Source organism: Acomys minous (assembly GCF_964271855.1).
Source record: "Acomys minous genome assembly, chromosome: 15".
NCBI lineage: Eukaryota > Metazoa > Chordata > Mammalia > Rodentia > Muridae > Acomys > Acomys minous.
In genome coordinates this window covers 32,665,779-32,954,136 of record NC_140497.1, presented here as the reverse complement: position 1 = coordinate 32,954,136, position 288,358 = coordinate 32,665,779, and positions in this window count along the sequence as shown.

The window sequence follows — 288,358 nt, the reverse complement described above, 5'->3', positions numbered from 1 at the left end:
ATGTGGTGCCTGAGATACTCACACCCTCCTCCCTATTTGAAATATTTGGCTTGCCTTCAGCTGGGGATTGTAGTCCCTTTAAAAATAGAGAGTGGTCAACTGAGTACAAATGCTCTTCCTTTTTCTGTGGAAATATTTTCCCCATATATTTTATTTTTTCCGTGACTACAAATGCTCTTCTCTTTTCCATGGAGTTATTTTATCCTATATACTATTTTTCCATTCAGAGAACTTGGATCTGAGACAGTGGCCATTGGATAGTTCTGTTACTGAAGTCAGCTCTCCAAAACCGAGCTAAGATGGAATGCTTAATTTTAGTGTTGTTTGCATGCTCAAATGAGATTTAATAGTTGATTCTCCCATGCCTTCTTCACTGAAGAGTATTTTGGGCTTATCTGCTCCAGCATAGGCACAGCAAAAGAACCTGAACAGATCCTGACACTCAAGTTGCATTCTCACTGGGGAAGACAAGCAGGTACTCACAGAAGTAGCATAAAACCCAGAGTGTGCATTTGTCTTATGGATAAAGAAAGCTAATGGGGTTCTTAGGTTGTTGCAGTTTTATATTTTACATTTGAAATACAGAAGATCTATATATGGATGGTGTTAGGATCCATTTTTAAGAATAGGTTTCAACCAAAATACAAAGAGAAAATTTCAGCCATATGAAGAAACAAAACAAAACATAAAAACGTTAAGAATGCAAATTTGGTGTATTATTGGAACAGTGAGCCAATGATTGGACGTGGGATGGCAAGAAAGAAAGTGAGGGCAGGGTCATGCAGTGTCCCCTCTTTCTTTAGAATCACTGCAGGCTAGGCAGGATCTTCCTTATAGATTTGACTGATATTTGCGTGTGAGTGTATATGTGTCTGTGGTATATGTATGTGCACACGTTCTCTGCAGGTGTCCCTGTGGGGGGGGGGGCGAAGGGGAGGTGTAACCCTGAAGTCTGTCTACTTTATTCCTCTATGTCTCTTCATCTTATTTTTCTGAGACAGGAGATCTCTCAGTGCACTCACAGATTTGGCAAAACTAGGTGCACAGCAAGCTCTAGGGACTCTCTCCTCTCACAGTCATGCCCAGGGCTAAGATTACAGATTTGTGCCACCACAATATCCTGACTTTTTAAGTGGGTGATGGGGTCAAAACTCAGGTGCTCGTGTTTATGAGTCAAGGAATTTACCAAGCCACATCTGCAGTTTCATTACTGACACTTTTTTAAAAATTGTCATATTTTGCTTTTTTGAATAGAACATTGTTTTATTCTGTGAATTTCTTCCTCAAGTTTTTTCTATTTTACATATACATTTATATTATTATACCTATATACAATAAATTACCTTCATCAAGAAGAACCATGGAACAATCAGGGCTTGTTTTTAAAAGATCATTTTATGTATTCAGTGGGAGGATACATTGAAAAGAGTAAAGGGAGAATTTGAAAAATAATCTAGGTAATAGACAACTTTCACTTTCATTGGGCTCTAGAATGGATAGGAGGCACATTGCTAGACTTATATGGGGGAGAAATGAGGCTTCTGAGAATGTGTGGAGAAGAGAAGAAAAAGGATGAAAAGCCACTCTGATTCTTGTCTGGTATCTTAGGTCGATGATGGTACCATGGACTGACAGAAGGATGACTCAACCCCAGACCATGTCTGAAAAAGTCAAATGATATATTTTAAATGTTTTATCTCAAACTACTTGATACACATATGTGGTAATCTAACATAGCTTTCAAATAGGCAGTTGCATGTAAACTTGGGTCTGAGATGAAGGTATCGACTAAAGAAATAGCATTTATCAAATTATGCATGGTCTCTAGATTCTTAAGTAGGTGTGACTGCTAGTGTGTATATAGTTCCGTATACATATATACCCATATATATGTATATGGAAATATTTTTTAGAACTTAGTCAAAATTACAGATTATTTTTAAAAATGGGAGAAGAAGAAGGCACATGCATAAGATCAATAAATAAAAGTAACTGAAAAAAGTATGTTAAGATTTTCTCATTGTTGGAAACTGTTGATGGTGCATGCTTGAATAATTAAAGAAGTTATGATATGTAGCACCAGGTATTTGGGTCAGAGTCTTTAAATTAAAAGCCACCTATAGAATGCAGTTCAGATGTTGGCAGTAGACTTCCCACCTAAAGCATCTTATTATGCCCACATGCATTAAGATTTTCATAAAGTCGTCACCATTTTTATTTATTTTGTCTAGATGTGAAGCAGACAGCATGTCACATTTCACATATTGCTAAAATTCCTGCAGCTTAATATATACAGATTTGTGTATTTCCAATGAATTCAAGTTCATGAATATCTTCAGGTTGGTTTGTTTTGTCTTGTTCAAACTCTGGATATCATGTTTTTGCAACTTAACATATTTCTTGAAAGGAAAGACGTGTTTATATTTCCAGCAAGATGTAAAATTGTCAGAATGAATAGAACTTAAACAAAGGTAGCATGTCTTAGAAATATTAAGAAACCCTTTAAATATTCTAGGCAAATCTATGTCATGTGTTTTATTTTTCATAAAGCTTGAGAGAAAGAGTGGCTTTTTGGGAAATTCATAAACAATGTAGGTTTAGACATGCTGTAATTGCTGGTCTTCTTTCTGTTTCTTTTTTTAAAGAAAGCATATATCAAAAGTTTTATTTATTCAAGTGACATTTCAAATAATATCCTGTGGAGATAAAAATATAGAGAGATATAATTTTCACGTTTCAAATTTTTCCTATGCCCTTACCACAACAACCTGATTATTCACACCTGCCAAGTTGATGAGTAAGAAAGGCAACCTGCCCTTGGATGCAGAGGACTGCTCCGAACCCTTGAGTGTTCCTATTAATTCAGTCTATTTTGCATGCTTCTGACATGCCTCGTTGGGCATTAATTTCCTCACTTATTAGCTCGGCATTCAAAGCCTTCTATAGTTGTGTGATGGAATATCACTTTAAATCTATTTCTATTTCTCTTGCTCTTCGTCATACCATCTGTTTGCGATCCCATGGCTAAGTGCCTCCTGTTTTATTTTTATATTATACAATAAGTGCTACCCAAGGGTTCCCAGAAAAACTGAATGAAAAAAATGTGTGCAGGACAACTTGACATGCCATGTTTGGTTGCTGTCTGTTGGAGGCTCGCTCTTTTCTGAAGGGAAATGGAGAATGAATGGAGAAAAAAGAGAGAAGGAAGGGAGAGAAGGGTGGGAGGAAAGGAAAGAGGTGATATATGAGAATATAGATTAATTTGAAAAAAGAATGCATGCAGGTGAGGGTTTATTACACTGGCCTACAGAGTCACAGAAGTTGAAAAGCTCCATAATGGCTCTCTATAAATTGCAGAACCAAAAGAGTTCTTGGTTCATGCCAGAGTCCAGAAGCCTCAATAAAGAGGAGAACAAGGCTGCAGACCGTGTCGAAGGCCCATCACTAGAAAGGACCCAGAGGGCTGCAGGTGGAAGGTTGTATCTCTAGGCAGAAGAGTGGCTGGACCAACAGTCAGAAAGTGAGTTTCTTTCTGCTCTTTCCTCTGCTACGGGCTCCGGCCTTTTAGAAATTCTGATATTTGTAGCATCCACATTTGCCATATATGCTTCCCACTTGATTGCTGACACACTCACCTGTCCTCTCCGGAAACAATCTCAGAGGCATTTCATGAAATGAACTTAACTAATTCCCTAGATAGCCCTCAATCTAGACAAGGTGACACTCAAAACATACATTATATAATGCAGTTCCTGTCTCACCCTGTGTGCGCTATAGTCACCTTGTCACATTGTCTAAAAGACAGGTTTACAAGAACAGGGGGAAAAAAATAAGGCTTTACATATTTTTGTATTCCATTAAGTATCTACCTTAGTGTCATATCATGCACCATTGTCATTAAATTCTAGTAAATTTTTAATAAACGACTCATTATTGACTAGATGATTTGTACACAGAATGCTTTTGATAAGAAAGATAAAGAATATTATCAGAGAGGCTCATGGGGTCAGACTCAAGCTAAAATATGTCTGCATTTAGAGATTATGCACTTCTAGATTCAAACTTCTACAGAAAGGGTTGCTACTCATATTCTGTAGTCTATATTTTTTATTAATTTATTCAGATTATAAATCAATTGTTCTCCCATCACTTGTATCCTCTCATTCCTCCTATCCTTCCACCCTGCCCCCATTACCCTTCTTTAGGTCCTTGTCTGAGGGGGATCTCCTTCCTCACTTTATGGTCGCAGGCTAATACGTCTCATCTTGGTAGTTGGCCTATTCTTTCTTTGAGTGCCACCAGAGCTCCCCACCAAAGGTAGGTCACCAAATATGGTGCACCAGAACTTATGTCAGAGTTAGTTCTTGCTCTCCACATAACTGTGAAGGATGTCCTGTCCATTGGCTACATCAGAGTAGGGGTTTAGTGTTTACTACTTGTATTGTTTTGGTAAGTGCAATAGTTTGAGCAGACACCCCTGGGCCCTGATCTACCCATTATGATGTTCTTCTTATAGCTTTCTAAGATCCTCTGGATCCTTCTATTTCCCCATCTCCTATATTTCTCTTACCTAGAGTCCCAGTAGGATGTCCTCACATCTGTCCCAATCTCCTCATAAGTGAAGACATTCATGGGACATGCCTTTTGTGCTAGTGTCCAATTATAAATGATTATATACCATGTGAGTCTTTCTGTTTCTGGGTTAACTCACTCAGTACAATCGTTTCTAATTTCCTCCATTTGTCCACAAATTTCTGGATTGCCTTTTTTTTTTTTATAGCTGAGTAGTATTCCATAGTGTAAATGTACCTGTAGTCTATATTTTTTTATTTGCATACTTTTGGCATAAACCATTTCTGAGTTAATCTGCATTTTACAAACAGGAGAACTGCTAAGTGGAGGAAACTTGTGCATTTTTCGCTTTTCCTGTTGTTATTATAAAACTTCTGATAGGTGCAACACAGGGGAGCAAGGATTAATCTTAGCTCCGAGTTTTACTCCATCACAATGTGTGAGGCATGTTAGAGTATCTGAAGGTCCCAGCAGTAGCAATGCACAGTACGGGGTCAACACATGGGAGCAGCCAGGAAGCAGAAAGCAGACCGGAATCAAGGGCAACTACGGCTTTCAAAGGCCTGCCCTTTATGTCTGTCTTCTACTACTCAGGGTCTCCTGCCTAAAGGTCCCATGATCTTTAAATTGGTGCCACAGATGGAGGAGCTGGCATGAATCTATGGGAACTGTTTTATATTCAAATCATAACAATGCAAAAAGAAAATCCCATCTGAGGATTGAGGGAATTAACAAGCCTAGTTAGGATGTATTAGTATCCTGGTCTGAACAGCCACAGGTTCTTCTGGTTCTATAGTTTACAGAGATAGAGATAGTAATTGAGATTACACACACAGAGAGACACACACAGACACACAGATACACACAAACACGCACACACACACACACACACACACACACTCACATCCTTTTAGAGTCCTAGATGGCTAAGTGAAAAGGGGTTACACATAATCAGGAGATGGGTTGTGTACTGGGCATGATGTTTAGTTGCTGCAAGTACATAGCAGGGTCCTTTTATATGAAAATTGCCTTTGGCAGAAAGGAGCCACACAGTCACTGTAATAGGTCCTAGATGTATAAGCCTAGCATCTCGTGCAGATCAAAGTGTCCACACAAAGCCCTGCCCCCATGCCTCAATTAAAGATGCCCCTGGACAGGAGCTCAGCTCTTAGTTTCCTGAAGAATTACTTGGTTCTTTGTTGCACCACATCGTGGTTTTTCTTGTGTTGGGTTCTGTTTCTTATATTCCTGGAACAATCAACAATGCATCCCAAGCACACAAATACATCTTTATTTGAAGTATGTTTCAAGATAATTACCTTAAAAAGAATATACTCATAATAAGCATTAATGTCAGCTCCTCTTCATGTGCACTTTTCCAAAGAGGAGAGATTTCTACAAGATAATACTTTAAGCCTTTCCAAGCCCAATTTCTTTTATTCCCCTACTTTCCAGGTTTATCTTGATGCATCAAAGATATGTTAAATGTGATTTGAAAGAATAAACATACTATTTGATTTAGAAAGCTGGAGACAAATTCAGACCATATACTTTTGAGGCCGTAAATTTCCTATGCCTCAATTTCCCCATGGAGTGGTTGTTTAATCACACGTCTCCTGTGCATTCCAGGTGATGTTGCAAAGGAGATGAGACACACATGAAAATAAATCTGGGAATTAGAAGTAACCTATTATTTGTAAAAATAGCTAGGCTTGAAAAGAAATGCTACTCAAGTAATCAGTAAAGATTTCACAAACATGTCTTTGGCCTTTCTCTGATATTTTTCAATCTGAATGTGTGTGACTCTTTAAAAATTTAGTTAGAGAATATTTTGGGAATTGCCTATACAAAGCCCCCTATTCCCACAGTAAGCAACAGAATACTCTAATGCTGAGAAATTTGCCCCTTACCCTAAATTTAATTAGAAAACCAAAGGCTCCACATTTCTCTAATACCTAAAAGCTTTTATTTAATGTTTTCACTACCCTATCAAGTTTATTGGATAATACTGAATACCATCACAAGATACAACACTGCTGAGTTTGAAATTGAGATAGTACTAAACACAGACTGAATTCAGCAATCTGACAGCTCAGTCCATGGTCTTTTACCTCTGTCACAAATTGATGTGTTTCTGTGCGGCAGGGTGTGTGAACATTCTAAGTTAGTGGCATTTCCATAGCACCACACAAACACTCTCTATAAAGAAAATAACTCAGGTTTGTCACGTAGAAGAGGGAGCTATAGAGCTGGCCGCAGCTGACTTTTCTCTCTCCCATTTTACCACTCCCGTTATTTCGTGTGACATTTCTGAAGCCAATTTCACATTCTAATAGAACCCCCAAAATGACAGTATTCAGCTAGACAGCCATCGTACAGTGATAAAGAAAGGAGATAAGTACATTATCAGGCCATAAGGTCAAGAGGGTCTTAAATGTTGATTATGTACAATTCAAAGCAGAATCTACTGATCAGCTGGAGATGAGTCATAAATAACCAGCCTGCAGATCCCGGATTCCAGTACGTATATACGTGTTTTCTATCTCTGTGGATGCTTGGGGGCATTCTCTAGCATTTAAGGAGGCAAGTGTCTCCTATGTGGCTCCTTTGGCAACTGTCCCTCAAGTTCTTGGTGTGGCTCTTGCACTGAGCACCAGGGAGAACCATTCACACTATTGTTTGTGTCCACTTGAGTGGCACCTGCAGTCATGCAGCTCTGATGAGGTCTTGTAGGAAAAAGGAAGAAAGGTTGTGTCAACTATCATTCTTCTTACTTCTGCTTGCCTTGAGGGAACAATATGTAACATGTTCAGCATCTTTTTCCAACACAATGATAATTCATTCACAGTTTACGGGCTCAGCATATATAGACGTCTCTGGCATCTATATTCATTTGATGCTCAGTTTTCTGATTTTTTTCTCTTATTTTTTTCTCATACACTATATCCTAGCCGCAGTTCCCTCTCCCTCCACTCTTCCCAGTCCTCTTCCACTTCCCCTTTCTGTCTGATTAATGTCTTCTCCCTTTCCCTATAAAATAAAACAAAAATAAAAATAAAAACTGAGAGCTCTTTCTAAACAGGGTTATGAACATAGCCATACAATGAATTCTGCTTAGACTTTAAATTCCTCAAGGTCCTGTTTCTTCCACATATCTAAGTAAAGATTTTTGTCAATATTCAACACCTTTTCTCAAGAAGTCAATTATTTCAATCTAGGTGGCTGTTTCCCTGTGAGAAATACCAGCAAGCCTAGACAAAAACAAAGTGGTGTAGGCAGGAGCTTTCGCTTGCCTTGGAACCTAAAACACTCACCTAAAAATGTTTTCAGAGAGACTGGAGGTAAACAGTGACTTTTCTGACTTATTTTCTGGCCAAGTGCCTCAAGAAAGCATTGTCTATCTTAGTCTGCTGCAATCTTGGCTTCTCTGATTGGGGTGTTAATCCCTTGCATGGGCTGATGATGATCTTCCGACTTCACGCCTTCCAGAAAGGCCACTTCCTGACACTCTCCCATTGGTCATGAAGTTCCAATTTGTGATTTGGAGGAATACATTCCAGACATAGCCACTGTCAAAAAGCTGATAAAAATCATTGTCTGGCACAGAGTAGCACATGCTTAGTTAATGTGAATATCCATTCGAGATCGGAGAGGTTATTAGAATTAATCCGTGACCAGAAGTTCACAAAGCATAATATCCATGCTTAAGAAGGATGGTTTCCACTTTTAATAGCAAGACTACTAAAATCAGGAGTGTCAGCCCACTGCCATTTCTGGGCTAGTGTGAGGAAATAGACTCGTGAAAGGACTCGTGCTATCCTGCCTGATCTGTTTCTGTCCCACTGGACTCTGAGACCAGATACTTACGTTCCCTCTCCTTTCAAGTTTACCTCATTGCACAGAGCTGGGTGATCTCTCCTGAGGGCAACCAAATGAAGAACTGGGTAGTAAGGAACCAGAATTTGTAGGCTTTCCTAAACAAAGAAAAAAATATACTTCAACTACTTATAGTGCTTTCTTTTTAATGTCAAGCTATGCGGCTCAGTTGTCAAAGCAGCGAAGTGAAAATAAAATTAGAGGCCAAATGCCTACACCCTCTAGAAATGTCATGGAGAAGAAAAAATAAAGACAAGGTTTCCCTTATTATTTTTTTAATACTTAAATATATGAGTTTTGTTATCAGCGTCCTGAAAATGGAAGCAGTGACCCATCAGACCAAATGCGTATGTTCAAGAAATGCCTTGAACTTTACATAAATTCCAGATTATTTTTGTTTAGATTAATTTACTTGAAGATGTATGACATTGCTCAGGTATAGAAATCCAACTGAAAAATACAGACAGGGGCAGAGCTGGAGCTCACATTCTTCTTATTTTTACTTTATTAAATAGGCAACACATCCTTCAAAAGAAACACGAAACTTTTGTTTCTTATCAGCTTTGGGAATGCGGAGATGTAACTGGAGGCTGAATTCAGAATTTCCTTCAGTGACCACACAATTGCACTGTAAAGCCTTGTAGTGTTTCAGGTTTGCTGCTGTTTTGATTGCTTCACCCTCCTCTTTCCTCGGCATGGTTGTGGTTTCCGAAGTAGCCAAGTCCCACTTCTTATTCCTGAACTTAAGTACTTTTGTGATTCCTTATCTACTGAGGAGCTATAGGAATTCATGTCCTCTTTCCGAGCCCTCGTCTGTAAACAGAGAGAGTTGAATCTAAGTATTTCTGACTCCTGTCTTTGGTCTATTTTCTGAGCCTAAACTATGTCTCCTTGTGGAAAGGGAAAGGCTGCTATTTAGCAAACGAGATCCAAGGAGCATATTCATGTAAGAGACTATGGATTTTTGTTGTGTTACAGTATTTATATTTAGTATTCTATTGGTTTCTATTGCATTTGGACTTGTACATTAAGAAAACGTAACTTTCTTTATTGTGGATGAGTCTAATGGTTTCGATTTTAAAATGTTTCCCAAAGGATTCCTATGTTAAGTGTTTGATTGCCAGCCTGTGGTACTAGTCAGAGCTGGTGGAAGCTCTAGATGTGGTGGATGTGGTTTGGACAAGATATTGGGACTCTGGTGTGTCTCATTCTGTCTCTCTTTGTATTCTGTCCTTTGTCTCTATGTCTTTGTCTCTCTCTGTCCCTGTGTCTGTGTGTCTGTGTGTCTGTCTGTCTGTCTCTCTCTCTCCTTCTTGTGCAGCTGTAGTGGGCTGAACAGGTTTTAATCCCCACCCTCATCATGTACTCCAAATCCATTGTATTCTGTCTTACTCTAGATCATAACTATGGAGATGTTGACCATGGGCTTAACTTTTGGAAAATGTAAGCTAAAACAAACTGATCATCTTTTTATTTATCTCAGGATTCTTTTTCCTTAGTGATATAAATCTGAGTAACATAGAAATTGGAAAAAACTTCAAAATATTAAGTTGATGTAAGAATCTTTCCATTTGGGGATAGGAACAAAATACTCACATTGAATGTTAAGTTTATGGCAAACAACTATACATCCATTTATGAGGAGGTTATTGTACTATTATATATTATCTACTCACTAAGACTGTACTTCATTGAGTATTTTCACATTTATTACAACAATATATTTAATTTTCTTACATTAAATATAATGGTTATTAAGTTGTTCCAGTAAAATAACTCTATTACACATAAATAATCTCTCTTAGAAAAATACATTTTGCTTATTAGGAAAATCAAACATTGCTTATGTTAGTTCAAGCAAGAATGGGTAATAAAAATTAGGAGGCCTTTTTGTTTCCTGGGGTTGTTATAACAAATGGCCTCAAAGCAGGTAGCTTAAAACAAGGCCATCTCATTTTCTCATAGTTCTAGAAGCCAGGTGTGAAAAATCACAGGGCTAGCAGTACTGTATTGTTTCTTGCTATCCTAGACAATAGCTCTAGCCTGGCTTCTTTTGGCCTCTGGGTGTCCAGTCATCCTCCATAGTCCTTAGCTCGACCAAGCATCACTTTCTTCTCTTCCTCATGTCTTCTCTCCTCTTTCTTGCTCTTGATATGCTCTAATGCCTTTGCCTTCATTACTTCTTCAGAGACAAAGACTCCATTCTAAATAAAGTCATATTCTATGGTTCCAGATGGATGTGTTTGGGAGGAAATCATTTGAAACCAACTTCCCAAGATATCTCATGGAATGTAAGTGAAGAAATGACAATTGGGTCTTAAAAACTATCGGAAACCGTAGTTTAAGAATCCCTTGGAAGTAAACTCTCCTTCATTCACTTTCTTCTTTTGGCTCACAGATATCTTCATTGTATTTGTTTTTGCCTATTATTATCAATTAGATCAGTTTCTATGAAGTCTGTTTCTTCTATGGGAGAAAAGGATACTGTAGGTCTTAGGCCTGGAGACACAGGCCTCTTAGAGGCAAGAGAAAACAGACTGACTGAGCCCCACTCCCCTCTCCATCAGCCTTAACTCTAACCTCTTCAGAAAACCAACATTGTGGGCCAATTCATGGACCTCCATAATGGGTGACTTCAAATACAACTGGATGATCAGAAGCCAGTTTGAGTTAGTCAGCTTGGAGAGGAGTTTGAGACAGAACAGCTGAATTGAACCAGCCAGCCGGAGTTCAGAAAGAACTAGAAAGGATGAAATTATTTAGCAGTGAGTCTAAGAGGCTGAAAACATTTCAGGCCTGGAGGAGATTGTACAAAGGCTGGAAGCTTCCAGTACCAGGCCTAGGTTAGCATATGGAGGCAATAAACCTCCATGATGACGATTACATCTAGCAAATAAAAAATACTTTTGTCTTCCCCCTTGATGAATTGACAGATTTCTGAAACATGTGAAGTTCTATCTGTTTCAGAGCACAGTGGAAATACACATGAATGGGTGTGAATAACACTAGCACCATGGCACAGCTTCTCTCTCTCAAATGAGAGAAAAAATAAGCAGGTTTAGATATCTTAGTGTGAAATTTAAGTGCTGGAGAAGGCTGAATAAAAAAAGTACAACACATTTAATTCATGAAATAGAACCAGCATACACAAGGAAGAAATGGATTGGCAATCAAAAATCATGGCATCACATAATGGCTGCTGAGCCAATGTGTGGGGACTCAACCAGCCTGAAGAAAATCACAGTCTCAAAAATGCTCATATGCTTATTGAGGTGGCCTTAGAATCCAAAGAGAGAATATCTGACGGGAACTAAAATAAGGGAATGACCTTACAATTGATTGCCAAACATTAATATATATCATATATAAAAATATTATAATCATTTAATGGTGGCATTATCAGATGCTATGGAATTACATATTTTCCAAATTTATATGTTAAAGCCCAAGTCTCCAGTGTGACTGTATTAGAATGTGTGGTCTTTAATTATTAAGATTAAGTCTATCTATGAGTTCAAAATTTAATCTTATAGCATCAGTTGTCTTGGAAGACAGGAAGAGAGAGATTTGCTATTTCTTTCCATATGCACATACAAAGGAGCGATCACATGAAGTCAAAGTAAAGAGTATCATCTGTAAGCAAGAAAGAGGGCTCTTACCACAATCCACCTATTGGGCATTTGTCTGGAACTTCCTACCTCCATGTATATAAGAAAAATTGTGTTTGTTTAAACCACACAGCCTATAGTGTTTTTAAGCCTGGGGACATTATCACAAGTAGCCAGTTTGTAATTAGATATATAATAGGTGTGTGTGTGTGTGTGTGTTTGTGTGTGTGCGTGCGTGCGCGCGCTCATGTGTATTTGGAGCCTGGATAAAAATATTCAGTGTCATTCTTTTACATCATTTCTGAAGATTGAACCCAGCTCTTTCTCCTGTTGGCAACAACAAATACTTTTCCTCCTCAGCTCTTAGGTACTTAAATTAGTCTGGCATAGTTACACTGAAGAAAATTAAAATGTGGATGTGTATGGTATTGTATGAGTAACTTCATTATTGGCAGATGTAATTTAGAGTCAAACTAATAGTATAAATTCAAATTACAAAGAAAAGCCTAGGTGGGGAAAAGACATGGAACTTTGAAGATGGAAGTGAACAGATCATAATGGCATCAACTGTTTTCCTCTTTAAGAAGCTGTAGCGTGTTGGTCCTTCACGTCCATTTGTAGTGCTGGAGATCACACCCAAGATCTCATGCATATTAAGCAATCATGCTGTCACTAAGCCACACCACCAGCATCTGGTCCCTGGTTTTGATCAAGCATGAAAACAAGCATGGGCAAGTGTATTTTAGGTCATGTATCCTGAGTGGCTGTAAAACTCCTGTTAAACCCTAGGTAACTGATATATGGAGGTTTTTCAGGACACTTTCTGACGATAGCCATGTTTAAGTTAAGTCTCCAAGAAGAGACCTGATACCCTATGAGCATATACAGGGGGAGGAGGTCCCTCTTAGTCACAGTCATAGAGGAGGGGAGTAAGGGGAGAATGAGAGGGAGGGAGGAATGGGAGGATACAAGGGATGGGATAACAATTGAGATGTAATATGAATAAATTAATAAAATATATTTAAAAAGAAAAATAATTAGGGAATGTAATCTTGACTTTGGGTGGTTACTTATGTATGATACTTTCTGTTTCTGAGTTCAAAATCTGCCACATATACGATTGTCTATTCTGGGCTTTGTGCTGGCATTAAACACCGTTTCAATGGCTGAGCTAAATTTGACCTCCTTTTTAGTGTGTGTGTGTGTGTGTGTGTGTGTGTGTGTGTGTGTGTGTGGTATGTATTTATGTATTTGAGTGTGACTGTAGGGGCATATGTATGGAATAACATGTATGTGGAGGACACAAGACAAGCCTGGAAGGTGAGTTCTCTCCTATTATGGGCCCCTGGTGTTGACCTCAGGTTCTCCAACTTGGATAGCAAGCACATTGTGCTGCTGACCCATCTAGCTGGCTCAAAACATGCTCTTGTGTTAATATAGATTTTGTGGGAAATTTTTATAAGCATAATGAAACATTTGTTTTGAATAAATGGACACACTGACTTCTCCCAAGCCTAAGGAGACATAAGAAGAACACAAGCAAGACAACACGGACAGGTTAATGAATTGCAGAAAGGCATTGCTGACTTGGCACATGTAGGAAGGTCAAAAGATCAAGAGTACAGAGGTCCTTTGTAGAGTCAGTAAAGAAGCATAAAGAGGAATGCTTGAGATATCCAGACAATAAAACTTACTGGGTATCACTGAGCAGATGTGTTTGCAATCCATAGAGTCTAAACTCTCCCATTTATGACCTGCATATGAAATATTTTTTCATGCTTATCTTTTCTAAAGATAACATGGATATACTTGCCTTTATAACATGCATTTTACTTGCAGATAGGTGAATCTGTTACTTACTGGAAGTGACTCATGCCAATGTGTGTGATAAGAATGGTTTGACTCAATAATCAATATTGCTAACAAGTAGGACTTCCTACGTGCTTTCCAAGACCATAGTGCTCTCTCTCTCTGTGTCTCTGTGTCTCTGTGTCTCTCTGTCTCTCTGTCTCTCTGTCTCTCTCTCTCTCTCTGTCTGTCTGTATCTCTCTCTCTCTCTGTCTCTCTCTCTGTATGTCTCTCTGTCCCTCTTTGTCTCTGTCTCTCTCTGTGTTTTTTCTCTCTCCCACACACAACCTCACCTCTTTTTGCCAATAAATCCAGAATATAATTTAATATCAAGAAAACTGAGACTTAAGGAAGCATTAGAAACTTGTTTAGTATCACACACACATACACACACACACAAACACATACAAACATACATACACACAAAGACACACACATTAAATAAAAATAAATTGGGGACCTGAGTAGCATGATTTTTGTTTCTTTTCCTTAACAACCTTATTATACTAAGTAACACTACAAACTTTTCTGTTGGAATAACATACACTGGCCTGGCCTATGAAACTTAAATTTATGACACCACACACATTTTTCTTAAGTTTTGAAGCTATATATCTAATCTACTCTTACAAATAGTGTATTTTTATCACAATGCCAGTGTAATGTCTAGGCATGACAACATGGTTGTGATACCTCGAAGAACTTTAAGTTGACCAACAAAATGAAGAGGACTAGGGCCACATTCTTTTTTTTCCCCTCCACAAGAGTGTTTTAAGGCATCAGAAAATGAAATGATAATATCGATATGCATTCATCTCCCAAGTGGTTTGCTTTTCCTTGAAATCACTTCATCTTTGTACAGAATAGATATAAGGCAAGAGATGCCACGATCAAAGCATAAGAAGAGCTTTGATTGTACAAGATGACTGGCTTGCATAGTGGATGTAGAAACAAAACAAGAAGGCTTGGGTTAGAATAGAGAAGTGGAGTGGAGATTTGCTGCAGCTGCTTCATGTTGCAAGAGGCAGTCATGAGAACTGATGTCTGAGATGTGTATCTTAAACACAGTTTGGAGGCAGAGGTCCAGTTTAGGGTCTAGCCACGCAAATGTTCCTGGAAAAGGACACTCTTATGAAATCGGTACTTACAACAGTCTTGGGGAATCTCTTTTGTGTCATCCAGATCTCATCTTCACACATCTGGAGTGCATACCACCATGAATCTATATGATACCCAGTTTAAAAAAAAAAGGATGAGATCACATAGGGACTGCACTTCTGTTGGAGAGCAGCATGTTTGGAATTCACTAGTTAATTTTTTTCCTCTGATGTGTTTTCTGTAGATCATGTGTTAAACAAGGGGATCTGAGTTCTTAGAAACGTCTTTTGCTTCAGATATCAAATGGCAATCTTCAGTTTGTCGAGCCATAAGAAATACTTAGTATCCTAGAAAATGTAGACCTAATGTAAGAGGATCACAGTGGGTGGTGATTTGATTTGAGGCCACACAATATGGGTTGACAATAGTTGTTTCCTGGTCACTGGTCTTGTCATAGTGGCCATCATAATGCTTGTGTTGGAGACAAAAGGCAAGACAAAGTAGTATAAAGAAGAGATGGGATGAAAACCTGATCAAAGTTTAAACTCAGTGAAAATCTTATAGAAGGAAAGACATTATCATCTGCACGTATTAGTGCATTATTAAAACACCCACTCAGGCTTTGAAATATCCATTTAAAACAGCTTAATTAAAACTCAATTATATAAATTTTCCATACTAACAATGGAAGATCTATTTTTATTCTTGCTCTGCATATCAGTGGCCTTTAATTTTTAAATATGCCTTTTAGAATGAGCACCAAATAATCTCAACCATTTCAAATATTTTTGCCTTGATTCTAGAGCAGAATTGCAGCTGTTGTCTCAACATGAAAATAATAGAAAGTTCAATAAACAGATTATCCTCATTAGTATTTGTTGTGATTCCGGGATATTCATTATCTTCTTATTATGAAAGTAAACTATATAATGTGAGCTTAAACAGCTATGTGAAAAGTTGATATATATATATATATACTAATATAATAAATATATAATGTATATTGTACCTGATGATATATTTATAATGTATCCTTTGATTATTGCTTATTCTTAACCATTTCTTAGGAGAAAGATGACAATTTACTGCTTTGGAAACAATATAAATCTAAATACAAGTTTCTAGAAAATTATTCCTCTTATATCTTTGCCTAAAATCCTCTTTCAGCAAATACTTGAGTGAACAAGACCTCACAGTGAAGGGAAGATGTTCTTTTCTTTGCCTATCTCATAAAGGATTTAGGGATTCATTTTACTCTGCCCATCATAACCCTGCATTTGATCTAGCATCCATATGCTTTGCTTGGCATTCTCTGCTCAGGGACCAGAGTCCTGTCACAGCTTTGCTTGGGTGACATGTTTTTCTAAGTTTCTTATCAACTTCTTCTGATTTGGTGGTACCATTAGGACCCTGGGTTTACAATAATGAAAGAAGGGTTATTATTTTTACATGGTGCATGTAACAATCCCAGGTAGAAGGATGGCTTAATTTGAGAAAAATGTCTTCAGGTAGTTTGTTACCTTATTAGTAAGTTGCTTGAAGTCTATGTATTTTTTATTTCAACTTCTTTTGAGTTATATAATATGTATATAGTTTCTTACCTTCTCTTAACTATCTTTTTGCTTCATCCATTGTTTCCTTACCTGTGCAGAGCTGGCAAAATTGGCACATCCTCTCTGTTGGCTTTTGTTTTTTATATGTTTTATAATTTATATTAACAGTATCATTATATAGACTTATGTCATTGAACTTGCCCCACCCCATGGCTTGTTCTAGTAATTCTATGGTTTTAGAAGTTACATTTCAGTCATTTGTCTATTTATCTTGCATGTCCCTACATAGGTCATGAGATGAGCATTTAAAAAGTGTAAAAGGAGACATAAAGGTGGGGGCAGGTGGTGCAGGAAATTTTTCATAATAATTAAAAGTTAAAATCACAAGGAGAGATTGGGTTTTCATATTAAAAGAAGAAAAATGTTGACTCAGATATGGAGAAAATAGACCTTTTTCTAACTGATGATGTGAATATAAATTAATATGGCCACTGTGGCAAAGAAGTAGAGCTGGTCAAAAAATTGATAATAGAAGTCTCATAGATTCAGAAATCCCACTACTGAGGTTAAGTCCAAACAAAGGAAAGCACTGTTTAGAGAGGAGGTCTGGGTGCTCCTGTTCATTATGTCACCATTCAGAAGATGTAGAACAAGGCAGAGTTTCCATCTGCAAACAAACTGATGGAAATGCCTTATATGTACATACCATTTTTCTTCCAGACATTATAATGAAGACTCTATAGAACATTATGCTGAAGAAACAAAGCAGGCACTGAAAGACAAATCGTATATGGCATCCCCTGTCTTAAAATTAGTAAGTGGCTGAATTTAAGGACAATTAATATCTGTGTTGTTAATCCTCATGTAATGCCTATTGAGAGACTCTTTTCTTCATTACTGAATGCTAACAATTTTTTTGTGTGTATATCACACACAGACACTTCAATGAGTTGGTAAACTGAGGGTTTAGTATTAACATTTGGTACAAGGATTTCCCTCTAGTTAGAACAATTTGAACTTCATTTATTTTCCACATGATCATTCTAAGCCTCTTCTGCTTGCTTGTCAGCCCCTCTCTAATTAGGCTCCACCCTACCTACCCCCAACGTCTTCTTTGACTGCATAAAGTTCAAACTTTACTAACTCCATTACCTATTAAACTATGCCACTTTTGTCTACACTTGGGAAGCAGTGCTGTAAAATGTAGTTCTATACTTGTCATCTATTGGACTCATAAACTCTAACTATCCGCACAAGATCAATAAGCAAAATTTCCATCATGGAAGGGTGAGGAGCTCATGAATCCCCCACGACTAACTCAGGAGAGCTAATGGTGTTTGGTTGCCACTGGAAGAGAGAGAATAATTTTCTTTTGGGTGTGTTGGCACTGGTAGGTTGACCTTGCTCCAGTGAGTGGCCCTACATCCATACACAAATGGGCAGTGCTAATTTGTACTTAGTGGGTTTTAGAGGAAGAAGAAGAAGAGGAGGAGGAGGAGGAGGAGGAGGAGGAGGAGGAGGAGGAGGGAAGAAGGAGGGGGAAAGAGGAGGAGGAGGGGGAGGAGGAGGAGGAAAAGGAAGATATGAAGTTGAGAAAAGGCCTTGAACATGTATCCTAGGGAAGTGGGGAAGGGGAAGAATGGGAAAATAATTCATTATGCTTGTGTAAAATTATCAAAGACTATATGTAAATACTGTTTTCAGTCACACATGTTTTCTCAAATATGGCAGCCACCATTACACATTCAACTCTCCAATTTAGTATTTAAGTGGGTGCTGAGGTAGACATATCATTTTTATGATGCATTCTTTATTTTCTAACTGTTGCTCCATTTCTTGTATATGGTTATATGAGCACAGTGAAAAGCTAGGTTTGACATTCAGAACCAGTGCAGACAGTGGCATTTCCCACAGCTGAGGCTGACTGGGTTGGGATAAATGGGAGAAAAAACTACTTCAGAAACAGCTGGTCTAGCAAGGGTAGCAATAACTGTTTCTTTCCTCAACAGCAGTTACACTAAAGCTGTCCCTGAGTGAAACCTGCTTGGGCTTGCTCATATGGTTGCTATCTTGGCTGCATTTTTGAGAATTCAAGGCCAAGGAGGTAGGTTGAGTGACAGCATTACAATCAACTTAGGACCTGATGTTGCTTTATCTCACTACCTGAATAATTATTTTCAGAATAGTGTTAAACAGATTTAAGTTTCATTCTTATTTTAAACCTACATGTAAAAACAGATATTTGTAAAATATAAATCTTAGTTATATTCCTTTAAATTGTATTATTATTACTATGGTTTACAAAGTTGAATAAGTCTATTGATGACTCTCTGTACCAACTTGACTTCTTCATGTTCTTTGGTGTCTTCAGCAACAGGATCTTACCATCAAATTTTGATGGGGACCCAGTGGCAATAACCAACATTATTTGGACGGTCTCTGGATACATCTGACCAAGAACTTGAGGGGAGATATCTTATACCTGACACTGGGATTTTTCTTTTCAACATATAGATTCTGGGAAGAGTGTTATCCCTAGTGTAATAATAATTCAAACCAAACTCTTCTATATGAATCTACTAATATAGAGTTATAAATTAATAATTTTCCATATTGCTTTTTAAAAACAACCATTTTGTTTCAGTTATCTCTTCCTCTTCCCTACTGTCTTCCATCTCAGCCATCTCTCCACTTAAACTTCCCTTCCCATCATACTTTGGCAAGATTTGCCAATGGGTGCAATAGAAGCAGAGATTGATGGGACATAGGGCAGCTCTACAAATGCATACCTATTGCTATAAGTCTGGTCAAGAACCTTTAGTTAGGGAGTCCACGGGCCCCAGGAATGAATCTCCTACTATTAATCTTCTAAATGGTCATAACATCAAACAGCCGTCTCAAATTTCATTTTACCCATAAATTAGTAAAGTTATCAGAACTCATCAGAGACATTTCTTTGCTCAGTAGATGGTGGATAGTTAACACAGAAACTCACAACTCATCTAAGTGCAGATAATCAGATAGCTGCTCAACCACAAATGAGAAAACAGTACCACAACTCTTTACACAAAGCCTAGGAGTCATCTCAGGAAGAGAAACAGGAGTATTGTTAAGATCCAGAGGATGGAGAGACTGGAGCAAAGCAGTATCTTCTAGATATGACAGGCCCTGTAGAGGGCCTTCACTAGATAAGGCTGGTCGATGTTGTTGCATGAAGTTGCCAGAGGGTCACAACTTCCACCCTAACCACAGGTCTATGGAAAGATGATAGCTTCATGAGAGAAAGACTCAGCTTTCTGTAAAGGATGACTCTAAACTGAGAAGAAGATGGCTGAACAACCTCAAATTGATGGGTACACTCACGCACGCACGCACGCACGCACGCACACACACACACACACACGTGTATGTATACATTTATATATAATATATAAATATTAAATAGAAGATACAAATTTGGATGAGAGAGAAGCAGTTGTGGATCTGGTATGAGATAGAGGAAAAAGCAGAGAGTGAATATCATAGGAAAATTTCAAGAATTAATAAAATATTATATTTAAAAGTTACATTGCTTCTCTAATATCTATTATAAGGTATTTATAGAATATCAGTATGTAAAAATTTATGTGAAATCCATGCTTATGAAACACATTTTTCATAATATTTATACAATTTCATAAGGCTAATCACATAAAGACACACATTCACACACATATGCCTCTATATTTATAGCAAGTTCTTTCCATAGGCCTACTCAAACAGATACCACCTTTTAAACTTTTATATATTTTTATCTCTAGTGAGAAACACCAAAATGAAATAGGTCATTTCTTTGCATGGTGGATCGAGTGGCTGGCTGCAAGCTGTGACCAGATGATCTCTCTTTGAGGCCAGATGAGAAATGCGAAACATGGGCTTACTTCTCCTTATGTGTATTTTCAAGAGTTCATTAATAATTCTCCTTTCACTCTGATGGGAGCTAACTTTAAAACTATTTACTATACATAAAGAACATTGAATTAAAGATATCCCTTTATCCTTTGTGGTGGTATAACTTTTCCTGCAAAAATTCTAAAATACTTAAAGGACAGTTGTGTGTTTAGAGAAAATATGGAGAACTCAGGATCCTGTAGTTAAAACAGCTCCAGTGGCTGTTATAAATCTATGCTCTGAAGACAACAAATATATCCAACTGTTGGAAGCTTTCAGTTAAAACCAATTTGCATTTTTCTGCTCAAAGTCATTAGTTTAGTTTATTAAGCCAGAATTCTTTTATGACAGAGAGGACAGACAGGCAATTCAACTATGCAAGAAAATCTGAAGATAAATAAGGCCCTTTGAAATAATTTCTAAAAAAATATGCTGATGCTTACACGTATGCAAAATTCTTTGACTGTAGCCATTCCTTTAAACTTCAGAGTACTTGGATGAGGCAGGTACTGTCCATCCTCTGAAAAGAAGGAAATATACATTGCCAAAATATCACAGTAATGGCAGATCCACAGTTGATAAGAAGCCATCCTGATTGCCACACCCAGTGTTTTTATTTACTGCCCTTGTCTTGGATCATGAACCAAAACAGTTTTGCCAAACAGCTTACTCTCAGCTGGAATTAAAAGTTTTTCTTTAGTGAATAGTTTCATAGCAATAGCCTAGAAAGAAGCCATGTGTTTGTGTGCACAGGGAAAGCACTCTGGTTCTATGAAGATGGCATGCACCTGAATAGTAGAACTTACACTCCCTTCCACCACTGCACAGTGGGCTGGGATATGGATGAAGGTCTCTGGAGAGGAGATTTGTCTCTCTCTCTGAGTTAGCTGAACTGTATATATTCCTGGACTTCTGGGTGCTGTGGCAACAACATTTCTTCTATAAGGAAATGGCTGATAAATTTCAAGGCAACATTTTCAGTAAGACCTGCTTTTGTTGATGGCACTTCAAGAAACATGAGAGAGAGAAGCAATCTGGATCTATGACTGTCGTCATTGGCAAAATAAATAGAGGTCTAAAGGTAACATACAGCAGTTAGCCAAGTGGGGACAGAGCAGGCTGAATGCAAACTCACCCTTGAAGGGATAAGAGAAAGCCCTCCCTTTTTGCACGTCTTAGAAAAAGGTGCCTCCAGAAAGAGATGAGGGACTCTTCTGTTGCTGGGGTGATTGAAACTTGAGTTACCACATTTGAATGCTGAAGGAAAGGGGTCTTCCACTAGAAAACTTTCACATCTGAATTATGACAGTTTCTTGGTCATTTGAGGCAGCATCTTAATTATATAGCTCAGACATGCCTTGAACATGTGACCTTTCTACCTCAGCATCCCAAGTGCTGAGAATACCAGAGTGTACCACCACACCCAACACCATTGCAAGTTCCCATGATTCCTCCTGTATAACTAACTTTAACCCTTGCCATAAGTAAGGACTCAACCTTTTGTGGCCCAGGTGCCCCATAACATGTTTCTCTATTACTGTTTCTCATGACCACTACAGATCCTTCCTGAGAGTGTTATAAAGAAAGCTGTACTTCATTAGGCATCTGTAAAGATGGGCATTGTGTATAGTCCCCTTAGAAAATGGCATCCTTCTCTTAGCCAGGAAATCAGATGTACTCAGTTCTCTATTCTTGATATCCTTTCTCTGTAGTGCCTCCATGGGTGGCTTTGGCCTCTGCAACCTAGAGAGAAAAAACTCCACAACTCCCAGGATGTACAATGACCTGAAAAGAGTCCCTGATTCTGCCATTTGCTCTAAGGCAATGGCAGGTTCTGATTTCCTCTTCAGCTGTCACACTCCTGACTCATGCTGCTCAAAGCACACTAGCCAAATGCCTTAGGAAGCGGGAGCTTCTTTCCCAGTCTTTGTACATGGGTGTGGTTGATGCTTTTCTTCAGTGAGGAATTGCTTTCTCTGTGTTTGTCCTTCTCCAGCAATTCATTAAAAGTATTTTTCTACAACTTAAAAAAAAACTTATTCTTGATTTACTTTCTTCATGATTACCTATTATAGATTGGTGTTATATTGTTCACTTACTACTGTGAAGTTTATCAATCATACATTTATTTTTTAATTTGTGCTTTCATTCTTTACATATTCCACTGCAGTTTCCCTTACCTCCCCTCCTCCCAGACCTCCCACAGCTCCTTGCTCTCACCTTGATTCATCCTTCCTTCATTTCCTTTTAATAAATAAATAAAAAGCAGGCCTCCCAGGCATATCAACCAAACGTGTCATAACAAGTTACAATAAGACTAGGCAAAACCACTCATATCAAGGCTGGATGAGGCAATCCCTAGGAGGCAAAGGGTCCCAAGTGTAGGCAAACAGTCAAAGATACCCCCTACTCTCACTGTTAGGGGGCTCCCACAAGAACACCAAGTTATGCGACCATAATATCATGCACTTAATTTAATATAATTCACTTAGAGTGATTGACATTTTCTTGGCTATAACTACATTCTCTGACATTCATCTGTGCTAAACCCATGGTAAACACTGAATAAATAATTACCAAATTCATGAGTGAATAAACCACAATATTTCTCTTTATCTTCCTTGGTCTTTTATGATTTATGATTCTACTAGAAAAATACATAAGCATGGTTATGTCTCATTTTAAGAAGTCTTTTAGGAATGAGATAAATTATTAAAATGCAATGTTATTGGCAGAAGAATGAAAGTTATGAAGGAAGGCAAGATGTATTCTTCAATTGCTAGGTGAGAATTCTGAAACATATATCAGACACAGTTCTGTTTCCTTTTCCTTAAAGAAAAGTTTGTTAACAAGAAAACAAAACTCCAGAAGTAGAGAGAACAGGACTAGTGTATGTATTTTTCAAAACCTTACAGTGTGGCTTCAGGATGGGCATTATCAATAATTTATCAAAGTTCTGACATTTAATAGCAGGCAGAGGGAAGTCACTCACTTTTTGTGGTCTAAAAGTTTTTTTTCCACTCTGGTTTTATAAAAATGTATTTTGACTCCCAGTGATCAATAAAAATTCAGCTTGAATCCATACAGGGCTCAACCATCCCCTACTTCTTTCCCTTTGTTGGTCTTTCTTTTGACCAGGTAAGTTTCTCTTTCTTTGACCAACTTTCTCAAAAGAAAGAGACTCAAGTGATTAGGGCCAAAACAAGCAAAGGAATTAAAGATCCTGAAATATAAGATGTGCACACAAAAGTAGAAACAAGATTTGGGAGGCTCCATGCATTTTCTCTTTTTGATACAGCACATTGATTTGTTTCACTGAGTTGGCCCTCTGAACTGTGTGAAAATGTGATGGTCACAGATACTAATGATAAAATACAAAGAGCAAATACATAAAAGCCCAGCTCATGTCTTTAAACCATTATAAATCATTCATTACCATAGAAATCTCTGGATTTACATCCCACAGATGAACTGGAGCATTCTGTAACATGGACCATCTGCAGGAAGAAATAGTAAAACTAAGCAAATTTGATTTTTGGTGTGAATTCTTGTCAGCTGGGGGAGTCTAAGGGAAGACTTGCCTTAAGTCACATGGCTACATAATGAGGAAACCATTGTCACGAGAACTTGTGACCTGTTATTAAACTTCAGGCACTGCCCATATTCATCTCTTGTCTTAAAACGAAGTCACTAATGCCTGTACTTAGGAATTTTGAAGGCACTAAGTAGCCACGCTATAAACTATTCATTTTTGAGGTTTGCAGCTATTATGAGAATAGTTTCTTTTTAATTTTTTATTTAAGTAATTTATTCAGATTACATCTCAATTTTTATTCCCTCACTATATTTTTCCATTCCCCCATCCCTCCATCTTTCACCCTATTCCCCTCCCCTAAGTCTGTGACAGAAGGGAACCTCATCCCCCACCATATAATCACAACCTATATTCTTTTTTAATGTGAACCTTGCACCTCAGATATGAATAATAAAATTGAGCCAAGTGTGAACCACTTGATGAAAGAGGCAATGAAATTTATTTGAATGATATAAAATTAAGTTCTTACTAGGGAAAATAAGACCCCCCTTTGGTATGTATGTTTGAATAGCCTTTCATAAATGTTAATTATGTATATTAACACTTGACATGATAAATGAGGAAAAATAAATAAAAATGATCTTAGGATATTTTTCATTTCAATAGTTTTACATGGCTGCTTTTTTGACAAATCACAGTAATATTAAAGTTTGTCTATTTGAACTAAAAGGCAATACTTTGCATAAAATAATTAAATTTCCCTTTATTATAAGGGTGTCTAGAGTTCTTTCAACCAACTTTAGGAGCTAATGAGCCACAGTATTTTTTCTTAAAGAGCAATTTTTAGGATCACCAGTTAAATGTACATGATGAATTATTTGCAAGTAGAACAAAGAGTGATAAGGGTTAAGTCACTTTTTACTTGGGTCCTTAAATTAAAGTAGAAATAAAAGTTGATGATCAAGGAGCATCATATACTCTTGCTTTGAAATATAGTTTCATTGACCTGATCAGATGTCATACCCAAATAAAGATTCCATGATTTCTAATTGATTTAATGTAAAAAAAAAGCAGCTGACCTTTTTTATAGTCCTGCAAAGGCCTATGCTCAAGGATGCTTGATCACCTAAACTTGGCTTCAAAGACATCTATCTTCTATATTCATCTTCTGTATTTTTAAAATTGTATCTTTTGAACCCTTCTCTTTCTATGTAGCACTTGCTACACTTTCTTGCCCTTGCCTTTCACATGTATTTGCTATTGATGTTTATTTATGATCCCTCACCATGGCATCTGACTTAGGAAGTCACCTTTGTTCAGTAATATCCCTACAGCCACATAAAAACTCTTTACTACATCACAGTGTAGCTATCCCGGCAGATGCAGTGATATCCTAATGAGAGACATTTGTTTCTTTATCTTTGGTTATCAAACCATTCAAATAAGGGGCCTCAAGGAATTGGGATTTCCTTGGGGATCTCCTGCAGGTGAAGTAAAAAGGGATATGTCATGTAACTCTTCTCTTACCAGGAGATCAGGATAAATGTGGGGACTTCCTATCGGGACTCTAGCTGAGTGAAATATGGGAGAATGAGGAAATAGAAGGATACAGAGGGTCCTAGAGACCTGCAAGAAGAACATCATGACAGGCAGATCTGGACCCAGGGGGTCTGCTCAATCTACAGCACCAACTAAGGACAATGCATGAGGTAAACATTGAACCCATATCTAGATCTAGCCAATGGACAGGATATGCTCCACAACTGAGTGGAGAGTGGGGACTGACTCTGACATTAACTCTGAGGTCCCATATCTGATCACTTCCCCTTGGTGGAGAGGCCTGGTGGCACTCACAGAAAGGATAAGCAGGCTACTGGGATGAGACTTGATAGATTGTGAACATATCGTGGGGGAGGAGGTCCCTTTCTGTCAGATCTAGAGGAGGGGAGTAGGGTGAAAGAGGGAAGGAGGGAGGGAGGAATGGGAGATACAAGTGAGGGGCCAACAATTGAGATGTAATCTAAATAAATTATTAAAAATATTTTTTAAAAAGTTGAAGTCTTGCTCTCTGGCAAAGGAAGAAGAACTAGTCTCCTCAGAAGAGAGTACATATAGTCCTGACGGTTTCGTAGTCCATCTTGTGAAAGAGACCTGTGGTGAGCACAGCACATGTTTGCTAGGACTGTTTACTTACACATTCCTCTTCCCCTCCATTTAAATATCAACCTCATGTCAGCATCCTAAAGATGAGCTTGAGAGTCATTGGATTTCTTCCTAATGTGGCTACAAACCCATTGTTTATGCTCTTCAATTTGTCTCCTTAATTGATTTCTTGAAGACAGGTAGGTGAACCCTGCTTTTGAGAGCATCCAGGTTCCAGGACTTTACCCTAGAGACTCTAGTAACAATAGAATCTTACATTTAGTGAAAAAGCTACATGTTGACAAATTAAACTCCAGTAATGATAACAATGCAATGGCTATCATTTGTATGCTGTTAAAACCACATTAGACTACAAAGCTGTGCAATACAGTAGCCACACAAGAACAAAGCTTTACAAATGACAGTGGGAAAACATGAATAGAAGGACTGGATGTTGCTAAGGTTTAAAGCACATTTGGGATGCTGAAGAAAGCTCTATTTAAGTAGAAACACATACTGGAATTTCTGAATGATGGTGCTCTTCCTGTATAGGGCCTTAAGATATTTGAAGTATGACATCATGGCTCCTGACTATGAAGTTGTGGAGAACTTAAGGAGTCATTTCCCATCATGTTCATGAATTTCTTTGATCACCTAAGGTTATAAATTAGCATTATTGTCTACAGGGGGATGTTGACTAGTATTCATTGTATTGGCGGTAAAAGTTGAACTAAAGTATTCTTATATTCTTTTCTTATATCCTCATTTTAAGAAATGTTTGGAATCTAATCTTTGTTCCCCAGAGGATCAAGATATGTTTGCGCTGTGATGAGTCACAAAACATATAGAAGAAATATAGAAATCAAAATACCAAAAAATACCCCAAAATATTTTATTAATGTCTCACGTGGTGTTATACAAGTAAACTCTGTCAAGTCGTGCAATAAGATGTGGAAATGTGATCTAACCAAACTAGACCTTTGTTCAAAGAAACAACAAAATCATGATGTAGACTTCAGACTCCGTGGTTCTCTACCTGGGGGTTGTAACTGCTTTGGGGTCATATGTCAGATATCCTGCACATTATGTTTCACATTATGATTCACATCAGTAATAAACTTATAGATATGAAGTAGCAACAAGAACATTTCACAGGTGGCGATCACCACACCATGAGGAACAGTATTAACGGGCCACAGCATTAGGAAGGTTGAGAACCACTGATTCGAGCAAGCACAAGGCTCCTGATTATTGAAGCACAGGTACTACTCCCCCACAAGCAAATGTTGTTGTTGTTATTGTTGTTATTGTTGCTCTTGTCACTGCTTTTTATATTGCCCCTGAAGTACACACAATGCACAGTTGGATATTTAGTTATGTTGTCCTCTCAGATAATTTTTGTGCACTCACTAAAGATGTAGCACAGCTGTAAAATGTTGCTTTATTACACTTTCTGAAGACATTTCTAATCTCATTAGGTATCATTCAGCCCATGAAAGCATAAGTAATATCTATGTGTAAATACATATACATACCATGTATTTGTATGTGCATATCTACTTATAGACACATAAATCTTCACTTAATGCAGCTATCATGGTTGGTATTCTAATTGAGATTGGAGGATGGGACTTAACCATATTTTCAGTGATGCAGCTATTACTGGCACTGTGGTACTATATAGAAAGCATTAATAGTTAAGATAAAATCCAATGCTCATGACAAGAAAATGTGCATGGATCTGAGAAGTAGCAAACATCAAAGACCTATGAAACACATCCTGAACGTATTGTTAAGTTTTGTTACATTAGACATAGATTGTTCTATTCAATTAGGTATTTGATCACTTTTTAATTCTTAAGTTATTGCCATATCAAACCCTGCTAGAGAAAAAGAGATGGAATGACAAGTATGAAATTAACATATAATCAGTCCTCAAAGGGATCATCTTTCATCGGCTCCCTTTAGATGACAGTAGAAGTTGTGACTATATCCTTTCAAAGCACACCGGACAGACACTAGTAACTCAGCAACCTTAAATTAAATTTGTGTTAACTTTTTCCTTCTAATTGTCTTATAGAAGAGCTGTGCAAATGTATTTGAGATACAACAGTGTACCTTTACGGTAATGCTACCACATATAAAATATTTATCATATTCAAAACAACAAACAACATCCCTCTATCTACCCCCCTTGAACACAGAAATTCACTGATACAAGGTGAGACAAGACTATTTCTGCCTTTTAGAAGCCAACCCTGCCACACACACCCACAAGGGCTTCCACTCACTGCTGGGTACTTTGTTCTTTTTGAATTGAATCACACTTTGATTTTTATCTACCCCTCCCTCCTCCTCTACCAAGCTTTTCCTCAGGTAGATCTGCTATGTCTCTGAGTGAAGCAACTGTTTCATTGGAGGCTCTTACTTGGAGTCTCATTTGCTCTTAGCGTTAATTATCCTAGAATTTTGTCAAATTACTTTATATTCCTCCACCCCTCATTCTACACATCCATTTGCCTTCATCTAACACCAGAAAGAATAAACATATTTGTGAATATAACACATACAACTGACATAGGTATAAGGATAGGGTTAAGGAAAGTTTTTGTTATTCAGAAAGCCAAAGGAAAGACTGCTTATGTACTTAATGCATCCCAGTGACGCTATGATGGAGCCTAAAGCTTTGCTGTATATCACATTTCAGGAAAACAATCCATTCGCTTGGTTGTTACTGATTTAAAATCCCCTCCTCCATCACACTGCTTTTTATCATCAACATCAGATTCGTAGAATACAAATTTGCAGAAATAATTTCTTATCATATCTATTAATCTGGGTGGTTTTTTTCTTCTAGACATGTTGTCTGCAAATTTTCTGTAAAATTAGACCATAATTATAGACATAATGAAAGAGTGCTGTTGTTCATCTTTGGAAGTAATCATGCAAGAAGGGTCATCCCATTAGATCAGTTCTAGCCTCGGGGTAGAGACGCCTAACTTTCAAAGGGCAGAAGTGATTTCTGCAAATCAGGAAAAGCAGCGATGTTGCCTGACTCCCACATGTTTCAGTATTTGAAAAACAAACATGAGCGATGAGGTCAAGTGTTAACTACTGAGTGTAAGTATAGGCGAAGTATATCACATGCCAGCTGTGAATAACAAAACAACTAGTTGGATTTCACAATGAAGCAAGTCCAGGGTCTCAATGGAATTTATTTTCAGTCTTCTACCTGTTTCTGATTCTAGCATCCTATTCAGATATGTGCTGAATCTATCAATGAAATCATTGTCTTGGTGTGCACATAAGAGATATTCAGTTTCTTCAGAAAATTTGCAGGGGCTCATTGCAAATGAGAGATCCTGCATTCTTCTTACAAACACTGTAGGTATGAGTTCCTGTGCTTTCTATTTGTACTAGGAAGAGATTCTCTCTGTCTCTCTCTGTCTCTCTCTGTCTCTCTCTGTCTCTCTCTGTCTCTCTCTGTCTCTCTGTCTCTCTGTCTCTCTGTCTCTCTGTCTCTCTGTCTCTCTCTCTCTCTCTCTCTCTCTCTCTCTCTCTCTCTCTCTCTGTGTGTGTGTGTGTGTGTGTGTGTGTGTGTGTGTGTGTGTGAATTATTGATAATCATCACTGAGTCACTGGGTACACATAGATTGCTATAGACACATATGTATTGGAAACTGACCAATCAATAGTAAGTAATATCTGTGTTTGGTGGCTGATACTTGGGAGGCTGGGATAGGAAGGTTACAACTTTAAATCTAATCTGTACTGTAGTGTAATGTAAATATCAACCTGGGGAGCCGAGACACACTCCATAACTGGTCAGAATGCAAAGAACAAATTATCATGGGGTGCTCAGCCACAATTGATTAGTCTACAATGCATTTCCCATATTTAAGGTCCAGAGAACATCTCAGAAAGAGAAAGAAAGAATGTCAAAGCTAGGAGGCTCATGAACTGTGCTGAGATGGTTTCTTCTAGAAAATAAAGAGAGCTCATGATGCCTCAACCGTATAGTTGTCTAAAGGAGATCTGAAAGTCAACAACACTAAATAAACAAACATGGTAATATGGAAAAGAAATCTCATGGATACCAACCCTAGGTCAAAAGAATTACAGACAACTAATGACTGCTGAGAGAAAGAATTAGCTTTCTAGGATGAGTTCCCCAATTTGTTATTCAACACCAAGTGGCAAGTCCTGAAATTTTATACATACAAGAAGTGGTAGTAAAGACAGACAGACCAACCAACACACACACACACACACACACACACACACACACACACACACACACAAATAAAAAATAAATAAATAATAAAGAAAAACAGGCCCTGAGCTTGAGAGGGAGCAAGAAGAGCCATGGATGGGAAGGTTTGAGGCAGGAGAACAAGGAGGAATTACGTGATTATATTTTCATTAGAAGTTATAAATTAATTTAAAATGAGCATACATTTAAAAAAAAAGAGTGCTAGGAACATAGGTCAGTGATAGAGTCCTTGCTTGGCATGTGTAAGGCACTGGACTCAATCTACATCAATGCCAAGTAAGTGAATGAGAACAAAAATAGCATTGCTTCCCTTTTTCTCCTTCTTTTCTCCCCTATTATTCTCTTTTACCCATCCCTTTATCTCTCAGTTTACTTTTTAAAATACATTTTACTAATTTATTCATATTACATCTAAATTGTTATCCCCTCCCTTGTATCCTCCCATTCTTCCCTCCCTCCCATTTTCACCTTACTCCCCTCACTGAATTTATTTTTGCTAATAAAATAATGGCCTTGCTTTGGAGGGGGGACCTGAATTAAGACATGGTGATCAAATTTAACTTGCACTTTGCACTCTCTTCTATTGCCAGATTAATTTGAAATAAGAGCAGTAACCTTTTGCATAGTGTATTTGGCGTGCTAAATATACTCCTTTCTTTTGCATTGAAAGGTTTCTTCTTATCTGGGTCATGTTATAGCTGAGTACACCTTCCTACATGGATGGAGATAGTTACAACATTTACCTGGCAATTTGCCCATGCTTGATTGAAAATAAGAAAAACAATGGCCCCTCAGACACTAACAAAAACAAAAACAAAAAACAAAAATCTGAGAAGGAAAACGTAAAGGAATTGATTGAGAACTAATATTCTCATAAAGACTTCAGGCTCAGGAATCTCAAGAAAACCTTCAGAAAACACAAGCTCATCTCTATAAAATCTGAGCCTACTCTTGAGAAGTTATTCCTTTTAAGGTTAGAAATGAGAACTGTCTCTTCAGAGGAGTAAGCCTTACTCTTTGACCTGCTTGGGGCCTTGGAATCCCATCAGCACATTCACATATTACTTAGGAATTTTCAAAATCTGGAACGTCGCATTCTCTCAATCTGCAGCCTTCTGGGAAGCGAAGCCACTGAAGAAGTGAGGGTCATCCAGCAGCGCCCCCAAGTCAGGTGCTATGGCAATTGCTGTCTATTGTGAAACACCAGTGAGTCCAGTGTGGGATCCACAATAAACAAAGACTAGAAGCGTAAGCTTATAATTCTGTTTTTGGGCAGACATTCATATTCTCTTTTCCTGTTGTTGTGCTAAAATACATCGATGAGCTACAGCTTAAGGAAGGAAGGTTTATTTTCCTCGGAGGTTGAGAGTATAGTTGGTCCGTGATGGCTAGAAAGAGAAATTTGTGCTGCTGTTATGTTACGTTGGTTTATGTAGTGTGTTCTTAATATCTGGCTGTACATGTGTATATGGGCTTATTGTGTGTATGCGGATGCACATGGGTCTGTAGGTCTGTGGACATCATTCAGGTATCCTCCGTGTTCTACCATGTTTGAGACAGCGTGTCTTTGGGTGGAGAATGCCTGTCCCTGCCATTCAGCCCCCTGTAGTGTCATGATAGAATGACAGATACACTTGAGCTACTTCCTTGAGTTTTTATGTGTGCTCCAGGGGATCATAGCTCAAGTTCACAGTCTTGTCCAGCAGCTACTTTTACCCAGTGAGTTATAACCCAAGCACCATGGTATCATTGCAAATCTGAGCACAGTTGTGTAACTGGGGCATGTGTCTTCTAAACAGGTTCCCTGAATATTCTTTCTTAGGAGTGACATTAAGTGTGATGACTGAACAACACACATAGGCTTAGATATCATAACAATATATTTTTTCTAGTTTCCTTAAATGATCTGCATCTAGAGATTCAAGGGAAGCACAGTAAAGACATGTGCATACTATGGTGTGGCCTCTGGGACAAGTGGTATCTTCTTAGAGTAACAGTAATGCTAGCTCAGTAAAGAACAGCAGAAGAGCCATGAAATAGGATGCAGACATGTAATCACCTAGGATCAATGAGAGCATGAGCTGGACATGGGGCATCAGTGCACTTTTGTTGTTTTACACAGAAAGATGTTGACCATCGTGAAATTTAAATGATCAATTTTGATCTTTTATATTTGTGCAAAGAATGACCAGTTTCTATAAGAAATAGATAAGTAGCTGAGTAGTATTCCATAGTGTAAATGTACCACAATTTCTTTATCCATTCTTCTACTCAGGGACACTTAGCCTGTTTCCATGTTCTAGCTATTATGAATAAGGCTGCTATGAACATGGTTCAGCAAATGTTCCTGTTGTGTGCTGGAGCATCTTCTGGGAGAGAATGGGGAAATAGAAGGATCCAGAGGGTCCTAGAAACCTATAAGAAGAACATTATGATGGGTGGATCTGGGCCCAGGAGTCCTGCTCAAACTATGGCACCAGCGAAGGACAATACATGCAGTAAACTTTGAACCCCTACCCAGATCTAGCCAATGGACAGAACACTCTCCACAGTTGAGTGGAGAGTGGGGACTGACTTTCACATGAACTCTGGTGCCCCATATTTGACCACGTTCCCTTGATGGGGAGGCCTGGTGGCACTCAGAGGAAGGATAGCAGGCTACCAAGAAGAGACTTGATACCCTATGAACATATACAGGGGGAGGAGGTCCCCCTGTCACAGTCATAGGGGAGGGGAGTAAGGGGGAAATGGGAGGGAGGGAGGAATGGGAGGATACAAGGGATGGGATAACAATTGAGATGTAATATGAATAAATTAATAAAATATATTTTAAAAGGAAATAAATAAAGATGAATATGTTAAGATAAAAACTGAGTGATATCATGGGTCAAGGTTATTAGGAAATACTAAAAAAAACAAAAGCTAAAAGTATAAAGTGTAGTATTTTACAAGCCACCTAAGCCATTTGAGGTTTTGTTATCAGTATTACAAAGATAAATGACTGTTTTTGCATTTTCCCAAGCCAGATCAATATTTTATCAAGAATTTGTTTGGTAATGCTTAGCTGCCTCCAGAGAGTTATTGAAAGAATGAGTAAAATAACGGCTGAGAGCCAGTTTTATAAAAACATGTGCACTAAACTAATGCCAGTTGTTATTGCTGTTACAATAATAGTTTTGATTTTTATCCCAATCTTAAGCGTGTGGGGGCTTTAGAATATGGATTGAATGTGTGTGTGGTCTCAGAATCCCCCTTCAATCTTATTCTATCCAGTCTCGCTATTAAATACTTGGTAAATTGAGTTGAGAGTGTGCTAATTGGATTTGGGGACAATCCACAGTCAAGAATAAATGCTTCAGGAGAGCATTAAAGTAAAACAAGATTCTGGCGAACTTTAGGAAGCAGGCTAACTGTCCAGCAAATGGGATTTCCTAAAGGTGTCTACAAAGATCCAAAGCATCACCTAAAACAAAACGCTTAAGATGACAAAACGCGCACAGCTCTGAGCAATGCGGTGGTGTACACACTATGCTTCACTCCTCCGCCTTTGTCTCGCAGTTCCAGCATCCAGCTAATCCTTTGCTTCTTTTCATCTCCCCGATTGGTCGGTGCCTCTGAGCACTTCTCCAAGAGCTTATTCTCTACTGCTGCGGGTTTCTATGCTATTTCCGTAACATGTTGGTTCAACAGAAATGGAGTTAGTTTTAGTAAAAGATGTCACACACTGGTGATTTCAAAGAAACCTACGTGGTTCTGTACTTAGCGACTTGTAACAGTCTCATGGAAAAGTTAAAGGAACCATTCCACAGTTGACCCAGTGGAGAGAGGCTGACACCACAGTGCTCACAGGAAAATGTGTTATAGACATGACAATCCAATGAGAAACCATCTCACATTCAATGGAGACTGGGAGACAAAGGTAGCTATTTTATCACAATCAGGAATTTTTTTTTCTATTACTGATGTTATTTCCTTCCTTGGTGGTTATCTGTGTTGGAGCACTTATGCATGTTTGAACACAGAAGCACACACGTGCACTCCCATGTGGGGTCCAGAATGTGAGATCAAGGTGTCTTTCCCAATTGTTTTCCTGCTTATTTTTTTCAAGACAGGGTATGTTACTAAACCAGTCGTTCATGGATTTGGCTAAAGGAGGCTGGCGGGCAAGCCCAGGATTGTACAGCAAGCACCTAACTGACCGAGCATCCTTCCACTCCCTCGTGTTACTTCTCGAATCGTCTCAGATGATTACTATTTTTACAGTCCAAGATCATCATTTGTGTTTATACCGCTTGAGATGCAGCAGTGTTTGAAAGGACATAAGCTACTGCCAGTAAATATGCAGTCCAACTCCCTAGCTTTCGATTCCCACAGCATTGCAACCACATGGGCTCTCTTCAGTTTCTTTGCTTTTGTGTGTGCTTACCGTTCATCTTACAATACAACCCTTCAGTGGTTGTTTTTAATGATGGTCTTTAAAGTGCTTTTGGTAATGATATCTAACACTTGCCACTGTGAAACCACAGCCTCAGAAATAATTGCTAAGTCTGTGTTCAGTCTCCTTTTTCACTAACCCTGACAGGTGCCTCCTGTAATTATCTGAAGGCGGTATTGATTGAAGTTGCTTGGGACTCTTGTGTTTTTCCAAAGAGAACTTTGTTGTAAAAGTAAGTTAAAATGTGTAATAGACATAACAATTCAGTAATCATACAGGCATTAAAAAAAAAGGCCTTGATGCCTTCCCTTCTGGAATACTAGTGAGATGGTTGTTTTCTGAACCTGAGCCAGACTTTAAAACTTCCATCTCTTATTTAAAAGAGAGCAAGGATCCTGCAGAATCCAGGCAAGAGGTTCAATACTGATTCTTTTACCCAAGCACAAGTAGCTATTTATTCCCAAAATTTCCAAGACAAGGAAAAGAGCCTCAGATACTGGGAGACCTAAAATGTCCCTGAGGCAGTGTGGATAGCATGCCAGAGTGAAGGAGACAATTACCAAGCAGTGTCCTACTTCAGAAGCTAGGCTTAGAGTGGTCCTACATAGTCTACAAAACCATGTAAGAGTAATCAAACTTCTGTTCAATGCTAATTGAGATGGACGTGTATCGAATCCGGTCTCAAGGGGAGGCACTTGCTTCTAGGTAAAGAGCTGTTGGAGTGGAAATACCAGAGAAGACTGTTGAAAGTCATCCTGTCCACCTCCCAACAATAAAATCCTTCTTGCATGCCAAGGTGAGGAAAGACAGGGTGGAATTGAGTGCCCATTTTTGGATCCTCAGGATTGCTCCTCTTGTGTCCCTTAGAAACCAGAAAATATCCAAGCATCCCAACTGATGTTACCATGACAGACCCTGTACCTTTACAAGAACTAAATTATATGACCTACACCACTATTCTGTGTTCTTGACTTTGTAGAGATGTCCCTTTCCTCATTAGAGAGAAGAATCAGAAAGATTGTATGTAACGTACAAAACTACATTTTACTGTTTTCCCTTAGAGGTACAGAAACTATCCTCCATCTGTCACAATAGAATCTGCAATGATCTGTCTGGAAGCCCATTGGAATACCATATTGATACATGTACCCTGCTAATCAAGCCAGATGTGTGAAAAGCAGGGTCAGCATGCTGGAGAACTGGTTTAAACATGTGGTTGCCAGAGCATGTGAGAAAAAGCTATGACTATTCAGAGTTACTCTTTATTGTTTGAGAATTTCAGACACATATATAATGTAGGCTCATCCCCCTCCTCCAATTTCTCCTCACCATTCCCTTCAAATTTCATGTTTTCTATTTGCCTTCTACCATCATGAGTTCACTTTGTGTTACCAAGTATGTGCATGGACACAGGGCCAACTACTGGGGCACAGGTAGCCTCTAAGTGTCTCAAGCCCTTAAAACATTGACTCTCCCTCTCAGCAGCTGACAGTTACTGATAGGTCCTCAGATAGGGTGAAATTTTGTGGCCGTTTCTAAGTACATGCTGGGATTTTATCAGGCTTGTTCTTGTACAGGTCTTGGAGATGCTGTCACAGCCACTGTGGTTTCTGCACGGAACTGCCTTACTGTGCCTTGAGAACATTGTTTCACTATAGTTACTCAATGCCTCAGGCTCTTGCAGTCTTTCCACTCCCTTCCCCATGATGTTCACTGCACCTTGGGGTTAAAGGAAGTGTTGAATAGATATACCATTTAGACCTGAGCACTCTTCAGTTTCTTCTTCTCTTCAGGTTGACCAGTTGGTCTCTGTGCCTGTTACCATCAACTGAAAAAAAAAAGAGCTTCTCTGCTAATCTATGGCTATAATGATAGGTGACAGGGACAAGAATCCATGACAAGGGAGGTTGTAGGCTCCAAGGATGAATTTAGAACTATTATTCTGTGAAATAGTTAAACCAACTTCTAAATATTTATTGTTATATTCAGACTACTTTTGGTGTCATCAAAATGTAAGTGGTCAATTAACATGGATACCAATTTTTTAAAAAGTAAAAGAAGTGACTATATGAATTTTAATATTTCAGGATGAAGATGATGCAATGTTTCATAAACTTTTTCAGGGTTTGGAGGCCGCATACTATAACCTGTATATATTAACCTGGTTCATTCGTTAGTGACAAAAGAGTTGACAGTTTAGACTGTGTCTCTGGACAAAGAGTGTGATATCAGGTCCGTATTGAAACAAATAGTTGCATTACTTAATTTGTATATTACATATGATCCTATGATATTAGAGGTTTCTGTTGTAGGAAAAAAATTCCTCCTACAAATTCTGCTGTATCAGGAATATATGACACACTCCAATAGTCTAGATTAAAGACAAACTATCTGTAGTTGAATATGATATCAATAACATTGTCTGGTCCATGGATGGGCCCTGATATGAACAGAGGAACTGACCATTCTACATCAAATGACCAGGGGCTAGAACCGGAGCAGATGGATCCTGAAAAGAGACTACAATAGGACAGAAGTAATTTGTCTACACTGTAGCATGAGTAGAAATGAATCAAGCCCTACAGAAAATACTAGAAGGAAAGATGCAACCCAGAGGGGTTGAGTACACCTATGAAAACATAGGAAATAAATAATTCCACACCAACAAAAACAAAAGATGGGAAGCACACACAAACACACGTACAATTATCTCCAACACCAAATTAACAGGAATTAACAATCACTGGTCATTAATATCTCTCAATATCAATTGGCTCAATTCCCCAATAAAAAGACACAGGCTGACAGAACAGATGAAAAACAAGAGCCATCATTCTGCTGTTTACAAGAAATGCACCTTAGCAGCAAAGATAGACTTTTCCTCAGAGTAACAGGCTGTAATAAAGTTTCCCAAGCAAACGGACCCAAAAAGGAAGCTGGAGTAGCTATTCTAGTACCTAATAAAATAGATTTTCAGCCAAAATTATTCCAAAGACATAGGGAAGGAAACTTTATACTCATCAAAGGAAAATCCCACCAGGATGATGTCTCAGTTCTGAACTCCAAATACAAGGATGCCCACATTTGTAAAAGAAACATTGTTACAGCTTAAATCGCACACTGAATCCCACACATTAATAGTGGGAGACTTCAACAGTCCACTCTTACCACTGGTCAGGTTATCAAGGCAGAAATTAAACAGAGAAATAATGAAACTAACCAACATTATGATCAAATGGAGTTAATGGATACCTGCAGAACATTTCACCAGAACACAAAAGAATATAATTTCCTCTGAGCACCTCATGGAACCTTCTCCAAAATTGACTGTATAGTGGGCCACTAAGTGCACCTCAACAGACACAAGAAAATAGTCTTATATCCTATCAGAACACCATGGATTAAAGCTGAAGTTCAATAACAGCATCAACAGAAAGCCTACACTCATGGAGCATGGAAACTCATATTTCAAAAAGACCAATAGCCACTGTGAGAACTGGTTTCCTCTCCTTATTATACACATATTTTGGTTTTTTTTTCCTCTAGAGAAGTAGGTTTGATTCCATATTTGGGTTTTTTTTCCCTCTGAAAATTTATGGAAGGACTGATTTATTGCTGTAGAATTCCATAGGACACTGTATATCAGATAAGTATTTCTACAGAATATTTTAGTATGTATATTAGTGACTTTTTTATTGCTGTGATAAAACACCTGAGATAGAAAAAAAACTGAAGAAAGAAAAGATTGAGTTTTGGATCAAAGATTCAGTCTTTTTTCATGGAAAAGGCATACGTGTTTCCATGGCATTGAATGTAGCCAATGATTATGATGTCTAGGTGGATCAGGAGCCTGAAAGTGAGGACCTGAATAAAAGCTGGTATCCACTTCAAGTCGTTAGCCCAACAGTCTTCTTCTGCTACTGAGACTATAGTACCAAAGGATCTATAATAACTACCAAAACAGTGCCCCAGTTGAAGAGCAAGTGTTGGAAACATGAGCCTATGGGGGCACATTCATGATTAAACAATAATAGTAGGGTCCCATAAAAATCCATTGATCATATTACTTATTGTACCCTGAGCTGTAGATATTAAAGAACATTATAGGGTCTGCTAACAGTACAGATGAAGCCCAAGTTTAGTGCTAATACTTGATGAGAATGGACCGCACATCTATCAGTGACGTAGCATCCATCTTGTACTAAAGATTTTAAATGGCACTATGTCAAACTGGTAGAAAATTAGAAAGAGAGGCAAGGGGTGGGGTACAGGTTACTGATTTTTAAAACTACCATTCTCAGTAACTTATTAGGAGACTTGATACTCCATCCTGGCCATTCTGAGTTCTGTAGATGCAGAGATCAAAGTCAAGTTTGGAGCAACTCAGACCCCATTCTTAGTCATGCATATAAGCCAGATGGACATCTCTGCTTAGATGCTAGTGGTTAGTGTGCCTGCTACTGTGCCACAGATCCACTGCACACATATACTGTCAAGTTAGGCCTTGCTGTTCCAGATGCTACAAGAACTGCTGGAAGAAAGTCCCTATTTGCAAACTTTCTCAGATATCATTTTATTGGACCACTGAACCCAAGGTCATGTCTTTCCAAGTGGCGGTTAATATCTAATGGCTAACGAAAATGAGAGTGTGGCTTCTTGGACACTTTGACCCTGTATGAGAAAATTATGATAGATCATTTCAGCTCCACAGCTCCCTTTCTCGCCCTGCTCCACACTGCTTCATTGCCTTTTCACTGAGGCTAGTAAGGAAGGATTCTCACAAAGGATAAATCTGGGTCCTAAATACCTTCTCAGGAAGGTTTCCCAGAACACCCAACTTGAAACAGAGAATTTGTAGCACAAGGTGTTCTAAACACAAGGTGGCTCCCATTTTTTTTCTCAGAAAATATGAGAAAGATATACTGTAACTAGTCACTTTAGGAATGACATAATGGGTATGTGGTGAGCGTGTGTGATGACATCACTCCATGGATACCGGTTAGGTCTGTTTAGCTGCAGAGATGCAGCTCTCACTGGCTCTCTCAGTATGGGAACTAGGACTGTAAGCAGTGCTACATACAAATATAGACAGGGCATTAACAATAAAGCACCAAGCACAACCCTCTGAAGAGGGTTATTTGGTCAACCACAAAATTTCCCACCTAATGCATCTAATGAATTTTAAACTGAGCTCTCTCTTAAATGAGTATCACAGTAGAGTAGAGAAAATGCAGCATCCCTAACCTGAGTATTATGGCTGCATCCTAAGTTCTTTTTCGACCAGTGTTTGTGGCTTGGCTCTTAAGTGTCCCCCATCATTGTATGCTGAAGGCTTTGGTCTCCATGTTATGGTGTTACGGTAAGTTAGCAGGAATAAAAAACTTCTGGTTGCCAGAAGTTGAAGAGGCTATTGGGGCCCACAGAGCTTCCTCTCTGGCTCACTTCCCCGCTACAGCACTTTACCACAAGCTTCTCGCCCAGATGCAGGGCCCTCATTAAGGCTTAAAGTCAATAATACCGGCAGGGCCTGAGTGAAACCTCTGAAATGATGAGCTAAATTAGATTTCCTTTCCTTTATACTGATTTCTGCAACTGTTTTAATAGCCACAGCAAGCTAACACAGCTTTCAAATGGCTGTGAACCTCTCTTTCCTGTCAAGGTTTTGGGTAATGGAAGGACTTCTTTATTTAGTGTAAAAGGGGTTATAAATCTCCCAGGGTTGGAGGGGTGAATGGCATTCAGCAGAGAGATGTGAATTGGTTTAGCATTCTTAGGTAGTCCTCCGGCAGCTGCCAATTTAAAGGATCTGGGGGTGATGGATACAAGGAAACAGTGTCTTCCAGACACAAAGGCCTGATGTGAATATAATCTCCCGGAGACTGTGGCAGCACATGCAGGGCCTGCACAGGTTTAAGGTAGATGGGACCCAGCACTGAGACTGCAGCAAGGACAAAGGAGCTACCATCCCTAACCAAGAAGCTTCCTCTGATTACTATCCACTTGCAAAGGGAAAATTAATTTTTCTCCAATGGAGTCTCACTGAGTATATAAGCCATACTTAAGGCTAGGCTCCATGCCCAACAGTAGATGGCCTACACAAAGAAAACTCAATGGTATTTTTGTAGACTTTCTGTCTGAGAATGCTTTGTTTGGAATTTTTTCCTTACTGACCGTTTGACTTGTATATTATGGTTTCCAAGTTTGTGTTTTTATGCGGTGTTTTTGTGTATTTGTGTGTCTTTTAAAAATCATTTCTTTTGTATTGTTATGGTTTCTTTGTTTGCCTGTTTGTTTTTTAATAAAGAGAGAGAGAACAAAGGTATGAAGTTGGGTGTGTGGGGATGTGGGGAAGATCTGGGAGGAATTCGGAGAGAAAAAACTATGATCAGGATATATTGCATGATTTTTTTTGATGAAAAAGAAAGAGTGGAAGCAGGCTTTGCTGTACATACTCATCTTTAAAAGGTGCTTACTATCAAAATATTTCTTGGACATTACAGCTCAGACAGCAGACCATTCTTTTGTGTTTTGTCCCTGCTCCTAGGAAGCTCTTGCAAATTTCACACATGGTCTACTGACCCCTGAGGTGAGTAGACAGAAACAGCAAACTAGGAACCAGAGATCCTAGGACGGTTCTGCATTCAGCAGCTGGATAAGAGCTTGGTTGAATGTAAACAATGCAAAATTTCAGAGGAAACATTAACTGATTTCTTTTTTTTAAGTAGGTAAAACAATTCATTGCAGTAACTGACAAAATTTATAACTCAATTTCTGCAAGTTAATTTTATAGGTGAATTTAAATTGACCCTAGGTCAGTCTCTCTCTCTCTCTCTCTCTCTCTCTCTCTCTCTCTCTCTCTCTCTCTCTCTCTCTCTCTCTGTGTGTGTGTGTGTGTGTGTGTGTGTATGTGTGTACATGCTCTCTTGCTCACATGTGTGCTTTGTGTGTGTTTTTGACACACACACACATATAAAATATTCTCAAACTTTACTTTTAACTTCTTGAGGAAACATCCATGCAGATTAACATTTTTACCTGTGAGCTACCAGGATAAGGAAGTATGGTCTTTTTCTTCCTTGCACTGAACATGGTTTTGGCACACCATTGATCTGCTGGTTACTGTGTTGTATGCACAAAATGTACGTGTATCAATATAATATATGACATTCTACTAATTTGTATTTTTTTTGGTTTGGGTGTGAGCATTTCTTAGTTGTTAAAGATAAAAAAGAATACAGAGTTGTAAAGTTTCTGGTCCTTTCTTTATTTTAGTAAAGAGAAATTTAATTTTTTATTTTGTAGCAGCATGTTGGCTTAAAAGTAAAAAAAAAAAATTCACACACAAATTCCCAAATTGGCAGTGAAAAAAATACCTGTAATTCTACTCTCTAAAAGTATCTCACAGCCGCTATTAAATACTTGCTATACTTCTTTCTCTTTTCATATCCATTGATTAATGCATCTTAAGCAAAGTTATAACATTTAATGAATATTACTTTGGACACTCTTTCCTAAATCTTTGGAGTGAAGACATTTATAGAGGTCCTGTTTATACTAGTTAGAGTGGAAATAAAAAATTAGAAGTTTTGCTTAGCTCACAGAGAAAAGGGAAACGCTGGGGTGGTATTGGGCAGTTTCTAGACTAGTCAGCCTCAAAACAGGTGGAAGCGTCATTCAAAGAAGACGATGTTTGTGATTGCAAACAGCTGTGGAAGTCATCTCCCATTCCTACACATGGCCTTGCTGCCCTGGGACTCTGATGGTTTTGTCTGGCTATTGACTGCACTTGGAGACAAGACTCTAATGAGCAGATGCGTCATGCTTATTGTACTCTCTCCAGTAGTAAAAGGAATTATGCCTTGGAAACTAGAGGTGAATTACCCTTTCAAATGCCTCTGAGGATGTCTTTAAGAACCTTTGAACCTTGAGTGTTTCTGTGCCTGCTGGTTTGGGACCAGCGTGACCTTCCTGTACACTGGCCTGAATTGAGTGACCCTTGGAGAATCATTGCTAGTTTCCCAGGTTTTCCAGTGAGGTGGAGCATGTAATCTGTGTTCTATTTTTGGCCGTCTCCAGATCTAACCTTGGGGCAGTTCAAGGTAAATGAAAGTGCTTCTTTACCTGAGGACTGAGCCCAGTGCTGAGCTACGAAAGATGCTGCTCAGCAACTAAAAAGAGAGCACTTAGCCCCCACAGGCAGATACTTTTTCTCTCAGGGCCAATTTAACTCTGGGCTGTAAAACCCTGTATTCATTATTGAGTAGCACTGATTAAATGTTCCAGTGTGCACAGTGCTGTTCTAAGAGCCACACAAGGAGAATTGCCCTGCCCTATAGGCCTTTAAAATCAAAATCACAGATTTATTGCCGGAGAGGTGTCATTTTGCTCCTTGCATGTGATGCGAAGGGAACAGTCCAATCACTGATGGATGCTTTACACTCTGGAGCACCTGTTTTAAGCTTGTGAAGCTCTCAAGAATTTTTCTTCTCAATGCCATTTAACCCTATGACTTGGAGATTGTGCTGAGCACATGTAGAAAATGTGATTAAATGTATACTATCCTTTGATTTTTATTTTATTTTTAAAATATATTTTATTAATTTATTCATATTACTTCTCAATTCTTATCCCATCCCTTGCATCCTCTCATTCCTCCCTCCCTCCCATTTTCCCCTTACTCCCCTCCCCTATGACTGTGACTAAGAAGAAAACTTCCCCAAACAATCCTTTGATTTTTAAAATTCACTTCATATATTGTAACGTAAAAGAAGTTTGCTTTCTTTTGTTTGTTTCTGGCTCCTTTGGAGACAGGGTCATGCATAGCCCAGGTGGACCATGAACTCATGACCATCCTGCTCTCATGTTCTACCATTGACTGCTACCTTCAGCTTGCTTCTTTGATTTTGAACAACATTTTTTTCTTTAATACTTTTAAAAAATGAGCACATTTTCTTTAATGAATCACACAAAGTAATTTACACAATCAGAGTGAGTCTACAAGAACTTTGCTGGGCCTTATCCATTGCTAGCATCAGCAGTCTTACAGTCTTTACCTCTCTGTTCCTTGTAAACCATAGGGGAAAGACTAAGTGAAACTCCAGTAAACTTCTACATTATCTACTGTATCCATGGCAACTGTATGAACTGAACATACTGGTGCAATCCTGGATGCTCTGAAATGCTGTCTTATATTATTGCATCATCAACCACATTTTTTATTCCGGAAATCCCAATATTTTAATGCCAAAACATTATCTTCTAAGATATAAGCTTGTACTTGAAACATTATAAGACAGCTTTTACTGAGTGATATGTCCTGATTTGGGTTTAGAAATGCGGATTAAGCTGTGTCCATGCTGTGATTAGAATTCCATCACTAGCCTCCGTCTGTCTCCACTGCACCACAGCACAACCCCAACATTCAGAAAAATCAATGCAACTGGTGCACAAAAGAAAAGGACTGACAGGCTTGTGGCTGTCCAAGGAGATTTCAAGAGGAGGTAGGCAAAAATAACATTACAAGATTTCGATAATGCTATTCTGAGAGGGGAACACTTTGCTGCGTGCTTGACTGCTCTTCATGGCGAGATCTTTCATGTTTGTCACTGGAAAATCACTTTTCATTACACCTACGTACGAGGTGTCTCTGCCTCTGTTTAGCTTTAGATTGGTGGTGACAAATTGCTTGAGGATCGAGATTATTGACATTTAAAATAACTTTTTTTTTTTTTTTGCCTCTTGTACCACCTAGAAAAGATGTCCTTGATCTTTTATTTAACTGAGGGTATTGTAAAGTTCTCTGAGATGAGTCAGGCAAGTTTGTCCTGAGGAATAGGACTGGATTGTCCTTACAAAAACAGGGCGGCAGAAACCACCTGACAGCATGGCCACACACTGTATCTGAAAAATAAAGATGGCTTAAATCCAGTATATTTAAAAACGAAGTTAGATGTTATCCAAATCACATTTTTGGTTTCTTTTTCTTTCAAGAAAAAAAAAATTTAGGCTCATCTACCCATAATTATCCACACCTATGTTTATTCCTACCCATAGTAATCCATCCCCACCTTGGTTGCTCTCAAGCTCGTTCTTCTGATGGTTCACCTGTGGGGCCATGGGTTCCCTAGAGCCTCTTAATTCCCTTACACTCATAATTGATCAAGAATCTCCTGGATCTGACTTCAAAACAGATCCAGAAGGATAGCATTTCCCATTACCTTCGCTGCTAGCACCCTGAATGAGTGATGATCTTTCAAGATTTACTCAATTTCATAGGTTTTTGAGACAACGTCTCACTATATAACTCAGGCTGGCTTTGAACTTATCATCCACTTCCCCTCGCTTCCTAAATTGAGATTACAGGAGTATGTAGTCCTGATGAGCCACTCTGAATGGATGCTCTTCTATCTACCTACTGTAGCCCTTCCTGTGGCATATCTGTGGTACCAACACGCAGAAACGACCCTGCTAACACGATCAAGCTATGCCTTTCTTCTACTCAGAGTCCACCCCTGGGGCAGCTTGAGCGCTCACGATCAACGGACTCAATGGTCTTATTCCATGCTACCTTTTTCTCTGGCTCTCCTATTACCCTCCTCCTCTTCTTAGTACCAATCATATCAAAGTTAATAATGCGTAGAACATCCCTGGATACTTTGATACTGTCTCAACTTCTGTTTTGTTCCACACTCGCTCTCCCTCTCTCTCCTTAACACCTCGATCATAGCCCCCTCCGTCTTCTCCTCCTGGCCCGACCCTCTCTCCTTCTTTTCCCTATCCCATGTCCCCTACTCCTCAGAAAAGGGAAGCCACATACACCCCAACCCACCTCAGCACATCAAGTTGGTTGGAGCATAAATCCTCTTCCCTTGTGTCCCGGCAAGGCAGCCCTGCCAGAGAGAAATGATCGAAGAGCAGGCAACAGAGTCCATATGAGGGACAGCCCCTGCTCCCCTTACTAGGAGACCCACATGAGCACCAAGCTGCCCATTGGCTACATCTGTGGAGGAGGCCTAGGTCCAGTCCATGCACGGTCCCTGGCTGGTGCTTCCGTCTCCACAAGGCCCCCTGGGCCCTCGTTGGGGTACTAAAATCTTAACCTCTTTCTGTTATTGTTGATGTTGTTTCAAGACATGGTTTCTCTGTGTCGCCCCGTCTTTCCTGGACCTTACTCTGTAGACCAGGCTGGCCTCAAATTTAGAGTTCCAACTGCCTCTGCCTTCTGAGTGCTAGGATTAAAGGCATGCACCGACAGCATAAAACCTTAACTTCTTAAGTGAAATCTTCCATAATCACAAAAATCAAGATTGCTCCCAAATGTTTTTTACTACTTTGCACATAGCCCTTGCAAAATGATAAATAACTCAGTTGTGTCAATTATTGTATTGTTTCCCTCCTATAGTAATTTGATTCACTGTTGGTGTCATAAAACACTGACCAAAAGCAGCTTGGAAGAAGAAAGCACTAAATTGCTTGCAGCTCCACTGCGGAGGGATGCCAAGGCTAGGAGGCAAGCCGAAACCTGGAGGCAGACACAGAAGCAGACATCATGGAGAAATCGGCCTGTTGGCTTTGCTCTGCGTGGGTTTTCAACTTGCCTTCTTATTTAGCCCAGCTTACCTGCCCAGGGTTGGCAATGCTCTCAGTGTGTTGGAACCTCCTTCTATTAAAATTAGTAACCAAGAAAAAGTCCCACAGACCAATCCGATGGAGAAAATTGCTCAGTTGTGTTTCTCTCTCCCTTAGTGACTCCAGTTTGTGCCAAATCGACAGAAACTAACCGGCACACGCCTCTGTCCTCAACCACACCATATATTGTGATGTGCAACTGTTCAGGGATGTATCCTAGAGTCTAAACTAGTGACTGGCAGTCATTGGTGCCCAGTGAAATGTCTCAAGTGTAGCATTTAGCCCAAGCATACTTGTATGTGGTTATCTATTATTGCTATCATCAGGCACACTATAAATACAAACAAAACTACAAGATTATATTTAGGAAATTTCACTAAAATAAATGTTCCTATTTCTCCCTCTGCTTTGGGAGAAGATACCTAACAAATATGGCCTTTACCATGTACCAATCTTTTAAACCAGGTGTTTTGTAGCGAATCAATGTTATATATGGTTATTTCAGGTTCTATATGGGCAGCTAAATAATGTACCATTTAAGTATTTAGAAGGCATATATGAGAACATTCTGATTTGTTAAAATCCTTTAAACATTTTAAATTCCATTATTATCTATATGGAATATCAATAGGCAGCTGAGGTCTATCTTCAACTTAAATGCGTTTGTTTCTCTGATCACAGAGCGACTTACATGACATTACAAATGTGCCTAAATATTTAGGAATTAAATATTCATTAGCATCTGAAAATCAGGGTGAACATTTATGTGAACATTTCATAATTTGAAAATACACCCCAATGTAATACCAAATGCAACCCTGAATCCAATGGAACAATACTTGGAAAATTAGGAGATAAATATAATTAAAACTATATATCATTTTACATGATTAGATAATCAAAGTATTAGCATTTCTGGAGTCATGTTTTAAGATGTTCATTATCACTGACAGTGTTGATCAGAAAATTATACTACATAATAAATGATGATAATTTTATAAATTTGCATTAAGTTTTTCTCACTCTTAGGAATTAAAAAAGCTAGTAGCTCAATGTATCTGATAAAAATTCTCTTTAATAAACTAACAGAAGATTTTAGGGTAATTAATTTGCTATTTTTCTTTCATACCTGTCTAATTTAGTTATTTACTGAGCCACAAAAACAAATGTCAATCCATTAAAGTAAATAAAAGTTTTTCATAGTGGCGTTTGGAAGGCGTTTTATTCCCACTCTTAATTATTACACAAAAAAAATCTCTAGAGAGAGAGAAAGTTAAAGGAGTATGTAAATTAATTAAGTCAGAATATCACCATGCCATTTTCTCTCCCTTTAATATTAGAAAGCAGTGCAAATCTTGTAATATGACAGCAATTGTGCTTAATATATTTCCCTGGATATGTAGGGCTCTAGGATTTTTTTTAATGTACAAAAATGCTTGGGGAAGTCATTTAATATTAGATAGTTATTTAAAAATTCTTAAATTGTGTTGATTGTTAAATATTATGGCTTTTATTTTTCTCACTCTATATTTTTTGGTTTTTTATTTAAAGTTGTTTTGGTAAATATTTTTATCATGTTTTTCTCTTCCACAACATCTCCCACATCCTTTGCACCTCTCTACCCACGACATTCCATATTCTCTCTCTTTCTTTCAAAACAAATAACAAAAAAGTAATAACAACACAAAAATGAAAATCAAAACAAAACACAAACAAGACAAAAGCTGCCAAAAACAAAAGCAAAACGAAACAAAAGAAAACAAACAAAAATATTAGTTTTTTTCTGTGTTGACCAGCTGCTCCTGGACGTGATTCTGTTCTAGAGTATGGTTCATACACCCAGGGACACGCCTTTGGAGGAAACTAATTTTCCCTTTGATACAGATTTCAATTGCTAATAGCTTCTTAGTTAGAGATGGGACCACTTCTGTTTCTCGATATTGGGACCCTTCCTGGTTTTACCTTGTGTAGGACGTGTGCATGCTACCCCAGTCTCTCTAAGTTCATATGTGTGTTAGTCATGTTATGTCTAGAATATTCAGTTTTCTTGGAGTCATCCATCACCTCTGACTCACAAGAGTTCTGCCTCCTTTTCTGTATATATCCCTGATCCTTAAGGGAGGAATTTAATGAAGATATTCCATTGAGGACCACATGCTCCAAAGTCGCTCACTCTGTGGATTGACCACGGCACTGACTCTTAATGACATCCTGCTCTTCTCATTGTATTTTTAATTTTTAAATTTATTTTACTTATTTATTCATTTTACGTCCTGATTGTGACCCCGTCCCTCCTCACCGCCCAGTTCTACTCTCCCTCCCTCTCCCCAAGTCCTCAGAAAAGGGGAGACCCCCTTCTCATCCACTCCAGCACATCAAGTCATATCAGCACCCAGCAAGCTCTCTTCCCCTGTGGCCTGGCAACACAGCCCCTCCAGGAGAAAGTGATCAAAATGCTCTTGACAGAGTCCATGTCGGAGACATACCTTGCTCCACTTATTAGGGGAACCACATGAAGCCCAAACTGTCCATCTGGTACATATGGGGCCTAGGTTCAGTCCTTGCATGGTCCTTGGTTGGTGCTTTGTCCCAGCAGGCCCCTCTGGGCAATGGTTAGTTGGCTCTGTTGGTCTTCTTGTGGAGCTCCTGACACTTCTGGATCCTTTTCTACTCCACTCCCCACTATTCCACAAGACTCCCTATTTATTACTCAATGTTTGACTGTGAGTCTCAGCATCTATTTCAAGGTGCTGCTGGATGAAGCCTCTCAGAAGACAACTCTGCGAGACTCCTGTCTGCAAGCATAGTAGAGTATACTTAATTGTGTCAGAGGTTGGCTCTCTCCCATAGGGTGGATCTTGGATTGGACTAGGCATTGGTTGGACACCCCCACATACTCTGCTCTATCTTTACTATCTTTATCCCTGCACATCTTGTCTGAGTTTTTTGTGAGTGGGCTGATGTTCCCCTCCCTCTAGTAGAAGACTTGTGTAGTTAGAGGGTGTCCTCTTCGGTCTCTATGGGCCTTGCTACTAGGAGTCTCTGCTAGACCACCCCTCATATTCTTCCAGGAGCTTACCCTGATTTTGGTCCCCAGCTTGTCACAGAGATGTCCCCCCAGACACACACACACACACACACACACACACACACACACACACACACACACACACACTGTTTCTCTTTTCTCTATAGCCTTCTGTCCTCTGCCTCTGCTTTCCCCATGTCTGATCTCCATGCTCATATATCTTTGTGCTCTCTCTCTTACCTTGTTCTCTCTCTTAAATCACTATCTGTATCTATTCTATTTTCCCTTCTGGATGATGTTTGAGCATCCTTCTTTGGATGTCACAGGTATGTTTATCCTGTACTATACTACTCTTGTCCACTTATAAGTGAATGCATACAATGTGTGTCTTTCTGGGTCTGGGTTAGTTCACTCAGGATGATTCTTTTCTAGTTCCATCTATCCACCTGCAAATTTCAACATTTCTTTGTTTTTAATAGCTGAGTAGTATTCTTTTATGTAAATGTACCATAGTTTCTTTATTCATTCTTTGGTTGAAGAACAGCTAGGTTATTTCCAGAGTCTGGCTATTATGAAAAAGGCTGCTATGAACATAATTGAGCAAATGTCATTGTTGTATGGTGGAGCATCTTTTGGGTATATGCCCAGGAGTGGTATAGCTGAATCTTGAGGTGGAGTTAGTCACACTTTTTTGAGAAAGTGCCAGATTGATTTTCAAAGTGGTTTATATTAGTTTTCACTACCACCATCAATGGAGGAGTGTTCCCTTTCTCCACATTCTTGACATGATGTGCTGTCACTTGAGATTTTGATCTTAGCCATTCTGAGGGGTATAAGATGGCATCTTAGAGTTGTTTTGATTTGGATTTCACTGATGACTAAAGATGTTGAGCATTTCTTTAAGTACTTCTTGGCCGATCAAGAATCCTCTGTTGAAAATCTCTGTTTAGCTTTGTACACCATCTTTTAATTGAGTTATTTTGTCTGTTGGTGTTTAGTTTTTTCTTGAGTTCCTTATATATTTGGATATTAGCCCTTTGTGTTTTTATTTTTTAATCTTGAATATCTCAATAGGTTCATAGCTATATACTAACAATAACATAAATTTCTACTAAAATATAATCACATGGCCAGAAGCTGAGTGGCATCTAGAAAATACAACACAGATACCATAAGAGAGCTGAAATTCTTTTGGATTTTAGACTAGTCATGTTTTCTAAATTGTATTCAATTGGCTTCTCAATGATGAGGAACTGTTGTTGTACATGGCATTGCAGTTATTGATAAGGAAATAAAGATAATGCAGTTTCTTCTTTCAACAACTTAAAAATGGTTCTCATTTTTATAGCAACTTTGCTTCTTGAATTAGAAAATTAATCCCACTGAGAAAAATTGTTACAAGAGCTTACTTGATCCAAAGGGCTGGTAATATTTAGCACAGGTTTTTCTTCATTACAAACTATGCATTGCTTGGGTAAAACTGAATTCTTTAGCCAAACTTTTAAATTTGAGCTACAGGATGCACTTAGCCGAAATTGTAAAAAAAAAAAAATCTTAATCTTTCCAACAAATCAAAAGTAAGTGTTTGGATAATGTTGGGGTTTGGCCATAAATAAGGGATGTGGAAGAGATCCTCATCTCAGAGGCTTCAATTATCTGATGGATTCTGCTACAGTAGGCTTTCCAAGGCTTCTTGTGAGGCAAATATGGACCAGACACAAGGAAACAAGGTCCAAGTTTTAAATTCATTTCTGTCTTGGAAATTAGTTTTCAAGTTCTTACTGGGCAGTAACAATAAAGTGGTTTAGTAAACTTGACTAATATCAGTTTCCTTTATTTGGAAAAATCAGAAGAGAATGAAATGAGAAAGGCTGGAGGAATATAGAATGTGACCTTTTTACAGTATAGTGAGAAACTTGAAATGGACAGGCTAAATTTTAACAAGCAGTGGACAGAATAAGGATGCTTTGTGCTACAGGACACCACAAAGGCAGTCAGATGTAGATGGCTCATCCACTCAGAAAGCCGTGGGTTTGAATGTGTACTGGATTGCCATTCGAGTGACTGGCAGTTCCTCCCACACCTTCAGCTCAAGACTGGACTGTGGATTCATGTTCTAAACGTGACTTCTCTTGTTCTAAAGTCTTCAGTGATTCTTGGATAGCAATCGTAGCTTCTCCTTAGGCCCCTCCCAACTCGTACATACACATAATACAAATATATATATTGCTAGGAATGCCAATCTGAAAATCAGTTAGCTGTGAGAGTAAACCAACTATTCTCTTGGAGGACTTCTTCAGAGTTAAGCAAAGTCTTTATGGATCGTGTTTGTCCAATTTACATTAATGAAAATTGCTACTGCACTTGATTTTCATGTATTATCGATTTCACAAATGGTTTGCTTAATTCCTTATGCATTAATGATCCCTCTCAATCTGGCATGAGATCATGTTCAAACACCACTAGGCAACGCAAGACCCACTCTTCTTGCTTTCATTGGCAGAAAGAAGAAGACTCTGTGCAGGATTACCACTTAGTAAAATTCTGCAGCTGTAAAGAGGAGGAGATATTTGAACTGTGTACGGAGGAATGAGCAGGCTTCCTAGGTTCCCTATAGTTCCCTGGGTTGAAGAGGAGTGGACGCAGTGGATGGAATATGCTCATGGAAGAGGCAAAGCAAGGTAAGGACAGCATGTGGGTGATGTAAGCACATTTGGGAATGTGATGTCACTGAGAAAAAGAAAGGACCATGAGACTAGAGTGCAAGGTGAAGTGATTTGATTATACAGATGCTATTTGTCCTGTGAAGGCATCCAAGAGACTTCAGAAGCTTCCATAGTTTCAAGAGTGGAGTGACTTGACTCGCTTTCTGCTATAGGTAAAACGGTCTTGAAGGCGTAACGGAGATATTTTGGTGAGAAAAGTGATGGAGGCTGTTAGGCAATCACCTGGTAGACACATGAGTTATCTTATGAGTTGTGAGAAGTTGAAGGAAACTGCTAAGGTTATAAAGATTATTTTCAACATTTTTTAGGAAGGAACAAAAAGGACCAGTTATTTTATAATCTCAAGACTTATTTCTAAGAACACAGGCATACTGTCCTCAGTGTTGTTTTTATTCTGGCACATTCTTGTTGACAGCAGAAAACACTCTTTCTCTTCTGCCTTTGTAAAATTAACATAGGGTATTGTGTGAAATATTCTTTGTTCTTCTAGATAATAATATGTCAACCTCTTGACACTGTGTTTGATTATAGATGTACTAATAAATCAAATGTGGATGGCGGATATGAACAAAAGAATATTTCTGATTCAAGTGTGCATTTCTGAATAAGCTGGCATTAAGCAAATTAGATATTTTATTTTATGTAAATTAAATGTCCTTGTCAAGCATATATAAGTAAAGTCCCATTTCTACTTTAAAGGGCATCTTTTGTACAAGTAACTATTCTTTTTGTGGTTTGAGGGATGTGTGTGTGTGTGTGTCTGTGTCTGTGTGTGTGTGTGTTTGTGTTTGTGTGTGTGTGTTTATGAGAGAGTGGTGCATGTATATAAACATGAAGGTTATAGTGCTCAGGCACTTTCCACCTCACCTGTTGTTTGAAACATGGCCTTTCATTGATTTTGAACTTCTCCAAGTAGTCAAAGTTGACTGGCCAAGAAGCTCCAAGGATCCACGTGTCTTCAGCTCCTACTTTGTTTTGTATAAGCACTTGGCTTTTTACAAAAAAAATTACTAGCTTTTGAGAGCTTCATGCAATATGGTTAGATCCTATTCATCCAACATTGTGTCTCTTCTTTGTTCCCTCCTGGCTTTGAACTAACACCTGTGAGTGTTGATGATTGCAAGGCAATGACTCACTCAGCATCTGAAGTCTTGAATCATAGGACAATGGGGGCATCGGCAAACAGAGAAGATTTCAAATGTGGAAGCTGCTATGTCTCCACCATGGCTTCTCATAACTTGTGACGGTTGTAAATGGGTTTTCATGTAGAAATATCAGGGTTAAGGTATTTAGTATTTTATTTCTTTATGGCTTCCTGCCAAATTCAAATGGAGGCACCATTTCTTATAACTTATTACCATGGCTGTTATTGGTGGGGAAAGAATATGAACACCATTGGTACGTGTGTCTGCCTGTAAAATTGCTTTATTGCTTAGGGGAAAAGCATTTACTTTGATTAAAGAAAGCAGGTTAAACATGAGCTTTTATTTGACAAGGTAATTTTAAACCCATTTTAAAATTATTTCAAGGTCATGGCATTTTTTTTTGAGCAATTAAGCTGATGAAGTAGTAGGTGACAGTAGACTCACAGGATGCTGCCTTTGAATGGAAAAAATATGTTTTGCTATCCTTTTTAGGATAAATTTTTAAATGTTTTGCATTTTGTTTTGGTTTTCATTGTTTCTTTTTGTTTTGCTTTGGTTTGGGATTGGTAGGGGCAGGGGGCACTATAGATAGGTAAAGCACTATAAACCTCCCGTCCTACCAGGAAGGCCCCTATCTCTGAACTGCTAGGATGTGCTTGTCAGAAGGCCATATATATTTGAAAGAGCAAAGTGTGGAACAAAAATCAGATGATCCTAGATTGAAGCCTACAAACATAATATTGGAATAAAATCATGACTATAATTAGCAGCCACAAAAACTGCTTAAAGGCTCCTTTCTTTCTGTTTGTTTATTGTTCCATTTATCATTGGAGAATAATAATGTTGAATTCATACATGTTTTTGGAAAACTTAATAATCATTCCTGGAAAATACCCATCACTTAATAAGACTAAAACTAGTACTTAGCAAGTATAATTACTAATAAATCGTTTGTCAAACCAGAAGAATTTGAACGGTCTTGAATTTTTCAAATAGATTTCTTGTTTTGGTCACACATTCTCTCAGCTTGTAACCCTTACTGTGTCTTCTTATGATAAATTGGTTCAAAATATAGGGATTTATCACTTGGATGAATATTTTGAAAACTGTCTTATGCTCTCTGTTTTTACAGAGCTCTGGCAGCTGTATAGGCACCCTATCAAGGCATGGATTCTTTCTGAGTCATTTATGGTTCTATGAAATAAAACAATCTTCAAGTGTATCAAAGCTCCAGGAAAAAACAAAAAACAAAACAAAACAAAACAACAACAACAACAACAACAAAAACGAAGCTAACAAATAACAAACTTTGTTAGGATAAACTAATTTTCCAAGTAAGAAAATGTACGCAGCAGCCACTGCTTAAAGGCAGCATTGCTATATTCTTTTTTTTTTTTTTAATTTATTCTTGTTACATCTCAATGGTTATCCCATCCCTTGTATCCTCCCATTCTTCCCCTCCCATTTTCCCCTTATTCCCCTCCCCTATGACTGTTCCTGAGGGGGATTACCTCCCCCTGTATATGTTCATAGGGTATCAAGTCTCTTCTTGGTAACCTGCTGTCCTTCCTCTGAGTGCCACCAGGTCTCCCCCTCCAGGGGACATGGTCAAATGTGAGGCACCAGAGTACGTGAGAAAGTCATATCCCACTCTCCACTTAATGGTGGAGAATGTTCTGACCATTGGCTAGATCTGGGTAGGGCCTTCTTACCTAGAAGGCAATGGCCATTTTCTGTGTGTTTGGTGAAATTACAAACTAGTAAAATATTCTCCTTTTTTTCCCCCCGCAAATGGGAACTCTTACTGTCCCTAGGTTTCCAGCACTCTCTTTTTCCCTTCCCAAGTAAGTTCACTCTGCACTATTTTTTTCCTAGGGCACTATGCCTTTCTAAACTAATCTCTCTTTTTCCCCCTTGGGTTGTTTTCCTGTCCTGTCTTATTGTCTCATGAGCCTCAGGGAACCCTTTCAACAGATCTCAGTAGGGCCAGGTAGTGGAAGAACAATGCTCACATTTGTTTCCATGAACTCCATTCCCCATCCAAATAGTCATTCCTAAAATATGTTGAAATTCAGGTTTATGAGTGTTGCTGGAGGGGGAAAGCAAGAAGGAAGATTTGCCAGGGAGATTTCATAGGCAGGAAGGCAGGAGGGGGCGGGGACTCAGCTAAGGCTTCTACCTCCCCCAGTAGAGTAAGGATCCTGGCCTCCTATTTCCTTGGTTGTAGTGGCGACTGAGTACTTCATTCAAAGGTCCCACACTCTCCAGTTTATTTCCTGTGTTTGTCCAAACGTCTATCCTTGTCTTTGGGCCAATAAGACTTTGACATCCAAAGCCTTCCTAGAGAGGAACTAGACTCAACAGAAGAAGAGTTGTTCTTCTTTTAAGAAACACCGGGAGCAGAAAGTCAGGACCCAGCAGCCTTCCACATTTACTTTTGTGCTTCTCAACTCTCTCCCGCATGGTGTCTCCCTGTGACATCTACTAGACGGTGTCCTTTGTGGGGACGTGAAGGATGTTGTTTCGTTTTGATTGTTTGGTTCCAAGCCCCACATCATTTCATGCTTTTTTAATGAGAAACACACTGAGAAGACACAGCATTTGTCTCTGCAAGTCAGACCTTCACGATGCGTTTTCCACACTAGATAGAAGCTGATGTCAGGGATTAACTCTTCTCATTTGTCTGTAACTCTTTAGCTCTGAACACCAAGCCCGTAGCACAGGAAATGTGCTATAAATTTTAATTGGATTGACTAGGACTGTCATTTGTGCTCTGGTGGGAGATGCAGATAATAGAAAGTCCAAATCCATCATGTCACTGTTTCATTTAAATTTGCATTTTCTTAAATAATTCCCATTAGGTCCTCAAGTCAGATATAGTACTAAAAACCTATTCTTGGAAGCGAGGCAGGGGCTGTAAATGTCAGTGGTCAACAGAGGATGGCATCTCCCAGTCTATGGATAGAGGGAAGGAGTTCTATATAAAATTTTGATGCAGACAAAATGCTTTGATATACTGACATTTTCCCCGATTCAAGAAGGACCTGTATTTAGAAGAGAAATATGAGACAGCCCAATGCTTCACAATAGAGGAGTAGTTCAAAGAGTGGGGCCTTATTCCAGCTGCTCCGTGCCTTATTCCACAGTTAAGGAGGTGATTTCCCTCTGAATTATTATTTTTTTTGTGTGTAACTTGAGATTCTAATTGTAAGAACACCAAGTTATGATTTGTTGGACTATTTTTCTACCAAGTAGGTCTAACACCTGGCTTAGTTGAACACAATCCAAAAGTTCTTTTCCATGATTTTTATTCCTGGTTGAGATCACAGAAAATAAGGCAAATTCCAAAATGACTGCCTACCCTTCTTAATTTTTATATCACTACAGATACTTTATCCTAGGAATATATCTTACCCAAGTTGCTTTTATAATCCTTCAGCATTTCATTTCACAGCATTTTAAAGCTGACCCACATGAAGCAGGGAGTTATGCCAGTGGGGCTGCAACAGGGTCGATTTTCAGCAACACTCATTTACAAAACTATAAGGATGCTCCGAGACTGGCTTTATTGTTACAGTGTGTTAATTAAAAGTCGTATTAGTCATTTGCCATGTGTTTTAGTTGTCCATAGATGGCCTTTAAAACCTCTAAAGTATATCAAAATGATGGCAAATATATTCTTTTTAAAGCAAAATATAAATTAATACCCACTCTAACTTCCTATTCACAAGGTCTCTCTCAGCATTTTATTTTGTGTTCATAATTTCTGCATATAGTACAGAAACAATAGAAACAGAACAAATATAGTTTATTTAGTGAATTTATAAATAACTGATTAAAGTTATTTGCGAAGATTAAGATAGACTTTTGGATTTTTATTGTCCTTAATGAGATTGGGATGCCAAGTAATTCGATGCAGAAATATATATATATATATATATATATATATATATATATATATATATATATATATATATATATATATATACATGTATGGATGTTCCAGGACACAGGCTGAAAGGAGCTGTAATGATAGATTATATTTTGGTTGTTGGTAATTTACACCAAAGACACTTTGATGTGTAAAAATATCCCATTTGGTTTGCACGCCTTCTTTCCATTAGAAACACATACTGACTATTTGGCAGACACGTTCATTGTAGCTGAACTGCCTGAATGATTTTAAATCTTTGTTTCCCTAGAATTCTTCTATGTCCAATTTTAAAATATTCTAATGATTTATTTATATTTAGTTTATGTCTATGGCTGTGTTGCCTGCATGTATCATGTGAATAGTGCCTGCAGAGGCCAGAAGAGGGTGACAGATGCATTCCCTAAGACTGGAGTCATAGACTGTCTAGCGCTGCCATGTGGGTGCTGGGAACTGAATCCAGGTCCTCTGCAAGAGCAGCAAGAATTCTTCACCATTGAGGCATCCTCCCTAGCCCCGGTTTAAAGTTCCTAAGCATCGGGCTTCCTAAAATAAATGGAGCAGGGTACTGAAACAACCAATCCAAATACTATTGCCACACCAACAAGCTCTTGTAACTGGGCAGAAAGCGTCTCGGCAATCACTGCTGAAGGAAATGTTTGATGTCCCTGCACCTTCCTCTCTCCTGGGTTGCTCAGGAGTTTTCATTTTAAAGGCAGCACACTTGCCAACTTCGTGTTATGCCTCATACCTGTTGGAGAAGAAGGCAAAAGGATTGCCATGGGTTAAGCTGGCATCCAACCTGGGTTGCAGGCTGAGACACTATCTCAGAACAAAGACAAGAAACAAAACATATGCTACCTAATGTATTGTTTTAGTGATTTATTTGAAGTTCTATTACCTAACAAAATAAATATTTTCTCCTTGAGACATTTCTTTATTTTTTTTTATTAATTTATTCTTGTTACATCTCAATGGTTATCCCCTCCCTTGTATCCTCCCGTTCTTCCCTCCCTCCCATTTTCCCCTTACTCCCCTTCCCTATGACTGTTCCTGAGGGGGATTACCTCCCACTCTATATGTTCATAGGGTATCAAATCTCCTCTTGGTAACCTGCTGTCCTTCCTCTGAGTGCCATCAGGTCTCCCCCACCAGGGGACATGGTCAAAGGTGAGGCACCATTTCTTTAAATGTACACTTAAAAAGAGTTTGGAAATTGAAGTGTGTGTGTGTGTGTGTGTGTGTGTGTGTGTGTGTGTGTGTGTTTGCATGTGCACATGTGCTCGTGCGTGTCTGTATTTATAACTAAAAGGCTAAAAATAAATCTAATTCATTATAGCCAAGCTTTCTGAGGATTTATATACCTGAACACTAAAAGGAAATCCGAGATCACTCAATGTTTCTGAGCGGCACACAGGTTGCTATCAAGTCTCCATCCTTTCAGACTTTTCCTTTAATTGCTTTGAAAGTAAGCACAGTTCCCTTTTGAGCTGTGTGCCTTCAATTAGCGAGATAACAGCCAAGTGTTTGCAGGACATTAGCTGCTGTTCAGCGATAGCAAGCTAACTGCAGAACTCACACCTGGAATTCGTTTTCTGATACAAACTGAGCACACTAGCGGAAGAGTGAAGTTCATCGGAGGGATAAATGGATTTGGTTGCCTTCACAAGCTATCCTCAAAGTGTCCCTTGATTTTTACTTTCGTATAGAAGCCTCCCTTCCCTCAGCCTATTCCAGTTTTTTTTTCCATTTATGTTACAGTAGTTGTAACATTCCCAAAGACGGTATTTTCTCCTGTCAGAATGTGGGGTCCCCTTGTGAAGCTGCCCTGTGAGAGAAAAAGTGATTGCAAAATGCTCTGGGTCATGACTAAAGGCATGGTCTTAAAATAACTTTGATAATTTTGTATTATTCACACATCCATATTATCACTTAACACGTTGATTTGTGGTGTATACTTTGAAATTAATCAGGGGACATCAGGAGAACTATTTCTTGGTAATGACACTTTTCTGTAATACTTGAACCACTTTCACCTATATAGTTTGTGATGATTAGCCATGCACATTCCTTACCAGGGTCAGAATAAAATTTAAAGAGACCAGAGACCAATTTGTTGTTGTTGTTTTCATGATGTGATTTGTGTGACACTCCTCAAGTAAGGCACAGACTGTTTCAATGGAGAATGCAGTCCAGACAGGGACACCAACAAAACAGACAGGAGCAATACAGTATGCTGTGCTGTATAATCATTATGTGAACATTTATCACTACACTGCCTGAGTGAGCCTGGGCTCCTTCAGTAGTATTTTATTTTATTGTGAATGGCTTAAGTTCTGTCACCAGTTAGAACTGTAATTGACAAATGAATTGTTACTGATGATCTTAGGAGCCGTGTGAAAATAGAACAGGCTTCAAATTGGGTCTGGACATTCATTCTACAATCAAAAAAGTCACCATGGTCAAGCAAATCCCTGTCAGAAGCCACATAACCTACCCAGACTGCCCCTTCTGGCAATGGGCCTAGAAACCAAATGTCTGCCTTGCTACTGCAGAGACAGAAGACACAAGACTGACCTTTCAAATGTGCCTCATGGACACTCAGTTCTGATTCTACTACAAGAACGTCTCTGAGTCATGTGAATCAACATGGTTTTAATCAAAGGTGTATATCACTCTGCATTCAATCTTGAATTTTCTGCCCTATTGTGCATTGGAGACGTTGATACGCTATACCTTAGATTTCATTCAGATGACATTTAGAAGTTCCTATGACAAATGCCATTCTTTTCATGAGATAATTCCTTTACATAGCCATTCACTGGTACATTGTTCCTAATATATAAGAAATGGCAAGAGCCCAAGAATAATGATGAATTAATTTAGAAATAAAATACGAGTTATACTTTCAATGAAGCATTACTTGGCCTCAAAAGTGGGCATGTGCTGTCACGTGCGGCAACGTGAGTACAAGCTGAGTTATGTTCAGGTGTATGAAGTAAGTTAGCCTTAAAAATACAAATATCCTGTGCTTCTTCTTATATGAGCTATGTGAAGTCATTAGGTCAGAGGAGCAGAAAGCAGATAAAGCTACTGGGCACTGGAGGTGGGGGAAAGAGAGCCATTGCTGAGTGCTTTACATGACAAAATTGTCTAGGACATCTATTTTTATAGCCATGGGAATATACTTAACACTACTCAACTCAGCCCTCAAAAAGAGTATAGATCAATTTTATATTACATGATTTTTTACTACCATAAAAGGGCAAAAATGATAGTAAATTTACTGTTTTTTTTATTTTAAAACATCATTATATGAAAAGTCTCACCTAGAGAAATCTATAATATATGTAGATTTACTTCAGGAGAATCAGACTATCAAATAATTCTGCCTTGAACATATTCTCATCGTGCAATTTTAAACAGATATACAGAAAAGACAGTGCAAACAGATACAATATAATAATTTTATCCTGACCTGGAGAATGACAGAATTCTCAAGACTCCCTCTTTCTGTGATTAAAAAACCTTGAAATCCCATTATAAAGAATATATAAGCTTAGCAAGACATATGAAAATCTTTTATTCAATAAATCACATCTTGTAATTATATCTGGGAGAGAAATGAAGGAAGAGGGAAGTGCCAAGGGGAGAGAAGGCGGGAGTGGCAGTGAAGTGGGGTCTCGATGCACAGCCCAATTCTTGAAGTCAGCCCGGCAAAATTCTTGTTATTCTCACACACCCGGCAACCTAAAAAACCCACACTGCAAATGACACACAACTTAAGATAAAGCGAGAAATAAACTTTCTGAGCCCTGGATCTGGGCTCCAGAAGCCCCTGGATTTCTTCCCTTACAAGTGAGAACCAGACATGCCACACTTTGCCCCAGAGATTGATTTGGCTCCAGAGGAGAGCTATGGTATATGGTAAAAAAGGATCGGGATTAATGTTGACTTTCAGACAGGTAAAGAAGCTTGAAAAGTGTACGGAAGAACCACCGTGCCTGCCTCACACACCGCCAGCATTCTAATTGCCATTAGATTTGGGTTGAAAGGCGAATCGCTAACATGACACCTGGGGAAATGTCTCAAGTCTCTCTTTGAGTGGAGAGTGGGGTCTGACTTTCACACGTACTCTGGTGCCCCATATTTGACCATGTCCTCTGGATGGGGAGGCCTGGTGGCACTCAGAGGAAGGACAGCAGGCTACCAAGAAGAGACTTGATACCCTATGAGCATATACAGAGGGAGGAGGTCCCCCTCAGTCATAGGGGAAGGGAGTAAGGGGGAAATGGGAGGCAGGGAGCAATGGGAGGATAGAAAGGACGGGATAGCAATTGAGATGTAATATTAATAAATTAATAAAATATATTTTAAAAGTCTCTCTTTGAACAGGTGCTTATGGTATATGTTGGGAACTCTTTAGGATAAGAGTGAGGAGAATTTATGGGAGCTGCTCCAAAAGTGTGGCTGTGAATATCTGACACACCTAGACACATTAAGTTTCCCTGGTAACCAAAGAGCATCAATAATAAAGTTAGCCACAGAAAGTTGGTTGATATTAAGTATAGGAGAATGTTGTCCCAGTACATCTTTAATTTCAGAACTATAGCACTGACATTTTTATAATGGGCACTGGCTATCAGAGGGTTAACACATACCTTCCCAGGTTCATGGCCTGTAGGTGCAATCTTTACTTCTTTTTCTTTTTTCTTTTCTAGGTTCAGTAAATTATTTTGTTTTCCCTTCTTTCAAATCCGGGAATGATCTTTTCTCTCTTATAAAAAAAAAAAACTGTCCAAGGATAGTTTGGTATGTTTCATTTTGATATAAAGACTTGCTGTGCCTACTTGAAGAAATAAAGCCTTCACTGCATATTCTCATATTAAAGACTTAAATATTTGTTTTTGGTTGCCAAAATATCCACACTACCATTAAAAACAGATTTTTTTTGGTAGCTACGGGCTCCAAAATATTAAGTCATAACCATATCTGATGAAAAGCATTGTATCCATTTCTTACATGCAGAAATTTCAGGAAGTGTGCCTGAATTTATTACACATTTCACTTGACTATATTGTCCCTGAGAATATCATTTGCATTTCACGTTTCCTTCATCAAATAGATGTGAGTAATTCATAAAATACTTGGTGAAATAAACATCACTGTATGGAGGCTGTTCTGTGTGGTGACCAACTTTTCATCACTGTAACAATACTCTCCACATAACCAACTGTTATAAGCGCTTTCCTCTGGATGACAACTTTAGAGCTTTTGGTCTGTGATTGGGTAAAAGCAATGCTTTCCAGTCTCAGGTTGGAAAACAGTATCCCAGGATAACTCAGAGCATAAAAGATGCTAATCTTGTGGCCTTGAAACAAAAGATAGAAGAGGAAGCAGCTCTGGCCTTTATTACTTTCAAGTACACCTCTGCGATGACCAAAGACACCTCCACTTCTTAGAGAGTGCATCACCTACAAACAGCATCCAGCCGGGATAGTACGTTAATGAATATGTGGGCCTGTGCGGAGCATGGTGGCACACACCTTTTATCCCAGCACTTCGGAGGCAGAGGCAGGCGATTCATTGTGAGTTGGAGGCCAGCCTGGTCTACAGAGTCCAGGACAGGCAAGGCAACACAGAGAAACCATGTCTCGAGGGGAAAAAACAGCAACAACAAAAAGATACAAGTATACCACTTCAGTTTTTATAAAATATCCTCTGTCTCTGTCTTTGTCTCTTTCTCTCTCCCTCTAGCGGTAGGAAAATAACCTGTTATACAGGGTATTTTCTAGTGTTTATTCTTAGACTTACATACATTGGACATACAGTGGAATTGAAAATGTTTAAAAGCCTCAGGTTGTACATCTATGTGGTCAGTGGAACAGCCAGGGCACCTAACTTGGAGGGAGAACTGCATAGGGTATTGAGAGTGAGGAGCAGTAGGCCAAGAAGTGATACATTCTTACACACAGGCGTATACTCAGGACCCAAGGGGTTTATTATGCGTTTCCAGACTGGCTGTATCTCTAGAAATTTGCATGGACCCATTCCCATTTGTACTTTGGGAGTGAACCTAATTATTACTTCCCCCCTGCCCCTGCTGCCTCCAGTTTTTATAGGCCTCTTGTAGTTACAGGAGTTAGCTTTGCCTTTTGTAAAGAAAGTGGGTTTAGCCAAGAACCTCACTCAGGATCCTGACAGAAGTGGGCTTCAGTGTGCTAGCTATGAACATCAGCCTTGAGAGGGATTTGCCTGGCTGGCCTGGCCCTGTTATTCCCTTGGTCTTAGATTGCCCGCTCATACAAAGAATAAAAGACAAGCAGAGACTTGATCCAGTCTGAAGCTGGGAGCGAGACCAAGAGCCCAGAGTAGATCAGCTGACCTCAGCTGACTCCGGGTGTGTGGGAGAGCATACCAGTTCCTGCTGGAGACGCCTAAATTTGAGGCTGTTTCATAGATTATTGTTTCACCAGCTGACACTGTACAAGACTTCCCTGCTGTCACAAAACATTTTCTAACCTGGCTTGGAATTGACATTTGGATATAAAAAGTTTTTTTTGTTTTTGTTTTTTAATTCTGTCTCCATTCTCGGGCTCTGTTAACCTGAAGCCAGCTCTTGAATTCAAATAAAATTAGCTTAATCGTGTTCATTATGTGCTCTCTTCAGGACTTGCTGTCATAATTTAATCACGCTGCTGATCTTCACTATTCTTTATCAAATAGAGAAGATAATAACTTCATTATTCCTCATGAAATTCATTTGTTCATCGACTGGCTCTTTCAATTAATAGCTACTGAGAAATTTCTATTTTTCTAGATTGTGCAGGGATGGACATGATAAAAATCCTTGCTGGCAAAGGCTATTAATTTATTAGACTACATAAAAATGGGACAATTACTTTTCAATATAAAGAAGAATAAAGGCCAGTTCTTAGTAATGCAGTAATAAATAAGTACAAGAAGGATATGAAGTTTAAAGGAGTAGCGTGAAGGAAAGAAAGAGACAAACAAATACCCTTAGGAGCTCAATGCTTGAAGTCTAACAAACACAGATAACAATAACTTTACATTCATCTTTCTAAGCAGTATTGGCCAATAGATCAAAGTTGGTATGCCCCATAACATAGGCAAATAGAGCTTTGTCTCCTCGAATGAAGCTCTGAGAACTCAGGATCACTTCCACAGCAGTCTTTTGCCAACAATGCAAAACTTGAATCTCCACACAAGGATGGAGCAGACAGAACTAAACTGAAAGATGTTTGAAAAAAAAATGTCAGTGCCGTGGAATAAAAAGCAACGTTGAGGAATTGCTGTAGATTAAATACGCATGATAACCTTGATGAATGAATGTGTTTGCTATGAAGGACACAAATCAGTGTGGTCTGTAGGGCATATGAGAGCATTGCATCAATGCTGAAATCCTCATTTTAGAATTTTTGGGGACTTAGCAAAAAAACATTCTTTTTTTTTTTTAAGAAACACTGTAGTATTTGAAGGAAGAATATGTGTGTGTTTGTATAATATATATATATATATATATATATATACATGAGTCTGTATTCATAATTTTCTTCCCATCTCCTGTTTTCTGGGAAAGGCTGGCAGGGTATTGAACTTTTAACTCAATTCAGACACTAACTATATTTTTTGTTTGTTTGTTTGTTTGTTTTGTTTTCGAGACAGAGTTTCTCTGTGTAGCCTTGGCTGCCCTGGACTCACTTTGTAGACCAGGCTGGCCTCGAACTCACAGTGATCCACCTGCCTCTGCCTCCCGAGTGCTGGGATTAAAGGTGTGCGCCACCACTATAGAGTCAATGGGCCTGTAGTCAGTTAAGGACTTGGTCCCACAATACTGTCTCTCCACTTCTGATATGTATCCCAGCCCCGGTTTGTGACACGTACTTCAGACTGGCCAGCTACCTTTGCAGGGGCTCATATCTCCTCTTTGATTTTAATGTTTCTGTAGGACGGAACTCAAGGAAACACTATATGTTTGTTCATCTGTTTCTCATTAAAGGCTCAGATGAGCAATCAGACAGACAAGACACGTGGGGCCAGAGGGGTGGGAAATATTACTAATGTCTTCATGAGGTCACCAGTCTCTAGGCGCCGTGTGACAGGTCCTTCAGTAGCTCTCTGACCCATGTGATTCAGTAACCTTCCAAAGGATTCTCCATGGCAACGTGACAGTTGTGGACTCCCCAGCCTTTCTCCCATTCCAGGACAGGGACAGCAGAGCTGAGGGTGGGTCTTCCAACCTTCTAATCAGCTGTTGATTTCCTTCATTGCTAATCCAGTAACTTTCCTGGCAGGTGAAACAGAGGTAGTTAACTTCCACTGGCTATTGAGGTGATGATCACTCCTCACTGCCTCCTGCCAGGAAATTTAGAATTTCCCCCAGAATCTCCTCCTAGGAAAAGGAAATGGCTAAGCCTGGTGCCAGGCACCAGAGGAGCTGGGCTCCCTGAAGGACATTTCACACAGTTCTGGCTGTGCATAAAGTTCTGTCTATAAACCTAAAGCTCATGTCAGCACTCAGACCACGGACATAGGGCTGAAGGTGCTTTTCCTAATGTGGCCTTTTTTTTTTTTTTCACCAGTAACTGTGTTTTTAATTGTCCTATCGAGGGGGAAAGACACAACCTACCTGTAAGCACTGCCAGGACTCGGCTCTGACCCTATCAGCTCTAGTAGTAACCTCATTTGAGTGTCATTGTATTAGAAAAAAAGGCATTCTATTAGGAGAATTCAATGTTCAGATACAAGAAACAATCCTTTCATTTAGGAAATAAACAGGGTTTTAAAGCTCTATGCCAAAAAATAAGAAGGAAAGGGAAATACTTGTAATTTGTTTATGCATCCCTATGTTTGTGACATGTGCGTGTATATATGTGTGTATGTATGTGTGTATGTGCACACGTGCATGTGTGTGTATGTTCGTGTGTATGTGTATGTGTGAATGTGTTCACTGATGGCCAGAAAGAAGAGGAGGTGTGTAAAACAGATGTGGGGGAAAACTGTCAGTATTTGGAGAATCTGGGTAAAATCTTTATGAGAATCCCATGGAATATTTCTAGCAAACTTTTTGCCTTTCTGATTGTTTATTTCTGAGATCACAACTTAAACACAATATTTCTCCCTTTCCTTTCCCACAACCAAACCCATCTATATACTCATGCCCTTTCCACCTCAAATCCACAGCCCCTTCCATCACTGTTATTTTTTGATTGTTTGTTTATTTGTTTTTTTCCTTTATTAATTTATTCTTGTTATATCTCAATGGTTATCCCATCCCTTGTATCCTCCCATTCTTCCCTCCCTCCTCTTTTCCCCTTATTCCCCTCCCCTATGACTGTTCCTGAGGGGGATTACCTCCCCCTGTATATGCTCATAGGGTATCAAGTCTGTTCTTGGTAACCTGCTGTCCTTCCTCTGAGTGCCACCAGGTCTCCCCCTCCATCACTGTTATTGCGTGCATACATGTACTTGTACATGCACGTAAAGTCCTACAGTAAAATTCTTGCGAAATTTAGGTCATTCTGAAATTATGTAGAAGCCAAAATTAAAAGAAAGATATAAAAAATAATTAGGAGAGAGACGATCTTGGAATACAATGGGGGGAGTGGAGGACCTCAAAACAGTCTGCTGATGGCGTTGGGTACACACCCAAGCTCACTGTGGGAACACAGTGGCCACTGGATCTTTCTTCTATGAATTTTAACAGTCAACCACCACTGTAGAATCAGAGCCCAGACTATATAACACCAAATCTCAGAAATCACCATGTGCTCTGTGGGTTTTCCCAAATGTCACATTCTTGGTTTTGATATTTTATGATTATTTCAGATGTTACCACGGTGAAGAGTTGGATGAAAGGTAAACAGATTCTTCTATACATTGCTTTGAAACTTCCTGTGAGTCAATGTTCATTTTTAAAATAAAGATGATTTTAATTATCTCCTTAAGATACCAAGAAAAATAAAACAGTTATTTTCCAAACTTCATGGAATGACTTCACATGCTAAGTATTTTGCCTCTAAATAAAATCAAGAATGTTTATATTTATCTAAGCAAATTTACCATAAATCTTCTGAGCAATTTCTCCACTATTCCTGTTTAAGATTAGAAAGATTCTTGCATGAACAAAGTCCAGGCAGGTTCTTTGGAACCTTTTTCCCAGCTAGCCTCTAGCTGTGGCCTATATAGATAGACAGGTATGGGCACATCTTTCACAGCCCATGGCTATGTGACTCACAGGACCTTATTCTTCCTTTAAGTACTTCTTTGAGAAAACCTAAGTCTGCAAAACTAGCTTATCCTTCTGGAAAAGACTGGACAACACGACTCCTGTTTCTGTTTCTTTGTGGAAATAGGAGCCTGGAATTCAGTAAGTGTCAGTCAGCAAAGCTAGATGGTTTTCATGGACCAATCCCCCTGCCTCAGCTTTTTGAAAATTTAAATTTCCCTCACTTAAAGTTAATTTCTGTTCTCTTGCCTTTTGCCTTATTGCAATAGTGATTACTGATTAAAATCACCGTGTGCCACTTGTTTATTGACTTTTGATGAAGATGTCATTTTATTTTTATCCGTTCTGGCATTATACACATTTGCTACAAGGATGATGGGACTTACCATGTTCTGACTTCAAGATATGCTGGGGTAATGGTGGCACAGACTTGTGGGAATGGCCAAGCACTTGAGACCCCTGCCACAAGAGGGAGCTCATGCCTGACACTACCTGGCTGGCCAGAAACCAGAGACTGGACAGCCTAGAGACCCAGGGTAGAACCAAACACAACTGCCCAGCCCCTTAAAAAACCAATACAATGATTCCTAATGATGTTTTGCTATACTCATAGATTGGTGCCTAGGCCAGTTGTCATCAAAGAGATGTCATACAGTAATTGATGGGAACAGATGCAGAAACCCACAGCCAAACACTAGGCAGGGACAGGGGAACCCTACAGAAAGGGATGGGGAAAGGATTACAGGAGCCACAGGGTCAAGGACACCATGAAAATGCAGGCCACAGAGTCAACTAATCAAGTCTCCTAGTGCCTCACAGAGATGGATGAAACAGTTAGGGAATCTGTATGGGTCTGAGCTAGGTGCTCTGTATCTATGTTATGGTTTTGTAGCTTGATATTCTTGTGGGACTCTTAACAGTGGGAGTGGGGGGGCGGTGTCTCTGACTCTTTTGCCTGATCTTGGGATCTTTTTTCTCCTATTGGGTTGTCTTCTCCAGCCTTAATATAAGGGGAGGTACTTAATCTTACTGTAACCCAGAGAACTCAAATACAACGGAAACACAAGAAAATGACCTCAAATCCTTGGTAATGAGGATCATAACGGAGGAAACAAATATTACTTTTAAAAGTTTATTTTATATTACTTTGCAATAATGTCTCTCCTAATGAAAAGATAAAGTAAAGGAGTTAATTTTAAATTGTTAAAAATATATACTGCCAGAAAGAAAACAAGATTCTCCCAAATCCTATTAGAAAATGACAAATATATATATATATATATATATATATATATATATATATATATATATATATGGGATTGGCATTCTCATAATTGCATACTTGTTTCCTTTTAAAAAAATAATCAACTGGAAAAGGAAATCACAAAGCAAAATTTTGGAGAGAAATGTAGCACTTTTCTGTATCATCAGAAGATTTGTCATAAAATTTACCATGCCATGTTCAAATATTGAACATAATAAGAAGAAATGCCAATGTTCAGAAACAATATAATAGCCACATGCTTTAAGTTTGCTTCTCAAAGCAGGAGGCAGTTTTGGTTGGTTTTGAGTATATGGAATATTAAATATGGCAACTTGTCTGTTCAGGAATAAATGCCTGGGATGACAATGCAAAGGATGACACTGGAATATTTATATTAGTAACCTCCTGTTAGATGTTGAAGCAGTCACATGTCCCATATTCATATCAAACAAACCGACTAGATTCAACTTCTTCCTTCTGAGAGTTTATGAAAATAACACCATATTCAAATATGTAATGTTGGAAGCATTGTAGACTCACATTAAAATACCCATGAAATGTGTATAAATATATTTGTGAGGATAGAAAATTAGTTAGCTATTGCTGGAAAATATTCCAAGCTACCAGGCTATTACTATTTACAAAGTGCATCAAATATAAGGTAGACAGAAGTAATATAATCAGGAGCCTCTTGTTGAACATTTGGAACATAATTATCATTGAGGTCTTTTTTTTTTTACATATTTGAGAAGAAATTTAAATCAAGTTGTTTGAGTTCAAGAAGTAATAGTGTAGGAGAGAGAAGGTCACATGTGAAATTCGTGGCAAGAACACTAATGACATTATAAAGCAAATGCAATAGAGGCAGTTTTGCTTTACAGGCTCCAAAAAAAAAAAAAATACTGAAAAAAATTAAAGCAAAAGAGGAGGAGAAATTGTGTATAACATATTAAAGCATAAATGAAACATCCAGGGTGCAGGGATATGAGAGAGTTGACAGTTTCCTGAAGGCATAATGTGGATGCATATGCTGGCAAAAAATCCTCAGACCTGAGACTGCAGAGCCTGTGAGAGCCTGGTAGGAGAAGCGTGCCATGGAGGACCCCGGTTGTTCACACTCTATAAATAAGCAATGAGGGAATGCATTAATCTGCATTGAGTGCAGGAGCCAGAAATGCTCCGGGTGTTGTTAAATAGAAGGGTGTTTATTACAGTAAATAAGCTATTTCCCAGATTTGTAGATGTAGGCAGTAAACTGGGTTTAGTTTGGGGATTACATACAAAACATCTGGGAAGAGACTGATAGGGGTACTTGTAACTATCTCAGAGGGCACCATGCTCAAGCTCGAAGCAGGAAATAAGAAGATCAGGTAGACTGCTTTGGTACCACTGTCTCTCAGTGTCCAGGACTCAGAGCAGGCAGCTGGAGAAAGCTGACATTAGGACAAGTTTCCTCATTAGTGAGTCTATCCTCAACTACCAGTAAGATATATTTCGCTGAATGCTGTCTTCCAAATTTCTCACATATTCCCATTCAGAATCACCGCACCAAGAGACTACAGAGAGCATAGTTTTGAAATGTCCAATGCCCCTACATGGAGAAAAGAGGTAAGAAGACAAAACCACCACAGACTGCTCAGCAGAAACACTGAAGAATTATATGCAAATGGTACGGTGTTTGAAATCGTGTACGGTTCTTTGTCTACCATTCTCTTCTTGGTTGTTTTGTGTGCAAGTCCAAGTCAACATGGAAATCTATCCACCCATGCATACTATTAGGACAACAAGGGCATAAAACAAAGTAGAAAGGGTTTCTAAGCACATTTCCAACTTGTGTAGTTATTTGTGAGGTGGGAATTGGTTGCTCAGGCAAAGAAAACAGAGAAAGTTGTATTTTATTAAAGTCAGAGAATTAAATATGAAAGACATTTCATGTCATCATATTTCACACAGCTTATGAAAGATAGGAGGTTCTGAGGGCCTCTCCAAAGAGACAGGAGGAGACGCTGAGCAAACAAAGAGCGATAATTTATCTCAGCCCTGGAGACTTGTATGTTGGAAGAAAGGAAAGAAGTTTAAACTTTGGAATAAAATAAAGGGATCGTAAAAATAACCTTGCCTGGCTGAGTGTGAAAAAGCGAAAGAATGAGAGGGAAAAAAATGGCAATATCCACTGTGCATGAATGTCATAGGATATGAAAGCAAACGTTCCTGCTCCTGAAAGGAAGATTATTTAAGGCTGTCGATAGGAGAAGATACAGCCCATCTCTTGGGCCTATGGGAACCGAGGCATGGAAATAATGTCAAAATCATTTATTGAAAGAATGTGTCAGCTGGAGAGGGATGGCCACCCTGTCCAAATAAGCACAAGTAATTTTTTTTGAAATTCCAGTACAGTCTAAGTAGAGGTGAATCCATCAGCCTCACTGGAGACTACTCTCTGTGCAACCAGAATGCTTTATGAACTTCCTCTAAAGCCTCCCAGTGCTCTGACACTATGTGCATGTGTCACTTGCTCCAGGTTAGGAAAAGACAATAAAAAGTCTTTGATAAATGGTTTGATAACCACCAGAGAGTATGCACTTCCGGTAGAGGTGAGGAGATGGTGTGTTTGCCTACATATGCATGTCTGCATCCTCGTTCATGCATTATTTTTCCTGATGCCAATACCACAATTGCTGTCTTCTAGATAATATAGTGTTTGAATGTCCAGAAAAGGGAAGCTGAGGTTCAGATGCTGATGAGAGAGGAGACCTGAGGCTGGTGTTCTAAAGAATTGCCTCCTCTGTCTCCAACAGCTATGAGGTAGTCCAAAGAAGGTTTATAGGTACTGAAAAAAAAAACTAAGTAGCAGTCTGGGGTGTGTGTGTGTGTGTGTGTGTGTGTGTGTGTGTGTGTGTGTGTGTGTGTATGTGTGTGTGTGTTGCCTGCATGATGTTTGTGAAGCACCTGTATACCTGGTGCCCATGGAACCTAGAACATGGCACTGTGCCCAAAGGTTTCATATTCTAGATTGCTATGAGCTGCTGTGTGAGTGCTGGGAATCGAATATGGGTCCTCTGCAAGAACAGTCAGTGCTCCTCACCACCGAGACATCTCTTAAGCCCCTCCCTCTGAAGAGTATCAGTCATATGCTAGGATTTACCCAAACCCAGGATAAGAGCAAAAGACTGACAACTGGAGTTGAAAGCTAATGAGATGAGGAATCTCATCTCTCTGTGTTAGCTTCCAAACCTAATCCAAACCATTCTTACCCATGGGAGCAGCAAGCTGTGTTATCCCTTTCTCTGTGCACAACTTTGCTTTCCTTTCAGCTCATGAATCAGGCTTTCAGATAGTTCCCTGAAATGGACCCACATTTTTTAAGCATCTCCTCAAGGACTTGGGGAGTTTCACATGCATTTGGCAAAGCTACATGGAAACAAGCATCAAGATTTCAGTGTCACTCTCCTTGCTTTACAGACACAATGCCAAGTCACTCAGTTGTTTTATGATGGTTTCTTTTTATTAGCCTCTCCATGAAAAAAAATTTTGTTACTGTTCCATATCAACAGAGCCCTTACATTCATCTTACTTTTATTTTTTTTAAATATGTGTTTACAGATTTCTACTGTGGGCAATGTAGTGTTTGGAAGATAAGACTATATTTGGAATGAAACATGCCATTATGACTACAATAAATAAAAGCAAGATAATAAAACTCTAAATGGGGAGGATAATAAATGACATATTGTTACTTCTACTTAGAAACATAAGATAATTTTCCCTTTTCCTTAGAGCAATAAAGTATTGGTGAAATTTAAATAAGTATATATCCTAGTAAAGAGCCAAGGAAAGACTGTGCCTTTTGTAGATGTGAAGAGGTTTCCTTGTTTTGAGTAGGACACAGGAAGAAGCCATCACGCGATTCTTTGAGATATTTGGAAGTAGGTGTTTTGTTGCTGGTAGCTGTCAAGTTCTAATGCTAGGACATCAGTTTTTGAAAAGATATTTTGTATTTGTTATATTTTGTACTTTTAGTTGACACAGATTATATGTATTTATGAGGTACAGTGTGACATTTCAATGAGCAAATACAAAGTGTAATGATCAGATCCATGTAATTGGCATATTTATCACCTCAAATATTTATCCTTTATTTGTGTTGGAGACATTCACAGCCTTCTGTACTAGCTCTTTTTCTATAACATATAATTAATTATTGTTGGCCATAATAATCCTATAGTACTGAGGGCAGTTTTTGGTCTTCTTATCTAACTGCCTGGATAACCATTCCTCTTATGCCCATGCCTTATCCATCCATCTCCCAGGCTTTAGTAACCAGTATTCTATTCTATTTCCATGAGATCAGCTTTTTGTTTGGTATCGTTTTAAGATGCTATGGTAAATTTTAAAGTAACCCAGTAAAACTCACAAGAGATATAATCCTACATTGTCTGAAAGGTATTTTCACATTAAATTCCCAGGCTAGTTTGTTGCAGAACCACATTGTGCTTGGGTTTGCATCTGGGCGAGTGCAAATGTGCCTGTGTGAAACCAGTGTTGTATCTGATACTCAAATTTAGCCTTGAAGATGAGTCTTAAGATAGAGAATGAAACTAAAGTCTCTAAAGTTAAGCTGCCTATATTACACTTCTGGGTCAACCACTTTAAACTACACAGCTCTGAATAAATCATCCTTTTTTTTTTTTTAACATTTCCTTTGTTAAAAGAAAAAAGTAGAATCTCTCATATCATGGAGATATGGCAAATATATAAACTAATAAATATAAAGCAATTGCTACTGGATAAGACCTCAATGGATAATGTTTGTGAGGGTGACAATGTTAATGATAGTGTGATAATGATGATGATGCCGATAACGCTGGAAGAGACGCGTATGGTGAATTGTACTGTTAGTATAGAAAACACACAAATGTGGGGCCTTGAAGAATCACCTCAGCCTATTGGAAAACTCACAACAGCAGACAAAGGCAAAAGTCATTTTAAGGAGGAGCTGCTCTCTCCATCTCCAAATCATGTGTCTTTGTGAAAAATAACCCCAATGTTTTGCATGCATGATTATTATGTGAGATACAGGCAAGCATATTTAGACAGCTAATACTCTTTTAATTCTTTAACTCCTTTGGAAAATATGGAATATGTTTCAGCGGATGCAACTTACTGCTATTTGATGTTGCCCGTCATATACGAATGGAATCGAAAGGAAGCATGTATAGAGTAAATAAGTTAACCTGAGTTCAAAGAAGTAGAGAAATAAATTCTGGATAAATATATGCTAATGTCACACGAGAATTTAATAATCAGAATTGTCATCCCCACCATCGGCTCTGGTTTTGAACATGGAAAGCTAGATCCTGCACCCTCCATTTTGAATATGATTCGCAGCCATTTTGACAGCAGAATCTTTAGGAACACTGAATCTTTTGTCCCTGAATTAGAATATTTAAGAACACCTCTTTTACCATTTGTCTACCTGTCATGTTCAATAACTATAGTATTTTTTTCTCGGTGGCTATAAAACTGAGAGGTAAGGTACACAGTATCAGGTTTAGTACCTTTTAAATGCAAAGTTTTATCAGTGTCTATTACATGGGTACAATAATAAAAAATTTCTTAATGTAAATGCCAAATGGAATCCAAGGACATCTACAATTTCTATTGCCCTCTTTAGTAACATTATTATTATTATTTCTTTAGAAAGTGTGATCCCAGGACAGCCAATAGATTTTTATTTCTTCATTTAAAGAATTTAAAATGAAGCCTCAGGAATTCTGTTTTCTGGATGAAATCCCTATGGTGGAATTCTTTGCTGTTTTCATCACATACCTTTCTGTTTCTATGATTCTTGCTCTTGAGAACCAAAGAATGATACAGCTAAAGGTGATCTAGTTTTTTAAAGCCAGCCTTTGATCTAACAATGAGGGGGAAACAATTGAGATATAACTGGAATAAATTATTCAGATAAATAATAAAAATAAAAATTAAAAAGTATGAATATTTTTGCAAATAATTGTCAACTATGCTACTCTAAATTTGCTCTTCAAACTTCTATGCAGATGTCATCTTACTAGAAGCATAGGTTGCCAAATTAAAACCTCGCTGTGAGATACCCTCCCTTGAATTATTGGTCTAGGTGTCCCAGATATCACTCAAAAATACTACTTCTATTGCTCTTGGTTCACACAAGACCTTGATGATTAAAATTTGTTGCTGGGGACACCACACTCATAGGTCATAGTACATGGAAAAATCTAATTGGTAGGTTTGACTAGGAAATTTCCTTCCTGGTTGCTAGCTTATATAGTAATGGAAGGCTCTATTCAGAATGCTAAGGGGGAGACGTCCACAATAAAAACTGACCTGACAAGATACGCCCATGGGTGCAATAGGGGCATAATTAACCAACATTTAGGATTGCAAATCTGGATAAGAACCCATGCTTAGAGAACCAATAGTCCCAAGCGGTGAAGGTACTGCTATTTTTTCTGCTAAATGGGCATACTCTCAAACCATTCCTCTAAATTAATGTCTCCTTACCAATTGATTTTGTGTAATTCTCAGACCTCACAAGTTCAGTGGATTCTTATTAATGCAGAAGGTCACAACTAGTCAAAGGGCAGAGAATATATGTCAGCAAACAAGCTTAGCCAGAAATGGAATATTTAACACACACACACACACACACACACACACACACACACACACACCGTGGTTGTCCCCACAAGATCAAGGTAGTGAGCATGCTATTGTGAAGGGAGGAGAGAGGTTAATGAGCCTCCACTCTTGTCTGAGGAATTGCAGGCAGTTTATGATGACTTCTGGAAGAGGGAGAGGTAGTTTTCTTTAAGAATGTGTACTCTCGTTCTCTGTGGTTGTGGGGAAAGCGAGGACTACATGAACTCTGGTGCCCGATTTGATCATCTCCCCTTGGTCTGGAGACCCAGTGGGAACACAGGTAGGGGAAGCAGGGCTATCCAGAAGAGACCTGATATGCTGTGCTTATATGGTGGAGGAGGGGGCCCCTTTATGTCAGAGGCCTAGGGGAGGGGAATAGGGCAGAAGATGGAGGGAAGGTGGGAATGGGAAAATGAGCTGAATTGGATGGGTGACTTGGAGAGAGAGGGGGCAGGGAGAGAGAGGGAGAGAGAGAGAGAGAGAGAGAGAGAGAGAGAGAGAGAGAGAGAGAGAGAGAGAGAGAGAGAGTAAAAAATTTGAGCCAGCTAGAGGGAGAAGGAATAAATATGATCAAAATACGTTGTATGAAATTTTCAATTGATTAATAAGGTATATTTAAATTAGTAGGAAATTAACTATTTCCTAGTTTCAATAAATCATCAGTTAGAATAGTTTTAAGTTAAGAGTGAATTATACTAAGTATAACTAAACAAACTAAACAAACAAACAACAAAACCTCTGACTATAAATTTAAGAGAAAGAAAAGGGCTGGGGAATTGAGAGAAAAACAGAGGAAAGAGAAAAATAGACGATGGTTATTTAACTAAGGGATTTTTTTTTTATAATGCTAACTCCCTCCTTGGCAGGTGGTGTTGGGAATATCAACAGAATGTTAGAAAAAGACCTCAGGGCTTCCCACCAAATTAATATTAAGGCTGGATGCCAAGGGAATAACCTTATTCCAGTAACAGAAATTCAGAGAACAGGGAGAAATGGATTCACCAAAGATCTGTTCTTAATCTAGCCTTGTCTTCCTTACCACTGCCTTATCTAACCTCAGTACTCATAAACCCACAGCTTTGAAGGAAAGACAAGCAGCTCACAGGTGAGGAGAGAAGGGTGTGGGGATTTCCAGTTTCATCTCAGGTGTATAAACAGCTTGAAAATTGTCATTCCTGCCCTTACAGTAAGAAAAATAAGAGTAAGCAGAAAATAAATGACTTGCTTGAATTGTCAGAAAATTGAGGTTGTAAGACCAAACTGAACACCAAATTCTGAGGAATAGACAAGCACAGATATCCAGAGCGATGGGTAATGACAAAAGCTCATAGTGGAAATCAGCTTACTTGGAGTGAAAGACACTGGAACAAACTACATGAATTATTAACTTAAAACCTTAGTGGAGGGTAAGTGTGAACGAGAATGCGAGAAGTGTGTCTGCAGATGACACTTCCAGGGAACTTCTCACTCTGTTGATTGTGCCTTTGAAAACATTCCTCTTATTTATCACTGAGTTCTTACAGTGAAGAGCCAAACTCCAAAGACCCCACACACACACACACACAGACACACACACACACACACACACACACAGACACACACACACACACAGAGACACAGATAGACAGACACATACACACACACACACACACAGTTCTGGATGCGGTGATGGGAAATGGATCTATCTTGAAATAGGTACAAAGAATTCTCCACAGACAGAGACAGAGTCTGTAAGGGATCAGATTTGACCAGAGCCTTACAGCTTAGGGACAAAGCTTAGAGAAGTCCAGTGCCAACAGTCATCTGTCTCATCTAAAGAGAGGTCAGAGGAAAGAGGTAAAAAAAAAAATCTGAGGCACAAAGGATGTTGGTGGGTTATGGAGTGTTTCGCCTGTCCCAAACTGTCCCTCCATTCCAGCAAGTCTTCACTATAATAATAATTGACAGTATCAGAAAGATTTGCTATATACAGACTCCATTAAACCTGTCTCAGCAAATCCCCCAAAAACCAAGAGATACACAAATACAACTGGATGTGTTGAGAAGTCTCTGGAAGGTATATGCACCTTAAACCCAGCTGGATTCCCATGCAGAGCAATATAAAATATTACACCAAAAGATTATTTGGCTCAGTTCTCATTTTCTAATATTTCATAAAAATTACAGGTTGTGATATGCTAAAAATTGTGACAAATCACCTATAAATGAAAACATCAGAACTGGATTGAGATGTGAGAGATTGTGGCTATGATATAGAAAATTCAAGTAGCTATGAGTCACATAGAAACGGCTTTAATTTAATAGTCAACATATAAACAAATGATAGCTTTTCTCTTTTATCTTGAGCTGGGCATAGTAGTGGAGGAAGCAAATCCCAGCCACTGTTCCAGCAACATGCTTACCTGCTGCCTCCAAGCTCCTCACTGTGATGGTCATGGATTTTAAACCTTTGGATCCATGAGGCCCAAAACTTCATCATGGTGTTCTGTAAAAGCAATTGAAAAGTAACTAAAGTGGCTTAGAGAAAACTTACTTAAATATAAAGGTATAAATAAATAACACATGAAGGGAAGGAGAAAGATATACTAACTTAATATTCTTTTACATTGGAGCAGGAACATTAATATTGATTTTTTTAAAAAAGTCTATTTCAAAACAAAGGACTCACCAGGAGTAAAGATGCCAATTAATTATAATAGGGTCAGTAACCCAAAGAATGTGTAACCCTTAATATGTCTAGAAGTAACACCATAGCAGCAAAATAAATACATGTGACAAGAACCAATAGAACCACAAAAAGAAATGAGTGAATTCACTTTTGTATTTGGGGATTTTGATGTCCCTCTGCCAGGAACTGGTCCATCAGGCAGGGACAAAATTGGTGAATATATAGTTGAAATGAAGAAGATGTAAGGACACCCAAGTGGAGTAAGTGGCAGGAAATAATCAAACTGAGGGCTGGAATCAATAAAATAAAAACAAAGAAAAGAATACAAAGAATCAGTGAAACTAAGAGTTGGTTCTGTGGGAAAATAAGCAAGATAGACAAACCCTTATCCAAACTAACTAAAGGGAAAAGAAAAATATCCAAATTAGCAAAGTCAAAAATGAAAATGAGGCATAACAACAGACACCAAGGAAATCCAGAGATTCATAAGGATATACTTTAAAACTTGTACTTCATAAAACTGGAAAAATCTAAAATAAAGGAATAACTATTCAATAGGCACCACTCAGCAAAGTGAAATAAAAGCCAGATAAGCAATTCAAATAGACTTATAACCCTAGTGAAACAGAAACAGTCATTAAAAGTTTTGCACTGCCCCCTGCCAAAATAGCTCAGGGACAGATAGTTTTAGTACAAAATTCTACCAGACTTTAAAAGAAAAGTTATCAACAATACTCCTTAAATTATTCCACAAAATAGAAATAGAAGGAATGTTGCACAGTTCATTTTAGGAGGCTATAGCTACTATGATATCCAAATCATATAAACCCTCAACCAAAAAGAGAATTACAGGTCAATTTCACTTATGAACATATATGTAAAAGTATTCAATAAAGTGCTTGCAAACTGAATCAAGAATACACCAAAAAAGATCACCCACTATGATCAATTAGGTTTTATCCCAGAGACCAGTAAGTATAGCACACTGTATAAACAAATGAAAAGAACAAAAGAAAGAGAACACATGATCATCTCATTAGGTGCCAAAATGGCCTCTGTCAAAATCCGACATCCCTTCATTGTAAAAGGCCTGGAGAGATTAAGGATATAAGAAACATATCTAAAGATAATAAAGGCAATCTGCAGCAAGCCTATAACCAACATCAAATTAAGTGGAGAGAAAAATTAAAGCAATTCCATTAAAATCAGAAACAAGACAAGGTTGTCTACTCTGTATGCTCTCCATATCTGATCATTATAGTACTTGAAGATTTAGCTAGGACAGTAAAACACCTGAAGGAGATCAGAGGGCTACAAATTAGAAGAAGTCAAAGGATCATTATTGCAGATAGGATACATAAGTAAGCATAAACATTTCACCAGGGAATCCTACAGCTGATCAATTTCAGAGAGGTATCTGGACACAAGATTAAAGCAAAAAAGTATACAATGTAAACAAATTTCAAACGGTTGAGAAAGAAATCAGGGAAACAACACTTTTTGCTATAGCCTCAAATAATATAAAATATATTTGGGGTGACTCTAGCCAAGCAAGTGAAAGGCTTTATGATACAACTTTAAATCTTTGAAGAAAGACATTGAAAAAGGTATCAGAAGATGGAAAGATCCCCCATGCAGTAGTATTGACATAGTTTTTTTTTTTTTAAATAAAAGGCCACCTTACCAAAAGAAACCCACAGATTCAACTCAATCCTCATCAAAATCCTATTCAATTCTTTATCTTGAAAGGACAATTCTGTTGTTGTTGTTGTTGCTTGTTTGTTTGTTTGTTTTTTGAGACAGGGTTTCTATGTGCAGCTCTGGCTGTCCTGGATTCATTTATGTAGAGCAGGTTGGCTCACAGAGATGTGCCTGCCTCTGCCTCTCAAGCACTGAGATTAAAGGAGTATGCCACCATTCATGGTATGAAAGGACAATTCTTAACATCATATGGGAAAAAAAACAAGATAGCTAAAACAATCCTGAACAATAAAAAAATTGAGGGCAAGCTTAGATGGAGGCAGAGTCGACGGCCAAACTCTGCCAAGACAGGGTAAGCAAGTCCTCAATAGTTCCTGCCTCACAAATATGTCTGTCAGATATATATTGGGCCAGAAGGCTGAAGATGATGCCCCAACATTATAGAGAGTTTTGGGTGACTATTCAGTTAGCAAATTGTCTCTGTCATTTTCTCATTTTGGAAGCTGCTAACCTGTACCTTCTGTATACTCAGGGAATTAATTTTATTATTTCTGAAGTCTCTGATGGAATTAAAGACCAGATAGTTTAGTTTTACAGTTAAGCTTAGTTGTTTAAGGGTTAAGATGTTTTTAAGGTCTAAATAGATGTTTTAAGTTGATAATGATGAGATATGATAGATATTGATTTACAGTCAGAAATTTAGATGCACTAAGATAGGAAAGATGTTCTATTCAAGGTTACCAAATACAAGTGGCCAAAACACTAAGAGTATAACATTTATATAATTCCTGATTGTTTCAAGGTTCTTCTTGCTGTAGGAAGTTTATTATACATATGTATAATAATATAAATGTATATGTAAATTTTTTTAATTTAATAAAAGTGGAAAAAAAAGGAAAAGAAAGAATTGTTGGAGGTATCACCATCCTTGATTTTTAAGTTGTACTATGGAGATATAGCAATAAAATACTAGATGATATTGGCATAAAAACAGACATGTTGATCATTGGAATGGAATGGAATTGAAAACAGACATAAAACCACACACATATGAACACCTGATTTTTAATAAAGAAGTCATAAATACACACTGGAAAAAAGACAACATCTTTAACAAATGGAGCTGGTCAAACTGGATGTCTGCATGTAGAAAAATACACATAGATACATATTTATCACCTTGCATGAAGCTCAACTCCAAATGGATCAAATATTTCAACATAAAACCAGATACACTGAATTTGATAGGTCAGAAAATAGGGATTACCCTTGAATGCATTGGCACAGGAAACAACTTTCTGAACAGAACACCAATAACGCCGGCACTAAGATCAATAATTAATAAATTCAACATTATAAAACTGCAAGGCTTCTATAAGGCACATGACATCATCACCTGGATAATCTGGCAGCTTACAGAATGGGACTCAATTTCCACCCAGTCCACTTCTGATAGAGGACTAATATCCAAAATGTATAAAAACTTAAGAAACTAGATATCAAAACAAGCAAACAAACAATCCAAGTAAAAATGTAGTATAGACCTAAACAGAGACTTCTCAATAGGGGAAATCTCTAGTGGCTGAGAGTTACTTAAAGAAATGTTGAACACCTGGAGCCACCAGGGAACTGCAAATCAAAACAACTTTGAGATTCCATCTTACACATGCCAGAATGGCTAAGATCAATAACACAAGTGACAGCTCATGTTGTTAAGGATGTGAAGCAAGGGGGAGGGGCACTCCCCCATTGCTGGTGGGAGTGCAAACTTATATAGTCATTATGGAAATCAATATGGCAGTTCCTCAGAAGCTTGGGGATCAATCTACCTTAATATTCAGCTATATCAGTGGACATTTCTGGGACAGTGGAGGCTCCCAGAAAGCTATGGGATGACTCTAGCTGAGAGTTCTAGCAATGGTAGTTAAGGAGACAGAAGTCACCACCTCCTGTAGCCAAGGGAACTTCCAGTGGAAGGAAGGGGACACCAACCCACTCATAAAACCATCAACACAAAATTTATCTTGTTTACAAGAAGTGTAGGGATACAGTTGGAGCAGAGATTGAGAGAATAGCAAACCAATGACTGCCCCAACTTGAGACCCGCCCCATGGGAGAGATCCAACCCCTGTCACTATTAATGATACTCTGATATACTTGCAGACAGAAGCCTAGCATGACTGTCTTGTGAGAGGCTTCATTCAGTAGCTGATGGAAACAGATGTAGAGACCCACAGCCAAACAATCTGTAGAGCTCAGGGAGTTCTTTGAAACAGTGGAAGGAAGGATAGAGGGAGCTGGAGGGGACAAGGACACCACAGGAAGACCTACAGAGCAATCTAACCTGGGCCCATGGGAGCTCACAGAGACTGAGCCACCAACAAAAGGGCATGTAGGGGGCTAGACCTAAGCCCTTACACATGTGTAGCAGATGTTCAATGTGGTTAACATGTGGGTCTCCTAATAATGGGGGTAGAGACTGTCCCTGACCCAATTCCTTGCCTCTGGATCTCTTTACTCTAACTGGGCTGTCTTTTGGAGCCTCAGTGAGAAAGGCTGCACTTAGTCCTACTGCAACTTGAGGTGACAAGGTGGATTGGGTGCCCCTTGGGGGCCTCCCCTTCTCTGAAAAAAAGGTGAGAGAGGAACAAGGTGGGGAGTGTGAGGGTGGGACTGAGAGGAAAGGATGGAGGGGTCAGGGATCAGGCTATAAAGAGATTAAATTAATTAATTAACTAATTAATTAATTAAAAATAAATTTTTAAAGAGCCATCTATATCACTCTCGGGCATGTTCCCCATCCTACCACAAGGACACTTGCTCAATCATGTTCACGGAGGCTTAATTCATAATGGCAAGAAACTGGAAGCATCATAGATGTCCCCCAATGGAAGAAAGATAAAGAGGTGGTGCATTTACACAATGAAGCCCAGGTGTATTAAAAAAAAAAAAGACAGCATGAAGTTTTCAGACAACTGTGTGGAACTAGAAAAAAAATCATTCTGAGGGAGACTCAGAAAGATAAATATGATATGTATTCACTTAAAGAGGATTTTAACTATAATGTGTAGACCCAGAGACATTAGGTAAGGAGGAGAGGTCTGGGTAGGGAGAATGAAGCAATCTCCCTGGGTGCCAGAAATAGAATCGATTTTATGGGCAGACTGGAGGTGAATGGAAACAAGAGTGGGGAGGATCAAGTGAAGGATATGGGGGGGGGTAGGTAGAGTGTGGGGACAGATGGCTGGTATTGAGTGGCACTTGGGGAGTGGTGTGGAAACTTAGTGAAGTAAAAGCTTCTTGGAATCTATGAAGGTGATCTTAATGAGGACTCTTAGTCAGGGGGAATCTGGAGCCCCAGCTGGTTATCTCCAGAAGCCAGGGGAGGTTTCCAGTGGAAGTACTGGCTTGCATTCAATTGAGTTGTTGCCCAAGAGGTCCCATGAAAATCCCTAAACTACCCAGGCTGCTGCTAAGATGAAAGACTGCTCTCTACAAACTGACAATGGGGCCCTATTCCTGAGGGGGCACCCACACAATTCAATGAACATGGAGACATTAAGCTGGTGCCTACATTGAGCCCTCATCCCTATTTTCTAGTCCCTTTGGTGCAGGAAGGCACCCTGCAGGCTACTGAAAGAGAAATGTGGACACCAACCCAACCACAAAACATGTGACCTACAATGTGCTGTGTCTGCAAAATATATTAGGGCTATGGTGGCACATAAAGTGCGGGAGAAGCCAACCAATGACTGATTTGACCTCAGGGGCACTCCGTAATAGAGAACCCAATCCTGACACTGCTTGAGTAACCAGAAACCGGAGACAGATAGCTCCGAGATCCAGGGTGAAGCCAAATACTACTGGCCAAAACATACATCAATAAAAGTATTCCTAATAATATTGTTATAATCATGGATCAGGGCCTTATTCAGTCAGTATCAGAGAGTATTCCTCTGATAGTGTATGAAAACAAATGCGGAGACCCATAGCCAGATATTATGCAGGGACAGAGTCTAAATTGGATGTCTCCCTGCAATCTTTCCTCTCAGAACTCAAGGACTTTCATGAAATAGGAGGTAGAAAGGGTGTAAAACACAGGGGGCATGGAGGACACCAGAAAGACAAGGCACTTTGAATCAACCAAGCAAAGCACATATGAACCCACAGAGAATGACGCAGCAAGCATAGCATCTACATGGCTCCTACATGGATCAGGTTCTGTGCATATTATAGCTATTAGCTTAGAATTTGTGTGGGACATCTGACTCTTAGAATAAGTGAGTCTTTGGCTCTTGTGCTTGCTCTTGGGATTCTTTTCCTTTTGTTGGGTTACCATGCCTGACTTTGATATGGTAGTTTTTCCTTCATCTTTTTAGATTTTATTTTGCCATGTTTGGTTGTTTTCTCTTAGAAGCTTTTTTCTTTTCTAATGAGAGACACAAATGAAGGAGATCCAAAAGGAAGAGAAGATGAAGAGAAAATGGTAGGAGTAGAAGGAGGGGAAACTATAATCAAGACATATTGTTTAAAAAAATAATTTATTTTCAATTTCAAAAAAGAAAAATATGGAATGATGCAAGAGTTGTGTTTTGTTGGAAATAGAAAATGTTAGATTCCTACATTAGGAAAGAAGAAAGAGGCAACTAGCTATTCTTCCACACTAATAGACTATAGAGAAAAAACAGCAGTTAATAACAAGAGGAAAATAAATAATCAAAATTAGAGCATATTACATAAAAATCATGACATTAGAACAAAAATCAGGAAATTTAAAAAAGAAAACAACACTGAAAATGAGTGGCCTAACATCTATTTCTTTTTTAAAAAAAGAATCAATAAAAATAATACATTTTTACCTAGGATAACTAATATAAAAGTGAGAAATATCAAGGTATCTATATAAATCTTCTCACTAACTGTAATTGGAATTTTTGGACAAAACCATCTTCTTAAGACTTGCATAAATAAAAGAAAGAAAAACAATAAAATATAACTTCTCAAGTATTTTACTATAAAATTTGTTTTTCTTAAAGGAGAGAGAATAGAGAATTCAAAATACAAATGTTTCTTTTGTCCATAAAAATAAAGAACAAAGGTAAAGAAGAGCATGCAGAAAGAAGATGTAATACTTTCAGGGATGTTAAAGGAATGCAGTGGAAATCAAATGCTATCTCAATGAGAAAGTCACAATGAGCTTAAGTGAAAGAAGGGGTTCCTATCATAATAAAAGTTAGAAAGAATAAAACCATTTCCTGTTTTAAAAAAATAAAGTGGAAAGAAAGTAAGTTCGGGTAAGACTAAGTTATTAAATAAAAGAATATTTAGAAAATAACGACACTGTTTTAGTCACTGGTTTGTTGCTGTGAATAGACACCATAACAAAGTCAACTTTTATTAAGGAAAGTATTTAACTGGGTACTTGCTTACAGCTTCAGAGGCTTAGTCCATTATCAGTATGGTGGGAAGCATGGTACCACACATGGAACTTGAAGAGTAGCTGAGCACTACATTCTGATCCACAGACTGACAGGGACTCTTAAAGCCAAGTGGCATACTTCCTCCAACAAGGCCACACCTCCTAATCCTTCTAATCCTTTCAAATGGTCCCACTCCCTAGTGACTAAGCATTCAACCATTCTTACTCAAACCACTACACAATGGATCAATTAGAGAGTGTTTTGTACCAACTGGAATACAAATATCAACATGAAGACACAAGTTTGATGGCCTCAATGTAAATAAACTCACACACATTAAAAAAAAAAGTAATCATAGGCTTGTGAATAGATTCCTTTAAAGTTTTTTTTTTAAGAGTGTGATCACATTATTTTGGGGAAAATTATTAGAGAAAGAATAATTATTCTAGTCATGCGATGAAATGTAATTGTCAAGCCAAAACTTTAAATAAATTCAGACACAAAAAAAGCAGCATTATAGGTCAAAATTATTTTTACTGGTTATATTAATACGATTTTCAAAGTCAATAAATAATAGAGTAACATAACGTGACTCAAATTAAAGGATTCATAATAAGGAAGTTACACTGTAACACATGGTTAATTTGTATTGTAGACATGAAAGTTATGACCAGCTGTCCCTAAAGAAGAACCTAGATATGAATATAGAAAATGAGATCGAAAACAAATAACTCAAAAGGAGAAATAGTAGTCTGGAAATTAGGTGATGCTTCAGTTTAAAACAGAAATAATAGGATTAGATCAACAAAGAGACTGAACTTACAAAAGGGAATAGGATGAATTTAGAATGGCAACATAAACAGAAACGTTGAGCAATAATATAAAACCATTTTTCCACGTTCTATGGCATCCTGATACTAATCAGCAGTGAATAAACTCTGCCTGTACTTTGAAGTGATTCTACTGTCCTTACTTTTATAAGTATCTTTAAGAGATTTAGACATATTTATAGTGGCGGATGTTTTTATAATTAAAGCACTTTTTATTTTAAAATATTTGCATATCTTTAAATTTAGCCATGCATTTTCTGTCAAAATGAGTTTGAAACTGAAGTGAACAAGATAAAATAAACCCGGCAACTATGTAACTCTCTAACTGTCTTTGTAACAGGCAGACACAATGCCTTGGTTGTGAACCAGAATAAAAAGATTTGATAGCTCGGGGTGTGTGTGTGTGTGTGTGTGTGTGTGTGTGTGTGTGTGTGTGTGTGTGTGTGTGTGTGTGTTTTCAGCTGATACAACCATATAGGCTGGGATTAGCTGCTTTTTGTATTTCACTCTGGGGTCAGCACAGGGTTAAGAACTTCACAGATTTTAGCTGACCTAAGAAACCAGACTACTTTCTTGATATTGAATGGTTTCAGCTGTGAGTTGTGACACAGTTGTTGTATCCCATGTGTCTCACTCCTAGCAGCTCATCCCTGTGTGTTCTATGGATGAATGCAGAGAAGCAAGGGAAAGCAAGCCAAGCCAGTACATATTTTAAGCCTTCTGAAGTTTGCTTTTGCTTACTTTGTACACTGGCTAACGTAGTCAAGATGAAATCAGAGTTAGAACAGTAGAATGCCTTCATGTTGTACATTCAATGTGTCTAGGGGCTAGGAAAGGTAGAGAATCAGGGCCACTTTAAAACATAAATAATATATTCTTCCTATTAATGTTCTATCTACCCTTCCAAATTAGCTTCTACCAACCAATCAATCTACCTACTTAGGTAATCATCATCTATATTGGTATGAGAAAATTATTCCTAAATGACTATCTGACTAACTTCAGTAATCATTCTTAAATTAATTCATATACTGAAGTCACTTCAGTGAACAATGTAGCATCAAGGCCATTATTTAAAAGTCAATATTAAAATTCAATTCTAGAATGATGTCACTAGGAGATGCATAGGTCCCAAATCTTATTGTAAGTGCTAATTTATTTAATCCAATGGTTTAAATTTGTATTGTTCCTAAAGGTATGTAGAAAATGATGAACATATGTTCAAATCTGTCAATTAATAAAATATCATGACAAGTCTGAGAAGGAAAAATATGTGCTTAAAAGTTAACAACATATAGTCTAAAATTTTTGGTTTTCAATAAATGTTATGTGTGAAGAAACAGGAAAATGAGATTCATGTAGAAATGAAAGTAACAAATAAATACAGCTACGAATTTGTTAGCAGGGATTAAGAGATTTGAGCTACTAGTAAATGTGTGTATGTGTGTGTGTGTGTGAGAGAGAGAGAGGGAGAGAGAGAGAGAGAGAGAGAGAGAGAGAGAGAGAGAGAGAGAGAGAGAGAGAGAGAATTTTCATGTTTCTGTGTGTGTGTGTATGTGCCAAGACACACATGTGGAACTCAGAGAACTACTCCAGATATCCACCTTTGCTTTCTAACTTGCATGAAGAAGAATCCCTGTGTTATTTAGTGCTGGGATGACATTATCCTTCCAGTGAACATCTGGGATTTCTCTTGTCTCTGGCTCCATATCACGATAAAAGCACTGGAATTGCAGACAGGCACTGTCACACCTGGCCTTTGATGGAGTCTGTGCATCTACGCTTATGTCCTCATGTGTCAAGTACATTATCCTCTGAGCTATCACCCCAACCATTTGACCATATATTAAAATTGTGTACCTTATTGGAAAAAAAGTAATGAGGTAATATTGAAGAAATAATATTTTAAATATCTCACATACTTGGTTAAATCATGGATGGTCATATAGAAGATATGCAGCAAATTCCAAGAAGGATAAAAAGTAGAGGGCTTACTCACAGAAATGTCCAAGTGTAAAAAGATAAAGAAAAAAAATCTTGAAAACAAATTCAAAAAACAATAAAATATTCTGAAATTTTGATAAGATTAATATCTGATTTATTATCATAGACAATAAAAGCTACTAGTTAGTGAGAGGCTAAATTCAAAGTCTTGAAACAATGAAATACCTATCCGCTCAAAATCTTACATCTAATAAAATTAAATTTTAAAAATGAGAGATGGCTTTTGAAGTTCTTCGGCTCTCCCTTCCTTGATATCCTCTTATTGTTGTTAGCAGGAGATTGATATTGTTGACTCATTTATAGCTGATCATTCATAATAACTTACATTCCGCACTTTGGGCAATTGTGAGTCTCTATTCACTACTATCCACTGTAAAGAAGCTCTTCTGACCAACGTTGAGCACAGCACATTAAGAAGATAATTTGACAACTTTCTCCTTTGTCCAAACAATATCAATAGGTTTCTTCCTAGGGCCTCTGAGCTCTCCACTCATAGGCTTTGACAAGGTTTACAGTACCAGACATGAAATCCCTCCAGTAGAGCAGACTCATATTCATCCAGAACACGAGTTATCCACAAACCATCATTCAACTACTGCTCCACCAGCACAGCTTGCATAGCAGGCAGAGGTGGCATGCTAGATTTGGTGCTGGGCAAGACTATGTATGTCTCTTTCTGCTCCAGCAATCTGCCTGGTAACTTCCAGCACCATGAAACCTAGCCAGAAGGAAGATACTTTCATGTAAGTTTGAGATTGGCTTATTGATGTCTTACAATCAAAAATGGATGCTGTTTTAGCAACATGGTCTTACCATTTGGGTGTGTGCAACCAAGGGAGATGACAATAGTGTGCATTATTTTTGGAATGAGAAGGACAGCTGTGAAATGCAGTCTTTTGGAAACAGTTTGGCTGGCATATATATCACCACTCTGCATATGGTTACCACTAATTGGCCTTAACGGACAACGAAAACGATGACTACTAGTACTACTAAACAATATGGCGTTAGGAAGGAGGTAGTGTGGTTGGTCTGGAAGTGAGTTTGGATGATATAATGGGGGATGGATGACATATATTAACTTTCAAAGAATAAATAAAAGATTATTTTCTAAAAATGAAGAACTTATAAGAACATCACAAGGTAATCAAACAACAAGGACATTTACTGGTTATAATACAACCTCATTAAAAAACATTCTAGAGCAGTGCTTTAGGTTAAAAGTACCCTCACACGGTAACCTAAATCTGCACATGGAGCAATATAAACATAAATAACTAAATTAAACTAAAAGAATTATTATATCATTCTATGATCCTATAAATCTCCCAGTATCAAATGTTTTGTTATGCTAACATGATGCAAAGGCAGTAAGCCAACACAGGTAGCAAGTCAATGGAGAAGACTGCTGGGGAAAGGTGACATAAGAGTGTGACTTCTGTTTGTTCAACAATGAAGTCCTTCTTAGCCAAGAATTCACAGGACGAGAGATGCAACATGAACAAGTAGGTACAGAAAAACTATTCATAACAGCATCTGACAAATTGAAGATAAAGCACCAATAAAAATTCTTAGACAGATAGAGACATTTTATAGTGATTAATAGTCAAAATCGTGAGAGAACATGAGGATAAACACGGTATCTATTTTTTCACTGTTAATTTCTCCTTCCATTGATTTCTGAGAGTCATTAAATGCTTATCTTTGAAGCATAATTCCAGATAATCTTTTGAGGTCATCAAAACCTGAGGAAAAATAATGTTCTCTTTATTGTGATATGCAATCCCTCATTGTCAGCTTCAGAGAAAATACACACTGGGAGTTACATCTAAATTGCAGATAGAACCCAGGAACTACATCTGAGGAGAAGCAGGCTGTCACTCTCTAGCTCTCCAAAGCCTTTGAAACTCCAGCCAGTGAGTCCATATGCCGCTGCTTTCATAACTTAAAATGGAACTCCCCTGCCCGCTGCACCATATTTCTCATAGTGAGTTTTCTCATCACAAAGCATATTTGCTTTAAGACTTCCTCAGCGGCAATTATTAAGAGTAAATTATAGATTTATATCATTTAAACTTTTCAACTTTTCACCTCCACAGAGATTCTTTACAATGTCGTCAGTGCAGACTTATTTTTTCCACTGTTTCTTATTTCAGCCTTGCATCCATCGTGCATAGCAAGAATTTTTCTCTCCTGTGCAAATCCTCGTTTTGTATGTGCACATTTCAATTCTTTTGGAAGCGTCAACAGGCAGTGATTGATCCCCTCAGACCCACTAATGAGGAACACTTTGTCCACATCTGTATTAGATTATGTCATGTGCTAAAAGTTAGCCAAGGTTCTTGAAGAAGAGCAGTCAACGTTGTCTTTAAAGCTGGGAACAGAGCATATGAAATGTCCAGACTGGGTATGAAAAACAGCTACTATGCACATAATTATGCAACTCGGGTCTGCCCATCAAGAGAACATGAATTTTTGGAAGAGTTTTTCTAAATTAAAAAGGGAACTTGAATTTAGAATCCTACTTACATAAGTACAATGGCTTCTCACAGTGGGAATGGGTACCACACAGATTATATGAGTCTTAAGACTCTCTGTTATAGCACCTACTTGAAGCAGTTTGCTTTTGTTCTTTTCCTACTAGTTTTCTTATATAAAATGTGCATATTTTTATTCAAATGACAGATGTTTTCTGATAACTAATTTCAGCAACATACAAAGATTAGCAAGCACCATAATAATGACAAACGTAAGAATGATTTTAATAGTGAAAATGAGGTTGCACAATGTTGTAAAATACTCAATATAATTCTCCTTTGAAATCATGAATCTTGGATATTCTAATTCTACAGTTCATAATTTTTATTATGAGAAATCATACCCAAGTTCATTCCGATCAACATTGTAGGTGAAATACTTTACATTGTTTTTTGACTATGGAATTTACATGTTTGGTAAGACAGAAACACTCATATCCAAATAGTGAATTTACAGCACATCATAATAATTTAATAATAGCAATGTAATTTTTCTACAAAGTTTGAGATATTTAAAAAGATTACAAATCTTATTAGCTTCATAGATTGGCATGCAATATGAAAACTACGATATTAATTTATACTCATATGTAGTATGTTCAAACTGTTCTTCTTAAGTAACTTTTGGTTCAGTCTAGGAAGGAATAAATATTTTAGCACTTAGTATGTTTTAGGAACATACTGTCTTGTTTTGGGAGAGTTTACATTGCAGAAGAGAGAAGCACAGAGCAAGTCTCACACATAAACAGAAATAAATACACCCTACAATAGCGTATATTTGACAGTCCTAAATTCTTTGAGGGGAAAAGAAAATGCAATAGCATAGAATTAATCATTTTGTTACAGTGCATTTTTAAGTAAGTTGGCTAGTTTATATTTCAGTCGGCAGGAATTCAGCCATGCATATAATTAAGGATAATCGTCATCACAACATTTGAAAAAGTTAAATGACACAGGACAAGAGTGCCCTGGGTTTTTTCAAAGAAAAGTAAGGGGTCACTGTGTACACAAGAATATTTGAAGAGGAAAAGAGATTCTAGAAGTAGATAACCTAGGTCCCCGATTACGTAAGAACTTGTAGAGCATTGCAACAGTTTCACTTATAAGTGAAATTAGAAGGATATGAAGAGACAAATACACTTACACTCTCGCCCTCCAACTGAACAACTCTGAAATTGAAAACTGAGTGGAGAAAGAGTATGGACATAAAGAGCCCTTAGGACACAGGGAAGAGGGGCCCAAGGACACACCAGGGAGGCCAAGAAGGTTCAGGTTCAGATTATAACCTGGTGATGGAATCAAGATCATTTCCTTATGTAACAGATATAGAACATAAAAGCATGAGAAAGCATCAGTGAAACCACACTTTCCACACCCAACAGCCTGTGTTTCATCCTGTCACGTACACTGTGAAATGAGAAAAACCAACTCTTGCAAGTTGTCCTTTGACTTTATCCACAAATACCAAAATGTGACATGCAGAATATTGAACATAATGAGAGAAATAAAAAAAAATAAGTCAAAGTTTTTAGGTTGCAAAAATTGGATAGGCGGCATATTCCTACCTTCTCTCTGCCCCAGATCCCTCTAGAAGGCATGCTCATCAACTGAGTTAAGGAAGCTGAAAAATATCAATCAAGTATAAAAGTAGCCTTTACCATTGTCTTAATCACTGTCTATTGCTGTGAAGAGACACCATGACCAAGGAAACTATTACAAAAGAAAACATTTCCTTAGGGCCTTGTTTATAATTTCAGAGGTTAGTCATGGAAGGAAGCATGATGGCACACAGGCAGACATGGTGCTGGGAATGTAGCTGAGTGTTCTGCAGGCAGCAGGAAGAGAGACTTAAAAACCTTAAAGCTCACCTTAGTAACACACTTCTTCCAATAAGTTCACACCTACTCTAACAAGGCCACACTCCATAATCCTTTTAATCCTTTCAAATTGTTCCCTTCCCAGGCAACTAAACATTGAAATATTTGAGCCTACAGGGGCCATATAAACATAAGTATAGAAGCTATGGTAGTTTGTACTCATTGATAACCACAAAGTTTGGCCTTTTGCTGAGTTGGAGTGGAAAACAAGATTATTCAAGAAGTTAAAAAACCTTGTTTTGCCTCAGTGGGAAAGGATGCACTTAGCCCTGCTGTGACTTGAGGTGCCAAGGTAGGTTGGTACCCCTTAGGGTCCTCCCCTTCTCTGAGAAGGAGAGGAAGGAATCCGGGGAGAGGCAACATAAAAAAAATAGAAGTTTAAAAATAAAAAAGTTAAGAACTTGAGAAGTCAACCAACTAGAAAGAATAGTATCAGATACATTGAAACAATCAAAATTTAAATCAGGAGTGGACAAAGAAAATAAACAGTAGTAGGTGGAAGAACAAATGTAAACAGTTAAGTACTCTTTACTTTTAATGTGGAATTCTAAAATAATTCCAGTAAAAATGCATGCCATTCCTCAGCTAATTAAATACTGCTTCTTCAAGTTATAAATAGTTTTTAACCAAAATTCAATTATCACTGACAAGATTTTCCATAATACATTTCATCTGCCTGTATTCACAGGCACAATATATGCACCCTGGGATCACTAATGTGTACAGGAGTTTATCATCTGGATGAGAGGTAATGATGCCCCAAAGCCTACCAAGGTGTCTGCAAATGTTTATTTTTACTTTTTCTCTAGACAGCTGTGTTTTTAAAGGCTTATGTCTTCTATTTATATTTTCTGTCACCTTTTGTATTGTTGGGCTGTCATCTGTCATTTAATCTTGCTGTTAGTGTGCTTTTAGGCTCTTATATTCCAATTTGTAGTTTATAAGATGTATTTGGTAGGGCAAACAGAGAGACGAGCTAATTATGATTGTGTTCTAAAGATGAGAAATGTGACTCTGAGTGAGATGCTGTGCATCTGAATAAAGTTGATATACGACAGAGTGGTTTCAGAGATACTTTATTCTGCATGGCTAGTTCTAATTTTCTCTTGTAGTATCAGTCTCTGCAAATGTGCTATGAGATGTCAATTCAGACACCATATGTATGAACACTAATAAATATCCATAAAAATTAAAGGACCGTGTGATGATGTTATGGACAATATGGAGAAAAGTGCACGTCTCGGTTAAGGTCCTGGCTGAAAACAGATGGCTCATTCACATTGGTTGTTTTAAGAGATCTTTTTATATGACTGTTTCCAAAGGTGAAAACATCGTGTGGAGTTGTTCTCAGGACTAAGCATGGAAGGAACTGCTGCCCGATTTTGTAGAAGACTTTGTGTGTAGGGAACCAACCACCTGAGATGAGCCACAGCCTTTCCTGAATTGACAAGCAGGCAAGGGGAGAAAGGCAGACAGATGAAATTTTGATTTGCTACACCTTGCTACCTTGGTTTTCTTCCCATGGCTCTCATGGATCGCACAGAACAGGAAGCAAGAGAAAAGGGGTTCACATATCATTTGTGTCAGACTCTTGGGGGAAGAAGGCTACAGGTGCTGAGTAGCTATAGAAGGGCAAATAGGAGGACAGACACCAAGAAAGCCTCACAAAATTGAAACCTATGAAAGTACAACACACATTAAAGCTAAATGTATTTCTGTCTTAGGTTCTTTGCCTGTTGTTGTGATAAGATACTCTGTCAACAGCAACGTAAAGGAGAAGGGGCTAACACTGGCCCACAGTTCCAGTTTATAGTGTGTCATGGCAGGAAAGTCAGAGCAGCTGGGGTTTCTGGGAGCTAGCCACACACACCCACAGTGAAGAAGAAGAGAGAGACAGGTGGAAGTGCCTTAGTGCGCAGCTCCCTTTCTTATTCCAGTCACTTCAGTATGTTTCAGTCTAAGAAATTCTTCCACCTTCAATTAAGATGTGTCTTCCCAGACCAATTAAAACACAATCAGATGCAGCAACCAAGGGCTTTGCATGGTGTGGACCTAGACACACTGCTCAGATGTAGTAGATTGGCAACACAGTCTTCTTGTGGGTCCCACAATATAGGGAGTAGGGACTACTTTTGTCATGGACTCTGGTGCCCACATATTGATCACTTCCTCCTGGAGGGGCAGCCTTGCCAGGCCACAGAGGAAGAGGATACAAGTGTTCCAGATGACACTTGATAGGCTGAGGTTAGATGTTAAAAGAGGAGGGCTTCCCCTTCCTGAGGACCAGGGGATGAGGGAGGGGAGATGAAGGCAGGAGGGTGGGACCAGGAGGTGACAAGGGATGGGGCTGCAATTGCTATATAAAGTGAACAAATTAGAAATAAAAATATTAAATAAATAAAATGCTTCTAGAAAAAAATAATAAAACAAAACACAATCGGGATAATCCTCCGTTGGCATTCTAGAGCCCTGTCACCCAGATAGGTCTAGATTTTGTCAACTGGACATTTAACACTATCTCTCACAGTGCTATTGTCTATTAGTTGTAATGTAAATGCACTGCTAACATGATGGCATGTCATCTTTTTTGGGAAACTCCAGTAAAGAAATCATATCTTACATCCAGAGACTATCTCAAAAAAGAAGGGTGTAAGAAAATAATATTCTAATGACACCAATTCTTGATATAATGTAAAAATACAGATTGTTTTTTGTTATCAATAAAGTAAAAAGAGCATCAAATTGTACATGCTATCTTTTCCTAATAACTAAAAATTCTTATTTTATTAATTATTTAACATAAGGAATTTACTGGGTGCAAGACTGAGTGAGATATGACTTCTTTGGAATAAATGTCTATCTGTATTTTCAGGCAAAACATTTTGCTTCAATTCTTCTGGAAGAAAACATGCAATTCACTTTCATCATTAAATTATCACAGAAAGAATCACATTTCTTTATATAGTATATTCATATTGAAGTTAATTTCAAACTACAGGAATTTAATGCAACAATTTTATGAACATAATGATAAAATTTCTTGAATAATAGAATAAACATTTAAGCAAAATCGAACAATTCATTTTTAAATAATTAAAGAAAGTGTTATTAAAATATTCAAGATACAGGGATTTCATTTCATTAAGAATGTAACTTGGTTTCTTATTGTTATATATTTTTTTAATGTTTGAAGCATAGTGAGGATTCTATAACCTCATGGGACTTTTTAAGAAAGTAGTTTTTATTCTTATAGAACAAATAGCAGAAAGTCTCACATTCATTTTCAACCCAAGGAAGGATAATGCTTCTGAATGCATGGCCCAGTGACCTAGAAAGAATACTTAACTTCAGGCTAAGAAAAAGGAGATTTTTAAAAATCTCACTATCTCTGGAAACTATACTGTTATTGTTGTAGCTTGCCGGCTTCATTTCATATCCATTTTCTATAAGTGAAGAATTTTTATAAGACAAGATGCACACACACACACACACACACACACACACACACACACACACACACACACCCAGAGGCACGGGTGGTAAGTCAACCTAAATAGCCACACATTCAACTGCAGAAAAGATATCTCACATCCCATCTGCATTTACATATCATGTTGAGTAGCTGAGAAGTTAGAAAAGAATATGACACAAATTGCCAGGTGAACACACAGCAATGGTGAAAGCATCTACCAGGATGGATAATAGACCGTTCACTGTTAAAGGTTTTAAGACAGAATGCCACAGCTTTGTTCCAGAGGAATTCGGATCAGAGAAGAAAGCAGTGGAGCTTTAACAACATGGGGCAATGGCTAGGATTAATCAGCACACAATATGATGACAGTATAAAGGAAAACCATGCGGTTGCATCCCTGAAAGGGCAGATCCCATTGGCTTATTTGGCAGAGATTATAAGCAAAAGACTAAGGTAGAAATTAGTCCAAGAAAGGAAGCTGTTCCCTGAGATTAAACAGCATACTTAGGAAATGATGGATAATTTTACGTGGTAAGCAAGAACTGTGAAATTAAACGTTATTTCATTGTGATTATTAAACAAACCAAAAAGTTGTCAAACAGCTACACCCTTCAGCAAGGTCTTTCATTTTGAAAAAACATATATATCAATTTTCTCCAATAGACATAAATACTAGTTTGATGATAGAAGAAAAAAAGGAAGCTCCCTATAGTGTTTTACATTCTGTTGTTGTTGACTAGGAGTGGGTACAGGAGAGAATGCTGAAAGATAATCTATCCACACGTGGTGGCGCACACCACTTCTAGAAGTCTGCTGGCAGAGACAGGTAGATACCTGTGAGTTCTAGGCCAGCTAAGGGTATAAGAGTACATACATAGTGAGACTTTGTCTCAAAAACAAAAACTTAAGAGTTTATGACAAACACTGTGTGCAACTGACTACAGTACTCCTTATTCCATGCAGAGAAATTATTTGGGGTGGAGGAATCAAGAAATATATTTATTCATGTCACTATAAGACAATAAAGTCAAATTTTAATTATAATTAAGTTAAAATAAAAATCATAGCCATATAAGTTAACATTGAACAGCAATCTCTAATATTGTACTGTGTTATATATTCACCATTTATATATACATACACATATGCATTTATGCATATATACAGCAACTAAATATACATTCACATTATTCTTATAAAAAATGAGGCAGTAACTACCTAAAGACGGAGAGAGATGGAATAAAGTCTGTAAGGCAAAATGGAAAGTCTACTTCTCTGAATATACCTTGATTTATATTTGGAAATATAAAACCATGGAGATGGTTTACATAATTAATAAAACTTCATATCAGGGAAAACTTCCCATTGTGAAAAACATAGTTCTTATTTTTCTTTTCATCATTTTTTCCAGCAATTCTAAAATTCAAGGGTAAAGCACATGTCTGGGGAGATGACTTGATGACTTTCTCTCCTACTTCTACCCTTCTGTATGTGGTTACTCAGAACCACTGCTACAACTGGCATGTGACAATTGCTCCAGCTTAAGGCTTATATTTCTCACAAGTGATTGAAGTTCCTTTTCTATTAAAAAATAATAATTTTCACTTGAATTTCTGTCACTTTCTATGACAATAACTGAATGATTCATAGAACAAAAGTGCGCTCTCAGGGATAGCTCAGTGGGAAACACACTTGGTGTAAATACTGGTGACCTGAGTTCAACCTCTGGATCCCATGTTGCAGAAGGACATTACCAACTCCCACATGCCTGCTGTGGTGACCACACACTTGCACACAGGCATACATGTATGCATGCACAAATCCAGAGATATTTTCAAATAATGGAATTATGTCACTTAGGCATTTGCCACTTATACAATGTTCCCTCCAACCGCTAGAGTAGAGTATTAAGCAGAATCCCACTGACAGGCATGAAAAATCTGCTCTTGAATTGTTGATCAAGGGAGTCCAAGAGACTCCAAACAACATGGGCTCTTGCTGTTCCCCTTGGTTGCCTCACAGATTTGAATTTGAAGGTAAGGCCCCATTACTGAAGACACCACAAATGTCGGGCACACACCTTAGAGGAAATCAAATTGGATCTGAAGTAGAAGCCTCTCTCTGAGGAGTGGATCTCATTAGAATCAGAAGGTTCTGTGCAAGGTGTCAAATGAGAGAAACAACCGGCAGTCCTCCCCAGCTGTAAAGTCTATGAACCATGGCAAGACTAGGTTGCCAAGATATCCAGAATGGTGCAATATTAGTGTTTATATATTGGGGGTAACCAAAAACTGTCTAATTGGACTTTGGACTCAGATGAAAGGAATGAATTCATGCCTGATACCATTAAGCTAGCCTGTGACTTGTGACCGAAGAGTTCTTAGGTCCATGAGGAGAATCTACTACTACAGGGTCCCTAGATCAATGCATTTCTAACCACTTTCTAAATACTTATTTTATAACCAATGATAAGTGTACCTCTCACCCTTACCAAAGAGGCTCCTTTTAGCAGCATATGGGGACTATTACAGAGATGTGCAATAAGTGATTGTTCCCAGCCTCAGTGGATACATCTACAATGCATCCTCTATACTCAAGGATCAGGAAAAACATGAAAGAGGGGACAGAAAGATTGTTCCATAGAGATGACAGGGAGTGTGCACCTATGAAGTCTCAGCAACATGGTTGCCTGAACAGAGCAGTGTAATGATTCCAGTTTACATGTCAACATATACAGGGGAAATAACACATGCCCCACCCCTAGGGAGAGGGCTGAAAAAGGCCAACGCCTGGTAAAAGAAGGAAAATCAGTTCTTTCCAGAGAGGCATTCCCGCATAGGTTATTGAATCCTAAGTAGTCAGCCCTGGACACATGTGCATATGAGCAAAGCTAAATGGAGTCAGAGGTTACCTATGCATGTGTGTGAGTATCTATATAGCTATATCTACTAAAGTGTAACAATAGTAATTAAAGGGATCATTGGGAGGAGAGGGACAGAGGATGAGACCGACAGGAGTGAAAGGAGAGGGCTACAGTCAGGATGTGAAGAAGTTAATAGAAAAGGAAAAGAAAAAGGGGGGTCATGAATTTGGATAGGTATGGGAGGAGCTGGAGGGGAGATGGAGGGACAGATTTGATGTTGATGCAGTGCTGGTGTATAAAGTTCTGAGGGGGAAAATCTATTAGGACTAGAGAACTGGCTCAGAGTTTACAAGCCCTTGTTCTTGTAGAGGACCATAGTTCAGTCCTCCTAGAGGACCATAGTTCAGTCCTCCTAGAGGACCATAATTCAGTCCTCCTAGAGGATCATAGTTCAGTCCTCCTAGAGGATCATAGTTCAGTCCTCCTAGAGGACCATAGTTCAGTCCTCCTAGAGGATCATAGTTCAGTCCTCCTAGAGGACCATAGTTCAGTCCTCCTAGAGGATCATAGTTCAGTCCTCCTAGAGGACCATAGTTCAATCCTCCTAGAGGACCATAGTTCAGTCCTCCTAGAGGACCATAGTTCAATCCTCCTAGAGGACCATAGTTCAGTCCTCCTAGAGGACCATATAGTTCAGTCCTCCTAGAGGACCATAGTTCAATCCTCCTAGAGGACCATAGTTCAATCCTCCTAGAGGAACATAGTTCAGTCCTCCTAGAGGACCATAGTTCAATCCTCCTAGAGGACCATAGTTCAGGCCTCCTAGAGGATCATAGTTCAGTCCTCCTAACCCACATGGAAACTCATAGCCATATGTAACTCCAGTTCTAGGGAACCCAATGGAGCTCTGTTCTGACCAGTTCATTACCAGGCACACATCTAGGACACACAGATGCGGGCAAAATGCTGCTATGCATAAAATAGAATACAAAACAGAAAAACATTTAAAGTCATATGAAATTGCACCTTACAACAAAATGAGCATGTCAAAATAAAACAATAGTGGAAAAGTTGGCCTTAAATAATACAAATGCTGAAAATAACAACGACAAACAGAATCAATTGAGAGAGTGTATGAAAGAAAGAAGAAATTTAATAAGATAGTAAGGGCAATGTGTAAATGAAATGTAATACAATGTCTTGCCAAAATAATATTTCAGGAAATTAGTGGGTTAGGTTTGTTGAAAATTATATGATTGATGGAAATTTAGAAGCATCATCTTGAAATGTAGGAAGCTTGATGGGAAAAAACTGACTATTGGCTACTCTGCCCCTGTTATAAACAGAATACTTTAAACAAATAAAAAGAAACAACAAATAATTTAGTTAGTGGTTTCAGAAACTTGAGAACACTAGGGCAGCAAGGGATGGTGTGGGAGAACAGTTCATTTCAAAAAGCTAAGGTGGAGCACCTGTGCCCTAAACTTTGCCTTTTCCACATTGAAATCCATCTTCATACTCAACTTATGAAACGGCATCTTCCACAAGACAGGTCTTCCTCCCTTTGATTAACCTTCTCCAGGAACAGCCTCATAGCCACACCCAGAGACATGCTTTATTGATTTCCTCTGTGTCTCTCATCACTTAAATGACTAAGCAATAGCAACCTTTATTAATCCATGTCTTGTCAACTTGAGACCCAAACAAATCTACGTAAAGGATAACAATGGTCCCCAAAAGGCTCATGTCTATCTCATAAAGAGAAACACATTTAGTTTATCGCCAGGAGTCTCCATAATCTTAACATTATAAGTAGTTGAAGCATGAAATGCCTACTGAGACTCAAGACAAATCCTCTGTCATAAGCACCTATAAAATCAAAAAGAATGTTATATGCCCCCCAAATACAATGGTCCACAGCAAAAATTACCATTCCCCAAGGAAGGAATCAGGAAAAAGAAGAGAGAACTGAGAGCAAGGTAAGACTAAAATTCAGCAGGCAAGATAATATACCCTGTATCTCCATACTGTTATCCAAAGCACATGCTAGTATTGTATAAGTTCCAAGGGCTTTGGAATCCTCTCTTCTATGACCTTGCCCTGAGTCTATAGGATGGTGCTACCCACGATTAGAACGGGCCTTTCTCCCTTAGTGAATCCCTTCTGTGAAGGAAATATAGAATCAATTTGCAATGGAGTCTACCAGCAAAGCCTTTGTAAAGCCAGATGCCAATGACTGGGATCAAGCAACTATCAGTGATTTTATAAATCAGGTTGTAGAAAATTGAGTCCAAGTGTCTTATTTTCTGGTCCATAAATACATGTTCATCCATACCGACACATATAAGTGTGAACACATGCACACACATAAACGTACACACACACAGGAAGATGCTTGCAACTATTAACTAAACAGAGCAATGGAATGTGTTTAGGTAAATCTGTAAACAATGGGACTGAGTACACAGATATTCACAGAATTGCTATGACAATCAAACTCATCCTTCATTATTCACTCTTTCCTTACTTCACTGTCCCCCTACAGCTATCTTACGCACAATTGGCTTAAAATTGCAGTGCGTCTCTTTTCTAGAACAACAACAACAGCAAAAACTGTATTCATGCAATGTCATGATGGCTTTCACACAACCTTTTGGCACTTCCCAGTATTAACACATTTTTAGAAATGAATAGAAGAAGCAGTAATGAAAGAGATATTCAATAGAAAAAAGTCTCTTAGGATCCAATTTGTATGGTAGTGGGGAAAATGCCCAGAGGATCGGCCAACAAACAATGGGCAATATAGGCAGTGTTCAGAATAATACGGCAGACTCAAAAAAGGAATGGACTCTATAAAAAGACTATTGTGCACAGAATACCAAATCCTAACAGAAGAACCTCAACAAATAACTGAAAAGAAATCTCTATACTGAGGTAGCAGCAAATTTCATTTGATAAGAGAAAATATAGTGTACAGAAGATGATTCTTCTGAATAGAGAAAATATCTCACCGAGACATCCAATACCTTTTTCCCTCTCATGGGTCCATTTCTAGGGGGTCAGGAGAGTGGAACAGAAAAATATTTCAGTGGTTTCAGTTGCGTTTAATATGCAATATTTTTACAGCCATGTTCTGTACAGATGTAAAGATTTTTCTGTCTTTTCATGGGCAAATAAGTGGATTACTTTCCAACTTTACAAGTGAGAAAGACAAACTAGCAAACATGATTATAGCATCATTTATGGGTCTATAGAAATAATGTCTTTGGTATTTTATAAAAGCGATCTTAATAAGTGGTTTGGAAAACTATATTATAAGCCATTCCATATTGATTTATTATCTCCCACTGCTCATTTCTGCCATACACACAAAGCCGCAAAAGATTAACAGTGGTAACTACTGTCGTTTGATGCCTACTCTGATGTTTAAGGAGCAAATAAATTTTTGTATTAATGGCAATGATGTGAAACTGAGGATTTATTGGATTTATTCATAAAACTTTGGAATGTACTCACAATGAGTTTTATGCTGTAAAGAAACTGGTAAAGAAAGCAACATTATCTTTGTGTAATATACTCATGAAGTCGGTTTTGCCTGCTCCTGGTCCTTGGCTGAGACATGAAGGTCTGTTCAGGACAGTGACACATAAAGAAAAATGAATTGCATTGCTCTGTGTAAGCCAGAGTGGAGCTTTTCTCTGCTGTGAAATGCAAACAAAACACATCAGGAGAGCGATAAGGCAAATCTGACTACAGCAGAGCAGGGAGAAGGGACGCACACAGGTGTTCGACGTCGATTTAGACAGTAAGAGCAACATTTTATGCACATTTTGAAAGGGTTTTAAAGCATTTCTGCACACTGGTTTGGAGAATGTGACTTTTTTAGAGCCAGAAGCAGGTTGGCATTTACTCTGAGTTAGGACCAAAAGAGGACTGTATTAAACTAATTTAAATGTCAAAACATATTGTTTGGGATGATGTGAATCCACCCAAACCTGACTTCTCAAAGCCTTTCTTTTTGAAAGGTCATGAATAACCTATAACTGTCGCTTCACGTAGACGACAAAGTGGTGCCAGAATGTTAGAGCTGGTGAACCCGAAAGCCTGTCAGCCTTTCCATCACATACCTATATAATCTGCACTTTATACGTGAACTCTAAAACTCAGGCACAAGGTAGGAATTCACATCCCTTTGAAAAGGTGGAACATTTTTAGTTTTTTTTTACTTCAGGGATGGTAGAACACTGGACACTCAGGCCTAAATAAAGCACCATGTTACACACATTTCAACACATTAGAGTAAGCCAGGACTGTCCAACTATTTCAAAATTCACAAGACACAGACAGAAAAAGAATATACAGCATTAGACCACTATCCAAGCCTCGTTATTTTATTTTGTCCAAAACCTACCTTCTGTCATGATTATGCAGAGAGCACTGAAAGCCTTGGAAATTTTCAAAAACAGATGACCAATCCCAAGAATACCGAGACCTTATAAACTCTCCCCTTTGAATCATTGCATATGCCCTAAGCCACCCGGGAGACATGGCTAACACTCCTTACCTTACTTTTTATTCCCTCCTCGTGTTCTCAGTCTTTATTAGAGTAATATGTTTTTTCATAGAACTTTGCATTGTATAAAATTATGTAGTTTGGGGTATGTAAATTTAACTCTAAAACAAAACAACTGTAGGTTTGTTTTTCAGTGGAAGTTGGCTCAGTGGACAAATGTTTTACTCAAAGTCACGTGTACAAAGTCCACATTTAAACACAGGTCCTGCAGTTCCAAATTCGGCCTGGTGCTGTGGACACTGGTGTCTGTACATTCCTTTTGCCTCCCCAGTCCTGTGAGCACACCATCATTATGGCTTTCACTTTCTTGTCTTCTGCTTCCACACAGCTCTTTCCTTTCTCTCCCCTCCATCCCTTCACAACTTGGGTTCCAATGGAATCCATGCTATGTCTTTTACCTGGAGCTTGGGGTAATTTGGAGACAATTCCTGGAGGTGTTTCTTGTCACTACTTAGTGGAGATGTTGTTAAGAAGACACCAAAAACTAGCCTTGAGTTATTGAGCACTGAAAGCCGACAGTACTGAGGTGAAGAAACCCCCCACTTTAGCTAGAATCCAAGTTAACACCTTAAGACAACAGAACTTTCTGCATAATTCAATCTTGACTTCCAGGTGACACCGCCCTCAGTTTTCTTTAGCTGGTTAGTCAGTTTGTAAGTCACACTTATACTCTTAAAGGAGCTAGAAGCTGAGCTCCAGGAAGCATCTTCTTGGTCTGCACGCACTCAGTGAGCATCCTCTGAACCAATGAGTGTGGTCATATGCTTCTCTGGGTCAACAGGACCCTTTAGATTCTGTCCAAAGTGACATTCTGAACCATTTCTCAGCCTTGTGTCCCTCCCTTCCAGTCCTTTGTCTTCTTTACGCCAAGCCTACAAGACAATGTGCCTCTCTGTTTTATCATTAATATACTCTTTAATCTTCAGTACCTACAAATATGCAAAGAAATTTTAAGAATAAATCCTGTAGGTTTGCTTGTCACAGGTATTAACTTGGTGGGTTTTGTGGGACTCCTAACAGTGAGAGTGGCTATGTCTCTGACTCTTTTGACAGTCTACCTCATGTTGGGTGCCCTTCTCCAGCTTCAATGTGAAGGCTTTTGCCTTGTCTTACCGTATTTATTTTTATGTTTGGTTGTTGTCTCTTAGAGGCCTGCTCTTTTCTAAAGAAGGGGAGTAGATACAGGGAGAGGAAAGCAGGTGGATCTGGGGAGAGGAAAGATGGGGCGCAGCTGGGAGGAGTGAAGCAAGAGGAAACTTTGATCAAGATGTATTTTATAAGCAAAGAGTCTATTTAAATAATAAAGAAAAAAGAATAAATTCTGCTACCAATGTTTTATGTATTTCTCTGGTTGTTAAGTATAGAATAATCACCAATGTCATTCTTGAAGGTATGCAATGAGTAATACTTTGTAACTTAGTGGGTTTGCAAAGTCTGAGCAACTACAGATCACCTAAAATTTAACAATATGCAAACAGAGAAGAGGCCATCGTTTTTAAAATGTCCGTGACTTTGCTCAAGCGTATACATATATGATGTCCATTAAATATTTTTCTCTAATTTCTTAGAGCTTGGTTATTCCTGTTATATGAACTTTATAGTTAAAAACCCATGTTTATTTCCTTAATGGATAATTTTCCTCTTTTATTCAACCATGTGTCACTTAAGATTTTGTTGTTATCTTAGGCTGTCTTTCTCGTTTAAACTTTCTTCATTTCTCCTCTAATAGACTCTTCAGTGAGTATCCAGTACTCCTAGTCCAAGCTTTCACTGTACCTCATGAATCCATGGCATAATCTTTTCTCCTAAAGTTCTCTCTCAGCTGAATAAAATCACCTCAATATTTTCTCCTGTTAAAGTTAATAATTCTTGAATTGTGTTTTCTATTGGCAACTGTCACCACTCTTGTGTATGCATTCATCTATATAAAATAATTTAAAATGCAAATTTCAAGGGAGCAGCATGGTAGTTATGCACAGTTGCAATAGAGAAAGAAACCAAGACAAAGAATTGCTGTAAAGTTCTACAGCTGGTAAAACAGCAGAGACAAGACTTGAACAGAGCTCATGCCTTTTTACCCACAGTATTATATTGCTTTCTTTAAACAAGACATGTAAAGGCAATGGCCCATAATTGGGTCCATGGTAGGAAACAAGGGTTCTGTGGAATTTCATTGATTACTGTAGAGAGTTGGGTAATGACTTCCACAGTAATATTTTTAAGTACAAACCTCCTGAGCCTGTGAGGGTGATGTGGTTTGAGAACAAGTCTGTAAAGAATTAATTAGGTTAAGGATCTCAAGATGAGCATCCCCTGGTTTAGAGTGAGGCCTGATCCAATTTCGGGTATTAACACAATGAAAAGACCACAACTCCCAGCTACAAAGAGAATGAAGACTCTCTACGGAACACCAGGACCTTTATTTTTTCGCTAAGCGTCGTCTCACTGACAACACCCTGAACAAAGATTTACTTTCTGTTACATGTTTTTACTAACAACAGGTCTTAACAGTCAAAGGTAATTTTATGAATGAGATAAAAATTAAATATTCACTGTTCTTATTATATTACAGTGTGTAAAAGTTGAATGAAACATTTGTAGTGATTTAGTCCACTTAAATATGGACATTATTAAATATCAGTTTGACTCCATTTATTTTTTCAAAAATTTGAGAGTATTTATAAACAGAAGAAAATCTGCTTGTCCTTTTATATTTTACTTGTAAATAGTTAAAAATTTTTTCTTTTTTATTATTTTTTACAGTTACATTTATATTATTACACATATATACAATAAACTGCGTACAGCAAGAAGAACCATGACACAATCAGGAATTATATAAATGTTGCATTCTTAGTGTTTTGGCTATTTGCATTCGGCAGCCTTGAAGAAAACATCTTTCCTATCTTGGTTGTGTCTCAAATTCTGAATATAAATCAATATCTATCATATCTCATCATTATCAACTTAAGACATCTATCTAAACCTAAAAAATCTTAAGCCCTAAACAACTAAGCTTAATTCTAAAACTAAACTATCTAGTCTTCAACCCCTTCAGAGTTTGTGCTTTATCTGTGACTGTATTTGATAAACACAGTACTACAGTGTCAGGATTTTGATGCATAAAATGTTGCTGGAGAAACATATTTGTATTTCATGGGAAATTCAAAAAGAAAAATCAGCATACAATACATTCAGGCGACACTGTTGTGGTCTTCTGTTTCTCACTGTTCTGATCCCAGGCAGCTCTGTGCTACTTACTGTTGCCACATCAAACTCATTCTGTTACACACACACACACACACACACACACACACACACACACACACACACAACTCACAGTCTCTCACTAGATAAAACTGCATTTCTTTTTTGTTCAAAATATCTGTTAGTCTATGTAAACATCAATCCTACCATATAGATAGTATCCTCTGAGATCCTGCCACATGTTTGCTAACTTATTAGTCTGCAAGCTTTCTACTATTTACTTAAGCAATATTTTCATAACAGTCTCAGTGCAAGAGGAAATGTGAACACAAGTCAATAATATGAAGTTATTAAAGTACATCTTATTTAAGTTGAAAACAATTTAAAAACAATATTTTTATTTCTTTGAGAATTTTGTATGTATTTTGAACACATCCATCCCTTCCCTCAATTCCTCCCATAACAAGCGCTTGATTCGTCCATTCTTTCCCACTCACGTTGAGTTTTCTACTTCAAGCCACATTGAGTCCTTTCTGTGTTCCCTAAATCTGGGGAGTGGGGCCTGCTCTAACATCTGAGCAACCTACCAGGAGTCACAGAATAAAAGTAAGGCGACTCTCACCAGACAGTGGTGACACACGTTTTAATCCTAGCATTTGGAAGAAGGAGGCAGGCCGATCTCTGAGTTCACTGAGAGCTAGGTCTACAGAGTGGGTTCCAGGAGAGCCTGGACTACACAGAAGCCCTATCTTGAAACACATGGGGGAAAAAAGAAAAGAGATGCGGCAACTACCAACTGTCAATATCACATCCATGAGGGGTGGAGTTTTGTCTCTACCTTTCCCCATTTATTCTGGAATTTTGATGGGCTCATCTCTTGTTCAGGCTGTCACAATCAATCACCAAGAGTCCATATGTGGAAATATCCTATTCTGTCTAGGGTATTTTATGGCTCTTAAAATCTTCTTATCCCCTCTTCGAGGAAGACCTCTAACTCTTGGAGGAAGTGATATAATATGTGTGTCATATTAAGGAAGATCACCACAGTCTCTTATTCTTTGTATGTTGACTAGTTGAAGGCCTCTGTGTTAATTTACATTTACTGCAAGAAGTAGCTTCTCCAATGAGAGTTGAGAGATGCTCTGTTCTATAAGTAATCCAACTAGTCACCTGGAGTCTTTTAAATACTATATCCATTATAATAACAATAGCAATATCTAGTACCAGGTTCTTGGCACTTATAACAGTATCAGAAATGGTTCCATTTCATGGAGCAGGCATTAGGTACAATGAGCAAATGGTTGGTGTACTCTATAACATTTATGCCACTTTTGCACCAGTGAATATGTATCTTAGGTCAGTTCCTGTGATAGTCTGCAAGACTCGCCTCACAGCTGGATAAGAGTGACAGTTACTTTTCTGCTCAGTTAGCTTAATTATCATCTTCCAGAACCATGTAAGTCAGCCAATAGGAACAAAGCTTCCAGGTAAAGACCAGCTTGAATTTTCCATGTTCTGTGACTCAAGTATGTGGTATCATAGACAATAGAATCATAGTCTCAAGTTCTGGAGGAAACCTAAGAACAATTACAATAACCTATAATCGTGGGCTATATATGTGAGCCTCTTAGCCAGCAATTCAAAAAAGAGGTAACCCATGCCTAGTACTTGGGTTTTATTCACTAGCATGAGATATTTAACTGGATTATTGTACCCACCTCCATTATAAGATGACTCTATTAATCCTCTTTTTGATTTAAAGTAAAATGTTGATTGACTAAGGAGAATAATGACATCATAAATAAGATCTCTTCTGAGTGAACATCAAAAAATATGACTAATTCATTTAGCTTAATCTTGCGTACCCACATCAATGTTTTTAAATTTTAAAGTAAATTATATCAACTTGTTAAATTTAGCATTGATAAGAATATTCTGTTCCAGACTCACATACTTTACTCATGTACATGCAGTCAGCATAGGTGTGGGTGGTGAGCTGCAATGTTATATAAATGGTGTTTGGATTAGATGCATCACTGTGGACACATTCAGAAGTGACTTATGTATGTAGCACTGAAAATCTAAAATGGAAAACAAAATACCTAAATAATGCTGGAAGAGCTTTCTAAGCATGGGTCCTTTACCTGTAGTATAAAGATGATGATACTGGAGAGTCTCCTTTGTGTTTCTTCTTAAGATGTTAGAACGAGTGAGCAATATATCTTATTACTATTTTTATTAGTATGGCATATATCTTCATCACTTCCAAACTCTTTTTAAAAATGTAGGATGGACAAGTTCTCATAACTAAGCTGTGTATATTTTCAGTTACTGATATTATAGACTGCCAAAGGTATTGTAGTTTAAAACAACATTAATTTGTAATCTTACTTTTATTTGGGTCAGAAGGTTATTGATTTTTTTTTCCCCCTCAAGACTTAAGGTCCAGATCAAAATGGCCAAGGTCCTATCTGGAATTCCTATCGCAGAATCTTCTTTTTTCTTTTCATTTCTTTGTGGTTTAAGATTTGTGTCCCTGCTTTCATGCCAGTTTCAGACTTAAGGTCATTCTTGATTTTAGAAGGATGCCACATTTCTTGTTTCTTATTTCCCTTAATTGAAAAATTAATCGACATAGACAGTGCTACATTTTGCTATCACATTTTAAGCCAAATTTTGATTTTTGATGATTATCATCTCCTGTCTTCCCCATCTCCCTGAGCACATTATGCCCTTTTACTCACCCCTCACAGCCTTCGTTTATCTTTCATGTCACCTGTTATTGTCCTTGCCACCCTTTCTCGAGGATTCTTTTTTCTCTTATAGTCTCCTTTCTAGTTTCATAGCCTACAACTACACTCCCCTGCAATTTTGTAATCAGCCTAGCAGTCCATCGACAGATGAATTGATAATGAAAATTGTCATTATGTATATGCAATGAAATTTTACTCAACAGTAACAAATCATGAAAGCATTAAACTTGTATAGATTAGGAAAGGATTATGTTAAGTAACGTAACTCATACTCAGCCTGCAGCCACTGTTCCCTCTCATTTCCTGTCCCTTAATCCATTCCATCGTAACCAGAACTTAGCTTTGATTTTGCTCTGTTTTAAGAAGGGACCTTGGGCACCTCCTATTGACTTTGAACTTGCTATGTGGCAATGGCTAACTTTGAATGCTATAGTCTCCTGCCTCCACTTTCAAAGTACGGGGAGGGATTACAGAAACATGCCACCATCTTGGCAGATGCTGGGATTTTATGGTTCCATCGATTACATTGTCCTCCACAGGGAGAGTTCAAGATCCATGCTCCACCTGGTGTTCAAACCCATAGACATACCTGCGAAGTTCCTTCAAATGTGGCGGACTGTGCTTACACGTTCCAAGGTGGAGCTTCGACATGCTATGTACAGTAGTTCTTATGCTTATGCAAATCTCAAGCAATGTATATATGGAAGTAATTAAACAAGAAATAGATAACAGCCATAAGGTAAAGACTACACTGTGATATTAGAAGGTACACATTGAATGTTGAATATCTAATTGCAAGAATTAAATGTGTGAATAAAATGCTTTCATCAATAGGAGTTCTCCTCACGCTTAGGAGCTGCTTTGGTTCACACCGCTGTCCTTTGCTTGCTCTATTCTTGCTCCTACAGTGTAGCAACAGATGAAATGGGAGTGCCATGGACAGAGCAAACCACTTCCCAAACTCAAGAAAAACAGTACCCACTATAATAGACTTGAGCATCCTGGGAGCAGATTCAGATGATAAATTTTATTCTTTAAAAAAAAAAAGTTTCTTTGTGGAATATTTTATCCAGAAAACCTCTGATTGCTTCTGTATGTACCCTTAAGAGATTGTGATCAGAGGTTATTTATGTGGCCTTGGCTCACCCTCTGAGGCAGAATTCTTGATGAAATTGCCAATATTAGCAGACCAGATTGTACCTTTCCTATCTTGTTTATTTTTCCTGTTCATATCTTTATCATTATCATCTGCCTATCCTTCACAACTATCTAATTTTATTCTTCAATTCAGTCATTTCAAAATTGAAATCTCCTTTTTAATTTTTTTTTTACTCTTGACCTTTAGCTATAGAGAATGTAGCTTTAACTGCAAAAATAATTCCTTCTACTTCCTGAGAATTTACTTTCTAGGTTTTCTAATATAAACTGTGCTTTTATTTCCATCTCTTCATTTCTGAAAGGATTTCAGTATATAGCAATTAAAATGCTGTGACTGGACTATACTGGCTAATATTTTGCTTATTTCATATGCATAAAGCAATTTTAAAGGCTGGTGAAGTGCTTTTGTTGTAGCATAAATTCAAGAAGCACTTCCTTTAGCATAAGAAGTCTTAACATTCTCAAGGAATAGGCTAAAGATATTGGCCATAGGACATTACAGAACAGAGTGTAATTAATAAGAGTAAAAAGTCAAAATCAAACAAAATAAAGGCCTATTTACAGGCATGAAACAGCTTGGATTTAATTATTGCTTGATCTTAGTTAAAAACCTGAACAATATGGAGCACAATTTTTCTCTGGAAGAACACTTCTAACACCCAGCTTAGGGAGGCATTATGAAGATACAAAATACATGTAATAATTGTCATGGACTAGTTTTCCAAGACCTGAGAGTTCAGTAGTTGCTCAGACATTCCTTTTGTTTGACTAGACCTCGGTCGGACTTAACTAAGCAACAGAAAAGAGGTCAGTCACATGTTCACCCTGTGGCATGTTCAAACTGGCAGAGAGAAGAGACAACACTTGTGGTGTGGGCTATTTGTTCATCTTCGTCGGAGTTAGGTGTCTTGAACAGGGCAAGATATTACAAGCTTGATCTCTGATTCATCAGAGTACCCGAGGTAGAAACAAAGTAACACATTTGACAAGTAAAGGGGAGAGGGAAAGGGCACTGTGTTTACTAAGAGGAGAAATAACAACCTACAAACTGCCACAGAGTAAAAACCCAAACCTACTAACCGATATTTCTGTCCCTACAGCCTGTGGGTTAAAAGTTGAAAGGGTCTCATTCCCAGGAAGCAGCCTCTTCTGGTGTCTAGTCCACCCAATCTAGTAAAGTTCTTATGACTTCACTTTAAATCCAGAATCACAAAAGATGCAAACACGTTGGTGCTATCACAGTAGAGCAACACTCTGTGGGCTTACTAGTGGTGCTATAACTGAGAAGAAGTGAAGGCATGAAGACCTGCTTCCCTAGTCAGCTCATTCTGGTGCCTCGCTGGTGCTTATACATAGGTCTTCATGGGAGGAGTTGCAGACAAGAGGCTGGTGCTGCTGTTGTTCCATGACTGACTCTTGCATTCTTTCCCAGTATTTTCTCCCTCCCTCTCTTTATTCTTTCCCTACTCCCTCCCTCCCTTTCCATCCCTTCTCTTTTTTCTGTTCTTCATGGATTTCTTCCTGTATAGAGTTAACAGCTTTACATGTACACAGTATATGTGTGTGTGTGTGTGTGTGTGTGTGTGTGTGTGTGAATCATGCCACCCATTTCAATTCTCCTGTCTCTGTCTCTGTCTCTCTGTCTGTGTCTGTGTGTGTGTGTCTCTCTCTTTCTGTCTGTCTGTCTGTCTGTCTCTCTCTCTCTCTCTCTCTCTCTCTCTCTCTCACACACACACACACACACATACACACGCACACACACACACCCCAAGCCCAATTTGTGCTGTCTGCATATGCGTGGGTGTAGTGCCATCCACTCACAGATCATGAGCAACCTACTAGTGGCCACAGAAGGAGAATGCAAATATGAACTGATGAGAGCAACGGCCATGCCATGTCCAGCCAACCAAGTTTCACAGCTTGCATCCCGCACCCTGGCTTCCCATTCGTTCTAGCATGATCTCTTCTCACTCTTCCCAGAGCGCTGAAGATATTGATCTGTGCCTCCTCTTGAGGTGAGCACTGAATCATTTGTTCTCGGCCCTTTGATCACTTACAAGCTTCTCCATTAACTGATGCCCACAGCAGAGAAAAATCTCTGATGAAGATTGAGAGCAGTTTGTATGTATGAGAAGAAGAAGCACTCATATTTAAAAGCTAAATTATTCATGACGGGCGATAATTTAATGTGGTCTTGAATAATCTATTGAGAATTTGCATCCATGTTCAGCTCTGAGATGGGTCTATGAATTTCTTTTTTATTGTGCATTTATCTGGTTTTTGTACTCACATACATCTTCTTTCTTCAAACTTATTTGGATGTGTTTCTTTCTTTTATGAACTATGAAATAATTTGAGTAATATTGGTGGTATTCCTTCTTGGAAGTTTTTTATAACTGCTTTACAGTGGGAGACTATACTTATGTTTTGAATACAATCTTTCCATCTTTCTACCCTAAGGTGATATACGTCTTTGATGGTGAGATGCATTGGTTAGAGACAGCAAAAATATAGATCCTGTCTTCTAATCCAGTTCTTAATGAATAAGGTGCATTTGTTCTTGCAATTTTGTCAATTTTGTGCAATTTTTACATATATTTTGATTAATGACTCTGGTGTTTTTTATTTCCTTTGATCTCCTGGATTGGCTTACCATTTTCTTCATTCTAAATTTTCCTTGCATTACACGCTGTAGACTTGGCTTAGTGGTCATAAATCCATTTATTCTGTTTTAATCATAAGACCTTTAAATTTCTTTGTCAATTAAAATTGATGATTTTTTGATATAATAGTTTGAGTTGGCAGTTACTGTCCTTGTAGCTCTCTGTACTTGAATGTCATGCCCTGTACCACATCTTCTTTTACCTTCTTTTCTTCACCTTCAGTGAGTACTGATGGGTGCACTGTACTGGGGAACATTGCTCTGGGTACCATTATTTCACAGCTGTTTTAGATTTTTCACAAAGAAAGCACAACTTCTACATATTTCATATGTCTCTCCCTCTACTATCAACATTATAGATTAGTGTTACATAGATGCTATTGTTGATGAACCAATATATACTTACTATTATTCTTCATAGAAGTGTATAGTTTATCAGAGTTTTCAAGTTTTTAGTGTTCTTTCTGGTTCTTGTAGCTCATCACACATATCCCATGTCATTGGGTTTCTCTTATCTGTGACTTTTGTGTTTTGCTTTTTAAGAGAAATCATATTCTCCAAGACTGAACAAAATTGTGTCTATCTTGCACTTCTTTTCCTTTCTTTCATTTCAACATGTGCACTGATAATAGTTTGGATATTTTTATATAGCATCTGAAGGAGCTAAGGCAGAGGAGGAGAAGCGCACTTTGGAAGACTTGCCGTTGGAAGTTGCTGGACATCACTTCCTCAAGCTCCATTCAGCCACAGGTTCAGTCTTGCAGAGAAAAGTTTGAGTTCACCTCTAGAGAGCTTATCTAGAGAGCTCTAGATAAGCATGTAGAATATACAGTTTTACAAAAGTTTACAGTAATCTTGAAAGTTGAGAAAGGTGCTGAGACACAACCACAAATCACTTATTTAACTTGAAGAAGGTGATGATAAAAATCATTATGATATAATGATGAGAAAAGAACAAGTCCATATCAAGTTCAAAGTCTTACTTCAGGTATGCAGTACCAAAGCAACCACTTCCATGGAGTGTCACTTCCTAATTTAAATACATATTCTGCATGGAGCTAAAAAGACTTAATATGCCATGTAATATATGCAGCGATTTTTCTTTGTCAAGTATAACGTGTGTGCATATTTTAAACAAGACTCATAAATTATATGACAAATTTTACCACATAATCAGGAACTTTGACTATCTTCAGAATCTAAGCTGTCTCTAGACTCTTAAATGGAAACTCTGGTACTTTGACAGCACAGCCCAAATTTTCTACTTTGCAGAAGCTAGACTTATTTTTAAATGGCGTGAATTAAATCTGTGCTGAGAGACCAACTTTGAAATGTAAAAGAAAAATTGAGAATGGAAGGATTTTACTCGTTTGGCTGGAGTGAAATGCTCTGCAGGATTTATTCATTCCTGGGCCTACCCTACAGTGAACATTTTCTCTGTTGTAATTCTCTTTGTCTCTCCGGGGGGGGGGGGATTATGAATTCCAGTCAGTGTGGCAGGAAATGTTACCTGTCCTTAAAGAAAAATAATAGATCAAAATGGCTCTGTTCATCGTGTGTAGAAAGAAAGAAAAATAGAAATAAAGAGAAGAAAAGCAGACTTGTTGGTTCATACTGAGTGTCCTTTTATCCTTGACAAAGTTTCATTATAATTTTTATTTTAGGCCTTTCTAATATCTTTGGTGAAAGAGAAATCTCTTCTAAGTAAATATGTATGAAGACAAAAAGAAAAACAATGGAGAATTTTATCATGACCCTATGACTAGAATCCATCACGTGAGATGTTAAAGGAATTTATACTTAAATTATTTTAATTCACTTTCCACAGGTATCAAAATTCAAAAATGTAATAAAGATACAATCAAAGTCTTGACATTGATACTTCAAAAGTTCTAAGTATATGTAGATTATGCCTTAAGCAAAGGAAGACAAACCTGAAGCAAGCAGAGCAGAACTTGAAATTCTCTGTATTCTTTGGTGTTGGAATATTTCCATACATCTTTAGCAATAAGCTTTCCCATGACCAGTTCTTTGCACTTCAGAGGAACAAAGCAATGCTCATGGTTTATTGTATAGACATCATGCATAGCTGGTACCATTTTTTTAAAAAAAAGAGGAACATAGTAATACTACTTGGACTTCATCAATATTAAATATATAGATCATTTTAGCTGTTAATACTACCAGCATCAACTCCATTGGTTGTTGATTTAATCGTTTTTCTAATGATAACAGTTGGATGATAATGTGAAGATAAATTTAGGGGTGGCTAAATGGAAGATGATGCACGTGACCTGTGTCTTTTAATGCTCAGCTGTGCTAATATAAGAAGTAAAATATAGCAATGAATCAAAAAAGGCAGTGAGCTCTTTGCAGATATCCACAGCATTCTGATATAATATTATGGTATTTCCTGTGCATTTCCTGTATGATTAAGTATTGTACACACTTGTTTGTAAATGTGGCTTCAAATAAAGTTGTATTGAGTTATAGATTTTATTTACTGATCTTAAAATGTCTAGAATCAAATAAGTAGAGTAGAACTATAGCCATAGGAATTTTACATTGAGTAATACAGCAGAACACAACATGATGAGTCTCCAATAGATAGCCAGGTCTAAAGGTAATGCTATGGCATAGCCTTATAGCACCTCTCTGTCCGTGCTTCTGAAGACTAGAACGCGTGTGGTCGTTGGGGGGAGGGGAAAGCATGGTTGCATACATTTGGAAGTGCATCTGTACGGATGCTAGAAGTTGATGTCTCATGTCTTCGTTAGTCATGTGCCACTTTGCTTATTGAGGCAGTCCTCTTACTGAACCCAGGACTCATCAGCTTTTGCTACTTGAACTGGCCTGCTTATCCTAAGAATCCCCTGTTTCTCTGCCACTAGAACAGTGGTTCTTAACCCATGGGTCACAATTCCTTTGGGAGAATTGAGCAACCCTTCCACAAAGGTCCATATCTGCGATATCCTGTATATCAGATAGTCACACTTTGATTCATAACAGTAGCAAATTTACAGTTATGTAGTAGCAATGGAATAATTTTGTTTTGGATAGACACAACATGAAAAACCATATTAAAGCATTCCAGCAGCATAAAGGAGGTTGAGGGCCCCTGCTTTAGAGTGTTAGGATCATCTGTGGAGCACAATATATGTGTTCTGATTATACAAATGCCAGCCTTCATGAAGTGCAGCCATCCAGTTATCCACTGAGATATCCCTACATTCCTAAAATATATTCCCTAGAATGATGTTATTATTTACCATAACCTTCTAAGTTATAAGGGTGGGAGAAAATATCACTCTTTGAATTCTGATTCAGAATCAAAGGAATTTAATAGCTTAGTAAAATGCAAAGTGTACACGTAAATCAAACCCCTCTCCCCAAATCACATGACTTCTCATAGCTAACGTCTCTTATTTCTTCTCTGACTTGCTTTTCTATATGTAGGAAATAGAATCTATTTTTATTTTTACTTTTTTACTAATCAACACCATGATAATTAAGTTAGGTATTGTCTATTTGCACTTTTGTATTAGCTATGGATATTTGCAAACTTCTCACCCCTCATGCTATTCTGGTTTTCACTGGCATCTAAAGGACCCTGCCCTTTGTGAAAGAATAGGCTATTCTAGACTGCCTACATGCCCAAGCGTTTTTCAACACTTTTCCATATAATCTATTCCCAACACCCTAAGAGTTCAATAAGTGTTGCTGATTGACAATTTCCTTCCTAGCTCAATTGGGAAAACTTGAAGATGCTTTGGTTTCTAAGCTTCAATATTTTAACTTCTAGATGTAGGTAGAAAGAGTGTACTCATTTCAATATGCTACCAGGAGTATCTAAGAACATGGGACTTTTTAAATTAATTGAAAAAGTCAAGAAGCTCTGTTTTTTTATTTAAATTATCTGATGCTTCTCTCTTGACATCTGTTCCCACATTTAAAGCTTTAACTCTAGCTTTTAAAGTCTGGTTTAAAATGTGTCATGGGTAACCAACCATTCCTGACAAAAACAAAGAAAGGCAATTTTTTTCTCAAAGCAAGCAAGCTAATTGTCAAATACACATTAATAAAATATGTAAAATACAAAAGGTTTGAAACAGGACATTATGATTTAATACATTCAAGAAATTAGGTTTCTTGCAAAATGCAATCGCTTCAAATTCTTAGTGGCTTATTTGGCTAATAAAAATGCTTCCTCAACAACTGTAAAATGCCAGGCCTTAATGAATATTTAGGCACAGCATAAAAGATATATTTAGTGGCAGCTTTTGCAGATGATGTGACAAAATATGGACAGATTATAGTTTTATGATGATATATATTGCTTTTCTTATCTGAAACAACCTAAACTTAGAAACCTTTAAAACTGAAGGATTGTACTGAATCAGTAATATGTCATCACACTTAGGAATAAACATATATCTGGCTGCGCCTGATAAACAAGAAAGTGGGGAATAGCTGTAAACTCAATATCACAGGAAAAGACTTTCTGAACAGAACACTGTTGTTACACACACTAAGATCAACATTAATAAATGGGAACTCATGAAACTGAGATGCCACTACATTGCAAAGTACATCATAATTTGGATAAATCAGTAGTTATAGAATTGAAAAAAAAAAAACCAAACAGCTACAAATCCAGTAAAGTACTCACATCCTCATATCATATATACATATGTATACATATATGCATACACATACACACACGCACACACACACACACACACACACACACACACACACATATATATATATATATATATATATATATATATATATATATATATATATATAAAGTTAGATATCAAGAAAACAAATAACCCAATTTAAAAACAGGACATAGATCTAAACAGCAAGGTCTCAAAAGAGGAAACTCAAATGGCTGAGAAACACTTAAAGAAATATTCAATAACTTTAGCCAGCAGGAAAAGGCAAATGACTCTGAAATTTCATCGTTTGGCATCAGAATGGCCAAGTTTAATAAACCAAATGACTACTCATGATGGCAAGGATGTCAGGAAAGGGAACACTCCTTAATTGCCAGTGGGAGTGCAAGCTTGTATAGCCACTATGGAAATCAATACTGTGGCTCCTCAAGAAGCTGTATATAGGACTTCCTCAAGATCTAGCTAGACTACTCTTGTACATTCACTGAAAGAGCACTGTACCCTACAGCAGAGATGCTTGCTCAACCCTGTTCATTGTTGTTCTACTCATAATAACTATACGTTGGAAACACCCTAGATGCCCCACTATGTCAAAGTTATTTTTATCAAACCGTGTTTGCTGCTCTTAGTTTCATTCTTAATGCAGCTATCACACAAATAATTGAGACTTTATTACATTATTTAAACAAGCTTCACAAGACAAGAACTGAGCAGTTATTACTTTATTCTTAACCGTCTATGCTAATTTGGCTTCCTCCCAGCTTTCACCCCAGAGATACTTGCATTTGTAGCTTTTTCTGTTCCAGGTCTCTCTCCTGATGTCTCCTGCACCTCTTCAGTGGATGAACCCTGCACTTCCTCTTCTAACTCCTCCTCTTCTGGCTGACAGGAAGTCCAGCCCTCTTTTCTCCCCTGCTCAGTGATTGTCTGTAAGAAGCTTTATTGACATATCAGGGGACAATTAGGGAGAAGAGTTTATATAACATTGAGACAGGAAATTCTCAGAACAAGGATTACAACCAGATATGGAGAAGAGGGCCGAGGTACAGAAATCAGCATTTTGAATTACACAATAACTTTATGCTTACACCTTTAGGAATGAATGTAGAAACAAAACGTGTTACATTTATACAATAGAATATTTATGTCTTGATTGTTAAAAAATGAAATAATGAAGTTAACAGGTAAATGGATGGAACTAGAAAAACCCATCCTGAGTGAGGTGAACCAGACCCAGAAAGATAAAAATAGCATATATTTCCTTATATGTGAATATTATATCCTTTCAGTGGTAACCAAACTATAATATATAGAAGCACAGATGTTAGGTATAGATTAAGTGACTAGGTGGGGACAGATAGACCTTGTTAGAAAAGGTAAATAGTTGGGAGAGGAAATGAAAGGCAATGAAGGAGGGGATGCGGTGAAAGATATCTAAAATGAAGGACATTTGAGGTACCATATGACAACCAAATGCAATAGAAGTTTTATAAAATATATACACATATTAAAGAGCTCTAAATGAAATTGACAAAGAATGGGACAGACAGAACCTCATCTAGAGAGCTCCAATCATCTCGGGAAGCTTCCAGTCTCAGGACTGGGTTACTTCTAACTGAGTTTTTAGTCCTAGTGGTTCCATAGGAGTCCAACACACACCAGACAGGTGCCAAGACTATTATGTGTAGTTCTCCACAAACTGACAGCAAGGCCCCATTGCTGAAGACAGCATCCACACAATTCACTGAACACGAAGAAGTTTTTGCTTCTCTGCCAACCCAGACTCTTCACCACACAACTCATTGAACATGAAGAAGTTTTTGCTGGTGCCAAACTAGAGTCTTCACTACTACATCCTAGCACCATTGGTACAGGAAGATAGATACTGGGCATGCTAACAAAGAAAAAAACATAGATGCCAGCACATTTGGTCTACAGTGGTGTCCTGCCTGCAAGATATGCTAGTGCAATGGTGGAACAAAGCTTAAAGGAGAAACAAACTAATTTATAACTTAGGGCCCATTCCATGAGACAGAAGCCATACCCAACACTGCTTGAGTAACCAAGAACCTGAGGCTAAATAGCACAGGGACCTAGGACAAAACAAACCATTATTGTTATAAAAGAAAGAAAGAAAGCAAAGTACTGTGGCAAGAAAATGAATTCTAATGACATCTTGCTATACTTATAGATTAGTGCCTTTCTCAGCCACCATCAGAGAGGCTTCTTTTTGCATCATAGGGGGACCAAATGCAGAGATCCACAGCCAGACGTTACACAGAGTGTGAGAGACTTTGGAATGCTCCATTAAGCTGCTTCCCTTAGGGAACAGAAAACCGCGCAAAAGCGAGACAGAAAGAGTGTCATTTGTGTGTATATGATGGATTCAGAGTTCAGTGTTTTTATGGGATTTCTGAGTGCTTGACAGTCCTATATCTACATCGGTATCTGTTTCCTGTGTCTTTTCTTAGACTCTTCCTTTGGTTTGTCTTATTCCAATTCAATGCATTAATATATAATATATATATTCCTGTAGAAGCTTGTTTGTTTTCTGATGAGAGAGAGAAAGGATAGAGGAGAATCCAGAAGGGAGGGGAGGTAGGAAGGAACTAGGAGGAATAGAGGAAGGAGAAACTAATGAGGACATGTAATTACACTATGTGAGAAAAGAAGTTATCTTCAATAAAGGAAAAAGGTAACTTTTTTAAAGTCTAAAAAATGAAAGTGATTTTATCTCCTCTCCCATTTTTGTCCTTATCATTTTGTACTTAACCAAATAGGTAAGATTCACAATTTTCTGAGCCTATTTTTTTCTTGGTTGAGAATATCTCACTATGAAGCCTCAGCTAGCATGGAACTCAGTGCATAACTCAGGGTGGCCTATAACTTGCAGCAATTACACTGCTTCCATCTTTAAATGCTGCCATTACAGGTATGCACTGTCAGGCCCAATCGGGAAATAGTATCAAATGTGTTTACTATGAATGTATTTTTATAAATGCAGCCGTAATCTACGTATTCTCTACATACTATGCTCGTGAGAGAGTGGTAAACCTATGATTTGGACTAAGCTACAATTGGATTGGAAAGATTTACCAAAATGGAATTCCGTCATGCTAACATCAGTGGAAATTGTAGGAATTGAAGTGAAAAACAACTCACAGTTTTAGAAGTGCTCACCAACAGTTAAGTAGAGACTACTCAGAGACTTGATACCCTATGAACATATACAGGGGGAGGTAATCCCCCTCAGGAACAGTCATAGGGGAGGGGAATAAGGGGAAAATGGGAGGGAGGGAAGAATGGGAGGATACAAGGGATGGGATGACCATTGAGATGTATCAAGAATAAATTAATAAAGTAAAAAAAAAAAAAAAAAGAAATGAGATAAAGAAAAAAAAAAAAGAACCCGGTTCCTGGTCAGACCCACTGTTGACTCATGTTAAAACAAATAAATAAAAGCTCTGCTCAGACAAAAGTGCTCTTGCTAACTCTGTATAATGCCCTTTCATGCTCTTAATCCCAATGCCTCATAAAATACAGAGCAATGGCTTGGCTTACACAATCGATAGAGTGGATGTTTCAGTGATTCCTTGGCCCTTACTAAAAATAATTCACTTATCATGAGGAATTCCATATGTGTATATTTCTATGATTATGACTCTGATTGCATTTGGAATTTCAAGTTTTGTTAAAATCATGTTTACATATTTCTTCTACTAGATCTTCTTCTAGCTGTATGCTTTTCTTAAAATACCTCTTAATCTTTGTGCTAAGGGCTTTTGAAATGCTCCTAATTTATCACAGGTATACATGTTCATGGAAGTTAATTGCACCAACTCTTGAAATGATCTAAATCTCTGTTGGGAAAGAAGTTACTAGTTAAAAAGTATACTCAAATAACGGTATGTTTTGAAACTGGAAAAAGTGAGGTAAAATATGCTTCCAGGTTTGTAAAGATGCCAAAACATGTTGTTAATTTTTAAAACAAAATGGATAATTTTATGGATAACTGTATAATAACTCCATATCTTTAAAATAGTCCTTATTATTATAAAGTAAATGGAATTGTACCTTTAACCAAATAGTAAAAGATGGATTAATAAAGATGAATATATGGATTGATGGGAGGGTGAACACACATATTATAGGAGGAAAGATGGAGAAAATACTGGGGCTTTTTGAAAAGAAATAAACATTCATAGCTGATGTCTATGTCTATGGACTACAGACATGATATAAGAATGTAGTTTCTAATTTCTTTTTATATTTTGTTTGAAGTGTTATCAATATACATTATATTTAAACCTTCATGATTTTGCGTTTACTGAAGCAGCATGTTTACTTTCCATCATAAGTGCCGTGCCTGTGTCATTGCTAGACAGCCGTTTTTCCTGTCACCCAGTCTCTACTTACACGACATCTGCTCATTCTCCTCTGGGCGCAGCATGCTCCTGCTCCGAGGTCAGTCTGGCTTTACTCTTTAAACTTTAAGCAGTTTTTCTTCCAGAAGAAAAACATAACATATGGGCAGCCAAACCCATCTCCTGAGTGCCATTTGAAGAATTTTTCCTTTTAGTAAAGAGACCAGTAATTATTTGAAATGAATATGCCTGTTTATTCTCACATAAAGAGTTATATTTTGGATGAATATTAGATACTAGACAATACCGCATCGTCAAAGTTTTTCAGAGTTGATTGATATTTTGAATTTATAATCACCAATGCTGAGAATTCTATTTCACATAAAAATTATATTAGCCATTTAAATCAAATATGTCCAAGTGGTTGACACATAACTTCAGGTATAGTTGTTTTTCTTTAGCAATCATAGATACGTGCTAAACATTTGAAAATTATAAAAAAAATTACTGCATATAAGAATAGAACAAATTAGATTTGCAAACCTAACTTAGAAGACATTTTCCCAAAGGAATTGGTTCTACGCTTAAGCAGTCACTGACATGGCACATGATCTAATTAGGGGGTCTTCAGATGTCCTGGATACTTCCCTGGGCTTCTAAAAACAGGTTTAACAAAACCGGTCTTTATTAATTTGTAAGGTATTAGCAGATTCCATGAAATCGGAACTGCCATCGTACTAGAAATTCCTTGCTTAGTGACCATGTTACTGTTGCATCGCTGGCCTATAGAACCTGCTCCCATTTTCCCACCACCACCACGATTTGTCATGCTTCACCTTGAATAGAGTTGGCATATTTCAGTGTTACGAAACACGCTCACATGGTGGCTGCTTCCCTTCCATTCCATTAGCTTAGCATCTAGCGCCGTTTCACACAGAGGTGGGTTCCTAATAAATGCATCCGGGCACAGAACAAGGATAATGAGAGCAGCTAAATGAGCAGATGAACTACTACATTCATCCAGCGAGCATAAATGCACATTCACTGTGTACATTGTGTTAGACATTAATGGGCAGCTGTAAAATGACTCCATTTACTCATCACCACAGTGAAGCCACTGAACTGGGTGACGGCAAAGGCGAATGGTGATCTAATTCTCAAATTCCAAATGTTAAGTTCCTAACCGTGAGAGCCAAGCCGCCTGCCCAGAATTTACCCTTATGTACTGGGAAACACTGTATTTATACGTAAGCGTATTAGAAAATTTAAGCTATGGTTTGACGAGGGGTGGAGAAGTGGTGATGGATTCTTACCTAATTTGAAGGATATCATCAAAAAAGAAAAAAGTTTTAAAGCTAGTTCTTCAAGATATGTCTTTAAGGGACCGATGAAGAGAACAACAGAAAACTTGAGTGAATTCCAAGGTAAATTTGAGGAGTACTCAATCTTTCACACTTTCCCCTCCACATTCCTAAGTAAAACCACATCCTCTTGCTTGGTGGGGGAATGGGAAGGCTAATTTGCATTTATATTTAGTAACAGCATAGGCAGCAGAAGCCCAAGCATAACTGTGACTTCCTGGACACCGAGAAGTTCAACGTGGATCTCCCACTTGCTTGGAATTGCAAAAAGTGAGAACAACCAAGGAGAAAAAGAGAGTGCATTGAGGAAGGAAAGGAAAGAGATCTGGATGATGCTGAGAGTTTCCAGCGGGTAAATTAAGGCTATTTGCTTTTCCAAAAATGCTGACAGAGGACAGATTTAGAGAGGGAACATTAACTTTTCCATCCTCCAATTAAACCCCAGGATTGAGAATTAGGAAAGATAAGTTGAGTTTAAAATTCTTTGAAATCATTTGTTGAACGTGGATTGGCTATGGAAGAATCTAGATGCGAACACGGAAAATGGTAGCCTTGACAGTAACTGGTTCAGGACGCCCAGTAAAGATGCCTTCCCGGATAAAAATCTAAGTGAAGGGAAGCCAGCTGACTCACTGTGTTCTCCAGGAGGCAGGGGACTAACTTCAGGAACAGAAATTCTATTCCTTGAAAAAGCCTCTAAACATGTGAGTTCGTTTTTGAAGAGTTTTTCAGAGGGGTTCACTAAGCTTTCGAAGTTGGCACAGCCTAACTGAAATACGCTTAACTCCTTGCCACAATACTGTTCCTTGTGGCCAATAACTGGAAACTGGAGTGAAATAGTTTTCTTGATACTGGATTAAATAAACATTGTTCCTTTCCAGAGGCAACTAAAGCAGAGCTTTGGCTGTAAAATCTTGAATTCTCTGCCGAGTGCAACCTAGTTGGTATTTAAATCTGCTAGAGATTTATTCCTAGCATTTATTTGATTCATGTGCTTGCCCGGAAAAATGATTTATAAGAAGTGTCTAGAGCCAGATTACCAAATGAAATCAAGTAAATTAGGAATCTGATGTGGTCGATACTGCTAAATGCCTAAATATCATGTAAATGCGTAAATATCACGTTGTTCAAAAACTACATGTCATCAAAAACGGACATTTTATCAACTAGAGATATCATACATGGTTTCACCTTCAAATACTGTGTGATTTTAGACATACTGTACACTCTGCAAATTACTGCACCATAAACCATACAAATGCAAACCCTTATGTGAGTGTTGTAGGTATGGATAAAGTTTGAATGCTGTGAGTGAACGTGGTTTCTATAAATACTGGTCTTAAAAGTATACCTAATGTGTCTCTCCTGTCAAATTAGTTATGATTTACTATTCCATATAAGGAAACTCTGGCTTGATGAATATATATCAGATTATTTCTTCTAAACAACCACAATAGGTATCCTGTTTCCATGTCAACTAATTCAGCGGACACGTGACATTGTGCTCCTTACAAACTCAAGACTTTTGTTGGTTATTTTCAGTGTCTGCTACTCTCGTGGATACCCACATAGTGATTGTGATTTGAAAATGTTTCTTTCAGCTGTGTAATTTAATCAACCTGAACTTGCCAGCCTCTCAAGGCCTTTAGAAGAAGTTGATGTAATTTCTCCCTCATCAAGCTTTTTAAGCAGAAGAAGCACTTGATACTGTCCATTTGTAGCTGTTCTTTGTCCCTTAATTATAACAGACTTGGGTGAAGCTGGTTTGGCAGGTTATAAAACTATGGCAATGATGGAATATGATGATGTAGGTTGGGGAAAAAAAAACACTTGAGAATGGGATTCTCACACAGAGGTGAATATCTGTGTGCAAGTGCACACCTATATGTGTGCATAAAAAATATATATGCCAAATTAATCTATAAGAATAAATACTGATTCATTTGCCTTGCTCTCATCTGTAACTCTACGGTGAAACATTTCACGTACTTTCTATGAGGAAACAGCATTTTAAAACCATTTAAATCAGGTACTATTAAATATCATGAATTATATCTGTGCTGTAAATGTTATGTCTGAATGTCTCATTACTGTCAGTTTCATGACAGATCCTCATACTGTCTAGTTTCAAAAATACTTGCCTGTGTCCTATGCTTGTCAGGTGTCCTATGCTTGTCAGGTGTCCTTTGCACTTGTTCCCAAGCCAGGATATTCTAGTCTTACTTGATGAAACTCTGATATAATAATGAAAAGTATGCTGAAGTGATGAGATAGGACTATGAAAGGGCGTTAGTTTCTCCACCAGAACCTCTTTGAGAAAGCAGGCCAATATAAAACATTAAATCCAACTGATTGTCTGTAAAACAGATGAACAGACTGGTGTCAGGGGAGGAAAATGCATATATTTTACCCCCAAATGTAAGTGATTAAGTTGTAATTTAGTCTAAAAAAAAATCACAATTCTAAGATATAGAAGGTGAGCCCACCTTGAGCGTGAACCTGAACATCAACAAAAGTTAACAATTAAATAGATTGATGCATAGTAAGATATTAAGACATGAAACGATCCATTTTGGAATAACTAGTCAGTGAGAAGCATTGAATGAACCAGATAGGAGATCACGGAGTTTTTTAGTGGGATCTTCCTGGGACTCTGACTGGGTGCGCAGGGGCATACAGAAGCAGAAGTTGCAAGTTGTTCAAAACCAGAGAGAATCTTGTCTTTCTCCCCTTCTAGATAGAAGGGGAAGATATGAAAAATGGACTGAATGAAGAATTCTAGAAGCAATGCCTCTTTGGTTCCAAGCAATACTCTGGGGAACAAAACTCCCCTTCATTCTTAGAAAGCTGATCATATAACAAAAGTCGTGAAAATCTACCCAGAAACCTTAGGAGAAAGGGAATGCTGAATAGCGACAGATGACACAAGAGATGATAATTTGGTAAGCTGTAGTGTTAACTGGATTGCTCTAATACTAGTAAGGACAATTAAGGAGAGAATAATTAATAAGAATCTTAAGGAGAGAATAATTAATAAGAATTTTACTTTGTAGAGTCTTCATTTACAGGGTACTTTAATGAGGACTTGTGCTAATTAATGCATGAGTGACTTACTTCATCTAGTGTTGTAATTTAGTTTCTTTATATACACACTCAACTGAAGCAGGGGAGAAATTTTGCAGTAAGAATCACCAATTAATTTTGCAACAAATTAAGGAGGAAACTTTTTCTTTGATTTAGTGTAAATATTGTAAGCCTGTGTAATTGCAGTATTACTTGGTCAGACTATCATATTTCATAACACAAGTTTGGATGTAAAATATATTATAGTCTTGATTGTATATATGCTAATAAGCTAAAATAAACTATTAAACAAGGATGTTCTGCAAATGACGTGGACATTTCAGTGTGTTATGTTGTGTTTCTGACATTGTGGGGAAAAACATTCCTGTTCTTTAACTTGTTTTTTGTAATTTTTGTCAGGAATGCTATAATCTCTGTCAACTTAGGTATATTGTACTTCATTATGATCAGTAGATCCATATTTTTGACCTTTCATAACCATTAGGCCATTATATGTTCTGTTAATTGGCACTTTCTATGTGAATTAAGCAATGGTGCTGAGTTGTTCTGTGCATTGTCTTATTTAGAAGTAACAACTTCTAATTGTCTAGCATTGGCTTTTCTTTTATCCTGCCAAACCATATGGCACATATTCTTCCAAACGTGTAGCTCTGTGTTGTTTTATTCTGCATAAAAATTTTCACTGACTAATGCATTGACCCCCACCGTGCTGCTTGGTGCTTAACTAAATCCCCTCTGGAGAAACCAGATCCTGTCTTCTGTGCCTTTCACATCCTTTAAATTCCAACCAGTCCTCTCCAGTTTGCACATCTCATATCCTCTGAGCTTTATCGCAATATCTGTCCCTGCACATTTGAGTTCTATAATGTATTTGAATACCGTGTCTATAAAAACTCTCCAAATCCCAAACTCAGGTGCAAAATCTTAATGTCACGTGTATTTTCAAAAGGGAAGCAAATATTTCATGTTGAATATTTTGTGAGCGTGCCTTGCGCTCCTGGAATATGTGAGTCTAAAGAGCAGTGTTGGATCATTTTTATAGATATTTGAATGTTCTTTCTTAATAGTCTTAGTAAAGAGTATAAAAATGTGTTCTTTAGTCAGCTAATAGAGATTCATTCAAAATGTGAGAGAAGTTGGGGTGAAACAGAAAACTAACACTCGCTGTGTGTAACTGAGGTGGAGATTTAAATGAGAAAAGAACTGAAGGATAATTTGATCCGTCTTCAGTTAACAAGAATGTTCAGACACAGAGCACGGAGAAACTTATGTGCAATCCAATAGCACAGACTCAGAGATAGAGTGAGATTTTGAATAGCTTTTAAGATGTAGCCACTTCGATTGCACTTTCTTAACTAGCTCACTTACACAATCACATCCCAGATCAAGCCATGGGTTCAAATGACTGTATACCAGAGCCTTGGACTCACCATTTTACAGTTAATCTCGTCTCCCCAACCCCCAACTCTTTTCTCTTTTACATAGGCAGAACAATGGGCTAGTGGATTTTTTATTTTTCTCTTTTTTCTTTCTTTTCTTTTTCTTTCTTTCTTTCTTTCTTTCTTGTCTTTCTTCTTTCTTACCTCTTTCTTTCTTTCTTTCTTTCTTTCTTTCTTTCTTGTCTTTCTTTCTTTTCTTGTTTTTTACTTTTTATTTTGACCCATGGGTAGTGTTGTAATATGGTGATGAGAAAAAAAAATGAGTGCTTTGTATTCGGTTATATCCAGGTATTAAGCCTCACTCTGTTACTTTCTAGTTGCCTACTTTGTAGCCCTTCCATGGGCTTGTCCTTGGCTTCCTTATTTGCAAAGTTGGAATATTGAAAAATCTAACAGCTAATAATATCAAGACCCTATTCATTGTATGTTTAAATGCTTTACACTTGTTCTCCTTAACTTGAAAATATCACTCTGAGGTAGGTGCTGTTATCACAGACACACACACTTATGCGTGAGGTAGGTGCTATAATTATTCCCCCATTACAAATGAAATGAAGGCTTGGATATGTTAATTGATGTTTAGAGGCATATAATTACTGGGAAGTAGGGCTAGAATAGAAACTCATCTCTTGTGACTTCAAAGCCCTCTCACAAATTGACTCTGAGAGGATTAGTCACAGAGGACACCACTGCTATTTGTTCTGAAGGTACATCCCAGGGTTCTGGGTGAATCTTGTTAACACAGGATGTCCTGAGCCATGAATTTGTTTTTCACTGGTTAGTTGTGAGATTTCAGGATCATGTCCACATCCCTCCTATTAATAATAAAAACCCCTGACTACTTCTTCTTTCAACGTGGCAATTTTTCAAATTCCACAGTGTTTTGAGTTTTTGCAAAAACTGGTAGAATTCATCAGCTTTATGAAGCAAAATGTCTCACTAATGTCCTTGACACAATTACTATTTCTGAGAGTTTTTGCTACAGCCATTTCTGACTTCCCTGAATCAGGAAGAATTTTCTACCACATACTACTACTGGGTTGTGTAAAACATATTGTTCTTAACAATTTAGTATGAATTTTTGAAGTACACATCACTGAGGCACTCATTATTTTTCATAATTTTAATTTCATTAATTCATAAGTTAAATTTTAATGTAAACCATCGATGATAATGTTTCAGTTTATGTGAAGTGCATTTATTAATATTAAAAACATAAGGCTTTCCTAGACCATAATTCAATTTAGGTGTAAATGGTCCAATATTTAGTAATTTGTTTATTATAATCAATAAGCGGAAATAAAATAGTGAACTATAAAAAAATTGTATATAGTCATTGTACATGGCCCTGTGGTTCACAAGGACGTTTTTCATTTAGTGTATATTATATACATTGAACGCATCCCTCCATCCTCTCCGCCCTCCTTTAGCCCTCTTTATTCAAGACAGTTTCTCTCCAATCTCCACCAATCTATCAATTGTAAAAAGTATAAACCATCTTTAAATAGTATCAAGGACAGAACAGAGTTACCAGTGTACCAGTATTACTTGGCTATGATAAATACCATGGCCAATATATTTTTATAGAAGAAAAGAACTATTTGGGCTTGTAGTTCCAGAAGACTGAAATTGCATCATGACAGGAAAGCAGAAGGCAGATAGATGCTGGAGTAACAAGCTGAGAGGCCGCGTCCACGAGTAGGAAGCAGAGAGAGTGAGCTGGGAATGGTATCTTAGTTGGGGCTGCTCTTTGCTGTGACGAAACTCCATTACCAAGGAACTTGTGAAGTAATGATTTATTTGCTTCTGCTTTCACATCAGAATTCATCACCAAAGGAAGTCAAGATGGAAAATCAAGCGTACCCGGAACCTGGAGACAAGAGCTGATGCAGAGATCATGGAGGGGTGCTGCTTCCAGGTTTGTTCCACATGATTTTTCTCAGCCTGCTTTCAAAAAGAGCCCAAGACCCCCCTGCCTAGGGATGGCACCACCCACAGTTAGCTGAGCCATACCCTAAGAATCATTAATTCCAAAGATGCTCCACAGGCTTGCCTACAGCCTAATATTATGGTGGCATTTTCTTTATTGAGGCTCCTTCCTCTCTTAAGTGAGGTTCTCCTGTGTCAAGTTGACCCAAAACTATCAAGAACATGGTGTGATTCAGTGACCTCCCAAAGCCCACTTCCAGTGCATACTTCCTCCAACAGGGCCATTCCTCTTAAGCCTCCCAAACAGCTCCGTGACCTGGGGCCAACTGCTCAAATCAAATGCATGAGGCTATTGAAGACGTCCCACTCAAACCACCACAGTACCATTCATTCACAGTTTTTAAAACAAATATTAGTTCAACCTCTTTTAAAACTATGAAAAAAAGGCTAACACGGATATTGTAGTAAATGTAATTACAGCTAATAATGTTTATTATTAAAAACATAAATATTATGGTGGTATTATTCAACTCACTATCACATGATAGATTTTAGATAAGCCTTATTTTATCTGGTACTGGGCAGATATTAACCCCCTAACCTTCCATTACCTCTAGCCCCACATCTCATGCCAATTGCTCTAATAATTTCTAGCAGGGCTACTTCCCTTCCATAAGTCTATAAATATTTGCTTATGCTTTCTGTCTGGGCTGCTTCTCTTCATGAGGGTCCTCAGAGTTCCTCCTCCTAGCCCATTGTGGTTCTTGACCTATCCCAGGGCAGCTCTGCTTCCTCTTTCTCCTCTACCAGTCTCTCTCCTTCCCATCACGCGCTGTCCCCAAAGCCTGCAAACCTTAGCTCCGCCTCTCACTTCTGCCCTGCCCGGAAGTGTGGGCCCTTTATTTAGGCAATCAGAGATAATCTTGCAAGCAAGGTTACACAGCATTTCTTGGGGAATCTCATAGTTTGCTCATAAGACACAGAAGGCAGACCTCGGGAAGCAAAATAATTAGCAATCAAATACAAAGCACCAGACCATGCTGTTACAATTTCCCTTTTTTGTCTAATTAAAAGAGGCTATTTTTTAAAAAATTATTCATGAGACTCTTAATTTTAGGGTCATGGGTTCATGCCCCACATTGGGCACAACATGTTGCTACTAATTAATGAAGCAAGAGTTTTCTTTAACCTGCTTAGCTTCAGAACTAATAGACACAGACTAAGATGTATTATTAATCTTTAGATCCTATGTTAGGCAGGTTCTAAGCTATTCTAATCTTACTACCCTTACAATCCACATAAAAACTAGTCACTGGCCAGTATGATGTCTCCCAGGAGGCCTATGCTCCATCAGTCTGTCCTCATGCCCACATGCCCATGGTAACATCTTTCTCTCTGGCTTCCTCTCTGCCTGCTACTTGTTTGTTTCTTCTCTCCCAATTCATCTGTGATCTCTCAATCCCAAGCCTGGGAACCTAAAACTCTACCTTCCTCTCTTCTGCCCAGTCATAGGCTTCAGCATCTTTATTCAGCCAGTAATCGATAATTGGGGAGCATTACTTACAGCACATGGGTACAGATGTTTCAATATTCATACCCATGCCCATGGCAGGATGGTAACCCGAGCTCAGGGCACTAAAACCAGAATCTGAAAACACAGTGCATGAGAATGTACTCCAACATCTCCCCATTTTAGGTCAGTAAAAAGCCCCAACCATGTATGTATATATGTGTGTGTATGTGTGTGTGTGTGTGTGTGTGTGTGTGGCTTTCATTATTATTTCATAATTGTTCTTATTGCACATAGATTATTATATATAATATGTATGTGAATATATATACATGTATATATGCAATATATAATAATCTATGTACAATAAGAACTTATGATATATAGCATAATCTATAACATATATAATTGTCTACATGCAATAATAACATATATAACATAAAATATATATAATAATCAACATACAATAAGAACAATTACTAAACAATGAGGACAAACATATGTGCAAGGTTTAGCTTATATGTATCGGCAATTTAGGAGAAAGCACTATCTATACTATTGTGGGGAGTCTAAAGTTCTGAACCTAAACCAATTTCTATCATATTTTGTATCTATCAACCTGAAAACATCTATCTAGACCTTAAAACATCTTAACTCCCAAACAATTAAGTTTGATTGCAAAACTATAACTATCTAGTCTTCAATCCTATCAAGGACTTGAGAGGGAATAAAATCATTACCTGAGTAAGCAGGAAATGCAGGCAAACAGCTTCCAGTACTCTAGAGATGACAGAGACAGTTTACTGCCTGGACAGCCACACAAAATTTCTCTATAACATTGGAACATCATTTTAGCCTTTTGGCCCAGTATATCTGACAGACATATTTGTGAAGCAGTAACTTCACAAAGTAAGTCCAAATATGTTGGACTTACTTTCCCTGTCTTAACAGAGCTCAGCAGTTGACTTGGATTGAATCCGAGCTTCCCCATTTTAGGCAGAAATCTGTCTGTAGTAGAATAAGGACTTGTATTTGTCTAGTGGCATTGCCACATTTGAAGCTGTCTCCTAATAAAAAATTCTTTGATGCTCATCATCTTCTTTTAGGTAGGCTGAAGATAATGCCAGGGGTTTACATGTCTTATTGTCAAAAAGGCCTTAAAGTAATAGAACATCTTTACATGCTGTATTCTGTAGGTCTCTGAGGTTTTTGAAGACTTTAATCTATTTTTATCTATCTTTCATTTATGTATCATAAATATGAACAGGAACTCTTGCTTACTATCTGTTTAACCTATGATGTTTATTTTATGGTAGGTTACATTAGAAACTGACATGGCCATGAGTTGATAAACTTATTATTAACTTTCATTATTTAATTATCCTAAACAGTTCGTAATAGTAGCTTTTAAAGTAATGGAAGTAAATCTTTTATATATAAATGAGTTGTATGGGCACAAAACATCATACCAGAGTAAAAATGTGTGTGTATGTGTGTGTGTGTGTGTGTGTGTGTGTGTGAGAGAGAGAGAGAGAGAGAAAGAGAAAGAAAAGTAATCTTAAATTTGTATCAATATACCAACATTTATACCAATGAAGACCTTAAATTTGTATATGCAATAGTCCATAACAACATAAACAAAATAACAAATAAAGCTCTAAGTTGAAATGTAGATTCAATAATCTACCTTTTGTTTTATTATTTTTATAAGATATTCTTATGCAAGAAAAATGGTACATCAAGACTCTTTACTAGATTATTTATGTTATCGTTTGTCTACTTGAGCCCCACAACAAATTGGCTGTAATATTGTTGGGGATGGATTGCTGGTGTCTTAGAAAGGATTTTATATATTTTTTTATTTTCCAGCCATACTATTTGTTCTTTTGTCCATAAATATGCCTTTAATATTTGTATTTGTATGTGTATGTGTAAATATGTACACATACATATTTGACAATGCAAGCAATTGTATATATATTTATATATTTTATATAAATTGCACATATGTAAAAAATTTCTTGGTTTGGGGTCCATCAGATTATATAACTATAAAACACTGAGAACCTATGACTGAGAGAGGTAACTGGACCCACAGGCCAGTGAATCCCTTCACTTTAATCCAGTCATCACTAACTCGAGTGTATCACAGCATTAAACACATTTCCTATTGTCTGAATGAGGCCAATTCAGTCCAAACAAAAAGAAATAACCAATTATTTTAGCATCACAAGTCCCTATTGAAAGTCTGAAAAACACTCTAGAGCATAATTACACCCTTAGAAATATGATTTGCTCAAATCTATGAATATTGAATGCCCACTGTGTGCCGAAGTGTTGTATTGACATTGTTAAAGTGGGTCTCATTTTCCCACAGCTTTGATAATTTTACTTCACAGCACATTAAAATTACTGTTTAACCAAGTCTTTCCATCTTTCTTTTATGGGCACCTAACCAAAGATGATGTACAAAAGAAAGGAAATAGATGCCAGAGTGAAGATAAAAGAGAAAATTCCACAGCTTTGCAAGTTCACAAGGGCAGTAGTTGTACGGGAACCCAGGAGGTCACTTTACTCCCCTCATATAGAGCGTATTCATGAAAACCTTTTGCATCATGACCATAGAAGCTAATCAGCATTGGCATCACTGAATTGGCCTTGAAGAACACTGTATAACAGACATGATGACAAAAAGCCTCAGGCTGGGGATCTGAAAACTGGCTCAACGGTGCTGCTAACAAGTTAGGGGAACTTAGTGAACTGACAAGCTCCTTAGCCAGGTTTCTCTTTTGTAAGGAGGCATATATTGTTGAGAAGAGGGTGTCAGATGCTATGGGGCTGAAATTACAGCTAGGAGCAAACTGTCTGATTCAAGTGTTGGGAACTGAAAGAGAAGCAAGTACTCTGACCTACTTAGTCATTTCTCTGGCCCAAATATGTGTGTTTTATACATATATAAACACATCATTTCCTATTTTATTCAGAACATGAAGTACACTCAATAAATACATCAAGGAGACATATAAAAGTCAAAATGAGATCTTGGACAGAGCCACAGTGGAACTTTTGAACTAAGTAACATTATGTTTTCTTTAAGCATTCTGGTGACCACTGTTAACTTTTTGTACAATTGACTCTTTCCCATAGGGACTAAGATAACACTCAACATCGTTCTTACCAAAAAGCTTAGTTGTGGCTAGCACCAAGTGATATAGCTTCTAATTCCAATGCAGGGTAGGCCAGGTAGTTCTGATTTTTGTGAGACCACAGTGTGCATTTTTATAGATTGTTTGGTGCTGTGCTTTCTTGGGTTGAAATTCTAAATGGTTCCAAATAATTGTATTTTAATTGGTTTTCACTAAGTTGGTTTGTTCTCTATGTAAAATTAAGGGTTTTGTTTTGTTTTTTATTTGGATGCATTTGGATTCTTTCTAGTCTTGCATAGATGTTTTTGTGGGTTCCCTAGAGCAGGTCTGAGCTGACCATTACAGTGATCATGACTATTAAAAGAGACAGAATTTTTAAACTAAATTTAGCCCTAATTTAATCAGTCAGTGTATCCATTACTAATGCAACAGTATGACTTCACTATGACAATGCAAGCACCAAGACAGAGTTAGAAAATGATGGAGACCCTCCCCCACAAATGAGTACTAACTCCCGTTGACCTACCCTGAACAAAGCCTAACAAAATAAAACACCCAGGGTCAGTTTCTGCTTACAACGAGTATTCTATTCTAGCATGAAAGAATAAAATCATTTCTTAACAAAGACGAAAAGCAACCAAGAGTGATGCGTGGATAGAGGTGCCAAAGAAGTGTGTTTTCAGAGTTGGAAGGCAACCTCAAATGTCCATCTCTCCTTTCTAACTTGTTTGATGCTGAATTTCTTGTTTGCTACAGGATGGCAAGTTATTCACCCTGTCATCTTCTGGAATTTCTCTCGTCTCTGGCTCCCATGTTACTGTAAAAATACTTGGAATTAGGGATGGGCACTAGCACACCTGGCCTTTCTCGGATTCTGGAGATCTAAACTTGGCTCATCACGTTTATGTGTCAAGTGAATTATCCACTTAGACAACTCCCCAGCTATTTGTGTGCGCTTTATTTTTAAAAATTAATGAGGTAATACGGAAGAAATACTGTGCAAGCCAGAGGACAGCCGTAGGTATTATTTCTCAGGAATGTTATTCACCTTAGTTTTAAGACAGATTCTAGCTGGTTTGGAGCTTACTTAGTAGGCAAGGGAAACTGTCCAGAATTCCAAAGATCTGCCTGTCTCCACCCTCTCCAGTACCAGATACAAAGGACTTGATACCACAACTGGCTTCGGATGGTTCCTGGAATTAAATTAAGATCCCCTTGCTTACATGGCAGATAATTTACTGACAGCTGTTTTCCCAGACATCGGATAATTTTTATACAGAATTTACATTAAAAAGATGTCTAATAAACCAGAATTAGGAGATATACGTTAAACATCAGAGATATAGGACAATGATGCTTGTTTCTCTTGATTTTTCCTTGTAGGTTGAATTTATTAATTTTTGATGAATTAGAAGAAGAATGTAATTTGCCTTTAATAGTTCTATTCATTTTACACCATGGTATCTACTCTTTGTTCAGAAATGGTTATTTGTATTTATATTCATGCTTAATAATTATACACTGATTAGCATTTTTGTCTATCAGGTAGATGCGACCTTCAACTTGCTGATCTTGCTTTTGCTTTTCCAGTGTTCACTTATGAATAATTTACGTTCAGCCCATGGGCATTTTACAATACACAATGACATGGATATCTTGATAAGCTGCTAATTAATGATCTTATCAGCAACCTTTCCCCAATAATATTCCCCAAGAATAGACACCATGCTTTATGGAATTTTATGACTTAAACGTTGTCTAATATTTTACAGTATCTTGCAAGGGGTAGCAAAGGATTAGAAGTTAAAGAATCAGGTATTTCCATAAATTGCATGATGAATGTGTTTCGGGTCATTTCAAGTGCTTTTCGCAGAGAAGTGATGTTCCTGGTGTCTCCCCCTCCTGTATTCAGTGTCTATTACCTGTTGTCTCTGGGCTCAATGACTGGTGCTAGTTTCAGGAATATAAAAACTTACCAACTATACAACCAATTTTCTTATAATAGTAACATAGTGAGAAGCATACATACAAAGTAAATGCATTCCAGTCATAAAACTTCATAGGAAATGCTTATAATGACATAAATGAGTTTTTCTTCCTTTAATTAAAACATAGTTTTTATTACACAGCAAGAAAATGTCTTTAATATTTAGAAAATACAGGCGTGTAAAGACTACACAAGGACAGGCAGTGTTTGATTCTTCCAGAAAAGAGTTTAGAAGTGTCAGGCTTAGTTTAAAGACTTGATGTTGTATAAAATTTACTTCAAAAGTGTACAGCTTTGAAATAGAATATACACACCTAGGAAATACCAGTTGAAGCTGTTACCTGAAAAAAATTTATAACAGAAAATGTCAAGATATAATTCATATAAAAGAGAAAATATTATAATATATCTTCATGATAGATTGTTATAGGCTTAGTGCCATAGTTGTAGTAGTACATTAAAAAACTGTGCTGCCATATCTTATTATAAGTAAGAATACTGAATTATTTCTTTTACGAGATTACACTACAAGGCTTTTCCCTCTTTTTCACCTTTATATGTTTATGTGTTACCTTTAATCATTACATATAAACTTTAAAATTAAGAAAATAAGCTACCAAACTTACAATAATGAATATTTTGTAGATTGTGAGAATGGTCAACTTCATATTCTCAAAAAAATCATTAAAAACAAACAAGAAAGCAGAGTGTACTATCTAGGATTCTCAGAATTAAAAGAGCACTGAGAAAATTTCTTTCTCTAACCAGCCCAAAATAGAGGATAAAACATTTAAGAACCCTTATCTTGGTCATAAGTTGGCATGTCTGAACAAGTTTCTTCTTTTCTTCTTTCTTCTTCTTTTTCCTTCTTCTTCTTTCTTTCTTTCTTCTTTTTCTCTTTCTTCTTTTTTCTTTCTTCTTTCTTTCTTCTTCTTTTATTTTTATTATTATTATTATTATTATTATTATTATTATTATTATTATTATTATTCATTTTCAAAAGCCAAATACCAATATTTTGAGATTATTGAAAAAATGGTGACAAAGCACAATGTACAGTTTATGGCTAGTCTTGTGGTTGGTGAAAGGAGCAAGAAATAAGTCAGGACAAGTGCAGAAAACATGACTATGGTAGATATAAGCAGTGATGGTGCCTGATTAGACATGGTGACAGTACAGAGAAGCTGAGGCGTTTCAATTGTATTGTGAAAATAAAATTGGCAAGTCATATGGTCTAAAGTTGACCACACAATTCAGGTGTTGAAACTTCATAAACTTTCTAGTGGTTAATAGATTCACCGTTAGAAAAATAAATCCTGAAAATGGATTTCTTATGAATAGGTTCAACAAAGGTCTTTTAAAGAGACCTGAGGCATTTGATATAGGCAAGCTATGCAATCAGCGTAGGTGGCTATTAGTAAACTGTGAATCATTAAATAATTCCATTTGAAAGGAAATAGACAGGACAAGTTAAGTCAAATATAAAAAGACAGGTATTGCACGCTTTCTGTCATAAGGATAAGAAGATTGAGCAGAGAGAGAGAGAAGAGAAAGGACAAGAGGCAGTCAGGTGAGGGGATATGGTCAGAGATGTTACATGGCTACACGGAAATGTCACAGTGAAAACTAATTTGTATGTATCCCCAGAATTATGAAAAATAGGTTTCTGTCATGTGAAAACTTTTCATTCTCAAGTATTTTGTCTAACGTTATAAAAGGACTATGACTGGGAAAGTATGTAACGAACTGGCTGTGGGAATGTGGGAGAATGGGATGGAGTTCTCGTTGATTCATAACTGATTAAGAATTTTACTGATTGTTAAATAGTACTAAACTTGATTAAATCTTTTTCAACATCTATCATAAGATCTTATGATCTTATGATTATTTCTGTTAGCATGGCATGTCAAGTTTATGTAAATTTAACTGTTAATCCACTACTAGAATTCTAAGACAAAATGCACTTGGCTTCAATGAGACCCATGAGAAATTAAAACATGTGCATACAAATATTTGTTAGATGAGTGTTCATATCAGCATTTCCCAAAGCTGTATGAAGGGGAATTTATACAAACATGCCTGAACTAATACGTGGATAAATAAGATGTGGCATATCCATGCACTTGATTATCACTTGACAAATAAAAAGAGGAAGTATGGTTGCCCACTGCAATGTGAATAGACCTTGAAAACATCATGTTAAATAAAAGAAGCCATTTACAAATGTTTGCAGTCTGCACAGCTCTATTTATATAAAACAGACTTGAAATGGGCAAATTTATTAAGACAGAAAATATGTTAGCCTACAGTACAAGACTGTGAGTGATAAGAAAGAAAGTTGTGGCATGGATACTTAAAAGTTAAAGGTTTATTTTAAATTAAAGTTTTTCTAAACTTTAAAAATGCTTGTACAATCCAGTGAAGTTAAACCATATTTTAAAGTTCATGCCTTTAATTTAATGGCATGCCCATTATAATGATGATGCTAAAGTGTTGCAAAAAAAAACCAAAAACCAAAAAACACCACAGCAATGGTCACATTAGAATTGAAAAATATGACAGACATGAAACACAGCAGGCCAAATTAATTACATGTAGCAATCTCTGTGTCTATATGGATTGTCAATTCATGCTCCTTATCTGCAAGTTCACTTTAAAGGTCTCAGTTACTTACTCATGCCTCACACTAGGCTGAAATATTAAATGGCAATTCCAGAAATAAACACTTAATAGTTTTAAAATAAACTCCATTATGATGTATTGTTATACTTCTTCCAATTTGAAATTTTCATATTTTACTATGATGAGCTTATAAATTGAGTTTCAGCAAATATGTGTCTGCATAGGACCAAATATAGTGCATAGATAATTTAGTGTTATTTTTAAATTTGGGATCTTTGAAAACATTTCTTATGAATAAAAACAATGGTTATATTATTACTTATTTAGTAGTGTTGTGTTGTGTGTGGCACATTTATATGTACAAACACACACACATATGCACGCATGCCTGCACACACAAACACACTCATGAGTTTGCTACTTGTTTATCAGTTTCTGTTTCTGCCAATATGAGTAAAGTTTTATAGAAATTATAGGATTGAGATAATTATAAATTTTCTGCTCCAAATGATGTTAACGATTCATTCTTTCACAGAAAACAGGAGAGTCTAATCTACTTAAGAAAGCATTACATTAATATTAGAAAGGCACACACCTTCCAATTTACCAAACCAATGCTAATGAAATATGAATGCCCACTCTCACACACTTATCTGAGGGGCCTGGGATAGTTTCATTTCTGCTTAGGAATCACAACTTTCCCAATCCATCCAAAGCTTTGTTGCCTCCACTGCTCGCAGCCTCCGATAAATGAAGAAGAGAGCCATATTAAATGTGTCTAGCAACACTATGTTGAAGCTTTAAAAACTGAAGACGAAAAATGGAAAACTTGGACGGTTAAGTCTTCACAGGCTCGTGAACGTGGATTCCTCATTATTGTAGTACAATTTCAAGCTTTATGTACGAACATGTGTCAGGTGTTGTCCTCACTTCTCAAAAGAAGTCTGAAGATATATTCATGATAAACACAGACTCCCAGAAACCAACATGCTTCTCAAGGCTATAAATTAATAGGCAACACATAGAACTTAAATTTTAAAAAAAGATACCCTGGGTCTTTGGGGGTGAAATGCTTGTTGTGCAAGTGTGCAGACCAGATTTCTGGTCCCAGGAACCCATGAAAAAGCCAGATAGATATGGAGGTCTGACAGCTGTCTCAGAACGTAGAAGGTAGAAACATGGAGTTACAGAAACATGCAAGCTGCTGAGCCAAGACTACTTAAAACATCAAGGTCCAAGTTGAGTGAGAGACCACCTCAACAGACAAGGCAGACAGTGATTGAAGGAGACATCAGACACCAATTTTAGGGCCCCATATGCAAGCATGTGCTACAGGCATGAAACATGCACACATATCCACACTCATCACTTACACGCACAATAATATCCTGGCTAATAATATATACACACACGTGACTAGTGTAATAGTTTCATAACAAGAGTGATAACTAATGTTGCATATCAGCTTATAATTTAAATAGTATATTTACTAAGGCCCAGAGTACTAGATGTATCTATCTAACTAGCCAACGAAATGAGAACAAAAATTACACTTGAATTTAAGAAACGTGGTGAAAAAACCATTTAAATATATGTTGACATCTTTTGATGAACTGAGATTCTTCTGTCAGATCAGAGAGATAACACCTTTTTTGTCCTTTTTGATTCTGTCACTCCACCCCACCCACCCCTGCCATGTATTTGAATTTTGAATTCCATTTTAGACATTTACTTTATTTACCTGTCTGGTATAATTGTTCTTATCTTCTACTCAAAAGTTGATAATTAAAAATAAGTAGATATGCTGGGCTGGGTTGGTAGATCAGACCTTGTGTGGTGGGAACCAGGATGGACCAGCTTGTGAGATATTGTCTCAAAACAAACGAAAACCGAATGTGCATAATCAGTGAAACTGAGTGGAAATTTTATACATGACAATTAGAATTGCATTTCTTTTCAGAGAGCCATAGTGATTTAAGCTGGCCAAGCAGTTTCTTTCCTAAATATTGGCTGAGAAATCATGATCAACTCTACTTTGCTTGAGAGGTAGACATGCTCTAGGCCCCCAGGTACCTCTCTGCATTCAAAATAACACTGGCTTCCTCCAAACTACCTCTTAGTTCTTTTACACTTTTCTAATTCCTTAATTTTTCTTGTTTCTCTTTGTATAAAAAAAATCCCTTGGAATTGTTCTCTACTAAATTTCCTTTTCCTATTTGTAAAAGTCATTCCAATCAGAACTTTGCATTGCCATCCCAAAGGAGACACTGTCATCAGTGTCAGCTGTGATCTCCCACAAAGCTAACTTCAATGACTGATCCTTGGCTTTGGTCTTCCAGATTGTTTCCATTTTTAAGAGTAAATATGGAGCCATGAGTAACATGATAGACACATGCTCTAACACTGAATTTTAATCTCATGTACATTTTAAATCTATTTTTAAAATAAAAGTACTTCATAAATTTTAAATATATATAGGTGTGTGTGTGTGTGTGTGTGTGTGTGTGTGTGTGTGTGTGTGTGTGTGTACTTGTATCTGTATTTTGCACATGAATGAGCTATCTGCAGAGGACAGAGGCATCTGATGCCTGGAGCTGGAGTTTTAGATGTTGTTGAGCCATCTGACATGGGTCCCAGATGCCAAATTCCATTCCTTTGGAAGCTCTGAAAATTCTCCAGCTACTGAACCGTCTCTCGGTTAACTTTGCTTTTGAGCTAAGTATAGGCTGGTCTTTCGCTTGTGATTCCATTGCAGTTCCTTTAGCTATGGAGAGTTCTGAATTTGGCCCTGACCACATGACTTTCTCTAGTTAATGGGATGATCAGAAGTGAAGACAGGATAATTCTGAGCCTTGGTTTTATATATATATTTTAGTCTTCTTGTCCTCCAAACTCACATCATGTTTCTGTATTACATGAAACGATCCCTGCTATACTCTTGGTGGTCTGAATATAAAAACATGGTCATCAAACAACTAAAAGTGGTCCAAAGTATACAGCCCACCTCAGTGAGCTTGGCTCCTTCAATTGAATGAATTCGGTCAAGCAAGAAGGAATATGTGATCTTTTTCCCTTATAGTCCCTCAATTTTGGAATGCTTTACTTCTTAACAATCTGGAAATTCTAAGTGGGATCCAATTCCCAATTTTCCTCATCCATCCTGATGAGAATTCCAGTCTTCTGATTTCTCAAGACCAAAGTATGAGAGTTAATAAGATTCCATATCTTCCTCTCACATTCCACACCCACCCACACCATCAAACAATCTATTTGCTCGATCTTCCAAAATATTTCTGTGATACATTCATTTCTCCGCTGTGTGAACCCAATGGAAGCTGTCATCTTCTCCTCTCTGGAGAGTCACTAAAACTGCTGGGTAGACTCCCAATTCCAGCTCTCAGGTCTCTGTCAAATTCGTTCATATTTTTTAAAACATGATACAGCAGGAAATTTATCTTGCTGAGTAAAAACCAACCCTCTCCAGCCAGCATTACTACTCCACCTAACTCCCTTCTCTAACTATCTTATTTTTCTTATTCATCTTATTATACTTAGCACATATTTTTAAATGTTTTTATTTATTCTTTCCTTCCTCTCAAAATGATAATACTACTGTATCCACAAAATGTAGTACAGATAACATTTAGATGTGGTTGGTAGTTCTTAATTGAATAATTTCAACTCTATCATTTCCTTGATAAAATCTGAAAACAATCTATCATTTCTTTTCCTTTTTTTCTCCACAATTTTTTTATAGGACAGTAACTGAGTATCTTTTCATTTGCTCAAGTTAAAGTCAGAAAATGCATCCTTCGAGAGCATAGCTCTTCCCAAAGATTTCATCTGATCTCACCACCCAGGAAGTACAATGGATCCTATCTTGTCCTAGGAACAGGCTGAATGTAGTACAGCCATTATAATGACAGTCATTGAAAATGTGAAAATGAGTTGGCATTAAAGCATCTTTTATAATACATCTTAACATTTCAAATTATGGTTAATATCCTCATAAAGTAGTGGCCCATTCTTTTCCTAATACTCTCTTGAGGCTTAGTACATCCACATCCACACTTGCTACTTTATTCCCAGGGAAAAAAAACCAGTTAGGACCCAAGGTACCACTCTGTATCATCTTTCCTCAGTTCAAGTTCTGGCTCAACTGTAGAATCATGGATGATTTTAATTAATATCTTTACAGTCATTTGAATTATACATCAAATGAGCAACATTGTAAAATTTCTTTCTCAATTGTGTCTCTCTGGCTATGGATACATATATGTAAGTATTTTCCAGAAATAAAGCAACTGTTAATTATTTTAATCAGTTAGTCTACATATAGAACAAATAGTTCATATAATCCATATAATCCTAGAAAATAACATTTTTTATATTAAAACACCACACACACACACACATACACACACACACACACACACACACACACACACACACACACACACACACAGCCCTAACCCATATCCATTGATAACAGACTAAGTTCCTTGACAAATCCTAACCCCATCAACTCTGAAATTGTGACACAATAGGCGGTGTGTCTGTAGACAACGGGCAATGAAGGAAAGTCTTTTACTAATTCAAAAAGGAAGAAAAACTGTTAATAAATTTCAAGGAATAATGCAGTGTTATCAGCAGCATATAATTTCAGTAAACCTTAAATAATTGTTTTGTGGCCAGTAATTGGCTGGTTTTCATAGAGATGACTTAACTACAATGGGTCTTCTTTTAAGCACAGACACAGACAATGTGAACTTGAAATTCAAATTTCTTTGTGGCTGTAACATCCATGGCACTATTAAGGCAGCAAATTCAGTCATCTTTTTCACCTTTGCCCTTGAATAGTATCACATCATTTAGAAATCTTTATTTTTAAAGTAAGACATAAATTATGTGAGTCAGACATTGTGTGAATGTATTAATTCTGAAACTGCAAAAAGCAATAGTACCACACCACATAAATACTGGATTATCAGTTAAAAAGAAAACTTGAATCTCATTTTAAAACAAAACAAAAACGTGTGAGCAAGGGGAAAGGAGCTATAACTTCTCTTCTGAAAGAATAAGACTGAAAGTGAGAGCCAAGGCTAATTACTTTCAATTTTCAGTCACTGTCTTCATCTTTATGGCAGTCAGAGGATAAAAAGAGAAACACTACTTCTGCCAGGCTACTATGTGTAATAAAGTGAGTGTTTTTAGAAGAGCCCTTTTGTCTTCCTTTAAGGTTACAAGTTCTTTCTGTCCACAGCTGCTTTCGGAAGCTGTGTACATCTGTGATGAGGAGCTGCAGATGACCAAGTGTCTGCCAGGATCACAAGGGCTAAGCTGCAGAGGCTGCTGGCTTCTGCCTGTTTATATTTATGCTTTGCTCCTGTTGGGTGGTTTCAGAGAGGGTGGCATTAATACAGAGAAATACATCCATTCTGCGTGACACTAAATATTTTCCTGTTGTGTAATTATATACAATGGTAATTATGTACCTGTACTCCCCATTGCTGATGAATCCTGAAACATGTTCCTAGGGACAGCCACATGTCTTATAGAGAGGACAGCGAGAATGTTAGCTGCAAAAATGGCAGATAGAAAGACATAGGCTTATGTTTTATGATCTGCAATTTGCTAATTTTTCAAACACTTCATTTTCATTTTGGTAAGATCAATTTCTCAATTTGTTTTTAACACAGTGCACATGTCTCTGCATTTATGCGCACACAAATAAAATACATGTAATCCATATTCCCTATGTAACAAAAATTGAAAACTATTGCAATCACTATTTCAAGTTACTGGCTCATGACTTCTGACTACAAATTGCCTTTTGCTGTGGTTTGAGTAGAACTGGTGTAGCAGATATCTACATTGGTCAGAGACTGGATCCCCAGGGTACTGATGTAATGAAATGATGGGACCTTTAGAAGATAAAGTGACAACTTCATATAAAAAAACCAGAATAGCTAGAACAATAAAAAAATATTCCAGAGGAATCTCCACCCATGATCTAAGCTGTGCTATAGAGCAACAGTCATAAAAACAGCATGGTACTGGCATAGAAACAGGCTTGTTGACAGATGGAATCAAATCAAAGATCCAGAAATCAACCCACACACTTATGGATACTTGATTTTTGACAAAGAAATCAAATCCACTCAATGGAAAAAAAAAGACAGCATCTTAAACAAATAGTACTTGTCTAACTAGATGTCTACATGTAGAAAAATGCATATAGATCCAGATTTATCACCCCTCACAAAACTAATGTCCAAATTGATTACAGACCTCAACGTAAAGCCAGACACAGTAAATCTGTTAGAAGAAAAAGTGAGGAAGAGCCTTGAAGTCATTGGCACAGGAGACAGTTTCCTGAACAGAGAACACCAATAGCTCAGGCTCTAAGATCAACAATTAATAAATGGTACCTCATGATGCTGAAAAGCTTCTATAAGGCAAGGACACTGTCAACAGAACAAAACGACAGTCTACAGACTGGGAAAAGATCTTCACCAACCCTATACCGACAAATGGCTAATACCAAAAATATCTAAAGAACTCAAGAAATTAAACACCAACAAACCAAGTGATCTAACTAAAAAATGGGGTACAGAACTAGACAGGGAATTCTCGACAGAATAATATTGAATGGCTGACAGACACTTAAAGAAATGCTCAACATTCTTAGTCATCAGGGAAATGCAAATCAAAACAACTCTGAGATTCCATTTTATACCTATTAGACTAGCTAAGATAAAAACTCAAATAATAGCACATGCTGGTGAGGATGTACAGAAAGGGAACCGTTCTCTGTTGCTAGTTGGAGTACAACCTTATACAACCACTTTGGAAACCAATATGGAGTTTCACAGAAAATTAGGAATAGTGCTAACTCAAGATCCCAAGTATACCACTCCTGGGCATATGCTTGAAAGATGCTCCACCATGCAACAAGGAGATTTGCTCAACTATATTCAGAGCAACTTTATTCATGCTAGCCAGAATCTGAAAACAATCTAGATGTTCCTCAACCAAAGAATGGATAAAGGAACTGTGGTACATCTACACAATGGAATACTAGTCAGCTATTAAAGAACAAGAAAATCTTGAAAATTTCAGGCAAATATATGGAACCAGAAAATATCATCCTGGTGAGGTAACCCAGACTCAGAAAGACACTCATGGTATACACTCACTTATAAGTCCATCATAGATGTCCTCTTAGAGACTCCATCCAATGGGGATCAGGGCAGATACAGGGACTGGAAGCTGGACTCTGGACAGACAGCTGAGAGCTGTATGGAAGAGTGGAGGGAAGGAAGGACCAGGATGCATCATGGGCTCCACAGGAAGACCATCAAGGCAGGTGGATCTGGACACAGGGGGGCCTGCACAAACTGATGCAGCAACCAAGGACAATGCATGCAAAGAACCTAGACCTCCTTCACGTGGGGCCAGAGAGATGAAAAGAGAGGGAACTGCCACTGCAACCTCTGACAAAGCTCTGGTGTCCATGATTTGATCACTATCCCTTGGCAGGACGGCCTGCAGGCACACAGAGGAAGGGGAGGCAGGCTGTCCTATGGCCAGACAGCGGGGGAGAAGGGCCCACCCCAGTCAGAGTCTGGGGGAGGGGAATAGAGCAGAAGAGAGTGGCAGGGTGGGAACAGGAAGATAAAAGCAAAGAGATAATAATCTGGATGTAATGTGAATAAATTAAAATAAATTTTAAATAAGAGAGTAGATTCACTATAATATTTATACCAGCTAATGGAGTTTGGAATATCACCTATGTATGCCTTCCATATGCTTACTTATAATTAATTCATACAGTAGAATGCTGTAGTAACTATATTAGTTATGTATTAATGACTTAATTCCACCCTGACCTTTAGTCTTTGCAGCATTCCTAAGTGCTGTCTGAGTGATCAGATACAGTTATGCTCAATTTAATTTTAGTACAAAGAAGGTTATTAATAGGAGCTATGTTAAATTATCACATAAAACTAATAATAGTCTATGCATAGTAGTGTAAGTTAATGAGAATAATTTGTTATATGTTTGGAATTTTGTTCTAAAATTTCACAAATAAAGAATATTAATAATGTTCTAAGGCTGTGTTCCCGAAACACACTCTTTTAGAATGGCTCTTTTAGAATTCTTCATATAAAAATAAATGATTCTTCTCTGGGGTTCCCTAAAACCCCCCTATCTCTATATTGTAGTTGCCAACTGACATGCCCACCTCCCATTTAAGATTGACGGTGTCTAAGGGCGAGGATCCCATTGTCCATACATGGAATGTCCTAGAGATGCTTGTCTGGGGTCTGCATTCAGTAATTACAACGGATGGAGGTTAGTGCCTCAGGGGCATTTAGAATATATGAAGGCTCAGAGTGGAAAGAGAGTGGAACTTTTGAGCAGAGTCCTAGAGTTTGAATTGGTGGTGTCACACAGTACAGGAGCTTATTCAAAGATGTGAATTCAGGAAAGTCTTAGTAGTGTGGATTGTGCAAACTTCAATGGATCTGGATGGAAAAGCTCATGAAGACTGAAGGGAGCTAAAAATAAATGAGAGAGAGAAAGAGAGAGACAGAGAGAGAGAGAGACAGACAGAGAGAGAGAGAGAGAGAGAGAGAGAGAGAGAGAGAGAGAGAGAGAGAATACAGGAAGGGAAGGCACTGAGCACTTGTATCCTATGCACTGCAAGACACAGACAAGAAGGGAGGGTGAAAATGAAGAATAGAAGGTTAATGAGAAGCAAAAGCAAATGGGGGAAAGAAACACTTTGAGGCTACTGAGATACATAGCTATCTTGTAGAGCATTATGGTGTTGCCAGGCTACTTGTAGGTTACAGCAGCTCTGTGGAGCAGATCCTGGTGTCACTGTGTTCAGTGGCAAAAGCAAGGCATGGCGGTGCCTAGCCACTTGCTCAACTGTGAGGCAAGCAAATGATACAATGAAGTTGAAATTCCAGAGCCACAGGCTCTCCATAGTGTGTACACAGTATGCTCATGAGCACACATCTACACCTTTATTGTAACTTTTTGGCAGAAACGCATTACTTAGAACCTGACCAGTAAGGATTGAAAAACAACATAATGAACTTACCTACACCTTAGTTCCTCCCATTAGGCATCTTGCCATCCACCCATACCACACAGCATGTTAAGGAACATCTGCAGTGCAGCTGCAGTGACGATGCACAGAATATGACAATGGGAGCATGGCACTGAGTTACAGAACACATTGTCCCAAGGAAACACTTAATTGAAAGAATGAACATGTAAAAGACTTCCATAGTGGAACCCCAAAATAACCAAAAAGAAAACAGAACACTCCCCTACCACTGAGGGGACCTATTCCTGTGGGCTGGAGATCACAAGTACTATGTGTGTTGGGTCACCTTTTCACCAAATCACCTAACGTCCTTGCTATTTTATGGTCAGTACAGTTTGCTCCTCTTTGGCTGGTGAGATTGATCTTACAAATACTCTTTTCGATCTGCTTCGGTAGGTGTTCTAATTTACATTTGAAACATATTGTCATTGAAGGCACTGTCCTGGGTGAGTCTCTATTACAGACATACTCATGAGTCTGACATGTTTGAAGTCTTTCAGTAAAGAGTGTGAAGGACACCCAGACAGGACGGATGAAAGGCCTGGTGTGTGTGATTACATCTTCATTCATCTGCCTTGCCATTTCTATAAGTCCAAAGCCAATCATAAATATAAGTAAAGGGCAGGGAGCTTGTTAGCTCACTACTTAGATACTGGCATCTGAAAACACAGGTGAGTTAAATGTTCAGTCTTGAGATAGAAGGTTACTTACAACTATCATTTTTATTGAAGGAATTTCAAAGTGCTTTTGATCAAGCCCCTGTGTTTTTAAATGAAATCTCAGAAACACTCATAGCATTGGGTCTGCATTTACTGCAGTATCACTATGGCTGGTAGACTTGAACTAATTTCGGTCCATCCTATCTGATCCATCTTAACAAGAAGTGAGTCTGATGGTCTCCACCTGTGCCCAGTGCCCTCACCTAATGTTAGAAGAATTTGGAAAATGAGTTGTTTGAACAGCTTTATTGTTTAGTTTTACGTTTTTATTTGTTATTATTATGTGATTGTGATCTCTGTGTGTTTGAGCTTGTATACCATAGCTCATGTGTGGAGGTTTTAAAAATGTATTTTATTTGTTGTTAGTGTGTATGTGTTTGTGGTGTGTGTGTGTGTGTGTGTGTGTGTGTGTATGTTTGTGTGTGTGTGTGTGTGTATGTGTGTGTGTGTGTGTGTGTGTGTGTGTGTGTGTGTAAATCAAAGGACTGCTTTCAGGAGTGGATTCTATTGTTCCACCGTGTCTTCTAGCTACCAACTTCAAGCTGTTCAGCTTGGTAGACAAGAGCTTTTACCCGATGAGCCATCTGGTTGCCCCTGTTGAACACCCCTAAGAGTTCAGGGTTCAGGCATGGTGTGGATGTAATTTGCAAAAGTACATCAATAAAGGAGAAATGTGGGTAAAATTCTGACCCAGAGCATTTGATTTTATAAAATTCCCAATAGTTCAAAGCAAAGGCAGCATGGTGGTATATGACTGCAGCTGGGCACTCAGGTAGCTAACACAGGAGGATGACACTTTTCAGTGTGGTCTACATAGGGATAGGGAATCCAGGCTACATAGTCAGTTTGCAGTTCAATTTGGGCTACACATCACTACTTTGTCACTAATAAACAAGGACTTCCCATCTCAAAAAGGCAAGGTAAAGAACATAGAAAAGAGTTCAGTAAGTAAATTATATCTCTCCTGTCTCCTCTTCATGAAATTTAGATATAAATACACTGTGATCTAAACTTTCAGAGATTAGATATGTGGCTGAATATGATCACATGGAGTACAGCACGTGTTCTAATTAGAATACTGCAGATTTATTGATAATTTTTATCTACTTAATTTTGTTCTTTTGAGGAAGTCAGGAAATTTTATATCCTTTTATAAGCTAAATTTGCCTGTTGAAATTATGTTGTTTTTACAAGTCTTGCCTTGAAAGAGTACATTTTTATATAGAAATTAACTTTTATGATAATAAATAATTATATGTTATTACTATCTTTTTTCCTAATATTGAAAAATCTCTACATCCTATCTATCTAGCTATATCTAAATGCCCACCTTCTATTATTTCCTTAATAAAGCTCATCCATTGTTAAATGATACAGCTTTCTTATGATATAGTACTGCAATTAAAATCCATACTCGAAAAGGTGAAACAAAATTAGCATCAACTAAAATTGGGAAACAGAAAACATTAGTGTAATAATATCTGAGTTACTACCACATATGCAGGAATGTGAATAAGTTAAGTTAATCACAGTTTACGATCCTCATGAGTCCCATGTGTTAGAAGAATACTCTGTTTAGTCCATAAAAGCAACTCTTGGCATTATTTTACTTGGAATGGGTATAAAAAATATAATCTGTAAAATAGAAAAACTGATGCAGTCATATGATTGAGTCTTCTGCTATTAACTCAGTCCAAGTTTATTCTAGAGTCAACTTAGAGTTTAAGTACCTAGGCCAGCCTAATTAAGAAAAAAAATATGTATCAAATTTACCTAGAAAGTAAGGGAGAGATTGGTTGGATGAATAAATTACGGGAAAAAAAATTAATGTATTCTATAGATTTATTATGTCTTTATCAAATTTTTATGCGTGTGTGCGTGTACAGGAGTGTGTGAATGTGTAGGTGTATGTATGTGTGAGTGTGTGTGTTGTTGCTGTTATTGTTGTTTGTAGGTAGTACGTATCAGGGTGTGCCCGTGCAATTATGTGTGTGAAGAGGAGGGAAACCGGAGATCAGCATCCGGTGTCTTCCTTGATTGATCACCTCCCCCCTTAATACTTGAGACAAGGTCTCTGAACCTGAGCTCACCGATGCCAATAGGCTGGCTGGCTGAGGGATTCACAGACCCATCCTTTTCTACCTCCCCAATAATTGGATGGCAGTAGAGAGCTACCATGCCTGCCTTTTTACTTGGGTGCTATGTGTTTGAACCCTGATGTGTGACAAGCTCTCTACCAACTGAGTAACCTCCTCAGCTTCAAACTTTTCTAACCTAAAGTGTTTTTTTTTCTAGTCTCAACAGATGTTAAATTTTGCTCACCAGCCACAGAATAGTCAGGTTGCCAGAATTAGACAGCGGCATATGCGGTGAGGGCAGGCAAACATTTCACAGATCATACAGAAGTGTTGCTTTGGGGACAGAGCCTATTAAACTACGCTCATAATCACAGAATACAGAGAATCGCATCAGTCATGGCTTATATTTTGGCATCACGTAAGACCTTGCTTGGTCCAAGATGATTGGGACTCACCAGGGAGTATTTGGCCTATTCAAACAAGATATTAGAGGGTAGTTTAATAAAGAATCTATTTGTGGATTTGAGGACAGGGATATGTATAGAAACCAATGAGGGATGCTGAAGCACGCTGACCACAGCAGAAAGCCATCATCGTGTCTAAGTTCAGAGGAGCACAGGTAAGGTATTAATGGCTGAAGGAGAGGGAGATTGAAAGGATGCTGTGCCCCCGCCCCCATCATTCCTATGTCCTTCAGCAATCTGCATACATTTCCCATTGGCTGAGCCCAATTCCAAAGCCCTAGAACAAGAGACCATTAACACTACTCCCTACAATTTAGCCTCCTAGGGGCACAAAGGGAGTTGGAGAACATGTAGTCTGAGTCAGGTTGGACACACAGATAATAGCTGGAACACCTCCCCTGCCGAAGTTAATTACAGTGCTGTGCTGAGCCAGGCCAGAGCCCACAGCAAAGGAAGTCAATGTGATAATATGCTTGTCTGGGTTTAGCATATTGCTATTTTGTTCCTCGTGGGATTTTTTTATTTTTTATTTTTTGCTGTCATTCTGTTTTGAAAATACGTAATACTATAATGCCGTTCATCTTGATTACCACATTTCTGCATTCCTCACTCTTCAAAACCCTACCCTCTGCCCAAGTTTTCCACTGCCAGTGTCCTAGATTTTGCTTTGTGATAATTACACTCTATTTTTTACTGTTTGTTTTGTTATGTTTGCTTCTTTCATGAATTCATTGAGACTTGTTCTTTAGCCTACCGGGGAAAAAATGCTGATTTTATACATATAAAATCTAAATAGATTTTTATTCTTTAAAACAATCACGATTGGGCTAGAGATGGTTTACTGCTTAAGAGCACTCAGTGGTCTTCCGAAGTTCCTGAGTTCAATTCCCAGCACCGACATGACAGATCACAACTGTCTGATGCCCTCTTCTGGTGTACAGATGTAAGTGCAGACAAAGTACATACATTACATAATTAAGTCAAAAAATTTTTTATTTTAAAAATCAAGATTATATATCTACTGTTTTCTTTATAAAAAAGCTTTTTGTGTTTGATTCATTATCTTAGAGGTCATCTCACATTTAATTGAATACTGTTTCAGCTACACAACTGATAGTAGTTCATTCCTGGATTTCTATTATGATACAGTTAGGAAACATAAACCAAGGATTCCAATGACATTATTTTTTTTATCCAGACCCTTACTCTGTGACCAAAGATGATATAATCTTCTCTGTGTCTGACCAATGCACATTTCAAGAGATCCCTTCTCATCTTCCTGTTTCTAGTACACACTGCTTATCAAACACATACTTTGAAATTCTCAGTTAGGGCTGAGGAAACAGCATGGACAAAACCCTGAGTCCCAGCCCTAGACCCTTTTATTAAAAAGACCAGGTACAGGGCCGAAGAGAGAGAGTTTGGTGGTTAAGATCCTTGGCTACCCTTACAGAAGACTCGAGTCTGATTCCCATCACCTACATGATGCTTTGCAGTCATCCCCAACTCCAATTACAGGGGATCTGTACCATCAAGGAGTACTACTAACCAACGAGACAGTTGCTCTTAAAGCCACCTTGGCAGGATGGAGATTCTCCATGGAAACACGTCTCATCTCTGGAAAGACCGTCCCACCCTAAACATGGGTACATCATCCATGGGTCAGGGTCTTAGATGAGTGTAAAGATGAAAGGGAGCTGAGCACCAGCATCATCTCCTGCCTTGTGGCTATAGACACCATGTGAACAGACCCCCCAAACCTCCTGCCCACATGATTTGTCTATAGTCTGCAAAGAACTATAGTCTGGAACTGTGGTTGAGAACAGGCTCATCCTGCCTTTCTTAAGTTTCCTTTTTCAGGGTAGTGTGTCACAGCAACAAGATGAATAATTTGTGTGACTGACATAGAGTTTTGGTTTTACAAGATGAAATAAGGCCTGGAGATGTGTGGTGGTGATGGTTTCACAGGACTGTGGACCTATTTAATGCCATTTAACAATGGCTAAGAGGTAAATTTATGTTATGCACATTTTACTGCAATTTTTCAACTTGATACATGAAATGGAAACATGAAGAAAAACATTCCCTGGGCATCTAAGGTACCTTATATGAAGCTGATGCAATGAATAATTCTCGGTGATGTCACTAGAATAGGCAAGGTGAAATTTGACTTCTTATATTTTCTAAGTATTGAAAAACATTGAGGCTTCAAAGGTCAGAATACTTTTATTATTCTGAATGTCACATACTGTTTATTACCCTTTGCTGGGTATGTTCATAATGAATGTGACATTAATCTAGATGAGCTCATATTTGACAGCTAGAATTCTTTACATTGTATAATTTGAGGGCTTTCTATGGAAATAACTTATCAACAGTGAACAACATTTGCTGTGATCTAATGAGCTTAGGGTTGAATTTTGTGGTTTGTAGAAGGTTAATGAATGGTGTGTGTGTGTGTGTGTGTGTGTGTGTGTGTGTGTGTGTGTGTGTGCATATGGCAGAGTCTTGTTATAGTGAAATATGTTTTTTCTGAGGAAGAATTAAATAGGTTCTGTACTGTAAACCTCTTCTGATTCTAATATGATGTTGATGGTATTAATGATGATGAAGAAGATGATCATATGTATGTGCTGTTGCACCTTGAGTATGTGTGTGTGTATGTGTGTGTGTGTGTGTTTGTGAGTATAGGTAAGTACCCACAGACTACAGAAGAAGTGGGCATCAGATTCCCTAGAGCTGTGTTAAAGGGAGCAGTAAGCCACCTGAGACTGGTATTGAGAAACAAACTCAGGTACTCTGCAAGAGCAGTAAACACTATTAAACAGAGCCATGTCTGCAGCCCCATGATTTGAATTTTGATTGTCTAATGTGGACATGCCATGCTCTATAAAATTATTTGGCTATAATACCCTGTCTCATAGCATTTAATAAGATTACTCAATCTTAGGAAATGTTGAAAATTCTTGCAAATCTAGCAGTGATAATTTTATGAAACTGAAGTAAAAGTATTTATTGGGTTTGTACTATTGAATTTTTTCATTTGATTTTGGAATGCAGTAATTATTAGAAATGTGCTTATGTTATATGTCATTTTAATATAAAGTTCTTGATGTATATTTTTAGAGTGACTTATTACCTGATGTTTGTTTTATATTCATTTTTAATGTGGAAATGATGTTACCAAAAAGCAACTTCAGGAGATCTCACAGAAGTTCAAAATGAGTCATAAAATAGTAGAGAGAGAATTGCAAGGTCAACAGCTCAACTGACCTATTTGAACTATTAATGTTTGGATAGTGCAGTGATGGTTCAAGAATATTTGCAAGGCAGACATGAGTCTTTAGAAGACAGACATGGTGGCAGCTAGCAGAAGTTGACTCTGACCCATTGAGGGTAATCTTCCAAGAGGATCTTCTTACAACTACATAAGAAGTTACCAAGGATCTCAACACAGGCCATTCAAAAGTCACTCAATACCTGAGACAAATTGAAAAGGCGACACAACAAATTAAGTGAGGGCTTCATGAGGTGAGTGAAAACTGAAGAGTGAAAAAGCAAAATAGAGCTGAAGAGACGCCTCAGAAAAGCACTGGCTGCTCTCCCAGAGGACTTGGTCTCAGCTCCCAGGATCAATATGATGGCTTACAACCATCTATAACTCTAGTCAGGATACCTAGATACCTCTTCTAGCCTTCACAAGTACCAGGCACACTCCAAGTATCCTTATATACATGCAAGCAAAGCACTCATCCACCTGAAGCAAATAATATTTTTTAAAATTCATCACTTTTAACTATTATCCTCTTTTATCCTACACAATAGAATACCGTTTCTCTATTAGATTTCGATGTGCAACAAACAGTGGACTCCATAAACCAACTGGTGCTGATCAGATAAGCAGTAGCCACCCCCCCCCCCGCCCGAAAAGCTGCGAAACCGTTTCCAAAACCTATTTTGCTTCAAAGGAAGCTCATAGCCACTGCAAGCCTGCTGCTCTGGTCCGCTACAGCCTTCTGAATTCTGAAAAAAAGACCCATTATACATGGTTAGCATGTCAGACGTTTCATGTGATGCATTGAGAACGCATGCAATTCTTGCAACTCTCAGTACTCAACAGAAAACATCCAGCTCTCTCCACACCACCTGACCATGTCTGCTGGTTTGAATTAAAAAAAAAATGGCTCCCATAAATTCATCTATTTGAATGCTAAGAGAATGGCATTAGGAAGTGTAGACTTTCTGGGAGAATTGTGTCCCTGGGGGAGGGCTTTGGGGTTTCAAATGCTCAATCTAAGCCCAATGTCACTCTGCCTTCCTGCTGCCTGCCTGCTGATGTGGAGGTAGAACTCTCAGCTACCTCTCCTGTCCTATGTCTGTCAGCATGCCACAGTGTTCCCCACCCTCTGAACTGTATGCCAGTCCTATGTTTTCCTTTATAAGAATTATCACGATCATGATAAAGGTTCTGGAAGACTTATATTTGAATATTTCTTATGTAATTATGTAATATTTCTCTTTTAATATGCCTATTTTCTTAATTTCTGTTCTATGTATTGCATAAATACATGCATATTATGTGAGGGGCTTCTCTGAACAAAACACAACTGTTGCAAAGAAATAATTAATCAGTATCAGTTAGATGTGAAACTAGTTCCATCCGTGTACATTTCAGAGAAGACTATAAACAGCCTGAAGTGGATCGCAAAAGTTCATAGGGTTGGCTTACTAGAACTCAAAGAATTCACAGATAGACTCAGAACCAGTTGATTTTTTAAGCATGATGCAAACAAAGAATTTAAAAACAAAACAAAAATGAAAACAAACAGAGAACAACACAAATGTTTCAAGATGAACACCATGGGCATATAATAACATTATGGTTAAATGCTTGTGTTTGATTTTTTTTTTTGAAGTATAGCTAAGACCCAAGTTTGTTAGAATATGTAATGTTTGTACCAGAAAGGAATAAATAAGATTGAAAAAGCAGACTAAGGCCGGTTGATATTCATTTCTTAGTATAGTATACAATTTACTTTTTCATAATATGATAGGTGGTCATTTTAATTATCTTCTTTTTATAGCTAAAGTTACAGGTTAATAATATAGTATGAAGTAATTAAATAGTCCTTCTAGATATAACTTTTTACACAAGACAATGTACAATTTACTTCCTCTACTCAATTTTATAATATACTTTCCCTCCTCTCTTCAAAAAAAAAACTATAAAGCAAAAGAATTGTAAGATGTTTTAAAATGCCACGACAAAGAATTATGAGGGGAATAAGCCTCCAAAAATACAATTGAGTTCCAAAAGACCATCTACTGCTAGGGATGAAGTCTGCACTTAAGTGTGTTTTGTGTACCCAGTGAGAATTCACTAGAGAAAACTAATTTTTCATTGGTGAGTGATTATGAATCGGTGATAATTTCTTGGTAGGAGTTGGGAGCTGGTATCCATTTCACATCTCATTTCTGAGATCATATCGGGCTTAGACCTCTGCAGGCCCTGTAGATGCTGCCACGTCTCTGGAAGTTTGTGTATGTGTCAGTCCTATTCTGTGGAGGCCTTGTTTCCTTAGTGTCTTACATTCCAACTGTTTCTCAGAATCTTTCTGCTCCCTCTTCTGCAGGCGTTCCTGAGTCCCAAAGAGAGATATTTGATGCAGACATCCTCTCTAGGACTGAGTATTCTGAAGTCTCTCACACTATGAACAGTTTCCTGTTGTGCATTTATTCCCATCTACTGTAGGGGGGAAGCTTCTCAGGTGATGGCTAAGCAGGACCCTGATCTATGAGTGTAGTAGGGATGTCATTAGGAGCTACCTTTCTTTAGCAAAGCAGTTATATTTGGTTTTCCCTTAGGTCAATGGCCTATGTACTCTCAGGTTCCTGGCTACCCAAGCAGTGTTTGGATGGGTTACATCTCATAGAGTGGACTTTTATTCAATCAGATATTGGTTAGTTACTATCACATTTGTGTAGCCAGTGTCTCCTTCAAGCAGTCCATCATTGTAGATCAAAGAGTTTGTAGCTGGGTTGGAGTTTACCTTTCTCCTCTGGCAGCATTCACAGTACCTTCCAGTAACATGAACACTAGTCAGGAAGGATGAAGGCTCTATATAGGCACCAGATCAACTTCTCCACTATCAATGAATTATGTAGGTGTTGTCTTCAGCAGTAAAGCTTTACCGTCAGTTTGTGGAGACCAAACAATAGCTTTGTCACTACCTTAAGTTGTGTCCCATGGGGACCGTTTGGCCAACAATCAACTCTTTGTAACCCATTGCTGACACTGAAAGTTTCATTTGATAGTGAGAGGTGCCTAGTTGGGACTTCCATTTAGATTTCTTTCAGTATATATATTAAGAAGCTTCCGTTATATAGGTGGTTTCCCTAAGACCCCTAAAATAATCCTTAGTTTTCCTTGTCCCTCTGGATATTCCTTCCCTTCCTCTCTCTTTCCTCTCTTTCTTTGTTTAATCCTTCTGCTCCAATCCCCTATCCTGGTATCCCCAGTCCATCCATAACTATATATCCCATTTCTCTTTCACTGGAGGATTCTTTCCTTTTCTTTAACCCCTTACTCTATACCTAACCTATGTTGTTCTATGAAGTATACCCTGTTTACCAAGAACTTAACAACTACTATCCATATATAAGCAAACACATAGCATATTTGTATTTCTGGGTCAGAGGTCCTTTATGCAGGTGTTTTTTGTTTTTGTTTTCTAGCTCTATCCACTTACTTGTGATTTTTATGATTTTATATTTTTAACAACTGGGCAATGTTCCATTGTGTAAATGTACCACTTTTTTTCATCTATGGACAGACATGCATGCTGTCTTCCAGTTTCCAGCTGTTATTAATAGAGCAGCAACTAATGTGGATGAGCAGTTGTCCCTGTAGTAGGATGTAGGGTCCTTTAGGTATATACTTGAGTGGTATAAATTGGGTCTTGAGGTAGACATATTCCGAGCTTCCTGCAGAAATGCCACACTGATTTCCTAATGGCTGTACAAGTTTGTACTCCCACTAGCAATGGATGAATATTTCCTTTACCCCACAATCTCTCCAGTATGAGCTGTCTTTGGTTTATTGACCTTGGCCATTCCGACAGATGTAAGATGAAATCTCCAAGTAGTTTTGATTCAATTTACCCTGAAGACTAAGGGTATTGAACATTTATTTATCTTTTTATTGTGTTTTATCTTTTGAGAACTCTCTGTTTAGATATGTACCCCATTTTTAAGCTGGGTTGTTTTCTTGGTTTCCAGGTTTTTGTTTGTTTGTTAGTTCTTTATATATTTTAGATATTAGCTCTCTATGGGATATGTAGTTGTTAAAATACTTTTTCATTCTGTAGTCCTTGCTTTGTCCAAATGATGGTGTTCTTTGCCACTCAGAAGCTTTTCAGTTTCAAGTGTCCCATTCATTAGTTGTATTCTTAGTGCGTGCACTATTGTTACACTGCTGAGAAATTATTTTTCTTTGCCAATGAGTTCAAGACTATTCCTCCACTTTCTCTTCTATCTGATTTAGTACATCTGACTTTATGTTGAGGTAATTCATGCATTTGGAGTTAAGTTTTGCAAAGGGTGACAGGTGTGGATCTATTTGGATTGGTCTACATGTAGCCATCCAGTTTAACTGGCACTATTAGTTGAAGATGTCTTTCTCTAATGTGTATTTCTGTCCATAGGTGTGTGGAGTTATGTCTGAGTCTTCAATTCCATTGATTAATGTGTCTGTTTTTATGGCAATATCATGCTCTTTTGTTGTTGTTTTTGTTGTTGTTGTTATCATTAATTATTACTGTAGCTCTGCAGTACAGTTTGAGGTCAGGAATGATGTAATGAGAAGCCTGTAGCTGTGTCTGAGCAGAGTCTGATTACTTGAGTAGCTGAGCATCAATTACTCCCAGGGGAATTAGTAAAACCATACAGAGCTTAGAGAGCTTAATACAGACAGTAAGGTGGCATAATCAGGAGACTGTATTAGTTTGCTATGGCTGCTGTAACAAGGTAGTCCAAATTAATAAATGGCCTAGTTTTACTGTCAAACTTCTAGGGAACAGAATTTTAGTATAAGGATGGTATTGCAGAACTTTTTTGTTGTTGTTGTTGGCTTCTTATAGTTATTTTGACTCTAGGCACTATGTCTCCGAACTTCACCCTGTGTTCTACGGGCACCTTTGTATCTGTGTGCATCTTAGTTTCCCAATTACAACGCCATAGTCATATTTGCTACAGACCTATCCTAATCATCTCATATTTCCATAGTGCAAGAAAGCATAGAAGCTCTCATTCATAAGAAACATCCCCTAACCAGACATCTTGGCCCCTGGCACCTTGAACTTTGATATGCTAGCTAACTTTCAGGACAGTAAACTATTTCTGTGATATACAAACGATCTGGGATAAGATATTTTGTTTCAGCAGCAAGAATGGACTGAACCAGACATTATTTTCAAGTAAGGACATGTTCCCACGGGCTAGACACTAGGACTTCAGAAAGAAAAGCCCACTTCAGTTAATCATAAACAGAAAATGAGAAAGTGAAAAATTGTGGGCTTTGTGAAGATGGTTTTGGCAAAACTGAAGGACTGAAGAGTCTGTGGTATTGTTGAGAAAACACTGTGAAGGGAAAGTGTGCCAAATGCATTATGGATCTTACATGCCACAGCATTATTTATAATGAATCTATTTAAAACGTTGAAGTAAGCAACACAGTTGCTCATTAATGTCTGCTAAAGTGCAATGGGACTGCAAACGGGCTGGGAAGCTCAGGCTCCCGTCCACGTGTGTCATGATTCTTTTTCTACTACTGAGCAGAAAATGGAAGCACTCAGCATTGTCTTCACAACACAGAGGTTTTCATTTCTATTAAATTAGATATACTTTTTTTTTTAAAGAAACAAGATAAGCATAACATTTTAAAATCATTTTCTCTCTTTCTGCAGACTCCATGTTTCTGACTAAAGCCTGGAAAAGTAAAAGATTTCAACTTTATTTTAACTTAAGTTCCAATTCCTTTCTTCAGATGTAAATGCATTGCAATCATATGGTGGTAAATGGCTTAGGAACCACATAGCGCTCAGGTCTTCTTCAAAATACGTATTGTGCATAGGATCTTTGATATATGTGTTTATGCCACACTGACTTTCTAAACGAATGTTCTGAGAGGACTTCAAAAAGGCAAATTAAAAGTTTTAATAAATTCATTTAAGGATGAGCAGGGGTCAAATTATTTGTATGCCAATTCTTAGAGCTGAGAGATTTTCATTTATGTTAATGTGGGTAGAAAGAGCATTTCATTGCTAAAACGGTTTCTGGAAAATAAAAATTAAAATGAGATGTCATGTATAGTGTTATGGACACTTGTAGCATGCCTGTATATGAAAATTCGACATAAATATGCACCAACTGTCTTTTTGTCTCTGAAGAGTGTTCACAGTTCAGCCTAAAAAATGTGAAATTACTTCCCCCTTTTATTCCCTTCTTTTACCACCAATCTCATTTTCTTCCATCTGAAACTGCCCAAGGTCACTCCCTAGGCAGTCAGCCAGCAATAGAGAATAAAAGTAGCTATTTTAAAGGCTTACCTTGTAATTATTTTAGCAAACTGTTTTTGTGGCCCATGTCTCCCTCTCTCATGCACCTCAGAAGAATGAACTGACTCCCAGGTATACATCTGTGTTCTCCAAAATTACTGCTCATGAGTAATTGCCTTTTATTTAGACTGATTTGACAAGATCCTTCTCACCCTCATAATTAAAACTTGGAGACCGCACTTCGCAATTCTGATGTCAAGAACGAAACTCACATCTCTCATGACTCAAGCTTTATTGAGAGCTGGAAATTCTCAAATGAAAGGGCCTGATCGAGGTCTAGATGAGAAATCTAAAGTAATTAAAACTAATATTTGTGTCAAATCAAGTTTTGTTGAGTTATTGGTTTTGAGTAGGTGACGTTGAGTATTGTGACAATACACAATAGCCTTTGAATCCTAAATGAGAATATTTCCTGTGTATATACTTATGAGTTCTCCCTCTCTCTGAGCCCCTTTAACAAACTCTGTAGGGACTAAAAATCAAGTTTGCCTACTTCGTAGATTTGTTATGCCCAGCCCACCACTCTGAAAGGCTTCCAGCTTTCCTGAGAAGGCGATAACAAGACTGTGTTGACATTTAGAACAGACTCATCCCTCTGCTGGGAAACCCACTCACCATGCTGCCTCCTAATGGTGCATCAATAATCTTTGTGTCATAGGTGAAGACTAGTAGAATTAGCACTTAATGCAGACAAGTCTTTCCAGACTTCCGGAGTTAATTTATGGGAGGAAGCGGATGACTCTTTCTTCACTCTTTGCTCTTCTGTTTTAAGGCATACTTTATTCCTTGAAGACATTACTCATTTCTATGGATTTCATATCAGCCTCTTTATGCCTGGCTTCTGTCTCACTCATTAGCAAGGCCTAAATTGCCTGACCCCAATTTAACATTCCAGATTCATCCTCCTCTATTGCAATTCTCTAGCATTGCCTTCTTTACATTGCATTGAAATTGTTCATTTATGTTGCTGCTTTACATGATCCTTGAGATTATAATCCAAGCCATGCTAATGTTTTGCATTGCAGCACCCAGCACAGTGATTAGAATAAAATAATTACCCAGTATGCACTGGGTAATGAACAAATGAATTTCTGGGCAGCGTATGCTACTGCAGGCCTATGGGTATTATGAACTTCCTCTTCTGTAAATGGTAGACCATACTTCTCACTGCGGCACAGGTGGCATAGCCTGCATGACATTTTCCTTTTGTTTTCTCTTATCTGTAAATTATCTGCTCACTGAGCCATTACACCATTTTATCAGTGGTCTCCAGAAGAACACAACCACTGGCATATAGAGACACGTATAAAATGAAGTCCATATTGGGAGCTGGATCACATCATAGTCATGGAGAGCCCCAAAATATGCCATTTGTATTCTGGTGGTGTAAATCAGCCCTGAAGCCTAAATATGAACACATGACCTTCTTACAATACTCTGATGCTATAAGCCATAGCACCAAAGAGGAAAAAAAATAACAACTCCTCTACCCACCCACCTAGGAGGCCTGTGGTGGGATAGATGATTATTCACTACTAATACATGAAAACACTTTTAGAGGCACACTCAGAAATTGGTGTTCTATCAACCACGTGGCCATTACGTGGCCATTATGTGGCCATTGGTAGTTGTCTCATAGCAGTTTCTTCAAGACTAAAACAATCTATGTTGCAGGGAAGCATTTTGTGCCAGAAGGTAAACAACACAAATTAGCTTCAGGAAGTCTCTGAAACTAACCAGATTCACAAGGCCCCTCCCTGCCAGAGTAAACAGTAATGGCCACTTAGACAAGCCAAGCTGTAAACAAGGCCTAGACAACAAGATCAGCTGCCCAGATGAAACAGACACCAGCTGAGATGCCTCCAAGAGGTTTAGACCAGCCGTGTCTCTCGGTGGAGACACTCTCCAACCTGTAGAGCTGTCTGCAGATTGTCCAGTGTGGTCCATGTTCTCAGTTTTTGTGAACTTCCCTAAATGCTGGGGTGACTTTTGTTAATGCAGCTGCCTTTGAGTTCCTGTAAATAACCCTTCCCTCAAACTCTCTAAGTAACTCCAATAAAGCTCACTGGTTCACGAGTTGAACTTTGGCATTATCTGTCCTTTGGTTTGTTGTGGCCTCCCTATCTGGGTTGAACAGACATGAGTTGTGTAGCCATAGGAAACGTCTTGCCATACAACACTAGCCCAGTCAAGCTGACATAGGAGATCTGTTACGAATCATTCGGGTCCTGCCCCTTACACTGTTCTAGCTGACAAGAATGAACTTTTGGATAGATGAGGACTCTTAGAAAATCAAGATTTGCTTTCACAGAGAAACTACTGTCAATCAACTCCAATTGCCTCTTATGGATCTGCCAAACACAGAGTCTGTGTGCAGGTAAATTGAATTCATCCTGAGAAACTTAAAATTTCAGTGAAGACAGCAAATATACTTTATCCTAACACTAAAATTTCAGTGGTTTTTTTTTTACCCTTTCTCTAAATCAGTAAAATTTTGAATGAAGAATCTATACTTAAGCAAAATTTAAAGTAAAGTTTTCTCTACTTTATTGGGAACAAATATACAAAAGTACAGGACAGAAAATAATTTTTATCTCACTTATCTATATTGATGATAGAGGGGGCAATTTTTTAACCTTAAAATATATTAAGAATTCTCTTTAATATACTTTTTTAATTGAGCAGATTAAAGTAGATATAATTACCTTTTAAATTGCTGTAATTAATGGAAATTTAAATGATTTAGATAAGTATTTTATTTTATTATCCTTCATAATTAACCCTTTCATGCAGAAACACTCTATTGTTTCATGCATACTTTATTTGCTGGGGACTACAGTGAAGAAAATGATCCTAATCAAATAAAAGCTAAGGCATCGTAAGTTTCCTGGAAGACTTAGGCATTGCTCACATTTAGAGTAGGAACACAGATGATATCTTTTTAAAAAGAAAAGCCATTCCAGACAATCTAAGTAGTGTTGGTATTCCTGTCTTGAACATTTTGAGATATAACTTTTGGGAGGTAATTCTGAAGCAGTTATTCATAGAATAATTACTCTAAACACAACATAGGCCTAAATTCCAGAGACAGAAATAAAATAAGATTGGTATTATAATTCTTTGTGACATGACTCAGTTAACAATTTCAGACCACACAGCTTTGACTCTTTCTCTGTCTGGATTACACATAGACATACCTGGTGTTTGTTTTTACTGTAACTTCAGGTTTTTGTTCCTAGAGAACAACACAAATCTGTTGACCACCTATCCTGTTATAAAGGAACATGTTGCTTCACAGAGCTGCCCACATCTCCCCTAGGTTGTGACTGGGGGGAGAGATGAACAAAGCAAGGGCACTGGTATGGCAAAGTTAACTTCTCCTCATCCTGTGACCACAGCAGGATAATTAACCTTTTGAATTGTTTTGAGTATAAATATACATGATAATGTGAAATGAAACAATATATTTGAATGCCGTCAGTGACAGATTGGTAAAGGCATCTAAAAGTAGTTATGTTTTTAATGTATTGGAATAGGCCACCTCACCAAGTTCCCCCATGAGTATCTCATCAAATAGTATCACTGAATTAGCCACCAGAATAATTTTGCTTTATAGTTTGGTGATACTGTTTCTGGGATATGTTATGGACCAACAGAAAATTTGAAAGAAAGACAGAAAGAAAGAAAGACAGAAAGACAGACAGAAAGAAAGAAAGAAAGAAAGAAAGAAAGAAAGAAAGAAAACATAAAAATAATGGATTAAATAAATGAGAGAATTCTATTAACAGTTTTCATTTAAGAGTAATGAATAGAGGGGGATGGATGGATCGCCGTAGGAAGGAGAAATAGAATAGTTAAGGATGGATGAGGGAAGGGACAGGAATAGGAGAATCAAACTGGGAGGAAGAAAGAAGAGGAGTGTGAAAGAGGAAATACAAGAAGAAACAGCTAAAACTAAGGGTCACTTGAGGGTCATATGAAATGCTAATACAGTAGAAACTAATGTAGTAATTAATAGTACAACTACATAGTAGTAATAATAGTAATAGCTAGTAGTAGAAACTACAAATATAGTAGAAATTCCTAAAATATTTACATGTATAAAAGCAATTTGAAAGAAATTGTTAAATAATGTGGTAACAACTAGTATTCTTTTCTCACCAAATGAAGCTTTCAGTTCCACACATAGGCTACATGTAATCAAGTTGTTGGCCAAGAGAGCCCCATGAGATCCCACAAATAACTCAAGCTATTACCAAGATTATTGGTTGCCCTTCACAAACTGATGGTATGTACCTATTTGCTGAATACAACACCTACAGAACTCATTGAACACAAAGTCAACATGCCACTTACCAAACGCTTTCACCCCCCCCTGACTGGTGTTCATGATACTTGGAAGATACTGTATATCCTACCAAAGGAGAAATTCCAGCCTAGCTACAAAGTCTTCAATGAACAATGCTGACCTGTCTGCAAGATGTACAAGTGCAATAGTGGCACTAGCTTGTGAGAGTAACCAACCAATATTTGATTGGGATAGTCCCCATTATGAAATGAATCCCATCCCTGACACTGCTTGCCTGGCCAAGAACTAGAAACCACGTTGGCCAGGGACCTAGTGAAATAAACAAATACTAATGTTCTGGTAAAGGAACATAAGCATAAAATGCTTCCTAATGACACTATGCTAAACTCATTGATCAGTTTTTGCTAATCTATTGTCAGCGAAGCTTCCTTTTATGGTAGAGGAGAACACCAGATACAGAGACCCATAGCTAGACAAAGTGAAGAAAGAATAAGAAACTTTGAAACATTCAGTCCTAAGTAGGATGTTTCCAGGAAATCCCTCAGCTCAAGACTCAGGGAACCCTGCAGAAAAGGAACCAGATAACTTGTAAGAGCAAGAGGGAATCAAGGCTATTAAGAAAGCAAGGCCTGCTAAACACAGTAAGACCAACACATATGAACTCACAGAGACTGTGGCAGCATGCATGAGGCCTGCAAAGGTCTGCATCAGACAGGCTCCCATTGATGTAAGAAGTAGATACAAGACCCATTCCTGACTCTAGATGCTCTGCCCAATTGGTAACCACTGGCAAATGAAAAACCAGTTCCTGTCAACAGAGTTTCAGTGGGCTTACAAACCACTTTTAAAGGCAGACTCCATGCCCAAAAGTTGACAGCCAACACAATACAAATGCAATGGCATCTTTGGAGACTCTTTGTCTTTTAGGTCTTTACAGAGCTTTTGTTTTGTTTTGTTTTGGGTTTTGAACTTTACATGTCCTCTACATATACACTATGGTTTCTGGTTTTGTTCTCAAGGGACCCATGTGCTATCCTGAATATGTGTGTTTCTCAGCCTACATGTCTTCTCATGCTCTTTCTTCTGTTTGTTTGTGTGTTTGTTTTGTCCTATTCTAGTTTGCTTTGTTTTGTTTTATCATATTTATTGCATTATTATTTCTTAATGCCATTTGTTTTCTTTTAAAATACATTTTATTAATTTATTCATATTATATCTTAATTGTATCCCATCCCTTGTATCCTCTCATTCCTCCCTCTCTCCCATTTCCCCCTACTCCCCTCCCCTATGTCTGTGACTGAGGGGACCTCCTCCCCCTGTATATGCTCATAGGGTATCAAGTCTCTTCTTGGTAGTCTGCTATCCTTCTGCTGAGGCCATTGGTTTTCTAAGGAGAGACAGAAAGGTTGTAGATCTAGACAGGAATAAAGTGGGTGGAATCTCAGAGGAATTGAGGGAGCAGAAACTGATCAAAATATGGTGTATGAAAACCATCTATTTTCAATAAAAGAAAGAAAAAGTAACTGGGAACAAAAAGAAGCAAGGAGTTTGTTGTGGGTAGAGAATTAAGTTGAATATTTACAAATGCTGTTAAGGATCTATGCTCTGTTCATTATCCATCCTAATCTTGGGTGTTGGCTTTCTTCCTCATGATCTCCTTTGTTATTGGACATCCCTGTCATCCATAAAAAGAATAAGAAAGCATGACTGAAAAGTCTCCTTCAAAGAAGGAATGATTTTTCTTCTTATTGGAAAAGTAACCATTTTCCATTCGACTTCAATTCTTTCTCACTGGGGAGTAGAGACATCCTTTTTCCTGGAGCTCTCTGCTGGGACATGACTATAGCTCGCGTGCGCGCACGCATGCGTGCGATAATGTATATATATTAGGTAACACACCAAAATGTCATGCACAATCATGTTCCAAAAATTTATTTTGTAATGTATAAGAAATCATGCATCAAATGACAAATATAGGTAAAGAATTTTTATTTAATTTTGCATTTCATGGCTCTGGAGAGATCGTTCAGAAATTAAAAGCACTGTCTGCTCTTCCAGAGGTCTGAGCTCAATTCCCAGCAACCACATGGCTGCTCACAACCATCTATACCCTCTAATGCTCTCTTCTGGCATGCAGGTGTACATGCAGATAGAGCGCTCGTATAATACAATACTTTTGCATTTCACGATGAGATACTTTATACTATAGTTCAATAAAACAAGGAGTGTTTGAATGTGGTAGGGTCCTGGGTTGTATGTGTATGTGACCCTTTTGTATGTGACACCAGTTTACTGCTTAGATTTGAGCAAATTATCTCACATATTATGCATATCATTTTCTTCTTGTATTCAAAGTAGAGGGATGATATGATGATATGTAATAGCTTGCAGGTCTTCTCCTACATGGTTTCATTATTATGAAATTTATATCTTTTTAGAAATAATTTTTGTATCTCTAGAAGCAGAATAACTCATTGGGAAAATGCACTTATGTTAAGACAATCATTCAAAGTTCATTTCTTGCCCTTAGCTGTATACTGCGAGACATATAAAACAGAAAACCAATTAAAAATATGTCCGCTTCTCTCCGCTTATGAACCAAAGTACATAAGATGTGGCTGCTAGTCACTACTGGTGCAGAAAAGGTGGCTAATATGACATAAAATGTGGAAGGTGACTTCTGAAGATTTAATTAAAATGCAACTGTGCAGTATTTGGAAATAAAGTATGAAGTATAAGAGAAGGACTCTATTAGCTGAAGAATACATGAAGAATATCTCAAATGAAGAGTTGCAGCTTTGATATGAATACAGAGTAACAGGTGTGATTGTCATTTTGCTAGCCAAGGAGGGGGTCTGTCCCAATTAGACAGGTTTCCCAGCATCTTTTAACAAGGTGATTTATCTAATGTGTATGTTTAAATTTGCTTGTGTCATGCTACAGATAGATACCAGGTCTTTGATAATGCCAGATGAGCATTCTCCGACTTCATGTTCTCTAAGCCATGGTAATTTTAATTTTTATACAAAAGTATAGCTAAGAAGGAGGTGGTGATACAGTACTTTCAAATGCTTTACTCTTGTGCACAGAGTACAAATATTTAAGATAACACCTGGACACAAGTTTCTGTGACCTAGGAAGGTCAAAATACTTTTTAGTATCCTTGACTAGTCTCAAACTCAGATGGACTCTGTATGAATATGTTTAGTAGCACATTGTGTCTGTCACCTGAATTCTGGTCCCTTGATCCCAATCTGGACAATGGACCACCTTCCAAAATATTTTCAAAGCTGCCCTATGTATTTTTTTTCAAACTTAGTTACATACTAAGCTATCATAAAATCTGAGCCCAGTCTCTGTAGCCCTGCTTAACTGACTCTGTCTCCCGTGAACTGTTATGAGAGAGCTGTGATACCAATTCATTGAGAAATACAGTCCTTGAGTCAGTTCTTGAAGACAGAAAACTGACTTTATCAAAGGTAGTTTACATGTCTTTGTTCCTTGGAAGCGCTCAAAATAGGAAATTATGTGCTATCTGGTAAATGAGATAAAATGTTCTGTTTTTTGACTTGGATTATAAACATTGTGACTTTAAGTTCAAGCAATGCACATTTGAGTTGAGGGAGGGGGAGTTACTTATGACAGGATTTGAGCCATAGATTGGGAGTAAGAATCAACCATAGCATACGGTGTTTGTTTTGGGTTTGTGCTTGCCTAGTATTTTCCTATTTTTTATCTGAGCATGACGATGCGTCAGATGCGTCAAATGCATCAGAGTCTGAGATTCCAGCTGAGAAAATAAGGTACAGGATCGATGTGATGGGAAGGGAGCTGAGAATAGCCCTCTGTTCCCGCTGTCCTGTCCTGTATCAACGAGCTGAGACAACAGCAAAGGTGAACTTGGGGTCACTGTTTTAGTGATTCCTACTAGGGCTGATTGGCCTGGGTGCATTAGTGGCTGTGGACATCATCCTGAGAGCATACAGCAGAGTGAAAGTACTCATTTCCTCAGCAGACAAGAGAAAGAAAAAGAACAAGAAGAGTGCCAGGGTCCCACATTCCCACTTGAGTCACGCCCCAGGAACATAAGGACCATCAAGTCTTACTTCTTAAAGGCACTGTTATCTTTAATAGTACTGCCAGCAAAATCAAGCCTTGTAACAGTTAGCCCTCAGGAAAACACAATCCAATAGACATGGTTGTTCCTTTGACATTAACGCAGAGTGAGGACTCTAGGTAAACTGAAATGAAGCCTTTGACATTTTAGATTGCATGAAATGTTCAGCATTGTGAGGTAGCGGGGTGAAGGTATTCCTTGGGTTATCATGTTAAAAGTATAAAACTAAACCAACAACAATGCATTTTAAGGACCTCTGCATTTTAATGCTCTAGCAAAGCTCAAATCTGCATGTAAATCTGTATTCTCTTGTCTATAAAATTTTTACTTACAAATCTAATCTGTATGGTATCTCCATCGCCTGTTTGATTTATAAGTTGATTGGCATACTTACCTCTATTGTAATGATTTATGAAACAATGACAAACTTTCACTCACCCCCTGTCATTTTAGTAAACAATGTATTAGATGAGTAAAGAAAGATATATGTGTTTTAAATAATTGGCCTATATTTTTAACTCAAATTCAAAAGTTAATATATGCCTAGAGTATTTTTAAGATCATTCTGTAATCCAGTACAACATTATAATTTGAAACTTTTAAGAACTGACTAATTGGTATGTATAACTTTTAATGGTCTAAGTCTTGAAAATCATCTCCCTCTTTCCTACTTCTAACTAATATTTTTTTTTTATCATGATGCTATGACTTCCCTTTGTAGCTAAAATAGCTTTACCTGTAAATTCCCAAGGGCTTATGCGTCACTTGTCAAACCAAACGTATTATCTTTTGGAGGCTCACTAAAGATTATTGCATCAATTTGCTTGCTCTATATGTAGCTGTAGTTAATGTTAGAAACGCTTTTTGAATTTATGCGACTTTTTAAAATATTGCATTGAAAAAGATCAGCTTTCACGTTCAAAAGTTAAAATAAAGATGCATTTATTTCATGCATCCCCAAAGTCACTGGATAAAATGAAGTGAAGAAAGCTCCAATGTGTATGATTAATTAGTAACGATATTGCATATAGTCAGACGCCATAACTTTAGATAACAGAAGGCTTAAGTTGGGATAAAAGTAAGTATATTCTTTGGCACTCAGAAGCATCCGTTTTGAAGGTGCTGACACATCTTCTCCTTAGGGCAGAAAGCCTTAACCACAGCCACTGTGAACTGAAACACACACGGTGCACGGGAAACATATCGTGACCCTGTATTCACACACTCACTCTCCATTTACCTAACTGATGGTAACAACAGGCCTTTTATAAGCAAAGTGTCCACTCCACATTCCAAAATCTTTTATCATTCATGTTACAAACATCATCTGCAGAGAAAATCATATCATACCAAACAAAACTCTCTCTGGCTTGTGGAAGTTACCTTCTAGTATTAATGACAGAAAACAGCAGAAACATGTTTAGAAAATGATTTACATCATCAGGAGTTATTGTTACTGGAACATTCCTTCCTTTCAGTAACAGGCACTTGTCAGGTAATCCCAACACTCAAGAAGCAGGACCATGAGGATTGCAAGTTTCAAGCCAGCCTTGTCTACAAGCAATTTTTAGGCCAGCACCAATTATGTTGGGAAACAGTTTTCAATAGACTTGATCAGGGCTCTGTCTAGTCAACTAAGGAAAGCTGTGTCTGTGGACTGAGTGCAGACCTGACATTCCAGTTGGGCAGGTCAATCACTTGGCTAAAGGACCACCCTGAGGGAAAGCAAGACCATCTTAAGCCATACTAAAGAGATGGGAGGATTAATTTTCCCTCTAATGGGATAGTGAACTTTTCCTTTCTTGAACTCCTATACTCTGCAATAGCCTCAGAGGCACTGACTCTATTGGGTCTAATCACCGTTCTGAGTCTGACACGGAAGGGCATAACTTTCCCTTTTTCTTCTCTTCTTTCTTTTGAGTTCCACCTATAGCCTAACTAGGCTTTTCCTGGTATTTTGGGCTACTTTACTCTTTCTCTCCTGCTACCTCCCCCATCTTGTCTCTTCTTACCTACCATACAGCTGGCCTCTATACCAACTTCATATGAACAATATAACTTTTTATTTTTCTTCAATATCTCTTTCCTTTGGGCAGCTGGCAAGATTGACAGCTTGCCTGCTGTAGTGTTTTAAATGAGAATGTGAACCCCCATAGGCTCACCAAGAGTTGAATGCATAGTCACCAGGATGTGAAACTCTTTGATAGGATTAGAAAGATTAGGAGGTGTGGCCTTATTTGAGTAAGTGTGTACTGGGGATAGCATCTGAAGTTTCAAATGCTCAGGAGGTGGAAGTGGGTGGTGGGTGAGTAGAAGTCTCTGTCTGTCTGTCTGTCTGTCTGTCTGTCTGTCTGTCTGTCTCTGTCTCTGTCTCTGTCTCTGTCTCTGTCTCTGTCTCTGTCTCTGTCTCTCTCTCTCTCTCTCTCTCTCCTCTCTCTCTCTGTCTCTTTCTGTCTCTCTAGCTCTGCCTCTCTCTCTCTCTCCCCTCTCTCTCCTCTCTCTCTGTCTGTCTCTTTCTGTCTCTCTCTCTCTGTCTCTCTGTCTCTTTGTATCTCTCTGTCTCTCTCTGTCGCTGTGTGTGTGTGTGTGTGTGTGTGTGTGTGTGTGTGTGTGTGTGATGTCTCTTCATAGCAAGAGAACAGTGACTAAAAAACCTACTTTGGAATTTTTCTTTTAAAGTCAAATAAAATTGACCTGATCTTCATTTTGAGTCCATTTTTTTAATTACTAAGGTGAAGGACCCCACAAAGGGATCCTAGTTTTCCCAGTATGATGTGGCAGCTACATTACACTGTAGCATAAATGATACTAAAAATAATTTTAAAAATTAAAAAGTCATGGGGCAGGGGCATGCTGACCAGACGGATCAGTGGTTAGGAATGCATATTGCTCTTGCAGAGGACATGAATTTGGTTCCCAGCTGAGTGGCCCATATCTACCTGTATCCCCAGCTCTGTGAAGATCTGATACTACCAGCATCTTCTAGTGCCTGTACACACTGTGCATGCCTGAACAGAGACACACAAATACACATAATTTGAAAATAATAAAAGTAAATATTTGTAAAAATGAAAAAGTGGAGTATAGATTTCTCCCCTGAAGTTATGTGGCATCTACTTCTTGGACTGATCTTAATGGGTGAATGATTCTGTACTTGTATCTGGTGCCAGAACAATTAAGCTGGATGTTTTCTGTCCCTGAACTGCCTTGTTAGAAATATGGATACTTGGCAGGAAAGCCCATGAGAAATATTTCAGAAATATTTAGGAATAAAGAGATGACATGATGGGTTAGACACATTTGCTGCTCTACCAGAGTTTTACTCCTAGCACCTGTGTCAGGCAGCACCCGACCAACCCCAGGGGATCTGACAAAGCCCACTTTAGGCCTATGCAGACACATGGGGCATGCAAACATAAGCATAAATATAAACCTGACTGCTACAATTTTGATCTTACGTATCCACTAGGCCTTAAGTACCTTCAAGGCTTGGTCTTCAGCTTGTATTATGAGGGAGTGGAACATGGAGTGGGGTGGAAGCTTTGGACATAAGTTGGATTATTGAGGTCTCGCTATAGGAGAAACATTAGACTCGAGCCCGTTCTTGCTCTTTGTTTCCTAATCACTGTGGCATTAAGAGCTTCCTCCATCATACTCCACGCCATTGTGTGTAGCCTGGGAGGGATGAGGAGAGACTGTGCCCCTAACTCAGCCTATCAGACCAGTGGAACAATGGACCCCAGGAATCTCATGCTAGGAGAAGAGAAGGAGATTTACAACTTGTAAGACCATCTCACAGAAGAGCAAGGCCAAAGCAACAATGGATCAAAGACCAGTATTAAGACAAGTTGACCAGGGCTGATGGAATATACAGATCTCTGACCCTCTACTAAACCTCAATCTCACATCAGGTCTAAAATCTTGGATTTGGGGCAAAGGGGAGCTTTCGACCTTTTGTTAAACCTCCCAAATTGGTCACATTGGTTATATCTTCTTTTATCTGCCTTTTACTGTTAATTTGACTGTGTTAATTGGTTTATGGATGATGAGTGGATGAGGATGGTCTGCTAGGATTCAGCCTGTGACTACCAAAGTTGATTATGTCGGAACAGACTTCTTTAACAGAGATATAAAGACAACAGGGCCAAGCAGTACTAAATACAAACTTTTGGAACCATGAAACCCAAATAAACCTTTCCTCCCTCAAAGCTGATAACTTGAGATATTTTGTCACAGGGGCTGAAAGCTGACTAATACACATTCCTCGACTTGTGAAACATCCAATTATCCCAAACTTACTTGTAGAAATAAGAACAAAGTCTTCTAATAGTATATGAATATATTCAGGTGTGTTGAATTGTGACCAAGTAATTCTATTCAACGCCACACACACACACACACACACACACACACACACACACACACACACACACATACACACACACACACATACACACACACACACACACACACACACACATACACACACACACATCATGTCCTAGTTTCTAGGCTCCTGATCATGACCATAATAAAATGGCTTTTGTCCTAAATCATTTACTTTGCAGTGGCTAGCTAGTCTGTAGTAGATAACTTAAACCATATCGGCTGCCTACACACAATCATGAAGCTGCAGCTCATGTTCTGTCAGTTAGCAGGCTTATCTATTCCTCATTGTGTAGTAGCCAGTGCCTTAGAGGACTATTCTAGATTATTCCATACATCATCTACACCCAAATCACACCCCTCACTTCCTTAATAAATGTTATGGCTTGCCTGAATGTATAGGAACATATCTAAGTATCCTAAATTGATTTATCAATGACAAAACTTTATTATTTTTCATGATTCTTATTAAACCTTAGAGAAGTCACAAATCTTCAAGGATTTTTCTCCTTCCTCTTCCTCTTTTGTTTATTACAACAAATACTCTACAGCAATCACCAAAGGTATTTCCACTTTGGTTGTAATATTAAACCAGGTTTTCTATTCAGTCCTGAGAACAGTTTTTTCCTTGTCTTTACCCTCCTAATTCACTATGCCTGAAAGTGCCTTTAATCCCAGATCTTTTTTCAATTTCCTAGCTTCGGCCTTATTTTAAAAGTATTTCTTTCCTTGAGCTCCTAAAACACTCAGTGTATTTGAATCATCTTACACATTGCTGTAATAACAACCTTCCTGAAACGCATATTATGTAGCTTAATTCTCTGTCTCATGAACTGCCAATGTTTCCCTGCTGCCCTCAATACACCACAAATCTCCAGAGAAATTTTAACCCCCCCATATGCACAGCCTCACTTTGTGTTTGGGCTCTTAATTAGAAGGGCTTTATTCAATGGAACATGCCAGGCCACACTACTTCCCTTCTTGTAGCATGATTATCATCAAGGATGACCCATGCTTCCAAGCGCCACTGAGATCCAGCTCTCCAATGCAGACTTCACTGATGACCAACACGCTATGAACTTGTACTTCTCACCAATGACATTGCTGTTAAGCATTTTTTTTTCTGTTTTGTTAAATGTTTTGAAAAATTTGCAACAGTGTTGTTAGGGACCATAGGATAAAGAACATTGAGATCCAGGGTCAAGTGGTTATTACTCTCAGGTGGCAAACATAGGTGCGTCTCTGAGTTCAAGGCCAGTCTGGTTTATATAGCAAGCTCCAGGCCAGCCAAGGCTGTTTAGTGAGACCCTAACTGAACATAAACACACACACACACGCACACACGCACGCACGCACGCACGCACGCACGCACGCACGCACGCACGCACGCACGCACGCAAACGAAAAATTAAACTCCTAAAAGAAAGAAGGGCTAAATGGAAGTTTGGAAAAAACTCAAATACTGCTAGAAATCTACTGAAGGATGCTTTCAAATGAAGATAAAGGAGGGAACTGAAGAGACGGAAGCCGCGGTGTCATGAAGAAGGGATATGGCAACAGCTGACATTGATGCGACGGATTCTTGAATGAGCAATAAAGAGAGAATGATCAAAGAGGAAGGTTGGCAGAGTGTAGGTGATACGATCTGTAGACAAAGCTTCATTCATTCCGGAAGAATCTGCATGAAGGACTTTCACCAATGCATTGATGAAAATCAAACTGCTTAGACAAAGGCATTTGAGAGGAAGTAGATCAGTTAATCCTGTGTTCATATAACTTCTTGAAGCTTGTACGGAAGGTCCTGCTCATGGAATATATTTAATAACATTTTTGGTATTGTGAGTAAAGAGATTTGGAGTTATGCTAAAAATAGCACATTAGATTTGTTGTTGTTGTTATTATTATCATGATTCAGCTTCTCTGAAAACCCACTCATTTCTCTAGAATTGCTGAAAAAGAGATTTCCCAGGGCTTTGTGGTGGGAACTGTACCTGGCTGCAGCTTTTTCTGAGTAGCTAATGTTTTTCCTGTTTCCTTCTCATCTATTTTATTCTGGCTTATAAGTGGTGCTGAAAGCAAACACATCATGCCTGAATGCATCAGTTGGGGAAGAGAGTTTTCCAGATCAGAAAATAAACTCATCTTACCAGAAGTGCAGACGGCATACACTTCAACAGTCCAGAGGAGAGTGAAGTTGACATTCATGCCTCACACTGGAGCCGGAAGACCCAGAGGGATTCTCATGGCTTCCAAGAGCATGAGAATCCAAGGTCTTGGCTGATACTGGCATTTCCCCAAGTGTAAGGTCTCAAGGACACCTAAGCCTGTGTCTAGGAACTACCCTGATCTCTGTCCCTACCTAATACTATTTGTCTGCTTACTCTTGGCTGTCCCTTGGTAGACTCTGCTTCTGTGGATGCTCAGAATCCAAATGAAATCTGAAAGGCACTCTTTGTAGTGTGTCTTCTCTCTCAGAATGACCAGGGAAAGGGAAGGGCAAACTTCTCTACACCACAGCTTCATTTGAGCTGTAAAATCTAGGCTGAGGGGATGAGGAAGGTGATAGAGGGAAAGGAACTTGTTTTAGACATAAGGAATGCTGATGGCTTAAACACACACACACACACACACACACACACACACACACACACACAAACACACACACATCACTTTATCAGCTCTTCTTGGCTATTTGAAGGAAGGCTGGAAATAGGAAAAAAAAAACCCTGCTTTATTTTGGTGGACACTTTTCTAAACGTATCTGCCTCAAGTCAGCAGCTGCACACTGGCAGTCCTCTTGGGAGCCTTATAGCAAAACCCCACCTGGATTTTAACTTCCTGACAGTTTGATGACAGTTCTAATGTTTCACAAACGGAAGAGATATGTATCTCATTGCTTATCGCTGCAAAATAAGAAGTGTGTTAGGGGACACTGCTTTGAACCTTTCTTCTTTGGGACAACAGCCTTTGAGGAATGATGGATTTCTCTAAGCCCCATGTTTATGCAAAAAAAAAAGCACAATAAAATATTTAGGGGAACATTGTGATGCCCCATTACACAATATAGCACAAGAGGTTATAACATTACTCAAGCTCTGATAGCAAGAAGTGGCTGTCATTATTATTTCATAAACTCAGTTCTAACATCACTAAATTACATCAGCATACACTCAAAGTGCATCTGAAGTTCTTTTATTTAGAGAAGCTCAACATTCTTTGTATAATTAATTTTATCATTGTAAGAAGGATCAAACAAACATGGCTCTCTCAATGGCTTCTATCAGTCCTATTTTTTTAATTTGCCAACTAAGTATATGAATAATTTATAACCATTTTTATTCAAACCCATTCATTTATTCAACAAATATTTGCAAAGCACATATCAATGGAACATATGTTGCTGTCAGGCACTGTTCAAAACAGCAAGGACAATGCAATGTACATAGCCAAGCCTGTGCCTGCAGGGAGCTTCCAGTTTGGTCACATGATGAGAACCACTGACAACAGCGCAGCAGGACAAGGGCAGAGAAAATATGACTGCTCCACCTACACGGTGAACTGCCGAGGCGCCAGAGTTACAGCAACCTTGCTACTTAGAACACGGTGGTGAGAAGTTTGTGTGAAAACAAAAATAATATGCTGCCTTTGTGTCTGTTTCTTAACTTCTCCACATGCCAAGAGCTGGGGATGGGGAGCCTCAGGATGGCTGTGAGTCATGGTGGATAAAATTCCAAGGGTCTATATTTGTCTGTGGTAGAATAAACTGTCTTTTCTAAATATATGCCTCACCACTTCCCATTACCCACATTCCACAGCACATATTTCTGCTGGGAAAACAGAATGGAAACCATTTTGTCCATGGAAAGTCAGTATTCCTGTTTCGCCTGGGCTTGGAGCTGACCCAAAACTTCAAGAGTAAAACCATCAGGCTTGATGAAGAGATAAAATTTGACAAGTACTTTCTATGCTGCCATAACTATGAGATAAACACAGTGAAACTAGGAAGGCTTGTACAAAGTTCAAGATTTAGGTTTTAGAAACCAACGGCATAAGCTTTTAAGATGCTTTCGGTCAAATAAAAGCAGCTGATATTAATTCCCAGTTGCCTAAAAGCTGAAAATATTCACTACTTTGGTTTTATTTTATTTTACTCATGCTTTGATGTTATGTCAATTATAGACTTAAATAATATCATTTGAGAAGATACTTGAAGTTTGTGTTAGGTTGTTGTTTTCTTGGTGCAAATGCAGTTTGACTTGTCTTTCCAAGCCCCAATTTGTAATACACAATCAAAAGATCCATTCATTCACTGGATATAGCATAGTATGTGCTTGTGATAGTGAAGTATTTTGTATGAATAAAGTAAAAAATGCTTCCTTGTAGGCTGCAGTGCTTAGGCACATTTATAAAGCACTTTCACTTTTGGGTATTGCACTGGAGTATGTCTATTGGACTATGACCAAGGAGAACTGAATCGTTTTAAGCCAACAGCCCACAAGGAATTATTCTATGAAACAGAGTGTTTCTAATCCTGGAGAAAAGGAGATTTTGGAAAAATGATCACTGCATTGAAATCCACAAGAAGCTTTCATACGGAACACAATTGGATAGATTCTGTGTAGCTTGGAGAAGAAGTAGAGTCAATGAATAAAGGCAGATTTCAGCTCAAATAATCCAAATAATCCACATATACTGCCCCCTAAATAAGGATTCCCATTACCAGAAAGGGTCAAGTCAAATAGCTATCACTGTTCTTTCAGGAACCCTGTCATGGGTGACAAGTTCTCATGGATGGTTGGGTTCTAACGGTCTACCCGGTGCTGATCAGCCAATTCTGCTGCTGTGTAAGCTGCGGCCTCTGGAAACAATTTTAAGGAGAAGAATGACTTCTCAGACCATTATTTTTAGATTTTTTTCCTCATCTGAATGCCGTTCTTTTGACCCAATCATAGCATTCCACTGAGTGATATTCATACGTGGATCTTGTTGCTGATTTTAGGCAACGTTATGGTTAGCTCTCAGCATTTTTGGTGGTATTAAGAGGCTACCGTGCCATCCTGCTCAAATTTCCCTAGTCATTTCCTATCCCACTGTTACCCAAGCATGCCAAATGAGTCAGGGTTCTGAGAATTCAGCCCCTGTCCACAGATAAGCTTCTTTGTCACAGACCATAACCACCAGCGAGGAAAATAAGGTTCTTTTGGCATCTGTTGGTGTCTTACTATTCAAGCATAGATTTCTTCACTCATTTATTCAACAAAAATTCATTTGCTAGTATTTATTGAGCTTAAATCTAAGCATATAATGTCACATAAGCTGTCCAGACTTCCATGAACTGCCAGCTTAGTAGAGGAAACAAGTTTAGGTCCAAATCATTACAACACATGTGACATCCACTTAACATAATTTGTACAAGATTCTGAAGTAGCTCCAAGAGTAAAGGTGCCCATTCTGGGTAGAGCCAAAGTGATTCCACACAGTACGCTGTGAAATGAATCTCAAAAAATAATGATGACATTATATCCTGGTACTAAAGGTCACTTTTTTCAAAAAGGAAAAGGGATATTGTCATGAAGGGCTTTTATCAAAGAAGTTTCAATACATAGGGGTTCAATGGTAAAGTCCCAGAATTCACTGAGACTGACTGGAGCTGTGGTACTCGGAGGAAGTAGGCGGGTCTGCAGCAATCCTTTGCTTTAGAGAGATATGCCGCCACAGCGGTACTGCACTCAAACCTCTGCTTCTCCCCTTGGGATCTTTTTATGTTCCAGTTTCCTTCACCTGTGGCTTTCAGGGAGTTTAGAGAGAGACTCCATCTGGAAAACTCATGTATTGCTGTCATAATCACCTTCCCAGTAGCACCTTTCCCCCCCAAGACAGTCTTTCTTCAGATGAAAAAGGAATGCCTGTTAAGGTAAATTAAAATACATACCAGGCCTGAAGAACCCCTGGGTAGCTAACAAGGCCTTATAAGCCATCTTAATGTTGCTTAATTTGCAAACATACACAAAATTTAATTGGAGTTATATGATGGCGGGATGCTTATTAAAGAAAAACAAAGCTTAAGCACAATCAATGTGAAGGAGTCGATTGGGTTAAAATTAAATAACTAAAAACTTCCCAGAAAAGGTAGGCAAAGTGAATCAAACTGTAGAGCCAATGAAATGTTTTCTATAAAAATCTCCCCTCCCAATTCCAGAGTTTCTGTTTGCTCAAATACTGTATTTAAAATTGTAGCCTGACTTGGTTTTCTTTTTACATGACAAAAGCAAGACATGAGATGTAAGTGAGACAAAAAAAAAAAAAAAAAGATACTCATTGAAGAGGTGAGGTATCAGTAAATTCTTAAAACCTACTGAGCAAATGATTAGAGTATCATTTTTAAATGGTGAATGTTAATACGAGAATGATACGTTCCTTTGGTGACTAGAGAACTACATATGTTTATTCTTTGACTATATAGACTCTATCAAAATAATTATTGATTTCCTTAAGTTGTAAGATAGGTCTTAAGTGTAGGATTAAAACATTGATTTGAACAATTTCAATTTATAATATTAGATTGCTTTATCATTCCTCTAAGGGACTGTGAAAAGAAACAAACAAAAATCACAGAGAAGGAAGAACAGGTTAATGTTAGGAAAATCATTACATATTTGATTTCTAAAACATAGCTGATTGTAGTTATGTCAAACATGATGAGTGTTTCTTATACGTTTCCTCCTTATTCAGTATGTTCCTTCTCCTCTTTAATCTCCAAGAGTCTTTTACTTTTCCCAGTGACCTTATAAAATGACAATTTTAATTTAGTTAAAATATAGGTAGTGTGCCCGGGTGCATGAGTGAGGAAGTAAGGATGGGGCCACTCTTGACCCAGGTGAACAGATGTGAATGCGCAGACTTGGAACTGCTGAGAATAAGAAATAAATAGTTGAGCACTTAGGACATTATATCACCCCCTTCACAGGCTCAGGGGATATCAAGGAAGAGGACAGGGAAAGACTGCAAGAGCCTGAAGATAGGGAGACGGGTGTAAAACACCCTTCTTTCTAAGCATGACACAATCGTTGTAATCTTGACCATGTGCCAGCTGTGGTTACCTGCACTGGGCTTTTGCAAGTCTGGTCCTGTCAGTCATGGAAAGGGGAGGGGCATAAGGAACCCTCCCCCCCCCCATAAACACTTGGCTACAAAATGATTCTGCGAGAGGGGAATTCATTGCCCAGAGTTGTGAACCAATACCAAGCATTCACCAGACTCCAATGGATAGTTTAAGCACCAAAGTTACTCAGCCTACCTTGGTTAAGCTCAATGAATTACAGAACAAAACAAAAAGACAAAAACACAGAAAAGAGCTTTATTTGTAGGGGAGAGGATAATAAGAGAGGGATAGGAAGAGTGTAATTAAAATGTACTTTACATATATGTTTGGAAATGTCAAAGAACAAGTTTAATTAATGATACCAAAGCAATATGGATAAAGCATTGTAGACTCTCCTCACATATGTAAATTTATAGTGTCAAGAAAAACTTTGTTGTCTAGAACCAATACATAAAATTTTTACTGTATTATAAGCAAAGTTAAGGGTATGTACTCTGAATTTCATGGACATTAAACTACTAACAGTGCATGGTTCACCTTTGACATTATGGTCATCCACATTTGCCCTTGCGGTGCATTCATCCCAACATTATCACATAAGCTGATCTATCCTAAAAGTAGAGAAAGAATAGGGCTACAAATGAGCCAGAAAGGAAGTTTGTCACTTCCTTGGTACTGGCCCTGATTTAAAAGTCCTAAGTATAGGTCTGAAAATTCATATTAATGTTGAGAAAAATAGAACGATACATTCATTTCCCTCTGTTATTTACTTCCAATAAAGTAAAGAAATACATCCTAATGGAAAAAAAATATGTGTTTCCGGTGCCATCTTTTCTCATGGTGACAGTGCATGCTAGGCTAATTCTGTAACAAAAGTGAGAAGCAGCAGCTGCAGTAAAGACATATTAGTTTTTACTGGTTTCAAATGAAAGAGCTCAGCATGTTTACTTATACTGGATAAAATATATCTAAACATAACCTTCACTAATAAGGAGCTTACGCCTGTATTTAAAGATCTCTGCAATTGCAAAGTCATCCCGGGAGCTGAAACCCTGAGACTTTGAAAATCTAATGAGTTTTTAAATGATTCGCAGCAGATGCTTTACACTCCTATTTGGTTCCTGGTGCTCTCACACTCCATGTGAAAACAGGTTAGCTGACCTCCCGCGTACCACTCTCCGGGAGTTAGCTGCACAGCCCACCTATTAAGTGATGGTAAGGAGTGACATTTGTGCAGTATAACCTGGACACTGATGATCATGATGATGATGACTGTGCACCTCAAGCATTAAGAACTCATTACTTACTGAGTCACCTGTCCCTCTATTAGCATGTCTACACCCTAATGAAACATCTTTCTTGTCACGCAAAGAAAAGTGTGTTTTGCCACTTCTCCCTCTTGGCAAGTGAATCTGAAGAGGCTGTGAGACCTGTTATGTCTGCTATCCAAACTTTGGCCTTTAACTTAATAGGTAAAAGTCCTTATTTGGGTAGGTGGGCTGAAAGGATAGAAATAAGGAGGAATAGCAGAAGCTGGGCTGTGGAAAGCTAAGCAGCCTGCTTTGGGGAAGCCTGAAGTACCAAGTCAAGCCCAGTACTCAGTACTTTCTCTACCCAGTCCTGCCACGCTGAGTCTGCAGCTTGAACTGGGGATACCAATAAGAGCACTGTAACCCTGGGGTCTCAGTGATCTGAGGGAGCCAGAGAATCCATTCCTTCTAAACACAAATTGGCAACCATCACCAGAAGGCTTCTATAATTGCCTCAGAAACCTCAGTAGACTCGAGCTAGATACTAGACTAGGCCACAATACTCCATGTTCTATCTGAGTATATGAAGCTTCGAAATATTCATATTCCATTGTATGTTGTTTATGGGATCATTAATTGGTTGATTTTATTAGTAGCTTTGATGATTGAGAACATAACTATATGTTAATCTCACTCTTATTCACATGTTTTCTTGTTGTGGATTTTTTTCATGATAAATTATGATGCAAAAATCTGAATTCTAGGAACTGTTATAGATAGATCTAGCTGCTTGAAACAGCTGGGAAAAGAGAACTTCAACTGAAGAATTGACTTTATTGGGTTGGCTGCTGGCATTTCCTTGCTTGCTAATTGAGAGAAGAAGGCTCAGCCACCCATGGGCAGTGCAGTCCCTAAGCAGGTGTTCGTGAATTGTGAGCAAGGCAGAGGAAGAAAGATAGCAAGCAAGAGTCTCTGCATCAGTTCTCTAGCCATGGCAAAGCACAATAACAAAAGAAATTGGGGGAAAAAAGGCTTTAATTATTCTTACACTTCAGGTAACAGTCCATCATCACTGAACATAGTCAGGGCAGGAACTTGAGAAAGGAACCTGGAGGCAGGAACTAAGGCCATGGAGGAATGCTACTTACTGACTTATCCCCCCCCCCCCGCACCCCCGCCCCATGGTTTGCTCAGCCTGCTTTCTTATACCACACAATATCACCTGCCAAGGGATGGCACTTCCCACAAAGAGCTGGGGCCAACCCACCTCACTCATCAATCAGAAAACCCCCTAAAGGCTTGCTTACAATCCATGCCTATGGAGGCATTTTCCTGATTAAGGTTCCTTCTTCTGGGATGACCCCAGCTCACGTCAAGTTGACAGAACAACTAGGCAGCCCAAGAAATAATGTTGTAGGGGGAAAAAAATGCGAACATGGCCTGGCGGCCAGCCGACTTGACATACTGCACTTATAAATAAGAAGCCTGGCACACCATGCTCCTGAAGGCAGGACACTGAATTGTGAAGTAGCCTACCCAGCCGGGCGTGCAGAAGAGTCTGCACTCCCCACATCGCCCTTAATGTGCTTCTTCTGCATAGAGACCCTCTCAGGATGACCGCTCACTATTCAATCTGGGGTAATGTGCTAACCAATCACGGTTGACAGGCGTTCATTATATAAGTGGTTGGTCACATGTACTTAAAGTAGACACTGTTTCTTCAAACTATCTCTAGTGTGGTTTGTCTCCATACACTTTACTCACGGGCCTTGGGGTCTTGTTTGGGGATGCCCAGGTAATGGTGGCAGGTCTCAAATTTTGTTGGATCACATAGTTTAAACTGTTTGACTAAATCCCCTCAGGACTTTTTGTTACCCTTAGGATAATGAACATTGTTACTAACTTATACAAAGAAATTTTGTACCTTCTTATAAATATTTAATACATTTGTTGCAAAGATGGTCTTGATGATAGTCTATTACATAGACACATGCTAACTTTAATTTCAATGCAAAATAAAATAAAGATGAGACAACTTGGGTAACTTGTTGAATGTTAAAAACACACTCTGATTTAGTATCTCTGAGAGAGGCCTAAGACTTCCACCTGTCACTCATCCCCAATGATGCCAGTGTTGCTGGTCTAAGGCACACATGTGTAAGCTCATGGATATCCTGTGGTAAAAGTTTGTTAGGAATGCTGTGATTTCTGAGGAAGCAGCCTCTTTTTACTTTACTTTGATACTGTAAATTGTGTTGGTTGTGTCATAATAAAGTTACCAAGGTTTGATGATTTCCATGTGTGTGTGTGTGTGTGTGTGTGTGTGTGTGTGTGTGTGTCTGTGTATGTGTGTGTGTATTTCTATTTGGCAAAGTTCTATAATAAAGACAAAACATAGCAGTAAAATTGTAATTATATGTTTTTCCAGTTGGAATTGGGTTGACAGTGATGGGGCTTGCCACCAAACATGTTGTCTACCTTCAACAAAGTGCGTACTGCTGTTTATAGAATGATCTTGGGTGTTAGCTCTTCCTCCTTTACAAGTAAAAGCTCTGTGTGCAGTAGCAACTGAGACTGATTTGGTGAGAGAGATATCCAGATGCAAAGAGATTGGAAATCCAGGATTAAATCTTTTGTTGTCACAGTCAGATATGAGGACACAAATGAGGATGCCAGGCCTCTATTTGCTCAGTCTCTTGTGTTGTTCATCTGCATCATGGCTTCATCCTTAGGTGCATTCTCTCTAATAGCTGTGCTTGGACCTTGTAGACTGGTGAATATCTTCTTAGCAAGTTGACAGATAAACAATTTCTCCTTCCAGGAACTTGACATCTTTGCTCTTGCTCTGGCCAGCACTGTAGAAGGTTCTAGTTAGCTCAGCCTCGTGCTCCTGATTCCTCTGAACACAGGCCAATGCTATCAAATTGATTCTGGCTGGAAGTTGGCTGTGGATTGTTCTTGGAGGGAAAATTAGGTGGCTATTACCAGAAAATAATGGCAAATTCTTTTCTGGGGTGCCATAACCTCCCAGGACTACACTGGCATGTGCCTTATTTTAGAAAGCGGGGTGTTAGAGAAGACAAGGGTATCATTTCTAAGCGGACACTTTAAGAACTTGGCCATGTACTGCTGTGCCTTCTGAGGCAGGACCAGAACAAACAAATAAAATAAGAAGCAAGCTTTTGCTGTTGTAAACCATTGGCTACTGCGTTTGTTACTGAAGTAATTCTCAGTTTAAGCAGACTGACAAAATGAGGGAAAACAACAGATGTTCACAATAGTCTATTTATCTCTTCCCGATGCATATCTACTGTTGTTTTCTAACAAAACAGTTTCAAACTGTCTCCACTACATTTAATGCTGCTTTAATTACATGTCTAAAGTCTGCTACCTTCCTGCCTAAGGAAGGGAAGCATAAACTCCTGTCCTGTTACGTCCTCCTTACTAGTTACAGCCTCTACTTTCAGGTTCAGAAGTTTTGTGTGATGACAGTTTTTCTAGGTCAAGTGCCTGTGAAAGTCTACTGTTGAAACAAGGTATGCTTAAATGATATATTTAACTATATTGAAATAATCATCCCTCATACAAGGAACATATGTGATTAAAAAAAGAGATGATTATAAAACAAGCAAGGATCTGCCTTCCTTTCTTCTTTCCTTAATTCCTTCCTTCCTTCTTTCCTTCCTTTCTTCCTTTTCTCCTTCCTTTCTTTAAAAAGAAAAAAAAGCCACCAGATTTTAAAAAACAAGTTCATGGCAAATAAGGACTTGGTCCTATGCAGCACGGTAAGGTACTTTGCCTCTGAGTGTGCCTCTGTGTTTATATCTCTTGCTTCCTTTTCATTCTTCGTTGTTACATCTGAGATAGACTTGGGTAGGCTTCTTCATCTGGGATTGCCCTCTTCCAACTAGTACCAGACTCCATCTTCACCTCAATCAGCCTTAGATAATCCTCAGGTGAAGAGTCCAAAGTTAATTGTTTTATATCCACAGACCTTTCTTAGAACTGGATTTTTATAATAAAGTTTTTAACTGCTGGGCTTCACTGCACATACCTTTAATCCTTGTATTGAGGAGGCAGGGGTTGGTGGATCTGTCAGTTCCAGGCCAGCTAGAGATATATAGTTCAACTCTATATTTTAAACAAATAAAGGTTGTTATCAGAAGCAGAAAGTGAGCTTGGGGATGTAGGACATACCTTCCCTGAGGTCGCACCTTGATCCCCCACTCTGCTTTCTGTCTTACCAGTTTGTGAACGATGTAGTATTTGCGGCCCTCAGAACCTGGCTATATCTTCCAAGGCTCCACCCTCTCAGCTCTCTCTCAGTTCCAGCCAAGGCAGGAAACAGGCTCCTTACGAGCAGCTCTGTAGCAAAGCATAGAAATTTCTACTGGGTAGCCAGGGAACTGGTTCAGATTTTGTCCCATATTTCTTAAGCTTCTCTGGTAATAAATTGAGGTTGTGTGTTTTGTAACACCTTACCACCAAGGAACTTAAAAAAAAAACTCTGACTAGGATTCTTTAGTTGAAAACAAGAGTGGGGTGGGGGAAAGACCCTTCACTATCTGAAGAGAAAAATAAAAGCTGTTCAGAGTCTAAATTAGCTCAGAAAAGTAAACTATGCAAACTTTTGGTGGAATGAGATCTATAAAGTCCAGGAATACATGTAGCAGAAACAAACAAGCATCACATTTGCTGAAAGAGTCTGTAAGTACGACATATCCTCCTGAAATCTTCATGTCTACTACGTTACTGTGTCTTCTTCTTCTCTGTGGCCTTGTAAGCTGCCAAGTCCTTAGAGAATAGGAGCTTGAATAAAAAGCAAATATCTTAAATGCGCACAAAGGAAGGATGACAGAGGGTCCATTCCCTCTTATAGTTAGAGACTCTCAGACCCATTTGAATTTAAAAATACATGATGCTTATGTCATCTTAAAGTCAATGTTTCTTTAAGCAAACTGGATGCTTGTTATCCCTTTATCCTCCTGTCTTGCCTTTCCTTAAATTTCCCTTCCGCCTGTTTCTCCCTTCCATCTTCAGATTCAGTAGAGCCAGTAATCTTCTGAAAAGCAGTCTAACACAGAAATACCTGCACTTGCTCTGCAGATAATCTGCTGCTGATTCCGCCTCCGAACTCTCTGGGAGACATCCCCTCCCTTTTGCCATCCAGTTGCCATTGTTCTTCTTCCACTCTTTTTCTTAGAATGATTCCTTATTTATGTGGGGACCTCCCACGATTCCTTTATTATGTGTTATTACAATGTGCCCTGTGCTAGTCACGCAGCCTTTTCGTGTAGCTATGAAAGCTCTTCCCGAGCAGAGGCCATAGCTGCCTTATTTGATCTAGCACAACACCTCACCTATCAGAAACAAATGTTCATTAATATCCAAATCCCCGTGTGTGTGTGTGTGTGTGTGTGTGTGTGTGTGTGTGTGTGTGTGAGAGAGAGAGAGAGAGAGAGAGAGAGAGAGAGAGAGAGAGAGAGAGAGAATCTGCACCATCACAATGTGTGCACATAGAGCTGCTATCCAGTGTAGGTGTGAAGTGTGGGTGGCCACAAGAAGAAACTGACAGGAAGACTCTATTCAAGAAAATAGAGGTTGTAGTTCACACCCACAATCCCAACACTCCGGAGGCTAACACATGTGATTCACCATGATTTCAGGGCCCGCTTAGGCTACACAGTGAGTTCCAGGCTTGTCAGAGATATAAAGCAAGACCTTGCCTGGAAAAAAGAAAGGAAAGGACTCCTAACGTGGGAATACCTTTTTCAATTATAGAGGGTTTTTTTTAATACACTTTCAGGGAGGAAAGATAGATGCGAGGTTGACCCAAAGGGAAAGTAAAAAACTGGAGGTTTCCTTTGTTGACATTTCCTGTTCTGTGTGTTTAATGGGGCCTTTCTCCGGGCCAGGGGCTTTTTTTGTGTGAGGATTGCTGCAGAGGAGAAACAGGGAACAAGACCATAGCACAGAGAGAGAGCAGTGGCGACGGATGTTTCCTGCTCTTGGCTTTACTTCTTAGATGGAACTTTTTCCACACACTCCCAGTAATTATTAGTCCAACAAATATATCATAAAGTTTTAGAGGAGATGTAGGAACATTCAGTACCGAGTGCATTCACTTGTTATCCTTTGGGCCAAATCTCCTCTGAGTTAATTAAATTCAAATAAGTGTCTTTCCATTCCTTGGGACTTCGAAGGAGGAGTCCAAAGCACTTCAGAAGTCACAAACCAGCCGTTAGATGTTAATAACCAGAACTGTTCCAACCTCTGCTGGTTTCAAATGAGAGGACCAGAGGCATAAAGCTCCACGGGGCATTACTAACTTCCTGAGGCATTCAGCTGCTGAAAATGAATTCCTCGAATAATAGTTTCCTTTTCCAAAATTTAGCTGGATCAGATTTTTTTTTTCTGAGGGAAGGTCCTAATGAGACTCCACAGGAACATGAGCGGCAAGGGGGGGCCCTGTGCAATCAATCAGTGGAGGTGTGCCACCTTGCTGCTGGAGATTTGAATAAATAACTTCGGTGATTTATAGCAGGTGGTTTTTCACTTAGTTGTAGCCCACCAGAGCACACATTAGGCAGTGTGCTCCGGGAAAATTAGAGTGAGAGCCATTTCTGTCTCTCTTGCTGTTTTCCAAAGAGTATCTAACAATTCCTGGAAGATAACAGGTGCTTGGGAAAGGTTTCTGAGTGACAATGTAAAGTCTTATGTAAATATGAGATAGTCCTACCACAGATCAGTAAATAGCATTTTAGTCTTTAGGAAAAACAAAAGGGACCTATTGTAATGTGAAAAGCCCTTTCCTGGAATCAGAGGTCTATCAACCAGGGGCTTGAGAGCAGGCATGCCTCCTCTAAAAATTTGTTCTAGTGGGCTGATTTTTTTTACATAGTTTTCTTCTCACATACAAGGTGCTTTCTCACACATTTCTCAATTATACATATTTGTCCATTCTCACCTGCCAGCCCAAGCCCTATAATTTGAGTTTAATAAATGAATTTTTGTTCCAGTTAAATTGATTGTGTTCATATTGAGCAAGATATGCACTTATAATTTATTTCTTTGGAGGTGATATTAATGGATTAGGCAACAGTCACGTTAACCTTCTTCCTAACCGAAGGCTTTATTGAAAGGAACGTTGGCTAGGCATAATAATAGCAAGTTCAGTAAATGTTTGACAGGTTTTTCATCTTTAAAATAGGAATTCAAATGCCACATAAGCCAGAGGGTTACTCTATATTTAGGATGAACTAATTCAGGTATGGAAAAAAAAAAGGAAGAAAGAAAGAAAGAAAAAGAAAAACAAAATGTTAGGACATTAGTTGACATTTAAATCCTCAACAGACACAATTTAAATACAGCATTATGAATTTGTGTCTATGTTTATTCTGTTGCTAAGTGCTTAACAAAAGTCAAATTTAACTTATAATGTTTTGTTTTCTGAGATAAGGTTGGAATAATCCCTGTCATTTTCTTGGTAGTCTGTAGATATATACTTTGAGGAAAACAAAGAATAAAACACTAAAGGCAATGAGAGTTTATCGGAAATAAAGTTCAAATACATTCACCCTTTCCCACGGTATGTAGAAATGGTCACCAGAGCTCTCCAGGACGTAAGCGAAGATGACAGGAGTTTCCCTTTTAGTCAACAAGATATACTGAGTATGAGTTATATATTGATATTTGGCAAGTTTTATTAATATTGAGATAAATGAAATCTAGCTATTGTCCTCAAAGTTCTGGCAGTGGGAAGTAAGATATTTCCACTTTTCATTTGACTAATGGAGAATAAAGGCATATTAAGACTGTTTACTCAAGTTCAGGTTACTGTAATCAAATTCTTGAGACAACAAAGTTATAAAGACAAAAAGGTTTAGAATACTTTACTGAACCAGATGTGGAGGCACATGCTTTTAATCTTAGCACTCAGGAGGCAGTGGCAGGAGGATTGCTGTGAGTTCGAAGCCAGCCTGGTCTACAAAGCGAGTCCAGGACAGCCAAGACTACACAGAGAAACACTGTCTCGAAAAACAAAAACAAAACAAAACCAAAACAAAACAAAACAAAAAACAAAAACAAAAGAAAGAAAGGAAAAGAAAAAAGTACTTTACTGGAGGCACCAGTGCATGATCAGGATGTTATGACTTAAAAATAGAAAACAGGTATATAGAAAAGAAGGCTGAAATTGAATTGCTCATCACAAAGTACTGTGTGAGTTATAGCATCAAACCAGAACTTCATTAAGGAAGAGATGCCAATGATAGCCTAGTGGGAAAAGTGTTGGAAGAGAGCTGCCAATACCCTTCAGTCATGAAGGACCAGGAGAGTTACAGCATTGCTGCACAGACAACACAGTAAGGTCAAGAATGCAGAGATAGACCCGTTACATCCAGAGGAGCAAACTGGGGATTCTTGCTTTTATAGGTTTTTAATGGGCAGTAGACAGTTCAATGACACGTAACCTAGTTGCTGAGTCAGGTAGGGTTGGGCTTTCGATTGGAGTTGCTTGGGCAACGGCGAGAGAGGGTGGCTTTACTTGCAGTGTCAGTGGCAAAGGAAAGAGCTCAGCTTCCTGAGCACTGCAGATACATAGAGGCCCTTCCAAGGCAAAACTTCCCACTAGGACTCTGCACTAGGACTCACATCCTAAAGTGCTGTTATATCTTCCAATACTGTGTCCCCGAGACCAATTTTGCAGTATGGCTAGACTCTAGGAGAAACTCCTCAACAACAGGAATAAACCATTCAATTTAAAAGTAAGTGTGTGTGTGTGTGTGTGTGTGTGTGTGTGTGTGTGTGTGTTCTGTGTAATAGGAGGAGGAAGGAGAAGGGATGAACTTGTAAGGAGTGATCTGGGGATGAAGTTCAGAAGTTGGGTGCATTCCCGTTGTGTGTGAGACACTGGTTCCTGTCTTTAGTACTGCAAAGGAAACAAGCCAATAGGAAAGTGTTGTAATGATAATCCAAGACAAAGTAAGCTCGTAAGAATCCTTGATTCAGATCTCATGTTATAGCTGGAACTGAGAAAATCGAGAACAAATTGCCTGTGGTAGGGTCGGGGAGGGTGGAGGAGAATTCTATAGAGGCTAGTGCAGAGCCTGGACAGATATTGATGGGATTGTTGGGGAGAGGACAGAGACTCAATAGCCAACATCAAATTCTTAGTGGATGCTGATACAGAATGGTGTGGAAATGGATAGATTTATTTTCAAATCATGGAGCCTGAAGTGCCTTGATTGGGTGTGAACTCTGCCTTTCCCTTGCACCATCATGAATTGAGGAAACTCAACTCGTCCATACCTCAACTCATTTCACCCAAGTTTAAGCTCCAACTGCCCCAGTTAATGAGTTAACAGATGTTATGAATCAAACAGACCTAGCAGATAGCTACAGAACTTTTTACTCAAACAAAAAAGATTGTGCATTCTTCTCAGCATTTCACAGAACTTTCTCAAAAATTGACCACGTAGCCTGTCACAAACCAAGCCTCAACAGATACAAAAGATTGAAATAATATCTTGTATCTTATCAGACCACAGTGGACTAAAGCTTGACTTCAACAACAACAGAAATAACAAAAAGCCTACACACACATGAAAACTGAACAACCCTCTACTCATTGACAATTGGGTCAGGGAAGAAATAAACAAAAAGATGAGGAAATTTCTAAAATTCAATGAAAATGAAGGTACAACATACCCAAATATATTGAACACAATGAAAGCAATGATAAGAGGAAAGTTCATAGAGCTAAGTGCCTTCATAAAAAGATTGGAAGCATCTCATACAAGCAACTTAATGACGTATCTGGAAGCCCTAGAAAAAAAGAAACACACACACCCAAGAGGAGATGATGGCTGGAAATAATCAAACCAAGGGCCAAAATCAATAAAATAGAAACAACTTTTGTAAAAATATAACAATTCAATGAATCAATGAAGCCAGGTGCTGATTCTTAGGCCAACTAACTAAAAAGCAGGGAGATGCTATCAAACATGTACAACCACTTTGGAAATCAATCTGGCACATTCTTAGAAAATTGGGAGCAGCTCTACCTCAAGACCCAGCCATACCACTCCTGGGTATATACCCAAAAGACGTTCCACCATACAACAAGGACATTTGCTCAGCTGTGTTCATAGCAGCTTTATTCATAATAGCCCAAATCTGGAAACAACCCAGATTTCCCTCAACTGAAGAATGGATAAGAAACTGTTGTACATCTACACAATGGAATACTATTCACCTATTCAAGAGCATCATGAAATTTTCAGGCAAATGAACGGATCTTGAGAAAATCATGTTGAATGAGGTAACCCAGACCCAGAAAGACATGCATGGAATATACTCACTTATAAGTGGATATTAGCAATACAATATAGGATAACCATACTACAATCCATAGACCTAAAGAAGCTAAATAACAAGGAGGACCCTAGGGAGGATGCTTAATTCTCATTCAGAAGGGCAAATAGAATACACAATGGAAGCCTTCCATAAATGTTCTCTGAAGCAGATGCTGAAACTCACAGCCAAACTTTGTGTAGAACTCAGTGAGTCATTTGGAAGAGTGGGTGGGGCAGGATCTCCACGAGAATACCAACAGGGCAAATAAATGTGGGCCCAGGGGGCCTGTGGAGACTGATGGACCAACCACGGGCCAAGCACAGAGAAGACCCAGGCCCTCTGCTCAGAGGTAGCTGATAGAAAATCAGACTCAACTTAGGTCACCTAGAAAGGGGACCAGAGGCTGTCTCTAGCATGAACTCTGTTGCTTGGACATCTATCACTCCCCCTAGGTGGGGCAGCCTTGCCAGACTACAGAAGAAGAGAATGCCAGCAGCTCAGAAGAGACTTGATAGTCTGGCATCAGCTGGTAAGGAAGGAGGCCTCTTTCTTTCTGAGGACTAGGGGACCAGCATAGGGGGAAAGGGAAGGAGAGTGGGACTCGGATGAGACCAGGGAGGAGACTATGATTGGGATGTAAAGTTAATAAACTAAAAAAATTTTTTAGGCAGGAATAAAAGACTAACAAGGAAAACTAGTGTCCAGACCCCGGATTCTGTCTTCTAGCCTCAACTTGTCTTTTAACTTTGTTTACATTGAAGGCAAAAGGGGATCTACAGTGAAGGCTGTATTACCCAAATAAGAAATTTATACTGCAGAAAGGACACAATAACTTATGATGATCTGTCCCTGGATCATGCAGAACGTACGACCTCCAGAGATAGGAAAATGTCAGGTCTTGAAATTGTCTTAAAATGGGTGAGTACGTAGTGAGAAGAATAATGCGTGGCAATGGGATCCGTACTCCTGTAACAACAGCGGTAGTTTTGAAGACTCCAACAGGATTATGCGTGTTCTGTGATGGCAGTTTTCCCGAGGAATTCCCAAAGGGTGGATGAAGGGAGGAGGGGATGTGGGGAATCAGGCAGAGGCACTGAACAGAGGCACATCCACACTAAAGCTATTTAGCAGATAAAATGCAAAGTCTAGAGACAACCTTTGCCCTTAACTGCTCTCAGGAGTTACTCTAGAGTAGAAAATTGGCCATGGTAAGATGAGCTGAATGCCCCTGTGTTTCATATATTGATGAAATGGGAAAACATGCAGGATTATGAAGCAACAGGAAATATATTTTGGACTCATTTCTATCTTTTATCTTTAAACTTATGTAGGACATGATGAGAAAATAAACAAATGATATCATCCACATTGTGATGTTAAAGAGCTCCTGATGTCTGATGCTGAGTGGCAGGCTTAGGCCAGTGCCAGACAGAAATCATGAATATTTTTGTTTATTTTTCCCAAAGCTTCTCTTGTGGGAATGATGAACACCTGGCTGCTAATATTATTTTTACTCTTAGAATGTATCTTGGTGTGGACTTGAGAATGCTGCGTGTATGAAAAGCCACTGACCTCATCTTGGTTTTGTGCTGCCTTGTCCTCACCTTTAAGTTTCTTTCTTTCTTTTCTTTTTTTTCTTTTCTTTTCTTTCTTTCTTTCTTTCTTTCTTTTTTTTTTTTTTCTTAAGTTGAGCATCAAGATGTTTGTCCTTCAAGTTTGCGGCCCTCAAATGGCAGGCTTCGGCAGACGATATTGATGTCTCAAAGTCCTTGTAAAGTAATAGAACATCCGAAGAGGGCATCTGGATGGGGCTAAGAGCCACTTCACCGTCAAGAAGAGCCAAGCATCCCACACGATAGGAATCATAGACTTTGAAAAGGTGCACCTGATAAATACCGTTGATGCTGCTAAAGGTTGTCTTTGTGCTTTTAGCTTATGATAGAGACTATTTCTTAAGAAGTAATACACACACAGGTAGTTATTTTTCTTCTTATATCCCAAGTTATTTTCTTTTTAACAATATTCTTTTACTTATGTATTTATTTAGTCATTATTCATTTTGTGTAGATGTGTGCATGTGTGAGCATACTTGCCATGGGGAGGTGGGAATTGTGTGTATGTGTGTGTGTGTTAGAAGACAACTTCTATTGCCAGTTCTTTCCTTCTGCTGTGTGGGTCCCAAGGATCAAAGGCTCATTGGCAAGCTTGTTGGCAAGTGCCTTTACCTATTGAACCACCTCAGTGCTCTAAAATCATTATTTTCAATGTTACCATTTTACACATTTTGAAACCTAATTCACATCGAAACGATCTGTTTAGTTGCATCCCATACACCTACCTACTCCAACATCCTTCTCTGTGGCAAATAAGAAATAAAAGCTTTAACAAACGACAGATCAGTGTTCTCGTTGCTATGTCAAAGTAACTGGCGAGAAAAGCCTTAGTGGAGAAATACTATATTTTAGTTCTGTCTTGGTGTATCTATTGATGTGATAAAATATCATGACTTAAAGCAACTTGGGGAGAAAACAGTTTGTTTTAGCTTATAACTCAGGTCATATTCTGTCAGTAAAGAATGTCATGGCAGGGGTGCAAACAAAGTGAGAATTTGGAGGCAGGAGCTGATGCAGCAGCCATGGAAGACTGCTGCTTACTGGCTTGCTCCTCATGGCTTGCTCATCCTGATTCCTTAAAGCACCTGGGACCGTCTTCCCAGGCACAACACATCCCACAGTGAACTGGATCTTTCCATTTTAATCATCACTCAAGAAAATGCTCTATGGGCTTGCCCACAGGCCAATCTGATGTGGGTGTTTTTTTTTTTTTAATCCAGATTCCCTCTTCTCAAAGAACTCTGCCTCACATCAAGCTGGCCAGCACAAGCTCACCATCTGAGATATAGGTCATTGTGCCAGGGAGGGCATGGAGGAGGTTATGACAGCTTGGAGCATGGGCGTTGGACTGTGTGCTCACATTTGATGGATCAGGAAAGCAAACACCTTAGGCTTTGGCTGGGATTCAAGCCATCATTCTCACGCTAATGACTGCTAGAAAGGTGCTGTGTCCAAAATGTTCCACAGTGTCACAAAATGAGGCCCCTAAAATGGGAAAACCTGTGAACCTGTCTGGATATCTCACATTTTAAAAAAAACAAGTATTTTATGCGCATTGGCAGTCTGCCTTCAGGTATGTCTGTGTGAAAGCATTGGAGCCCATGCAACTGGAGTTATAGGCAGTTGTGAGCTGCCATGTGGGTGCTGGGCTTTGAACCTGCGTCCTCTGGAAGAGCCAGCCAGTGTTCTTAACAACTAAGCCATCTCTCTAGTCCATATCTCACATTTAAACCATATGAAATGTCACATATTTTTGAGCCAGAAGAAGTTGGCTATTTTTATTCAGTGTAGATATAATAAACATTAGCATAGAAGGTGCATAGGCATTTTCAAATGATACTGTAAAACAATAGGAATATATAAACAAATATCCCCCCAAAGTTAACTACTGCTTATGCTGGGATGAATGTTATAATGTCTAAAGAAAGGAGGAAATAGGACTCCCGGGTAAGGAGCATATTTGGCCCTGTGTTATGACTATCCCTGACTTGTGTTATAATCTGAGTTACTGGCACAAAGAATATGGAGGACCTAAGCTTTTAACTATTGCAAGTAATATGGTAATTTGGGTACCAAGAAAAAAAAAGAACTTAATCGTTGTAGTAAAAACAGAAAATTTAGTTTTAGAGACACTCCTGAACAGTAAAACTAAAACCAAAATAAGACAAAAACAAAGCAAAAAAATCACAATGGTTTCCTAACTTTAACTAAATAAAACAGAGTAGGCATCTGTTTTTGTTTTTCTAGGATGAGATGAATATCACAGTCCAGAACTGTTCAGAGGCTCATCTTTCAGATAAATCTAAGAAAGTTATTAAATATAACTAAAAATGCTGTGAAACCTCATGAAATGGACACTAGGGCAGATGTCTGGGATTGTTGATGCCAGAAGAGAGAAGAGAATGTTAGATTTTATTCTCTTTGAATCAAGATTGGATTAAACTGTGGTAGAAAACCAATGAACTACAAGAGAATACTGTCAACAAACTAAACATTACCAATGAATTCCAGAATCTACAAGGGACTTGTCAGGCTATGGTATAATTCTATTCTATAATGCTTGTTTATGATGGGTGAAGTTTGTTCCTATTTTTCACTTAGTACTTCAGTAAGTAGTGATAGATACTAGAAAAAAGACTTAACTTCAATTTAATATACTCAGCAGGTGCTTGTAGCTATAGCCCTTGGCTCATTCTCATAGGACAAATCCTAGCCAGTGACTCAAAAAGGGGAAGGATGGATCTCCACCAATTTCACTCTACCAATTCAAAATACAAATTTGATGTAGACAAAAAAAATAGAGAAAATGTTCTGCAGGACAGAATTATCTTTATCTTGCCTATATTTCTATTGTCTTAGTGGATTTCTGTGATTTCTGAATTGGCTTCCTACAGAAGTGTAAAACAGAAGTCTGAACACAGGCCAACGCATACTTTCTGTGTATCTGCTCCATAAGTGCAAGGAATGTAAGCTTCCTCTAGCTGCAAGCACCTACTAAAAGCCATTTCTTTTTTTCTGTCTTCATTTTAGTTACTGTTATATTGTTGGGAAGAGACACCAGGACTAAGATAACTTAAAGCAGAGACATTTAGTTGGGGCCTTTAATTAGCTTTAATTAATGAATGCATTTCCAGAGGGCTAATATATGATCATCATGATAGGCTGTGTGGTGGCAGGCAGGCTGGTACGGTGCATAAGTACAGCCGAGAGTTAACACCTGATCTACCAGTCTGAGGCAGAGAGATAAAGGAAGAGAGTGCGCCTGAATTGTGCTTTTGAAACCTCAGCGCCAACCTCTGGTGACATAACTCTTCCAACAAGGCCACACTTACCCATCTTTCCTAAAGTGTCTACCAAGAGGTGACCAAATATTCAAGTATGTGAGTCTGTGGGGGCCACTGTCTTGAAATCACCCCTTCTTCTTTAAACATTTTGGGGATCTCTGGCCTTGGCTTCTCAGTCCTTTCCAAAACTTCTCAACCCACAAGGAAGCATGCTTTAGTTGCACGTCTGTAATCCATCTTAGTTTTGTTGCTGTTGTTTTGTTTAGCTTTGCTTTGCTTTTCTAATTACTAAGGATGCACATGTGCCAAAAGATGCAAGTATGTAAAGAAGTCAACTGCCATCTGAACTTGGTGGATCTGATATCTGTCTCAAACAAGGAGCCACGCGCCACTCACAAATTACCCAAGTTACAACACTGGATGACACTAGATGTTTTCCTGAAAACATCACGCCTGAGTCACTGAAGCAGCCTGGCCTATAATGCACATATCAGATTGTGTTGTATCTTTAGAGAGTCTCAATTCATAGAAGTCACCAGGTCTTGCACAGGACAGACAGACCCTTGAACCCTTTCTGCAACTCTTTCTGTGTGTCAATAGACCTCAGTGTTGTTTGCTTTGTTTCCTTTCTATTTACTGTCTTGGTGGTTCTGCTTAGCCTGTTCTTGCAAGCCTTCTTGGTTACAGGAGAAATCTGAAGTTACACTCAACTGTTCTTTCCCTTTTTGAAAGGTGATATTATTTTGAACCACGTTTTTTCTTTACAGTGACCACATATCCTAGAGGATGCATTAGTTCACAGAAGACTAGAAGGCCTGCATGTGGACTCTGTTGTAGATGGCCTCTTGTGAAGAGTATGACATCTGACCATGATTTACGACAAGATAGACAAGTAGTTTGTGTGCTGGAGGGGAAGAAAGCGGTATATGACAAAGTCATACCCTTAATGAAATGCAATTACTAAAGAAGGAACAATGCAAAGAATTAAAACTGTGAAGGGAAGAGGATATCTGCTCTGTGGGTATGCACAGAAGGTACAGTTTCAGCCTAGCAAATATAGTCATGTGACTGGAGTGTGGATATAGCTACAAACTTCAGGAGAATGTAGGAATAAAGGTCTGGTCTGAGCTGGAGAAATCTGCACAGTGGTTTTGTGGAAAAGTGCTTCTGCTCAGTTCTTTCTCCAATTCCTCTGGTAGCCCAAGACAAGTTCAGGGCCCAGGATGCCTCCTATATCCACAGGAGCAGGGAGTTAGTCACATCAGTGTGTTGAGGACCACTTCCATCTGGTCCCAGTTCTCACCTACAAACGCATAAGGGAGCTCAGTCCACAGCTAGCAACAACCTTCACAGTGCAAGAATTACTAACTTTCTTCAGGGAAGTAATAGTTTGGGGTCGCTTTTTTTGAGTGTATTTTGAGTCCCATAAGAAAAACAGTCTACTTAAATGTGTGCCCACTCAGGTCCAGTCACTTACTGACTTTATTGTATCAAGACTGAGTGAGATCAGAAATAAATTTAAAAATTGCTATTCAAATTATTTATTTTCAGAAAAAATAGTTTTCTCCCACGAATGAACTAATTATATACAGAAATGATTACTAAATCCAAAGGTCATTAAACACATAAGCCACATATGATGATTCCTGCCTATCATCCTAGTGCTCAGGGCACTAAGTCAAAGGACATCTGTGGCTTTAAAACTAGCTTCGACTATAGAGTGAGACCCTGCCTAAAAACAAACAACAGACAAAGAAAACAACAAAGACAGCAAATATCTAGGAATGTACAAAATTGCTTTGATATTATTTTAATGTTGATAAACTCAAAGAAGATCTAGTGGCTTCCCTAAAATTTCAAAACTAATTATCATAGCACAAATCAGTTAACTTTACAAAACAGTTGTTCCCCAAGTTCCTTGCAGAATTGTATTCTAGAAACTTCTTAGACTCCAGTGTTAGAAAAGAGCTCCGTATTTTCACAGTGCCACTTTGTCATGCCTTTAACCTTCTGCTTCAGACATAAATTACATTCAATTAAAACATGTTTGTTGGCCCAAGGAGATGTCTTTCAAATCAGAGACTATAAGCAGATTTCAAGAAATTTGTATCAGAAAAGCATCCATTTTCCATAAAATTGTTTGCAGATTCAATGTATCCACTAGACTGATAGAGAGATAGGTGATACATAGATAAATAGACAGATAGATAGATAGATAGATAGATAGATAGATAGATAGGCAGATAGACAAGAAGGTTTTTCTCCATTATTTAAGAAGTTAATGCTGAGGCATATTTGCAGGAGGAAAGGGCAAGCCAAATGGGAACTTTTCACTGGAGATAGCAGACCTTGTTGTGAAGCAAAAGTAATTAAGCCAGAATGGGGTTTGTCCGGAGAGACACAGATAGGCCAAAGAAGTGAGAGAGACCCCGAGAAACTCACTGACATGTATAGAAATCAGTAATTAATGAGTCAGGGATTGGAGCTTTGCGGTGCAGAGAGGGGCTGCTCAGTCAATGGTGCTGGCACATTTAATTTCAGATCTGAAATAATAGAACTGGGATCCCCAGGTTGCAAGCTGACAAATCTCAATTTAAAGAGGATTAAAGACTGGCATTTTTAGGAGCAGCTCTAAACTCTTAAAAGACAACAGGAGGCATATCTTAATTACCTCAGGGTAGGACATTTTGAAAAGGAGACATAAAAGAACTCACCATAAAAGACGAATGAGACTTTTACATTAACACGAAGAAGTTCTGATCGTCAAAGGAACCTATTAAAAAGCTAATGGAGAAACCTCAAATAGGAAGGATGTGTTTGCCCAACACAAAATCAACAAAGCTTTATACAAACCTCTGCCAAATGAATTAAAAAGTGACAAACAATGGACAAGTAGCCAAAGATAGGAATCATAATTTGTCGGGAGATAGCTGGTGAGATTGTGGACATTATCTGAAAAAAAAAATGCTCGCACTCATTAGTAATCGGAGAAATTCAAATTAAAACTACAGTAAGACAGCATTAAAGATCCACCTGAGAGAGGCACATAATGACATGACATGACATAATCTATACAACTGAAACACTTGTGCCTTTGCTTTTCCTTAAGATGAAAATAATACTTTTCACCTGTGTTGTCCACGGTCTTGTCTGCTGTTCTATATTCTTTTAAATTCTAATATCGTGCTTTTCCATTCCATCTTTTCTTCTTACCCTTCTATCAGTTTCTAATGGATTTAGCAGAAAGGAGACATCCCTGTTCAACTTGGACAAACTCGTGAAAACATATAAGACGGAAACGGCCATGCAAACGTCCGCCTACCAGATGTCTTCGTGCATACACAAATAATGCTGCCCAAAGTTGACCCCAGCCTAGCTTTTATGTAGGAAAACACTCCTTTAATCCAACACAGGTAATGATGAATGGCTCACTTGCTGCTAATTTGCTGAAAACTCAAATCAGAAAACGCAAACACCACATACATTAAGCCTTTCCTGAGCGCATGACATTCAGCAGAGCTGTGCACCCTGGTACCTGGCTTCTCAGAAATTCTCCAGGCTTTTTCCTCATCAGTGTAATAAGCTTTTTGGAATTCATGGACTCTCCTGCTCCTTGTAGATCTAAGGTTTCATCTCTGTGTTTTCACAGTAAAGGATTGTTTACTTCTGTAGGAACAGATGAAGAGCTGTTACAAGCCCCACACACCTTTCTCTATCCTCTCTGTGTCTCCTGGAAGCGCCTTCTAGGCTACCTATCTCTTGCCTAGTCTCTCCCTCATCCTCTGACCCTTACTCAAATGCGTTTCTTGCTGTCTTGCTCACTACAGAATTTAAGGATGCCAAACATATTAAAACTCCAACCTTTATAAATTATGATTCTGAGCAATACTGAAAAGCACTAGTACTCTGCATGACACATGCCAAAATATTAACAAAATATTGTAGCTTATAACTCTACTTCTTACCAAGGTGCCACAGAGGGGTCTATCACTTGTAATGAACAATTTTGGATTTGAGGTTTGTTTGATTGTTTGTTTGTTTGTTTGTTTTCCAGACAAAATCTCCCTATGTGTAGCCCTCAATGTCCTGGACCTCTCTATGTAAACCAGGGTATCCTAAAACTCACAAGTGTGATTAAAAGTATGTACCACTATACCCTGGCCTCATAATGAACAACTGATCAACCTTCTCTATATCAGTAAAAGAGTCTCTAAAATTACCAGGAAGTTTTAACCTAATATTTTTATTCATTCTTTCCAAAATATCATATATACATATAATGGTTTTTATGATATCCATTTTCCAACTGCACCCTAATATTCACCTGGGGTACCCACAATATACCTCCCACAACTTTAACAATCTCAATCTCTCTATCTCTCTCTTTCTCTCTCTGTCTCTCCCTCCCTTCCCTCCTTGCCTCCCTCCCTCCCTCCTTGCCTCCCTCCCTCACTCCTTCCCTCTCTCAAGAACCCACTGTGTCCAATTAGTGCTAGAGTTTTTCAGAGTTATTAACACAGTATCTGGTTGGCCTGTCAGCAGACCTCCCACTGGAATGCATACTGTCTGTGCTGCTCCTGTGGCTCCCATGAGACAATCTGATACATTTTCCTCTCATTTGCTCTTCAGGAGTAGGTCAGTGACCTAGCCAAGGTACTGATTCCAGATGTTGACCAACCTCTACTCTTCTGGCGAGAGAGTTAGAAGTGAGGAGAATGGCCTATTTTCTAACACAGCCTTCATAGCTCCTACCTGGGCACCTGTGGGCATTTCAGTTCTTCATGACAAAGACCTTTGCTAAGTTTGCCTGACTCTGGGGGAAATTCTGGACTCATTTTCCACAGACGTTCATGTATGAAAGAAATTATCTCTCATGGATGATAGAGCCTCGTATCATTCTCCTAAATTCTATCCCCTCTTAGAACTTTGAACTACCCTCCCACACTATTCTTCCATAGTCTGTCGACTGTGTTGTTTATAGCTTGAAGTTTATTTACAGAACTATTTACAGAACTAAAAGAACTGGATCTTTTCCTCTCAGTGCTTCATCCCATCCCTCATTGCCCTTAACATCCTAGTTAAAAGCAACGACTTCAAAGATGCAGTTAGAGTCTGAAAGAAGACTGTAACCAGGCAAGTCCAGCCATTTCTAGGGATCTTGCTAGTTAATTAGACTGGCCCCTAAGCCAAAAATTCAAACCTAATGTGTGATCTTGGTGGAGGACACTGACACATTTATTCAAAACTGAAGAAGAAACCACATTAGCACTACTTCAAGGCCTGGCTTGCACTCTGTGGTCCTTCTGGGCATTCTATTTTGCTATTTTCTCTACCTATAGTGAAGTTCTCTCTGTTGTTTTCATTACATATGAATACAATGCAAAGCATCTGACAACTGCACAAAACTATGAAAAGCAAATAAATTGGTTTGAAAACTTATCTTCCTGAAGCAATTGCTATCAAGATCCTGGCATCACCATTCCATGCCTCTGTAATGAAAATACAAAAGCATAAATTGATATTACTTAGATGGGGTCATATATTTCTATCTACATCTTGAAAATGTAAATGACTCGGTTTTTAAAATATTCTTTCCACAAATGCTTGTATAAGTGCATTCATTATAATACTGCTCTTTGAAAGTTGCTTATTGCCTGTGGTGGGTACACATTTCTTTCCTTGTATATTTTTATGTGTGTGTATATGTGATTCTATGATTGTACCACATGCACACTGTAGCTTTAGGCTGACGGAAGAAGGATGCAAATTCTCCATGGGATTGGAGTTAAAGATGGTTATGGGCCACCATGCAGGTGCTGGGAAATGAACACAGGGCCACAAAAAGAATAGTAACAAGAGCTCTTAACAGATAAGCCATCTCTCTATCCACTCTTACACTTTTCTTCCTCCTTTTCCTTCCCTCTTCCCCTTCCTCCTTCTTTCCTCCCTTCTCTTTGTCACTCTGGCTTCAGCATAGCCTTAATAACATACAATGTGCATTCCTATATTCCCACATTAACTAATTAAACAAAACATTACCAATGTGATGATCTCTCACCTTTATTCACCCCCTCAGCTACATCCTTCTAAATACATACAAGCCACACCCCTCATTTAGGGCTTGTCATTCCCACTGACATCTTCCCTGTGTCATATATATCTTTGTCATGAATCAATAGATTGCATGTTTTAGTAAGATTTAAATTAGCATGCAAATATTCACTATATATACATACATATATATGAATATATCGATAAGTAAGTATATATTAATCTTTTACTCACTTGCTATATGTGTCAACATGAATAAGTAAAGTTTATTCATTTTAGGTATTATACATATCCTGTATGTCTACACCTTGAGTTTTCAATTCCTCTTTTAAGGGACATTTTTATTAATGTTTTGTTTTTCCTAGGGTCTCCACTGGGGATGTGCTTTTTCCACTTGAGAATCAGTGCTGTAAGTAGCTGAGAATGTGGTCTATGGCCTCAGACTGAGGAGTGAAGCCTGGCTGAGCCTCTTAGCTGTTAAGTTCATTTGGAAACTTTTTGAGACTCTTTGTGCCATAGCTTTTCATTCTCAAATGGACATAATAGTATCTGTCTCATAGGGATGGTGAGAAAAACATTAGCTTTAGAGTATTAGCATGCTTCTTTTATGGAAACAGATGTCATCCTTTCTTTTACAGGAAGAAATCTCTGCTGAGCTCTCTGAATTCTAACCTTAGTTCTCAGGAATTGTTTCCTAGTCTAGCCTTCACAGAGACTACACTGCTTTTTAGTCAGACTTCTGCTGTTGGTTCATCTTCATTATCCCATGCCTGTTTAATAATAATAATAATAATAATAATAATAATAATAATAATAATAATAATAATAATAATTCTCTACTTTCCATTGCTTCCAAACAATTTTCATTTATTTCCCTTCATTCTTTTATGACACACAGAGTGTTGTTTGCCATCTTCCCCTAGACTAAGGATCCTCATCTCCCTGACCATGTGTCCACCAAAGGACCAGTAGCTCTTGGGTCAGCCTCCATGTCCTTTCCCAGCCTCACCTCTTCTGTCGGACTGGGCTCTTTCAGCACTTCCAGTAAGCTAGATGCTCCTTTCTACCTGCTGTTGCCAACCTAGAGAAGACTGATTTTTCCTTTCTCAGAGCCAGTCATTGGCTTTAGCACTTTAGGTAGGGGAGGGGCCTTATTAGACTTCCCCCTTCCCCACTGACATGTAGTTGCTATTGCCATGAGGGAGGTCTTGTGTAGGGAACCACATTGTTGACATTTCACGGGTGCAGCTTCTCTGTCATGTGTGCAGGACACTATGTCACAGCCGATCCTCTGCTCTTCTGCCTTGTAAAATCTCTCTGTTTCCTCTTCTGCAATTAGGGGTAGGAGAAGTGTTGTGGATGTGCCCGTTGTGGTTGCTTACCTCATCCTGCAGTTGTATACTTCTGCAGCAGTCGCTGATTCATAAGAAGCTTCTTTGATGAAGGATGAGAAGGATGTGTGTTTATAATGTACGTAGAAATTATGCTGGTTTAGGAATGTGGCAGCAGCAGGTTCTCCTCTACTGGTCCATATCACCAGCCATAGGTGGTGGGTTAGACTTAAAGAATCAGACATGTATTATCTCCTATCAAGCAAGTTTTAAATCAAATTGGACAGCGGTTCGTTAAGTTCCACCATTGCAACATTGGAATATTCTCCAAAATTAAATGTGGCTTACCCAGGAGGTAGTTGTTTATCCTTCAACCGTCATAGGTTCTCAGTCCTTCCCTCATACACACTCACACATCTGTTGTATGTACTCTGCTCCCACACCAAAACTCCAAGCTCTTTAAGAATCAGAAACAATAATTTCTGAGATAGGGTCTCACCATATTGCCTAGGCTAGCCTAAGGCTTTATTTGAGCAAGCTTTAAATGTCATGATATCCCCGTTTTAGTCTCCTGAGTCCTGGGATTATAGCCATTGCCCAGCAGGAAGAGTTTTTTTAATCTCTGCCACATTTACATAATCAGTCTATGTTAATTTAATGCTGCATAAGAACTCTAACACATAACTCACAAAAAAGGGGCATATGTGAGAGACCTGAAGTGAATTTGGTTTGTAGACAGAAAGATTCATTGGAAATTTCCTTTGGCTCAAGAGCATCCTTAACTTTGAAGCAAATGGATCTTGAGTTTTGTTGGTAGTCAGTAAATATAGTTATAATTTGCCTTGTAAATCTTTGTGCAGACTTTTGAAAGTATTTCAATCCTCTGATATACTTAAATGGAAGTTTTCCTTCTGAAATTGGCTATATTTCCTCATGAGCACCAATATTCTTGAAGGAAAGATAAGATGTCTTTCTATTCAAATGATTTATTCTCTGTATAACAATAAAAATTTATAAGATCTAAGCAAAAAGCCAATATAGATTTAGTAGACTATTTAATGAAAGCTTCTTTATGTGTTATGGCTTCCAGGTAGCTAATGTTCTTTTTTATTGTATGATGGAGAACACCCAGTCAGTTTCCACAGGAATCCTAGCTTGAATTCCTAGTTCAGACCCCAGGACGTGTAAATTCCTGAAAAGCAGGTTGCAACTGCACTACAGGGTCATTTCCAGTTGGGGCTATTGGGATCACTGAGATAATTCTTAGAAGAATTAGCTCTTTTTTTTCCAAGAAAGTATCACAGAACCAAACAAATATAATTCTCAATTTTTAATTTATATGTACCTAGGAAATAAAAAGCTCTACATATATCCATTAAACAGGGTTAATAATCCTTATTATTGGTAATATTAGATACTTAATAATACTTAAAAACAAGTTCTACAAAGTGGCTCACAAGACAGTAAAATTAACACTGCAGGTAATATGAAGTTTTAAAAAGTGCAAATTGACAGACAAAAAATAATGAGAACACAATTTATAATCTTTAGGGAAAGACTTTTAGAATTGGTTTGAGCATATTTAAAACACACATACAGACTTTTTATTTTATATTTTAGTAGGCATTTTCTAATATTAAGCATTTCAGAGGCTGCACCTCCTAAATTATCATCACTCTCGTTTCTACCTCTTTTGAGCTTGACTAATTAAGAATTTGATGTGTTTGACTGGATAAAGCACTGTCTCGTGGAGGGTATGGTACATGGGTTGAGGTGAGGTGAGGACCTGCCTGTAAGAAGCCACAGGCTTCTTATTTTACTAGATTCACACATCAAAAGACTTTTAGAAAGTACTGCTGCATCAAGCATGGTGGCACACACCTTTCTTTAATCATAACACTCAGGAGGCAGAGGCAGGTGGATCGCTGTGAGTTCAAGGCTAGCCTGGTCTACAAAGTGAGTCCAGGACAGCCAAGGCTACACAGAGAAACTCTGCCACAAAAAACAAAATAATAAATTAAAAAAAAAGTATTGCTGAGCCAATTCCTTACACAATTGCTCCACAGAAGAGTAAATGAGAAATAGAATGCCAGATAGTTATCTATCCTTCCCTTTGTTTTCTTCCTTCCTTCCTTCCTTCCTTCCTTCCTTCCTTCCTTCCTTCCTCCTACTTTACCTCCACTTGCCTTTCTTTCTTCTGTTTCTGTCATTCTATTGTCTGTCAGTTACTTTTCTTTCTATCTGTTTCTCTCAAACGCCTTCCTAATTCTTCTTCCGTTCTCATTTCTCATCGTTCATCTGTAGTAACAACTGTCTCACAGATGTGACCTGATGCTGATAATGATCCCTGTCTGTTTTCCTTATAGTAACCAGTAGCCAAATTTGAGCCTCTTGTGCTACTTCCAACTCGGAGCTCCTGAAATACAGTTTAACCATTTCATTTTAATTATATATGTGTTTATATAGCTGCCTTTGGATATTGGCTGTGACATACATGAATAAAATTTAGCCCTGACATTTGGAATGTCACAGTCTAGGATTCCAAGACTTTTACAGCAGTGGCATTCCATATAGGATATTTAGAGAATTATTGAACTGGGGCATACAATATTCCTTTATCAAAAGCTATCTCAACAAACAAGATGTGCAGTGTAAAGTCAAGTCAGATAGAGCAAATGTATAAATGCATAATCCATGCTATATACAAGGTAACAAATATGGCATTGCTTAAAAAAACATCCAACAATTGTAGAGAATATATAAGGCTTTAGTCAAATGATTTATTCTCTCAATATTTATGTTCTCTCATAAATAATTATATTAGAGGAGTTTAGACTTGTGTTATAGCTTAGCCCTGCTACTATCTATATGAGATGGAACAACTAAAATAGATTGTTGTAAGAGCTATGTGTGACTATGACCTCAAAATATATTTAATTCTACTGGATTCTGGAAGACAAGATCTTCTTCTTGGGATTTTTTCATTTTTTATTTTAAATATTTTGAACAAGGAAAGCAATGGGTTTCACCGTGGTATCCTGTGTGTGTGGTGCATGTGTGTGTGGGTGCATGTGTGTGTGGGTGCATGTGTGTGTGGGTGCATGTGTGTGTGGGTGCATGTGTGTGTGGGTGCATGTGTGTGTGGGTGCATGTGTGTGTGGGTACATGTGTGTGTGGGTGCATGTGTGTGTGGGTGCATGTGTGTGTGGGTGCATGTGTGTGTGTGGTGCATGTGTGTGGGGGTGCATGTGTGTGTGGGTGCATGTGTGTGTGGGTGCATGTGTGTGGGGGTGCATGTGTGTGTGGGTGCATGTGTGTGTGTGTGGTGCATGTGTGTGTGGGTGCATGTGTGTGTGGGTGCATGTGTGTGTGGTGCATGTGTGTGTGGGTGCATGTGTGTGTGTGGCTATATTTTGTACTCATATCTTCTACTACAACCATCCTCCACTAACATCTCTCTGCAATAGTCTTCCTTTGATGTTTCCAGTTGGTTCTGGCATTTACTTTCTATGACTGTGGAAGGCTGTGTGAGTGTGTGCGTATGTGTACGTGTGTGCATGCATGTGTGTGTGTGTGTGTGTGTGTGTGTTCGTATGTATGTGCATATGTTTGGCATTTAACATTTGAAACTCCTTCTGTATTCTGAATATTAGTAGCTGATATGATGTGTTATTGGAAGATTTCTTTTTCCTGGCACACAGACTAGCTTTTTACTGTGGTGATTGTATTGGTTGCTACCAAGAAGCCTCTGATTTTTCACATAATCCCATTCCTCTAATCTTGGAAACTGCTTCTTGTACTGTTTGAATCTTGTTCAGAAAATTCTTGAAATGCTCAGCTTTATTTTTCTGGTACTTTCAAAGTTTCACACCTTACATTAATAATTGAATCTGTAGATTATGTTCAGTAATACGACCAATTTTCTTTCTTTCTTTCTTTCTTTCTTTCTTTCTTTCTTTCTTTTTTTTGATTTTTCGAGACAGGGTCTCTTTGTGTAGCCTTCGCTGTCCTGGACTCGCTTTGTAGACCAGGCTGGCCTTGAACTCACAGCGATCCACCTGCCTCTGCCTCCCGAGTGCTGGGATTAAAGGCGTGCGCCACCACGCCCGGCTACAACCAATTTTCTAATATCATTTCTGCCAACCCATGAGCCTCAGAACCCTTTGGTGTCTTCTCATTTCATTCTTCACTGTTAGAGTTTTTCACTGTAGAGGTCTTTCGCTTTTGTGGTTATGTTTATTCATGGGTTTTTTTTTTAAAGCTATTGTGTTTGAGAATTTCTTTTCCTCTGATTTATTTTTCATCAAGGTTTTATTTTAGTTTTATCTTTGGCTATAGAAAATATGCTGAATATTTCTATGGTGGTATCGAGTCCTGCTACTCTGCAGGGTGTCTTTATCAGACCTCAGAATTTCCCATTGAATTCATAAAATCTCAAGCAGAGAATCACATTGCCCGCCAATGTGTATAATTTTATTTCATCCTATTTATATCATATGATTCACTTGTTAATATGGCTGAAACTTCAAGCACTATAGTTTAAAACTGGAGTTCATAAATACCTGTCTCATTCTATATTTTAACAGAAATAATCTCAATTTCGTCTACTAAGTATAGTACTTATTGGAAGTTTGCCATATATAGTCTTTATTATTATGAGACATGTTTTTTATTCCTGTTTTTAAGGAATGTTGAAGTTTTTAAAAGTTTTTTTTTTCTGCATCAGTTAAAATGGTCACATGGCTTCTTCACAATGTTAGTTGTATGATAATTTATATTTACTGATTTGCGTTGGTTGAACTGACCTTGAACACTACAATGACATGAATCATCGTCCTGAATTCTGCTTGGAAGAATTTTATTGAGAAGTTTTACATCAAATGTTCATCAGAGAAATTGGTCTATAACTTTCTTTCTTTTTCTGTCATCATTCAAGTTTATTATAAACTTGTTTCTATCTTTATAGTATGAGTTTGGTATTATTCTTTTCCTTTCTACTTTGGTAAATAGTTTAAAGAGCATTGGTGTGAGCTTTTCAGATGTTTGTAGAATTCAGCAGTGAACTTCCCATTTTTCTTGTTGGGATGTATAGTTCTCTTTCGTTCAACTGCTCCTCTCATGAAATGTATTTACACCCATGCTCTTCCTTCTTCCTCTGCACTTTGTATTCCTACAAGTATTTCCTGCAATGCTAGTTTAGTGGCCACGGATTCCTTTAGTATTTGTTTGCCTAGGAATGTTCTCTCTGTATTGAGACTTTTTACAACTTTTATTTTCTTTAAATTTTATTTTTAAAAAACCTTTTCATTAATTTATGAGGATCATCCCAGATCCTGTCCATCTATCTAACTCCAAGTATTTTCTCTCTCTCTTTAAAAAAAAAATGACAAAATAATAAAAAGAAAAAAACCAGAAACATAGGCACACAAACCCATAAAAATCCAGAACCAGAAAGAATAATATAATACAAGCAAAAGACCAGTAAGATTAAAATAAAAAGCCTAAACAAAGCAATGTAAGACAAAAAGTCTATTAAAATACCATGGAGTTTATTTTGTGTTGATCATTCATCGCTGGGCATGGGGCCTACCCTTAAGTGTGGTTTATATGCCCAGTGAGACTTCACTGGAAAAAACTGTTGGTCTTTGCAAGTAGTTGTCAACTGGAGATGGCTTCTGGGTTATGGATGGACACTTGTGTACACTTTCCAAAAGATTGCTTTGGTGGCTATAGTACTTAAGTTACTTTAAGGGCTTGGAATTTATTACTCTCGACTTTTCCGTCTGTGGTTCTTTAGGCTTAATTTCTCAATAATATCCCACATTTTTTTGGTGCTGAGGTCACGTTTGTTCATTTATTCTTTATTAATATTTGATTGTAGCATCTTTCAAGCTTGTTCTCACCCCAATATCCTTTCTTTAGTTTATTGAGGTTTTATTTCCAATATTTCACTGTTTACTTTTCTTTTCAAGCTTTGTTTTCTTGCTGAATTTCCCTTCCATGTTGCTGATTTTTGCATCTATATATTGATTTCCCTTTCTAAAGTCTATTTTGAATTCTTAGGCGTGTTTGTTTCCTATTGCAGAGTATTGGTTATTTTCACCAGAAAAGATCTGAGCTACCATCTGTCATTTTACCTATTTCAATATTTTGGCATTTAGTATAGAGGTGTCACTTAAGAGGAGATAAGGTGTCTGGTGTTTACATATTTCCTGTCTTGTGTTGATCTGGATATGTTTGCTGAAAACTTTTGATGTGACTTCCTACAGATCAGCCTATTTGTGAAGGTTCAATTCCCCCAGTACCACTGAGCAAGGAGGAAATATATTGCTACAGTAGCAATAACATCAAGGCATACAAAATATAGAAATATACTTAAGCCAATCATAAGCCATAATGAATCCATTAACAAATAACTGAAAGTGGTGCAATTATTACAGGATGTGTACACGGGTGTGAATTACCCAGGATAATGCAGAAAGAGTAAGGGAATGAAGTAAGGGATTTGGAAGAGAAAAGGAGGGAAAGAAGAAATAATGTTAAATCAGGGAAAGAAAAAAGAAGTGTGTTCAGAGGAAAGAGAAGAGAGGAAAAAATAAACTTGAAAAAGAAAACAAAAGATTTTACAATAGTGAAACAGTTCAAAGTCAACATTAGCAAATGTAATAAAGGGAATGAAAAATAAAACACATGAGTATATTTTAAAATCAAATATAATTGTTACGGTTCTAATAAATATAGTGCAAATGAGAAGTTGAGAATACAACATAGGAAGAGATGAAACTATAGAACAGTAAAAATATTGCCCACAAATTGGAAATATGTATAAAAATTAGATTTTGAAATGTGATAAGATATATATCATATATTACATCAATCTTCTGCTGAATATATAAGATAGAGAAAGGAAGGAACCATATAGATGAAAAAGAAACAAATTGCTGAGTAGTTAGAACAGCTTCTTGATAGATTTCAAAAATCATGGACTGGATGGAAGGGTGAGAGTGCTACGGAAGAGTTGCAGGATGGAAGGACCCAGAGGGTTCAGGAACCACACAAGGAACCATCAAGACTGGCAGATCTGGACCCAGGAGGTCCTGCACAGTCTGTTGCACCAACCAAGGGCAATGCATGCAGAGAACTTAGACCTCCTGCTCAGATCTAGCCAATGGACAGCTCATTCTCCAAGGTTGTGGGGAGAGCAGGGACTGCCTCTGACATAAACTCTGGTGACTCTGATCTGATCATTTCCCCTTGGTGGGGAGGCCGGTGGGAACACAGAGGAAGGGGATGCAGGCTATCCAGATGAGACCTATAGACTGTGGTCAGACGGTGGAGGAGGAGGGCCCCCCTGTCAGAGGTCTAGGGAAGGGTAGTAGGGTGGGGAATGAGAAGATACACATGAGGGGATAACAATTGGGATGTAATATGAATACATTATAATGAATAAAATTTAAAAATTATAATAAATACATTTTAAAAATCAGGACTGACAGTTACATGAATGAGACGGAGGTCAGTTGATTTTGTGAATTCTTGTTGCTCTTGCAGTTTGAACTCTTGCTGAGCCAATATTGGATATGTTTCTGATGTTCACCATCGCTGTCTTTGTAGCTATGAGGACATGGTCAAGGGTCTTTGCTAGCCACTTCTAGTTGTGTATGTTCAGTGGGCTAGATGGATTCTCTCAACAGTCAGAGGGTTCTAAATCACAGCCTTACAAGTGGTTATTTTAGTTGAGGAATTCTTCCCGGTGTTCTGAGGATGTGGGAGCAATCACGGCACTGTAATAGATATAGGCAGAGGAAATATTTTGGCCGTATGAAGACATCTTGAGAATTAAGCACCATACTAAAAAGAAGACACTATAAATGCCACAAACACCTCTCTAGAACTCTAAAGTCCTCTGGCTCACCAACTATGAAAGCCAGATGGGTGGGGCTAGAATTGGATCCACCTGTTGTACTTGTGCTCAGCGCTATCAAAATCTGCAGTAACTCCAGATGTGAAGGCCACTGAGGGTAGAGCTATTTCTCCTTATGCCCTTTGCACTCTGTGCACACATCATGGCACCTGAAACATTTGGGTAGGCCATGCACTGCTCCTCACAGCTGCCTTTCTGAACCTTCCTTTATCTAGGGCCTATGACAGGACAAGGCAAACTGAGGCTACATGACCTATGGATGTTCCATTATCTCAGACTCCTAGGGTGTCTCAGTTTTATCCCAAGGCGGTACCCAGCCACTCTCCTCCACTCAGTCCTCCACTGTGACAAAATAGGATTTTTCTCTACTGGCAACCCAGACACTTGCAACAATTGTCCAGGCCAAGTCCTTCTCCTTTCACAGCTGTTTTTCTGAGCCTCCTTTTATCCAGGGGCTACGACAGGGCACACTGAGGCATCTCTGATTTCAGACCTGTAGGATAGCTTAGTTTTATCCATAGATCCACTCAAGATGGTACCCCTCTACTGTGAAAAAAAAATAAAATTCTCTCTCCTGCTAAGTAGGCCTGCAGTTTTCTTCTCAGCAAAATCTTCAGTTGAATTTGGGGTTGTGAGAACTGTGAGCTGTGGTAAGGACCGGAGTGAAGCTTTCCTCTGCCTTACCTATTGGAGGCTGCTTCAAAGTCCCCATTCCCTTCCAACGAGCGCCATATTAAACGAAGGTTTCTGTTGCCTCGTTGCCTCTCCTGTCTTTGTTTCTGCCTTTCTCTGGTGTCTTCTCGTGTTTTTGTGGATATCTATGTCACACAACTGTTGCCTTGTCCTGCCTCTCTTTGCCATTCCTCACAAAGGCAACCATTAGCCTGCCACCATCAAAGGGTTTTTGTTTTTAGAACATATTTATGATGTAGTTTCACTAACTTTCACATCTCAATCTATATATGTTGGAGATCTGCTATCACATGTGTTGGTATTGGACACCTTATCATGTTTTAGCCTTTGCAGTATTTTCCTTTGAGAAGCACACTATGAACGAGATAGAGAGACGGAGATCAGAAAATCTTAACTGAAACTATAGTTAATACATTCTTTTATTTTGCTCATATTTTTCTTCCTTAGAATGTTAATATTGAAATATATTATCATTCATATGGCCAGAATATAGGCTTTGGTCACACAGACTGTGGCCCTAAGAAATATTCAATTGCAGTACATTTTAGGTCACAAAACACCTAAACTCAGTTTATAGCTCTCATTCCAGGGCCCAGAGGGGCCTGTGGAGTCTGAAGCACCAACCAAGGGCCATGCATTGACTGGACCTTGGTCCTCTACATGGATGGCAGCTCAGGCTTCATGCGGGTCCACTAGTAAGGAGAGTGGGGGCTGTAGCTGACGTAGACTCAGTTACCTCCTTTTTTGATCACTGCACCCTGGGAGCACTGCTTTGCCAAGCCACAGGGGAAGAGGATAAACTAAGTCCTGTTGTGACTTGATAAACTGGAGTGGGTGGAGAGGGGGGCTCCCCTTTTCTGAGGAATAAGGGAGGCTAGACAGGGAAGGGAGGGGGGGTTGAGAGGAGAGCAGAAGGGGGCTATGACCAGGAAGTAAAGGGAATAAATGAATAAAATTTTTAAAAAGGAAAAGGAAAAAAAAAAACCAGACAAACAAACCAAAAAGGATGGGGAAAAAGGTGCCATTTTGAGATATACTATAAATGTTCTCTGGAGAAGAATCTGTTTTTAATTTTTATGTGTGTAGATTATATATTGTACTTTCGTAGAGAACATGTCATAAATATTTAGAAGCTAAGTCCAGACATAGTAGCTTGGCTACTGTTGTTTAGAAATGTCTTACGCTTGTTTAATGACACAAGCCTGTGGATCGATGTGTTTTTTTCTTAAAATTTCAATTTTGAATAATTGCACTGCTTAATTCTCATTTCCCAAGTCATTCAATGCCTCAGAAAGTTATTGTTTATTCTTACCTACATTCAGCAAGGATTTATGGTGGCATCCAGCACATTCACTAAGTGCTAGAGTCACTTCTGTGGAGGGAAAGCCTAACTCATCATCGCTGAATAGGAAGCATTTTTCAGTCAATTCTCTATTATCCACACTAATGGATGGAAGCACCAGAGCAGATAATTTGAGACACTGAATAGGTCCAAATCTATTTTATATTTTACTTTGGAATATGCTTTAGCTTTTGTATTTGAGTGCATGCATGACTGATGTTTAGCCATTCAATCTAGGTGATGAAAGCAAACATGAGGAAAGTTTGTCAGGAGCGGGCAGAACACCTAGCTGCTGTGGACTGGTGCCCTCTCCTTGGCATTCTAACTCTTTTCACCATTCACCTGGAAAACAAAGACATCCCTTAATGTGCTGATGGGTACTGAGCGCCTAAAGCAGAGTTCCCTTATCTCTAAGCTTCTGGCTCAGACCTTTCCTGGGACTGAGAAGCAATTAAGCTTTTTTGGTTGAGGCCATTTCTCTTCTAGTTACTGCTGGAAGAGAAAGGTTGAATTAGTCATGGGAGATGATAATGCTGCAGAGTGTCTGTGTGTACACTATCTGGAAAAGCAAGTGCAGAATCTCCTACGCCACAGTCGGTTTCCCCTTGTTGAATATTTTGCTCCCTGTGTTTCTTGATGTAGATGCTTGTTTTTCTTCCTTTCCTAGCCTATTGTAATAGATTAACCGCTGTTGTAGGAATTTCACAGACTCTGCTGAGGCCAATGCTAGTGTAATAAAACAACCCAAATTCGAAAGAATATAACAGCATGAAATCAAGGTAAGCAAACAGGCAACCTGAGAAATCAGTGTGAAACATATCATACCACCAGCTTCATGTGAACTCTAGTAGCAAAGAAGGAAGGTATGTGCTTACACGTATGAGTGAACACAATACAGTGCATGCCAGATATGCATCAAAATTATGTTATTAATATCAATATAGTTTTATAAAATAAAATTATTCAAATTGTCTGTTCACAGAGATTGAATTCAAGTGCCAATATATTTATTAAGTTCTACTAAAAATAAAATTTTATTGTGATATTATTGACAAATGTACAGGAAACATTTTAAAAGATTATTTAAAGACATTCTACTTTTACAAAACCCTTTTGTTTATTAGTCTTCTTTAATTGCATTAAACTTCAACTTTTCCTCTTAATTAAGTCACTGATCTACATCTCCTAGCAAGGTAAAATGTTACAACTTCACTGGTTACATGGAAAAGCTGGTAACCAAGGAGTAAGGTCTGTGTTTAATTCATAACTCACATTTCTTTTCACTCCTTTGCCAGACAGTGGGCTTCAATATCCTCTTGGTTAGACTTTGTCTAAGGAGATGATAAGATGAACATGTTGCTCTTAACATTAGAAGAAGTTCTCCTAAAAAAATCTAGAAAAAGAAATTCATTAGTTGTCACTAGAGTTCTATTTCTTAATTTTGATTTTGTTCCTGTCTCCTAGCCTCTTTATTACTTAATCTCAGCTGCATTTTTCTATCCTAGCAAGACTGTTTTAATTATTAGATATTATATTATGAGTTCATTAAATCATATAATGAATTTAATATGTAAATGTATGTATTATGTACACATAATTACAAATTAAACTATTTAAAAATAGGGAGCATTAACTCTCAGTTCACATACCAGGGAAGAATCTAATGATCATTTGTTCTTGTTACTAGAGTAATAAGACCTTGGCCACGCAGAGCTAAAGTGATGTATTTTAAAAATGGATGGAAGGGTACACAGAGTACAGATACTGCAGTATTGCTGTAGCTAAACAACAGTGTTGTAATTTCAATTAAACACAGCTGACAGGAGGCACCAAGGAACTAGGAGGATCTTTATCTATCGAGTAATGAATAGTGATTGTACACATGGATAGGCACATTTTGGCTAAGGAAAATCATCACAGTTATAAATGAAGAATAATCTCCCAGGAATACCTACTTTTTAATGAAGGATACAATGTGTATTCGAAATGTATGTTGCCTTTCTTCTTTAAAGCTGTTGAGATCCAAGCTGAAATAAAATGGAGGGTGACTTTTAGGACCTATATATAAGACCTGATTTCTCAAGTCCTTACAGACAAATCAAAGAAACTGTACTACTCCACCACATGAAAGTGATGAATTTCAACTTTGAATTAGCAAATCATCCTGTACCAATATGAAGCATAATTAATAGAATCATTAATGACATATAAATGAGTAATGAAGTTAATTATCATACGATGGCATTCTAAAACTTCAGTCTTCACCTTAGTGAGATTAGGGTCTAAGAAAATTAGTGAAAAAAAATTGGTCTCTGTTCAGTACATCTAGTAGACTGCAAGCAAATCTGACTCAGAAAGAAAATTAATCATAAGACGGTAGAATAACTCTAAGTGTTATCATTTAAAGCATCTGAAATATAATTTCCGAGGGCATCTCATTACCATGGATGGTGGGGAAAATGAACAGAATGAAGATTTTCCAAAATGTGGTACTATACGGCATTCTAGTTGTTAGAATATTTATAAAAGTAAGCACATCTTCATCATAAATATCAAATTATGTGGTAATTAGACCTGCATCTGCCCTATTTTATTTATCAGTATATTGCTAGCCTGACTCGTTATTATTGGCTTCTTTCTTTTTGGCAGTGGTAATGCTCTGAATGGAACCCAGGGACTCATGTATGCTATGGGGACTCTACCATTAAGTAATAGCCACTGATTATTGGTTTTTAATATATAATTGCCAATTAAATAAAACAAAGTCACTCCCTCTGACAGAATGCAAGATAGATGGGAACTCTTAAAGTTCAGCAATCATGGGTTGAGTAAGAATGCTTCATGTGCAAGCATGAGAAACTGAGTTCAAATCCCCAGTTCCTACTTATACATGACAGACATGGTTATATTTGCCTGCGGCCCCAGCACTGGGGCATAGACAGAGGCAGGAAGATCTTGAGCTTTTTCTGACCAGTTAGCCCACAACCCTAGCCAAAGCAGGGATCTTGAGTTTGCTTGGTGGCCTTGTCTTGTGGCAATAAGATGGAGAAGGACAGAGGAAGACACACATCATCCTCCTCAGTCCTCTTAGTGTGTTGTTCACAGGCATCTGAATTCACAATAGAATGCGAGCAATTGAAATGAAGTGAGTTAAAAGTATGTTTAAGATATATCCTCAAAGACAAGGAATATGTAGTAAATTCCAACTAAATATAAACAGATTCTTACAACGCTCATCTGTAAACTGGGTATCTGTAGTAACCCGCATATGGAAAGGCTTGGGAAACATCATAAGGGAGAAGAAAGAAAGAAAGACCCAGATGGTTGTTATGAATGCTAGGGATGGGAGGACTACTCTTAAGCACTAGCTGCTAGACATGACACGGCTACAGCAATCGTGACCCCCATAGTAGCTATGTTTATCTGCATAAAACCTGCCCAAAAGCAAGCCAGTCAAAATCCCAAGAAGAATGGGGTGAGCGGATGATGTCAAGGCCCTACCTAATAGTGAGGAGTGGATAGTGCTGGCGCATGAGAGTTATTATCTAGTGAGGCTATGGTTTCCCACGCTGCAGGAAATGTACCCCACCTCGATGTACGTACAGGTAGCATTAACTGTCTTTAGGAGTTATTTAGAAAAAAATAAAGCCGAGAGGGGGCATGATATGTGGGATTGTCGGAGGGGGTAATAGGCATGGGCACAGTCATATTTCACTGTGCATGAAATTCTCAAAAATAAAAACTTTTCAAAGTGCTTTAAGCCCCAAGCAGCATCCTTGCCCAGGATGTTAGGAAGGCAGTGCTTATTTTTTTTTTTCAAATGTCAGCAACAAAGGAAGGACCTGGCATTTATATATAATTTCCTGCACTGTGCTATCTTATCTAGCAATACTAGTTCTGGTTCCTTGATGCCTGCTCAAGCCTCAGGAGAGTTAAGCAACTTGCTCAGGATGACACAGCAAGTGGTGAGTCACAAATAAAAACTCAGAAATATGAATCCAGGCTCAAGCCCTTCCTGCCATGAAAGCATAAGGAGAAGGTTGGAGTTAAAAAAAAAATCACTACTGAAAAATAATTCCCTTCTGTAAAGATAATTTGAATCATAATTATCATTGATTAATAGTTTCAAAGTATAATAAATCAATCTTGTACAAATTAGGCAAGACCAAGGAAAAGTGGAATTTGAGAGAATTTCTTGATATTAAAATTTAATTATAATTACAATTTCAATTTTAAACATTTATTTAATGTAATTATCTTATATACATATTGATTACTGAATACACAGTGAATATTCCCTGTGTGCTACATACTCTGTTAGGAATGGGATGTATAGTTATGAATGATACCAATTTTGTCCTTGAGAATTAATAATTCAGAACTTTTTGGATCTGCTTTAATGGGGAATTTGTTGCTATGTGGATCCTCCCAAGAAAAAATGTCAGTAGATTTAAGGGCAGGGCATATTTCTGAAGGAAACAGATATTTCCATAAGCCACTCAGGAACATTTATCTGATTGTTTTATCATCACACTGGGAACCTAAGGGTTTATTTTCATTTCTTTCTGCTAACAGACACTCGAAAACCCTTCCTTATCGCCCCTTCACTAGTCTTTCTGCTTTTTCATCCCTTACTCTTCTCTTCACAGTAACTTTTTTTCCTTATTCAACTTTTCAGGACCACTTCCTGAAACCAGATCTATTGTCCCTTCAGACACATTAAAGCCAGCATTAGAAATCCCTCACAAAAATGCATAGATGATTCCAGTGCTCCCAATAAATAAAAGATCAGCTATGACTGCATACATATATGTGGATAGAAACAGTCATCACAAACATAATTACGAAATTATTTAACTTGTTTGAAAAATTACGTTATCTCCTAGTACATTATGTATTGCTCGAATTTGTGATAATATTCCTTATTAGTCCTTAAATAAACTCTTGTGTCTAGAGGCTCATCTTTTTATTTTGAAAGCAGTATAGGAGTAGAAGAAAAAGAGAGGAATACACGAGGAGGCACCGCTTCACGCTGGTCATAAACTGTGCCTTGCAGGAAGGGGTTTTGTGGCTGTGGAGTAACCCCACACATTTCACTACATTTGCATCTGAAGAGGCGCAGCTGACCAAGAGTATCCAGATATTTCATACCATTCAGCACACCAAGGCACTTCTTCCAGGGTTCTTCCAGGGCACTCAGTGTAGGAACCAGGCCAGACTGGGCTGCCTGCCTGTCTTGCTGTTTCATGTCCTGTTTCTAGCAGCTTCCATGTCTGTGTTTATCTTGGTTAGCTAGTCTTGTTTACTGCTCTGAGAATGCGCCCCTCCCTTCCTCGAGACTTTTCCTCCTGTGTGCAATCATCTCTTGAGGGATTTCACCTGGGAGGAGGATTCCTGTTTTGCTTGCCTATAACAAGGCTCTTTGGAACTCTGAAAGGGGACGAGGAGAAGAATAAACCACTGCCGCGGCTGCTGCTGTGGCTGCTGCTCTCTTAGCACGAAGGACCCGCTGTGTTAGTGTGTGTGTGTGTGTGTGTGTGTGTGTGTGTGTGTGTGTGTGTGTGTATGAGTTAAATCCGCAGTCACTCGCCCTCGACTCGGTACCGTGGTGGCACGGGCACCACAACTCAGTTCTAGAGCCTGCCTCTTTTCCACTGTCTACTCTAGGAACATACCATGTAGCCACGGGATCAGGAAGTGAGTAACTGTAAGCATTTAACACAGAGCTACACACATGACTACAAGAAGAAAATACTTGGCAGACAATTTCCATAACAGAGAGTTCTGGGTGACTATTCAGGTAGCAAACTGTCTCTGTCATCTTCTCATTTGGAAAGCTACTAACCTGCACTCCATGTATACTCAGGTAATCAAGTTTATTCCTTCTCAAGTCTCTGATGGAATTAAAGACCAGGTAGCTTAGTTTTACAATGAAGCTTAGTTGTCTAAGGGCTAAGTTATTTTTAGGTCTAGATAGATGTTTTAAGTTGATAGTAACAAGATGTGATGGAGATTGATTTACATTCAGAATTTTAGACACACCAAGATAGAAAAGATGTTTTCTTCAAGGCTGCCAAATATAAAGAGCCAAAGCACTAAGAATGTAACATTTATATAATTCTTGATTGTGTCATGGTTCTTCTTGCTACAGGTAGTTTATTGTATATATGTGTAATAATATAAATGTATATATAAAATTTTTTAAGTTAAAATTTTTTCTAACCATTTATAATCTGTCATAGGCAGAAAGTCCTTTATATATCACATACATGTTAAAGGCAGCACCCAAAGGACACTTTCTATGTGAAAGATTGCAATATTTTCCCATGAATGTTTGCAAAGGTGGGGAAGAAATAAGGTGATAAAGTATGAGTCTGTAAAAAGCAAATACTTTATTTCTTCCAGTACATAGGCCCATATGCGCTTTCAAAAAAATCCCTTTCTTAGGACCAAGTTACACAAAATCCAAATATATAAGTGTGCAAGCATGGTACAGCCGCACTTCTAATCTTCTACCAGCACTGCATTTGTGTGAATAAGCATTAGCTATTTTAACACAGGAATTTCATCTTTCTCTTAATCATGTTGTATTTACTGGAAAGGACAAATTCTGGACCACTTATCCTTCCAGCCCTGATTCTGCTGAGAAAAGAATAACTTGTGAGTTGTGAGAATAATGAAGCCCCTTTTGACATGAGAGAAAATTGTCCTTAATGAAGTATAATAATCTTGCTACACACTACACATTAAGCATTGGGGACAGAAATATACATTAATGTATTATAACATTAACTAAGTAAGTGATAAACTCCTGGGACCTTCAGGACTCTTTTGGACCTCAAAGGGCCCACTGACATTGTGCTAAGGACACAATTTCTGGAAGTACTGTTTGCTCATAATTTGTCATTGGCTTTTTCTATTTTCTCTGGCTGAAAATTTCAACTATACTTCCGACCATGTCTCTCAATTACCTCTAGCAAAAAGGTACAAATGGAGAAATTTCACATTTTGATCATACATTTGCATATTATATACTGAAAGACAGAGACCTTTTCCTTAACTGCTTTTTATGCAGTTGGTAAAGCCGAGCCCATGTGTAAGTAATTACAATTATTATATTTTATCTCATGGGTAACCAAAAAGAAATATAACTTTTAGTTAGAAGTACTTATTTAAATGTTGACCTATTGCCCATGTACCAGAAACTCTTACATACTCATCCTTTAATCTTAGTATTTTCCATCATACAGACTTAATTTCACTGTAGTTTGGTGTTCTCTCTCTCTCTCTCTCTCTCTCTCTCTCTCTCTCTCTCTCTCTCTCTCTCTCTCTCTCTCCTAGACCAGGGGAACGATCTGATTCCTCTCTGATATTCTACATTTATTTATTTTACATATTATTTTGCTTGATGCTTATGAGTGCACCCAATCATATATAGTATGCTTTGTACATGCAGAAGCCTATGGAGGAAAGAAGAGGTGTAGGATTCTCTAAAATTGGAGTTATAGATGGTCGTGAATGACCTTGTGGGTGCTAGGAACCGTGCAAGTGGTCTTAACTACCCAGCTACCTCTCTAAATTCTTATTTCTTTTACATTAATTTATTTTTGTACATATGAATGTACACACAGCTGTGTGTTCCTGCAAATATGTGTACATGTGCATGTAGTTGTGAATGCATGGGGATGTGCATACATATTTAACCAAGAGGTCAACCTTCAGTTATCTTCCTTGATCTCTCTCTCTCTCTCTCTCTCTCTCTCTCTCTCTCTCTCTGAAACAGTGTCTCTCATTGAATTGGAAGATAATAGATAGACAACCTGCTCTGAGGATTACAGATCCCACTGTGTAAGCTTTTAAATGGTTGGAACTCAAGTCTTCATCCTTATGCATCAGGCACTTTACTGACTGAGCTATCTCTCAGGCCTAGTTAAGATTAAAATAGTAATAAAGGAAAATTGTGTGAGATAGATGTCCATATAAGTTTGTGAGAGAGGGAAAAATGACCATTCTTAATAAGAAATACCCAGGTACTTGAGAGAAATGTTACAAACAAGGGGACAAGTAAAACTTTAATGTGATATGTTTTCTTGGAAGAACTAAAATTTATAATGCCTGATGAGAAAAAGTTGTCTGTCTTGAACTTGAATAGACAAAGAACAGTGATTTGAAATCATGCTTTTTATTCTTTAAAATTATAAAAGGGAAATAATGATTCTTTGTCAAGAGTTGTTTTTGATTAGAAAATGAATAGGAGATGTCACTCTATAAGAGTGCACTAGTTATGAATCTTCTACATGCCAAGCTAAATTAAGCTCAATTGTCTTACACAATGAAGAAAAATGCTAACTCAGAACTTTAGCAAAGACACAATCAAAAAGCGATATTCAATGTAACTGAAGACTGATTTCTTCCATCTCTTCTTCTCTTTATCTTCTAAGATATTGCTTCAAGCAAGCCTTAACTTTAATAGAAAGGTCTCTTAAAGATAGAAAGATGGAGGACAACACTTATCAGATAAGAAATGGGTACATAATTATATATAGTAGAAAGAAAGCTTGTTTTATTTTCCCTAGCACAATTGAAAAAAAATCCACCTTCTTTCCAACAAGAGTATAGAAATCTTTCTACAATTTGCACTAGTTAAAATTTTTTAGGGTCCCAGTGGTGATGGAGAAGGCTGTTGTCACCTTCTACAAAGCAGAGTTGCTTCATAGATAAGGGGATATCTTTAACTGCAGTGTTTTTAAAATAAAAGAAGAAAAGATCCCGAGCAATCCAGTAGTCAAACGTGTAGTAGTGAGAGGTTTCATGTGGCAGCAGGTGGTGGAGACTGTCCTGGGTTTTCTGCTACATCTGTGACCTCCCTTAGAATGGGGAATGTTCAGGTTTTAGGGTCACTCGGGGCAACTAGTCTACTTGAAATAAAAGAGAATTGTAAGCTTACCTAGTTTTCTAAGGAGTACAGTTTCTTTAAATTAGTTTGCCTTTTTCTTTTATGGGTCCTTATGCTTTTTCCTCAGTGAATTATTGTCCTTAGCACATATACCACAGACCTGGAAGTAGAACACCAGTCAAAAGCCAGTAAGACTCATTACATGGCTTTTCAAAATGCATGGATTCTCTCTATATTATCTGTATTGTTTTCAATCTTTTGAATAGAATTCAAGAAACATAAAAAAAATAGCTTAAAGCCCACCAAAATGCCTCTGAGTATTTTTTGTACCTCTTAAGCATATCGCTGATACACATGTCTCATTATTTTTTTTTCTTGTGTTTGAATAAGAAGAAATGTCTGAATAGAAACCCACCCGTGAATTTTAATTATTTTAACACCTATTTGTGTCTCTCTTCTTCTGTCTTTTCGTCAATATACTAAGGAACATTTCTCAGTATTCTGATACCTAATAACTTAAACACTTCTCATTGTGAAGCAGTCCTAATTACAATGTTAAAAGAATTAGATACGCTGAGGAATCCAGAGACTGAACTCAAAACCCCATGCATGTGAGGCAAGTGGCCAAAACTGAGATTCTACCCAACTTCAAATACCTTTGTAGCAAGAAGGAATCAATTAAGACTCTGAATTGATTTGTGCAAAAGTAATCAGTGAATTTCTGTTGCTATTGTACATGTATAATATACATATATACAGTTACACATAAATATACTTACATACATGTACATGTGTATATTCCAACTTTGATTAGTAGTCTAAATAATTACCTGAGAGTTTAGTCTTCTCTTTGTAAACCCACCTCCTTAAGTGACATGCTCGATTGTAGAAAGTTGTTCCTAATAATCCATTACTCATTCTTCTAATCTGGCCTGAACTTGTCTAGAAGAGTTCATTAGAGAAATGTCCTCTAAATGATAATCTCCTGGGAAGTTTGTTCCTGATAAAGTTACAATTATATTTAAATGCCTAATCTGGAAAAAGTATGCTTATCAATTTTAGTTCTTTATCTTCCAAATTAATATGCCATACAAATAGATTACTTATATGAACTATTCCCAAACAGCCTGATTTTGTTCATAAACTCTTGTTTATAGTAACACCTTATTCAGAACATGTTATCTAAATCCATTATAGTGCATAAAACGATCGTAGGAGTATTGTTTGGTATCTCTTTAATTTTCAATTACATTGAAACCACATTGGATACGCAAGGTTTGGGTACAGAACTAACCACCTTCTCCTGCAACCTGTGGCCTGAGTGGGGTTAACACTTTCCCCAGGAGCTCACAGCAGCAGACGGGACCTGGAAGGCCATGATAAAAAATAAAATGCAGTCATGTCGGAAGAAATGCCACAGGACTAGGTGGGACTACCTGGGCATCAGAGAAGTACAATTTGGAAGAGAATGTCACAGACCATATTAAGAAAGAGTTTGACTAGAAGTAAAACCCCACCTGGCACTGCATTTATAGGACAGAACTTCAGTAGTTATGTCACACATGAAACAAATACTTCGTCTATGTCTACCTGGGTCTGGTGGCCATTGTTCTGTTTAAATCCAGTTAAAAGCATGGACCATGCCAGACACTCAGCGATCCATCCAAAACGAGGACTACATTCTAACTTCCAATACCAGAGGCTGAATCTTTAGCCTTGAGGGACCACCTCATTTTGAATCTGTTGTCTTTTGTACAGGACACCATCCTATGTAGTAGCTTGTGGTTCTAATATAATTACTAAAACAGCATAGTTTAAATTTTTTCTAGCCCATTCTTCTGTACTGCATTTTACCTTTTAGGCCATTCCTTTAAAGTTTTGTATGTTGGAGAAGTTAAAAAAAAATAGAAAAGTTAATGGAAATTTCATTGAAGAATAACTATTTTTCTTGGTAGTTTTTCTTTCTTTGGAAATAAATATTATCCTTAGCAAATAAATAATCAATGTTTGTAAATGCTCATTGAAATCTTATTATATAAAATGTTATCATCTAACTTTAGTAAAACTTTAATATTGTGTCATATCATTAGTATATTATCTATAAATTTCATTGAGTTTCTAGTAACATAAAATAAAGATATTCAATTTAAAGAATCCCCAAAATGCAGGAAATTGTACTTATTTTATTTTTTCTTTAATTGACTAAACAAACTTTATAGCCAAGCAAATTACATGGTTAAAAGCACTCATAATACTAGATTGCTATATCCATATAGACATCATATTGAGCCCTAATGATTTTGACAATCTGTCAAAAAGGAAAGAAAATAGTCATTAGAATGTTACATTCCTTTAAAAACTTAGATTAGAATAATTTTGATGCAATAGAAGTAAGTGATCCTGTCCCAGAAGACAGTGTGCATGTATAATTTCAAATAATAGGTTATACTGCCTGGCTTGATCTAATTAGTGTAGTAAGTACTATACACCAACTGGGTTTGTGAAGATAATTTTAAGTGACTGTAGAGACTGCAAAGCATCATAAAGTGATAAGATAGAAGACATTTTGAAATTGGGACAGCTGCTAGAGATGTGAAAGAAAATGGGAAGTGGGTATCACAAATGCATTAGATTCTACATACTCAATTAGACACACAAAATGTATTTTTGCAAGTTACACATCTGTCCATGATTTTTCAAACAAATACATTTGCTAACACATGGTGTATTCAGAACACATAATTTCCCTAAACAACTTGTCCTCTAAAACTTTACTGTAGATTATATTCATATATGCATACATATATGTGTATGTGTATATAAATGTATATTTATATATAATAGTATTGTATTTATGTATATATGTGAATACACACACACACACACACACAAGTGTGGAAGAATGCTGAGTGACTGTATCAACCATCAATAAAGTGCTGTTTAGTCAATCAACTGAGCAGAAGGACAGGAAGTGGAAGGCGGGACTTCCTGGACGGTTGGAGAGGGAGAAGGTTTTTTTGATGGTTGGAGGAGGACGGTGGGAACTTGATGCAGACTGGCCCAGGGGTCATAGTGGCAGGTGCTTGGAATATATGTGTGTTATAAGGTTTAGAGTAGTTTGTTTAGTTTACAAGTTCAGACTCTGCCCAGCGTCTGGCAGTGCTGGCAGCTTTAAAGTATGGGTCAGTCTCCATGTCAGTTATTTGCTTTGTAGGCCGAACAGATACAAAATACTGTAACACACAAGCAAAGATAAGATTTGAAGATCTGAAACAATAGGTATGAGCCTCTGAACAAAAAGTCCATTATCTGGGTAACAGATAATGGCCTGAGTTCAAATGTAGTCAACTGCCAGAAGTGGAGGTCACCTTGTTGCACCCCATACTTCACTCCCACAGTTCCTTCTTTAGTTTTCTCACATGAGATTCTTTTCAGAATTGGTATTATGTATATGTATAGATAATATGTGTATAATATATATATTATTAGTGTGAAGTAAGGTCCATAGTATTTTATTCACAAATATGCATCATCTCACGGCATCAATTCTTGTTACTGATACGTGAGAGAGACTCCAGCGATCTTAGATCAATCACTCATACTTTCATGCTCAGTGTTTTTTTATTGATCATTTCTTAATTGTTTTAGTAGAATATTAACACATTTACCTACTCACAGGTTTTACAACAATTCTATCAGGCAATCTGTCCTTTCCTGATACAGTAAGTGGTACATGACATTAAGTTAAAGACTGACGCTTACATTGGAAGGAATCGTCAAATGCTGTTACAGTAGTCTTTAGGGCAGAGAGAAGAAAAAGGCATGAAAAGGTGCTACTTATTAGGAACAAATGAATGGCATGTGTTTGTAAATGCATATCATAGAAATAGTTTAGGTTTTCCAAAGCTTAAAATGTCATGACTGAGCAGTCTTTGGAATCTCTATTCAATTTCTAAATTGACATCACTTGTTTATCGTCAACTGATGTTTCAAGGCAATTTGGCTGGAATAAGTACTTGTCATTCCTACCAACCAGAAAGGTGGAGAAAGGATTTCGAAAAATTCATAAGCAGAAAAAGGTAAGAGGTTAGCTCATGAATATTGCTGCTTATCGCAATCCATACTGCTCCCTAGCGAGGATGGCCTGGGTGACTTTGGAGGTGAATCTTGAGGTTCTAGAGTATGTGACACTGTCTGGCTTCCCTTTGTGCTGAGAGGTACCATCTTGCATTAAAAGGTGAGCACATCGAACCTGCTGACACTGGCAGTGCCTACAGTGTCTGTGTATAAGCTTAATCTGTCTTGTCTTGCTATCCCAGCATGCCCAGATATGTCACTTATTCACAGCAATGCAGGAATCTAGTTGGGTAGACTGTCCTGGTTGACATTACAGCTGACTTGAGAAAATGAGACAAGGAATTGTGGGAGAGAGGCATAGGGAATGGAAAGCTGCCCCTCTTCTGCAGTTCTTCTGCAGTGGTGTGCATTCGGATGGGGGCCATTATATGGGAAAAGGCACAGTGAAGAATTGTTCATTCAAGGGGTCCAAGGTCATGGACTTCATCTCAGATCTGCAAATCCTGTGATATTCCATCTCCAAATAAGATGCCAACAGCCAACAGAATCATGGGGAACACCTTCATAATCCCGGGTTATAAGAACACCAGACCATCCCACGACATGAGGATTATGAAGGAAACAGGACAAAGAGGTCCACTGGTCCTAGTGTACACACCGGTGATAGGGCAAGAAGAAAAGACATTTAAACAATTCTACTCTCTCAAAAACATCGGAAAACATGCAACCACACAATAAGAGGATGCTATGAGAAAGAAGCCATCCAGGAGGAACAAGACTTCTGAGAAATTAAAATAAAATCAAGTAACCACGCACTAAGCTAAAGATCACATTTATCAAGAGAAAAACAAAAACTATGGCATGGAAAATTATTTAGGCTATGAAATAAAAGAGCAAAGAGATTATATGAAGTGGGTGGTGAGAACAATGAAGTCTAAGTCCAGCCGAACCAATAAAAGTCTAATTGAGATTTTTGAAAGGAGAAATTTGTGACAATTAAAAGATGTCTCTTTTCCAACAATTAATTTTACAATGAAGCTTAGTTGTTTAGGGATTAAGATGTTTTTTAGTCTGGATAGATGTTTTAAGTTGGTAATGACAAGATGTGATGGAGATTGATTGATATTCAGAATTTTAGATGCACAAAGATGTTTTCTTCAAGGGTGTCTAACACAAATAGCCAAAACACTAAGAATGTAGCATTTATACAGTTCCTGATTGTGTCATGATTCTTCCTTCCATAGGTAGTTTATGGTGTATATGTGTAATAATATAAATGTATGTGTAAAAAATAAAACATGTTCAATTAGTAAAATAAGTCCTTGGCTTAGCTTTATGGAGCTAACCTGGGCTGTAAACTTGCCTTTGCAGAAATTATCACACCAAGGACATGGAAGAAAAATAATCACTTTGAAATAATCTTCAAATGTTAAAGCTTGCATGATGATATGACAAGACCCAAATCATTTGTAAAAAGCAGATGACCAATACTGACTACTAAGAACACAGCAGATAGAAAATGACCAAAAAAAGCTGTGCATGAAATACTTATAGATAGGTACCTTAATAAATTGAAGCCTCAGGAGATTTTTTACTTGTTTTGAAAAGAACTAGTATTTAGATTATACTAATAATAGAAATGCTGCATTAATCTTCATTAATTTAAGAAGGGAGGTGGGAAAAGGAGCTCGGAACAACAAGACAAACACCCCTGATGTATGGACAGAAGTCAAAAGTTAGACTCTAAAGTTGGTACATTGAAAAAAATATTACTATTTAGAATAATGGTAGGGATCCCTAGAGAATTTAAGTGATAAATCATTAAATGTTAGTACCAGAAAATTGATTTGGATTTGTAAAAGAATTGAAGAAAATCTGTTCATTTTGGTGTCGAGTCTTTATTACTTTAAAAACAAATCCACATATTATTATAATGTATAAATGTATACATAAATACATGAACAATGTTCAGTTATAAGGCTATAGGGTTAGAAAACATTTGTTTCATAGGGTGGCCTTACAGTACTAGCAGCAATTCTAAGAACATACAGGAGCTGAAAGTCATTTCTTATTACTGTAGTTTACAAATACCTTTGCGTAAGTGAGCAGATGGTAAATATTTTAGATTTTGGTGATAATAAGAAAAAAGTGAAGATTTACATATGTAGGTGAAAGGAAAGGGAGAGACATTTTGACAAATTTTCATTTGTCCAAACTCAGTATATAGTATAGAACTTTGCTACAATATTTGCTATACAGATCTGCTTAGAGCAAGATTACTCCATTATTCTATATGTGGAAGGGGAGAGTGATAAAATTTTGCTTAGTTGGGGTCCAAGTCACTGTATCCGCACATCAATTCCATTGAGAATGTGCGTCTGTGGAGACAAATTCATTTGTAGGCCATAAAAAGAAACATGGGATGGGCAGGGTTTAACTCGGAGGTTACAGTTTGCTGGCAATGGTTCAGTACAGTCTGCCAGGTAGTCGGAATCTGAACTTAAATTTTGCCTTTGTTGATGGTTCAATTACTAAATTTTTCCCAGTCTGTTGCAGAACCAATACGTTATCAAAAAAAAAAAAATCAATCTGCTATCAAAAGAAAATAAAAGTAGAGCACACATTTATTATTAAACTCAACAAGCACAAAATTATCCTGTTAAGTTACTGTGAATGCTTCAAAACACCAATTTTAAATTTCCTATTTATCTTCTGTCGAGATGACAGCAAAGATTGACAGCTAGATACTGAGTAGTTTATCTTGTTTTCAAGTCTCGCAGGCATGTTTCCCATCACCATGAGTGCCTCCGGACCCCTCCAATTGAACCACATATGGCTTCACTTCCTTTGCAGACCTCCTCGGCATGATTACAGATGCTCTAAAGGTAGTGGAGGAAAAAGGCACACACATCAGCAGATGTCTAGGGCTCCTGCTCACATCTTACTTGTAAATTTGTATATTTAGTATCCACACCCATGGAAAGAGCACCAGCAAACAGACCAAGCCCACTCTCTTGCTCCATAAGGTCAAATCACACCTTTCTGAATATAACTGATAGAAGTCACCCTACAGAATTAGTTGTTGTAGAAAGACCTTAGTTGTTAATGACATGTCTTAGTGATGATACTCCATTACATTATGACCATAGTCATCTGCCTCATAGTTAGTCAATTCAGAGCATGCTTTATGCTCTACCTAAATGACTCAGTTACTGTATTCTGAAGCTTCCACAAATGCAGGTGCTAATAGAATAAGTATTTAAATTCACATTCTCCAGCCATGCTCATCTGACTATGTTAGCCTGAAAATGTAATAGTTTTAAAAATTCATTTTTGGTGGTGTTATTCCCAAATGCATGCCGTACACTTCTTTGAAGAAGCATCTATTACATTTTAAAACACAAATTCCATCAGCTTTTGCTTTGTAAGACCAGAAGCGCAGCAAAGGTACCGTGGGCGCCTAATTAACTTAAGGAAATGATGTTAAAAGTGTTTCCTATCTCTTTGTGAGTCACAGAACTACATTCTTGAGTGGGAAATGAAAGCTCTACAGTATTTTCAACACAGCAACTTTTTTATTTAATTAATTTATTCAGATTACAAGTCAAGTATTATCCCATCCCTTGTATCCTTCCATTCCTCCCTCCCTCCTGCTTTCACCCTATTACCCCCCCACCCCCACCCCGCCCAGATAGCCTATGGACATAGCAACTTTTTTTTGACATTTCTTATGTTTTAATTAAAAAAGTTATTTAGTTACAGTCTTAATGTGTGACCAGTTACACATTGAATTGCAAAATCTTGTTTTTATGATTCAGTCTTTATAAATATTTGGTTTGTATCATTTTTTAGAAATGGGACCCACTTGAACACAGCAACTTTTAATGAGATGCATCTGCCTCGTTTAGTGTAAGGTTGGCCCCAGGGGTTTTGGGAACCCAGACAGAAGCACTCCTGGCTGCCTTACTTGATGGCTTATCAGATAAGTCCCCATCAGGTGTTTGCAGTGTAAGAATTATCTCAGCTTATTGTTTTTTAGCTGTGAACACGTCTTACCTGGTGCATTTGTTTTGAGTCATACAACAACCTGAAGCAATTCGGAGCTGCTCACCACAACTGGCTGCCTAAGTATTTAGAACATTATTTAGTCAGCTGTTTTCTCCAACTCTCTTCTGAAGTACTGGGTGTTTTTTTTTTAAGTAAATTGATAAGGCTATTACAAAGTAATAATTCTATCTATAACTTTTAAGATTCTACTTTGTTCACCAGGCTGGGCAGACAGTGCAGTCAGGATGCTTTGGCCGTGCAAGCATGAGGCCCTGGGTTTGAATTTCCAGCACCAAAGTAAGTAGCCAGTTTGTTATGGCACACCTATAATCCTGAACCAGGGAGAAGGAAACAAGAGGATCTCTGGACACTGCTGGACAACTAGCCTTGTATTGGGGAGCACCAGGTTCAAGGAGAGACCCTGTACCTAAACATAAAGTGGGGAAGCAATAGTGAAAGATGCATGGTGCCCCACCCCTCCTTGGGACTGAGGACCTTGTGCTTGCTAAACAGGCACCATGACACGGACATTAAATCCATAATCCCCTAGACATTTAACATCAGGTTCTGGACTCCACATGCATAAACATGTATGATCAGCTGCATAGACACACATTAATACCACACATAGGAAAAAAAATTTTAAAGAAAAAAGAAAAAGCATACAGCATCCAACCTCTAGCTAGGGACATGAGTAGGTCGTGGATGATGTAGGTCACTTACCTAGCATGGTTAGGCACTACTGTTGCAAAAACTAGCCAGACAAAAGGAATCAGAAGAAGCTAATTTACCGTATCCTATGCATTGTTGCTAAGGGCCTGCCATAAAATGAAGTTCACTTTGTAAACTGTCTTCAGTTCCATTTCTGTCCAACCCGACCTATATAAAGTCATTCCCCGTCAAAAACACACTTAGAGCTCAGCTGCTCGTGTCACTGTTAGAAAAACATAAAGGTTCTTTTAAAACCAAAGGAAAACCCATGCCTACAACAGCTGAGGTTCGAAAACACTGCTTGTAAATTTTAAATTTTGATCTTAAAAGATCAACAGGTTTGTATATTAAACTGTCAGAAGTGTACGTGCATGAGCTGCTGCACATCCTTGTACTAGCTTAGTGGATGATCGTCAGGTCACATGAAAAACTGAGTATCTGCCTCTCACTAACTGTCTCATAATGTTGTTTTCAATCTTTCTCTAAGGGAGAAATGCGTCTGATGTCAGCAAAGTCAACATTTATTCAACTGATGTAATTTCAGACGAGGGAGCATATCATAGAATAACCACAGAGCTGAAAACATTTCATTTTACAATATCAGCCACTCACAAATGCATTTTCAAACCTACCTCATAATACCTTGAGTCCCTATCAGCACTGACAATAAGTTACCCTGGGTAGCAATACTAAAAATAAACAGATAAGGATAATCTCATATTCTTTGCCATAAAAAGATACTATGCAATTTGTACTGCATACAATTTTCAAAAATAAAAAGGAATTGGTGTTCATGAGCACCATTTTAAGCATCTTGCAAACGTATGCCATTTCCACAATCAGATTGATAGTGGCTGGCCAGCAATCGGAGAATGCTGATAGTGTTCAGTGATGAATCCAATCAAACCAGTTAAGGGCAGAGACCTGTCAATGCCAGGGAGTTCCACACTGAATGGAGAATATTGGCTAATCAGAATTTCAGGCACTGGTTATTGGCACTGAAATTGTAAACACTCTGAAAGTGTCATATTGTGGGCATGTCACCCAAGCTTTAAAAAAAATACTTTTAACAATAACAGGAACTAATATAGATTGAGTATTCAGGGACCACCTGAAAATACACACGTGTGCGTGCACACACACACACACACACACACACACACACACACACACACACACGCACATACTCACAGACACAGACACATGCACGCACTTGAGTCTATTGAATATAAAAGTATGTTCTCCATTTAAAAACTGCAGATATAGACACATAGAGATATTAATAGGACCAAAGTCACACAGAATGAACATCTTGAAGTTAACATTCTAATCCTGGGCTAAAATATTTTATGAAAATGTAATTCTTGGTCCATTGAGTTGACTCAATAGGTAAAGGGCCAGGGCCCTTCCCACAGAAGCCTGACTTCCTAAAATCCATATGTTATGGAACCCAGGGTGGAAGGAGAGAACTGACTTCTGAAAGTAGTCTTACAACACACACACACACACACACACACACACACAAACACACACACACACACACACCACAATAATAATAATGATGAGAATAAAAATAAACCACAATAAATTTAAACTTAACATGCGAGGACGTAAGATCAGGAGGGAGAAGTGTTAGCGAAGTTCCTGGATAAATGGCTCCACAAAATCTTTTAAGTAATGTGCTCGGTCGTTATGCAAGGGTTGTTAGGGGAGCTGGAGAAATGGCTCAGCAGTTTAAAGCACCTGACTTCCTGAAATGTATTTGATCACTGGCCCCATGGTGGAGGAAGAAAACTGACCTGAAAGTTGTCTTACACACATGCACATGCACACACCAATAATAATAATTAGAATAAATACAATTCTACTTCTGTTCCAGAGGTCCTGAGATTGGTTCCCAGCATCCAGAACTCACAGCTGCCTGTCATTCTAACTCCAAGAGGATGTTATAGCCCATTAATGTATTCATGTGCATTCTCATGTACCCTGATACACACACACACACACACACACACACACACACACACACACATACACACACACACACACACACACACACAATGATACACACATTCCTCCTTTGTATGGTCCTCTCTTGCAGCCCAGATGAGTAGACTGTTCCTCCCATTTCTTTCCTCATTCACCTGGCCTGGCATCAGACACCAGGAGTTGAAAGCCACGTTTCTTGAGAGAGATTCCAAGGCCTGTGTTTCATAAGACACCAGCATTCCATGATGAGATGTTATGAAGTTCCCATAAGATTCATAAACAGAGTACATTACTTCTCACTTCTTCACCCACAGAGATGCACAAAATTTAATAGCCCATTAAAGACTTTTAGAACTTTGGAATGAAAAAAATTAATAAGAAAATCTTCCGAAATGTTTACATGAAATACTTAGTAATTTAGCAGGGACACCAAGAAGATAAGGGGTGGGCCGTATGTGTGTGTTTGGGGGGACAGAGGTCATTTGCAGGAGTTTCCTATAGGAAACATCTAAGTTCTCTAGAAGCTGTACCTTGATTAGAGGTTGTGTGTCAGGAAGATGGTTCTTTTTGAGGAGAGAAATTTCTCCTTTAACGATTAAAACAGAGCGAGTGGGATGGCCCAGTGGGTGAAGCGCTTGCTGCATACGGATCTGAGGTTGGACCTCTAAGAGTTGTGTAACATTAAACATTGTCGTAGGGTAATCCCAGGGTTCTTACCGTACAAAGGGAGGCAGGAAGAGGAGGCTTTCTGGACTCTTGTTCTGGCATATGCAGCAGCGAATGTCAGGAGTTGTCTCAAACAAGGCAAAATATGAGGACCCATGCCTGAGATTATCCTCCGAGCACCACACGTGCACTGAGGCATATACACACCTGCACTCACATACATGAACATGCATGTATCCACACATATGAATTTCAATCACATACTCACACAAAAATAAAGAACAACACTAAACACAACGCAAAACAAAAACCTTAAAACCAAAAGGGTAGAGAAGACATAGGAGAGACAACAAAGGGCCAAATGATCCTTTCTAGTTTTCAGTAAAAGTCTGTCAAGTCGGGAGACTGAAAGGGGTTCAGCTATCTAAAATCTAGGACAACCAACATGCAAGAAGCCAGCTAGATATGACTCAGTACGCATGCATTGTTCCCCAAGTTATGGCGGGGCTTAGAACGTGCCAACACACAGTTAACTGAGAGGTGCCTTTACCACCTTTAGAGCCTCATAAGATGAGTTATAAAAAGAATGTTCCAGATTATTTGTAATTCCTTCAAACGATAATCCATCCATTCCAGCTGCTTACTTTACTTAACCTCCAGAAGGACACACAGAATATTTTGTTTGTTTGTTTGTTTGTTTGTTTTTTCAGAATTTTAATGCTTCAATCCCACCATTCTACAGACACTACTCAGTGATTTTCTGATGGAATATCAATTCTATTCCTTTTCTTCATATCTTCTCCTTTTCACAATTTAATTTTAAAAACCTTAAGAAAGACAGTTAAGTTGTATAGAATTCGCTATACACTGGCTTTCTTGGCATTGTTAGCTAAATGGTATTTGTCGAAAGAGATGAGGATCAAGGCAAGGCCAGCTGGTTTTGTACAAACAACAATTAAATGAGCTGCTCCTAAACAAAGTCAGTAAATAAGTAACCAAACCATATGGTTCATAGAACTCCTGAGTAGTTCTGACACCAGGAAATCTACACGCCTCACTTAACAGGCTAACTAATTACTAAAACCACCTCAGCCGCCTAAGCCCAAGTACCCAGAAGAGGGTGAGAGAGTCGATGTCAGTAATCTGTGTTTCTTGCTTAAAATATGGCTGAGAGCCCCTGGGCTGGATCTTCATAGGCATAGCCACAGTTATTCAGCGTGTTGTAAGGATACAGAAGGGGAAGAGTGCTGTCATCAGGACATTTTGCATCTGAAAAGGACATTAAAGGACCATGTCACTCATCATTGGGCATTTCTAGAAAGAAAAACAAGTTATTTGAACAAAATCACCAACTTGGACCAGTTCTTTCCCATTTGAATGCCAGGAACTGAGGGGAAAAAAACCCAAAACAAAAGAAAAACCCTCAACATAGAACACAAAGTGGGAAGATGGGAATCTTCAAAACCAGCTAACTAACTTCAAGGCAATGGTCTAATTACTCAAGATGTGCTCAGCCTCATTCTATTTGTAAGGCTTATTTTAAGCCTTAATTGGAGGTCATATTTCTTTTAAAGCTAATGGCTTATTCTCATTTATGGCGTGGACCTCAAACTCAGGGCTGTGTTTATGCAAAGCAAGCAGTCTACCACTGAGCTACACCACCAACCAGCCAACTAATATTGTGTGAAATAACAGAAGCCATATATGCATGGCTATCTAAATTACAAATATCTACTCTTGCAGCAGCAAATTAAGACTAAGTAATCATTTTCTAATTTTAAGGTTCCTACTCTTTTAGTCATTTTGAATTCATACTTTAAGCCAATCTATGAATGCCAGGTTTCTGTTAATTACAAATGATTCATCTTAATTATCCAGAAAGAGTGTTCTAACAAGAAATAAATTATTGCATACAAAAAAACCAACTTCTGTCAAACGTTTAATGTTCACTTAAAATCCTTTTCAAAACAAATGGCAGTTGAGAAGGCGGAAGGTTAGAAAGGGAACTTTATGGGCTGGATGGATTTCAGATTTGCTGTGTCTGCTTGCAGGTGTAGCAGTGTTTATTTAAAAAGTTATTATAACAGATCACAATCGTTATAATTATGATGGTAATCAATGTTCATTAGGGATACAACAAAAATTCCATGATTAAAGCCCATTTGTTTCATCACAGTGGGGGTGTTTATTTATAACCGGGTAAATTGTTACAAATTGCTTCTCTTAGGGACAGCAGGGGTGAGAAACATATGAATTTGGAGATTGCAGCAGAAAAGAACCTTTATTGCATGAAATTATCCCAGGTCAGTGCTGTGTGGGACTCCTGCGAAAGCCAGGCTTGCTTGTCACTTGTCCCATTCTTCTCCAGTATGATTTGATTGTGTTGTTGATGGCTATTGTTCCCCAGACACATTCTACATTCTTTATTTGTCTATGAATATTTATCTATGTTTTGGACAAGCCCCGGTACCTTTAGGTTCCATTATCAACTGTTCTAAAAAAGCATACCAATACAATGGCATCTTTTCCTTTTCTTTTCAATTCCATAAGCACCCTTAGCTTCTCGCTGAGGCAGTGGATACAGCTGGAGACACACACTGCCTGGGTTTGTTTTGGTTATGAAACCCAACAAACCACTCATGTCCATTCTCAGAGGAAGAACAGGAGGCCCGCACAGAGAGGGACATCATGGACACTTCAAATGAGAAGTTCTTTGCCCTAACTGATACTTCTCCTTTAAGGATCTAATTCAGATAACTATTGTCACACTTCGCAGCCACCAGCTGGACCCTCCCACTCCTGCTTCTGATCACAAACAGTCAGTACAAACAAATAGATTTTTGGAGACAGATTTCAACTGTTCTAGTGTAAAACTGTTTTGGGCTCATCTCCAGGCTAAACATATTGGCTCCTGGAAATGGCTCTGCTGTCAGACAAAGGCTGGTACCGTGCTTCTCATTCAGAGCTTGCCTGGAGCCCTGCTTCTGCTGATCACACAGAGTGACGCATCCTATCTCGAGGACAAAGAAAAGAGGCACAAGGCACTCACTCCATGCAAGACCCACTCAAGAAGCACGTTGCTGGCTTTGAATCACAGCTGAAGGGCTGTGGTGCTTTCTGTTAAAATTCGCTGAGCAGGTCTTCAACCCTATCAGAAAACCTGAGAGTTTAGTCTTACAGTTAACCTAGGCTGTTAAGATGTTTTTAGGTCTAGATAGAGGTTTTGAGTTGGCAGAGATGAGAGAGGATGGATATTGATTCTCGCTCAGAATTTTAGGCTCACCAAGATAGGAAAGATGTTTTCCACCAGGATGCCAAATGCAATTAGCCAAATCACCTTGAATGTAATATTCATATGATCCCTGATCGTTTTATGATTCTTCTTGCTATATATGTAATTTTTCTAATTAGGTATAATAATATAAATGTACATGGAAAAATAAAATAAAATATTTAAAAAATTTTAAGTATAAAGTTATAAAAAAAAATTCACTGGGCAGAACACAGGGCTCCTCTTTCCTTGTTTGCTCTCTGATCCGGAACCTGAAGAATTGCCTGGGAACACCACAAATGGCTAGATCAGTCTGTGACCAGTAAACCTAAGCAAGAAGTCTCTTGAGCTGAGTGGAGCAGGAAAAAGTGCAACCAATAGGAATACCAGCCAGGACCTTGCTTTCTCTAACTCTGGGTGCCTGGCATCTGAATTCAGGTTAACAAGCTGCACGACATCTGAAAAAGAGATTCCATTTGTGAAGTGAACATTGTTTAGATATAACAGCTATAGAGGTGATATATACATATAAATACTCATGTTATATGTATATGTACATATATAACATACACATGTTATATGTATATGTATATATATATTATCTTTTTCTTTTGATGCTCTTTTGAAGGTCTGGAGCTCATCAGCCGATCCTCCGTACAATAGTTAAGGTGAAGTCCTTTGATATTTCTCTAAGACAACATGTCTCCTTCTCAGTAGAACAGATGACAGCAGTGGCTGTTTTAGGGAAACAAAACAGAATTAAACATCTTTATGAGCTTAGCATGTGATTAAAATGAATATTACTTATGATTAAAGAAAGGAAACTAAAGATTTATTTTTGGCCTAAAGGCTTAATGAATAATTTCGTTGTTACACATTGTTTTCTTCAATAAGACATAAAGCTATACAAATGAAGTAGAAAACAGAAGAAAAAGAGAGACCTCAGAATTAAATAGACCTAGCATCTTCTATTATAGTATTGTGGTAAAAATTTTCCAGCATGCTTTCCTTTATAATATTCTCTCTCCCTCTCTCTCTCTCTCTCTCTCTCTCTCTCTCTCTCTCTCTCTCTCTCATCCTTTGCATGAGTTGTATTTACATTTTTGTTATAAACATTTTCCTGAATGGTGTACAATTATACCCACCCACATTTGGTTGATTTTTTATTTTTTTAATGTATGAAAATGATTTTAAAATTTTTATTTATTTACTTTACATCCTGATTGTAGACCTCCTCTATGCTCTCTGCCCAGTCCCACCCTTCCTGATTTCCAGATTTCCCCTACCCTACTCCACCACAACCCCACCAACCCACCTGAGCATATCAATTCAAGCATCGTCTTCCTCTGTGGCCTGGAGAGGCAGCCTAGACAGGGAAAAATGAGCAAAAAGCAGGCAACAGAGTCCATGTCAGAGTCACATGAAGACTAAGGTGCCCATTGGCTACACATGTGTAGGGGGCTCGACCTAGCCCTGCCCACATTGTTAATGTGTGTTATGTGGGCCACCGAGAGGGTTGGCTGATTTTTTTTTTACACATTTTTATTGAAAATTAAAAATAATTCCTATTACATCTCATTTTCTATCCCATCCCATGCATCCTCCCATTCCTCCCTCCCTCCCACTTTCACCCCAATCCCCCTTCCCTATGACGGTGGCTGTGGGGGACCTCCTCCCCCTGAATATGGTGCTAGGGTATCAAGTCTTTTCTTGGTAGTCCTCTATTCTTCTTCCGAGTGCCATTGGGCCTCCCCCACAAAGGGACATGGCCAAATATGGGGCACCAGAGATCCTGTGAAAGTCAGTCCCCAGTCTCCACTTAGCTGTGGAGAATGTTCTGTCCCTTGGCTAGATCTGGGTAGGGGTTTGATATTAGCTAATATTTATGCCACCTTGACAGATCTAAAATCCCCTAAGATAGACAGCCCTGAGATTATCTCTGAAGCATTTTCCAAAGTGTCTTATATGACCTGGGAAGCCATATTCCTAAAGATGGGCACCACCATGCCACAGTCTGGGGTCCTGGATTTAATCAAAAGAAAAAACATAGCTAAGCACCAGCATTATTTGTCTCCATTTCACAACAGTAGGTGCAATGCAACCAGAGGTCTCAAGTCCTGTTGCTACATCTTTCTTGGCAGTGGCAGACTGCACTCCTGAAAGTGTGAGCCAGAAGAAAATCTTTCTTCCTTAATTTTTTTTTTTGTCACAGCAGTGAGAAGAGTGGATTTATTAAGTTAGGTGGCATGGTACTACAATACTTGGAAAGTGAGTTCTAGCACTGTACACAGAAAGACAAGCTTTTGGCTAGCCTTTCTGTGCAGTGAATACACGGGTACTCTCACACTTTCTAGATTTAGTCCCATTTCAAGCAGAGACATTGACTTATGAGCAATCAACACCGTCAGAAACTGGGTGTCTGTTGTGCCAAAGTAGATAACTAAAGATGCATAAGAAAATAAAAATAATGGACCGTCTGCTAACATTACTCCCTGTGTTGACCAAGAACTAAGCCTAGGAGCTGTCAATCAGCATTTGTGGCCTAATTCTTTACTTGCAATTCTTTGTATTCTTTTGGATTTAATTAGAAAAAGGAGAGAAAATCACCACCATCTATATGAAAAGCAAGCCACCGAGGCAAGAGCCTGTAATCTTAGCACTAGGGATAAAGACCCTGAAAACTCTTGGGGTCACTGGCAGTCATCCTAGTTAAGTGGTTGAGCAGATTTAGCGGGACACCTAGTTACAAAAACAGGCTGAAGAGTAACTGAGAAATACACATGACATCAACATCTGACCCCTACGTTCATGTGCCCACAGGTGTACACACATATTCATGTGTGCATTTACACATGTGTGCATAAGCATAAAAATCTACACATATGAAATTCACAAATAACAATAATGCATACTAGGTAAGCTGTTAGGGTCTAATCCTAAATCTTAACTGATGTGGAAAAATTTGAGTTAATACGGACGTTACATTGTTTCATTTAACACAGTCTACACAGGTGGCATGCATTATTTCACCTTTCAGTGTAAATTTTCAGTCCCTTAAATTCCATCATGGACAACTTTTAAATTCAGTGTTTCTTTGGTACCAAACACACGTAATCATATGCAATGAAATTGCTCGTATATCTTTAGTTTCTCCTTGTGAGGAAAATTCATAATGGATCATTGAAAGCACAATGTCAAGGTCACTTATTGGCATGTAAATGCACTTACTTGCATTAATTATGGAGAATCGGTTCCACAATTCAGGCAACCACGACTGTGGCTCTATTTAGGATGTACTTTCCTTGATCTAACCACATGTCCAATTCCATCTCTGGGAGCATATTTATTTAACATATAAGGTCCACAGGAAGTGTGGGGTCCACCTATTCTAGGTTCTCACTAGCGACACAACCATGAATAGGGTTGGTGTCTGCCCTTGAGTTCTTCTGTGTACTCTGCAGAACGGGTGTGTGAGTTCTAAGCAACTTTTCACAGTGGAACTCACAGGAAACTCCTCAGGTGACAGGTCGAACCTTTATGTTCTAAAATGCATGTGGCTTTCACATATATGGGCCACCATATATGTGAAGCACATCTATTCATCCACCTCATTGATTTTTTTAATGTACAATTTTTATGGCCATTGTCACATGATCCACCTACCTGACATTAGCAGATTCTGACACATCCCTGTTCTTTTCTCGGTCACATGAAATCTTTCCCTTAGTGTGTTACATATACTTGTTAAATACCAAGCAGCTGTTTTTTTGGAGAAATTCAGATGATAGGCCTCATGAAGATTCCCAAGATGTATTTTTATTAATAAATAATAATAATAATAATAATAATAATGATAATAATATTGGCATCAGCAACTAAAATTTTTCTCTATGAAACAAATAGAATAAGTGTGTGTTTGTCTGTGTGTATGCATGTGTGTGTTTGGCTGTGCATGTATGTGTATATGTGTATTTGGGTGTGCTTATGTGTATATGTGTGTGTATGTATGTGTGTTTGTGTTTGTATATGTGCTAGTGTGTATATGTGTGTTTGTGTATCTGTGTGTGTGTACAATATGTGTGTACACATATGGGCTCATGTGTAGACACAGGCATAATGTTTAATTAATTCTGCATCAAATCAAGTAGAAGTAGCAGTAATATTGTTTCATCATTATTAAGATAGCAGGGCCACTGAAGGCACTTCAGAGGGAAAAACCCTGAAAATTATAAACTGTAAACCACAAATATACTTTATTACCCAGCAATTCTCTTCCTAGGAGTTTACTAATGATAATTGAAAGACTTGCACATGAATGGTCATAATAACCCAAATCTAGAAGCAATGTAAATGTTTAGCAAGCATCAAAGTGGGGTGTATCAGTCAGATGGAATAGTACTAGGTAGCAAAAATGAATGAGATGCTCACACATACTTGGACATGAACAAATCTCAAAAGTATTTTGTTTACCAAATGAAGCCATAAATAAGAGGTGACAAGTTGTGGATCCTACATAAATAAAATTCCGAGAAATGAAAAATTTATAAAGACAGATATTATATTAGCAGTTGTCTGGGGCTCTGGGTGAAGCTTAGGATGGATTGTGATTAGGTACTGGAGATCTTGGATGGAACATGAAAAATGCCCTGAGCCTGAGTAATGATCATGTCACACCATACTGCAAAATGATTAGAAGTCACTGACTTGTGCACCCACACTAGTTCAACTTTAATGCTGCATAAAATATATCACAATGCGCTTTTTAAAATATATCATCGCCGAGGCCAACATGCACCAATTATTCCTTTGCCTCCTTTATGTACACAAGGACCAATATCTGCAGAAAATGCATTTATTCTGTTGAAGGTAAAACTAAGCAAAGATATTTAAATAATTCAAGGCTTAGAGTAAATTCATGTTCTGCATGACATACTCATTTGTTAACAGCTTCTAGACCTCATAAGGTGTAATTCCACCTGCAAATGCAGTGATAATAAAATCAGATCTCTCTCTCTCTCTCTCTCTCTCTCTCTCTCTCTCTCTCTCTCTCACACACACACACACACACACACACACACACACACACACAGTGTCAAGAAAGCCACAATTCGTATATGAGTGCTCACATAGCACCTCTACATGGGATCCTTCTCTCTACCCAGGAAAGAGACAGGCCTGGCTTGAACCTGCTGATGGGACACACTGTTCACTAGTTGTTACTGATCCCTGGGCGTCTGTCGCTGCTTGTTTCCAAACTGTTCTGGTCCCTCTCATTTGTCATTCTGGTCTTCCCAGCTCTGAAATCCCAAATCCGTGACCTCATTCTCGCTTCATGATGCTAGATTTAGGAATTAGAATCAATCTCTCTGACATGAGACGGCTCATCTCCTGTGTACCTGTTTTGGTAGAAACCCATACACTGATGCTCATCACACCCTGTGCTTACTCTCCCTTTCTGGTGCAATGCCCACCCCTGCCTCACAGGTGTTTTAACCTCTTAAAGAGGAAACCGTCTCACTCTATTACACACAAAGCCTTCTATCTGTTTGTCTGCTTATTTGAATGTAATGCTTTCTAGTATGAGTTAAACAGAATTAATGATTGATTTTCATAGTGCCACTTGCTCCATTCTTTGTCCTTCGTACCCTACATGGACTTATTCATAAAAATTGTACTTTGGAGGGACACTGATGGGTCAACATGTCTGGATCTCTGAAAGGACTGGCTGGGCTTTGCCTCACTTCATTATCAGTATATCATATAGATATGCTTGGCTTCCTGCTGGAAAGTGTCACTTTCCTGGTTTAAGTCATTTCTATAAGTGTGGGGGAAAGGTGCAATTGGTTCCAAGTTTTAAACAAATCAAAGAAAAAAAGTTAAAACATTAACTTTTTATTAACATTAACCTACTTATAGCTACATATCAACTGAAAGGTTGAACCTTTTTTTAAAAAAAAAGATTATGGTTATAAAAGTGACAGGAAAAGTTGGGCTTCTGGAGTTGCTGAACCTCCACTCCACACATAGATCTTACCTGACCCCCATGTCCACTTGAATTCTTAATGCTGTATTTGGCACTGCCAAGGAACTCTGATGTTTAAAAGGTGAGTTGCAAGGTGGCCAGACCACTCCTCAACACACTGCAGCAGGACTCGATCTTTGCTTTCAGCTTCTTGTTTAACATTGCCATCAGTTTACCGTTAACTGAAAAGGCAATTATTCTCCAATTTCAGTAAGCTATTAAGAAAAAAAAAACTCCAGCAGATGAAATACTGTGCTTTCGGGACCAGCTGGAAGCCTTTCAGCCTTCAGAGTGGGAAAGCATACATTTATTTTAAGGAAGGAGATTTAGGAACTTCCCTGGAAGGGTAATGGAAGCCTTGGATAATCGGGTGTTGTGGACTCCTCCGAATGCTGCTTTGTTGCAGCTCTCGCACATGTTTGCAAGCACACTGTCATTAATTGTTACAGGGTCCTGTCTTTATGGGCAGGCAGTGTAAGCACTGCCAAGTCCTGTGTGCCAGATCAAAACAAAACAAAAACAAAACAAACAAAAACAAAAAATAACAACAACAAAAACCCCTCAGCTTGAAATAGAAATACTACGGATGGCGCTATTGACGATTCGTTTCTTCGGACCCTGTCACCAAACACCATTGAGTGTATAAGGGATGTGGAGAGGGGAAGCTTTGGGGTGCAGGAGTGAGAAGGAGAGAGCCAACCAGCCTGAGAGTGCTCTACTTTCAATGACATCCCCATGTTAGCTGCAAGGATGGAACGTCCCACTCAGTCACCAGCTGAAGAAAATCCTGTGAGGATTTTAGCTGAGCTGCAGTTTGCATAGGTTGGATAGCAAATCATAAGTGGAGAAGCTGCCTAAGATTGTGAAATTTGTAGACTAAAATTTTTTTAAAACACTTAAAGTTTAAAAACCAAAGACAGGGGTTAGCCTCTTCATTGCATCTGCTAAGTGACCGAATAGTCACCCCAATAAACTACAGAGGAAGGAAGAATGCTCTGTCAATTGCAAGAGGCCATCCAAATTTTAATTATTATTCACAGGTCACCCCTAAATTTAGGAGGGAAGGAAACTCTGCTTTTTCCCTGGATAAACAATGCATACATGTATTTTGAATGCAGGCATGTTCGTGGGCTTTTAAAATTAGTTCATATGTTTATATGTGCTTTGCCTATAAGTTTATCTGTATACTTTGTGCATGTAGTGCCCCAGAGACGTGAAGAAGGAGGCAGACCCCCCTGGGACTAGAGTTACAGAGGGTTGTAAGCCACGATATGGATTCTGGGAATCAAACCCCGTCCTTTGGAAAAGTAGCCAGTGCTCCTAAAATCTGAGCCATCTCTCCAGCCCCACCTATGGGATTTTTTTTTATAAGACTTCTTTTTCTATCTGTTCTTCCACTACAAGTGAAAAATTATATGATGAAAAGGTAAAAATCCAACTAATTGGGGTGATTGCTGCTAACTAGGTCAGTCATTCTATTACCTCATTTTGTAATTAAAAAACACCTTAGCACTCATTTTTCTCTACTTCAAAGCTAATTAAATATAAATCTCTTTAGCAGTCACAGAAGGTATCTTAATCTATGAGAAACTGTCAGAGTTTCAAATTCCTTATTTAAAATGTAAAACATAGCAGTCAACACCAAAATGCTTATATTGTTTGCTGCTGCCCACAGTTTTGTTTATTTCATTAGGGAAAATCCATAAAAAATAAAGCATACAGTAAAGTGGGAAATATATTTCATTCGATGTCTTAACAGTTTATTATATCTGCTAGAGTCCAGGGTTGAGATAAGAGACATCTAGACTACGCAGAGGCCACGCAGCTAAACTTTTGACAGCTTTTTATTCTGGAAGCCTGTGTGGTAGAATCTGCACAAACACCCACAAATTGAATATGGTATGAGCTAGACATGAGAAATGAAATAGAGTACAAACAAAAGTGAAATATGATTTGAGAACTTCTCTTTTTTTTTGCCATACTTCCTAGCTTTTTCTATTCCATAAACTTCATGAATATATATATATATATATATATATATATATATATATATATATATATATAATCGTTTGCCTTCTATTCTCAAAATCTTGATTTTTATTTTTTTTATTATCCTTTCAAAAAAAGTTGGGAAGGGTAAAAGAGTGGTGACAATAAAAGAAACTGCTTTTTTAATGTTTTTTTTCATATTATCCAGCTAAAAATAGTAGACAGAGAGGTTTATTGTAGTGTAACAGTGAAGAAGTTATTATAGCTATTATAACACAAAACATACATTGGTATATGCTGTCCAGATGCAGTATACAATAGTATACCTATTACCATGTCACTGAAATTCCACACAATAGCATGCATTGAACTTCTATCCAGTACCATTTACGTTGACCTTCCTTCCAGGTGTGAGTTAAGGCCCTATCTACTGGCACATATACTGAGTTCCTATTCAATATCATGTCCATTGTTCTTGCTTAAATATAGGGGGGTGACCTGTGACAAATCCAGTTGTCAGTATGTGTTTGCAATGGTGGAATGAAAAGAAAGCCAATGCCTCCAAAGGCTTTGAAGAGCTGATGTAAAGTTGGAGGAGTTGTTTGCAAGTAGATTGTCTTAAAAGTAATGGATTAGTCAAGGTTCTCCTAGTCTCCTGAGCGAATCTCCTGAGGCATTCCTTGTTGCACTAAACATACAGGCTGCGGAAACCACTCTGTGCGATTCTGCTTCTCTGCAGGCCTCTTTTTATCATGCAAGTGCAATTCACTTCACAACAAATGACCTGGATCTCAGGGATATAACCTGTTTTAGGCAATCGGACAGGGCAAAATTGCCAGGATGCTAGCATACATTATTTCTGCTTGCCACCACACACTTCTGCCATAGGCAGATCTTCGATGCCAAGAGTAAGATCAAAGACATTTGGAGCCTAGGCATACCCAGTCCAACAACCCTTGACTGGTCGCCCACTTGAGTCTGTTCAATTAAGATGACAATTTTACCTCCATGCCTTTTCTAGAACCATCCACCCTGCAAGTGTAAGGGGACAAGATGATGCTGGAAGCCACAGAGTTTGGGTGCTTGATACACAGCATCATTTTGGCCTGTGTTACATCAGCCAAATGTTGCTGAAAAAAAGGAGCTTTCCCAGTTCTAGGAACCTACAAGAAAATTTCACTTATTTGCAATATAGAGTGCATGCTGGACTTCTGTTTCCAAGAACATGTGAATGAGTCATGCTCAATTTCCAAACATAGTAACTAAATAAATGATGAATTAAAAGCTGAATGGGAGCATTTTCATGCTCCACTGCACACCAGTGAAAAGAGGAGACACTTGAATTTCCAGTCTCTGGAACAAAATAAATGATTTTGCAAATGTCATATTTAGTTACAGTTTTCTGCTCATTAGATTATTTCCTTTAAGAAAACATATTTTGAATAGAAATTTTCCATTTAATATATTTGGCATATATTCATGCACAAAATAGTTTTAATTTCACAGTAGAAATACCACCCACAAGCATCTGAGAATTATCAAGAATCTTAAGACTTTTCAGTTAGTAATTTTTAAAAAGATTTCTTAATGCTGGGTACATGTACTTGTGTGTGTGTGTGTGTGTGTGTGTGTGTGTGTGTAGGTGCCTAAGGAGATCAGAAGAGGATGCTGGGTCCCCTAGAACTATAGTCTCAAGCAGTGATGAGCCACGCAGTGTGGATGGTGGGAACCAAGCTCCAATCCCTTGCAAAAACAGCAAGCACACTTAATCACTGACACATTTTTCTGTCCCCAGTAAATTCTCTTAATAAAATTAATCATGACCTTGTCTTTACGTGATAGATGAGATAAAACAGGTAAAAAAAATATTGGTTTATTCTTTTATCTATGTCTCCCCTGACATCTTTTTTTTCTTTAACCATTTTTTTAGACAAAGTTGGCAAGCTACACACAATTTGTTGAAGGTATCAATGAACAATTAGCCTTCTGAAGAGGTTCCAAAAGACTGAATGATGCAACATCAATTGGCTAAAAGCTTCTTAAAATATATTGCATCCCTCCAACCCCAGGAACATGAGCCTGACTGGGACAAAAGGTACACTACACATTACATTCAACAGTTAAGCTTGACATTCATAAAACCACTCAACCAAAACCATCCAAATATGGAACCTACATGCCATAGAATCATCAAAGATATGCCAAAAGCTAATGCATCTAGTGCTGACAGCCTTGTTTCACGCAAGGACTACTGAAAACCTGAGGTTTTTGGCTACAATTAAAATGGTCAAGAGACTAGGATGTCATAATACACACAGGGAGGGGGCAGGTCACAGAGGAGCTAATTTCGTCAGAACATCTTAAGGAGCTAGGTACTGAACTGTCATGAAATTGAACCAATATTTACCAGTACATTTCTTTTCAGTTTCACTTTTCCAACCGGAACTGAAAATGTGCAAGTAAGCAGATCTACTTATGACAAATAGAATGGCTTCTTGGTGAGTTAACACTTGTAGAATCGTAAAGGATTAATTTTTGGTTAGGCTCTATTAGCTATTACTTACTTTGTTTAAAGCAGTTCTTCTGAGATTTGCAATGTATGTCTGTAACTCTTTTAGTTTAACCAGATAGGGTTGCAGCAGTTCCCACAAAAATCTAAAATTCTTCCAACATTTTACCTCCACCTATCTCATCACTTAAACCACATTTTCACAGTTTCCACTTGGCTTCTCTTTACATGTACCTACTCAGTATGTGTGTTGGTAGTGAAATCATGTGTGCACACACATGGGGGTTGAAAGACGGCTTACAGAAGTCTCGTTTCTCTTCCTACTATGCGTTTTTGCAGGAGTCAAGTCAGTTTTAACGTAAACATCATTGCCCAGTGAGTTGTCTTACCAGTCCTATTTTGCTGCCTGGGGACAGTTTTGCCCTTGGATGTTGTTCCTACTTAGTTTTAAATGTTTTCAGTATTTCATCATCACAAAAATAACATGTATTCATGAGCTCATAATATGACGCATTTTTAAGTGTTTATATTATACAATAGTCAAATAATGATACTTATATGAAGGTAACTATTTTCCCAAATATTTGAATTTTTGTAATAAAAACATTCAAAATCCATTTACTTGTCCCTTTTGGAAATAGACATATCATCATTGACTATATTACTGTGGAATAGCAAAGTACTTCTTCCTTTTATTGGCAATTTTATTGAAAATAGATTATTGTAAAGCAATATGTTCTGATTATGGTTTTTCCCCCTCCCAATACTTCCGAGTTTGGCCCCCTCTACCTCGCCCTGCATCACTTGCCAAATTCACACCCTGCATTTCTCTCTCTCTCTCTCTCTCTCTCTCTCTCTCTCTCTCTCTCTCTCTCTCTCTCTCTCTCTCTCTCTCTCCCCTAAGATAGGTATCTAAAAATAACAAAAATAAAATTATATAAAATAAGACTAAACAAGCCAGAACTCATCAGATCAATTACGTATGTGTACATATTTTAGGGACCTTTAACTTTAGGGATTATACTCCCATACAATTCCTCAAATGAACGTTAGTTTTAGCTATCCACCCTGTATTGCCTGCATTTCCACCTGTAATGGGTGAGTGTTCCCCTTTCTCTACATCCTTTCCAACATGAACTATGATTTGCCTTATTGATCATGGCCATTCTGACTGGTATAAGATGAAATCAAAGTGGTTTTAATTTGCTTGCATTTTCCTGATGACTAAGGATGTTGGACATTTAAGTGTTTCTCACCCATTTATAATTCCTTTTTTGAGAATGCTATTTAGATCTGTGCCCTATTGTTAGTACGGCCTTTTGTTTTTGTGATGACATCTTTTTTTTTCAGTTTCTTTTCATGTATTTTAGATATTAGCCCTCTATCAGATGTGTAGTTGGCAAAAAATACGTTTCCATTCTGTATCGTACTGCTTTGTCCAAATGATGGTGGCTTTTGCCAGCCATATAGAAGCTTTTCAGCTTCATCAGGTGGCATGATCTGTTACAAAAGTATTTTCATATGTCAAATAGTCAAGACTCTTCCCTACTTTCTCATTAATGGTCTTCATTTGGAGTTGTGTTTTGGGTAGGGTGATAGGGATGGATCTGTTTGCATTCTCCTGCATGCAGACATCTAGTTTGGCCAGCAGCATTTGTTGAAGATGTTGTCCTTTTTAAAGTGTATTCTTCTGGTTTTGTTATAAAAAAAAAATCAGGTGTGTGCACATGGGTGAATTTATGTTGGTATCTTCAGTTTTATTTCATTGATCAACATGTCATTCCTCATTTGAATGCTATCCTTTGTGGATCTGTGCCACATCTCCCTTAATCGTTCATCAATGGATAGGCACATAAATGGTTTCTGGTTCTGTCGCTGTGATTAAACATGCTGGTGCAGATGTCCCTTCCATATTGATTTTGTTTCCTTTTGGATGCACATCTACCAGTGGGGCTGTTGGATCATATTTTAATTCAGTTTAAATTTTTCCCATGACCACAATGACTTAAGGATTGACCTAACTGGGCAGCAGGAGAATGAAGAATGGACAGACTCACGTACAGAAAAACTGAGATCATGAGGTAGGCTATGTGCTGCGATGGAGCTGAAGGATCTACAGCCCAGAAACTCAGCATGTTTACTATGTACAGCACAAAAGGAGGCAGGATTAAGTACTCTCAGTCAGATATCTCTATGTGGGAACAGTATCAGATTGCAGTCACGTGGGAGCAGGAAGCTGTGCATGATAGTTTCTGCATACGCTGGTGACTAAAGGTCAGTCATTGGTAAATATCCATACTTGGACCAGTGGGAGGCTGTGCCACTCGTCTGAGCATTATCCATTCAGTAAGTCTGAGGCATTGGCATCCATGGTGGAGTCATCGTCATGTCAATAGTATCAATTAACTCAAAACTTCATCAGCTCCCTATTTTCTAGAGTGGCTGTATTAGTTTATATTCTTAACTTCTGTGTGCCTGGCTTCTCTGCCAGCACATTTCTCCTGTTCTGTGTCTTGTCTATGCTGACTGTTTGCTTTGCAGAAGCTTCTTAGTTTGATGCAATTGGCTTTTGTATTCTGTGCTTTTAGGGTTTTAGCAAAAGATACCAGGCTGGGTGTTTGGGTTTGAGTGTTAGTGTCTCCTGTGGCCTCTCGTGGAGCCTTGCTGAAGAAAATGAGTGGCAGGAGCTGGGTCTGGAGGTCTGACCACCTGGCTACACTCTGCTTTCCTGAATGCTGAAGCAATGTGACCTCTCATTTCATGTCCTTGCCACCATGCCTTCCTTGTCACAAGAAGCTGTGTCCTATTGAACTCTGAGCCCAAATAAACCTGCCTACCCCTCTCGCCAGCAACAAGATAAATGATGAGCTACCCCAGGATGCAGCTCAGGGCTGAATACTTTCTTAGACTGCATGAAACTCTGGGTTTCATTCCCAGCATCACTAAAGGAGAATGGCTCTTTCAATGTCCTGGGCAGGTCCCTTGTGTTCTCTTCCAGTATTTCTGCAGTTTATATGTTATATTTTGGTTCTGAATCTAGTTAGAGTTAATGTTTCTGAATTATGAGAAATAGGGTATTTGTTTCATTCTTATGCATTTGTCCAGCTAATTGTAAGAACATCATTTACTAAACTTGCTCACTGTCCCAATGTGATTCAACCATCTCTGTCAAACACTGATGACATTTGAAAGAAATGTTGAAAACAAGAGTATAATTTACCCATTCATGTTCATCTATTACCTAAAAATCACATGGGTGGGGATTTCATCAAAAATTTTTTTGTTTTGTTTTGCAAGACAGGGTTTCTCTGTATATCCTTGGCTGTCCTGGACTTACTTTGTAGACCAGATTGGCCTCGAACTCATAGAGATTCGCCTGCCTCTGCCAACTGAGTGCTAGGATTAAAGGCATGTGCCACCGTTCCCAGCTTTGATCAATAACGTAATGAATAAGTTAAACTATGATTTCCAAACTCACATTTTATTATGGAGGAAATTGAAGTTCCTTAAGTACTTGTACCTTACTTGAGTGGTCAACAGGAGAATCAAAACTTAATCTGGGCTCTCTCATTTATATTCAATACAGCAAGTGCCTGTGATTTCTGAAATAGTGTCACATTTTAAATCATGATATCGCTCTTTCTGAAGACACTGCACTGAATCTTTCTGCAAAACTAAAGTTCTTTCAAGTATCTCCTATGATAGGTAGATTTTTTTCAGCCTCTTGCTAGGCTTTCTGGACTACTTCTATTATGGGACTTTATATAACAACTCTATTTCAGAAGTGCAGAGCATCCCAAAGAGGCAGGTTTCATTCTAGTGAAGGCGTTGGAAAGACATGAAAGAAGTAAGGTGGCTTGTGATATCAGACAGTTTTAGACTCTGAGTGAGGACTTTTTCAACTGTCACGTACTGGAGTTCAAGGAAAGCAGTTAACTTCTCTGGTCCTCATTTCCTTTTCCTGCAAAGTGGAGCAAAGATATCGGCTCTTATCCCTTCATGGAAAAGAAAACATGAAATTAAATGGTAAGCATGCTATGCAAACACGTGTACCACTCTTGCCTAGCTGTAAACCATCATTTCTCCAGATCAGCTTCTATGGCTGAGGCAATTGTGGTACCGACAGTCTGTGGGTAGCAGAAGTCAAGAGCATAGGCTAGATTTCAAGAGATGCCAAATACAGACTGCACTGTCGGATGGCAACTAGTGAAAACGATCACATTGATAACTAAGAAAAGCACAGCAAGAAGTCGGTTGGCATCAGGAATATACCAGTCGAGACAAGTCTATCTTGTATTCCTCATGTACATGACCAGCTTCATTAACAAAAACAATCAATTAACTAGGGACCAGTGAGTAAGAAAAGGGTTAAGATGCTTCCAGTATCTGTCTTCTAGCACTTTTTAAAATTTTTATTTTATTAATTTATTCATATTACATCTCAATGGTTATCCCCTCCCTTGTATCCTCCCATTCCTCCCTCCCTCTCTCCCATTTTCCCCTTACTCCTCTCCCCTATGACTGTGACTGAGGGGGACTTCCTCCCCCTGTATATGCTCATAGGGTATCAAATTCTAGCACTTTTAAAGCTACATGGTATTGTTAAATTGCTTTACTGACATATAACCCACATAAACCCAGGTGATCCACACACTTAAGGAAATAGCTTGATAGTTTTACTATATGGAGTTATCCATCTATTAATATAAGTTCAGGATATATTCATTGCACCCAAAGGAGAAAAAAATCCCATCCATCTGTCATGGACTCCTAGTTCTCCCAGTCCAATTCATGCAGCCTTAGAAAGCTGCTAATCTATACACTGTGGCTCTATTGATTTGTCTGCTCTGAATTCATAAAAATGGAATTGTACACTATGTGGCATCCTGCCTCCGGTGTATTTCATTTAGCATAATGCCTCTGTGATTCATTGTCCTGAATTCAGTATTTATCAGTACTTGTACTGGTTATTTTCTCATCCCTGTGACCATGCCTGACAAGATGCAGCTGATGAGACAAGGAGTATCTTTTGGCTCACAATTTCATTGTGAGGAAGGCAAGCCAGTGGGGGCAGCTCCTGTCTGTGACAGCAGCAGAGGCTGTCATATGACAGAAGCTTCTGTCTGTGACAGCACAACTTCCTAGCGTCCTTTGTATAACTAGAAGGTAGAGAGATAGACTAGATATGGTCCTGGATAAAACTCTCAAGACCCTGGCTATGACCCACTAAGCCTGTCTCTCTATAGTCTGCTTCCTGCTACTCCCTGCTTCCAAAGAATCCACAGTTCCACCATCTGGGATCAAATATTAATGCACACAAGCCTGTGGTCTCTATTTCATATTCAAACTATAACATTATTTTGTGGATAAATCATTTTGCTGTATTGTTTCCAGTATAATCCAACCTTGTCAGGGGCTGTGCAGGAGGAACAGAAAATAGCTCTAAAACTCATAGGGTGCGGCCCACCACTTAGCCCAGCAACAATGGGTGCCTCAGAAAGTCATAACCTGAGGACTCCATGTCCTGAGGACTCCATGCTGTTACGGAGCACAGCTCTGCTTGCTGTCCTTGCAGTCACCAAATCCCTCATAACCTATGAGTTTTAGGAGAACTCTAAGGGGGCTTCCAGCAGCTCACTGGGGAGTGTATCTGGCTCTCACAGTAACAATGCTTGATCTCTTTCAGGCATTGCTGCTGGAGCAGATTACAGTTTCAACCACAACCCTTGTAAGGAAGCTACAAATGTAGATTATTAGCCGTGATCACTACCTTTAGAAAGGATTTGGCAAGGTTAGGTAAAGAATATTTTACTAGTGGCTCTGATATAGAAAATCTTATGGAACATTTTGAATCTCAGAAAAGCACACTATTAACAGTAAACTAGAGACATTTTGACATTGGCAAACAAGAACAATAGTCCATAATAGCGCTGGCTGATGTTACTCTTTCAAGCTGGGCTGGTGGCTGAGACAATGATTAATTTTCTTTTACTTATTTTGTCCCTCAGATTCCTGATATGATTTGATAAAAAGTATTAAAGAATAGATGCACAACTTAAAGACTTAAAGTACAAATGGCTGATTGTTCTTTATATAAAAGTTTAGGTTTGTGATTCTTCTAAGAATTTTATAAGATTACTTTTTAAGATAATTGATTCTTTCTTTGTAACTGTAAATTACAGCTTGCTGGTAAAGAAAACCTGGCTGAGAAATTACCTTGCTTCCTCATGCTTTGTTAATACCTAACAAGTTGCTTAGCTACAAATGTGTATGGGTTCTTGGGAATAATTTGTTTTTCATATTTGTTTCTCATCCATAAAACATAAAACATTTGATCGTGGGGGAACATGTTTTTCTTACAGATACTCATTGTAATCGTTCACGTAAAAAAATAGAATGTAACTCCATTGTGATTTTTGTTCTGGTCGGAATATCTTGCTGGGATATGTAAGTTTGAGAAAAAGAATAAGGTTGTTGGAACTTGCTCCTAGGAGTTGTTACATGCATCAAATGTACATATGTGTATATGTACAGTAGATGGGAGATTGGAATTTTTTCCCATCTATAAAGATTAAGCTTGTTGGAACCTATCTGCTGGAGTCTTTCTTACGTCATCAATGTGTGTGTGTGTGTGTGTGTGTGTGTGTGTGTGTGTGTGTGTGTGTGTAGTCTTACTCTCCCCTTTCCTTTCTTTTCTAGACTCTTGCCAAGACCAGTCAAAGGCCATGCTAAGAGCCATGAGCTCTAGCCCATGTTTATTATAATAGGTAAACATGAGCCCCACCAGGAAGCTACCAGCACTGGCCCGCTGCCAGCAATTTAAGTCTAACCCCTTAGCTTGCCACTTTCAGTGGAAGCCACTGTAGGTAACAATCAATTCCAGCCTGGAAAGTTACCTGCAGAGAAGAGTCTCCTGGGCGATCAGTCAGCCACAGATCTAGGCCCTGCCACTGCTTGCCCCTGCATGTTGAAGCTGGTCTTTGACACCACCTCACTCTTATGCGTCTTCCACTTCATTCTCTTGACATAGTCATATTCAAATTAAAAAACTACCTGAATCTCATAAATGTATCACATTTTAATGTAAAAGGAAAATCCTGGATTACAATATGCCAACTTCATACATTTCTCTGTTTATTGGATAACTCAGTCTCCATCTTTGCTAGCTTAGTAGGCTACGCTGAGGTTTCCTTTAGGCGTACTCTAAAACATCAGTGCCTCCTGCATCATATACCGTTCTTATAACACTTCTTTTTATTTTTGAAATTGTAAAATGGTTATATCAATTTTCCCCTTTCTCTTTTTGTCCCTAACCCCTCCCATGTACCCCCATGGCCCTTTCTCAAATTTGTGGCCTCTTTTTCTTTAATTGTCATTACACATATATGTATTTAGGACCATGCATACTGGTGACGTAGTGAAGTCTGCGTTGTGATGTTACATTTTAACAATTCCTAAAAACAGCAATAAAAGCACACAGCCATCTGATGGCAAAGAAGCACTTCTCTGCTGACAGGGTGGCTCTGCTTTAGAGCTATGGATGCTAAAAGCCAAAATAAGGCTTTTCCCGTCCTCCCATTTCATGCCATAAATTTTCCAAGACCTTCTGTAGCAAAGTGACCCAGAGCATATATTTAAATGTGACTGTTGAAGTTTCAAATGTGATAATTTAATATCAGTACTGATGGAATATAATAGCACAGTCTAATGTATTGGTCTTTCTGTTTAGGCTAAAGCAAGTAACCTCAGTGTGAATAACTGTGCTGTCTCTTCAAACCCAAAGGTTAAAATCTTATTTCCTTTGTTAAGCTCCTCTTCGTTTTTCCTTCCCTGTAATACCTGCCTGACTTATGCTGTTGCTGGAGTACTCTCTGACCTCATTAACATTCTTATCTCCAAGGAAAATATTATAAAAGACCTACCTGGTTAAAATCTCTGCCACCTAGAACGTTACTATTATTTTCATTCATAACTACTTCAAATAGCTAAGGTTGCTCTTTGTGAGTGAGATAGTCCCTCAAAGATGCTGAGTTCTGGCATTAGCTATCTGCTAAATCTGGTATGGTTTGACAAATTTTATGATTCTTCACTCTGGAAAATGCCACCCAAACATAGTGTTTGTGGATAGCGGAGGGCCAAGTCAGTCTTAGAAAAGCCAGTTCTTTTTTTTTTTTTTCCTGTTTGTTTACTTTTATTGACTTTTTAAAGGGTTTTTTTAAATTGTATATATTTTTTTACATATACTCTTATATTATTACACATAAATAAAATAAACTACATAGAGCAGGAAGAACCATGGAAAAATTAGGAATTATATAAATATTACATTCACAGTGATTTGGCTGTTTGTATTTGGCAAACTTGAAGTAGACATCTTTCTTATTTTGGTGAGTCTAAAATTCTGAATGAAAATCAATATCTATCATATCTCATGTCTATGAACTTAAAACATCTATTGAGACCTAAAAACATCTTAACCCCTAAATAACTAAGCTTAATTGTAAGACTAAACTATCTGGTCTCCAACCCCATTAGAAACTTAAGGAATAAAACTTAATTGCCTGAGTGAACCAGAAGTGCAGGTTAGCAGCTTCCAAAATGAAAAAATGACAGAGACAGTTTGCTTCCTAAACAATCACCCAAAATTCTCTTTAACATTGGAGCATCATCTTCAGCCTTCTGGCCCAATATATCTGACAGACATTTTTGTGAGGCAGGTACTATTGATGACTTGTTTATCCTCTCTTAGCAGTTTGGCTATCAACTCTGCCTGCATCTAAGCTTGCTAATTTTTAGGCAGAATTCTGTGTGTGGCAGAAATGAGGACATTTTGCCCAGTGGCTGTCTTGCCACATTTGAAGGCATCTCCATAAGGAGGTTCTTTGATGCTCATCATCTTTTTTCAGGTAGGCTGAGTGTTGCCAGGAGTTAACCTCTCTTGTTGTCAAAGAATCTTTAAAATAATAAAAAAAAAACATCTTTAAATGCCATGTTCTGTAGGTCTCTGAGGGAAAAGACAGTCTTAAAGTATACATCAGGATGTAGCTATGGCAAACAGGTCCTGGCTTGTTCCTCTGTTGGATAATTGTGAAATTGAGTTTTGCAGAGAATAAATTAGAAAGTTTTCATTTTAATTCTGTTCACTATGCTATCTATGGCTTTTAAAACACATTATTGTATTTTTAAAATGACAATTAAAGATGTATATATATACTATAAAATTACTAAAAGGGAATAACATATCAGGAATATTTTATTGAGCACATCATGAGGTTATTTTTAATAATAATCCCATGCTTAAATAGGGACTATGTGAACTAACGTGGCCATTCTCAGAATCATTTGCACCTTTATGCACAAGCATCATGTGGAAAAACCTTTTATAGAACCTGAAATGGCTGTGAATGTACACACAAAGACCAAGTGTAAGAAATAAGACATAAATGACATTTCCAAGCACACAAATGAACTTCCATTATACAATCACCCTTGAAAAACATTCACCTTTGGAAATCATCTTCTTAATGTAAATTCCTCATGATGAACAATCACACTTTGCTATAATAGTAACCTTTAAGTACTCATTAGTGTACACACATGTATTGGTCCTTTTTTATATTTTTGGTTGTGGCCTAGCCTTTAATGGCTGACATCTCTCCAGATCTGTATCAGTCCTTTCAATTGAAGATTCCACCCTACTTGAAAGGTTTTCTCCATAACAACCCACGTGGTAGCAGTGCAATTAGTAAAATACTAAATGAGTAAGCGTAATTTTTTTATAACTCTCTTATAACTAATAGAGTCTTAAAATTAAGTAAGTCAAATCTACTTCAGTGATTGCACAAGCTACTCCAGGATTTTTCTTCTTAAATCTGCTTGTGTGCAAGATTTGGACCTACTATATCCAACAGAGAGCTTCACAGAATGGAGTGACTTATTTTGTCTGTTTGACTCAGTGCTTGCCACATACAGAATACAGACATACATGAGAAATAGCCAGAGTTCTTTCATGTTATCAATCAAAACTTATGTGAATCAAAATAAAGCAAAGTAAAATATTAGCTTTCAGAAATAAAATATTGCACATTTTAAATAGAAAACACCATGTCCTAACAGCAAACACTAACAATATGCAATGAGATGGGTTTGCTTTTTTGTTTGTTTGAGAGAGAGAGAGAGAGAGAGAGAGAGAGAGAGAGAGAGAGGGAGAGAGAGAGAGAGAAAGAGAGAGAGAGAGAAAAGAAGAAGAAGAAGAAGAAGAAGAAGAAGAAGAAGGAAGAAGAAGAAGAAGAAGAGGAGGAGGAGGAGGAGGAGGAGGAGGAGGAGGAGGAGGAGGAAAAGAAGAAGAAGGAGGAGGACAAGAAGGAGGAGGAGGGGAAAGTGAAAACAAAGGTGGGTGGTTAGAGATATTCTGGGAGCAGTTGGATAGAGGAAAACATGATCAAAACTATATAAAAATGTCATGACAATAATATACCATTCACATTGGAAGAAATATGGAAAAAGAAAGGAAGTGAAAATTACATATTTTATAACTTATAGCCTAGATTTGTTTACCCTATGGCTTGCCATTGTATTGTGTTGTATTGTACTGCACTGTACTGTACTGTATTGCATTGCGTTGTATCATATTGTATTGTATTGTATTGCCTTTTGAGATTATAAGCCTAGAAAATTGCAACTGTTTTAAAACAGAATTTTATCAGGATGTTTTCTGGCCAAGTCACATACCACAATACATTATCTGCAGATGATTTCTTTGCTTAGCTAATTTGTGGCCTTTTTCTCTGTGAGCTCTTTAACATTTAAGCCTCACCTGCTCGCTTTGAATGTGCCACAACGGTAGGACTGCTTAATGTCTCTGAACTATGACAGTTGTGTCCCTTTGAAAAGACCAAGCTACCATTAGAAATGGGTCATGAAGCAAAAGTCATTAACTCATTTTTAAAAGGGCAGAGCCCATCAATGCATTACTGACAGACCTCCTTTTCTGTGTCCATTTGCCTTTATTAAATACCACATTTAATATCTACCTCCATGCCTGAGAGAGCCTTCAGGTGCATGTCAGCATGAAAAACATAAAACCATTAGGAAACAAATTTACTTTGAGGCTTCTCTTTAAGTGAATTCCGCAATTCCATAAGCAACATTATACAGACACTTTATAGTAAACTATGTATTTGTAATCCCTAGTAATATAAAAACTAATGCCAGAGTTGCTGGTTGGAAAACACTCATGGTGTTCTCGAAGAAGAAAATTCAATTAATAAAGGTAATGATGAAAAACAGATTAGGAAAGGGCTTTTCCCTCTCACAGTTGGTTGGGAAAATGACAGCAGGAGAAAGATTTGTGTCTTCAGCACTTACCAAATGAAAGGTTTATTTAAAAATCAATATTAAGATAATAACAAAATGGTAGGGAATGAGATCTCTATTTCCACGTGGCTAACTTCCCAGACTAACCTTGCAAGTTGCATTTCAGAATGATCTGCCTGCAGCGTCCAAATGGAAATTTCATATAATGAGGAAAGATTATTCACGCGTTATAAGTTTTCTTCTTGGAAAGAAGTGTTACGGAGTCAATCTTTACATCTGTTTTCCTCCATTCTTGCTGTTAGAAAATAAAGACTTTATGGATTCTTACCATAGGAAGCACTGGTGTTGCAGCAAAATAAGGCTGGATCCAGTTCTGATGAAAGTGAGCGCCAACCGTACAGAACTCCTCTTCAGGGTCACCAGAGCAGGAGAGAGAGAGGCTGTTCTGAGCTGTGTCTACCTCTATCAGTGAACCGCAGGACCCAAAGCCCAGGGCTGGCAGCATGGCCTACTCATCAAAACACTCGGTTCTTCAATTTTGTTTTATTTACATAATCTCAGACATATTTGGAAAGAAAATAGAAGCTTTTTAAAATTAAAAAAAAATTAATTATAAGGAGACAACCTACCTGGCACATAAAACATACATAGAGCTATTTAATAGGGAAATAAAAACATATAATTGTAAAACAATGAAAATTTTAATCTTGAAAAATATTTTATTCCTTTTTTCTTTCTCCTGATTCATCTCCTACTCTTTCTTTTTCTTTCTTTCTTTCTTCTATGTGTCTTGCATTCTTACCTTCATTTTTTACTTTATTTTCTTTTTTATTTAGAACTAGTCACATACATAATATAATATACATATATTATATATTATACATCTATTAATATGGGTTATTAAATTTAACTACATCATTATGAGCCATTCTAAGAGATATTTGTGTATTAGGTATGTATACATTTATATATTGCTATATATGTTTATATGCATGTTTTAGTCCCTTCTTCCCAGTTAAACCAGGTATTATATTTTTCAGTGTCATCAAGGAGCCATCCAAGACCCTCTTTTACTTAACTGTAATCACTCCACAAACTCATCTCTGTACTTATTTCTCTGAGCCTTTTCATGAAATCTCCTGGCCCCGGATTCTCCCAGCAAGAGCTGTCTCAAGTTCAGGGTCTCCTAAAGGCATGGCAATCCTACCATGGTAATGCCCCTGATTTCTCCATCTGAACCAAGTGTATCTCTACACATTGCTACCATGTTCTTCTCTCTCTCTCTCTCTCTCTCTCTCTCTCTCTCTCTCTCTCTCTCTCTCTCTCTCTCCCTCCCTCCCTCCCTCCCTCCCTCCCTCTCTCCCTCCCTCTCTCTCTGATACCACCTGGCTGTATTGCAAGGTTGGTTCCTGCCTATAAGCACCAATTCAATGCCATAAGAAAATGCCAAGTTTCCTTGAACTCAACTTGGCTATCACATTCCCGTCCATTTACACCTAGTACTCCTGAGCGTCTGTTCCCACTCCATCTGTCCTGGGAGCCGCACTTCTCCACATGTTCCAGAGGCTGTGACCATTTAACTGGTAAGTTTACGCCCAGCTTTACCAGGTATAATTACTGCTAAATTTGGTTTTATTTCTGCCATCTTAACTCAATTTTTCAGTGTAAATGTTGAGTCACGAGTACTGTAAAATTGATATGCTTTTCTGCCATCGTATTTTCATTTATTTTTCTCTGTTTAGAATTCTTCAATACCTCTTTTTATTATAATAGGATGTTTTCTATCTGGCTTAAAATCACTTGTTGTAATTTCTAAAAATATGTTTTTAATTGAAATAGAATTAAATCATTTTCCCACTTCCTTTCCTCCTTCCAGCCCATTCCAGGCCCATCAACCTTGTCTGTGTCCTCCACTTTCAAATTGGTAACCTCTTTTTTTTTAAGACATTGTTTGTGTACATGTGCATGACTGCTTGCACGTGCATGTGTGTGTGTGCGTGCACGTGTGTGTGTGCGTGCACGTGTGTGTGTGTGTGCGTGCACGTGTGTGTGTGTGTGTGTGTGTGTGTGTGTGTGTGTGTGTGTAAATCTGCTGAATCTGTTTTTGCTATTTTAGTGTGAATAGTTTCAGGGATGACCATCCTGTGTTGAACAACAAATAAAAGGGTTCCCTTTGGGGAGAGTCTAACTATCATTCTTGTAGCAGCCATTAGTTGTATTTTTAATCCAGGGATAGGATGCTGTGAAATTTTCTGCTTCCACATTAAAATGTTCATTGACATTACTTTTGTTCTAGTCTTATTTATGACACCACCTATTTTTTAAAAATATTTGAATTGGAAAAAAAGTTACATTGCTCTCGCACCTCCATTTCTTCCCTCCAGAATACCAGGAAGTTCGCTGGGATACAGTGTCTCCTAGAGATGGCTGACAGATGTTAGCAAGGTTGCAGAGAAATCAGAACACCCGTTCATGGTTGTTGGGAATGCATACTGGTACAACTACTCTGGAAAATGGTACAAAGGATCCTCAAGGTACTACAACTAAACTTACCACATGGTCCAGCTATACCATCATGTGCCACACACCCGGAGTGCTTCATGTCCTATTCTACAGCTCCTTGCTCAGCTACTCCCACTGCCGCCTTACTAATAGCAGCCAGGAAATAGAATTAACCTAACTGAGCTCAACAGATGAATTGATAATGAAAATATGGTAATATACATTATGGGGTATTTTATTTCTATTATGATGACCACAGTATTTATTTTAATATATATTCGTTTATTCTGTCTTTGTAATTTGCATGAACTTATACATATTTAGATCTTTCTTCTAGCACAGTAAGTGTTAAATCCTTCATCTTGTCTCAACCATGCTTTCTTGTTCATATCGTTGTTTTAGATTACTTAGAACACAGTTCTTTTTATTCACATTCTTTTCATTCACAGGTACATTTGTTTGTTTAACAAAATAGTAGCATTATATACTTTTTCGTTTAAACCATGTCCTAATATAGGTCTTAAAGCAAGAAGTATTCCAAATTAGGAGCATTTTATGATAAAATTTTCAAAACCTTTCATGTTTAAATAATTTTATGACACCTTCCTCTATTGTGCCTGTTGATAAAAATCCATTATTCCAGCTGCTTGGGCTCTAAGCTGAGGGGTCACAAGCTCAATGCCTATCTAGGCTACAGAGTGAGTTGAAGGCCACATTGGACAATTTAGTGAGACCTAGTCTCAAAATAAAAATACAAATCAGGCTGGGCATATAACTCAGGCAGTGGACTGCTTGTCTTGTGTTGGGGTCCATGCAAGGGGAAGAGCAAAACAGCTCTACAGGTTAGCAAACCCATGATGGGTGTGTCTTGGTGAGGCACAACCCTGAGAACTGTGTGTCCTGAGGACTTCATGCTGTTATGGAGCATAGCTCTGCTTGTTACCTTTGCGGTCCTTATAATCCCCTTAATATGTGAATTGTGTGAGTACTATAAGGGGGCTCCCAGCCCCTCACTGGGCAGAATCATTGGCACATGCAATAACAATGCTTGATCCCTTTCAGGCACTGCTGCTGGAGCAGATTAATGATTCAACCACCATCTCTGAAAACAAGCTACGGATGTAGATCGCTAACAATGATCGCTACCCTTAGAAAGAATTTGGAAAAACAGATTGTTTAGCAAAGTAAGGTAAAGAGGTGTTTGCTAGCGGCCCTGATGCAGGAAATCTTAGGGGACAATTGAAGTTAAGAGAAAGTACACTCTTATTAGTAAAGCTCGGGACTTTTTGAGGTTGGCAAAGCAAGAACAATGACCCATAGCAGCATTGGCTGATGTGACTCTTTCAAGCTGGGCTGGTGACTGAGATGACGATTGATTTCCTTATTCTATTTTTCTGCCCTCAGCTTCCTGATATGACTTAATAAAACATATTAATGAGTTGGTGATCACCTTTAGGACTTAAAATAGGCATGGCTAATTATTTTTTATATAGGAGTTTAGATTTGTGATTCTCTGAAGATCTTCATAAGATTACTTTTTAAGATCATTGTTTCCTTCTTTGTAACTGCAAACTGCAGCCTGCCAGTAAAGAAAAGCTGGCTGAGAAAGTCCCTTGCTTGCTTATACTCTGTTAATATGTAACAAGTTGCTCATGTACAAATGTGTGTGGGTTCTTAGAAATAGCTTGTTATTCGTGTTTATTCCTCACCCATAATACATAAGACACTTGATCATGTGAAGGTATTGGGGATAAGAGTAGAAAGAAGGAAAAGAAGATGGATAGGAAGAAGGAAAAAGGATAAGAACACGGAGAAGCATGAGGATAAAGAGGAAAATAAGAAGACAATAATAAAAAGAACAAGCAGCTTTTAAAAATCTACCTGCTGGAGTCTGTCTTACTTCATTGTCTAGGGTAAGAAAGTGTGTGTATGTGTGTGGGTGTGTGGGTGTCACCACGAGGGGGGTAGAGCGTGGTTTCATTTCTCTCCTTCTTTCCCTTTCTTTTGTAGACACTTGCCACCATCAGTGGAAGTCCCCACTAGGTGCCATCAACCCTAGCCCCAGCTTGCCACCATCAGTGGAAGCTACTGCTGGTAACCATCAGTTCTTACTTGGAAGGTTGCCCTCAGAGAAAGCCTACAGGCTCACCAGTCAGCCAGCCACAGGATTCACGTCCCACCTCAGTTTTCCCCAGTTGATGTCAAAATAGGATTTTGATAGACTTGGACCAATCCTCAGTACCGGCGGCGGGGGGGGGGGGGGGGGAGTGGGAAGTGGGGGAGAAGCCCTCTGTATATTAACTTGCCCACTTCTAAAACATAAACTTCCCTGTTCATAGTACTACCTTAGAGACAATGGCTACATGTCCCTTTTTATTAGTTTGATGTCATGAAGTCTACCGCTAATAGGATTCCAAAACCCTTGCAGATTCTCTGCTAGTCTTCCTTCCTGTTGAAATTCTGCTTTGTGCTGCTGGAGTCGCATCACACTTAACAAGCCAACCTGCCTAAGCAACCCAGGATGACATCAAACTCACAGCAACCTTCCTGCTGGGATGACGGGTCTGAGTCATCGTGCCTGGCTTTCCTACTGAAATACTTTCAATTTCCTCTCCCCCTTTGAAGTCATGGCGCCCATTAAAATTTCCAAATGTGAATTTTTCATTATTCCTCCATTTGGTTCCCTATAAACTATTAATTCAAAGCCATTCAAATGTCTTTAATTCTGAAAATGTTCATGAATTCATTGTATTTTCTCCTTCCTCTTGGCTTTTCTCTACTCTTTGGCATTGTTCAGACATTGCTATTTAGAATATTCTTTGCCTTCTATTTATTTATTGCCTTTTCTATCTTCTCTTAATAAATCCTCTGCAAAGGGTTCATTAATTTAAGATTCACACTTATTCATTTACTATTTAACTGTACTCAACAAAATATTTATGCTATTATGTTATTTAGGTCAGCTGTTTCATTTTCTCACTTGATATTTACTTTACGTGTTGTTTTGTGGGGTTTGTTCTTCTTTCATACTGCTAATATCTCAGCTTATTATTTGAATGACATCATTCATGTTTCAAAATCTTCATTCTACATATTGCAATAATTCTCATTCACAGAGTATGTAGCATTAATTTTTTTCTGTCTCTTTTCTTTCGTGTTGTAAGCTCACAGTTATAATATGGGCCCTTATCTGTGCCTATCTTGGTGGGTATTTTTAAGTGCAAAGATGATGGCCCTTTCTTTCTTTCAACCTATCATTCATTTCTTCCTTCATTTTTTATTTCCTTTTTCCATCCTATTCCAGGGAATTTAGTTGTGGAACTTTTCTTGCCTTCAGGGACCTAGGTTTTGGTGTTAGCATCTTATTATGTTGCTTCTGTGGGAAGCAATTGTAGAAATAAGCCCATTGAAAAACATAAGAGATGTTCTTGATCACATTTTTTTCAAATAAAAAGCATGTATTTTCTCTCTTGGTATTGTTAATATATTGTCAAACAATAATTGCATATTTTTTTGCAAAACTAGTCTTAAATAGATTTTGGGTTTGAATCTTCTGTGCTCCTAAATAAATCTCAAAATAACATTTAGGTTTGCTTGCATTTCCCCTGGTGTCTGCTTACATCTTCTGTCTTACATGTTTTACCTATATCCTCCAGATAAATCCACACAATAAATATCTGCAGGCAGCTAATACAGTGCATCGTGTCTGAATAATTGCAGGTGCTCTCTCGGTATGGAATATTCTACTCCTCTCAGTATATCCTTTTCCTGTCATTAATATGTTCAGGCTGAAGGAGCTTTCTGTCGAATTCTGCTCAGACATGTTACAGCAATATTCACCTGGCTTTGCCTTTCCTTGGAATGTACGGTCCAAGGATGTGCTCGTGCAGAGTTTCATGCCCAACATTGTCGCTAGCTAGTTTGGGTAATATTATTTGGAAGAAACCATCCTTTAGTCTTTATTGAATTGTGTTCTAATGTACATACTCAATTCTTCAATCAAAATCTTAATGTTTAGTGTGAAATATCAGTTAAAGTTACTCCTCCTGTCTTTCCAGTTAAATTAACATGGCAGTGAAGTAAGTAGTAAGTCTCTAAGGTTTACAAATGTGGCTAGGTGCAGTTAATAAAACCAAGTTCTACAAGTGTGTGTGTGTGTGTGTGTGTGTGTGTGTGTGTGTGTGTTAATATTAGCACAGATGTGAGCATTTTCATATAGAGGTCAAAGGACACTTTGCCATAAACCTTCTTTCCTGCCACCATGTGGGATCAAGCTCAGGGTTTCAATGGTAGGAGCAAAGCCTCATCTGGTAAGATGCACCCATGGCCCATAAAAACATATGTAAAGTACGAAAACATTTCTCCAATAAAGGAAGCTATCAATATTTATTATGGATAACAGTTATAAAGCAAGGTACTCATGAAGTGTGAATCATAATAACTTGTAACTATTAGTGACTATCATTTGAGCTCAGGTTACTTTCATTAAAACCTCTAACAGAAGGGTTAGATAAGTGGTAATATAATCTCAGCACCAAAGAGGCAAAGGCAGGAGGAGTTAAGGGCAGACTGGAACACACAGTGAGATGGAGTTCAGTTACCTTTGATCATTTCAAAACCACCTCCACATCTTTGCAGTAACTTCTCTTTGTGTTTTGTGGTCAGGTGGCGTCACTTATTAGAGAAGCAAGCACTTTGAAGAGATGTAAGTAAAACATCATTAATATTGACTTTCTGTACTGTCTTTGGTAACATGTTAATCCAAAAATGAAAATCTACAGTGCTTAAATTAGTCGTCAACATCAGATGAAATTGCAGAAGTAATTTTGAGCTGGATAGCCTATTGGGAACAATCCTAAACATTGTACTATATAAGCAATCGACTTATTCATTACTGAATTCTTGATGGATCAAATATTTTTCTAGTTGTGGAAGGCCTTAGAAATACATATTTTTTATATTTTTCCTTAACTGTGCCCATAATTTATTTAAACAAGTTAAATAATGTCTTGTGTTGATATTGCTTTAACACATGTAATACACAACTATAATATCTATCTTGGCATGAGTGTTGGGAATTTCATTTTCAGCATTTAGTTTTGGCTTCCCAAAGTGGCAAGTTTCAGAAGAGATGAAATCTAGACTAAAACACAGTTCTCTCTAACAAACTTCTTCTCCACGCCCCTCTGTATCATAATGATTCTCCCACTCGAATCAAAGCCAACTCTGACAGGGATCCTAAGTATCAAAGTACTGAATGTATCCCGATGAGAAAAAGGAATCACTCTTGTGGTTAATCTGTGACCATTTCCAAAACAACGTATTTCAGTCCAAGAGCCCTAGTAGAAAACAGCCTGGACATTGATAGCAGAAGGGGAGGATAGGACTTTTAAGACAAGAGGAAAGACAGGAATTAAAGAGAAATAGAGTGAAAGGGCAAGTCCTCAAGAAGGCCTAATGTCACAACTAAATGAAATATGGGATAAGTGAAAGAAATGAGGCTGGTACTCTGTCCAAGATAGATTGGAGGTAGGTAGTAGGGAATTGTAAGTTTGTACATTTTACCCAAACCAATAGTACTCAGCCAAGGCTGAGCATCACAATCAATTTTACAGCATCAATGAAATGCCTACGTCTTGGCAACTTTCTCAGAGATTTATTACATCATAGGAGTGTGTACATCTGCATAGTTTAGAGGTCCTCTATTGACTCAGCCCTTTAGGTTTTGTAAAGAGCAAGTGTCGTGATGACTGAAATGCAGTCCACTCACAGATCATGAGGGTCTTTAAAATGTTACTATCCATGATAGATACAAGAGTATAATATCCGGCCAGCAACTTGATGCAGTAATGTTCTATCTATTGAAGCATGAAACTTAAGAATACAGTGCTGTTTTGTGTCTTCTTGTTGTTTTTGTAACACAACTCCTTTGCTGTGTCTCAAACAGATGTTTCCATAAGCATTCGAATTTATAAACAAAACTAAACCTCAACACAATCATTTAAAAAATATCTCTCTAAGATAGACAGCACTTGAGAACAGGGAACAAGTTTATAAACCTGGCTGGACTAACACTAATATGCCTCTGAGCAAACTGGATAAATGGAATGGGGACTTTTAGAAGTCTCTAATCAGAACATACTTAGATTCAAATATGTAAACAAATAAATATCCAAAGAAGAAAAAGTTAAGAATACTTATGAATAGATTTCCCTGCATCTTCGTACTGCGGCAATTAAGAAAGGGAAGTGTTATTATGAAAAATGCAGATATTTGATAAGAGAACTGGCAATGAGATTGGAGATGGAGACAATAGCACTAAGTTTAGGCATGCTAGGCATTGCATTGTATAAACATAAAGAAGTATACACAGAAATTTTAAAAAAAGTTTAAGTAAATACTAACATAAAAGTTTTTATCCTACAAAGCCATCTGATGGGAGAAAGTATAATAAGAATTAACCAAACAAACAAATAAAAAACGTGTTAGAAATTAAGTTGAATAGAAAGTTGATGCCAAGGCAGAGAAAAGATGGATATGAGGTTGGAAATGGTAAAAAGAGGAAGAGAGGAGCAATAATCAATGTGAGTTTCGAAGCCTATGAAAGTAGCAGGTGCAGCACAGCACTGACAAGACTGAGACTGCACAACAGCCATTGGCTCATTGATGACATTGTCAAGCTTGAGCCATTAGCTAGTCGTCCCAGGACACTGGTATAATACCTGTGGGGAAGGGAGAGTTTTGTTAGTTAAGCAATGAGGTCTATGATAATCTCTTCAGATGTTAGAGAGAGAAAAAAGTTCTGGGAACAACTCTTGAAGAATATATACTTCTGAATGCAGAAAAAGAATTATATTGGAATGTGGAAACAAAATTCAAAATGAGTGTCCCCTACAGTAAGGAAGAGGTAATTATTTCTGGAGGTTTACACAAACACCTAGTGTACAAAAATCAAAGTAAAACCTTCAATTTATTAAATAGACATGGGGGATAACATGAAGGAATGGGCATTAATATGATAAGTACAAGTAAGATATACATAAATTAACATGGATGTTACTATGTGCTATGGCTTAATGATGCCCTACTGTAATTCACATTTAAAGCACTGATTTTCAATGTGATAACAGTAATAAATAGGGCCATTGTGAGATGCCTACATCATGAGACTAGGACCACTACTATGGAATTAGTGTATTTATATGACAGCATCACTGGAATGGTCCCAGTGAAGGTTCTTCATAAATTCAAATGTTTCAGCATCCAGATTGGACAGCACTGGGATCCGAAATTCAAGAAACAAGCTTCTATTGTGTAAAGTCATCCAGCTTATTTCATTGGTTATAGCCAAAACAACTTAAATTCTACAAAATAGAGATGATAGATATGAGTTATTACTGAACACATCCTTTCATGTTGGTTAAAAGGTAAAGTCTGGCTTGGAGTTTAAGGTGGAAAAGAGAAACAAAGGCAAGGTTTGAGAAATAATAGCAGATTTCTCTAGATCTGATGGTGAAAAGCAAATGTGTAGTTACTGGAATCCTAAGAAACCCAACCCAAGAGAGGAAATGTATACTTTAATGCAAACATGGAAGATTGAGTGCATGAGAAGATTAAGAACACGGCAAATAAAATGCTGCTTGGACTGGAAATGGCTTCTCTATCAATGGAAATAAGGCCAGAAAAGGGCAAAGTTCTCAGGGAAAACTTAGATATCCATATCCAGTGGCATTCTTAATGCAGGGGAGGCCAACAGAAAAAAATGCAGATGCCTGGCACTAAGCTCCCTGCTGAAGCCATTTTCCCCAGAGGTGGAAAAGCGTGAGCTGTAAAGAGAGGAATAAAGAAAGAACAAGAAGACAAGGCTGGCAATTAGATGAACAATTTAAATCCACACGCGTTATCGAAAAGTATTATTGTGTCTTGCAGATTTTAAAGCATAGAGAGAAATGAAAGTGCAAACTGCATTGCAAAGTGGGGAAAGAACCTGTACTATCCATGCCATGTACTAAACGGGGTGTGAGGCCAGGATCTTCTTCTGTTCAAGGGCGTCATTATCATGATGGAGGAGAGTGGTGGGTAAAGCTGGTACTGGATTTATGTCAGAAAAAGTAAATTCCCGGGTCATAGTGAATGTGAATGAAGATTATTTTTAAATAGAGACACAGATGCTAAGAGTCTCTATAGAGTCTCTAGCAGGATCGAGGCCGTTTACACATGTTAGCTCAACACTTACACTCAGTATGTTATTTGGTGCCCGCTACCCTATCTACTTATGATCATCTCCATTTTAATAACGAGGAACTCAGAACCATGGAGTTCTTGTCTTGTCTTAACTCAAGGCTGAGATGGGGAGACTGTGAAATTCTATGGCATCATCAGGCACTCAGAAAAAAAAATCTGTTGAGAGAACAGTAGTACTGTTCGTCTTACCCGAACAAGATTGGAGTTGTATTGCTTACTTTTGCGTTGCTCTGACAAAATGCTGGACAATACAAGTAGGGGGAGGAAACATTTTCTTGGCTCACAGTTTCAGAGGATTTTAACCCCTGAAGACATCGCCTACATGGTACTAAATTGCGTCACATTGATAACAGTGTTTTCTCCCACAGCCGTATAGGCAAGGCCCTCATTTTCTACTGTACATCAAGGAAATTAGAACCAAAAGGGCTTCGAAAAATAAGATGTAATATTCATTTTCTGTAACTCAAGTATCATATTGATGAATCATCTGCACTTCCAAAAACATTAAACTCTTGGGCCCTTTCCTCTCCTTTAGGCGGAACTGCCACAACCCCCTGTGTTTATGTTTGATTTCACAAGGGTCTGCCATCTTATATATTCTCTTCCTTGGCGTGTATGCCTTGCTAGACTATAGGACTTCTATTCTTCTCACAAATCTTATAGTTGCTTGCTGAATGTTTACCTTTTTCCCCATCTCTTTCTCTCCAGAAACAAATAAGTCTTTATTGTAATCCATAGGACTTGATGTTTTACACATCCAAGATATTGGTTTAGAGCTCCTCCTGGTTTTGAGGATATCTTCAGAAATATGTCAGTTTCTAAATAGTGTCTTACTTCCTGGCATAAGTAAGGGCCGCCATTGTTCAAGCTCAGGCTGGCCGACAGTATATGGATTTAAAAACAGCTCCTGCCTGCCTATCTTTTGACGGGATGGGGACACGATTGTCCAAACCAAAATCCACTTTTGTATTCTAAGAGTAGCATGTCAACAGCAAACCCACAGGCTGTTTTTTCATAAAGAACAAAATAGGTGGCATAATGGTGGCATATGCCTGTGAGCTCCGCACTCAGAAGGTAGGCACAGGAAGATCAGGAGTTTAAGACCAGGATCACCTACTTACTGGTTTGAAGATAGTCTATAAAACAAAGGAACCAAACTACAGTAGCAGAAGAAAAGGGATAAATGAATATATATTCATTAAAAATAGTAAGATATGGGAAGACAGCTAAAATATTTGCAGAGTAAATTGTAGGGAATATGGCTAATTACCCAGTATTTTAATTACCCTGATGCTGGACCTTCAAACTACAAGTCCTAATCTAATTGTGGCAGTCCATCATACAGACAGAGCATAAAGCAATATGCAATTAACATTTCCTAAAATTAAAACTGACATAGACTATTTTGATTTACTCTAATTATTTTGTTAATTTTCTTCCTAACACAAAATAGTTTTGCACTTTTGAAGAAAAGTACTTTAAAGGTCTTCTAATTTGTAACAGACCCATGTTTCTCTTGCTTAGCTGCTTGCAATATTACTGAAAAGTAAAGATTGCTAAGAATTCTAGACCAATAGATATTACAAAATACAGATTATAGAAACATAATCCTGAGTGTTCCCATAAGAATACTTTGCATTGCTTATGCTATGCTGAGCCTTAAGGATTCTTCTTTGATAAGGACTCCTCATCTATCTCTTCATGCTTGATAAAAAGTGTCTTACAGGAAGCTAAGAGCCAATGCCCCTGAATTCCCAGTAGAAGCTTGTTCTTTGTGCTCTTACCATTAGGCCTGGTTCCATTCCAGTTGCCCTATGAACCTTCTGGAAGCAATGATTCAAAGCATGGTGACCTGCACCATCTCTAAAATGCAGACCAGAGGACATACTAGATATTTTAGCAGGTTGATGAACTGTGTGTTTTCTAGATGCTCCAGACAAGCACAGTAGCCTGCAAAGTCTAAGACCCAAATCCTAGTCATAATAATCAGAAGAAATAAAAATCATGGGATGTGAAGTCAAAGTCACTTGGAAGATTTAGCACACCCAGCGGTTTTGTTTGTGGCAGTCCAAGGAGAAATCCACTTTGTATACTTGCAGCCTATCAAAGACACTTCTTCAGGCTATTCTTCCTCAAAGAAGAAAAGAAGTGGCAGCATCCAGCCATGTGCCTGTGACTCAGTAGGCAGGAGAAGGTGTGGTATTAACAGTACAGAGGAAGACCATTTTGAACAATCCTACAGTATGTACTACCCAAAGTTGATTGAATACTCATGCTGCTCAAATCAACATGAACAAGGTTCACATGTGCCTCTCACTTAACAGAAAAACATGAGCGAGTTACTTCATTGAGCCTTCATTTCCTTTAAGATGGAAACATGATGCAAGGTTAAATGGCATCACAAGAAGCCTGTGATGTTCTGACTGTTGTAAACTGTATCCTTCAATAGGGTTTTTTCATGCCATGTAATACTGAAAGATAGTGAAAAAGATAGAACTCTGAAGTCACACTGGTTAGTTTAGCTAGTTACCAAGAAACAACAACCAAACCATGGAAACATTTCAGATATTCTAAATTATATGTGGACATTGAAATATACTGTTTATAATTTGATTAAGAAGAAAATTACAACCAGATGTGGCGGTGCAGTCTGTAATCCCAGGACTCTGGAAGGCACAGGCAAGCAGATCTCTGAGTTCAAGGCCAACGTCATCTAAAATGTGAGTCCAAGACAGCCAAGGCTACATAGAGAAAGAAACCTTGACTCAGAAAGAAGGAGGAGGAGGGTGAGGGTGAGAGGAGGAGGAGGAAGAGGAGGAGGAGGAGGAGGAGGAGAAGAAGAAGAAGGAAGAAGATTACAATCTCAGATGCAAATTTATTATCAACTCTAGTAATAGTGAGATAGTTTGTTTTGATATCAGCCAAGGATTATAATAAATAACTTGAGATATGACTAAGAGGTTAAAACACTGTATAAGTGTTTTAATCTTTCAGAGAACCCAAATTCAGTTCCCAGTACCCATGTGGCGACCCACAACCATCTATAGACTCAGCATTCAGAGGGGCCAGTGGCCTCTTCTGGGCTTCTTGGATACTAGATATGCACATGGTGCACATACACACATGCAGGCAAAACTCATACATATAATATAAAAATAATTTAAGTTTTTTAAGTACCCAAACCACACATTTCCTGCAATAAATTCTAATGAAGATAATTTCTAAAGTTGTCATGTAAATTTTCAGATACCATGAGCTAAGAACTTTTTTTTTAATTACTCTTTCAAAAACTATTCCTACTGGTAGTAATTTCCTTTCCTATAAGAAAAATTAAAATATTACTTAAGAGTCTCAATATTTCTAAGACAATATATTTTATAATTATGTTCATTGAGTATATGCAAATGTTTGCCACTTAGAGTATATCTATTATCTATCATTACATCTTAAGCAATTCCCTAGGAGGCAATCCATTGTATGGGAAGTGGCTGCACTGTGTTTTATTTAAACAATACATTACTCAGTTACTTTCTGGTTTTTTAAATATTTTATTTACATCCTTTGTAAGTATAATAAACAAGGTAAATGGTGTTACTTTAGATTTACTTTCACCAATTTCCTAACATCAGTTATTGTGTGCCAAAAGGAAACTCAAGAAGCTATGAGAGAACAGTAGCTAAATGGCCTGAAGGATTGAGTGGAGAAGCAGAGCTTTGGAAAGCATTGTCATGGAACAGGATATGCCTCTCTTCCCATGCATTCTTTCCCTCATCTCGAATGATAAAAGATGCTTCAAAGAGCGTGTGACAAGGCCCAGGCAGCTACAGCTCAGCATCCCATTCTGACTAAGGCATGAACAATCTAAAACATGAAAGGCTGTGGCCCAGCCAGAAAAGGCCACTGCATTGCTGGACAGATGTATGAGGAATATCTTAGGTCCTGTCTAATGGATATCAAGAAAGAAGGGCTTTTTGATGTCTCAAAGGCCAGCAACATTATTAAAAACTCAAGTATAAAGATGCTACACGGAGAACAAGAGGTGGGTAAGTGAAGGCCCCTACATTAAGAAGGTCTTCACAGGAGGTCACTCAGTGATGCCTGGTTCAATTTGATTACCTAAGGCCTATGCAACCACAGAGCCTTCTTTTAACATTGGCAACCAAGTAAAGCTTCCTGTCCACCTAAAGAGAAAGAGTGTAATGTGTGAGGAATGGAGGGGTGGACAGAAAGCACAGGAGGGAGAGAAAAGGAAAATATAACAGGGCTAAGACCGAGAGTGAGGAATAACTCTGAATAAACATGAAGTTGAACTTACTATCTTATTGGTATTCTAACCAGAAAGAAGAGTAGAATTTTACTGTGTTTATTTCCTCTCCTTCCTCTTGACACAAGGTCTGTTTATAAAGCCCAGGCTGGCCAAACACTTCAGAACATCTGGCCCCAGCATCCCAAGTGCTGGGAACATAGGTGCGCACCACCATGCCTGGCTTGGGGTTTTCTGTTATGTAAGAATGAATAGGAGAATTGTGAGACCGATCGGAGCCAACTGTCATCAAAGAGGAGATGCGTAAGTTCATAGTATGTTTCTATGAGAAAGGAACAAGCTATGTGTTGATATCTGTTTGCACACTGTGCCTCTTGCTTCTTCAGTAAAATGGGCTAGGCAACAGATCACTTGTAGCTCCCCAAAGACTGATGCTGTCTTAAATAGATAAATAAACAAACAAATAAATAAATAGCTAAGAGTGATGGACAGAAATTGCAAACCAGTATGTTCTACAGAGATACCAAAAATTCACTGTATGAAAAGGGTGTGTTTTGCACTATTAAACAATCTGACAACGATTTCTAAAATTTAAAAAAAAAGTCTATTTTCTATCTAAAATGAAGATAATTTATGTAAGTTTTGGATATATTGAAAATGTATCATTCACGATCTCACAGAGAAAAAACTGCAAAATGTCGGAAAGTGAAGGGATAATGAGTCATAAGTGATTAGAAAGGCTCATCATGATGACATCCAAGCAGAATAAACAGTTAGTTGTTATTGAGATCATGAAGCAGGAAACGTGTAATCAAAAGTCATGATATTTACCAACCATTTCACTCTTAGCTAATGATATGTTTTTAACCAAAATGACTCTTGCAATTGTATCTACATGGCAGCTGCCAAACTGGCCTAGGATGAAATTTAGCTTCTGTGATTTGCAGCAGTTCATTCATTTAGTTTCAGTAAATAACGAAGATGAGAAATAGCAATTCCTGAACGTGTCTGGCTTGCGATGAGCAATTCTGACTAAGTGTAGTTTTCATTCTTAGACCTGCTCGTGGTTCTGAGCTTTACATTAGGATGTAGCCACAGACACTGTAACTGGCCTGGGATGTCCCTGCTAAGATGCAGAACTGGCTTTTATCACTTTTCCCCAGGGGTCTGAGCAAGGCAGGAGGAAGAGGTGAGAGCAGTTGCCAAGAGTTTTCCTTTTCCAGGACTGAGGAAATAGGTCTAGTGCCTTGCTTAATTCTTTCATTGGCCTTACACAGTCACTTCAAGTTTTAGGGATAAGGACAATTCTAGATAGTTGTGTGCTTTAAAAAAAATACCTCAAAAAACAAGAAGAAAAAGAAAAACCAAACAAACAAGCCAAAACCAGACAAGCAAACAAAAGCCTACCTTGTTTCCTAAATATAACAGTAACAATAAAACCTGACATATCATAAAACAGTTATTTAACAAAAAGTTGAAGTCAACCTGTTAACATTGTAGCCACCAGTAATGTTGAAATCGATATCATGCAGCATGGCAGAAAATATTAGAACCAATGTTTTTCGGTACTTTAGCAATGAGACAAGCATGCTTCCCACCTCCAGGTCTCGTGGACAGTGCATTGGAAGTCTTCAGAAATAAAATATAAGCACATGGGTATTGTTAATGAAAACCAAGACAAGGTATATCTAAGAAAGTTAAAAATCCAAAAATATCTGTTAAAAGACTAGTAAACAGAGCCAGAAATAACCAAATTAAAAATATATCTAAAGAATTTCAAATTGAACTAATAATGAACATATGAAAATAGTAAGAAGCCTAATTACAAAAGCATGGATCTCTACAAAGCAAATTATCAAGTTCCATTTAAAAAATCTAAAGGAAGATGCAAGCAAGCGGGCCTTTATGCTCTATCATCTTGAAGTAAAGGCAACAGAAATGCCCATAATCTCAAAATTCATTAATTCAGTGAGATTTTTTTAAATTAGCATTGCTCCAGGAAACACAATAAGAGATTCTGAGCTTAGTCTAAAAGAATGAAATTTAAAACATGGAAAATGGAAATTTTGAATGAGACTGGGAGCTACAAAAACATCTCATAAAATTATAGCAATTAATTCTTAACAATTCTTAGAAATACATATTTGGCACAAGAAGAGAGCAGCAGTGAAGCAGAAGACAGCCACAGGTAATGACCTCATGTATAACCCACTTGGAGGATGACAAAGGGCATGCCCTCCAATAGCAAAAAAGAAAACAAGAGAAACTTGATAAATCTGCTGTGAAATGCAGTTCCCAACATATACCTCACAGGCCATGCATAATAATAAATGTAAAACACCATGAGTAAAAATAAAATAATAAAAATATTATATTACTTCAAAAATGTTATATGATATTTAAATTATATTTTATTATAAAAAGTCCTTTTAAGCAATAAAAAGGTAAGACAATAAAGGAAATGGCTGAAAAATCTGCCTCTATCATTCTTGAACTTTTACATGATAGAGTTCTATAAATACAGGCAAGCAAGAGAAAGGGACATAAGTTTTCTACTTTAAAAAAAAACACACATAGGAAGGCAGTCATTTTATTTTAATTTGTTTTGAGAGGCAGGATCTCACTTGAGTCCAGATTGGTCTCAAAGGCTCTGTGTAGAGGCTGTTCCTGAACCCCCTCTTGCCCCCCTCTTCTCCAGTGGTGGGCTCATGGGGGCGCTCCACTACAGCTGCTGTAACCACAGCATTAAGAACAGTTGGTAATGTTTAACCTCTGTCAGGATCACCTCACCAGTTTGTTTATTAAAGTTGCTACTTTGACATTTATTAAAAACAATGGTTAGCCTTGAATACGGGTATGTGGGGAGAGGAGTAGAGGACCAGAGATTTATAAAAGTCAAACGTTCTGCTCATAGAATAAATTATTTATATTGAGAATATGAATACTTATTTGCTGTGAAATTTTTAAATTAAAAAAATAACCACCTGCCATAGAGGGACAATCAATCATTGAACTGTTAATACTGTATGAATGAATGATTACAGAATTCAAAACTCTATATTCATTTTTGCTCTTACCCACTAAGAATCTACTTCTTTGAAATCTATGACTCCACTCCAGTGTTTTAACATACCAGTGACTGTGTTTAGTTTAACCAGAGCATAAAGGGAAGCGTGGGCCCTTTCCTAGTGACCAGAAATAACTGTCTGAGTGGAAGTAAAATGAGAAAAAAATTCAAACTTCCAATTCACTCTACTTGCGTACACTTGCACCAAGTAATGCAGAGCTTGGTATTTGCAAAGGGCAGTATATGTTCCAACATAAAAGGGCAGGATGAGAATTAACATTTTAAGGATTGTGTCTTTTTTCTTTATTTATCCATGTAATGTTATTATTTGTAAATTAATCATGTTAATATCACTCTGGCTGCCATAAGTGTAATTTATTTGAGAAAAGTAAAATCATATTGTCATAGGTTATGGCTTTTGTTGTTATAAAGATGATATGATTAACACTGACGTGGAGTCTCTGCAAACTTAAAGGTCTTCAAAATCCAAATTATTTCTCAGTTAAATGTTAAACTTTCTATTAGCAGGTAATATGCCTCAAAATCATCAGTAATTCTGGGTCGGCTCTTCAGCTCATATCACAGACACCTCAGGCTTTTTTTCTGATCTGTCCTTCAGTAATTGGTTGTAAGGTCAACAGTTTAGCATATTATACTTAATGTAATGGTTGTATTCGATTGATGCCTTTCTCATCTAATGATAATTCTTATTAATGTAAGTTATGTGGAATAGATGGACTCAGGCCAATCATAAACTCCCTTGACTGTAGTTCTGAAATATACTCAACCTCATAATGATAGAAAGGCATATCAGGAAAACTCCAAGGGTGTCTTCAACTTGGAAGTTAACTTCTTCAAGTGAATTAGGACTGTCCTTGGCAAATGGAGAAGGACCTCATTAAATGAAATTCATAATTAGATTTACAGTGACATTAATGTATATCTCTCTGCCTCATTTTTTCATTTTAAAAGTGAGGTTTGATTAGATCATGTCACCCTGTCTTCCAGTTACAAAGGGAGAAAATCTAAATATATGATGTGCTCTAGAAATCATTCCAAGCAAGTTTGTAATGATAATAAATTAATAGCAAAAGAAAATATCAACTATAAATATCAATCTGATGAAATTTCAGAATAGATCACATAGGATGTAATCCACAAACATTTGACAAATAAAAACAAACAATAACAAAATGATAATAATAGTTACCATGAGAAATTTTACCAAACAACGGTTTCTTGTTAAGGAGATAGTTTGACCTAATTTAATAAAGAAAGTATGGTCTGGGGACACAGCCCAGTCGGTAAAGTGTCTGTTATGCATGCATAAGCCCTGAGGTCAGATCCTTGGAACTCATGTGAAAAGCCAGACATATCAATGTACACCTAAAATCCAACCTTGGGAGGCTGGGCATGGAGTCACTCCAATCACTGAAGCTTGTTCACCAGCCAACTTGGCTCAAAATTAAACACACATGTGTGAGTACTTGTACACTCACAACCCCACACCACACTTTCACACAATAGTGTACACACACCCAAAATACAAAACAAAGATAAATAGTGTATTCCTTGGAGTGAATTAGAATGCGGGCAGGGAGGCATTAGAATGTGGCATGGGGGTTGTGGGGGTGGTAAAGATTAATTACCATCTCTTATTATGTTGGGAGGATGAGGTAGATATTTTCACATTCTTTGTCCATGGCCCTTATTCACTACCTATTTTTGAATGAATAGTTTGGAAACACAGAGCTGAAACTTGCACAGACTACTCAGTTTCAGGACGGTTGCATAGTACAGGTAGTTATGAAACTGGTCTTCCAAAATGTACTATTCTTAAATCGTAACATTCAAACCATCAAGTGAGGGTGATGGATAGATAGCTGGTACCGTGGTGAAGAGCTGGTTGCTCAGCCACAGGACCTGGTTCCGTTCCTAGCACCCGTGTGACACTCACGGCTATCTGAAATCCCATTTCCCTCTTCTGACCTCTGTGTGCATTGCACACCTATATGACACATACACACACGCAGGCAGAGCACATATACATATAAAAATATAAATAAATCTAACTATTTAAAAATCCAGCTAGGAGAACTGCAGAAGGAATAGCTTAAAGCAGTGGTTCTCAACCTTCCTAACGCTGCGTGACCCTTTAATAGAGCTCCTCGTGTTGTGGTGACCTCCCAACAATAAAATTATTTTTGTTGCTATTTCGTAACTGTAATTTTGCTACTGTTTTGAATTGTAATGTAAATATCTGTGCTTTCTGATGGTCTTGGATGACCCCTATGAAAGGGTCATCATCCCCCACAAAGGAGGTCACAACCCACAGGTTAAGAACTGCTGGCTTAAAGACTTGCTTAGCAGTGAGAAGACAAGCATCTAGGCACATAATCAATTGTTCCTTGCACAGGACACTGCTTTCTTTGACCACAATACAGGTCAGCATAGTGACTAGCTGTTTCTCTCTTGAAAAAACAAACAAACAAACAAACAAATGAACGAAAAACACCCCCCAAAGACTGTGATTTGATCTATTCGTATTCAAAACAACATGCACTTATTTGTCAGGACTTGCTCTCCATCTCAAAGTATGGTTGCCACATTGAAAGGCATATTGTAAATATTGTTAGAAAAGGGTGGTTTCATGCTTGGAAATTCTACTGAGAATGTGTCACAGGAATAAATTACAGATATTTTTTAAGCTGGGAGATGTAAGATATGTGTGCATGTGTAGTTTGGGTACGAAACATCTCCTGGAAGCTTTAATAACGAGCATTGAGCCCCTAGCTGGCAACATGACTGAGATGTGGTTGGATCAGGAATGTGTGCACCTTTCCACGGATTAAGCCAGGACTGAGCTCACAGCTGAATGGGCTCTTAGATGAGAAGAAGGTCAGTGGGCAGTGAAATGAGCATATTTGATCCTCTATTCATTTCTCTTTTGACACAGGTCCACAGGAATGGGATCAAGCTGCCCTGGGCTGAAACCTCTGTGAGCCAAAATGCACATCTCCACCATTTGGTTGATTTTCAGAGATGCTTTATTAAGCTTAGGAAAAACTGACTTCCGAGAGGTTGTGAGCCGGTGGTTGAAGAAGTTGCCTGTGACACTCATTGGAGGAGAAAATAAAAGGGAGTCATGACTACATAAATACTTGCCAGATTATCATTTTAAAAACAATTTTTGCTGAACTGGAGAGATGGCTCCAAAGTTAAGAGCACTGTTCTTCCAAAGATCTGAGTTCAATTCCAAGCAACACATGGTGGCTCACAACCAACTATAATGAGATCTGGTGCCCTCTTCCTGAGTGCAGGCATACATGCAAGTAGAACACTGTGTACATAATAAAAATAAATAAATCTTTAAAAAACAATTTTGCTTTACTTTTCTTTAAATTCTCCCCTTTTGTGGCAAGAAGACTTGATCTGGAGTCCTTCCTCATGCTATGTATACTCTGCCATATTGGTCCTTTTATTTTGAGGCAAGATCTTACAACATTGAGCATGCTGGCCTAAATTCACTCTGCAGCCTAGGCTGGCTTTAAACGTGCCACTCAGCTTCTAGAGTAGCAAAATTTTAATGCCTGTCCAAACAAGCCTAGGTTAATTCTGTTTAATAAATGCTTATCAACTAAATTGTATTATTGTTATTTTTCCGCATTTTCTATTTCCCCGTTCTCCCATGCTTCTCTCATCCAAAGTCCCCTCTGACCCACTTTCTTGGTAAGTGAAGACTTTCATGGGACATGCCCCTTGGGCTAGTGTCCAGATATAAATGAATATATACCATTTGACTCTTTCTGCTTCTGGGTTAACTCGCTCATTATGATCATTTCTAGTTCAATCTATTTGTCCACAAATTTCGAGAATTCCTTGGTTTTAATAGCTGAGTAATATTCCATAGTGTAAATGTACCACAGTTTCTTTACCCATGCAAATTGGTGCAACCACTTTGGAAACCTATCTGTTACTTTCTCAGAAAAATGGGAATAGGACTTCCTCAAGACCCAGCTATTCCACTCCTTGGAATATACCCAGAAGATGCTCCACCACACAACAGGGACATATGTTCAACCATATTCATAGTGGCCTTATTCATAATAGCCAGGACATGGAAACAGCCTAAGTGTCCCTCAGTAGAAGAATGGGTATAGAATTATAATTTAAGCACAGTCACTTACACAAAGGAGCTTGGGTTGCAAACTGTCTTGTCTATCAAAGAAAGAGTCCAGTACAAAAATGTAAAAAGCTGAAATTTATGGCAAGACCTTGGTGAAGCATTCTGCATATGTAAGTAGATTACACCAGTTTGATTTTATTTGCAAAATTAGAATGCCTTTAGAAAGGAAACAAAATATTTAATTTGAATGGTAATTCACTGTTTCTCTTTTGTCATGAACCACTGATTCCTTTCTACAGTTTTGGCAGCATACCCAGCATTAAATTAGAACATTTTAAAACAATATTTATCTATTCCATTTGGAGTTCTCACCTATGTAGTTATAATTTATTTATTTTAAATTGGAATTGGTGGGGTTTTTTTCTCTGAAAAGTGACTGTAATGAATAAGTAGCTATTTCTATCTCATACTTGCTTAGTATGTTCATTCTAAACATTTTAATTCTGTAATTTAGATGTTATGTTCTATTAGTTTCATTTCTTCTTCCTATGATGAAAACAATATGTTTGTTAAAGTACTTAAACAGTATATAGTCATTATTGAGTAAACAAATGTGATATTATTTGGTTCACTAAGCTATGAACTGTCGCCTATCAGATAGTGAAAATAACTTAAGATAGCATTATTGAGAAATGCTAGGCTTTATATCCACTTGAATTTATATCAATAATAAGATATCAAGCAACAATAACAACTGTATAAGATTTTAAAGAAATATATCTCAAAATTTAACTTCAAACAAATTTTTTAATAATGGATAAAATAAAGTGATACAAACTTTATTTTACATAAACAAACACACATAAACATAAAAGAAAAGATTTGACTACCTCAACAAAGTTCTAGGTGTGAAAACAAAGAAAAATTATGCCAGTTTCATTAAAATGTAAAGATTATTCTCTTCAAGGGACATTTTCAAGAGAATGAAAACAATAAACCAACAGGCTGAGAGAAAATATTTGAGACACTTATCTGACAGAGGTCACATATCCACAACCTACAAGAAACTCTGAGAACACTTAAAAGCTCAAAAAAAAACCCTACAATTATAAAAATTGACCTAAAAAAGAGACAACCTTACACAGACATGTGGTTCAAACAATAAAGCAACAAAGAAGAGCATGAAGTGATGCCCACTGTGATGTCATCAATGAAAAACGTCACTGAGATGTCACTGCCACTGGGTGCCCACACTCAGTAGCACATACTAAAGTGCTTGTGAGGATGTTAACAAATGGCTTCCATTCACGTCTGCTGGGAATCAGAAAGCATAGTCACCTTTGCAGGCAACTTAAACACTCATACAAAGCTAAATCTAGCTTCAGATATGTTCCCATCTCATTAGGATACATATAGCGATACAAAATAGTAAGGGTAAATATTTATAAGAGCCTTATTTATAACTGCCAAAACCAGAAGCAAACAAGAAATCCTCCCCACTGGTGAAGAGATAAACAAAGTGTGTTGGATTCCTGCAGTAGAATGGTATTCAGTTACAAATAAAAATATAGACATCAAATCACAAAGACAGAGGAAACAAATGCTGCCCTAGTTTTGATACGTGTCCCTCAAAGTTCCTGTTGCTAGCAGACTTCATTGGCCTAGGAGATTATCAAAAGGTGATGAAAAATCTAAATTCTACAGCTTAGTGGAGGAGTTAACTTATTGAGGGTGCCCTTTGAAGAAACTAATGAGACTGAAGCCTCTTCCTTCTCTGTCGTTACCAGAAAGTAAAATCGTGTTCTCCCACAACCATGGCGCAGTGCACTGCCATAGCACATCTGCAAAAATAGGGCATCAACTCATAATAAGGCTGAAACTATGAGCAGAAAAAAACATATTTTCTCCCTATGAGTTTGTTTACTGCAGGCACTTATTTAAGAGTTGTGTAAGACTGACTAAATAAATGGATATTGCTAAATGAAGGAAGTCAGTCTGGCAAGCTGTGTACAGTTTCATTACAGGAAAATGTACACCAAGAGAAAAAAAAATGCAGAGGAAAGAAGTGGAGAATAAGAGGTCCATGGACGAGTGCAACACAGGGGACTATTTACAGCGGTGAAACCATGCCTAGCAATAGCATAAAGGAGAACGCATATAATGTACATTTGGTTAAACATTCAAAGTTTTAGCACAAAGAATGGGCTTTTACACATGTGCCTTAAAGAATAAGCAGGCCCCCTTGTGTTAAGTTATACCCTATCACAAAATGATGACAGAAAAACTACATCTAAGACACCTGAGTCTATTCAACTCATGATAAGGTGGGGTCCTGGGTAGGATTCTGGAGCAGGCAATTGACTTTAAGTTAACAACAACAACAACAAAAATCAAGGCAGTTTGGACAAACTATCAATTTCTTTAACGTGAATTCCATGCAAATGTCTCACTTACCTGGGATACCATGAACTGAGGAAGATGGTTGGGTTGGTACTGGGTGTCCTCAGAGAGGAGAGAAACCACCTGTAGAGAAGAAGGGCTCAAGCTCACTTGATCTTGATTTTCAGTATGATCACACATCATGGGAGAGGGATTATTTTTTCCCCTCTATCTAGAAGAGCGGATGTGTATAAGTCAAGCACAATGAGAAATATTTGTAAGTCTATACTTAAAAGACAAGCCAAAAGACATGTAAAATCTTGCGCTCAGAACTATGATAATGGATCATATATAGTGGAATGGTTTTTTTTTTTTCATTTTGTTTTTGTTTTTACCAGTGTTAGATACTTTTTAAGGTCCTCATGCTTTAGGCTTCTGTATCCTTAGGTCTTTTTCCTATTTACTATGAACCACAGGTGAGCCTGCTGGGAGCAGTCACTGTCCTTTAGCTAAAGGAATGTTAAAAGGGTATAAATGAGACCCCTTCTCCCCCTCCCCCCGCCTCCTTTTTTTTTAAAGTCTGGTAACAAGACCAACTCTACCTAGACCTGACAGTAGCAGCTCTAGGAATGAGGCTTAAGGCCTGGTCCTCTGTTTATGAAGAGAACTGAGAAGGCATCTGAATCCTCCCCTGATAGAAGTTGGCAATGTGACCAAGTATGAGGTTAAAACAGAGCTGCAGCGTCACCCTGGCCTTGGTGAGGGTAACGGAGGTTGCTGAGTCTGAGACCCCTCAGTCTTCTGCCCAAGTAACTCAAAGGCTGGAAGTGTCCATGGTTCTTGCACCTGGTTAGGCCTCCTTGGTGTCTGTGCATAGAGATCTAGCCTGCATGGAGCATTTTGGCTTCCACGGACTACTCTGTTGGCAGGCATTTGAGGCAGCTGTGGGACTGTCCCTCCTGGCTGCATTCAGAACAGGTCCCTGGGAAGAGTTGACTCAGGCTGGACCTCAGTGGGAGGGGCATCACAGACTTCTGGTTCCACTGCAGGAATGCCAATAGCCTCAGGGAAGCGCCCAAGGCCTGGGTCTGGAGCACAGTTTTCTACTGAAGCTGAATCCGTTGGGCAAGTTTTTCTTGACTTTAAAGACTTTAATCCCAGTCCTTGGGAGGCAGAGGCAGACGGGTCTCTGTGAGTTCAAGGCCAGCCTGGTCTATAAAAGTGAATCCGGGACAGCCAAGACTACACAGAGAAACCCTGTTTTTGAAAAACCAAAAAGGGATTCAGGAACCATCCTCAGCCCTTTAGTTAAGGTGACAGTGAGACCACGTCTATCTCAAGAATGTGGTGGCTAACACCATCCCCAGAGGATTTAATGCTCCTTTCTGGCCTTTGTTGGTACTTCACACGAATGGTATACTATAAAGATAAAGATGCAGACAAAAGACCCACGAGTTTCCCTTCTCAGGACTTCTGTGACTGCTCTGTTGTTCGTCGATCTCATCCCCTACTGCGTTCATCATAGTGAACTCTATTCGCTAGCTCTCATCTTAAATCAAGCTCTTCAGAAAGACCGAGTTTGCTGTTTTCAATCAAAGCCATTACCTTCTTTGCCTATATTTTTTTTCTTCACAAGACATATGTGCTTTATACCATCTGTTTTGCTAATGAACTAAAATCTATCTATGGATTATAAGCTCCAGAAAAGGAAAAGCCACATTGGCTCTCTTAATCTAGCCTGAACTATAATATTCAATAATTTTAATGAAAGAATGAGAGGATAAACTAATCTTGACTTCTAAAAGATTATTTACTTAATTTTGCTTCTTTCTTGGATGAATGTAGAGTTATTTACAATTTAAATTATTTATAATTGACTTCCTTATAGTCAATGGGGACTATAAGATATATCTTGGTAATTCATGCACAGCTTAGAATTTGTATCAGGAAGCTGTAAGCACAAACGCCCACTGACAAAGTCTTCTTAAATATGAAGTATTTTAGTCCATATTTTGTATTAAGTTAGTGTACGCACTGTAGTGAGTGTAAGATACTTTTTTTAGGTGTTCAAATAGTTTAGAGATGAAAAAGGAAAAAAAGTTAATTTGTCTATGAAAGCAACACACTGGTCAATACTAGATTTGCTGATTAGAAAATAAATAACAGACAAAAATTTTTCAAACAGAGAAAACAATTTAGTCAGATTATACCAAGGGCACTTTATTTTGTAGTTATAGCACTCAGTTTAGTATGCACAATAAAAGAGAATCTTATACTACAAAAATGCCTTTAATTTCTGATATCTGTTTAGAAAGAACAAGTTGTTTTACTTTCAACATTTCTCTTAGCCTAAGATTGAAGTAATTTAAATAAAACCACTAGGGACAAACAAGTTCATATTCAATTCTTTAACTATCAAATTAGAAGTCCTTATGTATTCACAACCAAGTGTATAATTAGTTACTTTTCTTGGTGCTCTGATAAAATGCCTTACCAAAGCAGCTTAAAGAAAAACTGGCTCATAGTTGGAGCCCATTACCCATCGGGAAAACTAAAGACAGGGCTTTCAGGTGGCTGGTCAAGGAGTCTCCACAGGCAGGAAGCAGAAAGACATGAATTCTAATGCTCAATAGCTTTCTGTTTTGTTTTGTTTTTGTTTTTAACTTCAGCCTATGGCATGATGCCAATTACAATGAATGTTGGTCTTTCCACCTCAGTGATGTAACCTATAAAATCCCTCATAGACTTGCTCAGAGATTTATGAGTCTGGAGTTTGCAAATGTCATCAAGTTGGCATTCAAGACTCATTGTCACAATGAACTAGTTTTAATGCTTGGAACCATGTGGCCCATTATTATTAAAACTACTGGGGATGTGAAGAAGAAGAAGAAGAAGAAGAAGAAGAAGAAGAAGAAGAAGAAGAAGAAGAAGAAGGAGAAGGAGAAGGAGAAGGAGAAGGAGAAGGAGAAGGAGAAGGAGAAGAAGAAGAGGAGGAGGAGGAAGAGGAGGAGGAGGATCAGGGAGGTTCTGTTATTGAACAACATAAGCATTTCATACCAGCTACTGAAAGAAAAAACTGTGCATGTGATATAACTTAAAAGTGAATGACGCTACTAAATTAGGATGTGAATCTACATTTACTCAAGTTCACTCAAATT